At 39.3% G+C, this 288358-nt stretch overlaps 2 protein-coding genes and 1 non-coding gene across 3 annotated transcripts; 2 read left to right on the top strand and 1 right to left on the bottom strand.

Moving 5' to 3' along the window:
* Nucleotides 1–94130: 94130 nt before the first annotated feature.
* On the bottom strand, nt 94131–195480 carry LOC136857741 (cell division cycle 7-related protein kinase). Its single transcript, XM_067136631.2, has 10 exons — nt 195350–195480; nt 194778–195137; nt 184740–184965; nt 176015–176108; nt 175786–175928; nt 158028–158136; nt 142086–142778; nt 129143–129371; nt 110193–110342; nt 94131–96007 (listed from the first exon to the last, which is right to left on the bottom strand). The coding sequence occupies exons 2-10, from the start codon at nt 195094–195096 to the stop codon at nt 95676–95678; spliced, it is 2295 nt and encodes a 764-aa protein (XP_066992732.1). The 5' UTR covers nt 195097–195137; nt 195350–195480; the 3' UTR covers nt 94131–95675.
* On the top strand, nt 97608–97762 carry LOC136858909 (5.8S ribosomal RNA). Its single transcript, XR_010858689.2, has one exon. It is a non-coding gene; the product is annotated as a 5.8S ribosomal RNA (ribosomal RNA).
* A 128-nt stretch (nt 195481–195608) lies between the features above and the next one.
* Nucleotides 195609–282310, top strand: LOC136874726 (protein FAM91A1). Its single transcript, XM_067148393.2, has 13 exons — nt 195609–195757; nt 195989–196283; nt 197050–197231; nt 225809–225909; nt 232192–232351; nt 232471–232622; nt 232703–232901; nt 236140–236423; nt 237596–237759; nt 247558–247706; nt 271971–272046; nt 272537–273105; nt 281599–282310. The coding sequence occupies exons 1-13, from the start codon at nt 195686–195688 to the stop codon at nt 281725–281727; spliced, it is 2532 nt and encodes an 843-aa protein (XP_067004494.2). The 5' UTR covers nt 195609–195685; the 3' UTR covers nt 281728–282310.
* The last annotated feature ends 6048 nt before the right edge of the window (nt 282311–288358 follow it).

Genomic DNA, 288358 nt, shown 5'->3' with positions numbered 1-288358 from the left:
CTGTCCCGGCATTCGCCTTAGTGCAGGAGAATGGTAAACCACGGAAAACCATTCTCAGGACAGCTGACGGCGGGGACCAGCCCCTCTCCGTTTCCCAAATACAGAGGCGTAGAACCACAGTAGAGCCGTGACCACCGCTCCTCTGCTCGGTTGGCCGGTCGGAGTGCAGAGCTGTCGGACCACGGACCAACTGTGGTCACTTGTACGCCGAAACGTATTCTACATCCGCCGACCGTATGGTCTGAGTTCTGCTTAGAGCAGAATGCGATTTGCTTGCATTTCAGTTTAAGGACCTAAGAAATAAAAACACGCCAAAAAGGTCACAGCAATCATGTAAATATTTCAGTTGGGAAAAAGGTTCAAAAGGGAATCGACATATCTTCTTCGAACTAGAAAAACCTACAAAAACGTGTGCATTTTCGGTTAACAGGGGAAGAAATTACAAAAATCTTTTTCATTACCTTCTGCTGTATTATTCCATATAATGGGCTTTATTGCTCGCGTATTATATGCGAGTAGATTATGTAGGTTCAATGGAGCTTCATTTTCTTATGTATGTAAATGGGTGATGGGACAGTCAATCCCACTCTTGAAAAAATGACGGGCTGTCGACGGAACACCTCTTTATTCAGTCACACACGTCGTCATCCGATGCAAACCGATGTCCACCAATGTCATTCTTCTCGACCATAGGGCTGCAATCAATGCACAATGCTTTGAAGATACATTGCAGAAACTGAGGCGCAAGAACACTCGGGCACGCTATCGAATAACATTATCCTTCTTCATGACAACGTCCGCCCACAAAAAGCTAGCACTGTGAGGAGGAATACAGTTCAGAGATTTCGGTGGAAAACTCTTCAACAATCTTCCTACAGCCCAGATCATTCCCCATCCGATTTTCACATCTTTGGGAGCTGAAGAAAGAGATTCGTGGACATCAGCTTGTATCGGACGGTGACGTGTGTGACTGGGTACAGGTTTGGTTCTATCGATAGCACGCCAGTGTTTTCAGAACTGGGATTGACAGTCGCATCATCCACTAGGATAAATATCTTAACAGAATTTAACTTCTGAGGTACGAAATATTCTACTATAATTCTTGGGAGGAAACTCGTTTTCATTTTATACCTCTTTACATTTTCCTTCTCTCACTCTCTATTGTATAACAATAAATAATGGCGTATGGCCTCCGGAGAGGCCTGGTATAGGTCTTTCGAGTTAACGTCTGTAGGCGACCTGCACGTCACTGAGGATGGGCCCCTAACTGGAAGAATGTTAGTGCTAATGACGGTACATATTCCCAGCTCCCAAGCCGTCAGGATTAACCAATTAAGGTAAAAATCCCCGTCCTGGCCGGGATCGAACCCAGTGTCCATTGGAAAGTCCAAGACGCTAATAGCCATGGTGACGGACACTCTCTGTCGTGAAACACGTTAACTGACCCTCATTAATTATTGTGAGAAAAATCCTATAAACAGACACAACAGAGCCAGTTCGTAATTACTGGACGAAATAATGAAAACATTCTAAAGCTTGTCCAAATTATTTCTGGGGATCGCTGGAGCCGTCCTGGTCCATTCTGAGCTCTGACTAGGGGATAATGAACTTCTGTACATCACGTAATTTTTCAGGTGGAATTACAATCCGAGATCCACTGAGTTTCAAACATGCCCATCCAGGTAGAAAGTTAACCACTCTGCTAATCATAACTCTCCTCTCTACTGGTCGAATTTAAATCACTTATTTGTGAGTTTAGACTATTTATTTGATTCCAAAAATTCATATTTACCAAGTTTACAGCGACAGTAAAACGTGATTCACCGTTGAAACCTAACAAGAAATTTGTACATGTGTTTCATTCAAAAGAATCTGTAGATTATACATGGCGGGATAGGAATTCCCAACACCAAGAAAGAGTTATGCTAGATAAACGAAATTTGGGTAACGTGTTTACACATATGAAAGATGGTGCCTATTTATATTTGTACGTTAGTCGACGAAGAGTGTGCCAGTAGTGTCACTATGACCCTGCAAAGCATGTTTGCTTTAAATACGCGCTGTACTCCTCGTTGGCGTTAGTCATCGTCCGGTGTTACCGTTATGAGGTAGGTGTGAGTCAAGTATGCCTTTAAGGAGACGAAGAAGTCAGTATCGGCAGCTTACTGAGTTTAAACGAGGCCGTGATATTGCAGAAAGACCTGACAGGGATGTATCCATAGTGCATCGGTGTTGGCAACAATAGTCACGGGAAAGCACTGTCACGAGAAGGCCGAGGTCCAGTCGCACACAGACCACTATGGAGAGAGAAGACCGCTGTATTAGCCTCATGGCTGTGGTGGATCGTACTGCAACTGCAGCAGTTTTTAGATCTTCAGTTGGTACCATAGTGACACAACGAATGGTAACGAATCGAGTACTTGAGGAAAAGCTCAGAGCCAGACTTCCTGTAGCGTTCATGCCACTAACTCTGAATCACTGCCATCTGTGATTTCAGTGGTATCAAGCTAGAGCTCATTGGAGTGTGGAGTGGAGATCTGTTGTGTTCTCAGATAAGATCCGTTTCTTTCTTGGTGCCAATGATGACTGTAGGTTGGTAAAGAGGCTAGGTGAGCCCTTGGAAATAAACTGTCTGCAGTGTCGACACACCAGGAGTTATGGTCTAGGAAGCGATTTCCTTTGAGAGCAGGAGCACTCTCGTCATTATCCCAAGAACCTTGACAGAGGATTTGTACGTCAGACTAGCGATTGAACCGGTTGTGCTGCCATTCATTCGCAGTATTCAAGGGGGTGTTCTCCAAAAGGATTACCCCCGTCCTCACACCGTTGCTATCACACATCGTGCTCTACAGAGCGTCGACCAGTTGCCTTGGCATGCGAGATCACCAGACATTTCACCCATTGAGCACGTATGGGACATTATGGGACGACAAATCCAGCATCATGCATTATTAGCATTAACCGTTGCTGATTTGACTGACCATGTGCAACAGGCGTGGAACTCCATCCCACTAAATGACATGCGCCACCTGTATGACATAATGCACGTTTGTATGCTTGCATTCAAAATCGTGGTGACTACTGTGGTTATTAATGTACCACCATGTCACATGTCTTCTCGCGCATTCTTGAACTTGTGACCTGGAAACTTTAATCAGTTAAATATGTTACCTAGACAATTGCTTAACCTAAATTTCATTCCTACGCACTAATGTCTTCTTGGTGTTGGGAGTTAATTTTTCACCATGTTCACAAGGTGCGAGTGGATTTCCATGCAATTATAGTTCGCAGTTTTGTCCATCCGAAGCTTCGTCTAGCTGACACTTCGGTTCGGTAAGGAAAGTTCCATACATTGCAAGTCAAGGCAAAGCAAAGCCATATCTGTACAGGCCTCGAAATACCTTACAGGAGGGGAAAGTAAAGTAATCTCGGCAAATAAGTGGGATAGAGTAATTAGCTTCATTAACTGCTGCGTTCGCCCCAGGAATTAATCTAGTGCTCATTTTGTATTTAAGTTGAGTGAACTTCAGTTCCACGTTCCTCGTACGAAATGGAAATTTTTCTAAATTTTTTAACTTCCAGACAGATTATAAAAATCTATTTATGGAGCATATTACAGTTTAGAGGGCACCTGTTACTCATAAAATCATATTTCATTTCAACACATCAGAACCAGAAATCCTTCTGAGCCCATGGTTGGCGATTCAGGGCTGGTTCAGTCCAGTGGTAATGGAAGGACTCAAATACCTCACCCTTGTGTCGGTATATTTACCGTACGTCAAAGAATCCTGCGGAACAAATTTACGACACCTTGAAGCCTCCAAAAACTGTAAAATAAGTTAGTGGGGTGTAAAACCACTGATATTATTATTATTATTATTATTATTATTATTATTATTATTATTATTATTATTATTATTATTATTATTATTATTATTATTATTATTACCGAGCGAGCAGACGGTGCGATTTTTCAGTAGATGGTGTGTTCGAATCCCACTGCCGGCAGCCCTGAAGATAGATTTTCCTTACCTTAATTAAGGCCATGGCCGCTTATTTTCCACTCCTAGCCCTTTCTTATACCGTTGTCGCCATAAGAACTATCTGTGTAGGTGCGACGTAAAGCAAATTGGCCCGGGTATGATTCCCGCTACTGCCAGAGATTTAAGAATGGCAAGAGGGTTGGTATGTGGTTAAAATGGTGCATGAATCTCACCTTCATTGGGGGTGTTCCTGAAAAGAGATACATCACCTCTGGTCGAAGATATTTGTTCTTGAGATTATTATTATTATTATTATTATTATTATTATTATTATTATTATTATTATTATTATTATTATTATTTCTACTTTCATTAAAGACTGTTATGGCTTACAGCGTTCAGTCTGCAAGCCTCTGTGAATTTTCTATACGCTCCTACAATCTTCTACAGTATTCGTACCTAGCTCTGTGGCCTCCTTTAGTTCCACACCTCTTATTTTTAAATCAATAGAAACTGAGTCTAAACGTCGTCGTCTGTGTTTCCCTCTACCGAGGCCATTATTCTCCTAACTATCCTGTCCTCCTCCATCCACCTCACATGACACCACCGCCGAAGCCGGTTTATGCGTACAGCTACACAAGTCGAGTTAATTCCTAGCTTAGCCATTATCTCCTTATTCCGAGTTAGCTCCTGCCATTATTCCCACCTGTTTTTACCAGTGATAATTCCCACTACTTTCATACCTGTTAATAATAATAATAATAATAATAATAATAATAATAATAATAATCGTATGGCCTCAGCTACCGTGTGCAGACATTTCAATTTGACGGCATTTGGCTGTCTGCTCGTCAATTTCGACGTTCCGTTTTACTCTAAGCCTACTAGATGGCAGATCGAGTAAACCGAAACTCTCTTGGGAGTCTACGGCTGAGATTTAATTAATTTTGTCGGGTAAACACCAAACGTGTCACCAGAGATCTTTTACATGCCGACATCGTACGACATGGAGTGTCGAATGGACTTTTTTCCGCCCTTCAAAAATCCGACTACCTCTGCCGGGTTTGAACCCGCTATCTTGTGATCCGGAAACCGACACTCTACCACTGATCCACAGAGGCAGCTTCGTACCTGTTACCTTTAACTTATGAATAAGTTACCCCGAGTCCACAAAACCTTCACTCGCATAAGACAAAGTTGATTTGAAAACAGACCGGTGTGAAGATAATTTCGTCCAGAAGCTGACTCTTTCTTACAGAATATTGTTGATCGCAACTGCGAGCTCACCGCATTAACTTTGCTGCAACTTGATTCAGTCTCACTGACTATGCTACCATCCTCGATAATACATATTTTAAATACTTGAAGTCCGCCTATGTGGTGTAGTGGTTAGCGTGATTAGCTGCCACCCCTGGAGGTCCGAAATTTGGAAAAGTGGTACGAGAGGTCAACTGAGTAGAGGTGGGTTCGATTCCCACCTCAGCCAACCTGGAAGTGGTTTTCCGTGGTTTCCCACTTCTCCTCCAGGCAAATGCCGGGATGGTACCTAATTTAAGGCCACGGCCGCTGCCTTCCCTCGTCCTTGCCTGTCCCATCCAATCCTCCCATCCCTCCACAGGTAAGGCCGCCTGGGCGAGGTACTGGTCATTCTCCCCAGTTGTATCCCCGACCCAAAGTCTTAATCTCCAGGACACCGCCTTTGAGGCGGTAGAGGTGGGATCCCTCGCTGAGTCCCTACCACTTTACACGTTTCAGTAGATGATCCATGAAAACTATGAACAACAAAAGCGAAATATTACAGTCTTGTAGAACCCCTGTAAGTGCCTTGAACCATGAATTCATTCCACCATCAGTTCTCACTGCAGCCTAATTGTGAACATTAATGCGCTTGATTGCTTTTAATTATCTACCCTTAACCCCAATGATTGCCTAGTACGGCGAACATATTTTCCCTGGGTACTCTTGTCATATACCTTCTCTAGATCTACTAAATACAAACATAACTCTATTTTCCTCTCGTATCATTTTTCATTTGCCTGGAACATACTGAAAATCGGATTCCGACAGCTCCCCTGTGGTCTGAAACCACACTGGTTTTCATACAACGTAATCTCAATCAGTGAACGCACCCTCCCTTCCAAAATGCTAGTGAATACCTTGTCTCGTTTACTGATAAATTAAATACCGAGATAGTTGTTGCAATCCTGCCTGTTCCCTTGCTTGTATATAGATACAATTACTGCCTTCGTCCAATCAGAAAGTACCTTACTAATATTCCATGCTAATCTTATTGTGCTATGAGGCAATTTTCTCTCTGCCTTCCCACCATATTTCACGCTTTCAGGTCTAATTTAATCTATTCCTGTTTTTTTACCATCCTTCCCACTTCCTCAAGAGTAATTTCACTGACATCATTGTCATCCCCCCACCCATGAACTCAGTTGTTCGGGATGTAAACAAAGATTTCCTTTTAATTTGAGAAGATTTTCAAAATATTCCGTCCACCTGTCCAGCGATTCCCGGGTATTTAATATGACTTCACCCGATTTACCCAAGACGCTATTCATTTTCTTTTCCCTCTCTCAACATTTATTAGTTTCGCTCTGTTTCTTTCATCTACGTACAACTTCCTGTCTGCATCAGTATTTGTTTGGAGCCATTTCTGAAACGCCTTCCCTTTACGTTTACAAGTTGCACTCACGTCATCATTTGACCAAGATGTTCACTTTTTCTTATCTTTATATATAGTTGTTCCCAGACATTCCCTTGCTGCCTTCTACTACAGCATCCCTGTGTGCCACCCATTCCCTTTCAATATCCTAATCTTGCTTACTGTATATTGTTTGAAACTTTTCTCATATTATTATTATTATTATTATTATTATTATTATTATTATTATTATTATTATTATTATTATTATTACAGGAACGAGAAAGCTGGCTGCGAGGCACGAGCCGAATAGCTGTGAGCTTACAATCGGAAGATGGCTCGTTCGAATCCCACTATTGGCAGCCCTGAAGATGTTTTTCCGTGATTTCCCGTATCCACTCCAGGCAAATGTCTAGGGTGTACACTAAATGGACGTCACATCTGCTTCTTTCCATTTCCTGCCCCTTTCATATTCTATCGTCATCAAAAACCAATCTGAGTAAATGCAACGTTAACATTTCTAGAAAAAGAAAAAAGCTATCGAATTCCTTACAGGTGCAGATTACAAACATGAGACGCCCGATAGAAAACATGAGTAAATTAAAAAACCGAGCTCGATAGCTGCAGTCGCTTAAGTGCGGCCAGTATCCAGTAATCGGGAGATAGTGGGTTCGAATCCCACCGTCGGCAGCCCTGAAGATGGTTTTCCGTGGTTTCCCATTTTCACACCAGGTAAATGCTGGGGCAGTACCTTAATTAAGGCCACGGCCGCTTCCTTCCCATTCCTAGGCCTTCCCTATCCCATCATCGCCATAAGACCTATCTGTGTCGGTGCGACGTAAAGCAAATAGCAAAAAAAAAAAGTAAAAAATTTCATTGGATCTTGCAATAACATGCAATTTCTCTAGAAGGACCATAGGAACAACTAGCCAAAATTCCCTCACTGGATAGCAGTGGAATTTCAGCATCCTGCTAGTGTATACGAAATTGATATTTTTTTTAAAAATCTGCTTGGTGTAGAACCAGATAAAGTCACTCTTTCTTCTGAAATAGGTCAATGAGTCCAAAGGTCCATGCAGTTACATGTTAAAATAGGCTCGTAGAGTGAGCCGGCGTGGAATTTAATGCGTTTGGCCGCGCACCTGCACCTGCGCGAATCAAGTGACGCAACCCGCTCACCAGACAACGCTCACGTGCTACGAGTCCTGGCGAGTTACATCATCTCTGTCTTACGTGCTGTTCGTGGAGTCATCAGTTTCCTTTCGAAGAACCCAGTGAACCACAACAAAACAATGTCACACCTCGCGCGTCATAACAAGAGTACTTGCTGTGGTTACGTTTACAAAACTTGGAACGTCATGGTCAAAAAGCCCGTGGAATTAGTTTGTCCGAACACTTGTGTTTCAGCTGCGAGCGAAGGCTAGATCTTCTTCTTCCTGGCCTTTTCATCAATTATTTTAGATCGGTACTATATATAGATTTGGCCCAGATTTACGGTCGAATGCACTTTCGGACGCCATCCAACGTGGAGGAATTATTTTGCAATTGGATTTACGTCCCACTGGCTCAGGTGTTATTGCGACGATGGGATACGATATCACTGGGACTCGGAAGGAAGCGAAAGTGGCCTTAATTAAGGTGCAACCCCAACACTTGCCTTGTTTGAAAATGGGAAACCACGGAAAACCATATTCTGGGCTGCCGAGACTGGGGGTCAAACCCACAATCTCCCGAATACAAGCTACCACCTACATGGCTCTACCACGTAGTGGTGGTTGGTAGTGTGGTGTTTTGTGTGTATATGATGAGATGTGTGTATGAAGAACAACACAAACACGCAGTCCCCGAGCCGGAGTAACCAATCAGACGCGGCTAAAATCGAACCTGGGGCCCTCTCAACCGAATGCTGCTACGCTGACGATTTACCTAAGAGGTCACACGAATGAATGAAATAATACAGCAACGGTATTCCCTGGTAATACTCTCACTCCCAGCACTTCCCAAATTAGAAGCACGGGATGGCGACCACTATTTTCATCTATTATGGCCGGCCTCCCTTGATCAAATCATGTTATCTTCCCACTTTGCTAACCTCATCTGATTCTGGCTGTTGTTAAGGAATCGGGTCCCTCCTCTGGGTGGAGTAGTACCGTTTTCTTTTACAGGCAATCTTAACAAACATTCCAACCCCATGATGTAGGGATAACATGACTGTCCCTTACCCGGAGGCCCTGGATTCGATTTTCGTCCAGTCCAGGGATTTTAATTCATGGTTGGGGGCTGGAATGGTGTTTTCCCAGTCTCGAGAGACCAACTAAGGAACTTTTATTCCGAATGATTTAACGTCTCACTAACACATGGAAGGTTCTTGGTGACGCGAGGATGGGAAGGTTCCAGGACTGGCAAGGAAGCAGCCGTGACTTTATTTTAAGGTACAACCCCAGCATTTCCCTGGTGTGAAAATGGAGAACCACGGAAGACCATCTACAGGGCTGCCGAAGGTGGAGTTGGAACCCACCATCTCCCAAATGCAAGCTCACAGTTACGTGAGTCACGCATTCATCTCACGCGGTAGTAATAATAATGATAACAATAATAACCGTTTTCCGTCCCATTAATTACTTTGACAGTTTTCTGAGACACGAAGGTAGCGAAGTCTGTTAGTATTTTAGAATGCTACCGGGCGAGTTGGCCGTGCGTTTAGGGGCGCGTGGCTATGACCTTGCATACGGGAGATAGTGGGTGAAAATCCCACTGTTGGCAGCCCTGAATATGGTTTTCCGTGGTTTCCCATGTTCACACCAGGCAAATGCTGGGGCTGTACCTTAATTAAAGCCACGGCCGGCCGCTTCCTTCCAACTCCTAGGCCTTTCCTACCCCATCGTCGCCATAAGACCTATCTGTGTCGGTGCGACGTAAAGCCACTAGCAATAAAAGAAGAATTTCGGGTACTTAAATGCGAAGAGATCAGTGTCAGTAGATTTATTGGCACGTTAAGGAACACCTTTCCAGGGCAAAATGTCATCACCCTAACGTTTCTTAAGACGTATAACAATTGAAAGTACGTTAAACACATTCCATTATTATTATTATTATTATTATTATTATTATTATTATTATTATTATTATTATTATTATTATTATTATTAATGCTCACCTCCGTAGCATTACAGTTAGAAGTGAACTGCTTAGCTGAAAATGGTAGTACGGGAAGAGTAGATATTCTAGCCATCGATAAACAGAGAGATCGTTCTGTAATATTGGACCCAACAGTACGTCTAGAACCAGGCGAACAACAACCGCACGATGTGCACTCTGAGAAGCAGGCAATCTACATTCCAGTATCCAATTAAATCATGGAAAAATATCATGTAAACTCCGTCACCGTTTACGGATTGTTAGTGGATGCCAGAGGTACCATACCGGCGATGATGGCCGTATTGTGGGAGAGGTTTGCCCTGAAAGAAAGCTACCTAACCACGAATTTCCGAGACGGATATGCGTGGCTCCGTGCTGCTTTGAAGGAACCATTTTTATTCTAAAACATAAAAATCGTACAATACTGTGTCTTACAGCAAACCTGTCGAGGGCCAGTTTCCTAAATAAAGGATTATATATTTATATTAGTTGTCATCCTAGGAAGCTCGGGTTCGATTTCCGGTGCTGCCAGAAATTTAAGAATGGAAGGAGAACTGGTATGTAGTTAAAATGGTACATGCAGCTCATCTTCATTGGGGGTTTGCCTAAAAAGCTGTACCACCTTGGGACGATGACACGAGTTTACTTGTATTATTACTCTTATTATGATTATTATTATTCCTTCATAGAATTGTCATCCCTTTTCCATCGCGATTTGTGAGAAGAATTATGATATTACATATTTAGTCAACAGTTTATTCTACATTCGCATATCGTGAACTCGAGTATTCATTGATAAGATTACTTCATTAGTGGTACTGTATGAATGGTAACCAGGTAACCAGAATGAAACAAGTCAACATGCTTGCTGTAACATGAAAAGGATCTGCTGTGAATAAACTACGAACAACTGTGAAAACACCATGAATACAGGTGCATAAGAAAGGTTGCTATTCATTTATACCGCATAAATAAATAGAAAACAATAAATTATTCTTCTGTTTCAACTTGAAGGAAAAATTAAAATACCAAGCTAGGTACATATGCAAGATGAACAACATTGCAACATGACATACTATATTACGTTACACAAGCGCTGAACTAGCTACTTATTAATTAAGGTATTAATGACATTTCTTATTGACACATGTCTAAATCATGTTTGATTAGTAGATACAAGATGCTGCGTATATTTAATGCATTCACAAGGAAGAATTCAAGAAGCATTGAAATGTCAATGAAACAATGAACTTGAATAGTTTAGAACTGGTAAATTCTTGGTCTTAAAAATTTCCCTTCTTTGGTATATCTATTGTAATTTTAATAATCCTTCAGACTAAACATCATTCTAAGGCAAGATTGTGAAATATTGTCAAACAACATTTCGTAAAGCTTAATGTTTTCAGGAAAATACTTTATTAATCACTCTAAAAATGTAAATTTGGTAAAAGTGCCAATGTACCTTGACTTAAAAAAATTGCAAATTCGGTACGATGGCATGTTCAATACGATGAGTTCACAGCCTCTAAAATTGCGTAATCTTTCCCGCGCCATCTGCCACTACAAATGACACACTAACATCAAAGAAGTAATAGAAACATCTTGTTTACTCACCATGTTTGTGGCGGTCATTCTGATACATGTCTTACTGTCGCCGACTTTTGTGTGATGTCTGTCTCCGTTCATGACCCTCCTAGCACTGGCTCATATCGGTCCCCGCCTAACCTAGCCTAGGCTAGCCAGCACATGCGCAGCGGTCTGCGCATTTGGCGGGAACGCGCTCTCCCCTTCCTCTCTTGCGTCTCGACGCGACGTCGCTACAGTCTGAAGTAGTAGCGTCCGTTCTCATCAAAACCTGCCACGCTGAACAAACGACCTTGCCGTACAAACACTGGAAACTGATATTTAGATGACTGACTGCAAACAACGATCAACTGGATAAAGGTGGTTGTTACCGCAGACAGCTAGTAATTGTAGAGTCCATTACTTTGAGAGAATGAATCTCGTATTGATCTGCGGAACAGGGTGGCCATCAAGCTCCCGCTAACGCTTGGTACCGCATTGCTCTTAAACATCCTTATTCTCAGGAACCCAAACGCATGCTTTGATTGCCACTGAGATTCAAATGGCTCCCTATACAAGATGAACAGACGTTGATTATAAGGTCGTAGGCAGTGGATATACATTCTAAAAGAGCCAACTAGTCGAGGTATTAGAAGTGTTTTTAGTTCATCAGGAAAGAAAATGGAATCGATTCCCCGTTGTTGGAAATATTAAGAAAGAGATTTTCATTTTTAAAGAGGCATATATACCTGGAGTTCACTCAGGCTTCAACAGAAATAAATATCGGGTTAATACGTGTAAGGAAAATGCGGTCAGGCATTGTCAGGTTTGAACCCGAAATCTTGGGAACTTAAGGCCGATCCTCCACCACTGATCCACTGAGGGAGCTATAATTCCATAGAAGAAGAAGAACATGCTTATATTTACCACTAACAAATAATAATAATAATAATAATATTCTTAATCTGCTTACCTTCCAGGGTTGGCTTTTCCCTCGGACTGAGCGAGGAATCCCACCTCTACCGCCTCAAGGGCAGTGTCCGGGAGCTTCAGACTCTGGGTCGGGGGTTACAACTGGGGAGGATGACCAGTATCTCGCCCAGGCGGCCTCACCTGCTATGCTGAACAGGGGCCTTGGTGGGGGATGGGATGATTGGAAGGGATAGACAATGAAGAGGGAAGGAAACGGCCGTGGCCTTGAGTTAGGTACCATCCCGGCATTTGCCTGGAGGAGAAGTGGGAAACCACGTAAAACCACTTTCAGGATGGCTGAGGTGGGAATCGAACCCACCTCTACTCAGATGACCTGTCGAGGCTGAGTGGACCCCGTTCCAGCCCTCGTACCACTTTTCAAATTTCGTGGCAGAGCCGGGAATCGAACCCGGGCCTCCGGCGTGGCAGCTAATCACACTAACCACTACACCACAGAAACGGACTAATGATGATGATAATAATAATAATAATAATAATAATAATAATAATAATAATAATTTTTATTTGACTATTCCCGGTCTTATGCAGCCTTTGTAAGGCGGAGCACCTGATGAGGATAGGCGACGTATGCTACGTAAGTGAAAGAGAGTGTTAGTGTGGTGGAGAATAGTGTTATGCGAGCTGTGTGAGTTCGAGGAATGTTAAGAAGGGCTCGAATATCCAGTCCCCGAACCAAGGGGATTAACCGTTCAAGACTGACATCTCTCGACCTGGCTGGAAATTGAATCCGGAACTCCAAGGACCAAAGGTAAAGACGTTGACCATTCAGCCACAGAGCCGAACATCATTATTCCCACATTTTATTGCAATCAACCCCATGACCCTTTAAAACTTGAGGTACTTTGCGTAAATATAAGGTCACAGACATACAACCCCATAATACTTGAAAATCCGGGCTGAGTGGCTCATACGGTTGAAGCAGTGGCCTTCTGACTCCAACTTGGTAGGTTCGATCCTGGCTCAGTCCGGTGGTATTTGAAGGGGTTCAAATACGTCAGCCTCATGTCGGTTGATTTATTAGCACGTAAAAGAACTCCTGTGGGACTAAATTCCGGCACCTCGGCGTCTCCGAAAACCGTAAAAGTAGTTAGTGGGACATAAAGCAAATAACATTATTAACACTTGAAGAAATCAGAATATGAGGGCTGCCTATAGTCGAGATAGATAAGGTGTGCTAGGTTCACCCAGGAAATTGAAAACAATAAAAGCAGAACTATTTCTAAAGAGATACGTAGCCCCAGGTTTCGGTTAACCTTCAACAAAAGTGAGTATCAGCTAAATTCATTGGTTAAATGGTTAGCGTGCTGGCCTTTGGTACAAGGGATACCTGGGTTCGATTCTCGACCAGACCGGGAATTTTAACCTTCAATGGTTAATTCCGATGGCTCGGCCAGGGTGTGTGTGCCATATTCAGCACTAGAGTTCATCATAGACAGAACCCCATCCTCACAGGCGCACACCATTATTATTATTATTATTATTATTATTATTATTATTATTATTATTATTATTATTATTATTATTATTATTATTATTATTATTATTATTATTAGGGGAAAAGACGATCACAATTAGAGCTAACGACTTCGTTTCGAGGTCACAAGTAAGAGAAGGCTTTATCTTCCATTCCTCTAGGGGGCTCTCCTGGCCTGTTCGGAGATGATTTAGCTTTCTGTTACGTTTGTACACATTTTATTCTGAAAATAACTTTCCTCGGCTTTCTGGGGTTGCTGGAGCCATCAAGGCTCATTTTGGTTTCGGCCGGGGATTTCAGACTGAATTCCCTTCCTGCCGCCACGAAATCTCGACCCATAATCGACTAGGATACGAACCTCAGCCTTCCGGCTAAGCCACTGATCTAATCACGCTCCCCTACATATTTTATTCCAAGTTCTGTTAATGTTTATAATGAAGATTCTATTCAGAATTCTGACAAGGGGAAGCCACAGATATGAGGTTAGCGATTTCGTTCAAATTTCTCTAGTTTTCTAGAATGATCTACCGCCAAATGCAAGAATTCTATCACATTGTGTTTACAGTAATTTAAATACGAGCGTATTTGGATTCTTTTCAGGAATATCGTAGTAAAACGGTATTTGCACGGATTTCTATGTCTTACAACGCGAGAGTAACAACGAGATTTGATACAGCTTATATTTAATCTGCTCAATTCCTACTCCACATGGACAAAAGCAAAAGCATATAAAAGAAAGAGGGAGAAGAAATTAAGAAGTAAAAATAAAAATTAGCTGCAGATGCGCCTCGAAACTAGGACGCCCGCCTGAAAGTGAGGACGATGAGAACAAGTCCAGCACTGCTACACATAGTCACATGCAAATTCCCAACAGGTATGCAGGCTGTTAAATTTACAAAGTCACATTCCTATGATGATTTACGAGAACTTCTTCTTCTTCTTCTTCTACCGCTCTTCCCACATCTGTGGGGCCGTGGTACGAACTGTAGCGCACATGTGGATTTGGTCCTGTTTTACAGTCAGGTGCCCTTCCTGATGCCAACCCTACGAGGAGGGATATGGCGACGATGGGACAGGAAAGGGCTAGGAGTGGGAAGGAAGCGGCCGTGGCCTTAATTAAGGTACAGCCCCAGCATTTGCCTTGTGTGAAATTGGGAAACCACGAAAAACTATCTTCAGGGCTGCCGACCGTTGGGTTTGAACCCACTATCTCCCGAATACTGGATACTGGCCACACTTAAGTGACTGCAGCTATCCAGCTCGGTGCGAGTTTTTTTTTTTTTGTGGTGGTTGGTAGTGTAGTGCGTTTTCTGAATTTGAAGTGGAAAATGTGGGGACAAACACAAACACCCAGTCCCGGAGTCAGAAGAATGAATCAGACGCGATTAAAATCCCCGATCCCGCCGGGAATCGAACCCGGGACCCTCTGAACCGAAGGCCTCAACGCTGACCATGATTTACGAGAACGTTGTACTATGGCTTTTAGTGCCAGGAGTGTCCGAGGACAAGTTCGGCTCGCCAGATGCAGGTCTTTTATTTGACTCCCATTGGCGACCTGCGCGTCGTGATGAGGATGAAATGATGATGAAGACGACACATACACCCAGCCCCCGTGCCAGCGAAATTAACCAATTATGGTTAAAGTTCCCGACCCTGTCGGGAATCGAACCGGGGACACCTATGACCAAAGGCCAGCACGCTAACCATTTACCCATGGAGCCGGACAATGTTGTACCAAAAATGAACTACATATTGTCCTATGAAGATAGTGAGCAAGTGGTAGAAACGATTACAATCTGGACTTCAAATCTGAACATAATACTGTGTCCAAGCAATATTATGACTTGACACGAGATTATATCACGTAATTCATAAGAAACGTCGCTGTCACTCGGCGGTAATGTTATTATTATTAGTAATAATAAGACGAAGAAGTATCGTGTGACCTCAGCTACAATGAGCAGGCATTTTAATTTGACGCAAATAAGGCTGTCTGTGTGTCAGTTTATTTATTTATTTTTTTGCTAGGGGCTTTACGTCGCACCGACATAGATAGGTCTTATGGCGACGATGGGATAGGAAAGGCCTAGGAATGGGAAGGAAGCGGCCGTGGCCTTAATTAACGTACAGCCCCAGCCTGGTGTGAAAATGGGAAACCACGGAAAACCATCTTCAGGGCTGCCGATAGTGGGATTCGAACCTACTATCTCCCGGATGCAAGCTCACAGCCGCGCGCCTCTACACGCACGGCCAACTCGCCCGGTGTGTGTCAGTTACGACGTTCCAATTTACTCTACCAGATGGCAGTGAACGTTTTTGGAAATATATAGTGGGGAAAGTCTACAAAGTGAAACAACGTTGCGAAAAAATTACTTGCCCGATACTGCGAGAATGTAATCCGAAATATTCGCAATTGGTTTGTGGAAAGAAACTATGGTTTTCAACTGGTGAAACAACGGATTAGTGGGAAGGTACGTCGCGAACATTATTGTAGGAACAATAGAACCTGGGGATGGAAAGCCCAACATATTTCTGCTAACATCTGAGCAGTTAGAAAATAACACTACAGCTATTGCTCAATTATTCACCAACACTGTAAACTATCTTCGATCCGAGGGTATTCATCACGGTGATATCCTCCCTTTCAAACGGATATATCATCATGTTTGAAGATAAGTGCTGCTTCTTCTTCTTTATCAGTTTGCCCTCAGGGTCGGTTTTTCCCCCGGACTCAGGGAGGGATCCCACATCTATGCTGAACAGCAGCCTTGCGGTGGTGTGGGAAGATTGGAAGGGATAGTCAAGGAAAAGGGGAGGAAGCGGCCGTAGCCTTGAGTTAGGTACCACCCCGGGATTTGCCTGGAGGAGAAGTGGGAAACCACGGAAAACCACTTCCAAGATGGCCGAGGTGGGAATCGAACACACCCCGTTCCAGCCCTCGTACCACTTATGAATTTCGTGGCAAAGCCTGGAATCGAACCTGGGCCTCCGGGAATGGCAGCTAACCACACTAACCACTACACCACAAATGCGGAATATAAGAGCTAAGACTTTAAAAATTATCTTTCAGGAAATGGTCCATGTGATATGCTTACCACACAGATTTCATAGAACTGTAGACGGCGTGCGCACTTTGTTTACCGACGTAAACAAATTAATTTCTAGTACCAAGACGAATATTATATACACTGAGTGGCCAAAAGTCACGGGAAGGGGAGTCCCATTAGAAAATGTGCCGCGTATGACCCCTGAGCGTTGCGGTTAGCTGCGGCGTAGAGGAACACTCTGTCACAGACACCAGTGTCGTGAAGATGGCAATACGTCGGGAGTTAACCGACTTTGAACGTGGGATGATCATCGGCACACGGCGCATGGGTAATAGCATTGCGGCGATTACACGCGAATTCGGGTTTCCGAGGTCAGCAGTGTCGAGGGTGGATCTTCAATATTGCAGAGAGAATGCTACCACCCGCGTAAACCGCCGCATGAGAAGACCACAGGTATATAACGAACGGACAATACGTCGCCTCCGCAGAATCATACTTGGCACTCGACGTGCTACTGTGAGTCAGATCACCGTCCAGTTGAATGTTGGGAGTCAGGAGCCCATTTCTACCAAGACTGTAAGGAGGCAACTGCACCGCATGGGCTTCACCAGCCGACGGCAACTCGTGTCCCTTTGCTGACACCTCGACACCGAGCTCAACGACGTCCATGGGCCCGCGAACATTGGTAATGAACCATGGAACAGTGGCGGCGTGTGGCATGGTCCGATGAATCGCGGTTCCAGTTGTATCGAGCTTGTGGGCGTGTGAGAGTGTGGCGTATTTCCCATGAATCTATGGATCCTGGGTTTAAGCAAGGTTGTATCCAGGCGGGAGGTGGCTTAGTTCTGGTCTGGGCGGCGTTCTCATGGTCGCAATTAGGCTCCATTGTCCGGCACTGACATGCGCACGTTATGTGGACATTCTTTCGATGATGCTTGCTGATGCTTGTTGTTTAAAGGGACCTAACATCTAAGGTCATCGGCCCGGACATTCTTTCAGACGATCTGCATCCCTTTCTGGCCCTAGTATACCCTGATGGAGATGCCATGTTCTAACAGGACAATGCACCATGTAACTGCTCTGTGGTGGCACGCAGGTGGTTGGAGGAGCACTCCAATGAAGTTACGATCAAGGATTGGCCCTCCAGATACCCCAGTCTTAATCCAGTCGAGTATTTGTGGGATGCTGTTGATACCGTTGTACGCTCCACGAATTCAGCACCAACTACACAAGACCAATTGTGGGTAGCAGTGAAAAATGCGTGGGTCCATATCCCTCCACAACGATTCCAAAATCTTGTAGAGTCGATGCCTCGCCACACTGCTGCCGTTTGGAGGAGCAACTCGTTATTAACATCACATTCTGTGTCTTCCCATCACTTTTGGCCACCCAACGTATTTGTCAACGCTCCATCTCTAATTTAGATCTTAGAGAAAGTTGCTCCCGAACTCACGCTTCCTCCACGTCCAGTGTTAACAAAAAATGGGGACTTGGTTTTCTGCTGTCTTGTACTATTACGAAAACTTTGACAAGATATCTGAACTGATCGCCGCGCCCCCTGAAAATGACGTTGCAGCAATTCGTGATGTGTAGAAAATTCTCACCTATGCGAGTGTTAGGAATGGTTTCTTTCTCATAGCAGCCTGTTAGGGTTAATTGCCGGAGGCTTGAAGAGAAGGTAGCCTTTTGTGGCTGCAATGAGCTTTGTTGAAGAAACTGTGAACCTAACAGAAGCTGTTCCAGATGAAGTAAGAAGTGTTCTCAGTGAAAAGTGCAAGAGTCTGTAAATCTAGACTTACAGAAACTGAGACAAATTTACTGAGAAAGTAAAGGAAAGAACAAAGAAACAGCGTGCGGACTTCTCAAAAATCAACCTAAAGGTACCCTTTTAACTGTGATAGTAGTATGAGGACAGGGTTCATTAAAGCTTACTCGTAAGAAACGTATGAACGGCGTTTTACTGTAATTTGTAAAAGGTTTTTATTTTTATCTTTTAAGAACATTGAACTACCAGGGATCTACTGTAGAAATGAGAAAGGTTGCTCTACGACACCTTTAAACAAACTGGAAATCACGCAATATATCATTCTCATGTGTACATGTGTGTATTTCTTATTGATTTGCTTGTCTAGACTAATTTAGTTTCCGTGTGGCTATTGTAGCCTAACGCAGCCATTGTAAGATAGACCCTCTGATGAGGTGGGCGGCGTCTGTTGTATACTGGACTGCCTGTTTGTGTGATGGATGCTAGTTTTTTGTGTGGTGTATGAATTGCAGGAATGTTGGGGACAACACGAAAACAGTCCTCAAGCAGAAAGGTTAACCGTTTAGGGTTAAATTCACCAGCTGGGCCGGGAATTGAAACCGGGGTGCCGAGGATCGATGACTCAAGCCTCAAACGCTAACCACTCAGCCATGGATCTTGACATTGCTTGTTGAGATGACTATTTGGTACATAAATACTATAAAACCAATATCAATAAAAGTTCACGCAGATACAGTCACTGACACGGGCTGATTCACGTATGGCCAGTGCCGCACCACGCCTTCTTACTTCAAGTGCATAGAGGAGCAAGGTGTTACCAAGAGATCGATACAATACCCTTTTAGAATAAAATATATAGTCGAATGTCGCAAACCCTACTCAAGGACTATCGATTAGACATATCCTTCGCCGCCAAAATTGACCTTCCATTTTTGGATGAATGTAAGGGCACAAATCCTCTCTGTATATGAAAGTAGATCGATACATTGTTCAAGAAGTTATACGTTATCTCCATAAAGCTCGTGGATAAAATAAAAACTGACTGGTTTTCAAAATTAAGGAGCTTACCAAACTTTTCACTAGTATACACTCCATTATTAAGAAAGTGCTCCAGTCATAACGATAGTAATATCCAGATAAACAATTGGAGTTTGCTGCCTCTCTGAACCTAAGTTGCTGGGTTCGATCCCGGCTCAGTCCTGTTGTATTTTAAGACGCTTAAATATAGCAGCCACAGGTATATAAATTTACCGCCACCGTAAAAGAAATTCTGAATCCAACTCTCCAGCTGAATGGTCAACATACTAGCCTTCGAACAGAGAAACCCGGGTTCCAATCACCGCCAGGCCGAGGATTTTAACAGCGTATTATTAATTCCTCTCCTTCAAGGACTGGATGTTTCGTGTTCGTCTTAATACAATTCTCTTCATCTATATACAATAGACCGCACTACCAGCTACAGAAACATACAATAGTAAATACATCCCTCCACATAGGATTGTTGTCAAGAAGGTCATCGAGGCGTAAAACTGGGCCAAATCTGCATCAAGTACCGACCCCAGTAAATTGGGAAAGGCCAGGAAGAAGAATATAAAAGAAATCCTCCGGGACAACAGTCTGGCACCTCGGTTTCTCCAATAACTGTTGAAGTACATGGAGAGGTGGTGAAAATGTGCCGGCACATTAACTGGTGCTACCGCAGGGGTGGGATGGGGAAATGCCTGCTTTGTTCCCGATTAACGGGGATAGAGTGCGCGGTCAGGCAGCGCAGCGAGGATAATTAACGTTAAGCAAACGCAATGTATGTTTGGTTTACACGTTCTTGTTGAGCGCACGTTATTGGTGTTAATAGCGTTGCAATCCTAAACTTGTTGTTGAACGCCAGTGGCCATCAGTCAATGGATGCATTGGAACAGGTATTCGATGAGTGAATAGTTGGTCGAGAACTTTGGCCCCCTCGTTCCCCCGGTATTTATTTATTTGTGGGAAACTTTAAAACACAAAGTGTACAAGAACAATCCACTCTTGAAGCCCTGGGGAATGAAATCAGATGACTGATATGCGAAATTTCAGAGGTGGAGATACGAGTGCTTCGGAATTTTTGTACACCATTGCAACGTTTGTATCGAGAACGGTCGACATAACTTTCAACAGTGGCTTTGATGATAGGTAAGATCTACACTGCCCCCAGAAAAGCGTAACACCTGATATTTTAAAAACAATCTCAGTTTATGGTAGCAAGATGTCTTTTTTGTTCTCAAAACATCATTACAGAATGAAAGAATCTTTCCATACCTATCCCAAAGATAGCAGTGCTCAAAACATTCCGATTTAAGAAAATGCCGTTTTTTTAATGAAGCAGTAACTGACAGTTTTCCTCACTGGCGAAATTATTGATTTAAAGGATATAAATATAAGTGTACTGGGAACTCGATGTTCATTACATGATCAACAGGAGACATTGCCACTGCTGGCTGAAATTACCGCTGCAAGTCTTGTAAGCATGCTCGTGATCAAGCCTCGAATGTCCTCTTGTGGTACGTTCCGCCATTCTTCTTGCACCGCTACCTTCAGTTCAGCCAAATTGTTGAAAACTTGGCACCGATGGCGACGACCAATCATGACCCATACGTGCTCAATAGGGTTGAGGTCTGGACTCCTGGCTGGCCAGTCCAGAGTGGGAATGTTTACTTCCCGAAGAAACTCCGTGACATACTGAGCAGCAAGGGGTCTTGCAATATCGTGCATAAGCACGAAGTTTTCATCGAAAGCGAACACAAATAGTACTACTTGATTCACGAAAATCTCTTCAACGTACTGTACCTATGTGCCATGACAGAGCCATTCTCAATTATTACAAGATCGGTAAGTTTAGCTGACATTATGCCACCCCACACCAACACTAAACCTCCTCTAAACGGTGTAATCTCGGCAAAGGTACAGGGGGAAAAGCGTTCTCCTGCCCTGCTCCACACCCTGCCTCTTCCATCAGGTGACCTCAGGTTGAGTAATTATGGACTCCTCACTGAAGAGTACCTGTCCCCAATGATCTTCGGTACAATGTTCATCCACGCTGCTCATCCACGCGCGCGAAAAGAAGACGGTCTCTCCGGTGTTGTAGCAGAAGAGCTGGTCGTCTGGCTGGTTTTTCAGAGGCTAAATTTGCCAAATGGAGCCTCTTTCTGATTGTATTCTCACTCACGACTTCGTCATGTACCTGCATCAGACTACGCTGAGCCTGAACTGCTGTAAGATGTCGGTTCCTCAACACTAATAGCCTCAAAAAGTGATATTGCAAGGCAGACGTGCACCTAACGGCCTGACCTGCAGAGTGCGGTAACTTTTTGCTGCCTTCTCTGTAGTTTGTGGAACATGAAGCCAATAATAATGTTATTATAACAATTGGAGTTTAAGTCACGTCTTTGTTTTACTCTACGGTCTACCTTTCTTATAGCATCCCGAAATAGATTTTCAGCACATGTTAATTAAACCTACACATGGTGCGATAAAAGGTACTGCATTACTTTTATGGAAAGAAGTAGCAAGAAGTATATGTTTTAATAGCGCATATCATATCATTTACTTAAGCATGGCAGTCCTGATATACACATTCAGCGAGTGTTCCCAGAGCGCCATAACTGAATATTATTATTATTATTTAACTAAACGCGTTTTATTTATTTATTTACATTTTTTAACATTTTCTTGAGTACCTGTTCATAAGTACATAATAAACTCACCGGAACAAAATTATTCACCCCTGGATAAATCATTACAAGCGACATTTAATACGTGTAATTTCACCTCTGGAACTTGATAACCGCCTGGATTCGGTTAGGAAGAGAGTCCACAAGGTTGTGCAGCTACGTCGCATCGAGCTTAAGACACTCACTGAGGATTTGAGTGTGCATTACCACCAAATTGTTGGGATGCTGATGTCGGCGTTTTATCCGCTGTTCCAGCTTGTCCCACAGATTTTCAATGGGGTTCAAGGTGAAGGAATTTTGGAGGCCAATCGAGATGTAATAGGGTGTGGGAGTGTTCATAAAACTAATCACATATGCGCCCAGTCCGATCAACTTTGCTGTTGCCATATTGAAATATCGGGGTGTCAATAGCATACTCATCACGCAGATGTTGACTGAAAGGCAAAACCTGATCATCCAGAATGCTTAAATAAGCATGCTGGTTCATGTTAGTGGTCACCGAAGTGAGCGAGCCCAATCCAGATTACGAAAAACACCCCCAAAACATCACAGACCCACCTCCGGCTTTAATATCACCTTGCACACATCCAGGGTGAAATGCTTCATTTGACTTTCGGTGCACTCTACAACGTGCGTCATTGGAATACATGCAAAAAAAGTGATTCGTCAGAACACATTACGTTCCGCCAGTCAGCTACTGTCCACGTTCGATGATTTCTAGCCCATTGAAGTCGCACAGTTTTATGTGCTTGTGTGAGCAGTGGCCTCTTGCGAGGTGACTACCCCAAATGTTCATTGCATGCAGTTCCCGTCGCAATGTTTTCTCGCTAACGGTTTCGATGGACCTTCATTCACTGAATGCAGCAATTCCTGTCGGGTTTGGAAGCGATTTTGATGCACAAGCCGTGAAACGCGTCTGTGGTCCCTCTCAGTCAGGATCTTTTTCCGACCATAATTCTGGCATCGTGTTTCGTGGCCACGTGTAATACACCACTGCTTGTATACCGTACACGTTGAACAGTCCGCTGCGAAACACCAACAAATCCAGCAACTTCACGCACCGTATGGCCACGGGCACGGCCAAACACGATTGCTCATGTGTCACATCCTTACATCTACCCATGTTGACATACATTGTCCGCTTGAAACATCAATGTGTCACTGATCGCTGCTGGCTTATAATCACGTAGTGCGCGTGCGGTTCAACAGGGACTCGTTCACTGCGCCATCTGTACAGGCTTAACGATCCATCTGTGTGAGCCCATTAAGGTGACTTTTTGTCCGGTCAGCTTATTTGCTATATTCGGCGGTATGTTCTACTTCTTACACCTCTCCTGCCCATAGTTTCGATCCTTGGCAGTTCCAGCAATTGGCTTCTCTGTTTCGTCAATGCACCCTTGGCTATATATTTTATTTCAAGACAGGAAATCTCCGGTAAAGACAGCATGGGCTGGAGTCGGCAGACTTATAAGCTTCCTTTAACCCTCCACTAGACCGTACCTTAACACCAACGAGCTAGAAAGAAGACTATAGAGTGGCAGTTACATCGCCACATTTAAATCCGCTTTAACGCCGGGTCTGCCATATGTTAAGCGATCAAAACAAGTGGACGTGGTGATAAAGTAAGTACACAAGATGAAGAAATAAGGATCGTTTCACAGTTTTCTTAATTAGAAAAGCACTCGAAGGTTCAGAACGTCCTTTTTAAAGGGCATTAAAGATACAAGATTAGCATACTTACATATTGGAAAAGGAAGGAAAATTGACCCATTTCCAGTAATTACAAAAGAAATCACAATACAATGATTGGCCGAAAGTCACGGGAAGGGGTGTCCCATTATAAAATGTGCCGTGTATGACCCCTGAGCGTTGCGGTTAGCTGTGGCGTAGCTGAGCAGTCTGTCACAGACACCAGTATCGTGAAGATGGCAACACGTCGCAGGTTAACCAACTTTGAACGTGGGATGATCACCGGCGCACGACGCATGGGTCATAGCACTGTGGAGATTAAACGCGTATTCGGGTTTCCGAGGTCAACAATGTCGAAGGTGAATCTTTAATATCGCAGAGAGAATGTTAACACCCACGTAAACCTCTGCAGGGGAAGACCACAGGTGTTTAACGAAAGGATATCATGTCGCCTCCGCAAAACCATATTGGGCGCTCGACGGGCTACTGTGAGTCACGTCACCGCCCAGTTGAATGTTGGGAGTCAGGAGCCCATTTCTACCAGGACTGTAAGGAGGTAACTGCACCGCATAGGCTTCACCAGCCGACGACCAACTCGTGTCCCTTTGCTGACACCTCGACACAGAGTTCATCGACGTACGTGGGCCCGCGAATATCGGCAATGGACCATGGTACAGTGGTGGCGTGTGGTATGGTCCAATGAATCCCAGTTCCAGTTTTATCGAGCTGATGGGCGTGTGAGAGTGTGGCGTATGCCCCATGAATCTATGGATCCTGCGTATAAATAAAGTTGCGTCCAGGCGGGAGGTGGCTCAGTTCTGGTCTGGGCGACGTTCTGTTGGTCGCAATTAGGCCCCATTGTCCGGTTGCAGAGAGCGCTGACAGATGCACGTTATGTGGGCATTCTTTTAGACCATCTGCATCTCTTTTTGGCCCTAGCATACCCTGATGGAGATGTGATGCTTCAACTAGACAATGCACCATGTCACCGCTCTGTGGTGGCACGCAGGAGGTTGGAGGAGCACTTCAGTGAAGTTACGACCATGGGTTGGCCATCCAGATCCCCCGATATTAATCCAGTCGAGCATTCATGGGATGCTGTCGATGCTGAAATACGCTCCATGAACCCCAGACAAATTGTGAGCAGTGCAAGATACGTGGATCCAGTTCCCTCCAGAACGATTCTAACACCTTGTAGAACCGATGCCTCGCCGTATTGCTGCCATTTTGAGGGCTCGTGGAGGAGCAACTCGTAATTAACATCACATTCAGTGTTTCTCATGACTTTTGGCCACTCAGTGCACATTGGCATTAAATGCATTTGCCGGACTGAGTGGCTCAGAATTTTGAGGAGCTGGCCTTCTGATTCCAACTTGGCAGGTTCAATCCTTACTCAGTCCGGTGGTACTTGAAGGTGCTGAAATACGTCAGCCTCATGTCGGTATGTTTACTGGCACGTAAAAGAACTCCTGTGGGTCTAAATTCCGACACCTCGACGTCTCTTAAAATCGTAAAAGTAGTAGTGGGACGTAAAACAAAATACCCTTATTATTATTATTATTATTATTATTATTATTATTATTATTATTATTATTATTATTATTATTATTATTATTATTATTATTATTATTAAATACATTTAGTCCTACATACAAAGAATGAAAACACAGAACAGAAAACATTGAACAAAATTATATGACAACATCACTTGGAATTGTTTAATAAAACAATGTACTAAAATAGCCCATAATAACATAATTACATTTTTTTACAAGCTGCTTTATGTCACACCGACACAGATAAGTCTTATGGCGACGATGGGGTAGGAAAGGGCTAGAATTGGGAAGAAAGCGCCCATTGCCTCAATTATGGTACAGCCTGGTGTGAAAATGGTAAACCACGGAATACCATCTTCAGGGCTGCCGACAGTGGGGTTCAAACACACTATTTCCCGAATGCAAATTCACAGCTGTGCGCCCCTAATCGCACGACCAACTTGCTCGGTTAATTACAATTATAGTAAGAATAAAACAATACGGTGCTATGGTGGAAATTGTTCACATCCTTTGAATAATAATATTAATAATAATAATAATAATAATAATAATAATAATAATAATAATAATTGCGAATGGCCTCCATAAAGGCCTGGTGCAGCACTTACGATCTGGCGTCTGTGAGGATAGATGACGACATAAACACTTGATCCCCGAGTCACAAGGATTAACCATGTGATATTAAAATCCTCAACAGGGTCGGGAATTGAACCCGGGAAAAGGGCTAACATGTAAAGCAGTAAGTCATGGAGCGTGACGTAATAATAATCACAATAACAATTCATGGCATTTTTCCAGTTACCTGCTTTCGGCATTTTGTATGGAATCAGCCCAGTTTTACGGCCGGATGCCTTTTTCTTAATGCTAACACTATGTGGAGGGTTGTGTTCACCATTGCGTGTTTCTGTGATATGTTAGATGGTTAGATGATTATTCAGATAAACACAAACATCCATTTCCCGATCCAGAGAAATAAACTAGTGAGTACCCGGTTAACGTCCCCGAACCGGTCGAATCCGGGGCCCTCTAAACCGAAGGCCAGCACGCTGATCATTCTTGCAAGGAGGCGGACATTAAGCAATAATAATAATCTGTTTGCCCCACTCTACAAGATCATCACCAATGTCATCTATGGGCACATACTCCAGTATAAAATGTTGACAGAAGAACAAACGGGCTGTAAGACGGGTGGCCAGGGCTGCAAGGAACAGCTCACGATCATGTAATCCTAAAGCAAGCACAGAAGCAGCAACTCAATCTCTTGATGACCTGTATTGACTATAGAAAGGAATCTGATATGGTGCTAAATAGTTCGGCTAGTCCACGCCCTTAAGCTAAACAGGATAAATGAAACCATCATCAATTTTCTTACTATAACAATCCAATTTTGGCGTACCAAGATCATCCTGAAGACGAACACCACCACCATTACTGAAACATCGGCCATCCCAATCAAAAGGGTATCTTTCAAGGCGATGCTTTGCGTTCAGTATGGTTCTGCTTATGTCTCAACCCAATCTCTGAGACCCTGGAGATGGCCAACTATAGATATCAGATAAAAAGGAATAGACGTAACCTTTAAAAATTTAACCACCTCGTCTATAAGGACGACATCAAACAATATGCAACAAATAGATCCCAAACGAAATCCCTAATGTATATTACGGAAAATTTTTCCAAAGATATCCGCATGGAATTTGACTCGGACAAATGCAAAATACATCATATTAAAAAGGACAATGGCATAGAATAGAAGGAATGACCATTGCAACGATCAACAAATTGAAAGCATGGGCAAAAATGAAACATACGAGGACTGTAAATAAAGAAGCGGCAAAGTAGTCCAGACACTCGTAGACCAGGCATGCGCAAATAGGATATGGGAGGGGTCAGGTTGCGCTGTTGTTAATGTGTAGCATGCATTTGACGAGCATTCAAGTGGGAGTGATGTTTCTGTGTGGGGTTGAAGTGATGAGTATAGATTTCACCGCTCTAAAGCATCTTTTTAAAAGGTGATCAGCGGTTTTGGATTAAGATTGAGGTTGCCCTTGGAAAAAATGCATCAGAATGTTACCTAGGATTATGTGAAGCCTGTGACGAGAATGCATTACCGTATAAGACGATTGCACGATGGGTCAAGGCGTTTCGTGCGGGTCGGAATGAGAATGTGGATTTGCACCGCACAGGTGTCCATTCCTCAAGATCAGATTGACATCGTGAATGATCTCGTTTGCGTAGACTATCGATGGACTGTCCAGGAATTATCCGTAGAGGCTGGTCTCAGTCATCAAATGGTGTGCTGAAATGTCTTAACATGAGGAAAATTGCGTCCCGTTGGATTCCACCTCAACTCACCGAGGTACAAAAATGCACTGACTGGCATCTACCTGGACAGATACCGCAACGGAGACGCATTTATGCAGTGTATTGTCTCCATCGATGAGACGTGGGCACGAGCGTACGAGCCTGAATTAAAGTGTCCAATCGAATGAATGGCGTCACGTAAGTTCGCCACGTCCACAGAAATTTCGACAGGAACCCAGCCTGATGAGGCTTATGCTGTTGTGGCATACGACTACGAGGGTGTTATTCTTACGCATGCTGTGCCTGAGAGACAAACTGTCAACAGTGACTACTGTTGCCGATTTCTGGAGCGACATCTGCGTCCGACTATGTGGTGCAAACGTCCACATTTATTGCGAGACTATCGCCCTGTCGTGTTGCACGATAATGCACATTGTCATGTCGCAAACAATGTCCAGCTCTTATTGGAACGGTGGCATTGGGAGGTCTTGGAACACTCTCCGTACTCACCAGACATGAGTCCTTGTGGCTTCGACCTGTTTCCGAAGTTGAAGGAACCCCTCCGAGGCCTAAAAAGGCAGTGTAGGCCAGTTCCAATGCTGATCAGTAAGTAGTTTTGCGATAAAACTATAAAGTGCTAAAACGGACCTGTGACCCATAAAATAGTACCTAAATTGCCGTTTCTGTGTCGGTGCGACGTAAAGCCAATTGCAAAAAAAAATTGCTGTTCAGTAAGTGGCTTTGCAATAAAACTATAAAGTGGCTAAAACGCTTATCAGTAGGTAGCTTTGCGATAAAATTGTAAAAAAACGACAGTGTACATCAGAAGAAATGAGTCGCTGCAATGCTGATCAGAAAGCAGGTTTGCGATAAAACTCGAAATGCTTACTACGAACTTGTGACCCATAGACTAAAAAAGCGCCTAAATCACAGTTCAGTGAGAAACTTCACAATAAACTCTCAAAAGTGCTTCAAACGATAATGCAATCCATAAAAACATGTGTAAAGTGGCTTTGCGATGAAACTGTGCAGTGTTTAAAACAGTCCTGTGACCCATAAAAAGTGCCTAAATTGCTGCTCAGTAAGTAGTTTCACGAAAAACTCGAAAAAGTGCCAAACACGGCACTGGAGACCAGAAAATGTGTCTGAAACGCTGATCAATAGGTAGCCTTGCGATAAATTATAAAAAGTGCTTAAAACGAACATGTGACCTATAAAAAGTACCTAAATTGCTGTTCAGTAAGTAGCTTCACGATAAACTCTGCGATGAAACTGTTATTTCTTACATCGGAGTACACCGGAGTACAGTAATGTTAAGAATTTAAAATCATAATCAACTACGCTTCTAGTATTACAAGACGAGTGTTATATAAGAGATAACTTAGCTAGAAATATAATTCAATTCGAGACAAAAAAAAATTAGAACTAATTTCGCATGTTCTATATAGGAAAGCTCAAAATATATCAGATCAAAATACTTGTCTTTAAACATTACAACCGACTGTCCTTCTTTGCTTAAAGTTTAAGATAGTAATTTTGTAAGTTAATAGGGAAGGGTAAAAGATAGCAAGAATATCTTACAGTTCAGCAGAAATTATAAATAACTTCTTTTCTCTTTTCAGGTAATTCTGAATATTATATAAGCAGAATAAGCAACACGAACAAACACATAAACGCAGAATACTTAATTTTAATCCACAAATCCCCGATTTTTCCGGTGTAATGCACGGGTGTTGTCGACGTGACACATGTGTCTTCGAAGTCGTAAATCTCAAGTACGTCAACAGATTCAAGCGCTTCCCGATTCCACCATGCAGATTGTGTTTACTTGTTATATACGAGGGTTGGAACTTAAATAGTGGCAACACTGCTGTAGAGACGCTATGCAACGGAATCTAATATTCTCGCTAATTGCACACGTTTGATACATACAGTACCTACCTTACCTCATAGCAAATGGACTTGCCCTTCCCACATCACCTGCGTGCGCACAAGCGAGAGAAACACAGTCACTTGTGAGCTAGCGGTCTAACGTAACGTTGTCACTATGTTTTCCAAACAGGAACAACGGAGTTGGATCAAGATTGTATGTGCCAGAGGTCGTACAGCACGTCAATGTCATCAAGGTCTTCAAGAGGCTTGCGGGGACTCTGCATTGCCTTACAAAACAGTGGCACGTTAGGTAAAAGCCTTCAACGATAATCGGCAAAATTTGGCGGACATTTATTGGACAGGTCGTCCTACGAGCGTCAGTGAAGAAGAACATGCTCATGCCTTGTGACTTCGATTTGATTCCCAAGATGAAGGAACCACTTCGTGGCATTCGCTTCAAAACTGTCGCAGAGATTCAACAGGCAGTAGACCGCTCCATTCGCACCATCAACAGAACAGGCTCTGCTAAAGGTATACTTCGATTTCCACATCGCTGACAACGGGTTATACACAACGCTGGTGACTACATTGAAGGACAGTAAAGATTGCTAACATGTATCTCTTCTGTATCTATTGTAAATAAATAGTTGCCACTATTTAAGTTCCAACCTTCGTATCAGGAGATAAGTTCTTCAAAGCAAACGTCTGCGAGCGTGAGGAACCTGAAGGCTATATTTTACAATCGTGATAATTATTTTAAAAATGAACCTTGCCCAAACCAAGAGATACTGCGCGAAATAGATGCTCCATTCTGATCAATAACTGTACTGGATTCTGATTCTGACTAGTTTCGAAGCAACGCCGCCAGATCAACAGTATATCAACTATCATTTGAAATATATATATACCAGAATGTGAATGCTATATTATCATTCAGTCGCTTCAAATGCCAAAAATACCAGCATTCAAAAATTCCAAATATCCCCAAATCCCAACACCATTCCCCATGTCACAAGTCAAAACTTCGATATTGTTCACACTTTTACGCTTGGATTCCCTTCCCTTTGCATATCTACACCTAAACACCCTTCAAATGTCAACAATATTCGAAAAATTCAAAAATTTGCCAGACAAATCAGGTAAAATTCCAAAAATCCAAACGCCGAAAATTCCAGAATTCACTAAAAACACGTGAAATCAGGTAAAACTTGCAAAAAAAATCCCAACATCCAACCCTTCAAAAGCCAAAATTTTCAAACGATGCTCATTTGTTCCACATTTAGACCCCGCCCCCCTCCTCATGTATACTTCTTTCATGTATTTTCAAATCTTAATTGAATATGTTCTTTACGAACCGAATTCCAATAGACAACTACTTGGTTCCAAGTATACCAACTCTATCATCAAGAATAACAGAGAAGGCACTGCATTGCATTGCATGAATTTGCTTCTGTAACCAGTATCTCTCGTAATTCCTGTTCTTGAATTCGATGAGAAGTGTACTGGGCATTTTTTTTTAATTTGAGAGATGCTCTCGTAATACATCTCCAGCTTCCAGGCAAATTCCAATAATTCATGAAAAACTCCACTGTCTGGCGTTTTCCCTCGAGATATCATGAGTGCCGCAGAAAATAATAGTTGGCAAAATGGGTTCCAACTACTGTTTTATTCAATATGATGGTGGATACTATTGATTTGATTAGCCACAGTGAGTTGCCTTTCTTCATAGATATCCAGAAAGTGTTTTAGCCTTTAATGATTATTCAACTGTAGAGTCCTTGAACTAACGTTGCCACTGTTACGGCCGGCCATTTCTTCATGCGATTCCTACAGCGGAAGTAGGGTGCTGCCAATATCGCGAAAACAGTTTGAGAGCCTTAAAACGTGGTCCGAGTTCTGTTGTTCACGTCGTGGGGCTTAAAATGAGCTTTGTCTCGTCTTGTACGACAAATTCGATATTTGGCCTATATTGTTCTACGTAAATGTGCCAAAGGGTCTAAATCTAGGGAATGGAGAGGGCTGCCCAAGTTTCTTGTCCTAAAAGGTACTGTAAGTATACAAAATTTGGTTCAGATTGGTGGAACGGTATAGGTTTTTATAATGAACGGACAGACATCCTGCTTTATGTACAGAGACAGAATACATAGACATGTAGCGATACCCGGGGGACGAATATCCCGACGTGAGCGCCTCTGCTCTAACATACATTGTTTTCCATTATTTGAAGCATAAATTGCTTTACAGTATGTCAGATTGTGTATAATAGATGCGAATGCCTAGAGTTGTATTTGAAATATCACTAATCCGCTGCCAAATAAATAGCAAAAACTACTTTTCTTAAGGAGAGTTTAAACATTTTGACGCTAGTGTATATATTATTTATGCAACTTACGAGTGATACGTAGTCCATTTTGTTTACAATAAAGACTTCTGTTTAGGTTTGCAACGAGCTATCTTTTAATTTGAACTTGTTTGTTTGCAGCAGCCTGTGACTGTTTCTGATGCGCGTTTATATTTCAGTAAGGCGTATAATGCTTATTTGAGGTGTACTACGGTTATCTGTCAATCATTTCAATGATTATATCCTGATGAAATGGGAGACCCAATTCTGAGGTCAGAGTTTGACAGAGCTGTGAGCGACCTAAATAGGAACAAGGCACCTGGAATTGATGACACTCCCTCTGAATTACTGACTGCCTTAGGAGAAACCAGCATGGCAAGGCTATTCCATTTAGTGTGTAAGATGTATGAGACAGAAGAAGTCTCATCCAATTTTCGGAAGAATGTTGTTATATCTATTCCCAAGAAAGCCAATGCTGACAGGTGTGAAAACTATCGCACCATTAGTTTAGTATCTCATGCCTGCAAAATTTTAACAAGGATTATTTACAGAAGAATAGAAAAATAAGTTGAAGTTGAGTTGGGAGAAGAGCAATTTGGATTCAGAGGAAATGTAGGAACACGTGAAGCAATCCTGACTTTACGTCTGATATTAGAGGATCGAATCAAGAAGGACAATCCCACGTACATGGCATTCGTAGATCTAGAAAAGACATTCAATATGTTGATTGGACCAAGCTATTTAAGATTCTGAAGGTGATTAGGATCAGATACTGGGAATGAAGAATTATCTACAATCTGTATAAAATTCAATCTTCAGTGATAAGAATCGAGGGCTTTGAAAGAGAAGCAGCAATCCAGAAAGGAGTGGGGCAAGGCTGCAGCTTGTCCCCCCTCCTTTTCAATGTTTACATAGAACAGGCTGTAAAGGAAATCAAAGAGGTATTTGGAAATGGAAACACAATCCAAGGAGAGGTAATCAAAACCTTGAGATTTGCCGATGATATTGTTATTTTATCTGAGACTGCAGAAGATCTCGAGAAGCTGCTGAATGGTATGGACGAAGTCTTGGGTAAGGAGTACAAAATGAAAATAAGTAAGTTCAAAACAAAAGTAATGGAGTGCAATCGAACGAAGGCAGGGGAGGCAGGTAATATTAGATTAGGAAATGAAGTTATAAAGGAAGTAGATGAATATTGCTACTTGGGTAGTAAAATAACTAACGATGGCAGAAGTAAGGAGGACATAAAATGCAGACTAGCACAAGCAAGGAAGAGCTTTCTTAAGAACAGAAATTTGCTCACTTCAAACATTGATATAGGAATTAGAAAGATGTTTTTGAAGACTTTCGTGTGGAGCGTGGCATTGTATGGAAGTGAAACATGGACGATAACTAGCTCAGATCGAAAGAGAGTAGAAGCTTTTGAAATGTGGTGTACAGAAGAATGCTGAAGGTGAGATGGATAGATCGAATCACAAATGAAGAAATACTGAATCGAATTGGCGAGAGGAGATCGATTTGGCTAATTTTGACGAGAAGAAGAGATAGAATGATAGGACACATCTTAAGACACCCAGGACTTGTTCAGTTGGTTTTTGAAGGAAGTGTAGGTGGTAAGAACGGTAGGGGTAGACCGAGGTATAAATATGACAAGCAGATTATAGCAGATGTAGGATGCAGTAATTATGTAGAAATGAATAGGTTAGCAGAGGATAGGGTGGCATGGAGGGCTGCATCAAACCAGTCTGTGGACTGATTACTCAAACAACAACAACATCCTTTTATTCAATTATAGTAATCATATCCTTTTATTTTTGTCTGGAACTGTGCATTTCTCTTGTTTAGCACTAATACAGGCTGGTGGTACTGCAGTACAATATCCTGTTTCACTGACTACTTATCGGAGTTCGTGCGTAACCTCGGCCGAGGTAACGCAGCAAGCGGTGAAAGTAAGTGCGACTTGTTTAGTGTTTATAGTCTAGTACCGGAAACTAATTTCAGTAATAACCTGATAAGTCAAGTATACGTAGAAATATAAAGTACGTATTTAAGGACAGGAACAATAGGCCCACTCCGCTAGAAACCCATCGTTGAGATGGAGCAGAGCTTGAACAAGGATCAAATTATGGCAATTCAATTGAACAATGAGGAAGACGGAGTGTATATAAATTGATCTCTGTTGTATTACATGATAACTTACTAGTCTGTCACGAAGGCGTGAAAGCTTTCGGTCTGTGCAATGGCCATTCAACTAACGTGACAATTACTCAAGGTTGGAGGTTGCCCACAACTGGCACACCTGCCAACTTTTGAAAAGGGCTATCAGTAAAACTCACGCGCGAAAAAAATCTAATGATTTTCGACATACCCCGGCTTGACGAAAATAATAATACTTCTGGGCTACAAAATACAATAATTCATGCTTTAAACAGGATATATCAAAGATATCATATCTACTTACATCATAGGCCAATGATTTGTAGATTAACATAACAATCAAGAAGAAATCCATGTTAAACAGTAGCAGGCGTGGTGAATATTAGTTTGGAGCATACATAACAGGACTTCCTTAAAGTAAAGAGATGTGCGATGACTGAAAAAGGCTTTACACAATAAAACTTGTTTAACGTAACACAGGCAAGAAATAATATAATACACACCGCAAATCACACGCTAGTTCGACTTTAACGTTATAGTTGTGGGCTTTTTAGCTTCCTGCTAAAAGTCTTGAGAAAATGTTTTGTCATAACAGGGACCAGAACTCCTGGTCTTCAAAATAGAAATAGACTCCAGAGATTCATTGGTCATTGATGATCTGAACTCTGTTCTATTTTTCTTCACAAGTCTGAAAACACGTTCACATTCTGCATTGCTATGGGGTATGATGAGAATAGAGAGCATTACTCTAGCAATTCGGTTATACTTAAAAAAGTCCATCGGCTCCACGAATTCTTGATATTTGTGCCCAACTGGAATCACTTGCACCATCTTGATTTGCAACCAAAGTGCCATCTACCTGAAGAGCTGTGAATTGCCTCTGAAGCTCATTCACCACCTCATCTGTAGTTTCATTCTCTTCTTTGTATAACATAATAGGAAACTTTTCCAAGGAAAACGAATGGAAGAAAACTGTGCATCTTCAATTTTGTCTGACCTAGCAACTTAAGCATGCTTTAACATATCATCCTTGAATGGAAACCTGTTGATGATGTAGTCACAGGCAGTACAAAATAGTTGCTCACTGATTGAAAGAAAAGGGATCTGTATCTAGGAGATCATTCACTGTGTTCGAAGTCTGAATGCCAATAACTAACAGCACCTCTTTTATTTTGAATCAAGTAGTACTCAACTTCAAGCAATGAGGAGCTTTTGACAATTTTGGGCTTAATAAACTTGGTGAACAACTGCTTTAGCAAATCCATTAGATGTTCTTATAAAAACTGAACTTGTGGGGAAGAAGTCTGAAGGGCAACATTGAATTTATCAACTACAGGAATAGTTACATGAAAGAGAGTGCAAAAGGCTTTGTTCGAGTTTGAGGATAGGAACATAAACAATTCCTCACGTGTTGTAGCTGAAGTCTTACTTTTTAGGATGGGTTTGTCACATTTGGAAGAATATGTTATTCTTTTAAGGGCATGTGTAGTAGCAGAATCAAGAATTATCTTCTTCTGATACTCTTTGGATCGACCTCGATAGCTGCAGTCGTTTAAGTGCGACCAGTATCCAGTAATCGGGAGATAGTGGGTTCGTGCCCCACTGTCGGCAGCGTTGAAGATGGTTTTCCGTGGTTTCCCATTTTCACACCAGGCAAATGCCGGGGCTCTACCTTACTTAAGGCTAAGGACGCTTCCTTCCACTTCCTAGGCTTTTCCTATCCCATCGTCGCCATAAGACCTATCTGTGTCGATGCGACGTAAAGCAAAATAGAAAAAAAAAAGATACTCTTTGGATCCACTTTGTTCAACTCTAGGTATTCTGAAAGATGTCAAGCTTGTGGAAATGTTTTGGGTACATAATATTACTTCCTCCGTGAAGAAAGAAAGAAAGAAAGAAAGAAAGAAAGAAAGAAAGAAAGAAGCGGATCCCACTGGTCCAGTAGTCTATCCAAACATCTGCCTAAAGATAACCACCTAGTACATACATGCTTCAGAATTTTCTTTGCCTCTTTATTGTGCAAGTTCTGAAATTTCTGAAGGCGTCCTTTCCTTTTAACACTCTTCTCTAATAAATAAAATATATCAATACGGATCTCATCCACTTTAAGTGGTAATATTCCAGCACCTTTTTTCAGCTGCTAGTTTAATCAGGGCAAATGCAACCTATGATGATAATACCTGGTTGAACTTCCTTCATAACTGCTGAAACCCCATTTTTGTGCCCTATCGTAACAGGAACATTATAGGAGCAGACAGCCACACAGTTTTCAATTGGTATGTTATGAGAATTCAGCTGTGATAACATCAGGTTACCTATGTTTCCCCCTGTTGAGTCCCCTTCTAACGCTGGTATGGATAGCACAGTGCTCACTTCTTTTTCCCGCTGAATATCGTAGAATGTAACAACAATAGGATACAACTTGGCATTCGTATCACTGCTTTTATCCGTTGCCAAAGAAAATGGTCCGTTCTGAAAGCACTTAACGACTTCAGATGATGCATTTTTTGTCATTTTATTTACAATAGGCTACATATCGTTTTCGTGCGACCACAGCTGTATTTCATTGCAACTTCTGATGTGGGAAACATCTTCTTAAATAAACCACCAGCATGATCAGCCGCACTTAAGGACACATTGTGTTCCACCAAAAAGGAAGTAAACACACTCGGCCCTAATTACGTCACTGTCAAAGTTTCCAGACTTGGCAAAAAAAAGGTGTTGATTTTCTGGTTATCTTCCTTCGATTTAACGTAACTTACGTGTTTACCGCACTTCACATGATTACTTAAATCGTTTCTTCCACCATGTGCAATATTAAAATCACACCCACATCCCGTGCAAAAGGCAAATTTTTCTCCCTTTCTCGATTTTAGTATGCACAGAAAATCAACAGAATATGATTCTTTAAACGTCTAAGTACTGTTTCTTGTTAGATTTGTTCATGATAATCAACAATGGGAATATAGCATATGAAAATGTCCGATAACAAATGTCTCGATATCTACTGAAACATCGAAAGGAACCTGGACCACTGAACGTCACATAAAATTATAACATAAACACCCAAAAAATCAAACACTTCATTAAAACATGTCAAAGCACACAGTCTTAAACCATTAAATGAACACGACGCCAACCTCGTCAAGAAAGAATACGCATGTCGTAAAAAAAAAACATACACACATGTGGGACGAATGTAAGTCTTCTTCATAATTTAATGGGCTTCGATAATAGCTTTATACCCAGTCACTGGAGCGAATGCATTAGTCCAACCTTAGCCTACAAGGAATACAAGCCTGCTCACTCGCAGTGCTCTCTTCGGAAACATTGTCCGCCTGGCAGTGCGCGTCTTGACCACTGCAGCGCTAGTATACCACCTCACATCAGCACTCACTAGCATTGCTAACGGGAGTTAAAACCAGCACAAATTTACCTCTACACTATAATTACAGTATATTATATACGTTAGTGAGCAGAATGAAGTAGACAATAATAAATGTTCCCCTTTTACCCCTAGGAGTCCAATTCAACTGTGGATTTTCATTTCAGATGACACACATAACTCGAAATTTGTCTGGCATTTAAAAGGATGTAAGGTCTGCACTAGATATTTTTACTATCGCGCCGTAGATTTTCAGTGGAAAGGAACGACTTTAACCATTTTTCTTGATACTTGCTTCTCATAAATTATTTTTCTTCTCAAGAAGTATTCTCGGCGATACTCATCTGTCATGCAATTAGCGTAGTTAGTGACAGAGGGGCGCAGAAACTTCTGCAGTATTATTCTGCTTAGTTCCTCAGGATGATCACTTTTCCCACACTGTAGAATAGGATTTTTAGCAACATGCGGCAACAGTATTTCAGTTAATGTTTGTGCTATTTTTGGACTGCCCAGCGTTACCGATATCATTTCGTCCGTTACTTGCCCCAGTTTCATCAGCAGTGAAACAAAACTTGGCTTTGGATACCTGAGGCCACCTCTGTCTTTGATTTTTATTAATGACGTTAGTGGAGATGGACTCTGGATACTACTAATTTTATCAACACACTCTTGACATGGCATGTGGTCTTCGACAACTCTTACCAAGTAGCCTCCAATATATGCCATTGCAGCACTCGACATACGAACGCATGGTGCTCCTTCGGCTTCCTTTTCGATGTTTTCCAGTTGTGTTTGAAAATTTCTTGCTAACTCAGGATTCGTTGCTGCCGGTTCACCCGCGTCATTTGTTGAGCTAGTACGTTTCCTTGTCGAATTAGATGTTGCCATCCAGTCACTGCAGGCGGATTCATGCGGCACATTTCCCGTGAGAGATGCACTAACGAGTCCAGTTGTTAAAATTTTATGTAGGGCCTGTGTAACACTTGCAGCGTTTGTTTGGTCGTAGTTACCTCCAAGTTGTCTGATGCAACTAAATAAGCTTTCTACTTCATCAGAAGAAAATTTTCTGGTTAGCACAAAATGGAAGCCATTCTCAAGCAGGTACTTGACACACAGGATGGCAGATTTTGTTGTCAGACAAGCTGCTTGATAAGTTTCTTTACTTATGAATTCCACCGGACTTGCTGATGCTTTCTCCCAGAGTTCCAGATAGGAAATGAAGTCGTTCTCCAGCCATTCCAGTCTTTCATCATCAACTGAGAAGAAATGCATTGCGTCTTCATTCCGACAGCGAATATGCTGCAAAGTGTTCTTCACGTTGAGGATGGTGAACCATTTATTAACTATCTTCAAGAACTCAATAGTACCTTCAGCATCCTGAAATTATTTTATTCCAAACTGAGACCCGTATTGCCTCAAGAAATCGAGCGCCAAAATGACATCTGAAGAGAAAATATCCACGGCTCTGTCCACGTGCATCTTCTCAAATGTTGTCGGGTATACATGTTTGTGTGTCAGTCTTCTTACTAATTTTACATTCATACTCTTCTGTAAGTCGTACAACTTCCTGATGAACATACCAGATATGGGTTTCCTATCCTTGACCAAATGCTTCTTCACGTCTAGTAATGCATTTCTTAAATTTTTCAATATATGACATTGGTCATAAGAGAGAAATACATTCCGTGAGCTGTCCGAGGGATGTGGCACAACAGGTAGAGGGGTACTACCTTCAGAAAGCAAACGAAAAAGTTTCACATTTGTGGAGTGATTATCTGCCACTATACGTACAACTTGAAAAGAAGCCTTTTCCACTTTATCAATAACTTCAATAGCAAGTTGATGAAGTACTTCAGCCTTTAGGTCCTTAGTAAAAAAGTACGCCACAGGGATTTTAAAATGAGAAGCAAGTCCAACGAACACAAAATATAGAAGTTTTGTTGCAATCACATTTTCTAGGCCTAAATCTTTTTCCAGTCCACCCAGTGACACAAGTCCCTGTACTTCATCAGCTGCTTTACAGTAAAGCGCGCGGGGTTGAATAGCCATCTCATCTACAATAATCGAGCTAAATGTATTTATTCCCTCGGTGCATTTTGCTTCTTCGTGCAGTCTACTATTAAACTTGAAACCATTACACCAGTAGTGCTTCCAAAATAACGTTTGATAATAGACCTAGAAGGCAAGCTTAACAGTTCGCTACTTCGTATAAATCTGTAACCTGCCGGGGACTTACTGTGCCAGATAATGCAGTACCTGACAGTTATATCACTCCACCTGGGCTTTTTTTGTACAAATATTTTAAGCTGTTCTTGTAAAAACTTTGCTTTTAAATTTCCTTCAGCACTCGAAGCCTCAACTGCGTCTAGATTATAATCGACCATTTTTTTTCTCTAGCCTAGTGACTTGTTTCTTGAGTTGCTGTTAGTAACGCCTCAGTGCAGATATCTTCTGCCTTGCACGTCGAAGTGACCTACGCAGTGTTTGTAATGTTCTATTCCGCGAGTTTGTATGTCGCACATGTAACTTTGTTTGTGTAGACACATCTTTCTTGGCTAAATCACTACCACTTGAGATACCAGTTGGGGGGGCGTCATCAGGAGCACAAGAATTATTCGGAAGAGAACCAGCATTGGAAGATGTTTTGGGTATAATGGATTTTACAATACATCTTCTTGGCACTGAGAGTTTAATTTTCTTACTTGGCGGGTAATCACTAAAGACGCTGGGCACCGCATCAGGCTTTAACCGCTTTAGCTTTAGTTCAGGTTTGTAGTCACATTCCATAAAGTGATTACTGCACACGACGGAGCGGTCACTAGGGTTCCATAACTTATCCTTGGTACCACCTACACATTTTTTTTGGCTAGGGGCTTTACGTCGCACCGACACAGATAGGTCTTATGGCGTCGATGGGATAGGAAACGCCTAGGAGTTGGAAGGAAGCGGCCGTGGCCTTAATTAAGGTACAGCCCCAGCATTTGCTTGGTATGAAAATGGGAAACCACGGAAAACCATCTTCAGGGCTGCCGATAGTGGGATTCGAACCTACTATCTCCCGGATGCCCCCCTACACAACAGAATAAGGAAATTATCATCATCAGGACAGGAGCAATAATAATAAGTAACCTAACTTTTTTCCGTCACTTGGTCTGCGTATTTACTGTACCATACCTTGTCTGCTTATTGCTTTAATCCATAATTCCCTAGTTGGCTCTTGGCAAGGGAATTCATGGAAACTAGTTCCAGGAACTTTATTTCTAGAGCCTTGTTTACAAAATGGTACGCAACAGTACACCATTGTAATATAATTGACGTATTTTAACAATACGACGTCACCACTAAGCATACAATGTGTAGAAATACCGCCAACCGAGGTGTTTATGTGAGAATGAATTGCAGCGCCTCTAGCGGCAAATATAACATCCATAGGGCGGACAGCTTTGAGTGGCTACTGGGCAGGCTTTGTATTCCTTGTAGGCTAAGGTCCAACGAATACAGGAAACTGCGAAGCACGAAATCATAACACAAACTCTCGAACACTTCATTAAATATGTCATAAACATAAAAGGCCAAAATATTCAAGGAACGCCAACTTCGTGAACAAAGAACAACACTCACGTGGTCAAAGAATATAGGTTAAATCACAACAAGCGAACGGAACGGACAAAGAATTTGCGGAGCAGAGCCTGTCGAGACCTAAGATTCACACGGAAGAACTGTTACCCCAGCTTTAAATTCAATTCAAATAACGACACAAACATCACGCGGTTAAAAATACCAATCATATCAAAGAATGAGCTTTCGACTATCGTGCACTTGCCTTCGACACACGCAAACAATCCACTGTACGGAAGTGGGGTAATTACCGAATGTTAACGTTTCAAATTTTTGTCCGCGAAGTCGTAAAATGACACCATCTATCCGTAAAACAGTAAAGTGCCGCAATTTCCGTAAATTTTACGGATATACCTTAAAAGTTGGCAGGTATGAACAGTGATAACTGCGTTCGGAAGGCTTCGACTTCACTCGGGTTATGACGTTACGCAGAGACTCAGCTCGTTCGCTGAGGGATCCCACCTCCACCTCCGGCTCCCTGGACGAGGCCTACACCTCATAGAATGTGCTAAGTGCGTGCTTAACCTCACATGACCTCAGTAGGGCGGTTGGCTAAGAGCATGCTCTTAACCTCACATGACCGTACACTGGCTACGTGTTCAGGCTTAACCGCGTTAACTTAACAGACCCACGTTCGATGCCAAAAATGCAACCTTACCCTAACAGCCAACGTGGTTATGGCTAAGAGGGCAAGCTTAACCTAATAGGCATGACGTGTCTAGACTTAACCTCACAGATCCCGGGTTCGACCCCTGTCTAGGGGCGTTAACCGTACAGACTCTAGTTCAAAGCCTAGGAGTACAAGCTTTAACCTAAGAGACTCAAAGTTCAACACACGAGCTAACCGCATAAGAGTGGAAGCTTAACCTAACAGACTTTAAGTTCGTTACCCGAGCTAACTGCAGGTCTAACGTTACGCTGACCACGCGTTAACCTAACCTAACCTCCCAGGCTAACCGCATAAGAGTGTAAGCTTAACCTAACAGACTTCAAGCTCGATACCCGAGATAACTGCATAAAACTGCAGGCCTAAAAGTTACGCAGACCACCCGTTAACCTAACTTAACCTCCCCGGATTTGAAGCTGAACTTGTAACAAGAAGGTGGCTGCAAGGCTTAATACGTATGCTTTATTCATAGGGGCGTAATGTCGGAAAGTGACTTCGGGGGCTCAGAGCTGAACTATGAACAAATTGGCGGCTGCACATGGGACTAGGGGAACGGTGTAAGACTTAATGCATGTACTTTATTCATAGGGGGCATAACATTTGGGAAGCATCTTTGGGGCTCGAAGCTGAACCGAACCTCCCACGATAACCGCAAGAGTGTAAGCTTAACTTAACAGAATTTAAGTTCGATACCCGGACTAACCGCATTAAAGTTCAGCCTTAATCTTAAGCTGACCAGGAGTAAACCTAATCGGTTGCCCTTCCCTACACCATAGCTAATTCTGCATACTTAACCTCACGCTGAACAGGCATTAACCTAACCGGAAGTCTTCCCTACACCAGCTTAGCGACTATACGTTGAACTAATAGGACTAGGGAGATGGTGTAAGACTTAATACATATGCTTTATTCATAGGGGGCGTAATGTTGAAAGGCACCCTGAGGGGGTTTGGAGCTGAACTCAGAACAAGATGACGACACAGAACTAGGGGGCGCAACGTTCGAAAGCGACTTAAGGGAGCTTGGAGTTGAACTTGGAACCAGATGGTGCCTGTGCTGACGCGTAATGCGCTGTTCTTTATTTTTTAGTGTCTGGAACACTCAATATTTGATTTTAACTATAAAGCTTATAGATTTGAACTCTAGAGACTTACAGTAGCTTACAATATTGTTGATATCACCCGGAGACTAAACCCTTGTGTTCAGATCCGAAAACTGTTTTGCGCTACTTACCGGGCACCTAACAAGAGAGGTTAAATATTACCTTATATATAGTGACGACATTTCCACGACATATAACATTAACTTACATAATACTTACCTGTAGAATGTTGCACAAAATATATACTGGATAGCTCTGCATATGTTCAATGATGAAAGTGGAAAGTAGTTTGCGGTATTAGGAGTGATTAATAAAGGCATAGGCTTATTGAAATAGCGTTATTGTTGTTGTATTTTAGTTTATCACATATATACTAACACATCTGAAATACAGCTTTAAAAGTACATAGCTTTAAAATGCATTGCTTAATTCACGTATACACAGTCTGCAGTCCTTGATCATTGGATTTAATCCATCCCGATCGGTATTACTGTTTTTAAACTCGATTCTTGTAGTGTTGCTGACAACGTCTGCATGCGGCTACTTCTAATGAGATCTTACAACGGAAAGGTAGCATATACCAAGCGGAATGTATATCGTAAGTAGCGTACTTTAATAGAAAACCAGATGGTAACTACATAATCAAATGCTGCGGCATATAGTGTAAGTGTTTATGTTTATAGAAAGCTATAATAGCCTTACTTACTAATGTACCATTAGGTTCAATGTAAGATTTGCACAAACACGTTTTTCTTACTCCATCGTCTCTGCTTTCTTCTTTCCTGTCCATGATTCTCGATGTAGAAGCACGCACACTACTACTAATGAAGTAAAAATATTCTTTTTATAGTGTTACGACGATATTCGATAGTGGATGGTGACATTAGTCATGTAAATAATAAGACAATAGGCTGTAATGTTAGAAAGAATATTTTCAGATGTCTCAAATTCTAGACGAATATCGACAGGTGGATGGTGGTGATTATTATTTTAAGAGGAAGTGCAACTAAGAGAGGTTCTTTTATAGACTCTTCATGATAGGAGCAGTCTATAACAACAATTGGGGTTTTATTCTTAAATTCTTCAGGAGAAAATAGCGGGCGATCATTTTTCTGGTAATATGATGATTGAAATTTACAAAACATGTCATAGAGAAAGCCAAATTCATTTTCCTCGAAATTAACATCCATGTCTTCGTATAGGTGATTAACTCCGTTGAGGTATATTTCTTAATTTGCAGTGATCAAACTGAGAGCTATCTTTTTCATGGTTGAATTTACGATCCGTTTGAAATCCATAAATAATATGCAGAGGTTTTTCAGTGAAACATGAAGTTTTTACCGCCCAGTTACACTTGTTTGTAGGTGGTAACACAGGATACTCGTGCAGCTCCCAACTTCGAAAACGTATTGGTAATGGTGTATCATTTTCTACAATCGTGAGCAATCGAAGCTTTTCTCGATGAGATAATGTTACATGTGGAATCCTCTACAGGATACGTTGAAGGGTAATTTTTTAGTCTACAGGTACCGCTGCTGCTTTAAGAGCATTGTAATCACTGCGATCACGGATTAGAATTAGCTCTTGTTTGCGTTGATTATAATACGTCTATAGTATTCAGCGAAGCCAAAAATATGTTTCAATGATAATATACCTGTAAAAGTTCCGTCCTCATTAATCATCCAGTTGTAGGTAGCTTTCGGACACCATCCTGCCATCCGTAAAAGATTACTTTCTTCAACACTGAAAGAAGGGTGGAGTTTCATTGCATTTGTAATACCAACATTCTTAGGCTATCTATTTCAACACTATTTACTTCATAACGCGTCTCCGAAAAGAGAAAAGTCAGACCATGGTTGTTTAGTTGAGATGTGCTCGGCCCACTCCAACCAGCCTTATCCATTCGTCCTTCGATATAGAGGTAGCTTTCATGAGGTAGGGTGTATGTATATCTTGCTGATTGCGAATTTTATCAGTGTTATTAAGTCCAAACGTAAAAGGTTGATAAGAATGGAATTCACTTCGTACTACACCTTCTTGAATTTCTACTGTGTTCATGATGTCTGGCATCTCTTCCATTTTGTTGTAGTAGCGTATAACCTAAGTCTTGGAGAATCTGCCTATGCACGTATGTTAACTCGATAATTCCTCGCAAACATGTGGCATGTCTCCTCGATGTACACCGTGTTTTACATATTTGCTTCATATTGATCTAAGCTGAAGTTTGTAAGCTACGTACGTGTGACGACCTAAATTAATGAGCTGACTATGTTTATTCACAAGTCTAAGGGTAATGTTACTGATGTGTTTTACAGTTACAGGATGATAAAGCACAACTGGTGGCTTCTCACGAATACTGTAACCACCTTCTTCTGTAATGATAGTCGTGCAGGGCGTGCAAAGGTTGTAGATTACTATACAAGTCTGTGATATTATTACAAGTGATGCTTACGTGATGGTCATCGAAAAGTGTTATAGGTTGATCAGACTCATGACGTACGCTCGGTGTTATGATGAAAATCCGAGCAACGGTCCAATCGAATCAAGTTGTGATTTAAAGCCAATCTTGAAAGGATATTCAATACCTAACACATTTATGCGTAATGCTGCTTACTGAAAGAGAGAACTTGTAATTATTGTTACTAAAATTATCATCACCAAACCGTTCAATCAACACACTTTCAATTTATTCATGAATCAGAATAAGTGTGTGATGGCAGGGTTAGGACACACTCATCGTAGTACAACTTGTTTCTGCCATCTCGCACGTTATAGATTTTATTGTAGCTTTCAAATGATACTAGCCCAAGACTACGTAGCCGATTATTGAATTCGATCGATGGATTAAACTAGACAGTTGTTTCAGCTCCTTCTCTGCGTACAGAAAAATGTTTCTGCAACGTTCATCATCACGTGCACACTAATGCCTTGTCTGCAGTCTGGGTTTGATATAAGAACATTAGATACACTATGTGATCAAAAGTATCCCGACACCCCCCAAACATACGTTTTTCATCTTAGGTGCATTATGCTGCCACCTACTGCCAGGTACTCCATAGCAGCGACCTCAGTAGTCATTAGACATCGTGAGAGAGCAGAACGGGGCGCTCCGCGGAACTCACAGACTTCGAACGTGGTCAGGTGATTGGGTGTCACTTGTGTCAGAAGTCTGTGCGCGAGATTTCCACACTTCTAAACACCCCTAGGTCCACTGTTTCTAATGTGATAGTGAAGTGGAAACGCGAAGAGACGCGTACAGCACGAAAGCGTACAGGCCGATCTCGTCTGTTGACTGAGACCGCCGAGAGTTGAAGATGTTTGTACAGTGTAATATTCAGGCATCTATCCAGACCATCACACAGGAATTCCAAACCGCATCAGGACCCACTCCAAGTACTATGACAGTTCGGCGGAAGGTGGGAAAACTTGATTTCATTGTCGAGCGGCTGTTCATAAGCCACACATAACGCAGGTCAATGCCAAACGACGCCTCGCTTGGTGTAAGGAGCGTAAACATTGCACGATTGAACAGTGGAAAAACGTTGTGTGCAGTGACGAATCACGGTACACAGTGTGGTGATCCGATGGCAGGTGTGGGTATGGCGAGTGCTCGGTGAACGTCATCTGCCAGCGTGTGTAGTGACAACAGTAAACTTCGGAGGCGGTGATGTTATGGTGTGGTCGTGCTTTTCATGGAGGGGGCTTGCACCCCTTGTTGTTTTGCGTGGCACTATCACAGCACAGACCTACATTGATGTTGTAAGCACCTTATTGCTTCCCACTATTGAAGAGCACTTCGGAGATGGCGATTGCATCTTTCAACACGATCGAGCACCTGTTCATAATGCATGGCCTATGTCGGAGTGGTTACACGACAGTAACATCCCTGGCCTGCACAGAGTCCGGACCTGAATCCTATAGAACACATTTGGGATGTTTTGGAACGCCGACTTCGTGCCAGGCCTCACCGACCGACATCGCTACCTCTCCCCAGAGCAGCGCTCCATGAAGAATGAGCTGCCATTCCCCAAGCAACCTTCCAGCACCCGGTTGAACGTATGCCTGCGAGAGTGGAAGCTGTCATCAAGGCTAAGATTGGACCAACACCATATTGAATTCCAGCATAGAGGGCGCTACGAACTTGTACGTTATGTTCAGACAGTTGTCCGGATAATTTTGATCACATAGTGTATAATCGCCCACACATGCGTGTTTTTATTGTAAACAATGTCTGCACTGCTTCCGAAATATCGTATGAGCTCAGATGGAGGGGGTAAGTCTTCATAACTATCGAAATATTATAGTTCAGAGTTACGCTTTACGTAGGCAACGTAATAAGTTCCAGGTCCACGACTGTCATCTAAGTTGATTGCAGCACTCTGAAGTTACTGTGGGCGTGCTGGTAGTTGATATCACATATACACACCGCGAAAATCGTGAATTCCTAGTTGTTTAGCATATGTAGCAAATTCTTCGTAGGTTAGAGCTCGATGTGGCAGTGCATTCAGTAGAGGTTTTATGGCGATATGCAGATACCAAGCCCTTTTTATACGGCGCTAGTTTCATGTGCACACTTTACCTCGCAATGCAATTGTTTCCATCGTCTTATTATGACGCTCACTTTCTTTCAACTGCTACTTCGCCTCTTCTACAGCCTTGACAGTTCTTGCTATAGCACTGGCGCCGCCTAGCAGAGATCCTAAAGCCGTTAGTCCTTCAAACAGAGCTGGAAGGAATCCGCCTCGTTTCTGCACAGGAATAATTCAAGTACGATTGCTAAACATTGCTTTACTTTTAGGAGAAATGCTCGCTCTAGCTGCGCGCACTGCTTTAGTAATAGCTACTAGTGGATTGTGTTCTCCAATAGCTTTCCGCGCAGCCTTTACAACTTCTTTGCATCCAACAGTCTTACGTTTCTTCTTCATAACTCAGGATATCCTTGTTTCGCCATTATGTACACTGCTTCTCTTGCCAACAGCGATTTACTAACTGATACGTAGATCGAGTCATAAGTCATGGCAACTATTTTTTTCCCCGCGAACAGAAGACAACACGGAAAATCTAAGATATGCATTTGGAAACGTACGATATGTAGTTGCGTATGATGCCACTAGATGTCGTATGTAAACAGTGTGGGTCTACGCATTCCCCCAAGTTCAGTGTGTGAGTGAGAGCGTCATAAAATGGAAGTCAATAAGCAGGAGCAACGATCGTATATTAAAATAACAGTTCTCCGCGGCAGAAATGCACGCGACTGCCAAGAAGCCTTTACGAAGACAACGGTTTGCTAACAAAGGGGACAACGTAACAGCATTTCGGAGAGAGGTGTCACACGTTAGCAATACATATGCAGCGAATGGTATTCAGCGCCTGCCCCACCGCTGGCAACGCACAGTGGAAACCTTGGGTAATTATTTTGAAGGTCTGTAACCAGTGGAGACCTGTCCTTTGTACGTAGTCGTGTGTATTTGCTGTCTATACCATAATAAAACAATGTTTACCAATGGCCTGTTTTCTGTCACTTTCCTACGAGAATCTCCTGAAGTCAGAATTTGTCTTCAGTCACTATACATAAGTACATACCCTATATTTCCAAATGCTTATCTTAGATTATACATTCTTATGATGTACCTCTCCTTTATTCAGTCGGCATGAAGATTATAAAGCAGTAAGGCACACGACCTGTCAGTGACATAGTGTCACATCTCCTACCTAATTCGGTTACAATTACACGTCGCCATGGAGCATTGTTTCACTCTACAGTTCGATGTATCATAACTGGGAGTCCGCTGTGTAGGAGGCAACGCATCCGCCTGTCACCTGGCCGCCCCGTGTTCGATTCCCGGCTGGATCAAGGGTTTTTAATTGTAAATGATTAATATCCCTGGCCTGAGTACTGGGTGTTTGAGTCGTCCTTAACGTTCTTTTCCTCACATTCAACACTCTACACTTCCTCCATTCCAATTACACGCAGGTTGATATCACATGTTGCAAGTAGGTGCAAAGATTTCTATAGGTCCACGCCCCGAACAAATAGCATTTAAAAAAATCATAACTGGGCCATCACGATGCGGCAAGACAAATCTTTTACTTACATTTATTACCTCTTCAAATGGCATACGCTTCCAAAACATTTACATTTTCTCAAAGTCACTATCAACCGCTGTATACTATTCTACAACTTATAATGCAAGACCTCGTAAAAGCTAGTTTGAGATATTTTCAATCTAATGCGCGTGAGCAAGTAGTGCCACCAGATAATACTACCCAATTCTCTTATGATCTTTGACGATGTCGCTACAGAACAGCAAGATGTTATTCGTGCATACTTTAGTACGGGATGTCATAAATATGTAGTTTTTATTTGTGTCAAACCTATCCTCGTGCGCCTAAGCTGTTGATACGTGACTACGCTAATATCATTGTACTTTCACGACAGGATGAACTCAACATGTGACATGTGTATGACGATCCTGTTCAAACTGATATGACATTTAATAACTTTAAATGACTACGTGCTACATGTTGGTCATCACAACGTTACGGCTTCTTAGTTATTGATAAAGAGAGTAATGTTCATCACGGACGGTACAGCACGGACTTTGATCATCTTATAATCATCAACACAGCGGCTGAGACTACACTTGATCTAAAACCGGCATCATATCCACATCAGGTAAAGATATTACACAATGTATTATCTGTACGTGAAATGATATCAGACGTAAATTTAAGGAGCTTAAACGTATTCAAGCAGATACTGATTTCTTTTTGAAAATGCAACTCAGTACACCACTAAAAGAGATTTTTAACACTGCGTCATCGACCGAGTCCACTACAAGTTCTGGTACTACGCAAACATCTAAAAACAATGAGAAGCAAGAAGAGGAGAAGCCTTAAGAAGAAAAAAATCAAGATAAGGAAGAGGAGAAGCAGGGTAAGGATGATGATGAAGGGAATGAGGAAAAAGATCGTAACATCTCTTTACCATCCAAGCGAGTTAAGTTTTTAACTACGGACTTTGTTGCTGAAACACCTACATCAAAACACGATTTACCTTCCTTGTCTGAGGTGCTAATCACACCAGAGTACCGTAATCAGTTAAACTTGTATTCTAAACATCTACGGATTACTCTTTGCACTTTACATAGAAAAACTCCTTACAGGGCAAACCGACACAACCTACGGCATTCGCTATGAAGACGACTGTTTTCGGATAGGTAATGCAAATGTAAAGATTAATGCTAACAGTCTTATCGTAAAATGTGTAACTTATAAACCAACGAAAGGACTTTTAGAATTATTTTTTTCTCGGATACCCGACAAAGATAAAATTTCACAAGATGATCTTAAAAAATATAGAGCAATACGTTTTGCTACTGACGCTACTCGACGTAATTACAAGAGGACAGAAGCTGTAAATGCTAATAAGAGTCGCAAGTGCCAGGATTTTATTTCTAAGCTGTTTCTTTCGCATCAACTGTCTGCACGTGGTCTTAATGTTGTCTACAAGCCTCTGTTACCCTATGTAGACGTAAGGTACTGCAACGACCTTAACTAACTCGTACAACGTTTGCAACTTCCAAGAGCTTCTCAAAATGCCGTTCACACAGGTTATGAATATAATAAATAATTTCGTGTGGCTATTTCTAGCCGGGTGCAGCCCTTGTAAGGCAGACCCTCCGACGATGGTGGGCGGCATCTGCCATGTGTAGGTAACTGCGTCTTATTGTGGTGGAAGATAGTGTTATATGTGGTGTGTAATTTGCAGGGATGTTGGGGACAGCACAAACACCCAGCCCCCGAGCCAATGGAATTAACCAATGAAGGTTAAAATCCCCGACCCGGCCGGGAATCGAACCCGGGACCCTCTGAACCGAAGGACAGTACGCTGACCATTCAGCCAACGAGTCGGACAGGTTATGAATGAGATTCTCGAAATAGAAGTGGAATTACGTCATGCTGGTATTATTGAGTAATGGCTCCTCAAAGCAAGACCTCGCCTTTAAAGCTAAGCATCGTACACGAGTTACATAAACCAGCTCGTCGTAGACGCGTCTTTACAAGTTGAAAAAAAGATGAACTATGGCAAGCTGACTTAGTAGAAATGATTACGAATGCTTCTAGCAATAAACAGTTTAAATATCTTCTTACTGTCATCGATGTGTATTCTAAGTTCGCTTTTGAAGAACCAGTGCGTTCTAAGACAGCAGCTCATGCGATGACGCTTTCCAACGTATCGTTCAACAATCGAAACGCTGCCCACGGCTTCTTCAAACTGATCAAGGTAAAGAGTTTTACAACAACATTTTTTCTACTTATCTCAAGTCAATTGGCACTCACCACTATTCTATATACAGAAATCTCAAAGCTAGCGTTGTAAAGCGCTTTGAAATGTGAAATGTCGTACGGCTTTTACTGCCGGGATATCCCAGGACGGGTTCGGCTCGCCAGGTGCAGGTCTTTCTATTTGATGCCCGTAGGCGACCTGCGCGTCGTGATGAGGATGAAATGATGATGAAGACAACACATACACCCATCCCCCGTGCCATTGGAATTAGCCAATTAAGATTAAAATTCCCAACCCGGCCGGGAATCGAACCCGGGACCCTTTGAACCGAAGGCCAGTACGCTGACCGTTCAGCCGAGTCGGACGTAAAGCGCTTTAATCGTACGCTGAAAATTATGATGTTGCGATAATTTACAACTCAAGGCTCTTATCGCTGGATTGACCTTCTACCTAGACTTTGTCTACGTACGACACGCCTCATCGCACTATCGGCACAAAGCCACGTCTTGTTACCAGCAATACACCACGCTTAGATGCTATTCATCACATAATCAAAACAGTTGATCCACATCGCCATCGCATTCAAAAAGGTGATTTTGTTCGCATCAACAAACACAAGTCTGTCTTCACAAAATGATACACCGCTTAATGGAGCACAGATTTTTTTAAAAAATCAGCAGAGTTAAGCTTGCTAATCCAGTTACCTATTTACTTCACGATCTTTCAGGACAGCCTATCAAAGGATTCTACATCGAAGAGCTGCAGAAAATAAAACATCCTAAACACTATGTAATAGAACGTGTTTTTCGTTGTCGTGGTAATAAACTGTGTTTTAAATGGCTTGGTTTTAATAACACCTTCAATTCGTAGATTAATATAGAGGATGTACTTTAAAACGTTTGCTGAATTTTATTTTTTGTTCTAGAACCTCTACCTCTCCTGTCTACTATTGCATAAACTTGTTAGTCAACATTACTACTAGTAGTTAAGATTGCATACACTCGTTAGCCAACATCACTACTACTAGTTAAGTTAGGATTTGGAAGTGTTGGACAAGTTAAAAAAATCAAGCAACTGCATTATGTTTTACAAATCTTATTTATTTCAGCGTACGTGTGCAATTTATTTCATCAAAATCAATCTATCTAGTCCTTGTTATTTATCTGCTGTTTTCGTCTTTTAAGGCCTCCACCCAGCAACAGTTTCCCTATCACTGCACCGGCAACGACAAGTGCTGCTACCTTCTCAGGAACTCGTTTGGTGACGTCACACGCTGCACAGCTTTACGAAGCAAATTTTCATCAGTACACGTCTTAGTTCAGGTTTGTTTTGACGATAAGCAATGTCACGCTCTTTGCAGGCAGCATCTAAGATATTAATACCAGGATCACCGCGTGCCAAGCGGACGTCGAGTTCCAGGGCCACAGTATTGGTAACTAGAAAGACGAAGCTCAAAACGAAGAAGATCAATCACCTTATTGATGAGCCCATGCCCAGCATACTTCCTCACCTTTCTCCTAGCACGTTTCTTCACCTTTTTCTGCGACAGCTTGCTTACTCTTTTCGCAGCCATGATAAGTGTTTATAAGCGAAGTCAACTGGTTAGTTTTAGGTTCATGATACAGTTTAATGAGTTGACGTGTACGGCACTGTCTCACTGAAGGTCTCTTAGCTACTCACTTGTTCATGATGTAAACTACATATTTAAAGCTAAGACAAACCAGAATCTTGAGTCTACTCACAAGGCACCTTATCCCAGATCATCTTTACAGCATTCGCAGCTACATTGACCAAAATTACCTTTGGTGATACATTCAACTCTTCTTCAGTAAGTGTTTAGTTTCTTTTTGCAAGTATAAAACTTTACGAATGCCCTTTCAACTGCGTTACTTAGTATCAGGTAGAAATGCCATGATGTCTTTACTCCATAATTTTTTCTTTCTCACTGTCGACATTTGAACACTGCACTTTGCATATGTAGCTCACTTCCTGGCATGCATTGCCACACAACCAAAGAGCATACACACATGATATTAACAATGTTAACGTGTTTCCGCACTATGCTCCTTCAGAAGAGTTTTTAATGATGGGCATCCTACTTCATGCAGATCGAGAACTTCACATGCTGATGGTAGATACTCGTGCAGCCATTCCTTCTTTTCATAACACTTTACAAATATTAGATCTACTCTTGAGAAATGAGCGTTCAAGATCATAGCTAGAAGGCGATAAGGAATTCCTTTTTCTTCCCACCGAAGTCTTAAATGGTTTTTCACCCATTGCGTCTGATTTTTATCTTCATCCGTTTGTAAACAGTAAGGGAAAGGTGGGCTAAATACTAAACTCACGACTTTTGGTGCCCACAATACAGTGCAGCCCAACACAGCTACCTCTTTGAACACAATTTGTTTCCATTTACTTTAAAGCCTTGAACATGAACTATCAATGTCCTTGTCATTATGAACTACAAAGGGAGTAACTCTGTCACAGTATATTATCGATTAAGTAAAAAATGCCTACTCATACAATATATAAAGACTTCAATTTACAAGAGAGAGAGAGACTTATAGCGAACAAGTTTAAACACGCATATCTATGACCACGTGATCAATCCATGTTAAAACAGTGTGGCCTCATTATATTGCATGCTCAGCCCAGTTAGGTTAAGCTAGCACTCTTGGGCATCAAACTTGAGTCTGTAAAGCTAACCCCTTTGTATGGTTAAGCCTAGGGTAGAAACCAGGGCCTGTAAGGTTAAGCTTGGATTTGAATCCGTGCCTGTTGGGTTAAGCTTGCACCTAGGCGGAGGAGGTAGTCATACGCTACTAAGTCTATAAGGAGCAGGAATAACTTTGCAGTCGCTCAGCTTCGAGTTCCAAAGATGCTTTGCAATGTTACACCCTTATGAACAAAGCATACGCATTAAGCCTAACACCAGCTCCCTAGTCCCGTGCCGCCATCTTGTTCCGAGTTCAGCTCCAAGCCCCCTCAGGGTGCCTTTCAACATTACGCCCCCTGTGAATGGAGCATAAGTCTTACACCATCTCCCTAGTCCTGTTAATTCAACGTGTAGCCGCTAAGCTGGTGTAGGGAAGGGCTTTCGGTTAGGTTAATGCTTGGTCAGCGTGAGGTTAAAACTACACAATTAACTAGGGTGTAGGGAAGGGCAACCGGTTGGGTTTACGCCTGGTCAGTGTAAGGTAAGTGTAAGCACTTTAATGCGGTTAGTCCGGGTATGGAACTTAAGTTCTGTTAAGTTAATATTACAAGCTTTTGCGGTTAGCCTGGGAGATTAGGTTCAGTTTCGTGCCCCAAAGATGCTTCCTAAATGTTACGCCCCTATGAATAAAGCACGTGTATTGAGCCTTACACCATCTCCCTAGTCCCATGTGCAGCCGCCAATTCGTTCCTAGTTCAGCTCTGAGCCCCCGAAGTCACCTTTCGACATTACACCCCTATGAATAATGCATACATAGTAAGCCTTATAGCCGCCATCGAGTTCCAAGTTCAGCTCCAAGTCCTAGGAGGTTACGTTAGGTTAGTGAGTGGTCAGCGTAACGTTAGGCCTGCTGTTTTATGCAGTTAGCTCGGGTATCGACCTTAAATTCTGTTATGTTCAGCTTACACTCCTTTGCGGTTAGCCTGGGAGGTTAAGGTTCAGCTTCGAGCCCCCGAGGGTGTCTTTCAACATTACGCCCCTATGAATAAAGCATACGTATTAGGCCTTATAGCCGCCATCTTATCCCAAGTCAACTCCAAGTCCGAAGAGGTTAGGTTAACGCGTGGTCAGCGAAAGATTAAGCCAACTCTTTTTGCCAGGGTGTGAGTTAGGTTAGGTTAAGCGTGGTCAGCGTCACGTTAGACCTGCACTTTAGCCAGGGTGTAGGGAAGGGCAACCTGTTAGGTTAACGCCTGGTCAGCGTGAGGCTAAGCCTACACTCTTTGACATTAGCATCATATAAGGTTAAGCCTACAGTGTTAAGCGATTAGCCTCGGCATCTAACTTAGGTCTGTACGGTTAACACCCTTAGGCTGGGGCCGAACCCGGGATCTGCGTGATTAAGCTTGGAGTCGAATCAGTGCCTGTTAGTCTAATCACGTTGGCTGTTAGGGTACCGGTATGCTTGCACGTTTTGGCATCGAACTTGGGTCTGTAGGGTTAACGCCTTTAGAGCACCTCTTAACCAACCGTCCTAGTGAGGCCATCTGAGGTTAAGCACGCACTCTTTGTCACTCCATAAATTTGGGTGCAAGTACAGAATCTCCTCCAGCCACTCCACCTCCCTAGGTCTGTGATTATTTTTTTGCTAATAGTTTAACGTCGCACTAACACAGGAACATTTTCAGAGACGCAAGGATGGCAAAGGCCTAGGACTGAGGAGGTAGCGGCGTGGCCTTATATAATACCTGGTGTGAAAATGGTGAAACCATCTTCAGGTCTGCCGACGGTGGAATTCGAACCCATCTCCCGAATGCAAGCTCACAGCTACGCGACCCTAACCGCTCTGCCAACTCGCTCGGTTGTAATAACACTATGACTTGATTGAAGAAATCGAAAGGTTGAAAAATGACGACGAAAGGAAAACTAACGATGACCTTAACTGAAATTAGAAGCAATGGAAAGCAAATCACATCAAAGCCGTGTATCCATAAGTAACTTGCATAAGGAGTTAAAATGTAGGAGGTTAATACATTCTGTTCGGAGCCTTGGCAGAAAACTGGTGAACGGTCTAAAATGATATTTTTTTCTGAAAGTCAAATACAGAAATTCATAAACCAGCAAAAACGCGCGAATTGCACTGATGAAGACACATCGGCCGCTTTCACTTTGAGGTATCTAGAGACAAAAAACATTTTTATGAGGCAAAAACTACATTACCACCCTCTGCCTGGGCCTTCAACGCTGGAAAAATGGGCTTTAAAAATTAATATGCGAAACAGAAGTGGATTTCTGGAAGATGTTCTACGTATGATGAAGGGAGCTGCTGTCTCGTATACAGAACGCGAAAAAATGGTAGTCGTCCTGTTTGATAGAATGCGCGTCAAAATGCTTTCGAATATGATTCCCCGAAGAATGAAATCATAGGCCCCAGTTCACAAATGGGTAACCTGAATCTACGAACCTTGATAATGCTGTGCACACCCCATACCCACGCAACTAATTGCAAAATGATGATTGTTTAAAGGAGCCTAACATCTAGGTCATCGTCCCCATGGGAAATATAAAATCACGCTTTTACTTTAAGGAAACAAAACCCAGAGTGGACGCGCGTGTTAACGTGCTATGGCTATAGACCAAAGCTCAGCATTCGGGAGGCGAATGAGTTCGAATCCCACCGCCGGCTGTCCACTTTCAGGCAAAGGTCGGGACAGTTCCTATTTACAGACCACAGCCGATTCCTTTCACCTCCTTACCCAATTTCATTCACCTTCATTAGCTCAACTAAGATTGCCAACACGAAGGACACCCGGCTGTAAAAAAAAGTAATAATATTAATAATAAAAAGCATGCCTACCGAACGAAATGGCCGTACGGTTAGAGGCGCGCAACTGTGAGCTTGCATTCGGGAGATAGTGGGTTCAAACCCCACTGTCGGCAGCCCTGAAGATGGTTTTCAGTCATTTCCCCCATTTTCACACCAGGCAAATGCTAAGGCTGTACTTTAATTAAGGCCAAGGCCACTTTCTTCCCACTGCTAGCACTTTCCTATCCCATCGTCACAGTAAAACCTATCTGCGTCGGTGCGACGTAAAGCAACTTGTAAAAATAAATACAAGCCATATAATTTAATCTCACCTTATGATCAGGAAAACGGGGCTAGGGGGTAGACATACACTGTAAGGAAACAAAGCATTTACAAGCACACTGCCCGAATCCTAAAATCCGGCCCGATTTGACAAGTCAGGCAGCAGACAAACAGCAATGTGCTGATTTATTCTGACGGCAGCATTACTTAAGACGGTTAGTGACGTCACGTCGCCGACATTGCCTAGGCTCGAAGAAATGAATACTTCTCAAAAGTGAACAAAACATTACGAAACCAGCTGTACAGCCCATCAGCACAACCGAATAACTTTCACAAATTATAGAAAAAGTAGTGTTAGATACTCATACCGCAGAACGCGAAATTAACACAATCGCATGCCAGAACATGGAACGAGGAAGCGAGGATAAACGACGTAACGTTAATGAGGCAAACTGAGTGAAGTCCCGTATACACTGATGAGCAATTTAATTCGGGATACAGTAGCTACGTTTTGGCGAAATGACGCTGTCAAGGGCCAGGTGAATGTCATAGTATGGGACCGTTCACGTGGGATAAAATAGGACCTCTGGTACATCTGCTAACGTCCTCATCGGCCAACGATACAGAAACCTGCTGACAGAACATGTCCACCCATTTCTTCACCTCCAACACCTGTACCTATAGTAAGACAATACACCGGCCCATCGCCTTCGAATTGTGACCTCTATTACTACGATGAACAGCCACAGGCATGAGGCTGCTTGCCTGGCCCCCCCAAAGTCTCCCGATCTAATCCGAATGAACACATCTGGGATGCTGTCGAGAGGGGTGAGTGCGCTCTGGGGCCTGCTCCGAACGATCTCCGTGCGTCATGGGAGGTTGTGCAGCGGTCGTGGATCATTACTGTTCCCAACGCTGCCAACGTCTTGTAGAATCCAATGCCACGCCACCCCAGCGCTGACCAATCAGACATTTGCAGTGTTGCCCAGTGAGACAGTGAAGAATAATTTGGAATGTCATCGCTTAAGGCAAATTAATAACAAAACAGAGGAGTATGAGCTGTTGATATGGAGAACAGTTCTACGAAAAAGCTGAGGGATCACCAATAACAAGACAGTTGCATAAGATTGGATGAATAAGATGATGATGAAGATGCTTGTTATTTAAAGGAACCTAATAGCTAGTTCATTGGCCCCTTGGACGAAAAAGGAAGTGCTTAACATAGCAATCACCTGTTACGATGATAACACAGAGTCGTAAAAGACAGTTTGAACAGTTTTTGAGAGTTCACTTAAATAGTTCAGTGAGAGGCTAACTTGTGCGGGGCTTAATATTTTATATGCTTAAATTAAAATAACATTTGCTAAATTATCGACGATGGAGAAAAACATGTAGATGAAGATCTCGCTCAAAGGTTGTAGAATGGAGCAGGGAAGATCCAATATGTCAGACAGCGAGTGTGGTAAATCATCATCACAAACAGTATTGGACACTACCTTTGCAGAGGAAGCTTGAAAACAACTTGCTTACCATCCACATTACTTGTAAGTTGCAATCCAACCAAGAAAGTCTCGATCTAACATGCATTAACATAAAATATTGTGCCCTGCTAAGAAGTACCATTCTTAGAGCCATAAGACAGCCTAATTACCAATAGTTTACTTTTATATCTCTACAACCACCAGTAACTGGTCCAATCCTTAGGAGGTTCAGCCATATTCACCCTGCCTTCCAAACAACAACGGGCACCAAGAAGTAAATCCCTGCAAAGGCAATGGAAATTATTCTGGCAAAATATTAGCCACTCCAGCTTGCCAACACATTGGAAGGCAACCTTATACTCCATTGCTCCAGTCTTCCCTTCAGATAAGAGCTTCTTCTGTCCCATTATATGGACAGTATGCAGAGACAATGAGAAACACTGAACAAGTGAATAAAGCACAGTGAACAACAAAGTACCCTGCATTTAGCATTGCTAGAGACTAAGTAAGGACCCTTACAGTAATAATATGCTACTACTATGTAGTCAACAATCACATCATGGGGAACTCCACCAGCTTAGTTTTGTGCTGGATACACAAGGGAGAAATTGACCCAAAATTCACTAATAAAATACATGTATATAAATATTTCCTTTGCAGCTACTGTCAACTGGTATTTTTATGATATTAAGAAGTCAGTCTATATAGCTGTGAACTAGAATTTATGGTCCTTGTACACAATGACTATGATGAAATACAATACACATATGCAATGGAAGAAATATAACTCCAGTAATTTATACCTCATCAAAAACTTAAGTGCATCTTGTTGATCAACAATTCTGTCAATAGGTTTTATATATCAGCACGCAATCCTGACTCAAAACGAGTAAGATTCCATTTTCAGTGAAACCAAACCGAGTACTGGCACCTAAATGTTGATGTTCTAGAATATTTCCTCAGAATCTTAGCTGGAAACAGAGCAAGAACCTACTAAAGCTGATAGAAATAATAATCATATGCAATGAAACCTATTCATGGAACAAGGGAGATGTTAAGACACGTTCATTTTTAACAGATCAGGTTTTATTAAGAAAATTATCAATAAACTACACACCTTGTTATAAAAATAAAGAACTTCAACATACACACCTAATTGCATTTTGAAGCCTGAATATCTATTGACCATTTGCATAGGTAGTGGTTCTCAAATGACAAAAAGTGCTAGCTGCAATGTTACATCAGAATATTTTTCACCTGCATGTGGTGCTAACCAATTAATTTGTGTGCACAAGTCATCTTGTTCATTACATGTCATAAAAGTGCAACTACTCTATACAAGATTGTCAGAAATGGCAGGCATTAGTACAGAATAACCAACATACACCATACAACAGTCAGAAAGTATCAAACATTTTTATTATAAGTTCATTCCTTTTCCTTTCCAGAGATAAACTCTGAAGGTTACTGTACTAGCTACTGTAGGTAACAAAACTACTTACTGCAAATGTTTAATATAAACAATACATGAAAATCCCAAACAAATTCAAAAGAGGAAAACAGCAGTAAATCCCAAAACAAAAACCAAGTGAGAAATCTCTTTCAAAACTGCAACTCTGTATCAGAATAGACTATAGGTTCTCTCTTTTGTACTCTTCACAAGACAATGGAAATAAAATACAGCAAACAATGCATGGAAGAAACCTTGCTAATTCTATAAGTAGGATCAACACATGCAAATGAAATATGCCACATTTTATTCACTTTTATAATCAAATAATTTCACTTTTTTACATTTTAAAGCTGATGGCCTTGACGTTAGGTCCTTAAACAAAATAACCACCTTTATTATTATTATTATTATTATTATTAAATTAAAACTCATTTCGATCATAACTGAATTTGTCTTTTCATTAGCCATCTAGGCTGCATAACCATTAAATATCCCACACTCACAGCAAAAATTCTAGTGCACTTTTTAGATGTAAGAAATACATAAGATTACAAATCATATCTCCAGAGGAAACCAAAACTTTTTATCAACAGATTAGCACCATCAACTGTCAAATTCAAAGAGGAGTGGTGCTACAGTGGAACCTCATCTGATAATATTTTATCTTTTCTCCTAAAATGCTGAAAGAAATATAGTGGAAGTAAGGAGAAATTGAAGGAACTTAATAGAAAATTGAATCTAGCAAAGAAGTCACCTAAAATAACATGATAGAAAGCATAATTGGCAGTCATACAAATTTTAATGAAAAATGGAACGGTATGTAGAGGTACTTTTAAGGCAACAACAGGTTCCAAGAAGGACATTCCAGTAATCATTAATGAACACGGGGAGTGCATATGTGTGGATTTACATAAGGCAGAAATATTCAGTCAGCAGTATGTAAAGGCCAATCAGCTTGGCATATATTGCTTGTAAGCTTTGGAAAATATTATACATGTTTGCAAAATAACTAACTGGTTTGATAGAAGGCAGTTTTGGTTTAGAAAAATTATTCCACTGAAGCTGAACTTGTTTGATTCCATCAAGATATAGCAGATATTTTAGATTGAGGTAAACTGAACTGTATCAGAATTGACCTATCTAAGGTGCTTGATAGATTAGATCAGGGGAGACTACTGGCAAAAATGAGTGCAACTGGACGAGACAAGAGAATGACTCAATAGGTGGCTATATTTCTACAAAACATTACTCACAAGACTTAGAGTAGGTGAAGAAACATTATCCGATCCTGCAAAGAGGGGAATTCCTCATGGCAGTATTACTGGACCTTTATGTTTTCTTATATATACATAAATTATATGAGTAAAGAACTGGAATCAGAAATAAGGCATTTTGCAGATGATGTTATACTGTAGAGAACAATAAAGAACTCACAAGATTGCGAGCGACTGCAAAAAGACCCCAATGATGTTGTAAGATGGACAGCAGGCAACGGTATGATAAACAGGGTGAAAGGTCAGGTTGTGAGTTTCACAGAGAAGAAAAGTCCTCCCAGTTTGAATTAGTGTGTTTATGGGATGAAAGTTCGTAATGTTGGTGATCACTGTAGGTACCTAGTTGTTTATGTGCTGAAAGAGCTTCATTAGGGTAATCGCATAAATGGTATTGTAAATAAAAATTAGAGATCTCTTCGCATGGTTAGGAGGGTATTTAGGGGTTATAATAAGGATGTTAGGAGAAGGCATATAAATTGCTGGGTAAGACTACAATTAGAGTATGGTTCCAATGTATGGGAATTTCACCAGGAATATTTGATTCGAGAAATGGAAAAAATGCCAAGCGAAGCAGCTCGATTTGTTCTGGGTGATTTCCGACAAAGGGGTAGTGTTATAAGATGTTGCAAAGTTTGGGCTGCGAAGACTAGGGAGAAAGGAGACGAGCTGCTTGACTAAGCAGTATGTTCCGAGCTGTCAGTGGAAAGATGACTTGGAATCATATTATCAAAGGGTAGGGAGGGTCCACCTATTCAATACCATTAGAATGTATACTGTCTTATAAAACTGGGACTAGTTTCGACCCCATATATATTGGGACATCTTCAGCCAAGCTGCAATTTAAAGACATAAGCACACATATAACCAATAATAATATAAACACTTTGATATGACACAATTTACAGTATTAATTTTAAAAACTGATGAGGTCCGAACAACATCCAAACTTGAAACTAAATGACACATTAAAACTGCTGTGGTTGATGCCGAACTATTAGGTGGCAAGGAAAATTAAGTGTCTGATGAATCCTTACATTGGTAACTGCAGGATATTTTTGAAGATCATTGACATTTACAATAAAATGTGCTGTACTAAAAAATATTTTTTAATTTCTACTTGGTTTTTAACATCAGTTATAATTTAAGAACAAAATATATATGGGTTCGAAACTAGTCCCAGTTTTATAAGACAATATACATTCTAATGGTATTGAATAGGTGGATCCTTCCTACCCTTTGATAGTGATCAATTGTCAATACGGACCATAGTGAAATTCATAACTTATGGAATGATATTAGTAAGAGAAGTTTGAGTGGTGTCTTAAAGAGGAAAGATCACAATATGAATATAAAGTTGGAATTCAGAAGGACCAATTAGGGCAAATATTCATTTAGAGGAAAAGGAGTTAGGGATTGGAATAATTTACCATGGGAGATGTTTGATATTCCAACTCCTATGAAATTATTTAAGAAAAAAAACTAGGTAAACAAAAGATAGGAAATCTGCCACCTGGGTGACAATCCTAAATGCAGATCTGTGGTATTGATTATTTTGAAACCTATGGAAGCGAGTAAATTAGGGATGGATGGTAATATTAAAAAATACATAAAGGCATGTAAATATATTGTTTCAGACATATAATTTCCTTCTTTTACAACTCACATGCATTTTTTTTCACAAAAATATTCTTTTAATGGATGTCAATATATAACTTCTACTTTCTTCAGCTTATCCCAGTTATTTCTGGGGCAGAAACACACCCTTCTTGACCACACACAATTTTTGACATGAAAACTTCAACCCAGGAACAACTGGGATTCAAACCTCAGTCTTCCGGTTGGCAAGCCAGCAGCTAAGCCACTGAGCTAATCATGCCCCCAATGTCAGTATACTGTACTTACTTGATTTTATTTGAAACTATGGTTCATGTATGAGTTTCCGTAGACGTGTCCTAGTTTGTGAACCATAAGAAACAGCTGTAAGACTAAGTGGTACTATTAAGATAGGATACCATTTACTTCAGAAAGCAAGGAGGTATCTCTGAATCATAGTCCTCCTTGCACTTCGGCAGCTAGAACAACCCAATCCATTGGGTAGCCCTGAAATGCTAACAGAAAATCTTGCTAAAAAGCTAGTATCTAGCTTCACAGCTTTTAAACAAAGCCCACTACCAATATTTTTAACAACAATGTTACTGTTTTTACATCCCACTAACTACTCTTGACGGTTTTCAGAGATGCCGAGGTGCCAGAATTTTGTTCTGCAATTCTTTTACATGCCAGTAAATCTACTGACACGAGGCTGATATATTTGAGCACCTTCAAATACGAGACTGAGTCAGGATCCAACCTGCCAAGTTGGGGCCAGAAAACCACTGCCTCAATCATCTGAGCCACTCAGCCTGGAATATATTTTTAGCAAGCCTCAAACCAATTAGTGACAAGAGTCCCAATTCGATTTGACAGATCAAAGAATTGTTGAAAACTAGGCAAAGAAACTACTATTCAATTGTATGAATGGGGATTATGGAAGGGAGAGAAAAATATTGGCTGACTGGTGGTGGAGGTTGTTACTGTTTTAAGGGGAGTAGCAGCATCAGCACCTGCAGCAGCAAACAAGCAAGTTTTACAAGACTGTTGAAACTTTAAAGAATAGCACAGTACATAAAGAATGAAAATCAACATTCTCACAGCTGAAGTGACATTAGGCAGAGTAGGATTTTCATCTGTCCTGGTTTTCCTGGTACTATCTCCTTTTTAATTTTTTTTTTTCATTTATCATAAGGTAGTGTACAATCACATCTTTAGATCCATTCACCACACAACAGCCATGATGAAAATGCTTTTCAATAACAAATTCAGATGTGTTACAGCAGTGAGACACGAGATTTACTTGATTCACTCAGTGATTGTGATTATAAGGGGCACGGTAATAACTATGCATCATGGTTAGGTACACCACTGAGCAATAAGGGTTTATTGTTGAAACATATCTTTTAAAAAAAAGGAATCGCAAAATAGGTATGCACGGAAACATTGCAAACAATTTCAAGAAAGTTCTATACCATAAAAACCATATATCCAGGTTTTATTTGAAAGATGGCATGCAAATGGACCCGTGTTGGTCAGAAAAAGGCATTATAAAAAGGGTGTCTTAACTGATGAAAAACTTGAAGATATGTGAGCCAGACTTCAGGTTAGCCCTTAAACTATCTAGCTGGTTAGGATGAGAGTGTAGTATCTTTCCCACTTCAGTGATGACAGGGCTTAAAATTGTGAATTTTGTTTCCTTACAAGTTTCCTGTAGTATACAAGTTAAATGTTGCAGATTCTGTTGCCCACGTTAACTTCTGCTGGTGGGAGCTATAATCCATGCAACACAGAGATTTAGATCCTTTGCTTTTGATTATGTCTGATGAAGCTTGGTTTCACCTCAGTGGATACATTAATTCTCAGAACACTTGGGACACTGAAAATCGCATGCGATACACAAGGTACGTTCTCATGAACACAAAAGTGAAGATTTGGTATGCAATTAGTGGATGAAGAATAACCGGACCCATTTTTTTCAATGACCCCTGAAAAGTAGGAGGAAGAGGGGGAGGGGGAGGAGGCGGATTCCACTTTCTGTAACCTCGGCACCAAGTGGGATAGAGTAGTCAGCCCTATACCGACCTGCCTTTTCCCTCAAGAATTAACCCAGTACTCACTTTTGGTGCAGGTTGAGTCAACCTTAGGGCCATATGCCACTCCAGATGTGCAAACCTTGTTTCTTAAAAGTTTGTCTTCCTGACAGGAAAATGAACCCAAGTCATTCCGGGTGAATCAAGCACGCCTTTACCATCTCAGCGAGGCAGCCCCTACATATGATCTAACTTTGGATATATAAGGAGATAATCTTTGACCATTGTTGTGGTCTACTATAAACCAAGGGCGAACAGATATCACTTGATACAGTGAAAATGGGTAGCAAGGTACCCTTACCCTGTGATTCGGTAGAAATTCAGTAAGACTTACATTACTTTTATAGCATGATAAGGATGTAATACGTTGGAAATCTTAAGTGGAATACCTTGTAGAGGAGAGATGTATTCGCTGCGACAGTTAAGAACCCACCCGCCGTCCCCCAGAAGTAATTTTGCTTTAATAACCTAATAGAATTTATCACGCGCCATCGTCTAACTACGTACCAGCATTTCCATTGGGTGAGACACAATAGGATATGACGCCACTCCCAGCAATGAAGTAAAATGAATTCCGTTACCAACCCGCGCACAAGAAATACACAACTGCCCAGACCAATGGAGGTGTCAAGCAGGATACTAGAGGCCTAGGGCCGCTTTGCGGCTTCTAACTCAGGGGCTTACATCCCCAGACCCCCTTTCCTTGATCCAGACCAATGGACTAACCAATCCAGACCAATGGCTTTGTCACTAACCTACACTAACCAATCCAGACCAATGGAGGTGTCACGCAGGATACTAGGGGCCTAGGGCCGCGTCGCGGCTTCTAACCTGGGGGCTTACAACCCCAGACCCCCTTTGCTTGATCCAAACCAATGGCCTAACCAATCCAGACCAATGGCTTTGTCACGAGATTCGTAAATTCAAAAGTAGCGCCACTGCACTAGGACTAGTTCTTTATATGAACAGTTGGCAACTCTGCCCACCGCACAATCAAGCCCTTCGCGAGACGCGAGCGAGAGAGAAACGAATGACAGTGGAATCGCGCCTAGATGCGTACGCTGGAAAATGTAAGTTGTTCTGAATTTTTGCCAGCGATTCCAATTTCAATATGACATTTGCATATTATCTCATTTATCTCATTAATTGCCTTCATTTACGATTTCAAACACATTAAATGCAGTCTCTTCTCTTTACTCATCTTTATCCAGCTTTCTTCTTATCCTACGCTTCCAAAAACAGGACTAATGATCTGTCAAGATGGCCCTTCAATGAGCGTTGATGCCAGAATTTCTGATGAAGCAGGGAAGAAGAAAAAAGTTTGTTGGGGGCTGAGAAATGGACGTAGAAGAACTGGGATTGATGAGGAGACAGCCCATCGATTTAAAGACAGTTTTCAGTTTTCGTGCTTTTCCTTATGTCCTCTTTGGTTCCAGTACTGGGAACTGAACCTGAACCTCCTGAATTTAAAAAAAAAGCAGTCCAGACTTAACAGCTGAAAGAGAACATACAACAGAGAGAGAGCGCACAAGTTCCAAAAACATTTCCTCATTTATTACGGCATTAACCATTAATATAAAATATATTTGCACTTATTCATAATAATCACCCATTCTTAGTCAATAACATTTACAAAACAAATTACATATATGCACAACAAAAGGAGATATGAGAAAATAAGATTACGTTCTTTCACGAACGAAACAAGTCATTCCCTTATCGCATGTTTTCTTTTACAAGTATTTCTAGTATTTCATAATCTTACATTAGTTATGATAGAATGATAACTTTATATTAACTAAGTCAAAACACAGTAGAATACCAAGTGTGAAAACTTTATCTGTACTGCTGAAAAATACTGTAAGAAATTACCACTATGAGTTTCAGTGTTTAAAAAAAATATAATACTGATATTAAGAGCTAACATATACCTTTACTTGGTGCCTAGGTAGAATTTCCCTCCACAAAAACATCTCATCTTTAATCTACTGATTTGTATGATCAATTCTTTCTTTATCTTAAAAGTCTCTCTATTCCTAACCTGCCTTTCTTATCAGTAAGAACACCATGCAAGCAAAAAATCAAAATCAAATCACATGGAAACAAACAGCATCAATGTATACTATGTGAAAACAGTGCATAATTCATGGTTTTATGTCGCACTAACTACTTTTATGGTTTTCAAAAATGCTGCCGTAGCAGAATTTTACATTTTATATTATATATATATATATATAATTTTTTTATATATATTTAAACATTTATTATTATATATATTTCATTTTTACATGCCAGTAAATCTACCAACATAAGGCTGACTTATCATAGTACCTTCAACCACCAAACTAAGCTGAGATCAAATCCACCAACTTGGGGTCAGAAAGCCAGTGCTCTTAACACCTGAGTCACTCAGCCCAAACATATGTATCTAGCAAGCAAGTATATACTACCAATACTTAAATAATTAGTTAATTTAATATCATGGAGCATGGATGAATAACAAAAATAACAGCAACCATTTTAAGGCAATTGATATTGCTAAGTATTTGTTTCCAAGATATCACACCACTCTTCCACCAAACTATTTTTCTCTGATTTTAACCTGTTGACGAGTGCACCTAAGGACAGTCAATAGAGTGCGCACGGCATTTGCCGTTTGGTCCCACATGAGGGAGCACGGCATTTGCCGTTTTAGGCTAGTACTAAGAACCTAATTAGTTACTGACATAATATGACATCTGGCGGCATTTTCAGTTATTCGAATAGTGTCACTGTACAAATCCTAGTTCTGTATAGTGGTGGTCTGTGATGGAAATGCATATAGTGACTACAGTGTAAGAGTTTGGTGTGCAGTTAGTCTACAGGTTACAGCAGTGTTACGATTACCGTTGATGTGGATAGATGTTTGTGCTCTTCGTAGCTATAAATATTTTTGGTTTTCGTAAATATAATTGTGAATGTTTCTTCTTTCGTAAATTACAAGTGATGCTATGAAGTTTCTGGACACAAGTGATGATATTATAGATGAATTAAGTAGAGATATTAGTGAAAGTGATATATTAAAAAAGTTTTGAAACGACAGTGTTTTCTCGATCCAAAATGTCTTTTCATGTGTCTCAAAGTCTCTCACAGTTGTAATAAAGAAGTTTATTGTAATTGTTTTTTAAAATTTTTTACTCCCCAGAGGTTGTTTACCGGTCAAATAAATACTCGGATGCGGCCGGCATTATTGCATGGCATATGCCGTGCGCACTCATCAAAAGGTTAATGCATTGTTCATTTTCTTCGGAAAAGTTATTGAGTGGTGATTTTATCTCCAATCTCCAGTTATTAAAAAAATCTAGAAATATTTTAATGGTATTACTAGCCCTAGGTTTGAGGAAAATGAATTAATTAATCAATTAATCAATCCAAGAAATATATACATATGGTTCAACGTCAAATTTTCACAATGACAAGAAAAGATATCAGAATGCATTCCAACTTGAACCAACAACTACTAAATTAGGACTTCACTGTAATGTCTTTATATGCCCTTCAGAAAAATCTATAACTGAGTTAAACTCTATTTCCCCCTAAATGACATCAGATATATGAGGTCCAAGTACAAAAGTTTGTAATTCATGAGTCTCAGTACTGAAGGTCACATTTAAATGATACACATATCTGTAATAGTAGAAATAATATAAAATATAATTGAAATATATAACAATTCTTCAATTTCCTTCCAAATCATATTATCTAATGCTACAGAAAATTGAGCTCAAAAAATGTATTAAACAAAGTACATCTTTGGAGAAAAAATATTAGAGTGCTTTTTTTTTTTTTTTTTTAATGGTACAATCTCTATCAATTGCCAAAAGCATTTGATAGGCTTTATATCAATCATTCTGTTCTGCTTAAAGAGTCATTTCTAAGGAATTGTTTGCCTTGTACTCTCCACGATACATAAAATGCTTTCTGCTGAACAAACAATGTGTCCAAAAGTGTACATAACTATTTTATACCCAAAACACATAACAGCACCACATTATAGCTTCAGAACATTCACATTACAAATAAATATGGCACATGAAGAAAGGAGTCATTTATGTCTCACACTGTGAGCAATATCATAACACAACCATTAGCACTTAATAAACATAGATTTTATTAGTTAGAAATGAAATCCAAGATTTAGCTATACCATCATACGAAAATTTAATATCAGCAATAATTCTGCTTCCTCGGTGAGATTTCCAGTTCATTGAACAAACTCTATTTAACCCGAGAATGGTTGCTGTATGTCACCATGACCCGCTCGCTTACATTTCCGTTCACTCCCCCTCCACCAATGTTGACACAGCAATCCCCCTCTCAGTACCTTCCTAAGTCTATCCCCTCCACACAGTATAGCAGACGGCACTCAGTTCGAGCATTGCATGTCACGAGGAACGTAGTGTGCGGGTCACCACGACCTTTTGTGTTCACATAAAAATTCTGAGTTAAACTTTACATTTGAGTTTGTTTTCCTTGTTTCAGTGAAATGGATGAGAGAGAAGTAGACCGTATTCATTCTATGCTAAATGAATCAGTCTCGGCAGAAATAGATAATGAACTGGGTAGTGATGAAAGTGATGTAGGGACTGATGTTGATGCACAAGAAGAGATACAAGACGACCAAGTCTGGAACACAGATAATGAACAAAGTGATGATAGTGATGATGAAGTAGCTACTGAGGACGAACATTCGGAAGACCACTCTACTTTGGATGACAACTCACTGCTTTTTTGAGGCAACTGCACTGGTAAAGATGGCACTAAGTGGAAACTGTCTGAACCTAAACAGTCAGTCCATACAAGACGCCGGAGTATTGTGACTCATCTTCCCGGCTGCAAAGGAGCAACGAAAGAGGCTAACACACCAATGAAAGCGTGGCAGTGTTTTTTCACAGATGATATTCTACAGAAGATCGTTGATTATACCAATATATACATCAATATAATCAAAGAGAATTATGAACGTGAAAGAAACTCAAAGAACATAATTTAGAGGAGATAAAGGCATTACTTGGACTTCTGTTTTATGCAGGAGTATTGAAATCATCACACTTGAACACAGATGAAATGTGGAGTGACGTTGGGACTGGAGTACCTATTTATCATTCTGCAATGTCTCACCCACCAGCGCTTCCGATTTCTACTCAGAGCTCATTGCTTTGACAATAACAGGGATCGTCTCATTAGAATTGCTGGTGATAAACTTGCCCCATTGCGCGAGGTTTTTTAATATGTCGTAATGAACTGTCATGCAAACTTCAGCGTAGCGGAACATACCACAATCGAAATGCTGTGGAGATTTCGTGGCAGGTGTCCCTTCCGCCAATATATGCGAAATCAAATAGCTAATATTTATTTCTAAATATTTCTAAATTTGACCAATATTCCAGAAAAGAATACCAACCTTTGTAAGACATGCAATTAAGTTGAAGTTTTCTTTTTTTTGCTAGTGCTAGTGGTTTTACATCGCACCGACACAGATACGTCTTATGGCGACGATGGGATAGGAAAGGCCTAGGAGTTGGAAAGAAGCGACCATGGCCTTAATTAAGGTACATTTTTATCACAGCAGAAAGGTGCCAAGCAGAATAGCCTGTCTGATATTGGCGGGAAGGAGCTGGGAAGTTAGGTAACTTTTTTATCTTGCCATTTCTTTGGCTCATACATATTCTGACAACTACTGGTATTTCATACACTAATGTATAAATGTATTCAAGCTATTCAATTTGTGTTACAGAGGTACTAATAGGAATGGGGAGTTTACATAGTAAACAGAACACAGTAGAGCAGTCTTCACTGTGGCCACATCATCCCAGCACTGGAACTTGGCATTGGGAGATCACGAGTATAGAACTGTTCACCTTGATTATTCCATACAGTAGCATTGCTTTTAACCAAAACATATGCCTGGCAGACCTGTCGAAGACAGGTATGGTAGCTAGGGTAACCCCTCAGCAACAGGGCACATTCAAGTGCCACTTTACCCAATGGACGGAGGTGATTCAGATGTGTGCACTAAGAAAATGCAGCAATCTCTTTCAAAATTCATTGTCACAACAGTTTAGCTCAGATTATTTTCTAACATTTACAGTAGAGACTCAAAAGAATGTAGTTTATATTCATTGACTTTATATTAGTTAATAATGGAGAAGAGACCTTCCACATTTTGTACGGAATGAAAGTGACGTTCTTGTATTTGCATGGGTTGTTTCACAACGCTGTAGAAACTAGGGTAATCGTTGCCTCGGGAACTTTGAGCCGAAGAATCGGGAACAATAGTTCAAAGATTAATTTAGCACAAATCCTAGGTTAATGGGACAATTAGTTCATAAGAAGGAGGGCACATACTTTGGCGTGTATCATTGTCCATTACTTGGTCTCGCACACCATGCACTCCCATTCTGTATGTAATGCGCGCACTCTCACTTTGCTCAGTTCAGTCCGGTGTAGTGGTGTTATCTGATTTATTAAAATTTAATTACTCCTCTTTCATTCAAACTGCACCACGCTAAGTTTCTGCACCATACAATATTGTATTTCAAAGTGACAGTGAGTGAAGTAATTAAAGTCCTAAGAGGTTTCAAGGCACTGAAAGAATTATAGAAATCCTCATAAGATAATGTAAACATGCATATCAATAAAATAAAAAATGGTGATTTAGACTGTCAATCAACATAAGGAAAAATTGTGTAGTGTTATATACTGTAACTGACATGGACATGAACCAAGGATCAAAGGAATAGAGAGAACCTGTATTTCATTGTCTGTGGACAAGTTCGCGGGAACTCAAAGCAGGGACCGCTAGAATGGCGTGCCCCAGTGACCAGAGAAGGCAGAGTAGGGACTTGTGACGTCATGAAGTGGGGACTCCATGGAGTTTAACTCGATCACGAGCTCTCTCTGGGAAGAAAGAGGGGTGCATTTTTTACAATCGAAATCTCAAATCAAAGCAGCTTGGCTAACATTGTTTTGAGTACTGCACAAATTAAAGATTTTAATAATAATGCATAACAGGCCATCTGGCAAATCTCCTTAGGCCACATGACACAGGCGAAGAAATGAGCGTCACCCAGGAGAAAGGGGACAGATATACAATTATAACATCCGATTGTACAATCAAATTTCGTCCAGGATAGTTTTAACCAGTTTATAAGATTACTGGTCACCTGATTATCGCACTATTCCGTTCCCAATACCTCGTGGATAAGTCGCATGTGAATTTGGAGAGGGGGGATTCTTTCATATTATATTAGGAATTGGACAACCCCACCATCATCAGCCTTCCAGAATATAATGCAAGAAATGGACGTGTCAGTTTTGGGCCATGTCTGAACTTTGAATGCAGATGTTGGTGAAAATAAATGCAAGTCATGTAGGAGTGGACCTCATACCAGTGAAATAATTTGAGTGCACGGATGGGTTACTTTGATTTTCATTAGATCACGATCCTGAACTAACATTATTATTATTATTATTATTATCATCCACCGCACCTGAACAAAGAAGACTGTAGAGCCCCCATGTGGTGTTTTTTTTTTTTACCCTAGGAGGGATGAGTGTTGCTGTTGTTATGCCAACCCATATGAAAAAAAAGGAAGGTCTCATATGTTGAATAACACAGCGACATTTTAGAATCATTACATTGTGGAATATATACCACTCACTATTCTCAGCTCTAATTAATTAAAGATAATAGACATTAAACCATTTGAAAAGATATTAGTAGGGATTTGACCCCAATCTTCAAGTGTTGAAGGGATGAGTTCGGATCTCGATCACACCCGTAAGTGGCAGGATGTTTCCACTGCAACCAGATGTATTCTGTGTACATATTTTCTTTGTGTATTTGTGTGTGTTTTGTTTGTTGTGATTGTATTCCGGATTGACATTGGTTCCAACCCAACGGTCTAATCTGTTTTGTGTATCCATGATCATAGGTTCATTGCAGACCAGTGACATTTGATGACTGTTTATCTAGAACGGTATACATTATTCCATTGGGTAATAGGTCAGATTTAGGTTAGGATTCACTTAGACTTGTTTTTGTTTATGTGTAATGTCATCCCAGTGTGATTAGGGATAGTTTGAGTGATTTTATTTTTACTTTTCCGTATACATGAGGTCATGCTAAAGACATTCATGGAAAGGTTGTATTCAGTCTCGTCCTCAACATACGTGAACAATTTTAGTCTATTTATTACCAAGCAGAAAGGGGTCAGACTAATTCAAATTCTTCAGAAAGAAAGAAAGACTGATTAGGGCTGATTAATAAATACAAGGAAGACAGAGAGCCTCACCTTCAAAGATATATCATTTCCATCTCAATAACTTCAGAACTTTACAAACTAGAACAAATGTTAGGCCTACAGGGGTCTATATCGTGCATGGAAGTCGGCAGCATGTGAAGAAAAGGTCTAAATGATGTATGTAGGTTGCCGTCAAGGGGCTAATATATATTTAAATAAAATGGGCTTTTCTCTACTGGACTAGCCTTGATGAATCCATTCACCCCTCTTCATAGCTTAGCAGACACTCTGATAACTTTTTTCCCCCTTGCACATACGTCTATGCCATGCTGTAAATGGCAGACCAAACCACCACCTGATTCGTCCACGTGACCAGGATGATGCAGCATGTTATCACTCTGTTACTGGCACAGTGCGGTCACCACCTACTCAGTAGCTGCCTGTTCTAACAAACATTGCTCCTACAGATCTGAGAAGAAAAGTGGAAAAAGCACAGTTGCTTAAGAAGACCCTTGCACACAGGAATTCACTCTTTAATTTTGCTTCTATGGTACAGCTTGCTTGCTTTTTTTAATACACATGGCAGTCCAAATGTTCTACCATACCAGGTCAACTAATTACATGGATGTGTCATCTAAGTTGTTCCAGGTTGTCCTCTAAGCTATCAGTCTTTTTTTTTTTTTTAAACACCTGTACTGTGTGGTACATATTACAACACCGGTACCGTGTTTGTGTTTTTATCTTTCTTCATCTTTCTGTTGAAATCATTCCAACATTTAAGCAGATCTTTTTATTACTGTAAAATGTGCCCTGTCCAATGTACACTTCAAGACCTCATTCAAGTGACCAAAGAGGAAACTGATGTCGCTGATTACTGGATGGATCCAGTGTAACCGCACGAATTATATCTATGAAGTGCCATATGCTTAGTTTTTTGCTTTTATATATATGTGTACTGCATCAACGCTCTGACACGAAACAATAATTACAATGATGAAGGTTTATTCACAGAACTTTGGAATAATGCAGTCAACAACCACACATTCTTAGTATAAGTGAAGTTTGTCTATTACCCATCTCAAAATAAGTCAACAATGCTATAACTTTATTTTATGAAACCACCAAGAAACAGAGCTGCTTGCAAAACATTATTTCAGTACATCTATTTTGGATATTGCAGACTGTTTCATTCACAATGTCAAAAATAGATGCTGAACATAATAATAATAATAATAATAATAATAATAATAATAATAATAATAATAATAATAATAATAATCATCATCATCATCATCATCTTCTTCTTCTTCGGCAGACAGACACCGATTTCACAGAACATAGTTAATACCAGGTCACATTGAAGATCTTTGTACAATACATCCAATGCTTGATAGGTAGTAGGCATCTATGTTTACAGTACAATAGATACAAGTAGTTGGAGTATTAGGAAACTGATTCTACTACATGATGAATAATCCACCCAGCATACATATTTGTCCAGAGAAGAGCAAGTGTGAAGCTTACTGAACAATGTACTCACGGACGTCCTGCCAATACCATTTTTAGATACCATAACAAATACTTCAAATTATGTTAGAATCAATCTCACGGCCTATTATAATCAATGACAGTCCTCACAATTTAAACATGTGAAGAGGAAAATTTTTTGGATAATGATTTGTGGAATTAGGTGGAATTAGAAGCAATCCTAGTTCCCACCACTGAATTCAAATATTTCAACTTACAAGTGACACGTTACATCTAAGGAACCTTTAAATTTACTGTAGACAAAAATATTAGCAACCATCGAAACCTGAAAACATATCGTTCTGACTCTACTGCCTGTCCCTACATATTGTACCACCAATGCTGGTCCAAATCAGAGTCACCACCAACTGAACTCGAACGATGCGCCGTAAGCTAGCTTACAGCTGGCTGCAGCAGCAGGCAGAATGCGACGTGCAACGTGTGACGTCACATCCCACCTTCTCTTGTCACAGCTGGATTAAGTCAGCCGGTAGAACATTTGAAATGATCTATTGCTAATACATTTTTGGGGGGTTAAGATAAAACTAAGAGCACAATATCATTGTGTTAACCAATTTTATGTCCCCATTTTCACCAAGTCTGAAGAGCATCCGACCACAATCGAGGAAAATATTCAACAGAATACAATCACTTAAATTCCCACGATTCTTGCATAAAAGGAACAGGTCAAAGTCAGTCATGTACCACAGTCGAGACCGGACGCTTGGCTGGTGACATTATTCGTCGCAAAACTACGGTTTCGACGAATGTCAAGTGTTTGATGAAGTTTTTCGTAGTTAGAACTCCACGGTAACATAAACCAGACTTATAAATTTTCAGTGTTGTCCATTCACGAGTGATAAAACTTTTCAAGGTGAACTTGAACAGCGTAATTTAACATGGATTCATTTCCAAGTGACTGATCATTTCTTTAATTCAAGTTATGCTTACGTTTCAAAGTGACTCAAATATTTTGCTAACCAACCAAATGCTTACATTTCAAATTGATCATAATATTTCTTTGGATGATAAGACTTGGAACAGTGCATTAAAACCTAAGTTTTCATTGAGTGATTGAACTATTTTGACGAAGTATAACATTATAGTTAAGCTTAGGATTTCTTGAGTGACAGACGATTGAGATAGTACTTTGAATGCCTCACTGAACTTGTAGTTTCGCGAAGTGGAGATTATTTCTCACATACTTCCTAAACATTCCGTAGGTTCTTGACTACGAACAGTATATTTGAACTTGTGCTTCTGTAAATAGTATTTCATTTTCATGCAGTCGAACCAAGGACAGCCTGTAGACAGACTCAACTCCATTTGTGTTATGATATTATTTGTGATTAATTAAAGTGAACGAGACTAATTTCACAGGAGTGTTTTCGTTATTGAAGTGATCACCTTTAAATTTGTAAGACATCGTGTAAACTTATGAACAATCACCGAGTGATAAACTTTATTTTGCCAAGTATCGTGTCATTTGCATTACTTAGTAAGTCGATTCCAGTGACATTTGACGGTTCAAAGTTATACAATTATATGAGTTTCTGAGTGGATATTTTGTGTTACGAGTTCGATTCTATTCGACATTCGACTCAGTCTACTAACATTTCCAGAAGCAATGTCGAGTTGCATGTTCAATTTTAGTGACGTTCTACCATACTCCATTTCTTTCAAGTGTTAATTTCAGAACACGAGTCAGATTTTATTAACATTCTGTCGAGTGAAATGAATGAATTCATTCTTTGAGTGCACGATTTATAAGTGTTGCAAATCATTCTGAGGCAATTTCAATATTAATTTTCATCTGTGCAGAAGCTGTTTATATAACTCAAACACGTCCAGGGCACAAGTGCGGAGTATATAAGCTCGATCAACACTCATATCACGTGAACTCCCAGACCATCCAGAATTTCGAGAACATCTAGACCATAGAGAATTTCTAGAACTTCCAGATCGTCCAGACCATCTACATCTCCACTGGAAGGCGTCCCAGGGTCGAACGAGAACTGCACCTGGACCACAATGAACTTTGTCACCCCAGGACGAAGAGAAGGCATATCCAGTATATCTTCTGTACAGAGGTGATTTGAAATTCAAACTTTTCTGTTGTTAATAAATTCATCAGCTCTCTTTGAATTCCATTATACTTATTTCAAGTAAACCTCTCCCTCTCTGTAACACTCCAGATACACACACACCCTGCGTTCGTCTTATGCTCATCTAGCCACCAAGTGCAAAAGTTACAGTTACAGTATATTTTAGGTAAATTTGTTTTACAAGAGAGCACTTCTGCTGATTATATGCTGATGCTTTACATTGCTTAATTATGCGAATTAATGCTTTCTACTATTTCTTTTTCACATATGACCAATGCACTATAAAATGCAATTCCTCACTTTTAGCTTCAACAGTGTACAATAGGAACAGTTCCTGTATTAAGCCAATTAAATATATTCTGAAACCCCCTTACTAAGCTGAAAATTAAACTCAACTGATTAATAATAATAATAATAATAATAATAATAATAATAATAATACATACATACATACATTATCATTATAGACTGTTATGCCTTTCAGCGTTCAGTCTGCAGGCCTCTGTGAATTTAATAAACGTTGCCACAATCCTCTATTTGCAACTAGTGCTGTGGCCTCATTTAGTTCTATACCTCCTATCTTTAAATAGTTAGAAACCGAGTCCAACCATTGTCATCTTCGTCTACTTCTACTTCTCTTACCTTCCATAACAGAGTCCATTATTCTCCTAGGTAACCTATCCTCTTCCATTCGCCTCACATGACCCTACCACCGAAGCTGGTTTATGCGTACAGCTAAATCCACCGAGTTCATTTCTAAATTAGCCTTTATCTCCTGATTCCGAGTAACCTCTTGCCATTGTTCCCATCTGTTTGTACCAGCAATCATTCTTGCTACTTTCATGTCTGTTACTTCTAACTTATGAATAAGATATCCTGAGTCCACTCAGTCCACTCCTGTAAAGCAAAGCTGGTCTGAAAACAGACAAATGTAAAAATAGTTCATCTGGAAGCTGACTTCCTTCTTACAGAATACGGTTGATTGTAACTGCGAGCTCACTGCATTAGTTTTACTACACCTTGATTCAATCTCACTTATTGTATTATCATCCTGGGAGAAAGCACAACCTAAATACTTGAAATTATCAACCTGTTCTAGCTTTGTATCACCAATCTGACATTCGATTCTGTTGAGTTTCTTACCTACTGACATCACTTTAGTCTCTGAAAGGCTAATTTTCATACCATACTCACTGCTCCTATTTTCAAGTTCCAAGATATTAGACTGCAGGCTTTCGGCACAATCTGCCATTAAGACCAAGTCATCAGCATAGGCCAAACTGCTTACTACATTTCCACCTAACTGAATCCCTCCCTGCCATTCTATACCTTTCAGCAGATGATCCACGTAAACTACGAACAGCAAAGGTGAAAGGATTACAGCCTTGTCTAACCCCTGTAGGTACCCTGAACCAAGAACTCATTCTACCATCAATTCTCACTGAAGCCCAATTGTCAACACAAAATGCCTTTGATTGATTTTAATTTACCTTTAATTCTATAGTCCCCCAGTATGGCGAACATCTTTCCCTCGGTACCCTGTCATATGCTTTCTCTAGATCTACGAAACATAAACACAACTGCCTATTCCTCTCGTAGCATTTTTCAATTACCTGGTGCATACTGAAAATCTGATCCTGACAGCCTCTCTTTGGTCTGAACACACACTGGTTTTCATCCAACTTCCTCAAGATGCCAGTGAATACTTTGCCTGGTATACTAACCAACGAGATACCTCAATAGTTGTTGCAATCCTTCCTGTTCCCTTGCTTATAGATAGATGCAATTACTGTTTTTGTCCAATCTGAAGGTACCTTACCAACATTCCATGCTAATCTTACCACTCTATGAAGCCATTTCATCCCTGCCTTCCCACTACACTTCACCATTTCAGGTCTAATTTCATCTATTCCTGCTGCTTTATGACAATGGAGTTTATTTACCATCCTTTCCACTCCCTCAAGCGTAATTTCACCAACATCATTCATTTTCCTCCTCCCCATGAGCTTGGCTGTTCACAACACCATCAGGAAGATTTCCTTTTACGTTGAGAAGATGGTCAAAATATTCCCTCCACCTCTCCAGTGATTCCCCGGGATCTATTATGAGTTCACCTGAATTACTCAAAACACTGTTCATTTCCTTTTTCCCTACCTTCCTAAGATTCTTTATTACTGTCCAGATAGGTTTCCCTGCTGCTTGACCTAGCCTTTCCAAGTTATTACCAAAATCTTCCCCAGACTTCTTTTTGGATTGAACAACTATTTGTTTCGCTCTTTTTCTTTCATCTACGTACAAATCCCTGACCGCCTCGGCTCTTGTTTGGAGCCATTTCTGATAAGCCTTCTTTTTACGTTTACAAGCTACTCTCACTTCATCATTCCACCAAGATGTTTGCCTTTTCCCATCTTTACACAGAGTTGTTTCTAGGCATTCCCTTGCTGTTTCTATTACAGCATCCTTGTATGCCACCCATTCCCTTTCTATATCCTGAACCTTCTTACTGTCTACTGTTCGAAACTTCTCACTAATGATATCAAGGTACTTCTGTCTAATTTCCTTGTCCTGGAGATTTTCTACCCTTATTAGTTTGCAGACAAAGTTTACTTTCTCTACCCTAGGCTTAGAGATACTTAGTTCACTACAAATCAGATAGTGGCCTGTATCATCGAAAAATCCCCAGAAAACTTGTACATTCCTAACAGATTTCCTGAATTCGAAGTCGGCTAAGATATAGTCTATTATGGATCTGGTACCCTTAGCCTCCCATGTGTAGCAGTGAATAGTCTTATGCTTGAAGAATGTATTCGTAACTGCTAAACCCATACTAGCACAAAAGTCCAGCAAACGCTTCCCATTCCCATTAGCTTCCATATCTTCCCCACATTTACCAATCACCCTTTCGTATCCTTCAGTTCTATTTCCAACTCTTGGATTGAAATTGCCCACTAGCACTATTCTATCCTTGCTGTTGATCCTGACCACGATGTCACTCAATGCTTCATAAAACTTGTCAACTTCATCCTCATCTGCACCCTCACATAGTGAGTACAATGAGACAATTTTCGTCCTAATTCCTCCAACTGACAAATCTACCCACATCATTCGCTCATGTACATGCCTAACAGAAACTATGTTGCGTGCAACGGTATTCCTGATAAACAGCCCTACCCCATACTCTGCCCTTCCCTTTCTAAACCCCGTCAAGTACACTTTATAACCTCTTATCTCTTGCTCGTTATCTCCCCTTACCCGAATATCACTTACTCCTAACACAGCTAGGTGCATCCTCTTTGCTGACTCACCCAGTTCTACTTTCTTACTTCCATAAGCTCCAATAATATTGATAGCACCCCATCAAATTCCATTTCGTTCACCAAGTTGTTTTCAAGGAGTCCCTCACCTGTCAAATGGGAGTGGGACTCCATTACTCCCATAGGTCCGAGGCTTACTTAAAATGTTCTGAACTCGGTAAATTCATGAAGTAGGATGCTACCCTACTTACGCATGGTCCAAGTGAGGATCTCTCCTCTAATGGGTTATGGATAGGGAGCGGATTTTTATGTGCTAAAAATGTGAAAAATATTTATTTTTTAAAATGTGCTGAAAAACTTTAAAATATGTGATAAAAAATTGAAATTATTTTCCTTTAAATATCACATTACTCGTGCTCAAGAACTAAATAAGTATAATGATTTGTATTAGAATATGGTGCTACCAAACGTGCTCCTTAAGGCAAAATGATGTCTGTGTATGGAAACGTGCTGTATGGTATATTAATTTTTGATATGCCAGAGTAGATATTATGAATGGTTATTTTTTTAAAGGTAATGTTTTGTTTAAATATGGCAAAAGCAACCTATCATCTTTGAAAAAATAGTACCAGTTCGTACTCACCCATCACACGCTGGAATATTAGTTACTAGAAGTAGTCTCAGAATTGCAGTGAACAACAAAGGTCATCTCCAAATTGTTCATCACAAATGCATGCCGATTATCTCTAAAGAACGCCTTATACTGCGAAAACGATCACTCCACATCACAGGAATTCAGACGAGCATAGTTATAGAGAGGAATGTCACCAACAATAACGCCATCAATTTCGCCAACATGCGCACCCTCTAATACATTAGAAATTTGGCACACTGTTTGAAATCCTTTGTTTTTCCTGAACAAATTTTGATATTTGACTTTTAACAGTCCCTGTACCTGCGAAGCCGGGAGTGAATCTAATTTATTTTCAACAGCACGCACTTCCTTCACTGTTTCGGACAACAGGTTAGTGGATTTTTCAAGTATGTCTATAGTTTTACACAAGAAGCTTAGATTGGCAGATATAAACGCCAAATCATTTTTCAAAGAGCTGTCTTTTAGTATCTCTTGAAGAATCTCAATTGACGACGTGTCGTTTTTATCTAGCACGTTCACAACAGATGCAAAACTTTTGAAATTGTCTGCGTAGTATACCACAGCGCTAAGCCAGGTACCCCACCGCGTAACAATAGGCAGAGAGGAGGAAGCGCAAGATCCGGGTTTTTCTCTTTAAAGAGATCGATTCTTGAGGGTGCTTTTACGAAGACTTTTTTGCCATTAGACACTAATTTATCCACTTGAGGATACTGAGCTCGTACAGTTTCACATAACCTGTGTAGAACATGAACAACGCAAGTTACGCGTATCATTTTCGGAAAGCTCACAGAAAGGCCTTCGGCTGCCTTTTTCATGTAAGCTGCCCTGTCAGTAAGGAAAAGCAATACATGGTCGTATTTTATACCTTTTGGCCAAAGTAAGTGCATGGCTTCATTGAATAACCTAGCTACAGTGACATGGTTTGCAGCAAGCATTTCTTTACACGCTAGCAAATAAGAATGTTCTCAAGCAGTTTTGTAATTCTTCAACACACCAACTACAACATTTCCTACTTTTCTGCCACCTGAATCAGTGGTTTCGTCAATGCTCACCCACAGTTTTTCGCTATCACATACTGCCCGAATTCTCTGTTAAGTTTTTTCGTAACATTTTGGGAGATAGTTTTTCTTCAATGTGGATTCGTCTGGAGGCTCAAAATTAATGTACTTTGTTAGGAAATTTCTCAGTCCCGGATTATTTATTTTACCAAGAGGAATGTCGGCGCAAACAAATGCTCTGCACACATCTAAATAATACTGGGAATATTTAGATGGGCCTGCATTTGAAGTAGCTGGTTCAGCTATTAGTAATTGTCGCGAACGCACACGCGAAGCAGCCGCAGTATGCTTATTTCCAGACAAATGCTGGATTACTTGAGAACGTTGATCTGCACGTACTGTTTTACCACACGGTTGGCAAAATAAATACTTTTCCATCAGTAGTGAGAATGCTTTTAAATTCCACTACATATTGAAGACGCGACCTTGTACTCGACTTCTATTTTAGCATTATTTTGCAGGTTACGACACACGCATTTACGGTGAATCACTGTTTCAATAAAAAGAATAGCAGCGGACACTGAAGGAAATATTTCTTATAAATCCATACAAAATCACACGACCGCGGGAATGATATATGGACGCAAACAGCTAACCTTACTCTTAGGAGTGATGAAATTCCACTACCTAATGGTGGGGCAATATTCTTCTGAGTCTCCCATGTCGTAACGGAATTACGTCACCTTATCTCTCCGTGATTGCCTTTCGCTGATATTCTATAAACAAAACCCAAGAGGGCTGACTCATAAAGAGTTGGAATGACATCATGCAAAGAAACATCTTGTGCAGCAAATCAAATCGCTGTCTAAATGTAACAACGTAGCCAGTGACCAGCAAGTTTTAGAACTTATGGAGGGAAGTCCATAAATAGCCGAAACATTCAGATACATTATGTTAAATACACTGTTAAAAACAATACCGTAATCGTAAAATGAAAATATGAGCATTGTTTTATAACACAGAAGCATTTTAAATTTTATTGATCAACAAATATTGCCGATTTATGTGCTTATTATAGATTTTCTTAAAATATGTATTTACATTTTTAAAAATGTGAAAATATGTGGTTTTATGTGAAATAAGATTCAGTTTTTACACTTGGGGGTGCACAATAGGAATAATGAACTTCGTAACTTACATTAAAACTTACACAAAAAAAATATGTAATTACATAAAAATCCGCTCCCTAGTTATGGACCACTGGTGGATTGTATAGTCCTAACCGTCTGAGCACAAGGAGGGCCATGATTCAGAATATGTCCGAGATGCCCACTCCCATTCCATATCAACTGGTATCCTGACTCTCAGGACCACTTACTAGCCACTCAGCCGTTGCCCATGGTTCATGAACTAGGATGTGACTACAGCAACCCACACCAATAATAATAATAATAATAATAATAATAATAATAATAATAATAATTATTATTATTATTATTATTATTATTATTATTATAAGAATAAGAATAATAATAATAAAATGAAATAAATAATTTTTTGACTTTAATTGTGCATCCGCGGACATGTTCGGTTCGCCTGATGCAGGTTTCTCCATTTGACACGAGATGCTAGAGAGAGGACCCACAAGGAATATGCTGCCATCAATTGATCAGTTAAACATGTTTTCGCAGGGATAAAACAATATTTGTTAATAAACTAGCCACGGGAGCAGAGCATGCAGTGTAAGCAGGAGATGTAAGAACTGTCTATACCGTCACAAGATGCCTGACCAACAGGAAATTTGATGGTAGCAAGCCAATTAAGAATAAAGAAGGCAACCTTCTTACCTCTAAGGAAGAGCAGATGAAGAGATGGAGGGAGTATTTTGTGGAAGTCCTGAACCAGACTACAGAACAAATTGAAGAGCTAGAACAGGAGGATGAAGAGATACCAGAAGATTGAAGGATCAGCAGTGATCCACCACAAAACAAGAAATAATAAAGGCCATCAAACACCTAAAGAATGGCAAAGCTCCAGGAATGGATAATGTCATACCTGAAGCACTCAAAGCAAATTCAGATGTATCTGCAGATTTGCTGCTTCCACTGCTATCTGCTATCTGGGAAAAGGAGACTTTCCCAAAAGAATGGAACAAAGGGCTGCTTATCAAACTTTCGAAGAGAGGGGACCTGTCTGTTTGCGACAACTGGCGTGGTATTACACTGCTCTCTGTGCATAGCAAGGTTCTTACACAAGTCATCCTGGATAGGATTAAAGCTTATGTGGACATTAAGCCGAGGAAAGGGCAAGTTAGGTTCCGAGAAGGTCTCTCCTGTGCCGATCAGATCAATACCCTACGGATGTAACTGCAAAGCAATCAGAAGAATACCAGTAATCTTTATGCTCTTTAATGACTTTGAGAAGGTCTTTGATAGCATTTTTAGGGCTATGATCTGGAGAGCAATGAAGATCTTCGGCATTGCCAGAAAGATCATCAATCGGATTAAGTGCACGTATGATAAGTACACATACCAGGTGGAACGTAAAGAATGTTTGACGGAACCAACTGAAGTTAAGACTGGTGTGAAACAATAATATCTACTTTCACCCATACTGTTCCTTGTGACTCTTGATGTTGTCATGAGAAGCGCAATGAATCGACGACTGGGAGATTTGGACTTTACCGACGACTTATGCTTACTTGCTCATAGTTGAAGAGATATAGAAATTAAGCTTTAAAGACCTAGAAACTGAAGCACAGGAAGTTGGACTTCAGATAAACATTATGAAGACAAAGAAATGTGACTGAGAAACCAAAATAACACATCGTTGCAACTGGATTGACAGGTTATAGAGAGAGTAAATAGCTTCTGCTACCTAGGAAGCATTGTAACACTGAACGAAGAGACAGATGATGTTACCAGCCGTTTGAATAAAACTAACACTCCGTCCCATATGGAGGTCTAAAGAACTGCAGAGAAAAAAACTGCAGATCTTCAATAGCAATGTTAAGTCTGTACTGCTTTACGCGTGTGAAACCTGTAAAGTGACCAGGTCTTTGACACGGAAGTTCCAGATATTTATGAACAAGTGTCTTTTAGGAACATCTTAGGAATATACAGGCTAGAAATGGTGTCAAATGAGGAAAAATGGAGGAGAACGCACCGATTACCGATTGAACAGCGGATTAAGAAAATAAAGAAGCAGCAGATTGGTCGTACACTGTGTAGACCTGATGACAACACAGTAAAACAAGCTCTCGAGTAGTATCATCAGGGCCAGATGAGAAGAAGACCTAAGATGAAATGCAGGAGATCAGTGGAGATAGACAGTGAGCAGCCTGTATATATATGGCGAAAGCTGAAACACATGGCACATCACAGAACCACATACCCCTCAACAGGAGTTTAAGGAATTAAGTCAAGTAAGTTATTTGTAAGCCGGCCCCGTGGTGTACGGGTAGCATGCCTGCCTTTTACCCGGAGGCCCCGGGTTCGATTCCCGACCAGGTCAGGGATTTTTACCTGGACCTGAGGGCTGAGCAGCGGTCGCTTGGTGGGCCAAGGCACTTCGAGGGCTGTAGTGCCATGGGGTTTGGTTTGGTTTTAAGTTATTTGTAAACATAACCATATCATTTTGCAGCCCAACCTACAGACAGGAAGGAAAAGAAGTTTTAAGCTATCTCAGATATTTCTAAGGTCACTAGAGCCACCTAGCTCGTTTTATACTTTGCCCGGGGTTTTAATGCCGGATGCCCTTCCTGAAACTGCGTGATTTTTCAGGTGAAAATTCAATCCTAGGATTCAAACCGTGTAGTGAAAGTCCATGATGGCAAGAAAAGTGGTGTCAACCTTTGATCACATTCATATCACTTCACGGCAGCTACAGGATATCACTGTGTGCACATTAACACTACCATCGAATTTTTCTTAACAATTCAGAGACCACTGAACAACAACAATAATAATAATTGTGGGTAAGATCATGTATAATGGTGCTGCGTCTTATATCGGCTTATACAGAAGAACTGTACTTCATTTGTGGCTTCCGAGGAATAATAGTGGTTTAACTTTTGGTGCTAAAAGTGTGTTAGTTTTATCTTGTGATTTTGTTCTTGTATAGTGTTTTTGGGGTAATATTTAATATGAATTTTGAGCCATAAATTTCTGCCATTTTTGTAATTGCGACAATTATTCCATAGATAGAGGTCACCCTGTTCAATCTGAATAACACTTTTGACCTAACTGCCCCCATTTTGTTTTCCTTTGTCATTACTTCCACAGAAACCACAAATAAGATATGCACTATTCTTTATATTCTCGGCATTACCTAGGTCACACGGCCGGCCACTATTGTCAGCCATCTTTAAGACCGGCAATGCGACACTTCTGTACTGGACAGCATACTACATTATTACCTGTTCGGTTCACATGGGGGTTTAGTTCTGAACCAAGTACAAGCTAAGCATAACCCTGCGTGAGACACTGGGATGGAGCTCGCAACCCCGACACAGTGTGTCCCAATGGCAAATAGGGGAAGTTTCCTGTACATATACAGGACAGGTGCGAATAAGACCTAGTCAAATAAGCACTCGCGGGTCAACTGAGGTGAACAGAACTGTGGTCAATGGCTTCGATGGAAGAAGAGGATTTATGTCTCAATGGCAGAGAGGGCGGAAGAACCAAAAATGAAATCCATTTTGCCTCTGACTTGGTTCGAGCGGCAAAGTGGTCAGCCTCTGTTTACCTAGTAGGTACGGTTGCACAATTTACGTTCCAGGAACTAGCAATCCCTGGTCCTTAACTCTCAGTGGAAACACTGGACTAATCCTTGATTACAAGTAATTATGATTCATGAGAGTAATTACAGAATTACCTCAGGTGGTACTCAATCCACCCGTCCATGGACAGCAACCAGTCCCCAGAGAAGACACAAAGATATTACGTGATTTTAATGCACAGATTGGTAGGGAAAAAGAATACCAAAAGACCGTAGGCAATTACCCAGCTTATAAATTCACCACCACGAATGGCATGAGACTTACTGAATTGTGTCAACAGAACAACCTGAAGATAATGCCCACCTCTCTGAGGAAGCATCCTTGAAAACAGGAAGGTCTGGAGTTCACCTTTACAATCTCTTGGAGAATATCAGATTGACCATATGACCATCACACATCCTTTACAGAAAGAAATTCATGATGTGCAAGTTCGAAGAGGAGCTAATATTGATTCTAACCACTATTTAGTGCATATCAAAGTGAAATTTACCCTGAAAAGAATCCACTACAAGAAATCTCATCTTCAGAAGTTCAACACGAAAAAGATAAAGGAAACTAACATAAATGAAGAATGGGAAAAGGAAAAGGCGGACAGCGGCAACAGTTCCATGACAAGATCATTACACGAGCTAAAGAGACTATTCCATTGAAGAGGAATACAAAACACCCATGGTGGGACTTTGCATGTGAAGAAGCACTGGAAAAGCAAAAGGGAGCTTTTCAGAAATATAACTGTAAGAAGTCACTCGAGACTCAACAACACCATCCTCAGACAAGGAAGGAAGTGTCAAAAGTAATCAGACAAACGAAAAGAAGATACATGAAGGACCAATTGGAATCTATAGAAAGATATCCAAGATCGCAATATGCGAGACTTCTACAGGACTTTCGCAGGAAGAATCCGAGGATACACCCCCCCCAGAAATTATGCTGACGGAAAGCTCGCGATAATTGTAAGAAGTTGGCTCTATATTTCTCTGAATTATTCAATTGCCAGGAGCCAACATTATGATGGCCTAAAGAAACTCCTGTACACGTAAACCCTGAATCCCCACCACATACCAAAGAAGAAATCCGGAGACATCTTCAGACTCAAAAACAACAGGGCGTCTGGAGAAGATGGCATAGTTGCAGAACTCTTCATAGGCTCTAATACACTTGAGGAGCTCACACTAATAATCATGGACATCTGGAAAAAAGAAAAGCTACCTGAAGAATGGAAATGTGGACTTATCCATCCGTTACACAAGAAAGGTGACGGAAAGGATGTAAATAATTATGGAGGGATTTCTCACGTTCAAGTCACCTGCAAGATTCTTTACGCGTGTCTTCTTCAAAGAGCACAAGAACAGCTTGAACACAAAATTGGAGAATATCAAGCCGGTTTCCGACCTGGGCGTTCCTGTGTTGAACAAATTTTTAACTCTAAGACGATATTGAAATATAGAGCAAACCGAAGCTCTCCGATTATTTGCAGTTTCGTCGACTTCAAGAAAGTGTATGATTCTGTCGATCGACAGTCTCTCTTTAACATCTTAGAGGAACAAGGACTTTATCCAAAGACATTAAGACTCATCAAGGAAACACAGACACGAAGTCAAAAGTGAAATGGGTGAAGTATCGGAGACCTTTGCGATTAAGACCGGCGTGCGACAGGACCACTGCTTTTCAACCTTGTTCTAGATAGTCATTCGAGAATGAGAGAAGGAATTGAAAGCTCAGAAGTGATGGAAACCCATTCAAAGAACGATGACACAAAGGTCAGTTGTTTAGCTTTTGCAGACGATCTAGCGATACTAACAGACAGTGATATTTCAACGATCAAACAGATTGAGGTCCTCAAGGAATGCGCTGAAACTGGACTACAAATCTCATTCGAGAAGACGAAGTTTATTTGCACTAAATTTAACAGTCAGGAATTACAAACAAAATATGGGCAGATCTGCACAAACAAACATCAATGATCTGCACTTAGGGCTGTCGCCCAGGTGGCAGATTCCCTATCAATTGTTTACCTGGTCTTTTCTTAAATGATTCCAAAGAACTTGGAAAATTCACTGTATTCATGGTTGTGTGATTCAACGTCTTTGTCAGTCGGCTCATTTGCTCACTGTCTACATACAACAGGGTTCTTGTGATTTGATGATTGAAGTCTTGTGCAATAATATGCCATAGGAACAGAGTATTACTGAGCAGTTCTTCCCAATATAAAACAGACAATTTTGAGAGGTCATGAGCTAAATTCATAGTCGTAGGATAGGCTAGAGGGCTCAGTTGAACTAATTGTCAAATGTCAACTTCGTTATATTACAAAGATTCATTAAACTAATATACCATATTTACGCGAATAATCCCTGCATAGTTTTTTAAAAACTTGAGGCACGAAATTGGGTTGCGGGTTTTATTTGCGTCAATGTTGGCATTTAATTTTTTCAAAATGAGCCTTCCTAAAGTTAGGGTGCGGGGATTAATCGGTGGCGGGGATTATTCGCATAAATATGGTAATACAGTAAAACTTCAATAATTCGAAGCGATCGGGACCAGAAATCAGACTTCAAATTAAACAAATTCCTGAGTAACAAAATAATATTGAAAATATGTAAGTTAGTGTTATATTCGTGACGCAAACCCAGATACCTCCAATCCTCAAGATAAATAGAGCAGAAATTGTAAGAAAGATAATAAATCCCATTTTCTCAGTCTAGAATACAACAATAAAAGGACGCTGCAAAAATTGGGTATACAGTACATAGACCATTATGTTGGTATTATAAATTTACTCATTCAGGACAATTATTTCATGTTCCCTATGGGGATCAACATCTATATCATGTTGGCCAGGCAGGCATCAATTTTTGGAAATGAGACGAAATATCTCATAGTGCATTGACACTGCTGGTGGCTTCAAGTAGCCTATGCAGTGGCCTCCACAATATGCACTAGCCATGCGCCTTGGTGGGTGTGCTAAGTACCAACTGATGAGCCCAACTTAGCACACGGCGGCGAAACACAGGCAACCAGGAATGAGTTAGCTGGAAAATTTATAATGTCCAATAATGGACCATTATATTGGTATTATAAATTTACTCATTCAGGAAAATTATTTCATGTTCCCTATGGGAATCAACATCTATATCAAATTTAGACTCTACGAAACTTGAACAGAAACAACTCAGCGACCGCACCATACGTGTACCTCACGACAATAATAAGGCTCGTTGACAATGTGATAAATAAAGTAACAAAGAACCAGCAATAATAGCTTTAAGTCCTCAAAAACTGAAGTAGGGCAAACCTACTATTCTGGCGCATACGCGATGAGGGATACGAGACAGTTGCTCACTGATTCACAACTAACTATTTATTTTCCACCTTGTCGATACACTAAATTGCTTAAGGCAATAAAAAATAAAAAATACTTAGAATCTGTGTCAGTGCGATACGGACCATGAAGTTGATTTTATGTAACAGCTGCTCATTGTCGTCTACGGTGACTTTATTTGTTAGCTGCTCTACAGCAACCAGATTATAGTACTGATTTCGAATTACATAGTTTGGGGGCCTGATGAAAACTTCGAATTACATATTAACCGTATTTCGAATTAACCGATCGAAATAACACATGAAGGCCTATATTTGAATTCGGGGAATGGCATGTACTCCTAACCAACTTCGAATTAAAGAGTTTTCACTGTAAACAGAATAACGTAGCCTACGTACTTACTACCTGCTTCAGAATTGTTGTTGTGACGACCTTTTTAACAATATTATTTTAAATCTCCCTGTAAGGAAAGGACAGCGAATGCAAATGGGTATTATTTTCAAATGAGCTGGGAATGAAGTCTGTTATAGCACACCAATTCCTTCAGTCAGCCAAGGTTCTGTACGTCTCACCTGCAGTGCAAGTTAGGCTCCCTGTAAATGTCCACTGTCCTGATAATAAACCATGTGTCTGTTGTGTCTCACTGATCCATGAGTGCGCCAGTCAACACTGTCTGATGCATGTCAGCTGAATCGTCTGCGATGAGCTCACCATTGCTGCAATTCGATTCACTCAGACAGTTGAATACACTGATACATTACTTCAAATCATACACCCAGTAGCCAACACCACCAGACAGTTTCTTTCTCTCAATTATTTGGGGTCTGTTTTAGATGTGAATCAAGCTAGATTTTAAGGTCGGATATCCTTCCTGACACGCCAACCCAATGAGCAGGGATGGATTCACTATTACACATTTCTGTAGTTGTTGGTAGTATATGTTGTATGTACAGTCAAGGAAGGTTTACAAGCACTCACCTCGAGTTAGAGGAATTAAAATCCCAGGCCCAGCCAGGAATCAAACAAAGCCCTATGAACTGAAGGTCACTATGCTAACCATTCAGCCAATGAGCAGGCCAGACAGTTTCAAGAAGTCTCCTTAAGAAAATGTATATGCTTTATACCTTATTTATCTTACATAACCTGTGCTTATATTTGTATTCATTTTCCTAGCACTCCTTCACCCTAAGTATGATAATCTATACTGTGTAGGTTTTCAATATATTCATGGGCCACCAAGAAATTATATTTCAGATTATAAAACTGCTTTCAAATTCTACTGTATACTAGGAAAAATATAAATTCTTCTAAAGAAAGACTGTTATTAAAACACAAGGGATTACCAACAGCAATCAATATGTTAAAAATATTTACAATAATGGTTGACCAGATAATACTTGTATAACCTCTAGCGACCCCTTGTATCATATATGATACACTGGGAATTTATTTTCTCTGGCGCTTGGTATGCATGTTGGGAAGGTTGCACCCATTGTGTCACATTTGTTACACTCTACGCTATTCAACCGTCGCTTGTTTTTCATTGCTCGCTGTCCCGGTAGATGGCAGAGGAGGTTGTAATCAGGTGGAGGTTGAACCAAAACAACGATGCTGCGTAATAAACACGGTAAGATACATTATTACGTTCTTTATAACATAAGATTGTTTGCTAATTGTGCTCCCAAGTCTGGAGATCATATTTTTATCATAGTAACGAATTTTTCAATAAAATTTCAATGTGTAACACCAAGATATATCTTATGTATCATATATGATACATTGGGTTCCTATCACTACTTTTCAAGCAGTTTTCTCGTGGATTGTCTGTGATTTAGTATGTAGATTTTTACTCTCGGAATCATCATGTTTTTGGCTTTAATGTGATAGAACGGTGAGGTAAATACGTATCAAATATGTAAGCCCATACAGACGTATTAAAAATAAAAATATATCGATATTTTAAGGTTATGCTACATATGATCTTCCGATTTCTTTTGTTAGGGCTGGATGATGATGAGATTTTCGAGATGTTGGATGGCATAGATCCAAACAATTCAGATATTGAAATTGAAGATGAGGATATTGAGGCTGATATTCAAGCTCCAGCAGTTAGTACTGGTGTTGTGGAAGAAGGAGCTTCTGATGATGAAGATGATGATGGTGATGATGCTAATGATGGAACAGCTTCCAATGGTGACGTTTCTGCCAGAAGGGATCCTACTCAGCAATGGCGCCACAAAACAGAGTGAGTAATTTTGTCAACTGGTCCATTTAATAAATAATCAACCCAGGTAAAAGCCAAATTCCACAGATTATCTCATTGTGTGTTGTAGTTCAAACAGTAAAAAGTATCTTCTTACTAATTTTATGGTTTGGTGTTTTTCTTTTCAGGTTTCTGGGGCCATCTCATCATGCCCCAGGTACTGATTCAACTGTTGATTTTGAGGTTAAGAAGCCACATCAATATTTTGAGAACTACCTCCAAGATGACTTTTTTGAAGAAATGTCTGAATTCACCAACAGAAGATACGTGCTGCAGACAGGAAAATCTTTGGAGGTAACTGGACATGACATGAAGATTTATTGGGGTGCCAGCATTGTTGCATCTTTATTAGGTTTTCCAAAATTAAGGATGTGCTGGGAACAAAAGACCAGATACCCACTCATTGCAGACAATATCAGTAGGAATAAGTTCTATACAATTAGAAGCAATATCAAAGTTGTTGACGATCAGGCTACCAGTGAGGAAGTTAAGAGTGCCGATAGATTTTGGAAGGTGCGACCGATGTTGACGCGAATAAGAAATACTTGTTTGCAACATCCTCGTCCTGAGAAGGTGTCTGTAGACGAACAAATGATACCGTTTCATGGCCAAGTGAAGATGAAACAGTATGTGAAAGGAAAACCCCAACCTGTTGGGTTAAAGAACTTTGTTATGACAAGTACCAGTGGCCTTCCTTTAGATTTTATCTTGTACGAAGGAGGTGGAAGGGAAATTGTGTCGGAAAAGGTTCCGCTCCCAGAGAAAATGGACATTGGAGGAAGGGTTGTACTTAAACTCTCGGACTCTCTTCCTTCTGGTTCAACCCTTTTTATGGACAGATATTTTTCATCTGTGACTCTCTTCGATGCGTTGTTTACCCACAGGTCCATTTTAGCTTGTGGTACAATCATGGTAAACAGGATTCCAAAATCTGTGACACTGAAACGAGATGGTGATATGAAGCGCGAAGGGAGAGGTGCAAGTGACCAAGTTGTAAGAGCAGATGAAAAGATGGTTATAGTAAAATGGTATGATAATCGCCCCATTCATTTAATTTCAACTGACTACGGTGTTGCTCCCATTGAAGACTGCAGGCGTTGGTCAAAGAAAGATGGTCAGTACATACGTATTCCTCGACCATTCCTAGTCAAAATGTACAACAACAACATGGGAGGTGTTGATCTCTTGGACAGAATCCTCAGCAGATATGCTATGAGAAACAGGACTAACAAGTGGACAATTAGAACAATACACCATTTTTTCGATTTTGTGTTGGCAGCCGCTTGGATCGAGTATCGAATGGCTGCTATGCAAAATAAGTGGCTAAGGAAAGACATTCTAACCTATTTCTCATTCAAGTTATGTATTGCAGAGCATCTCATCTACTCTCATGTCACTAGGAAAAGTGTAGAAAGTGCAAGTGAAGACGAAGTAGTAAGAGAAGAACAAAGAAAACGAACCCCAACACAGCCACTTCCACCATTGGCAAAAAGGTCAAGAAATGCCATGCATTTACCAGAAATGATGACTCAACAGAAGTCAAGATCAAGGTGTAGAGCTCCCGGATGTTCTGCACTAACATATGTCAGATGCATAGACTGTAACGTGTTTCTATGTTTCACTTCCCAAAGGAACTGCTTCCGTGATTTCCATACCACATGAGGGAATTGTCTGTTGTATGGGTATGGAAAATCAACCCTAAAATTCATTCTTTCATTGTCTGATAGTTCTAACAAGTAAAAGGCTACGAAAGAGCTTATTTTAACCTGTATTATCATGTAAATATATTTTCTTACAATAAATGTTTGTTCTTGATACAGACCCACTGTATCATATATGATACATCCCCTCCTGACACTATGGAAACCCAAAAAAAAATTTTTCAGGTAAAGGTACCATTTTCAAGCCTAAAAGAGTAAAATTAATTCAGGGAATCATATTTCATGAAACAAATTTGACCTTGGGTCTCTAGAGGATAATAAAAGGACAAAATTTCCTTAAAAATCCAATTATATTTATGGCAAAATAAAATCAAAGTTAGTGCTGGGTATAAGGAGAGGAACATATACAAGGGAACAAAGAAGAAATTGATTACATGAACTGGGTTAATGAGGAGTCCACATAGATGAAGTGGCATAGTTTGTCCTTGTCCTTTGTTTTGATGTTTGTCCTGTCTCCTTTTTGTTGCTGCCTGTTTTCAGACTGACCTGTCACTCTGAAGAAGCTTTTAATTCACTTTTTTTTACCAATATTAAAATATTTTGTAATTTAGACCACAGAGTTTCACCTTTATAAGTTTTGAACATTTAAACACATGAAAATCTTAAGTGCAGATTATTACTGCTCGAAGAGATATAACCTATAGTTAAATAGTTTAAAATCTTCAGTTAAAATCTAGCTAAAGCAATTTTGAAAGCATCCCTTCCTGTACGCACCAACAAAAATGTTCACTATCTACTAATACTCCACACAGACTGGAAAACATAGCAATGACATGCTCAAATGATGATTATAAGGATGATGCATTTATACAATTTTCATAACTAACATTCTTCAAAGGTCTGGAATGTCAAAAGTTTGCATCCTGAGAGATTCTCAAACATGCCATTACATCTACCGACATGTTGTAAGTCTCTAGTATTAATGCATCCTTAAATGCTGACTGTGGGAAAATTCATAAAACTGTTGTCCGTCCAGTCACTCTGCCAGAAACCTGCACTACAAAGAAAACAGATGAACAGATGTAGTTGAGATGAAGGAAAACTCAAAGGAAAAACTAAATAGACTCTGTTCATGACTAGGACATTGTATCTGCAATGCACACCAGAATATGATAGATGCAGCAAGTCTCATAGCCTGATTTTGCAATTCAATGACAAGATAAAAAATGGTATTTCTATTAGCAGATAAAATAATGTAGATTACAGAAATGGAAGTGTACATAGAGAAAGAAAGCCACACATTACACAAATAGGAAAAATATATTAAGCCTTCATTACAGAGAAATGTTGATTTAAAGATAATGGTGCACAGAGGTACTGAGGTTCTAAATTATGCCCAAGTCAAGACTTATTTATCTGACTAAACTGCAGAATACTGATGTTCATCCTCCTGGATCTCATTTCTCATTGTGTAATGACTAATGAGTTGATAATATAATGAAATGGATATGAAAAGCTTACCTCTAAAACAACTTTCTTCTTTGGGGAATGACAATGAAACCACGGGTTTAAAAATTATCAGTACATACTGTCCCTGAAATTCTAAATATTTGTCATGTAATGTTATGGAAATAAATTCCCCTAGTCAGAAAATGCTCTTCAGAAGCTCAAGCTCTCTTATCTCATCTGAAAAGAGAAAGAGGTTTTAGAAGCAAGAGGACAAGCTATTAAATTAAAAAGTGGCACACACATGACTGAAATGGGTTTTACAATGGATCGGTAAGCGTAAAAAAACTGACATGCTTGAAAACGATTCAGTATGACTTGTACATGAAGATAAAATTGTAACACATTTGATAAAATCAAAGAAATTTAAAATTAGCTAATTAACTGCCTACGATGAAGGGATGTTCTAAAGCTTCAGCTGCAGTAATACGAGTTTCAGGATTCAGATCAAGCAGGCGCTCCAACAGATCATAAGCCGACTCTGGAAACTCTCCTCTCAGAACACTAGGAGCTGAACCCGGTTTACGACAAAGGCACCCATCATCTTTTTCAACTGGATTCTCACAGTCCGGGCACACAGGTAGAGCACGGACGGGAACAGGAACACCAGAAGTTTGCTGGAGTTTTCGCTCCTTCCGCAAACGCCGTAATCTCTCACACAACTTTCTTAGGTCCAAGGCAACTCTATGTTGACTACATAACACAGAGCGACCTACACAACAACAAAAGATAACTTGATTTAGCAAAAAGAAATTTAAACAAAGCTTAACAATTACAAGAAAGATGTAAGTTGTAATATAAACTGCAACAGAGGAATCCCGGGACATTAATAATAGACTTAAAAAAAAAAAAAATTTGCAAACTGCCAGACTGACAATGGTATAAAATCAAATCAAAAAAGTTCAGCTGTAAACAAGGGTTACTGCATCAATTTTAGCTGCCCATAATGGTAACTATGCAGGGAGTATCATAACTGTCTGTCTGTTAGGTCATCAGCCCAGAGGCTGGTTGGATCCTCAAATAGCATCACCAAAGGTTATGCAGTTATAAGGAAAACTCCAAAAACCAATGGCAGCACCAAAATGAGGCATACTAGGCAAGATGAGGAGTGAGGTAGTTTGCCATTGCTTTTCTCACTGGGTCAGAAAGTACTATTGCAGCACGACTGACCCTATGAGCAGCACCTTTCATAACACTCAGATGCACCAGTCATGCTCTGAACGTCATTACTCAGCACTACCCATACCCCAGCAACTTCCATATTGTCACAGCCATGGATGTTGACTAGGACTGCGGTGGAAGTTACACTTTACTCTGGCCTGTGCCAAGAGATGGATGCAAAAGTACTGTATCCATCAAGAAATGACAGCAGGCAGGATCATAACTATACCAACCAAAAAAATTGGGGATGTTCTTCGTGTTTTGTTAAGAACGATGGTGCAATTAGATTGGCAGAGAGAATTTATCTTTTCGAGAAATTGAGGTTACTTTGCTACTTCTGGTCGCGCAATTCAAATTGACGAATTTGTCGTATTTGCTATCCGTGATGCCCTTAGATGTTCTGGGCCGCACGCGCACTACACTGAAGGAATCAGCGTGTCCTCCTAGTCCGAAAGGACCGGGCAACCCGTTGAACCTCCTTCGTGCTAGGGATTGGGGCTTGCAATTGTTCCCCATGAACGAGGAATTCCCAGTAAGCGCGAGTCATAAGCTCGCATTGATTCCGTCCCTGCCCTTTGTACACACCGCCCGTCGCTACTACCGATTGAATGATTTAGTGAGGTCTTCGGACCGGTGCGCGGGATCTGCTTCGTGCAGTTTCCGATGTGTCTGGAAAGATGACCAAACTTGATTATTTAGAGGAAGTAGAAGTCGTAACAAGGTTTCCGTAGGTGAACCTGCAGAAGGATCATTACCGAAATTGTTTTTAACAAAAAACATTTCGAGAAGGACGAGTCGGACGGCCCCGCGCGGTGTTCTCTTCCGGCGAGGCTCCCTCAAGGAGCGAGACTCCTGCCGAGCCCGCTGTTGCGAGCTCAGGCGAGTCCTGTTCGTACTGTGTACGCGGCGGCCCCGGCCGTCGCCGACAAGGGGAGTGTCGCGGTCCGCGTCTCCCACGACGCAGACGTTCGGCATTGGGTACCTACCTCCTCGCTCAGTGTACCCGTCGCGGCTTCGGCCCGGCGGGAAGGTTTTAAATGAACGCCACGCCCATGCTCGAAACACTTCTTAGCTCTGTGACGAGAAACCCATGAAAATGATTGCTTCTCCTCCACTCACCGTGGAGAGAACGATCGAAAAATGAAAAAAACAACCCTGAACGGTGGATCACTCGGCTCGTGGGTCGATGAAGAACGCAGCAAATTGCACGTCGACATGTGAACTGCAGGATACATGAACATCGACATTTCGAACGCACTTTGCGGTCCATGGATTCCGTTCCTGGACCACGCCTGGCTGAGGGTCGGTTGCTAAAACTGAACGCGACATTGCATTCGGAGGGTGGGAGCGTCGCGGTTCGTGCGGCCACGGCCGCCGCCGCGTCTTCTGAAAAGAGCTTCACCCCGGTGGAGCTGGACCGGTCGACACCACCACTGAGAGTGTGTGAGACGGGAGGGTTGGTCCGCGCAGCGTCTTTGTGTCTGCTGGCACCGGTGCGCCGCCCTTGCTCCGCGACCAAGCTCGAAAGTGTGTGCTGTGTGTGCAGCGACCGAACATTTTGTGCGACACGCACAAACCAAACACGACCTCAGAGCAGGCGAGACTACCCGCTGAATTTAAGCATATTATTAAGCGGAGGAAAAGAAACTAACAAGGATTTCCTTAGTAGCGGCGAGCGAACAGGGAAGAGCCCAGCACCGAATCTCGCAGGTTCACCCTGCCGAGAAATGTGGTGTTTGGGAGGGTCCACTTATCCCGGGAACCTGCGGCGAGTTCAAGTCCAGCCAGCTGCTGCTTGTTGCTGTGCATGGCAGGGAAGGGAAGGGAAGGGAAGGGAAGGGAAGGGAAGGGAAGGGAAGTGGGAGACTGAGGTAATGCACGACATACATCCTGAACAGAGTCCAAATATCATAACTATACTGTTGGGAACTGTGCTTCAAAGTAGGGGAGGCATACTGAACATCTGCAGTAATAAAACAATTAGGCACATTGTTTCCTTCATTCAGTACTTCATTCCATTTACAATGTTGTGAGTCTTAACTACTCTGTGTGTGTGTGTGTGTGCGTGCGTGTGTGTGTGTGTGTGTGTGTGTGTGTGTGTGTGTGGGCGCGCTTGACACAATAATCGAAAAAGGTTTTATGCAAACCTCAATAAAATCTATCACAACACGCATTACTGGTCCGTCCTCCGATACTTCCACTCACTCTCCCTTCCCCCATCTGCCATTTCCCCCACTCAGCGCAACATCAGAACGGCTGCCAGTCGCTGCGGAGGTCAACACCGACCCAACCTGATCTACACAAGCATAGGACTGGAGGAAAGAGGGCGTGAGTAATATTTTGCGATTCCTAATACTATCTTTAACCTCTACTTAAATTTTTCGTTCTCACACGCGGCTTTTTATTTTCCGCTTTCAGATCCTGGCTTTACTAGTGTTCTTTGTGATGCATTATAACGGATCTTTTATAAACTTCACTCCGTTTTCCAGAATATGACAGATGAGAATAACATCCAACTGTCTTCACTAGTTCTTAAATATGTCCTCCAGCTATGTAAATACGCTTGAACCCACGCTATCAATTTATTTTGACCAAGTTTATCCATGTACATTTTTAACAGTTTTCCATTGTACTTGTCGAATACATTTTTAATAGTGACACCATGTACATTTTAACGTAAACTCCCATTGCATTTGTTGACTGTGTTTTATGTCGGATTTTTATGTATCACTGTTTTATGTCGTTTGTCTTTCTTCTTTGGTATTTTGCTGACAATGACCTCTAAGTCAGGTCGAAACATGTCCAAGGTATTTTAAACTACTATATAACTTTCAAATAGACCATTTAATAAATGGAAGAAATGCACTGAATAGGTGGACCTAATATAATTGAATTTTTTTAGAATTTTGTCTTAGATATTCAAAGTCAATACGGAACCGGAATGAAGTTTATTACTTGTAACTTCAAATCTTGTTGCCATACTTCATATTTACCTTGGATTAGGTACACAAAAGTCAAAAACAGGTTCAATACAACTTTTGTCTGCCTGTATGTGTGTACAGTAGAAGTCCGTTATAGCGAGAATTCGTAACAGCGAAAAATTTACTTGCTATAGCGGATTGACGTTATACCCAATTTTTGTATGAAAGTCGGAAAAAATCCCATACACATTAAAATCGGTATGAAACGGCAATTAGTTTGTTCAAAACTTGTGTTTCCGCGGATGATATCCACACTATGTATCACTTGTTTGTTATTTTTCGTGGAAGCATGTCTTTAATTTCATTCTGAAAAAATTCTAGTACAGTATTTCTCCGAATCCAAGATGAATCCCACTTTTTCCTTCACAAAAATTAAATCAGGCTCAAAAAGTGCGTTGTAAAATCATATGAAGCCTTTGTTGTACAGTACGCATTTTTAGATACCGAACATTGGCTTTCGTTATGCCGGGGGGGGGGGGGGGTTTGGCGGCTGTACAATTATTCTTTATTTCCGCGGATTTAATGACCACTAACTTAAAATGGGCATCATAATACCGAAGAGAACCCGTTGAAAATTTGCCGGCAATACCTACGATATGCGTCTCTACAATACGACGATCCATCAGGAAATCATTCTTTCTGTCTATAAAACTATTACTTTTACTCAGCGTCAGATATAACTGGCTACCGCTACACGCACGTCTCGCTTGCCAGGTTCGGCCGACTTCGGCAGGCGATGTACAGTATATGCCTAATCGCGGTCGATGAAGGTCAACGAAGAAGTTTATTGTTCAACGGTATGGCCATTCTGCCCTTGGGATTTTCGTGCACATGCCTCACAATTTCATCTTCGACTTCCTTAAAGCACCCTTGTTGCGGACCACTGAATGCATTTTTTGTACAGTACGCATTTTTCAGCTATCTTTGTCTTCACGCTAACGTCAAATATTGGCTTTAGTTAGGCCTATGTCGTATTTTCTTGTGGCTGCACAATTATTCTACATTTCCGAGTGTTAACTTAAAACTGTTGTATCGGGACTTTATCATATTCTTGAAGTGCCTGAATGGGACTTTGTTATTTTCTGCGAGCATTGTATTGGAACTTTGTCACATTGACACATTGGAACTTTGTTATTTTTTGTGTGTCATGATTGGACTTTGATATTTTCTTAAAGTGCCATATAGGAACTTCGTTATTTTTTCGGAAGCGTTTCATTGGAACTTTGTTATTTTCGCCAAGTGTCGCGATAAGACTTTATTATTTTCTTAAGGTGACATATTGGAACATTGTCATCGGAACTTTATTTTCTTCGAGTGTCGTGTTGGGACTTTAATATTTTTGACATATCGGAACTTTGTTATTTCTACACATTGGAACTTTGTTTTTTTTTTAAGTGCCACATAGGAACTTACTTATTCGATGATGATTGAAAGGACTTTGAATTTTCACAAGTGTTGTGTACCGCATTGAACTTACGTTTCGAACTTATTCAAACTTGTATTTTTTGAATCAATTTCTGGAACATTGAAATTTTCCGAGCGTGTAAGATGAACTTGTGCCGTACCTACATAAACTTTCGTGTGAACGATATGACTTGTTTTCTCGAGTGCCTCATTGAATTTACGCCTTTTAAAGACTATGAAACTTAGGGGACGTTCAACATTACGTCTAATTGTGAAATACGCAATACTTTCCAAGTGCTGCACAGGGACTTATGTTTTGATTCTTAAAGACTGTGACAATTCAGAATACGCATATCGCGTTCCCAGAAAGCCTAGAACTTTCCAGTATTTTGAGTGATCCATAATTTATGAAGTCAGACTTTTCTTTCAAATATTATTTTCTTTAATGGCTATTCACTTCGCCTATTGACGGAACAGGACAGTTTCTGAGTGCTACTTATTCAGTTCATTGCCAATATGTTTTAAATCTTCAGAACTATGCATTTAGGACTGCAGTGACAGTAATCCTCTAAAACATTCTGACTTACAGTGAGCTTGCATTATGAACTTGCATTTCTACCAGTACTTGTTCTTCGAGTGATTATTCCAGAACGTTTTGATTTAATATCTAGAGTGCAGTAACCATAATTAAAAGGTCATATCTGTTCAAACAGTGCCATGAATGTGTGGAGTGCCGTGTAGGAAATTCAAGTGTGAATTACGTCTCGAATCGAACCCAGGAACGTGTGCCAATCTTCGAGACATTCCAGAACGTCGGGACATTCCAGAACGATGTAGATGTTGATTCCCATAGGGAACCTAAAATATTTTTCCCGAATGAGTAAATTTATAATACCAACGTCGAGACTTCCAGAACGTCGAGACATTTCCGGAACGTCGAGACATTTCCAGAACCTCGAGACATTCCAGAACTCCTCATCCGAGCAGGTGTGGTCCCTGCCCAGTCGATGTCCAGCACCATCCCAGGACTTGGAAGTACCAACCAGCCACGACACTTCCACGCTGCTGTACGAAGGTGATATGAACTTGCTTTTGATGATCAATAAACTCAATTTATCAAAAGAATCTCTAAAATTGATAACTATACCTCTCTCTGTACCAGCTCCAATGATAAAGCCACTCCCTGGGTTAAGAATCATGCTCGTTAATTTAATATCAAGCGCCTTAAAGATATGAACACATTTTTACGGGTACAATATAAACCTGAAATATTGAAATATAACCTCTGGCGACCCCATGTATCATAATGATACATCAGGTATTTTATCTTTTCTGCCTTAGACAATTTGTGTAACTTGTGGTGACCTGTTGTATCATAGCCTACTTGATATATTCTGCATCTTATGTTCAGTTTTTGTGTTGTTTCCTACTGCCAACTACAGGTGAGAGCACCATATAACTGTATAGTCCTGGACGTATCATATATGATACATTCCAAAAAAAAACCTAAAACCCCCATCTAAAAATAATCTAAAAATACTATTTTTTACAGGTATGTAGTGTGTTGCTCCTTAAGATCAAACTAAACAGAAATCAAACAAAGTTAATGTCTAAATATAACCCCCAGAACCTCTAAAGACCCCAATGACCAAATTTTGCCCCCCAAAAAAATTATATTTTGTCATATATCACCCCTCTCATGTTTCTTAGTTGACAGTTATTGAGTGTGGTGTCGATGATCACCTTTTGCTTTCTGCTTATGTCAGCTCAATCAAATAATTAGACTGTGTTGATATGGAATTTCCTATTGTTTTTCTAGCAAAAAATCTTAGCATTAGCTATTTTCAATTTTATTACGGATTGCCATTAAATTGCGTTCCTGTCTCTTCAGTAATTTCAACTTACTGTCTTTTAGTTGTGCCTAAACCTACAGTAGAAGTCCGTTATAGCGAGAATTCACAACAGCGCAAAATTTACTCCCTATAGAGGATTGTCATTATAACCGATTTTTATATAAAAATTGAAAAACTCCCCATACACATTAAAATCGGTATGAAACGGCGATCAGTTTGTTCAAAACCTGCGTTTCCGCGGATGATATCCACACTACGACTTACCTGTTTTTTTATTTTTCAAAATGCGATACTACGTGAAAGAGTATGTTTAATTTCATTCTGAAAAAATTACAGTTCCATATTTCTCCGAATCCAAGATGATCACCACATTTTCCTTCAAAAATTTAAATCGGGCTCAAAAAGTTCTTTATAAAATCATATGAATGCCTTTGTTGTACAGTACACATTTTAATACTATTTTAAACGCCGAACATTGGCTTTCATTATGCCGCATTTTTTGCAGGTGCAAAATTATTCTCTATTTCCGCGGGTTAAATGACCATTAACTTAAAATTGGCATCATGATACCGAAGAGAACCCGCTGAAAATTTGCCGGCAATACCTATTCCATGCATCTCTACAATACGGCGATCCGTCAGGGAAATATTCTTGCTGTCTACAAAACTGTTACGGTACTTTTACTGAGCGTCAGATATAACCAGCTACCGCTACACGCATGTCTCGCTTGCCGGGTTCGGCCAACTTCAGCGGCTAGCGATGTATAGGCCTAACTGCAGACGTTGAAGGTCAACTAACGAGTTTATTGCGCCACAGTATGGCCTTTCCATCTTTGCATTTTTCGTGCACATACTGATACCTCACAATTTCATTTTCGACTTCTTTAAAGCGTTCTTGTTGCGGACCACTGAGTGCATTTTTTGTATCTTTGTCATCACACTGACGCCAAATATTGGCTTTCGTTAGGCCTATGCCATATTTTCTTGTGGCTGGACAATTATTCTATATTTCCGAGTGTTTAATAACCATCGACTTAAAATTGGCTCATAATATCGACAAGAAGCCGTTGAAAATTTGCCGGCAATACCTGTTCCACGTATCTTTACGACTATCCATCACGAAAATATTCTTGTTATCTGTAAAATTTAATTTTACTAAGAGTCAGGTACAGTAGATGCATTATAACTCTGCCACTGAGTAGCTGTGGCCTTTCTAAGAATTTCAAGACTCGCATGTTTTGATGTCATTCTGCAGATTTGAGAAAAGTTTTTGTAGAGGCTTTTTCAATACTTCGCAAGATCCAATAACGTACAACCGGTTTTCACGGCTAGTGATGTATAATAAAGAGTCGGTCGTTTGTCAACAAATTTTGTGTGTGCGTGCGCATGTGAAAAGAAGCAGCGTGGTTACCGCGAGAGTTGCCAATGGTATATTCATTACTGTTAGGCCGTGAATGCAAGACGACCCTTGATTTATCGCACGAGATTCCGAGGAAAAAAACATAGTCTTGGATTCGGAGAAATATGGTATCACTCCAGAGTTTTCTTCTTCAAATGGCGTCACCTAACCTAAACGTATACTGTATGTGTCATGAAAACATAACTGAAACGCATGTAGAGAAAAGAGTTATCCTCGCTAAAATTTACATGTGAATACCTTTCCGAAATTTAACTAGACGCGAGAAAATATGAACTATCCTCTGAAATCAGTGATGTATTCAGCCATTTCTTGAGGTGTATCACATTCTTACTTAATTTCAGTATATAACATTAAAATTAAGAGATCGTTTACTTCAGCCGTTATTTTGAACAAGTTAACAACTGCTAACGGCCACGTTATTTATGCATTTATTTTGAAAACTTGTTATCCTCTTTCACTTTGAATTTTCCTTAGAGAATAGCAGTCGTTGGGTAATACTACAGTAATCGACTCCAACATCGCCTTCAAATGTCGAAGAGAGAGCTCGCAAATGCACATAGTGAGAAAACTATACCATACCAAACATGATCGATCGCACTTTGTGACAAATTGTTCAGTTTCCTTATTCAAACATCGTAACTTAACCGTACTATACATATGATGAAAACATACTTCAAGCGCCAGTAGAGAAATGGTAACCTTCTCGGTATAAATTTACATGATATTAACCTTTCCATAATTTAACCAGACGAGAGAAAATATACACTAACCTGTGAAATCAATTAAGCACTCTGCCATATCTCGAGGTGTATCCCATGTGTACTTAATTGCAGTATTTAGCATTAAAATTAAGCGATCGTTTAGTATGCCTTTCTTTTAACAAGTTAATAACTGTTATCGGACACATTATTTACACATTTATTACGATAATATGTTCTCCTTCATTTCCAATTTACTTTATGGAACAGCAGTCGACGGGTATTACTAACAGACTCCAATGTCGACGAGAGAAACGAGGAAACGATACCGAAGATAATCGATTGCATACAACATAATCACTGGGGTGCATGAATATCGATAACGGAAAAAATTGCGCGCTTAATCGCTCGTAATAATGGATGCGTCAGTGATAGGGCTCTCGCTATAACCAAAGGATAATACACAGTTTAATATAGGAATTTTGAAGTGGCAGCAAAATATTGTCGGTATACCTGGTTTCTCGTTATATGCCGTACTTGCTATAGCGGGCTTCTACTGTACTTCATTTCTTTTACCACTCTCAGAAGAAACATTGAAATTTAATTCACGGTGAGGCCTGTCTCTTGAACTGTCTTCGAAGCCTATCTTGTACGGGATGATTTTACATTTAATTGTTTTGAGATATTGCGCCAAATTGGGGAATATATGAGGGACAGTACCAGTTTTCAGTTTCCATCTATCTCTAGGTACAGTATTTCTATCCGTTCGCCTTGTACTACCAATGAGTCTGATTTAACCCGATGAGTGCTACGCCCGCCTATAGACGGGCTGACGCGGCCGGTCCACCAGTGCTACGCCCGTCTATAGACGGTGGGCGAGAATTTTAATTTCTTTTTAGTTTACCGGTTCACTTTCGAGTGCGAATTTGATCTCTAACATGTTCTGCCACCTGTTGGGCATTATGTAGAACGAACTGATCAGAGATTATAGCTTCGGGAAGTAACTTACAGAGCTTTTTGTAGACGTCTGTGGAGTTCATCTGTAATGTAAACAAACATGGCGGAACAACAATTTATTTGCTCTTGCAGCGATGTTATTTCGGATCACAGAATCTTTCATTTTTAAGGAATTGTTAAGCAATTTTGAAAGTGAGAGTGCCGAAAATATTGTATGTGAGAGAGAAACAGAGCCTCCTTCTAAACAAAAGAAGAAAAACACGGTTAGTACAAAAGCTATTTTATCGCTAATTTCGTGGCGGATGGAATACTTTTCTTCACCAGAGTTTCAGGTAACTGTGACAGGCTCTGAGGGCCAAGTAGTGTTTGATGGCAACCCGAAAATCATTGATTTTTTAGAAACTTTAGTGCCAGTGGAGTTGGTGCAGATAGCTGAACAAATCGGCATCACAAACAACCAGTAGAAAACATTTAACTATCACCACATTCCAGGTTTGGAAAGTATTTTAAAATATCAACTTATATACTTCTAAGAAGTTACATGTATTAGTTGCCTACAGATTTTAGGAAATAATATTATTTTGGGCTCTTTACTTTGTATAAATATAATGCATGCATGGGCACATAAGTGTAATTTTATTTTCTCTCAAAATAATATTGAACATAAGTGTAGGATTTTCCATTTGCATTTAGATTTATAAACAACCAACATTTATAAACATTTTAAGCTAATCACCCCACTCATAAGTTAAAAATTGAGGCTACTACAAATTTTTTTTACATACGAATGAAAAAACTCAGCACTGAGGTACCAAACAGTCAACTGGTAACCCACCACTTAAAAGGTTAACAAATAATTCAACAAAAAATTGAATTGCACATGTAACACTTAAGAAAGAGATTTTTGTCTTCTCTGGGAATTGCCTTTTCCCATTTTGAAAATTATACTTCATATTTACATGGTTTGAGAAGTATTCACCTTTAGAAGTTTTGTAGCCAGACATACAGCCTGGAACGAAGCAAGTAGGCATTTTTTATTTATAAAGTTTAATAAGCTCAGCAATATGTTTACACTAACTAAATACAATCACCAAATTGCATGCTCTTAACTTTCATGAAACAAAAATGCATGACACTTAGGTTCTTGCTTTCACGGAACAATACTGTATATTCTCTTGAATTTATTTCTTTAGCCAGGCTGAGTGGCTCAGATGATTGAGGCACTGGCCTTCTGACCCCAACTTGGCAGGTTCGATCCCGGCTCAGTCCGGTGGTATTTGAAGGTGCTCAAATACGTCACCCTCATGTTGGTAGATTTACTGGCACGTAAAAGATCTCCTGCGGGACTAAATTTCGGCACCTTGGCATCTCCAAAAACCATAAAAGTACTTAGTGGGACGTAAAGCCAATAACATTATTATTATGATTATTTATTTAAACAAAATTTACAACGGCACCGTGTCATATGATTAAATGAATTATTACCTTTATGATACAATGCTAAAAAGAGAAAGATGTTCCACCTTTTCAATACAATAACACTGTTGCACGAATCAATGTAGCAACATATTTAATTTATTAAGGGACCGGTTTCGACATCTGTCCATGTCACCATCAGCCTACACAAAAATGGCAAGAAGTTAACACAATTGTAAAACTTATGATAGGTGATAATAATAATAATGTTATTTGCTTTACGTCCCACTAACTACTTTTTAAGGTCTTCGGAGACGCCGAGGTGCTGGAATTTAGTCCCGCAGGAGTTCTTTTACGTGCCAGTAAATCTACCGACACGGGGCTGTCGTATTTGAGCAACTTCAAATACCACCGGACTGAGCCAGGATCGAACCTGCCAAGTTGGGGTTAGAAGGCCAGCGCCTTAACCGTCTGAGCCACTCAGCCCGGCGATGATAGGTGAAACTGACAGTTCGGCTCTTGAATTGCTACATATATAAAATACCGTGTCTATTGCCTGCATGAATGTAAAAGCTGTGAAGTTAAATCTCCTCATAATATCCTGTCTTTGTAAGTAATCTTACTTACCGATATTTAAATAAAAACAAGTGACGTATCTTCTACCCCCACATCCAACGCAAAATTGAAACATAGTGGCGATATAGAATACAGTGAAACCTCGATTCTCCATTTTTGGAGGAACCAAAAAAAAGAGACCAAAAAAAAAATCCGTACAACACGGGAAAACTGAAACTCTGGGAATGAATGAAAACCATCAGCATTTTGGCTAAACAACGCAAATTTGAAATATATATAACTATAATCTTACGAACACTCCTAAACTAAACCAATCTACAGCCCCAATAAGCCTTCGCCTACCAAGCGACTGCTGCTTAGCCCGAAGGCCTGCAGATTACGAGATAACGCATGGTCAGTGTGACAAATCCTCTCAGCCGTTATTCCTGGCTCTCTAGAATGGGGTCGCCATCTCACCATTCGATAGCTCCTGAATTAAAATTAATCATGTAGGCTGAGTGGACCTGGAACCAGCCCTTATATATCCAGGTACAAATGCCTGTCCTGGCCAGAAATCAAACCTGAGCTCTCCCAGTGAGAGGCAGGTAAGTTAGACTGCGAGACCAGCTTCAAACATTAATTACCGTTATGAGAGTTTAAAATCTCAATACTTTGTATTAAATTTTACCAAGGAAGCTTCGTCAGTTTCCCATGAAAACTTCTTTCAGTTCAGTAATTTTGATCAGCCAAACTCTTCAAGAAATCTAATAACACCAAACCAAACAACAATTGGCCACAAGTAGTTTTTAATTCTCTAATCTAATAAAATAAAACACATTAGATACAAAAGCGCCCAACATTATGGCAAAATCCCTTCTTTTCTTAATCTTCCATTATAATTTGGTCACCGGTATACTGTTCACAGTCAGTTTCTGAAAATCTTGTACAGTGTAAATTAGGCCTACATCGATTTTTAAAGGTTATGTTGAACTCGAAAATGTGATTTTGAATGCAAGTATCGATTCTCAAAAGTTCTCAAATGCATTTTAAATTCTGCCCGTCACTAATCACAATCAAATTGGAAAGAGAAAAAATATTATCAAAACTTCAGAAATGACGTTATTCGTGACCTTGAGCTCAGATGGAAAGCGCGCTCGCTGCACAAGTCAGTATGAGTGGTAAATGATACAAACTTACTTTAATGTAACGTGTGTAAAAAAAAAAGACTGCGGTTTTTAACATAAGAACACAAAATTCCCAGTCTTATATATCAGGACCAAAACAGTAATAGGCAATCCCAAGATCTCCCATGGCCTATGTACTGTATGTAAGGTGCGACATCTGTTCTGGTCTTGATAACATAATCATATAAGATAATATCGTTTCAACTTCTGCCTGAAAGCCCAGTGACTATACAGAGCCCTGAGGGAAGTGCCGAAAACCTGTTCGGTGATACAATAGAAAAAGAAGCAAAAATATAGACATCTAAACCTGGACATAATCTGGACGTTTTACAATTATGAACATTTCATGAAACTAGTTCCGTCTTCAAGTAGAACTGTCGAAATGCGCTCAGTCTCCTTCCAATTGTTGTGGCCCCTCTCTGCATTATGATTTCCAGGGATTCTTTAAACAATACCACCTGAATGCGATGCTAAGATGGTCCCGTAAGTTCATTGCCAACCGCTTTTCCAGTACAGTACTTGCTCGAAGCATCGCAATGATGGGGCGTTAACAACAAGATCCATAAGTATGCTGTAGCCATCCTTTCATGAGATACAGTTTATTGAAAAATGCTTGATCGAGGATTTATCATTGATGGGACTGAAAATTCTGGACAGTTAATCCACGAAATTGTTTCTTCAAGGAACGGATAATGCAGAATTTATACATGATTTAATTAGGATGCTCGCGGTACCACGTAATTTGAACTAATAATCCGGGAAAACATAGTTTCCAGGAACACATTATCGAGGTTCCACTGTATTATATCTTACAAATGGTGACAAGAACTTAAAAATAGTTCATTCCTCATGAGCATTAGAAAAAATCATATTAATTAAAATTCCCTAACTTCCCAAACAAGTTTGATTTCCACAACATTTCCTAGAATTTCAGAGAATATGAAAATGACTAAGGTATGCACAATGCTAGAAATGCTATTCCTTTTACAGCCAGTGCCTGTTATGAAGGATGTAAAAGGGTGTAGGGTCAGTAGGTATGGGCATTTCAGTGGACGTGGCAGACCGATATGTAGTAGCACATTCTTGCTCAGGGAGGAAAACAATAGAAAACTACTGTATTTCTCGTGTCCCTAGTACACCTGTTTAGTGACACCTAGGCTATGAAAGTTGATAGCAGAGCAATTGGAGATCTAGCCAGCCTTCAGGCTAAATGCTCAAAATACATACAAGAGCAACTCTGACAAACTAGTTTCAGCAAATAAAACTTACCAAGATTCACAGCTATTTTCTTGACATCTTCAGTACCAAACACAGTCATGATCTCTGCCAGAGCAGTAACATCATCTGGCGAACGGAAAAATGGGTAGCAGCCACTCAGAATGCACAGCATTATGACTCCTGTTGCCCATATGTCCACCGCTAAAACAGAAAATTTCCATAAAATACACAACTGAAACATAATTATCAATCTTCAGAATGAATCTCAAAGATAAGCAATATCAATAACTGCAAACTACGTTTCTGCAATGGCTGAAGCAAGTTCAATATCTGAACGAAGATTCTGTCTGACTCCTACTTGACGAATAACTTACAGTAAGCTCCACAGATAAAATACCTAATGAAGGTTCTGGTCGAAGGTTTGATCATATATAAATTTTTGTGACGGCCTTTTTGAATCATTCCCGAACAGACTGGCTTGTGGGACAGGAAGTCACTATGTGCAATGCAGCTGAGCTCAAGGTCACAAATAAACCAAAATTTCTTGAGCTTTCATGATTTTCTCCAATTTGTGGTTTGTGCTCTACTGTTACTTGGATTGTCATCACTGTGATAATGCATTCAGTTCTGGTCACTATTCTAATCATTGCAGTTCATGTGGAAATGACAGTGGATTTGTCATTTAAATAAAGGAGAGAGAGATTATGATATAAACTTCAAACTGCGGATTTTAGGCAAGGCAAAATGTACTAACAATGTACAGGCTGCAAAATAAAATTAGTGTTTCTGAGAGTAACAAATGACGTTGATGGAAAGAAGTATTCAGAGGATCAAAGAGAGGAAAGTGTATATTAATAAAAACTGATAGGCTTGTTGCTGTAGTTGTGCAGGAGAAACAAACCCAGGGTTATACAATAAATCACAAAGTTATTAGGATGAATGCATAGGAAGCGGTATGCAATTTAAAAGTTCAGTCATTGAATTTAAGGCAAGATTGGGGAGGTGTAAACAAATTATGCAGTGTTCAGGACTATATTTACAATGATGCACTACCATTGTGCAATACTGGCAATTTAGCAAATTAAAATCAAAATTTTGTTCTAATATTTACTATAGGGCTTATTAAATTATCTTAGTTATAGTAGAGGTTAAATATGTTGTAATTACATTCATTTATTTTTCCCATACCTTCCAAAAACTTAGGGCAATCTTATACGTGAGGCCGTATTATATTCAGGCCAATACGGTAGTCTTTAGTAAAAACTCCAGATACTGTATGCAAGGAAAACCCAAGTTCATCTATCCTTTTTTTTTATAAGACAGTAATAAATAACCTCAGCCTTTGTGGGTGAGGTTAACTTCCTCAAGTAACCAGGGGAACCTGACCCCTACAGAGCATGTCCCCGGGTGGCAGATAGGGGTATTTCAACCCATGGACCAACAGGTAGCTCAATTCCTGGGGGCTTTAAAATACTGGGACACCCTCTCTCCAGGGGTCATAAATATGGAGGGCCCTTGCCCTGGGTTATGGGTGAAGTCCTCAATGGCATCTATAGCAGAGAAGATGAACTTTGATACGGTGGGGACGGCAGAAGGGGCAAACCTATAGCGTCTGTACTCCAGAGGAGCGGCTACAAAAGGCGTCTGTCTCCATGTTAGGGGCGGCTTAATTTTGAACCTGGCAGTAGGTATAAAACACCCTTGGGTATGGCAAGCCCATCTTAACAATTGCCTATATGAATAAAGCAAATATGGTGCCTCGGAAAAGTTTAGGGCGTCTCCCGCTGAAAGCAACGCACAGCTCTTTGGGTTAAAACAATTAAATTGAAATAACAAATAACGTAGTTCAACCTATTCAATATAAGTAAATAAGAAATGTGGTGTTACATTCCTATTTAATTATAAGCTGGAGCGGTACCGGTTTCGACCCCAATCTGGGTCATCATCAGCCGAATAAAATGCAAAAACAATGCATAGGTAAATAAGAAATTAAAGAATGAGTCTTTAACAGAAACAGTTGAAGAAGCAATATAAGATAATGGGGATAGGCATTGCGCGATTTTAAATCGTAAAATCTAGAAGAAGTAGAAGGTCAGTCACTTAAGGCGCAATCTTCTGAATAGTAGCACAACACACACAAAGTTCAGCACTGTCTCAAAATGTTTACGAGAAGCGGAGAACAGTTAAGTGAGCCAGCCTGCATATACTATCAGGCGCGAAGTCACAATACAATTTAGTAACCCAGAATTGTGTAGAAGTCGAAGACGAGTCGCTTAATTGAAGCAAATTGCTAGCTCCTGAAGATCAGCGCAACACATTCGATGTCCGGCGCTGTGCTTTCAAATGCCAACGGAACTCCGTGAATAGCTTAATGATCCAGTCTGTAATTGTTTCAGTTGCAAAAATGTATATATCTATATATAAAATACAATTTAATATAATTGAAGGATGTAACTAGGATCTTGTAGATTCTTTAGAACAGTTGCTGAGGGAACTGTGAGAAGTGGGCAACCAGCACCAAACTACATCAAGATTCCGACAGTAATTGTCCTGACACTGACGGGAAAGACAGAAGAACTGGTTGACTTCATGAAAGAAAAAGATATAGCCATACTTGGACTGTGTGAGACCAAGAAGAGGGGTACGGGAGAGATTACTCTGAAAGAAGGATACAGACTGTATTACAGCGGAGGACCTGAAGCAAAAAATGGAGTGGCCATCATACTTAGAAAAGAAATCCAAGAATATGTGGTATCTACAAAATGCATCAGCAATAGGTTGATGGTGATGAGACTCCAGTTTGAAAATGACATGACAGATCTATTTCAGTTGTAGACCCCACAAACAGGTTGCATAAATGAACATTTAGAGGACTTTTTAGAGGAAGTGGAGAGATAGATAGAAGATAAGAAGTGCTATTGATGGGAGATCTAAATGCACAAGTTGGAATGGAAAGACAAGGAAAGGAAGATGTTGTAGGGCCCTTTGGATATGGAAATGTAAATCCAGAAGGCGAGTTGTTGGTGGATTTTTACATGAGGAACCAAATGACTGTTGGAAACAGCTGGTTTAGGAAGAAGAACAGTCAGAAGATTACAAGGTATGGTTGGGGAGACAGACTAACAAAGACCATGACTGATTATATTATCATAAAGAAAGAACACCGGAAGAACCTTTTAGATGTTATAGCCATGCTTGAAGAAGCCTTTAGTGGAGATCATAGAGTTGTGATAGGAATACTGAAAGTGGGAAAGATTGCTATTTGCTTTACGTCGCACCGACACACATAGGTCTTGCGGCGACGATGGGAGAGGAAAGGCCTAGGAATGGGAAGGAAGCGACCATGGCCTTAATTAAGGTAAGCCCCAGCATTTGCCTGGTGTGAAAATGGGAAACCATCTTCAGGGCTGCCGACAGTGGGGTTCAAACCCACTATCTACCGGATGCGAGCTCACAGCTGCGCGCCCCTAACCGCATGGCCAACTCGCCCGGTAGAAAAGATTGAAAAACCCCCATTAAGAAGAGAGACAAGAATTGAAGTATGGAAGTTGAAGGAGTAAAGCATACAGGAAGAATTTCAAAGGGAAATAATACCCTTGGTTCCCAGGACTGAAATAGGGAATGTTGAAGATGAATGGAAAAGATTTAAGGAAGCACTGCTTGGATGTGCAGAAAAGGTACGTGGTAGAACATCAGGAAATGTGAAAGACAAAGAGACAGGCACACATTGGTGGAATGATAGGGTAAAGATTAAAGTGAAGGAAAAGAAAATGGCATGGAAAACATGAAAAACATCCAAGACTGAAGAACGTGGAAGAAAATATGTGGAGGCAAAGAATTTGGCCAAGAAAGTAGTGGAGGAAGAAAAGAGGAAAAGCTGGGCCTTATTCACACAGAAATTGAGAGATGCTATGCAGGGTAGCAAGAAATTATTGTATGATATCTTAAGAAACAAAAAGAGAGATCAAGTAAACAATAGATTTGTGGGATGAAGGTGGCATAATATTAACAAAGCCAGAAGAAATAAGAAATAGATGGAGAGAGTATTTTCAGAAGTTACTGAACATGGAACTAATGATAGTCATTCAACGGACCACCAGGAAAGGTAATTAGTTGATGAAGAAATTGGATAAAGAAATTACAATGAATGAAATTGAAATGGCAGTAAGAAAGATGAAGAATGAGAAAACTGCTGGAATTTCAGCTGGAGCTGTAGGCCTGCAGTGGACATATTGAGTTCTCAGGATTATCTGGGAGAATAAGATGGTCCCTGAGGATTGGCAAAAAGGAAGGATCATCCCAATTTTCAAGAAAGGCGATAAGTACTGAAGAACTACAGGGGAAAACTCTGATATCCCATGTTGCTAAGGTAATGGAGAGGATACTGGAAAGTAGGATAAGGTTGAGGGTTGAAAATCAGATACAGGAAAAGCAGTTTGGTTTCAGAAGTGGAAGGTCAACAATAGAGCCCATTTTCATTATGAGACAACTAATGGAAAAGCAATGGGAGTACGGGAATGATATGGTGATGACTAGGGCTCGGAAGTTCATGCATTTGCATGGTTTTTTTAGAGGTTAAAAATGTATGCTTATACATTATGTGGACAAATTATGGAATTTTCAGTCATTTGAACAAGCTTTTATGGTGCATATAACTGCATATTATCATGATTTTGATGAATGCATCATATTTTAATATTTTAGCGCCTATATGGCATATTTTAATCAGTTTAATGGTTTTTACAGTATTTTTAATCAGCTTTTTTCATCTAGTTGATGATGGCAGTAATGTTGTGCATGATGACGCAACTTGTCATGTGGTAAGGAGTTACGATGTCACCCTCATGTTTTGCGCTTAGCTGTCAACTGGCTGTCCATTGAGTTGTGTAACAGTGTTGTGAACTGGTTGTGACCAAACTATGTTTTGCATATAAAGTGTCCATTAAAAAGTTCTTTAAATGCCGAAAATAAGAGCAACTTCGAGTTGTAGATTAACTAATTCACAGAAAAAAATGCCTTTCAGGGTTTGTCCTGAAAGGCATTTTTCCTAACTTAATTCGTATAACTTGTTTGGCACATGATCTTAATCGCATTGCTGAGACAATACGCAATTTTTTCCCATTGGTAGATCGATTTGTGACCTGTTCAAAGAAAATATTTGTTAAATCTCCTCCAAGAGTCAAATTGTTTAGATCAATAGCACCCAATATCCCACTTCTTCCTGCGCCAGCGTTAACACGATGGGGAACATGGCTGGATGCAGCTGAGCACATAGAAGTATTCAAAGAGGTTGTTAATTCATTGAACTAGAATGAAGCTGCATCAATACAAACAGTGCAAAATATTCTGTCAGACATTGAGTTAGAAGAGAATCTTGTTTTTATAAATGCTCATTTTTCTTTTTTGCCAACTGCCATAACATCACTGGAAGCTATAGGATCTCCCTTAAAGGAAATGTTTACTGTTTTTGAAAAAACTATATCCAATCTAAATTCTGTATCTGGTAGTATAGGACAAAAAAAAAAAAAAGTGAAAGAAAAAGTATATGATATAACTTACAAAATTTCTGGTTCTAAGCAGTTGTGCGATATTCGAGACATTCTCGAAAGAAAACAGTCTGTCACACCAAGAGACTTGCCTCTTTCTGTGGAGCAGTTATCATTTAAATATGCCCCCAATAACATCTCGTGATGTGGAAGGATGTTTTTCACGTTACAAAAGTGTTTTGCGAGACAACAGACTATGTTTTTCAGTTGAAAATTTGTGCAAAGTGATGGTTGTGAACTGCAATTCATCACTCAGCATTGACAGTGGGACCATTTCTGCTTCAACCTCCAAGGAATAAATGTAAGTATATTATTATCAATACTAATCTGACTTGTCTACTGCCATTTTTTCATTTTAATAGTGCATATTTATTGGCATATTTTCAAGTTTTTAAGAGCATATTTGCATGCATATTTCTTAGTTTTTTAGGGCATGAACTTCCGAGGCTTAGTGATGACATTCATTGACATTGAAACAGCATATGACAGTGTCCTCAGGAGTAAAGTTTGGGACAGTCTGGTGCAAAAAGGAATTGGACAGGGATTAATAAAAATGATCATGGCAATGTACCAGGAATGTTGTAGTTGCATGCAAACACAAGTTGGTTCAAAATCACTAGTGGGCTGTGACAGGGAAGTGTTCCATCGCCAATCCTGTTTACAATAGTAATGGATGACATCATGAGAACAGGAAAAGCAGCATATGGAGGAAGAGAAATGAACATGTTATTAGCAGATGATATTGTGATTTGGGGAGAAGAGGACAAATGTTCAAGAACAGTTGGATCAAAAAATGTGGATTGAAAATAAATGTAAGAAAAGAGTAAAACTCTCGTTATGACCAGAGGGGAGAAAGAAGGGAAAGATCAGATTAGACTTGCAGACAAGCCCCTGGAAGTAGTGGAGACATTCAAATACCTGGGGGGTGAATTAATGGAGAATGCTCGACTGGATACTAAAATTAGTAAGAGGATTCAAGCTGGAAGCTGTCTGTATCATAGGGTGGCGTGCACCATCTTGGAGTAAATTACTACGGAAGTAGCGTTTACTAAAGAAGTCCATACTACAGAAGTAAATTACTATGGGAGTTATTTACTCCGGAAGTAACGTCGGAGAGTTGAAGTACAATTTGCTCTTTTAGTTACTACTACAAAGTAGCGTTCATTACTCGCGGAGTAGTGCTGTGTTCGTGTATCTTCTTTAAAGAAATCCAAATAGATAAGGTTATGTGCGATAGGAAACGGGGGAAAAACGTAAGCGAAAAAGATAAACGCTTGTTAATAGAGATAATGACCATCTATGCAAAGGATATAAGGTGTAAGAAACACAAAGATGCTGGATAAGAAAGGAAATTCATGGAAAGTCGTGGCGAAAGAATTCAATGCTTCGAGTGAAAAGCAAGTTAAGATTCTGAAGAAGGACTTAAAAGCGACGACGGAAGCAAAGCAGAAAGTCATGGACACGCGGGAAAAATTAAAACTGATGGCGGTTTCTTCATACAGATGGCCTACATCCACAGCGAAATTTTCCCATTTTCACACCAGGCAGGTAGGCCCTACCTTAAGGCCACGGTCGCTTCCCAATCCCTAGGCCTTTCCTGCCCTATCGTTGCCATAAGACCTATCTGTGCCGGTGCGACGTTAAGCAAATTGAAAAAAAAAAAAAAATCTTCCGATTTCTGAAAGTTCACCGTTGTCACCGAGAGGGCAATAAATGGGAATATGCGCGCAGTCACAGTCCATTGCACCCACGACGTGTGGAAACCTGCCAACGTGAAGAATATCCTTTTATTTTCCGAACGATCATCATCATTTGCAGGCGTACCTCCCTCTTAGCCTCAACTACTGCTTTAACCACGCGATGAAAGATACGGCTAGCAGTTGTGCGGTAGAAGTTAATTAGATCACCGGCAACTGTACTGAAATGTTCCGGTACGAAACACTCGTAGGGCACACAGCAACTGTAATTTTAGATATACAACAAAATTAAGACAAGAATTCAGCTGTAAGTGATCTCCAAGTAGATTTAGAAGGAAAGTAAAGGATTCCTTCCTAAGACCAAAAACGTTCCTGAAACTCGCCGTGTTCACATTACACGGCTATCGCCTTTCACGCACTGTAGGCCTACGCACTATTACATTTCCCATCGTTTACTGCGTCGAGATCGTCAATATAATCTAAGTAATCCATAAACACGTTTGAAACGTCTTTCCTCTCATATACGGCACGATATTATCATTAGTCAACAAGTCTAAACTTAGCTTACTCCATGCACGACGTGAGAGTAAATTCTAACCTATATTCGTACGTTATTTACTTCTTTAGTAATATACTACCAGATGGTGCTCTTCAACATTTTACTCTTGTAGTAATTTAGTCCAGGAGTATCTGAAAGGACTAAAATACTTCGGAAGTAATTTACTCTCGTGTGGAAGTCGCCGAATGCTGACTTCAAGAGTACTTTAATTTACTACGGAAGTAGAACTTACTCTTGGTTGGTGCACGCCACCCATAGTGTAAGAAACATGTTATGGGACAAAGATGTGCCAATGGAAGCAAAGATGTACAAGATGTATTACGTACCCATAACAAATTATGGGGCAGAAACTTGGAGAATGACAAAGGATGAGTCAAATATAGGCAGCCAAAATGAAGTTCTTGAGGAGTATGATACAGAATAGAAGAAACAAAATAAGGAATGAGAAAATCCGGGAAGAAATAGGAGTGGAAAAAATGAATGATAAAATAGAGAAGAGTCGACTAAGATGGTTTGGGCACATAAAGTAATGAAAGAATGCTAAAAAAAAAAGGTGATGGAAATGCAAATGCAAGGAAGGAGAGGTCGCGGACAACCACAATTGAGATGGAAGGACACAATCCAATGCAGTATTAGAGAAAGAAACCTGGACTGGGACACAATGATGGAGGAGGAATGGTGGAAAGACCAAAGAAAGTGGAGAGGGACCATATTTTCCCCTACCCGGCTACAGCTGGATAATGGGAAATGATGACGATGATTAGTAACAGGACTCCCCTGGCATTCAACTACCTCTCACCAGAGTCAATCAGGCCTGAAGATTGTATTCAACCCTTAATACTTAATCATCCGTTACAAGTGGAGAGAAGTGAAGTATGAAGTATTATACAGGGTGTTTCAGAAAAACATGGCATTATTGAAGGGATGGATTCCTCACATATAGAAAAGGAAAAAAGTATGTATACACATGTGTCTAGAAATACATATTTTCAGAGATATCAGATTCTGTCGTAGGCTAGCTTGTATGTTTTTTTACAGATGTATTCCCGACACCATCTTATAGGAGATGTTCAAAATGACCGCCTTCTGCCATAATGCAAGCTTCTGCTCATTTTTGCATGGAGTTACGCACACGCTGGATATGCTCGGTGTTGAAATTCTGCCATGAAGTATTGCTTCATCCTCTATATGTGTCGCAAACATCAACGGCCTCACGTAACTCCATACAAACAAGTCCAAAGATTATGATCAGGTGATCGGGAGGCCAAGCAATTGGTCCACCTCTACCTGTCCAGTGACCAGGGTGAGGTACATTAAGGTGTTCCCAGACATTGCGACTAAAACATGCATGGGCACCGTCGTGCATGAAGTACATCTCCTGACGTATATGTAGTGGCACGTCTCCTAAAAGAGCAGGTAATGTGGCGCATAAGAACTGCCTGTAGGCCTCCCCTGTCAGGCAATTGGGAAGTACATAAGGTCCTAGCAACCACTAATGAAAGATGCTGGTCCAGATGTTAATGGAGAACCTCTGGTGGTGAGCCCCTTCAACCGTGACATGCCTCATCGGACCATAATACGAACGCAGGAAATTGTGGCCATGAAACGCAATACTGGAGGAACCACTGGCAGAATGTTAATCATGCAGGAAAATTTGCAGGTGCCAGGGCTTGGACCCACTGTAGGTGACATGAGGAAGGTGTATCTGCCAACTTAAACTCCTTGTGCTGATGTAAAAATTCTGGTGTGCAGCCTCGAGAACAGCTTGAACAGTGGCTGGGGTAGTGAATCTTGGCCGTCCTCTGGTGCAGATGCAGGTGTAAAGCTGTAGTAAACAGTGATGGAATATATTCAAATGTTTTTCTACCAGGGCAATGACAATTTTGATAACGTTCTTGGTAGAAATTATGTGCCTCCAGCACGTTTCCATACCTGCCAACTTTTTAAATGACTTATCAATAAAATCCCCATACGCCAAAATACACAGGAACCCAATGTACCAAAATGCGGTAAACCATGAAAAAATTCATGTATTTTCTCCACTTCAGATAATTACGAGTTCAACAGTATTAATATAGAACACTACACGCAACCGATTACATTATAAAACCCCTGCACACAGGGACAGTAGCTGCGGCCAGTACTGGCGTCTGGAAGTGGCAGCCAGTGACATGGCCGGACAGTAGGCTTACACACAAAGACAGTAACGGCTTCCATTTTAATGTTCTAGTGGCAGCCAGTAACTAGTTTTTGTGTGGAAGTGGTGAATGCAACATTGTCAGAGGATGTGTGAGAACATGGAGGAAGTTGATGAAGAGTAAGAAGAAGCTGTCGATGAGGCTGTAAGTGATATTGTACATTGTTTAAGCGAAGAGCTTCAAGAAATATTAACAAAAAATAGTGTACGTAAATGTCATCAGTGCCCGTTCCACTTCTTTTTTTATTCACTCACTTTCAGGAGTTCACCTCTGTACTATCTGCGTCTCACGAGAAGTCGCGGCAGCTTGTAGGCACAGCACAAGTAACAGATAGTACAATAAGCAGTGCGAACTCTCTGAAAGAGATGTGTGTTCATCATTAATTATGCAGTACTTAAAGTAAATGTGTAACTACAGCATAATTGCGCCATCGATTTGATTCACAGCAACAGCTTAGTTCACAAGAATCACCGTGGATGGAATCGATGTTTCTTGTCAGGCCTTGAAACTTGAGACTGGCACATGAGCAGCAGCCATGCTTACCCTCTGCACCCCTTAACCCGCACGCACGCGACCTCTCGTCATACGACCATAGTACGTGGCCTCCATAGCCTTTATACGAGCTCTCAAACAATTCAAGCCGGTAACTGCGATCCCAAGTCCTATTAATTCACCCTGTAACTTTTTCAATGAACTCTTCCTGTTCGCTTTGTTGGCATAATCAAAATGAAAAACGTTCCATAGTATTTCATAGTTTATGTAAGTTTCTAAAAATGCAATGATTTTACACTGGGCCGATGACCTTCGATGTTAGCCCCCCTTCAACAACAAGCAAGATTTTACGCTAGCAGTTGGTTTTGTCTTCGCTTCTTCACATTGCGAACACATTTCACAACGAAAGTAAATACGTAAAGTGAATCACAAAAGTACTTCCTCCTACTACAGAGTTTAGCACTCTACTGGTGGCCAGTACCTTTTAAGACATGTCCAATAATGGCTGTCACTAGGTCACGTGACCCTGTTACTGGCCCTCTGACATTCACTAAACTCAAGCATGCTTGAGTTTGATGGCCGCCAGTAGCCAACTGGACGTTGAAGCGGAAGTACCCCTGCACACAGGGACAGTAAAGGGATAATTACTAGCAGCCAATATTGGCTGGTACTTCTGGCCACAACTACTGTCCCCACATGTAGGGGGCTTAAGGATCACAATATTTCACCTCAGTTAAACTACCACCAATATCTTTAAAATGCATCGATGAAATCTACTTACACAACGTAATTTGTTTATGCACATGATGCAATGAAGTAAGGAGTATGCTGCTGCACGTAATTATATGCACACAAGTTATTTACACCATCACATAACCACACTCGGGGACATTGATGATGATGATGACACAATCACATGCATTTCTTCTGATTTAACAGCTAAAGTTGTGGGTTGCTTTGCTTTCTTTAGAAAGCCAATAGAATATGTGTATATATTACATGCTTCAGAACTCAGTTCTTCAAAATGGAAATGGCTTCCAGAGTTCCATTGGACATCGATAACCTGAACTGTGTGCTGTTCTTACAGGCTAAAAATTCATTCACACTCTGCATTACTGTGTGATATGGTAAGAACAGAACTCCACCACTATCCGGTCCCAAGTCCAGAATGGGAAAGGAGGAGGGTTAACTGGATTGGCAAACCAGTTGTAAAATCAGCTAACGCCGAGTGTTGAGCGGCGGTAAATAACTCGACCCCCCATAGGGGCCAACGGCTTTGGGTGGATGAGCCCCTTTGCGTGGGGTGATGGTCGCCTCAGTGTAGGAAATGACACTGGAACCCATCATCTGTGTCTTTGGCCCAACGGCAAAACGGACGGAGGAACCATGTTTTTGTGGTTCTCATCGATCGTGGAGGCAGATGAGGTCATGCCAGACGAACTGGCTGTGAAGGCACAACACAATGGTATTTCGAGTCTGCGGCAGTCCGTTGCAGTCGTGGTACTAGAACCTGCATGTCCCGTTTCATTTGTGCCGCAGGGTATAGTTCCGAAATCATAGCGTGTGGGTCACTTCCTTGCAAGCTGCGATCCACCTTAAACAAAATCCCGCTTGTGGTACTTTTTCCTGTTGCTGTTGCCACTCCCTTCAACTCAAGTCCAACGGCAATGGGATAAGGATGGTGGAGGCAGGTTTTCGGGTGAAACTGGAAGCCCCTAGTTCGGACCTGCACGTTGGCAGCAGATGTGTGATGGTCGTCTTTCTGAGACCCCGTGACTACTCAGGAACTCGGTCCTGCACCTGTGTTTGGGCAGGCCTATTTAGGATCACCGCTGCCCACCCTGATTGGGGAAGGCCCTAGAAAATGTGGACTAAGCATCAGTAGTCACACTCTCAGCTGGCTGGGAGGCCGCACCCAGCGGGTCACCCCTTATGCGATCGAAAAATGAAGATTACCAAAACTTTGATTATAGGAACCTGGAATGTTCGAACCCTACTTGATTTTAAAGACAATAACAGACCTGAGAGAAGAACAGCGCTTGTCACCCATGAGCTTGGACGAATGAACATTGATATTGCTACCTTAAGTGAAACCAGACTGTCCAGCTCACGTAAACTTACAGAGTTCAGCTCAGGTTACACAATCTTCTGAAAAGAAAAGATGAGGGAGAACACTGCATTCATGGTGTGGGATTCGCTGTGAAGACCACATTGGTGCATGATTTTCAGCTAACTCCAACCGCAGTCAGTGAAACAATTATAATTCTCCGAATCCCACTCTCTGGCGCCAAATCTATGACACTCATCTCTATATATGCTCCCACCTTGGATGCTGATGTAGAAGCTAAAGACCAATTCTACAACCTGCTGAGCACTACCATCACCAAAGTACCACCAAGAGACAAACTCTTACTACTTGGTGATTTCAACGCCAGAGTTGGTAAAGATCACCAATTATGCGACAATGTGATGGGAAAACATGGACTTAGCAACTGTAATACCAATGGTCTACTGCTCCTTGGTTTGTCCTGAACATGAACTCTTCATTACTAACACTCAGTGCCACCTGCCTAATCGCTACAAGACCACTTGGATGCATCCTCGCTCAAAGCACTGGCACATCCTTGATTATATCATCACCAGGCAACGTGATAAAAAAAGAGGTCGTTGTTACAAGGAGTGCCAGAAACGTAGATGACTGCTGGACAGATCATAAGCTCCTTTTGTTGCTGGTTGAGAATCTCAATCTGTCGCAAACCAAAAAGATACGTCCACAACTTGCCCAGAAAGAAATTTGATACTTCTAAACTTCAAATTGAATCCATTGCTACAGATTACAGAAATGCAATCTCAAACAAACTGGCTAGTCGTCCAGTCAGCAATGATAGTACAAATCAGGAGTGGGCCACGCTTCAGAAGGTCATCACTGAGTCAGCTGAGGAAACAATTGGTTTTGTGAGGAAAGAAAGACAGGACTGGCTTGATGAAAATAATGAAGAAATCAAATGTCTGATCAATGCCAAACGGAAAGCCGACCTATCCTATCTTCAAGATCTGTCTTTCAATGTGAAGAAATCACATTTCTTGGAACTTAAAGGAAAATGTCAGGCACAATTTAGGGAAATTAAGGATAACTGGTGGCAGCAAAAAGCTGAAGAACTACAAAGACTATCTGATGCTCATGACCTGCAAAACTTCTATGCTGGCATAAAGGAGATATATGGTCCAATTCGATCTTCATCGGGGTCATTGAAGACTGCTGACAACTCCAACATTTTAACTGATAATGGAGAAATTTTAGAGCGTTGGAAGAACATTTCTCTTCACTTCTAAATCGTGTTTCCAATGTTGCTGAGGACTTTCTTCGTTATGTCCCTCGGCAGCCGCAACAACCATGGATGGCAGTCCCACCAACATACAGAGACTTCACCAAAGCACTCAATCAACTAAAACCAAGAAAGGCTCCTGGTCCTGATAACATCCCTCTGGATCTGATACAAAATGGAGGTATACCCTTGAAGACTAGACTTTTCACACTCATCCTCTTGATTTGGGGAACTCGAGAAGTATCTGACGACTTGAAGAATCACTATCTCCAAGAAAGGCAATCGTAGCGTATGTGGGAACTACCGTGGTATATCGCTATTGTCAATTGCACGTAAAATTCTCGCAAGAATTCTATTAAACCGGCTCCAAGCTATCTCAGAGAGGATTTTGCCTGAGTCTCAATGTGGTTTCCGAACCTCCAGAGGCACAACAGATATGATCTTCTGTGCTAGACAACTCCAGGAAAAATGCAGAGAACAACAGCAGCCTATGTATTTAGTTTTCTATGATCTGGAAAAAGCCTTTGATTCAGTATCAAGATCTGCTATATGGAAAGTATTGAGACATTTTGGATGTCCTGAATGTTATATGGAATTGGTTTAAGCTCTTCATGATGGCATGTCTGGACAGGTTCTTCATGGTAACTCAGTATCAGATTCGTTCCCAATCACTCCTGGACTGAAACAAGGCTGTGTGCTTGCTCTTACACTCTTTGCACTGTACATGGCTGCCATGCAGCATGAATCATCTGCAAACAACTTAGGCATGGAGATTAAATTTCGTTTTGATGGAGGCCTTTTCAATCTGGCAAAACTTCGCTCACAAAGACATACTCTGGTTACCTAGGTGATAGAACTGCAGTATGCCGATGACACCGCATCTCCTGCTCTAACACCTGCAGAACTACAACAGTCAGCCAACGGCTTTAAACCTGCATGTGATCACTTTGGTCTTTCCATTAATGTGAAAAAAACTAAGGTACTTGCACAACCTGCCCCAGGATTAACACTTCCTGAGTTGAGTATTTCCATCTTAGACAACACTAGAACAGGTTGATCACTTTTCATATCTTGGAAGCATCTTGTCTAAACAGTGTACCTGTGAACAAGACGTTGATAAAAGAATTGGGGCTGCTCATGCAGCATTTGGACAGTTAATGCATAGAGTCTTAATGAATAACGACCTAAAACTGCATACCAAACCCCTGGTGTACAAAGCTGTTGTCATTTCCACGTTGCTGTATGGCTGTGAAACTTGGACACTCTATCGCCGTGATATCAAAAAACTTGAGGGCTTCCACCAACAGAAAATTAGATTAATCCCAAATATTAAGTGGGAGGGCTATGTGACCAACACAGCAGTTCTCGACAAAGCGCAGCTAAATAGCATTGAGGCAACAATCATCGCTCATCAACTCAGATGGTTAGGCCATGTTCACCGCATGGGTGATACCAGGCTTCCCTGCCAATTTTTTTATGATGAACTTTGCTCCAGCCCCTATAAGCATTTTAAGGACCAGCTGAAAGACATCATGAAGACAACTGGTATAGATACACAGACATGGGAAGAACGTGCTGTGGACCGCTCACTGTCGCGGAACACTACATCCACCGCAGTCAACTTGTTTGAAAGAGAACGCCGCAGACATCAAGAGGCCAAGCGACAAGCAAGAAAACTCCGTCAATTACAACCCTGCCCTCCTCCATTCATTCGGTGTGATTTGTGTGGGTATATATTTCATGCCAAGATTGGTCTGTTTAGTCATCGTAAACACACCCATAAACTGAGTTGAACTGGTCAATGTATGCAGGAAGAAGTTATATATACTCGGATTGAGTTACAGTCGACGACGACTGTAAGAACAGACAGCATGAATCTAGAGATCCTGTCATATTTATCATGTCCGTCAGATCCATGGATATTCAACAACTGTACCCATTCTGAATCATTTGCAGCTTGGTTACTTTCAACACTACATAACTTGTCTATTTGAAGAGCCGCAAACTGGCTTTGGAAATCATTCACAGCGTCATCTCTTGTTTCATTTTCCTTTTACACAAAATAACAGGAAACTTCTCCAGAAAGAAATTAAGCGCCTTAGCCAAGTTTGAGGTTTGAATGCCACTTTCCAATTCATCATTCTTCTGATTCTGGATTGGGTGATACTGAACATCAAACAATGCAGACTGTTTAACTACACCGAGCCTGACAAACTTGGTGAGCATCTGTTTCAATAAATAAATCATTAATTCAAATAGTACATGGATAAGTGGGGAAACACATTGAAAGACTGTACTGATCTTATTAAATGATGGGACAGTCGCATGTAAAAAAGTACAAAAGAGGAAAGAAACAAACAGCTTTTCTTCACGAGATGTAGCGGAATTCATGTTTCTGAGAACAGGTGAGTCACGTTTGGAAGAACATGCCATTCTTTTAGCAGAAGAAAAGGAGGATGAGATGGAAGGATCACAAACTCTCTTCATTTGTTTGCCATCAAATCTACTGTGTCCTGCTTTGGGAATAGTAAAAAAAAAAGTGGCCAAAATATTTGGAGCACACACCACAACCTCATCTTTAAAAAATTAAAAAGTGGATCCCACTGATCTAATAATCTGTCTCTAAACAACTGGCTAGGGATAACCATCTTGTGCACACTTGCTTCAACAACTTTTTGTTTCTTTTCCATGCATACTTTGAAATTTCTGAAGATGTTCTTTTCTTTTGTATTGAATAGGTGACACAACAAACCCTTTAGCATCCTACACTCTCTTCCAAGTAATAGAAAATATCAACAAGAACCTCATCAATTCTAACTGGTAAAGTTGCAGCAGCTTTTTCAGCAGCTAAGATAATTAAAAAACAGCTGCAACCAATACCAAAAATATCCTGATGAGTTTATTTCAAAACTGCTAAAACTCCATTTTTCTGTCCAATCATAACAGGAGCATTGTCTGAACAGAATGCCAGACAGTTCTTAATTGGCACTTTATTTAATTCCAACTGTGACAATAGCAGCTTTCGTATGTTGTGACCTGTCAAATCTCCTTCCAATGCTGGTACTGATAAAACAGTACTTATAATACTGTCTCAAGCAGCATCATAGAAAGTAACCACTATCGGATAAAACCTGGAATCGGTCTCATTGCTTCCATCTGTCAACAAAGAAAAAGTCTATTCTATAAACAAGTAAGAATGTCCTGTGTTGCAGTGTGTGCCATTTTGTTTAGGACACACGCTGTTTTTGTGTGACCACAAACATACTTTTCTGCGATTTTCGACTTTCCGACGTAGGAAACATCTTTCTGAACAAAACTTATGCATGATCTTTAAATGATCAGCTGTACTCAGTGGAAAGTTGAGTTCCACTAAAAAAGAAGTAAATAAATACTCGGCCTTGATTACATCATAAACATTATCTCCAGCTTTGGCAAAAGAACTGTATATTTTCTGATTTTCTTCCTTGGATTTCAAATTACCATGATGTTTAACACACTTTACATGATTAGTCAGGTCATTTTTGCTGGCATGTGCTATTTTAATATTGCAAGAGCACATGGTACAAAATACAAATTTGTCACCTTCTCTAGATTTCAGTATACGTGGGAAACTCAAAGAAAAGGTTTCCCTAAACACCTGATGATAATGTTTTTCATAGATTTGCTTATGATTACCGATAAACAACACAGTCATAAGACAAAATGAGCAACAAATACAATTCATGTTACTTCAAAACTACGTGACCTCAGCCTCCCAATATGTGGCAATAAATATGAAGCAAATTAAGTGACGAACATAATTCACATGCTTTTCCATAACTACAACACGACCTATTCTTTGTAATTCGTGGTGAAGAACAAAAGAACTATTTTTTACACAGGATGGTACAGGTTATGGAATGAATCAAAGCAAAGAACAAGTGAATGGTTATCCAAACATTCACTCTCTTTCAATACAAACAAATCAATATCAATTGATTAGAATTCAGGATGCATCTCATATTCCCAGCAGAAGACTGTAACAATCGGGTGAATATAAATCAGAGCGATGTACTGAATATTCCACTGGTCACACAGCATGTATAGGCGGCCTGAGGAAGCTTGTTCTGGCGCGAATTTAAAAAGAAGACCTTGGTACGTGAAATCATAAAATATTATAGTTCATCCAGAAAACTGTAAAATGCAGTCTTTCCATAAATTTTACGGCAAAGCCGTAAAAGTTGGCAGGTATGTGTTTCCATCTGCCAACCCATACACGAAATACATGTCCACACACTTGGCATTGGAAAATCCTGTACAATGCCTGGGAAACAACACAGCTGAATGAGTAACTGCACTCACAATCAACTTCAGACGCTGCTAAGAAACTTAAGAATTGTATGAACACTTACCCACAGTATATCAGCAGTAATCAATCCTCTAACCCATCTCCAGCAGTACAAATGTACACGTTATCTCCATCATATTTGTTTGGAAATCACCATAATCCAGAGGTTAACAGACTCCGTTAAGTATTAGTCTTTTTAGCAACGATAGGTACAGTTGATTAGAGTTAGATTAGTGTGACACCATGCAAGTGCAACAAAGAACATGTTAGCTCACAGCATTTGATGGTCCAATAGACAGGTAGAGTCTAATATCTCACAAAATACACATTTTCAAACATGTGTGTATACACTTTTTCCCTTCTCTATATGTGAGGAATCTACCCAGCAACTATGTCATGTTTTTCTGAAACACCCTATATACAATACACACCATGAAGAAAGAATAATTGTTTAAGCTTCAATTTCTTGATTTTCCTGAGGGAGAAATAAGGTCAAATAAGTGGGAAAATCATGATATGATACAACAAGTCACAATTTGCCTGAAAACACAGAAGGCAACATGCATAATTAATACTGGTGAGATTTTTACACTTCTATTCTTTCAAGTTGAACTGTATGTTTGAGCAACTAATTATACACTCAGTTTTTTAATGAGTATTAAGTGAGATGCAATCAATACAAATAATTCTAACAAGCCATCTACATATTTTGTAGTATTTTATTTACCATTTAAACTTGCGTCTCAAAAGTTCAAAGCTTGAATGGAAGATGAACCTCAGTTTTCAAAATGAAGATTCATAATATAATAATCCCCACCAGCATCAAGCTAATACTTCGATCAGATGGGAATCATACCTGTGGTTTGATGAGGATACTTCAATAGCACTTCTGGTGGACGGAAACCTGGTGTACCAGCTCGGGGCGCAACATGAGGCTTCCTTGTCATACAGACAGTGCAGACCTGAGGCTTGCCAATACATGTGCATGTCTGGGATGATGGTAACTTTGGAGATGGCTTAGAAAACAAGATATGCTTCTTTTGTTGTTCTGACTCCAGAGGACTCATTGGCTGCATTGACTTCACCTTTTAAAGAACACACACATGCATCTGTTAAATGTTAAATCAGAAATGCGAAACTGGAACACGTGGATCCTTCCACGTATTTAGGATGTGTGTTCTCCCAGAACGGTAGTATACCAAGAGAAAATAAATCACTGTACAGCAATGCTAATTCAAAGAAATCACAGTCACAATCAACAGTATTCTATAAGAAAGATACAAGGTCTCAGACAGACTACCTTTACATCGGTCTGTTTTCAGACCGACTTTGCTGTAGAGGAGTGAAAGCTGGGTGGATTCAGGATATCTCATTCATAAGTTGGAAGTAACAGACAAGAAAGCAGCGAGAATGATATTTGGTACAAATAAGTGAGAACACAGAATGAGGAGATATAGGTTTTAGGAATAAACTCAAGGGATGAAGTTGTATACATAAACATGCAAGTTTCTAACAAGTGCTCCTGGATTTTGTTAAAAAATGAAACAAAATATGCTGTAGCAAGTACAGAGAATGTTGCAGATAGTGAAAGGAGCATTAAAAGTATTCACAATAGTGAAAGTAATCACTCTGTATCTTCATAGAGGGAAATTTGTATTAACTATAAACACGAATGTGTGTACAGGCCTAAAATGATGCAATCATTTGTCTGCGAATGTGTTAAATCACTACACAAAATAATAGAAGTGCTCCATAAGGATTTATTAAAAGCAAAGTCTGTAATTAAAAAATTATGGATAGAATACGCACATCTGATTTAAGATGTGGAAAAGCTAAACATTGCAATGGCATTGATGCCCTGTGAAGTGAAGTTATGCTGCAGCAAAGGAAACAGTCACTGGATAATTCATCTGGAAATTACCCTACAATAAACAATAGACTCAGTGTTTTATGTGAAATTCGGAAAGACCAAAGAAGCACTTTTATCTCCCAAGATGAATCTTCTGACGAAACCAATGAATACTGAATTTATGCCAATAACATGAGCAAGAAAGTGAAAAAGGAGACGAAAGTGAAACCGTTGGGTGATAGTCAAGGATGCAGCCTTTCAATAAATATTACATAACTGAGATGACAGGATTTATTTAAACCAGGTGCCCCTCTTTCAGAAGTAGTGAAAACCCTTTGGAAGAATACTATTAAGTCTCATCAAATGAAGTCTGTTAAAGCCAGCGGAATCAACGACGTAATGAGAAATGAAGGTTATCAGGCAAGAAGCATTCTCAAACGGAGTCTGGGCAAGCTGACCCATACAAATGAGATAGTGACAAACGTGTGTCATACACATCTTTTAGCTGACTGGTCAATTGTTAATAGAGCAGTAAGGAACACAAATAAGAAATTCAGACAGATATGTAGTTATGCCAGAAATGTTACACAGACAACAGTAGTTAAACCAAACTTCTCATACCAGGCACGACATGCACTTGAATGAACTTGGGAAGCAATATGTAAACAGGTTAATAAGTAACATAATTATGAATTATTATTATTATTATTATTATTATTATTATTATTATTATTATTATTATTATTATTAAAGCGTCTTTATTGTGGCGAAGTTAGGACTCCCGGCCCTTTCTTACACTTAACCACTTCATGTATATACAATGTAATTTTTACATAAAATTTAAACATATGAAATTTTTACAACCTAAAGTATAACTAAAGCAACTAAAGTATCACTAACTAAACTAAGGTGAGTAAAGTATAACTAAGTTATATACAGGAACACATTGCAATAAACAACCATATTCACTCTCATTCATGCATCCAATTCACACTCAAGAAAGACTGGAAGTGCTTAAAAGATGACGCTGGCAAAGGATTTTAAATTTTGTCTTAGATTTAGCTTCTCTGATGTCATTGGAGAGTTCATTCCACCAGCTCGTGGCGGTGATCGTGAACGATCTGTTGTAGGTTGCGGTTCGATGCACAGGAATTTCTAGCGTACAGCCTGACCGGGTATCGAACAGGTGTAGGGAACTAAGGTAGTGAAATCTGGTGGATAGGTAAGGAGGAGTGTTTTCAGAAAGCACTTGATACACCAAAGTAGTTGCATGGAGTCTACGTCTGCCATTCAGTCGTAACCAAGATAATTGTGTATAGAATGGGGATACATGGGCGTATGGTTGTATGTCGAATGCATACCTGATGCATGCATTTTGGGCACGTTGCAGTCTCATGCTTTGCTCGTTATTGATATCAATAAAAACTGTATCACAGTATTCGAGAATTGGAAACAAGAGTAATTGAATGAGCTTTATTTTCAAGGACCAAGGAAATATATTTTTAAACCGCTTCAGAGGATGCAGGCTTTGATATACCTTTTGGCACACTTGCGTCACATGTTGCGACCAGTTCAATGTTTCGCTTATAGCCACACCAAGATTCATAACTGTTTCACAAAATGGAATAATGGTATTGTTTAGTGCTACAGGAGGAATTTCGTATTGTTTTAAGACGTGTAAGTTTTCCGAAGTACCAATGATTATTGCTTGCGTTTTAAGAAGATTAATTTTGAGATTGTTACTCAATGCAAAATTACTTATGAGACTTAAATCAGCATTAACTTTTTCTACAGCACTCTGAATTTTATCAGTTGTTGAGTGGTAGTAGATCTGCAGATCATCAGCTTAAAGATGATACTTGCAATGTGTAATCGATTTGGCAACATCATGTATGTAAATTGCAAACAGCAATGGTCCAAGTACAGACCCTTGGGGGACATCGAGGGGTTTGTTAAGCCACTCAGATCTGCTATTATTTACTTTGACACACTGACAGCGATTTTTGAGGTACGAACTGAAAAAGTTTATTGCCGTCTTGCTGAAATTTAATGAATCCAATTTTGAAAGTAGCAGTTGAGGAACAACAGTATCAAAAGCACTAGAAAAATCAAGTAGAACCAGTACAGTCACTTGTCGAGTGTCCAATGCCTGTCGGATATCATCAGTTACTTTCAGTAGGGCAGTCGTTGTGCTGTGTCCTTTCTTGAAACCAGATTGGTAAGGGTCAAGCAGTGAGAAGTTAGTCAAGTAAGTGAGGACTTGTTCGTGTACCAAGCGTTCTAGTACTTTGGAAAGGGGTGGGAGAATGGATACAGGGCGATAATCTGATGGTAAACTAGGAGAATTCTTCTTAGGAGTAGGAATGACGATACCGTGCTTCCACACAGTTGGGAATACTCCCTGTACGAGGCAATGATTAAATATATGCATCAGAATAGGTAATATGGCACCAATAATATTTTTTATGAAAGATAATAGGAGAAGACAGTCCTAGAACTACCTAGTCTAGGAAACTTGAACTAGATTCTGGACCGAGTAACATCTCGGTCCAGAATATAGGTTCAGAAATAAATAATGACTTGGAGGGAGGAAATCTCCCTTGGTAAGTTATTCCAATCCCTAACTCCCCTTTCTATAAATGAATATTTGCCCCAGTTTGTCCTCTTGAATTCCAACTTTATCTTCATATTGTGATCTTTCCTACTTTTATAAATGCCACTCAAACGTATTAGTCCACTAATGTCATTCCACGCCATCTCTCTGCTGACAGCTCGGAACATACCACTTAATGAAGTCAAATAAATATTAAAATTTATTTATTCCACCTATTCAATACATAAATAGATTTTAATGAAGAAATTAAATCTTGAATAAAATTATAGGGACATGTTTTGCCCTTTAATTAAGGGCATCTTCAGCCTTAATTTCAATCTGAAAGGTAATTAATCAGGTACCTGATTGTATTAAAATTATATATGAAAGTGAGGATGATGTTGGAAATGTGCTTCAAATGGTGAGCAAATGGTTAACAATAGTTATGATATTCTTAAAATGAAGCCTTAAAAACGTCTTAAAAAACAAATAGTGATAAATTTATACACTTTCTTGAATGTCCTTGTTTAAAAATTGTATACTGGTAATTTTATAAGAACGTAAATTGTTACGTTAAACCTTGTAAAGTGGTGCCCTGTGGAGGTAGAGGGCGTTAGAATAATGATAAAAGAAAAAATGTAGCTGATAATTCCAAATGGAGTATTAAAACATATTAAAGCTAGTAAAGAGACGTAACCGTTGCTCACTTCAAGTGAAGTTTATAATAAAATTGTTGCGTTGGAGCAAGTAAAGCGAGGCCTTGTGAAGGTTGAGGGTGTTACTTGCTCACACGCAATAATTTTATTATAAACTTCACTTGAAGTGAGCAATGGTAACATCTCTTTACTAGCTTTAATACTCCATTTGGAATAACAGTAGAAGTCTGTTATAGAGAGAATTCATAACGGCGAAAAATTTACTCGCTATAGTGGATTGTCGTTATAAACGACTTTTTTTGTAAAAGTCAGGAAAACCCCCATGCACATTAAAATCAGTATGAAATAGCAATCAGTTTGTTCAAAACTTGCGTTTTCACGGATTATATCCACACTAGAGTTACTTGTGTTTTTCGAAATCCGATACTACGTTAAAGCGTGCGTTTAATTTCATTCTGAAAAATATATTTTACCGCATTTCACCAAATCCAAGACGACCCCCATTTTTTCCTTCAAAATTTTTTTATCAGGCTTAAAAAGTGCTTTGTAAAATCATATAAATGTCTTTCGTATACAGTACGCATTTTAGACTATTTGTAGACGCCGAGCATTGGCTTTAGTTTTGCCGTATTTTTTTGCGGCCGTACAATTATGCTTTATTTCAGGGGGTTTAATGACCATTAACTTAAAATTGGCATCATAATATCAAAGGGAACTCATTGAAAGTTTGTCGGCAATACACATTCCACGCGTCTCTACAATACGACGATCAATCAGGAGAATATTCTTGCGTACTATAAAAACTGTTACTTTCACTCAGGCACGTCTTGCTTGCTGGATTCGGCCAACTTCAGCGGCTAACGGTGTACAAATAGGTCTTAATCGCGGACTTTAAAAGTCAACAAACGAGTTTATTGCGCCGCGGTATGGCAATTCTGCCCTTGCATTTTTGTGCACATCCCTCACAATTTCATCTTCGACTTCTTTAAAGCGTCCTTGTTGCGGGCCACTGAATGCATTTTTTATGCAGTATGCATTTTTAAGCTTTGTCTTCACGGCAACGCCGAATATTGGCTTTAGGTAGGCCTATGCCGTATTTTCTTGCGGCTGCACAATTATTATACATTTCCGAGTGTTTAATAGCCATTAACTTAACATCGACGAGAACCTGTTGAAAATTTGTTGGCAATACCTGTTCCACGTATCCTTACAATACGACGATTCATCATGAAAATATTCCTGCTGTCTATAAAATTTAATTTTACTACGCATCGGGTACAGCACACGTGTTATAACTCTGCTACTGAGTAGCCGTGGCCTTTCTAAGAATTCGAAGTCTTGCATGTTTTGATGCCATTCTGCAGATTTGTATTTGCTGCAGATTTGAGAAACCTTTTTTATTTTTTTTTATTTTTTAGAGGATAATAGAATGTCATTCTCTCTTCACTATTTCGTTACACGAAGGCATTGTACAACCGGTTGCCGCGGCTAGCGATGTATGATAAAGAGGCGGTCGTTTATTGTCAACGAGTTTTTGATGCGCGCGGGGGTGTGAAGAAAAAACAGCATGGTTACTGCGGTACCATAGCTGCCAGTGGTGTTCATTACTATTAGGCCGCAAATTCAAAGCGAACTTTGAACTTTGCTTGATTTTTCACATAAGATTCCGAGAAAAAAAGTCGTCTTGGATTCAGAGAAATACGGTATCACTCCAGAGGCTTCTGTGGCAAACATTTCAGTTTACTTCTTCAAATGGCATCCCCTAACTTAAATGTATATGTATCATGAAAACCTATTAGAAACGCATATAGAGACATGATAACCTCCTCGCTAAAAATTGACATGGGAATAGCTTTCCGAAATTTAACTAGACGCGAAGAAATATAAATTATCCTCTGAAATCAGTGATGTACCCTGCCAGATCTTGAGGTGTATCACATTCTTACTTAATTTCAGTATACGGTATACCATTAAAATTAAGCGATCGTTTACTTCAGACTTTATTTTTAACAAGTTAACAACTGCTATCGGCCGCGTTATTTACGCATTTTTTACGAAAACGTGTTATACTCTTTTCATTTCAAATCTTCTTTAGAGAACAGCAGTCGACGGGTATTACTAATCGACTCCAATATCGCCTTCAAATGTTGACGAGAGAGCTCACAAATGCACATAGATCTAAAATTATACCGTGCCGAAGATGATCGATCGCATTTTGTGGCAAACGTTTCAGTTTTGTTATTCAAATAGCGTCACCTATCCTAACTTACCTGTACTGTATGTATGATGAAAACATACTTCAAGCGTCAGTAGAGAAACTATAACCTTCTCGCTATAAATTGACATGATGATAGCCTTTCCGTAATTTACGGGACGCGAGAAAATATAAACTAACCTCGTAATCAACGACGTACTCTGCCATATCTTGAGGTGTAGGCAAGCGATCGTTCATACAGCGTTTATCTTTAACGGGTTAACAGCGGTTATCGGACACGTTATTTATGCATTTATTACGAAAAGATGTTCTCTTGTTTCACTTTCCTTGCGTAAGAGCAATCGACGGGTATTACTAATAGACTCCGACATTGCCTTCGAATAGTTAAAATTGAAATAATAAATACTGAGGTTCAACCTATTCAATACAAAAGAATAAGAAATGCAGTGATTACATTCTTATTTAATAATAAGTAGAAGTGGTACCGGTTTCGACCCTAGTCCAGGTCATCAGCCGATTAAAACATGAAAAACAATGCATAGAAAAAAGAAAATAAAAGATCAAGTTCACTCCGGATCAGTAGAAGAGGCGATATAAAAATGACGGGAGTAGACATTGTAAAATTCAGAAGAAGTAAAATGTAAGTCACTTAAAAGAAACAGCGTGTAATTTTCTGAACGGCAGTATGGCACATGCAGTGTTAGGCATAGTCTTATAATGTTTATGAAAAGCGGAGAACGGTTAAATGAGCTAGCTTGTGTACACTGTCAGGCACAAAGTCATAATACAATCAAACATATATGAAGAACCATAAACGTGCTGAAGCTGAAGATGAGTAGATCAATCGAAGTAACTTCCCAGCTCCCGGTAATCAGCGCGATATATTCAACTTCAGGCACTGTGGTTTCAAACGCCAACTGGTGGGCATAGCGAGAAAACGATTCGGTACCAAAGATGATCGATCGCATGCGGTACAATGCCTGCGTGCATAAATATCGGCAACGGAAAATATCGAGCGCGCAAAATTGCTCGTAATAACGGATGAGTCAGTGATTGGGCTCTCGCTCTAACCGAGGGATAATACACAGTTATATATAGGAATTTTGAAGGGACGGACAACAGTTATCGTTATAATGGAGTTCTCGTTATATGCCATACTCGCTATAGCGGACTTCTACTGTATCAACTACCTTTTTTTCTTTTATCATTATTGTAACACCCTCAACCTCCACAGGGCACCACTTTACAAGGTTTAACATAACAATTTACGTTCTTATAAAATTACCAGTATACAATTTGTTACTAATTTTTAAACAAGGACATTCAAGAAAGTGTATAAATTTATAACTATTCGTTTTTTAAGACTTTATTAAGGCTTCATTTTAAGAATATCATAACTATTGTTAACCATTTGCTCACCATTTGAAGCACATTTCCAACATCATCCTCACTTTCATACATAATTTTAATACAATCAGGTACCTTTCAGATTGAAATTAAGGCTTAATAAAAGGGCGAAACATGTCCCTATAATTTTATTCAAGATTTAATTTCTTAATTAAAATCTCTATTTATGTATTGAATAGGTGGAATAAATAAATTTTAATATTTATTTGACTTCATTAAACATTTCAATACAGACCAAAACACGAGAATTATAACACGTAACATACCACTTAGTCGAGCAGCTCTCTTTCTCTCAATTCTACCCAACCCAAACTTTGCAACATTTTTGAAACGCTACTCTTTTGTCGGAAATCACCCAGAACAAATCGAGCTGCTTTTGTTTCGATTTTTTCCAGTTCTTGAATCAGGTAATCCTGGTGAGGGTCCCATACACTGGAACCATACTCTAGTTGGGGTCTTACCAGAGACTTATATGCCCTCTCCTTTACAATCTTACTACAACCCCTAAATACCCTCATAACCCTGTGCAGAGATCTGTACCCTTTATTTACAATCCCATTTATGTGATTACCCCAATGAAGATATTTACTCATATTAACACATAGATACTTACAATGATCCCCAAAAGGAACTTTCATCCCATCAACGCAGTAATTAAAACTGAGAGGACTTTTCCTATTTGTGAAACTCACAACCTGACTTTTAACCCCGTTTATCAACATACCATTGCCTGCTGTCGATCTCACAACATTTTCGAGGTCACGTTGCAGTTGCTCACAATCTTGTAACTTATTTATTACTCTATAGAGAATAACATCAAACGCAAAAAGACTTACCTCTGATTCCACTCCTTTACTCATACCATTTATATATATAAGAAAAAATAAAGGTCCGATAATACGGCCTTGAGGAATTCCCCTCTTAATCATTACAGGGTCAGATAAAGCTTCACCTACTCTAATTCTCTGAGATCTATTTTCTAGAAATATAGCAACCCATTCAGTCACTCTTTTGCCTAGTCCAATTGCACTCATTTTTGCCAGTAGTCTCTCATGATCCACCCTATCAAATGCTTTAGACAGGTCAATCGCGATACAGTCCATTTGACCTCCTGAATCCAAGATATCTGCTATATCTTGGTGGAATCCTACAAGTTGAGCTTCAATGGAATAACCTTTCCTAAAACCAAACTGCCTTCTATCAAACCAGTTATTAATTTCACAAACATGTCTTAATATAATCAGAAAAAATGCCTTCCCAAAGCTTACATACAATGCACGTCAAACTTACTGGCCTGTAATTTTCAGCTTTATGTCTATCACCCTTACCTTTATACACAGGGGCTACTATAGCAACTCTCCATTCATCCGGTATAGCTCCTCCGAACAAACAATAATAAAATAAGTACTTCAGATATGGTACTATATCCCAACCCATTGTCTTTAGTATATCCCCAGAAATCTTACCAATTCCAGCTGCTTTTCTAGTTTTCAACTTTTGTATCTTATTGTAAATGTCATTGTTATGTAAACTTTAATACTTCTTTAGCCTTAGTCTCCTCCTCTATTTTGACATTATCCTTGTAACCAACAATCTTTACATACTGCTGACTGAATACTTCTGCCTTTTGAAGATCCTCGCATACACACTCCCCTTGTTCATGAATTATTCCTGGAATGCCCTTCTTGGAACCCTTCCATTTTTCACTAAAATTTGTATGACTGCCAATTATGCTTGCCATCATGTTATCATTAGCTGCCTTATTTGCTAGATTCAATCTTCTAGCAAGTTACTTCAATTTCTCCTTACTTCCACAGCTACTTCTAAATCTATTTCTTTCCAACCTGCACCTCCTTCTTAGTCTCTTTATTTCTCTATTATAATAAGGTGGGTCTTTGCCATTCCTTACCTCCCTAAACGGTACAAACCTGTTTTCGCATTCCTCAACAATTTCTTTAAACCCATCCCAGAGTCTGTTTACATTTTTATTTACCCTTTTCCAATGATCATAGTTACTTTTTAGAAACTGCCTCATGCCTGCTTTATCAGCCATATGGTACTGCCTAATAGTCCTACTTTTAAGACCTTCCTTTGTATCACATTTATTTCTAACTATGACAAAAACAGCTTCATGATCACTAATACCATCTATTACATCAGTTTCTCTAGAGCTCATCTGGTTTTATCAGCACCACAACCAGGATATTTTTCCCTCTGGTTGGTTCCATCACTTTCTGAATCAGCTGTCCTTCCCATATTAACTTATTTGCCATTTGTTGATCATGCTTCATGTCGTCCGCATTTCCTTCCCAATTGACGTCTGGTAAATTCAGATCTCCCGCTACAATCACATTTCTTTCCTTGTCGTTTCCTACATAGCTGATTATCTTATCAAATAATTCAAAATCCGTGTCAGTGCTACCCTTTCCCGGTCTGTACACTCCAAAGACATTAAGTTGCCTATTATCTTTAGAAATGAGCCTTACACCTAGAATTTCATGTGTCTCATCTTTAACTTTTTCGTAGCTGACAAATTCTTCTTTCACCAGAATGAATACTCCCCCTCCCACCATTCCTATCCTATCTCTACGATACACACTCCAGTTTCGTGAGAAAATTTCTGCATCCATTATATCATTTCTCAGCTATGATTCAACTCCTATTACAATATCTGGTAAATATATATCTATTAAATGACTTAATTCTATTCCTTTCTTTACAATACTTCTACAGTTCAACACTAACAATTTTATGTCATCCCTACTTGATTTCCAGTTCCCTGTTCCCGTATCACCGCTCCCTAGGCCACCCCACTTCCCTGAATGTACCTCCTTATTACACTTCCAAACAAATTTCCTAACTTATACGTACCACTGCGGTTTAAGTGAAGGCCATCTGAGCGCAGATCCCTATCTCCTACCCACCCATTAGGATCTAGAAATTTCACTCCCAGTTTCCCACATACCTACTCCATAGTCTCATTTAAATCCCCAATCACCCTCCAGTCAGTATCCCTCCTACACAGTATTCCACTAATAACAATCTCCGCTTTCTTAAACTTCACCCGTGCTGCATTTACCCGATCCCACACATCTCCAACTATGTTGGTACTTATATCAGCTTGCCTTACGTTGTTGGTACCAACGTGAAACACTACCACCTTCTCCTTCCCCTCCTCCCTCTCTTCTACATTCCTCAACATCTGCCTCAACCTAATTCCTGGATAACATTCTACCCTGGTTCCCTTTCCTCCACACACTTTCCCCACGTGTCTAACGATGGAATCCTCCATGACCAGAGCCTCAACCCTACCCACCTCATTTGATCCCCTCCCCTCCTGGTCAGCCCTATCTTTCCAGATAGCTGCAGAAGCTACTTCCTCCTCCCTTTTCTCCTTCCCATGACGCTGTTCCACCTGTCTTTTCCTATCCTCTACTCTACATTTCCCTTTCCTACCTTTTCCCTTCCTCCTACTTCCACACATCTCAGCAACAGATCCCTGTCCCTCATCTTCCCTCTGCTGTTCTACCTGGAGTAACTCGTACCGATTTCGCACAGAACTCTTGTCCTGAATTTTGATCCTGAATAAAGCCCTTAGCTTGTAATCTCCTTCCCCTTAGAACATTAGACCACCTGTCCTCTTACAACTCCCCCCTTTCCTTCCCCTCCCTATTGTACACCTACTGTAACCTGTACATATTGGTATTATTTCCTTTGAATGTTGACGAGAGAGCTCATTAGTGGACATAGCAAGGAAACTATATCAAAGATGATCGATTGCATGCATAATAATCGTTGGGTGCATAAATATCGGCAACAGAAAAAAATCATTGTACTTCAACTCTCCGACGTTACTTCCCGAGTAAATAACTTCCGTAGTAATTTACTTCTGTAGTATGGACTTTTTTTTAGTAAACGCTACTTCCGTAGTAATTTACTCCAAGACGGTGCACACAACCCTGAGGATATTTTTAACACTGATGAAATTAGAGTGTTTTACAATTTGCTCCCGTCCAAGACATAGGCTGTTCTCAGAGAAAAATGCAAAAAAGTAAAGAAAAACTGATGGCATTGTTATGTGTTAACAGCGACGGGAGTGACAAATTACCCCCAACTAATAATTGAAAAATTTAAGAATGCAAGATGTTCTAAGAACGCCCGCACACTCCTGTGTAAATATGAATTTAACAAAACTGTGCGGATGACATCAGAGATATTTCTAAAAAATTTACGAAGCTTGGATGCTAAGATGGGATCAGCAGGAAGGAAGATAGTGCTGATGATAGATGTCCAGCTCATTCTTCAGATACACTTTTCCTGCGGAAAATCAAAGTGGTTTTCTTTCCCCCTAACTGCACCAGTCACCTGCAGCCTTTGGACCTTAACACTATTCAAAAGAAATGAAATTGAATATATTCCAAGTCATGCATTTGTTTGTAGCAGCATGGCAACTACTGTAAAACCTCATAAAGACATTTCTGCAGGGGACAAGGAGAAATAAAGTGTTAAGCAATAAAACATGTTACTGAATACACAAAAACTATCCAACTGCGATATGGAAACACTAGATACGATTTTTTCTGATATGATGGCATTTTACGTCGTGTATCCGCGAGTAAATGTACTCTCGTGTTTCTCATGCTATTTAATATTCTCCGCTCATCTTTAGAAATGGTAGATATGAAAACCTTTTCCGCTGGGGATTATAAAATAACAGTGCACTGAAAGGTGTAATAAAACACCAGACAACAAATATGAAAACATTTGCACAGGGGCCTATAAAAATATCTAAGTATTATTGCAGATCACTCTTTCTAAAACAAATTATAGTAGAATACTTTTATTTTGGTCCAGTGGGTTATTAAACATTATTTTCTGGTCACACTCATAGACAACAATTGGAGATTACTTTCAACCATGTGCAACTGTGAGGAAATTTTGGCCGCCATTTCGCATCGAACAAAACTTTGACCAACATGGACATACCGTTACGTGCCCTTGACCAATCAATGTCAATCATTCAGCTCTGTACAGTGCCTAAAATAACAGATTATTTCCACAAGTTACAGGAAGACTTACCTGCGAGTTTTGAACACGCACAAAGCTAGATCCACTACTTGGTATCCTAACTCTGTCCGGTACTAGCGTCTGAAACTTCTGTCGTGCAGAAAAAGGAGTGCCACTCAATCCAGAAGACATCTTCACAGAGGTTTCAGGGCTTATATCATCTCCACGACCTGTACCACCAAATAGCTGTTTCTTGATAGTAAGTTCTGTAGAAGCTTTGGATTTGAATGGAGATTTTGGACCTCTGCTCCTAACAGGGGTACGGACACCAGGAGACTTGATATTCTTGGATCGACTAGGAGTCCTTGACTTGCAAGGTGTTCTCTTGCCAGGTGTACGAGTTCTGGGAGATTTTTTGGAAGGAGTCCAAGTTTTTGTAGGAGACTTCTTTGCAGGAGTCCTAGTTTTACAAGGCGATTTCACTTTGGGTGTACTTGGTTTGGAAGATGGAAGACATACATTCTCAGACTGAAATGCATGTGCCTTCATAGGAGAATTTCTCAGTAGGTATGGAGTTTGATACTCAGGCTTGATCATTTTCACATCCACGTCTGCATCCCCAATTCGTTGTCTCTTCAGAGGCTGGCAGATTTTCTCTGTCAGAATTCTATTTGATTCATTAAGAGGATGCAACGCCAATCTTTTATGTTTGTACTCACGTGCTTCTGGAGTCGCATGTTCCATATTTCTTCCATTCTTTATCATCTGGAAGTAAACAAGCAAAATAAATATTATATTCCCAAGAAGTCTATGAATAAATTGCTCTTCCAGTGCTCATAAGTACAATTTCAACAGTACAATATGTGTTAAATTAGCTCATAGGTATCCATGTAACATACTGGGCATGCAAAGTAAGACATCGGCAAAGACAATGCGTTAACCCAAACATGAAAAAAAAAAGGAAGAAATGAAAAGCATGAGTACTACAATACTTGAAATATCTGAACCAAAATAATATTATTCAGATAAATTATATTCACTTAAGGAAATAACTTTTAACACCAACGAGATACTAACTTGAAAAGATATTAACTCCAAATAGGTTTCATTTAGGAAATCCTCACGGTTTTTCCCTTAGCTTTCAGCTGCCCCCTATCACATAAAGCCAAGGTTAGGTCAATCCCGAAATGTGTCCAATAAAATGAGATATCTACATCAAGGACCTCAGTCATAATGTAAAAAATGAGACTTTTGAGGTGCTATGTATTTTTCAACTCTTTTCTACAGAATGGAAAGTGGGCCCTAAAAAAGAACGCAATGATCTGGAAGCCTTTGAATTGTGGATGTCCAGGATTTTGCTGTTGAGCTGGATGGCCCAAATCACAAATGAAATTATCAGAAGAATGGGAAAAAGAAATAAAATTCTGAATAAAGTGAAGATCAAGACACTGCAATATCTGAGTTATTTGATGTTAAGCAAGAAAGGAAAATACAAGGCAGATGAGCACGAGTAAGTTGTACATCTTGACTAAACAACTTGAAAACATGGTATAACTGCACCAATAGTGATTTATTTTATAACTTTCTTCAGTCTTCCAAAACTAATTTTGAATAAAATGAACTACATAAAAAAGAAAATATATGGTAACAGAATTATACTTGGAAAAGAAACAACTTAAAAATAGAATGACATGTTTTGTTCTTGAGAGAACACAATCAGATTCTATCGAATCACACTCAAATACTTTTAGAAATATTAAATATTAAGGAAAGGAAGATGTTGTAGGGCCCTTTGGATATGGAAATGTAAATCCAGAATCAAATGATTGTTGGAAACACCTGGTTTAGGAAGAAGAACAGTCAGAAGATTACAAGGTATGGCTGGGGAGACAGACGGACAAAGACCATGATTGATTATATAATCATAGAGAAAGAACACCGGAAGAACCTTGTAGATGTAACAGCCATGCCTGAAGAAGCCTTTGGTGGAGATCATAGAGTTGTGATAGGAAAATTGAAAGTTGGAAAGATTGAAAAACCCCAATTAAGAAGAGAGAAAAGAATTAAAGTATGGAAGTTGAAGGAGAAAAGCATACAAGAAGAATTTCAAAGGGAAATAATACCCCTGGTACCCAGGACAGAGATGGGGAATGTTGAAGAGGAATAGAAAAGATTTAAGGAAGCACTGGTTGGATGTGCAGAAAAGGGGTGTGGTAGAACATCAGGAAATGTGAAGGACAAAGAAACACACTGGTGGAATGATAGGGTAAAGATTACAGTGAAGGAAAAGAAAATGGTATGGAAAGCATGGAAAACATCTAAGACTGAAGAAAATAGAAGAAAATATGTGGAGGCAAAGAATTTGGCCAAGAAAGTAATGGAGGAAGAAAAGAGGAAAAGCTGGGCCTTATTCACACAGAAATTGAGAGATGATATGCAGGGCAGCAAGAAATTACTGTATGGTATCTTAAGAAACAAAAAGAGAGATCAAGTAAACACCAGATTTGTGAAGGTTGAAGGTGGCATAATTTTAACAAAGCCAGAAGAAATAAGAAATAGATGGAGAGAGTATTTTCAGAAGCTGCTGAACACAAGAACGGATGACAGTCATTCAATGGACGACCAGGACAGGCAATTAGTTGACGAAGAAATGGATAAAGAAATTACAATGAATGAAATTGAAATGGCAGTAAGAAAGATGAAGAATGGAAAACTGCTGGAATAGATGAAATTTCAGTGGAGATGATAAAGGCAGCTGGAGCTGTAGGCCTGCAGTGGACACAGCGGGTTCTCAGGAATGTCTGGGAGAATAAGGAGGTCCCTGAGGATTGGCAAAAAGGAATGATCATCCCAATTTTCAAGAAAGGTGATAAGAAATTTTTGAAGAACTACAGGGGAATTACTCTAATATCCCATGTTGCTAAGATAATGGAAAGGATACTGGAAAGTAGAATAAGGTTGAGGGTTGAGAAGCAGATACAAGAAAATCAGTTAGGTTTCAGAAGTGGAAGGTCAACAATAGAGCCCATTTTCATTATGAGACAACTAATGGAAAACCATTGGAAGTACGGGTATGATATGGTGATGACATTCATTGATATTGAAAAGGCATATGACAGTGTCCCTAGGACGAAAGTTTGGGACAGTCTGGTGCAAAAAGGAATTGGACAGGGATTAATAAAAATTATCATGGCAATGTATAAGGAATGTTGTTGTTGCGTGCAAACACAAGTTGGCAGGACAAGTTGGTTGAAAATAACTAGTGGGCTGAGACAGGGAACTGTTCTATCACCAATCCTGTTTACAATAGTAATGGATGACATCATGAAAACAGCAAAGGCAGCATATGGAGGAAGAGAAATGAACATGATGTTATTTGCAGATGATATTGTGATTTGGGAAGAAGACGACAGGAAGGTTCAAGAACAGTTGAATGTGGTGAATGGGAAGATTGAAGAATGTGGATTGAAAATAAGTGTAGAAAAGAGTAAAACTCTTGTTATGACTAGAGGGGAGAAAGAAGGGAAAGGTCAGATTAGACTTGCAGACAAGCCCCTGAAAGTAGTGGAAACGTTTAAATACCTGGGGAGTGAATTAATGGAGAATCCTCGACTGGATGCTGAGATTAGTAAAAGGATTCAAGCTGGAAGTTGTTTCTATCATAGTGTAAGAAATATGTTATGGGACAAAGATGTGCCAATGGAAGCAAAGGATACTATGTACAAGATGTATTACGTACCCATAACAACTTACGGAGCAGAAACTTGGACAATGACAAAGAAGGATGAGAGTCGAATACAGGCAGCCGAAATGAGATTCTTGAGGAGTATGATACAGAAGAGTAGATGAGACAAAATAAGGAATGAAAAAATCCGGGAAGAAATTGGAGTGGAAAAAATGAATGATAGAATAGAGAAGAGCCGACTAAGATGGTTTGGGCACATAAAGCGAATGAGCGACGAAAGAATGCCAAAAAGGGTGATGGAAATGCAAATCCAAGGAAGGAGAGGCCGTGGACGACCACGATTGAGACGGAAGGATACCATCCAACGCAGCATTATAAAAAGAAACCTGGACTGGGACACAGTGTTGGAGGAGGAGCGGTGGAAAGACCGAAGAAAGTGGAGAGGAACCATATTTGCCCCTACCCGGCTACAGCTGGATAAAGGGAAATGATGATGATGATGATGATATGATTATTTCTGCTTGAATCCTCAAAAATTTGAAATCTGGAACTTATGAAGTCCACACATCTCTCCACTCTAGCATAGAATGCAAGTTGTTGAAAAACCAGTACTCTGTCATTGGCGTGAGTCGAACTGGCTAGTCTGTCTGCTGACCTTCTGCCAGCCATAGCCCCCGCCCTGTCTATGTCAATAACACGCTGTATTTACAATTAGGTGTTTTATTTTTAGTGATCCCATTATTATTATTATTATTAATAATATTGCTCATTTTCTGGAAGAAAAGATGCTGGTACTCATCATGTAGATGCTATTACAGCAACTTCCACACTTCTTACATACCCTTGTCACCACCATCCGCTCCTTTCTCTCGCAGAAGCCACTTGTTGCAAAACGATCCAATGTTCTGGCCAGTCATTGTCAGAATAAATTTCCTTTTGATCCCATGGATCTTCGGTATTCATGATTCTTTTCATCACCTGTATTTTCAGTGCTAGGTCTGTGTTTTACATGATCACATGTAGATTTAACAATTTATACCTTTTAGAGACCCTTATTTTAGTCATTGACAAACTATTTATTTTACTCATTTTGAACAATTCCACGGATTTAACTTGCAGTAGATTAATTCCAAACACATGTGAACACCTGGATTTTCCAGAGCGACTATAGAACCGATTATGACATTGGAAACGCCCGGAAGTGAACACAACTTCCTGTTTCCGGCTGCATTACCAACCTATGAGAGCAGATCAAATATAAACGGGAATTACTTTTTTAAATTTATTGCATCAACCAAAAAAAAATATATAGAGATCACTTTTCTACATAGTGTCCGGCCTTCGATACACTTTTTCTCCATCGGATTGGTAAGTTTTTTATGCCATCCTGAGAGAAAGAAGAGGGACGTGCAGAGCTAGTTGCGCACAAACTCTTCTACACTTGCACCCTCATCGGACTGCTTTCTTCCTAGCTCTTGTTTGAGTGGTCTAAACAAATGGTAGATGCAGGGCGAAAAATCTGAACTGTACAGAGGGTGTTCCAGAGGAGTCCAGTGAATTTCCTAAACTTTTTCCCACGTTAAAGCAGCAGTATGCGGCCTTGCATTGTCATTCAGAAGAATAACGTTTTCGATCGGTTGCCAACATCGCTTGTTGCGATACAATCTTTTGCTTCAACCAAAAGGTGACAGTAATAGGTTTCATTAATTGTCCTTTGTTCGTGAAGAAAATCCACTAGCAAAACGCCCACGGAGTCCCAGAAAACGGTTTCAAGCACCTTTCCAGCAGATGGGCGGATTTTGGCATTAACCGGACACACTTTGTCTCTTCTCTGACACTCCATGCCTGCTGGGACTCTGGGGTGTAATGATGCACACAAGTTTCAACACAAGTCACAATACAACTCAAGAAATCCTCTCCCTCCTCATAACGACAAGGAGTCTCTGACTAACTTCCTGGCGTAAATTTTTTGTTCCTGGTTGAGGAGACGAGGAACCCACCTGGCAGACAATTTTCTGAAATGGAGTTCATCTCAGATGATGGTTTGAACACTTCCGAAAATTATTCCTATGGCTAAAACAGTTTGCGAAATTTTTATTCGCCAATCTTCACCAATAATGTCAAGAATGGCAACAATGTTGTCTGCAGTGATACCTGTCCGTGGTCTCCTTTCATGAGGTTCATTTTCCACAGCTTCTCTTCCTCTTGCTCTCTCATGGCACTCTGAAGCGGCCCAGCTTTCCACCATCATTTCCGCGCGCAAACCCCTTCTCCAGACACCACCACCAACATCCTGGTAGAGCCCTGCCTCAGAATTATTACTAATAGCAGCAGTACATTCAAATTCCTGTCTATATTTGACCCGCCTTCGTATGTAGCCTATATAACATCATGGCATGGTATCAACTTGTGAGAATCAAAACTAAAAATTAAATTTGTGCTGCAATACGTATAATAAATTTCCCCGTAAAAAAGAACACAATTCTTTTTTAAACTTGGGAAAAGGTGTTGGTACTGCATACCATTGCATCACGGCAGAAAAAAGCACTGATGATTATTATTGTTGTTATTATATTAAAATTGTTTTGCACATTATGCAGGCATTCTTAACCCTTTCATTCCCACATTATGAATTCAGCTGTGGAAAATTTTTTATTCAGTATTTTCTGTATTAATACAATGCACTAAACACAAACATTTGTTGTTTAATATTTTTTATCAAATAATTTATTTTTTACATCATGTTGTTCAGGAACAACAATGGGACTCGACGGTCAAATGAAATGCGAAATATAATACTAACACAACAGATGGAAACTATTATAAATTTTGAAATAAGTAAACACATTCTTTGGTGAAATTTTCACTCTTAATCATACTAAGTACAAAAATTAACATAATTATGAAAAATAAAATACAAACATTATGAAACAATTACAAACGAAATAAAGACATCAATGTTTTTCAACATGCAACGACTATTTCTTGTGAGAGTCACTGAAGCAATTATTTTTTGCTGTCAAGCACAAATGATCACCACATTTTCTGCACATGATATGTGCAAAGCCCTTTGGGCAAAGTTTGCACCGGCCTTGCTTCACATCATATCCTGGCCAATGGCCAATATTGTCATATCTGATATCAGCAATTGGATTTGTTGATACTTGCACCTTCCTCTTCTTTGGATTCTTCTCACTACTGCTGGGTCCCCCTTTCCTTTTCACATCGACTTTCCCACTCTTTGTCAGGCCTGTTGATATATCAGCCTGAAATTGCATCAGTGAGTACTCACACTTTTTCCCTCGTTGCTCTTGGTATCGCATGTACAACAGCCAGCTGCTTACGACTGCTACCCCCAGACACCAGAATACCAGTCGCATATACCACTTCTTCGATCGTATGTCAATGATATAAGGCTCCAGAAGCATGTCAGCTTTATCAACCCCTCCCATGAACGTGTTGTACTCTTTTACGACAAACGGTCGATCCACCTCTATAGCCTTCTTTTCTGTAGCTCACCACCTTTTGCATTTCGATTCAGGCTCTATGGCAGCATGTGATGATATGAAATTGATGGCTTTCCGATCGAAACACCGGATCAGGGAAAGGTTAGACTTGGTTTCAACTCTCCAGTCTTTACTACCACACCCCAATTTCTTCAGTTCTTGCTCATTTGCCAAAGGACATTTTCCCATTCTATCCTGTCTAATTGTGCCAACGCAGAGTATACTCCTAGCTTTTAGTGCTACTGCCAGTTGCAAGGATGAGAACCAGTTATCAAGGAAAACTTTGAAATTTTGTCCTTTGGGTAAATCTTGACAAAGTGCCATTACGATGTCCCCAGAAAAGCCAAGTCCGAAATCACCACAGGTACCTTTGCCCACATATACGGAAGAGCTCATCATCATCGATATAATCTGAGAAATCACTAATTGCTGATAAATTTCCATCATTCACACCCTCAACAAGTTCGTGAATTTCCTCAATAGTCATATTTTCTAAATCCAAACGTTCCATTGTAAAACTGCCTTTAGCTTACCAAAAGTTATAAATATACACAAGCTTTCATAGTTTTAGCCTATAATTGAAACCCATCTAGTAGTCCAGTAATAGTACCACCTGAAATAAAGTAAATGGAATACTTGTGAGAATTGAATCTCCGCTTATCACTCATTTTATCAATCGAAACAGCAAAATGTAGTATTATTTTGATATTGACAATTAGTAACCTTGTAGTCCCAATGTTGTTCATGGACAACACACATGTTTATTAAGGTGTATTATCATTTCATAAACTATTTAGTTGATAATTACTATGTCACAGCAATAATGCAGGCATAACCTTCACCAAAGAAACAAATAAATAACAATTCACTGCTGAAATAACAATAAAAGATTATAAATACACCACACAAAAAGCCATCCCTAGACAGCAACTTAACCTGACATCCAAGTCAAAGAGATTAATACATCTGAAGTAGATTCATGCACCACCAAGTGGCAAAATACCATACTAGAAGCTTGTTGTCCCTCAACAACAAGGGGATTTCAAGGATTGATGAACATAATACTATATATAAGAGCTTTAAATATGATGTTGTCTACGAACAACACTGGGAATGAAAGGGTTAATGAGCATTTATCGGTAATTTCCCATTATGTCAACCCTTTTGGAAATGTACTTGCAAAATTATTATTTTAATCTCTTATTAAAATTTAGCATTGCTTGGCCTAAATGTGTGTTGTTGCATTTTGTTACTTGAGATATGAGTTCATTTTAATTATGCTACAATTTTCATTATTATTATTATTATTATTATTATTATTATTATTATTATTATTATTATTATTATTATTATGCTTGCTCCCTTTCGGAACACACGAAGCTTTATTTATGACTTTGTTTGCAGAGGATCCAGGATGCTTTCATCTGTTCACTAAAGATCCTCTTCTTTTCTTCCATCCACTTGATACCTGCTCTTTTTGGTACTTCCATTCTCTGAAGTAACTTCCCACTTGTCAATTTTCTTTCTATATATACAGTAGAAGTCCTCTATAGCGAGTACGGCATATAACAAGAACCCCGTTATAACGATAACTTTTGTCCGTCCCTTCAAAATTCATATATTAAACTGTGTATTATCCTTCGGTTACAGCAAGAACCCTATCACTGATGCATCCGTTATTATGAGCGATAATGCGCGCTCTCTATTTTTCCGTTGCCGATATTTATGCACCCAGTCATTATACTGCATGCGATCGATCATCTTCGGTACTGTACCGTATTCTCGCTATGCCCACCAGCGAGCTCTCTCGTCAACATTCGAAGGCAATGCCGGAGTCGATTAGTAATACCCGTCGACTGCTCTTCTGCGAGGAAAATGAAAGAGGAGAACATGTTTTTGTAATAAATGCGTAAATAACGTGTCCGATAGCCATTGTTAACTCGTTAAAGATAAACGATCGCTAAATTTTAATGCTAAATACCGCAATTAAGAATGAGATAGGCCAACACCTCAAGATATGGCAGAGTGCGTCACTGATTACGAGGTTCGTTTATATTTTCTCGCGTCCGTTAAATTACAGAAAGGTTATTATCATGTAAATTTATAGCGAGAAGGTTATAATTTCTCTACTTCCGCTTAAGTATGTTTTCATCATACATATAGTAAAGTCAGGATATGTGACGTTGTTCGAATAACAAAACTGAAACGTATGCCACAAAATGCGATCGATCATCTTCGGTACAGTATAGTTTCCGCGCTACGTGCAAGTTTCTTTTTTTTTTTTTTTTTTTTTAATGGGCTTTACGTCACACCGACACAGATAGGTCTTATAGCGACGATGGGATAGGAAATGCCTAGGAGTTGGAAGGAAGCGGCCGTGGCCTTAATTACGGTACAGCCCCAGCATTTGCCTGGTGTGAAAATGGGAAACCACGGAAAACCATTTTCAGGGCTGCCGACAGTGGGACTCGAACCTACTATCTCCCGGATGCAAGCTCACAGCTGCGCATGGCCAACTCGCCCGGTCTATGTGCAGTTGTGAACTCTCTCGTCAACATTCGAAGGCGATATTGGAGTCGATTAGTAAAACCCATCGACTGCTGTTCTCAAAAGAAAATTCGAAATGAAAGAGGATAAGATGTTTTCGTAATAAATGAGTAAATAACATGGCCGATAGCAGTTGATAACTCGTTAAAAATAAAGGCCGAAGTCAACGATCTCTTAATTTTAATGGTATACCGTATAATGAAATTAAGTAAGAAAGCGATACGCCTCAAGTTATGGCAGGGTACTATCACTGATTTCAGAGGATAGTTTATATTTTCTCGCGTCTAGTTAAATTTCGGAAAGCTATTCACACGTCAATTTTTAGCGAGGAGTTTATCATTTCTCTACATGCGTTTCAAATAGGTTTCCATGATACATATAGCCTACGGTTAGATTAGGTGATGCCGTTTGAAAAAGAAAACTGAAATGTTTGCCACAGAAGCCTCTGGAGTGATACCATTCTTCGAATCCAAGATGACTGTTTTTTCTCAGAATCTCGTGTGAAAAATAAAGGGTCGTTTCGCATTCGTGGCCTGATAGTAATGAACACCACTTGCAACTACCGCAGTAATACGCTGTTTCTTTTCACCCCCGCGCGCGCGCACACACACACAAAACTCGTTGACAATAAACGACCGCCTCTTTATCATAGGCCTACATCGGTAGCCACTGCGACCGGTTGCACAGTACCTATGTGTAACGTCACTGGATCTCGGAAAATAGTGAAGAAAGAATGACATTCTATTATCCTCTAAAAAAAAGTTTCTCTAATCTGCAGAATGGCATCAAAACATGCGAGCCTTCGAATTCTTAGAAAGGCCATGGCTACTCAGTAACAGAGTTATAACGCGTCTGCTGTACCTGACGCTTACTAAAATTAAGTTTTATAGACAGCAGGAATATTTTCGTGATGGATCATCATATTGTAAAGATACGTGGGACAGATAATGCCAGAAAATTTTCAACGGGTTCTCGTCGATGTCATGATGCCAATTTTAATGGCTATTAAACACTCGGAAATGTATAATAATTGTGCAGCCGCAAGAAAATATGGCATAGACCTAACTAAAGCCAATATTCGGCATTACCGTGAGTCAAAGATAGCTTAAAAAGGCGTACTGCACAAAAAATGCATTCACTGGCCCGCAACAAGGACGCTTTAAAGAAGTTGAAGATGAAATTAAGAGGTATGTGCACAAAAATGCATGGACGGAATTGCCATACTACGGCGCAATAAACTCATTCGTTGACTTTCAAAGTCCGCGATTAAGATCTATACATCACTAGCCGCTGAAGTTGGCCATATCTCGCAAGCAAGACGTGCGAGTGGCAGCCAGTTATATATGACGCTAAGTGAAAGTAACAGTTTTCTTTTTCTTCTTCTTCTTTTATGACCACATAGGATCACTTTAATCAGTCCGTCGTTCAGGTCTCTTTGAAGGGATTGTTCGGGCTTTGCGATCCTCCCAGTACTTCTTCAGGCGCTCCGATCTTCGTGCCCTTTCCTCAGTTGAAAATGTGCGTGTTGTTGGTTTGTTTTGTGTAAGGGTAAAGCGGAGGTTTGTATTCTGAGTTTTGTATTCAATTTTATCTTATTTGTGGTGTCTTCTGTTGTAAGGCCTATTTCCTTCAGATCCTCTCTTACTTCTCTGATCCATTTACATCCTGTTGTGGTATTTTTTGAGACGAGATTGTGTTGTACTAGTTGTTTCAGAAGTCTCGAATCCTGCATCCTCATGATATGTCCAAAGAATCCCAGTCTCCTCTTACGCATAGTATCTGTAATGGGTTCTAGCTCTTTGTACACGACTTTGTTAGGTATTAACCGCCACTGTCCATCTTTCTGGTATTTTTTGTTGATGCAGGTTCTTCCAATCCTCCTTTCAATTTTCTGAAGTCTGTCAGTCTTTGATTGTTTATTCAGGTAAAAGAGTGTTTCTGCTGCATATGTAGCTTCTGGTTTTATAACTGTGTTGTAGTGTTTTATTTTTGTATTTATTGATACATTTCTTTTTGTAGATATCCCATGTTAATTTTTGTGCTTTAGCTAATCTATTTGTTCTTATTTGGATTGAGATTTTTTCATTTAGGTTATGTGTTATTACTTCTCCAAGATATTTAAATTGAGTTACTATTTTGATGTTATTACCATTTATGGTGACTTCTTTTAGCTGTGTTGGTTTTTGCAGCATAATTTCTGTTTTTTCAAATGATATTTTGAGGCCAATTTTATTTGCAATGTTTTGAAGTTCTATTATCTGGGTTTTTGCTTCTTTCATGTCCACTGCTAGTAATGCTAAATCGTCAGCAAAACCCAGGCAATTTGTTTTGATTTTTCGGCCAATCTTTATTTTGGGGGGACATTTCCTAAACCATTCCCTCATTACCATTTCTAGAGCACAGTTAAATAATAGTGGTGAGAGCCCAGTTTTAATTTCAAATGTCTCTGATGTTTCACCCCTAAACTTCACTTTTGATTTGGTGTTGGTGAGAGTCATTTTTATCATATTTATTAATTTGGGGTGTAGTCCAAGGTGTCTTAAAATTTTAAACAGAGATTCTCTATGGATGCAATCATAAGCTTTCTTGAAATCTACAAATGTTATCACCATATCTCTGTTTCTTCTCCTGTTATAGTCCATTATCAACTTAAGACTCATGATCTGATCAGGACAGCTCCTCCAGGGTCTGAAACCTCCTTGATATTCTCCTAGTTCTTTCTCAAGTTTTTTATAGTAAGCAAGAATATTTTCCTGGTGAATCGTCGTATTGTAGAGATGCGTGCAATGTGTATTGCCGGCATATTTTCAACGAATTCCCTTCGATATTATGATGCCAATTTTAAGTTAATGGTTATTAAACCCGCTGAAATGAAACATTATTGTATAGCCAAAAAATTAAGGCATAACTAAAGGCAATGTTCGGTTTCTACAGTCTAAAAATGTGTACTGTATAAGAAAAGGCATTCATATGATTTTACAAAGCACTTTTTAAGCCTGAGAAAATTATTTTTGAAGTCGTCTTGGATTCGGAGAAATACGGAAATATTTATTTTTCAGAATGAAATTAAACACACACTTTCACATAGTATCGGATTTCAAAAAACAACAAACAAGTAAGCCGCAATGTGGACATTATCCGCGAAAACTCAAATTTTGAACAAACTGATTGCCATTTCATACTGAATTTAATGTGTATGGGGTTTTTCCCTACTTTTACAAAAAATCAGATATAACGACAATCCGCTATAGCGAGTAAATTTTTCGCCGTTATGAATTCTCGCTATAACGGACTTCTACTGTATTTCGATTCAAAATTTCTTCAGGTTGAGTTTGTGCGTTCTTCATGTCCGCTTTTATTAGCGTCCAAGGGAAATTCTTCAGTTTATCAACTTTTTCAAGAATTTGGTGGGTTGGTCTGGTTTCTGGAAGCATCTTAACATGTCCATAAAATTTTAGCCTTCTTTTCCTCAGGTCTGCCACAATATTAGATAACTTTCCTGTTGATTTCCGGGACTGGAGGCGGTACCCTTCTTCCACATCTCTTGGTCCTAAAATTTTTGGCATGATTTTTCGCTCTTCTTTTAGGATATTTTCGAGCTTGCCCTTTTTATGAAGCGTTACGAGTTTCCCCTGCATATAATAATAAATTATTATTATTATTATTATTATTATTATTATTATTATTATTATCATGATCATTTAAATTGTTTTTGAGAACTATTTAGCGGTTGTCTAATGAGCTTTTAATATGTATGTGTATGTTTAGTCATCAGTCCGAAGGCTGGTTGGAACCTCAACAGTTCCACCATGAGCTGTCATAGATGGCCTAAGCATCACTAAAGAAGCGTACTTTTAATATACCGGCTAGTTTTCCTTTTAATTTTCCGTTATGTCATTTCTGTTTATGCAAACACATTTCATGGAACTATATTCGCAGTATTATTGTTGTTGTGTAGGCTATTTGGGATTAAATATATATTAATGATTTGATTGAACAAAGTAGAGTGGATCTTGCAAGGCATTTTTACTGATAAATGTTAACCTACTAAAAATGCCTGGAATGGCCGAGATGCTGCGTAAATTCAGAGAATTCCAGACCTTTTAGACAAAGTAACCTCCTGTGGGATTCATTAAGCACTAATGCTAAAAGTGTGGAATGCTGTTCAGAAATTAAGCAGTGTGAACAGAGGTGAATTTTTTTTTAATGTGTGTGGTCAATGAAGTTAGCTTGGTTATCTTCTTTAATATTCAATGATTTACTTTTATTTTTCATGTGTAAAATTTTTAGATCTGTCTGCGAAGTGGTGCGAGTTGCTATATACCGTATTTACGCGAATAATCCCCACATATTTTTAAAAAAATGTTGAGGCACGAAATTGAGGTGTGGGTTTTATTTGTGTCAAGGTTGCCAACACGTTCCTGGCTCACCTAGTTTTCGATGCCGAGTGTACGGTTATGCTTTGCGCAACCGTAGATGGAAGAAAACTGTCCCTATATGTCAAATTTAAACGGAAAACAATTCATACTTTTAATTCTAAACTGACTTTACATTTTTTAAAAATAGTATCATATTTTACAGAGTAATTTAAGTTTAAAATTTATCCGCATCAAAACAGAACGTGTCTTCCGGAACGTGCAGGGGTAGCTTTCCGCACTTTCACTCAATTTGGTGTGTCTATAGTGTGTTTTATAGTTGAAAATTGAGTGAAGTCATAATTCTTTTCTATTCAGCGTTTTAAGGAACGCCTCACGTAAGTAGGCCTACTTGCTCATTTTCATGGAAAATATATTTCATAGCAGTGATAATGGATTTTTATCATCTCAGGCAAAGCAGCTATATCCGTAAATTTACATGTTCATATTTGCGCAAAGACCATGTGGACCTCTCGGAGTGATATGAAATGTTTGTTTATGCCAATGTTAGTCTTTCGATGGAAGGAATTTTAGTACATTTCACTTTTTTTCAAAATGAGCCTTCCAAAAATGAAGGTACGGGCATTATTCAACGGTGGGAATTATTTGGGTATACGGTATGTGTTCGCCGAATGCTGAGTACCTGTTGTATCTAATTGCTTTTTTTGTTCCTTGTACCTGGTGTGGAAATTACGTTTCATCTCACCGATGTACATGACATTACAATTTGGTTCTTGACATTTGAGTTCATAAATTCCTCATTTAGAAAAATACTCCTTTTTATTTAGATTACATTTACCAATTTGTTTTTGTAATATGTTGTTTGTTCTGAATTTTTTCTTTTGAACACGTTAGCTATTTTATACATGTTTTTATTCACAAAATTAAGAACCTCATACTTATCAGTTTCAGGTAGAGGATTGTTTTCGTTTTCCCAATGTTTTTTAGTAGCCGGTCTACTGTTTTAGGAAGATTGTAGTTTTCTACTCTGATTTGCTTCATTATTATTTTTTTTTTTTTTTTGTTGTTAAAATAAATTTGGCTCATTTTTATAGCTCTGTGCATCATTACGTTCAGTCCTGCTAATTTGAGTGAGGTTGGGTCATTGGAATAATCTATTGTGTGTATTGTTTGAGTAGGTTTCCTGTATATCTTGCAAGATAGTTTATCTTCACCTCTACTGATTGTAATGTCCAAAACGTTGATCGTCCCATTTGTTTCGTGTTCCAATGTGAACTTGATTGCATTGTGTGAAGAGTTTAGTGTGTCTAGTAAGTATTCTTAATTTGTGAAGTAATTATCAAACATGCATATTACATCAACTACGTATCTACTGCAGTGTATTATACCTCTGGCACATTGACTGCTTAAGAGTTTTTTCTCAATGCTGTTTAAGAATATGTTTGCTATCATTCCCGATAACTATCTTGTGGTCAGTTCTTTACCATCCTCTTTTCCACTTACAAAGGAGGTGCCAAAAAGACCAGATGATACTTCTTATTCTTTGTTTCTCTTATGTACTTTTCTTTCTTGGAAAGTCACTGCTTTCAACATTTGATTACATTTCTTAGCCTCCTACCTAAATAAGTATTAAGATATTTTATGTTTTTCTGCAGAGTTTTTTAATCCAGTTCATCAGGTTTTCATAGTTGTGTTCTCTCCTTTCTGTTCCTCCCTCTGCACAAAATTGGCTGGCAATTTGTTTATACTTTGTCTGCATATTTCTATCTTGCTTGCTGCTTTCTTTCTTCGATATTAATTCACAATACTTGTAACAAACTTCACCCAGCTTAAAATCATAAACTGAAGATTAAAGATTAAACATTACTTCACTACTTATCACTACTCATGGCTAACTTACCTCTTGATAATTTTCATCACGTTTCCGTTTCTTCATGTTAGGAGTCGCAACCTTTTCTATATTGGAAACAGGTGCAACTTGTGACAACCCGAAGTCAACCAACAGAAACCTGCAAAATTGGAAGAAAAATCCTATTTTTTCTATCGGATCCAACCAATGTCGATGACAATTACAAGAACAAACTTATTCTCCCTCTACATTCGGCATCTTATTATCTAAATAATATCTCTTGAGAGAAAAATATATTAAAGGAATAATAATAATAATAATAATAATAATAATAATAATAATAATAATAATAATAATAATAATAATAATCAATTTTATCGAACCAGATCTTTACCTCTTTTAAAGATAAGAAGACCCAGCCAACTTGGTTCAAGGAGGTGGAAAGGGACCTACAGGAGTTGGGGATCACTTATGAAGATATACAAGAATGCAACCCACTCTGGAGGAAACTAAATAACCACCAGGGTTTTCAAGAAAGGCCAAAGTTGAAGAAGTGACAGACATGGACGATGGAAAGAAAAGAGCAAAACCGGTACCGAATGAAAGAGCACTGGGCAAAGATCAAAACCTAGAGAAGAGAGCTGAAATAGCATGGTACTTCAAAGGCTGATATGAACAAAGAAAAAAATAAGATAATAATAATAAATGGGGGTCATACATAGAGATCCAGGAGCGTAACACACTAAAGACTTTCAAAACAATCAGGGTTTACAAGAGAAGACGAATTATTATTATTATTATTATTATTATTATTATTATTATTATTATTATTATTATTATTATTATTATTATTATTATTATTAAAGTTAAACAATCATATCAGCACAGAAACTTTTAGTTCAGAACTGGTTGTAGACTCTAAGGTACATCACCAGTGATTAGAAATGAATTTAAAAGTATTTAAAACATGCCCCTCACTGGTGTGTTGTCAGGATAAAAAGCAGCCAAGTTGAAATAAACTGTAAACTAAATAGGAAAAACAAATGACAGTAAAACATCTTGGGCATCTATGACAGAATTTTAATGAATTTTATTGAGTGAACACCAAATGGGTCACCAGATATCTTTTTCATGCCGACATCGTACGATATAGAGCAGTGAATATACTTTTGACTTCAAACATACGAGTACCTCTGCCAGGTTTGAACCTGCGATCTTGGGATCCAGAGGTAGACACTCTATCACTGATCCAGAGAGAGAGCTAGAAATTGTGACAGCAAGACAATCCTGCTAGATGCAATTAATGTGCACTACAAAGACATAGAAGAGAACAAAATATATTCCATTGTCACACTGTTAGACACCCCGCTTAAAAGGGTGAGTTTCTCACAGTTGACTGCTCTCACTGCTGCTACAGACAAACTGCTGCAACTCGATGATGATGATGATGATGCTTGTTGTTTAAAGGGGCCTAACATCGAGGTCATCGGCCCCTAATGGTACGAAAGAAATAACAAAAAATTCAAATTCATCCACTAAACAAAATAAAATAAAAAATGTCATGAAAAATGAATGGATGGACATGACCCCTACAAAAAAAAAAAAAAAAAAACAGTGGATCAGACTCAAAAAGAAGGTAGTTAATTAGAGTATTACTGACCAAGGGACAATTTATAAAGCACAATGATGCTTGATGTCGGAAGGGGTGCTAAATTCACGTCTAAGGCCCCACAGAATGGTACATGTCGCGAGTAAAGTAGAACCATGGTATTTGTCATTTTGGGGTAATGATCAAAAGTAGCTAAGACTCACGGTGATCCACACAAGATGGTACTACTCACAAGTATTGCAATTCGTACAGGGAACGCAGACCTATGGTGTTTCTCACACAATGTCGCCACTCACAGCCAACACAAACCGGTAAGGTTCCTCACCTAGGTGTACTAGTCACAGGTGCCGGTATTCCCGTGGTGTTCCTCACATAGCGGGTACCAATCACAGGCAACGCTGATCCACGGTGCCCCTCATATAGCGGTACAACTCACAGGCTACGCCCAGACCCGCGGTGTTGCCCACATGGGTACAACGCAAGGGTACTGGAATCAACCAGGCCAGGCTTTTTACTGCAACTAATCACAAACCTATTTCGTACCAATTTAGTGATACTACGCGCAAGTACATGCAACCCATGGTGTTCCCCGCATGATGGTACGAATCAAGAGTAGTTTCATGGTTCTAATTCAATCATCCCTTGGTCGCCCCTTGTAGTCGCCTCTTACGACAGGCAGGGGATACCGCGGGTGTATTCTACATGTGCGTCCCCCACCCACAGGGGGTGCTGCAACTTGTTAATCAACAGGAGGGTCCTGAATCCACAACTGAAGAGGTAACTTCAATTTAATATGCTATGTATTCATATCTCTGGTGAAATTATAGATTACACTTAAATACTCACTAAAAATTTATATAAATATAAAATAAGAGTTTTGTCTGTACATTGCTCAGAATTTAAAAAGGATGATATTTCTGTACAGCCTGGCCTATGCTGATGACTTAGTCTTAATGGCAGACTGTGCTGAAAGCCTGCAGTCTAACATCTTGGAACTTGAAAATAGGTGCAATGAGTATGGTATGAAAATTAGCCTCTCGAAGACTAAATTGATGTCAGTAGGTAAGAAATCCAACAGAATTGAATGTCAGATTGGTGATACAAAGCTAGAACAGGTCGATAATTTCAAGTATTTAGGTTGTGTGTTTTCCCAGGATGGTAATATAGTAAGTGAGATTGAATCAAGGTGTAGTAAAGCTAATGCAGTGAGCTCGCAGTTGCGATCAGCAGTATTCTGTAAGAAGGAAGTCAGCTCCCAGACGAAACTATCTTTACATCGGTCTGTTTTCAGACCAACTTTGCTTTATGGGAGCGAAAGCTGGGTGGACTCAGGATATCTTATTCATAAGTTAGAAGTAACAGACATGAAAGTAGCAAGAATGATTGCTGGTACAAACAGGTGGGAACAATGGCAGGAGGGAACTCGGAATGAGGAGATAAAGGCTAATTTAGGAATGAACTCGATGGATGAAGCTGTACGCATAAACCGGCTTCGGTGGTGGGGTCATGTGAGGCGAATGGAGGAGGATAGGTTACCTAGGAGAATAATGGACTCTGTTATGGAGGGTAAGAGAAGTAGAGGGAGACCAAGACGACGATGGTTAGACTCGGTTTCTAACGATTTAAAGATAAGAGGTATAGAACTAAATGAGGCCACAACACTAGTTGCAAATCGAGGATTGTGGCGATGTTTAGTAAATTCTCAGAGGCTTGCAGACTGAACGCTGAAAGGCATAACAGTCTATAATGATAATGTATGTATGTATGTATGTATGTATGTATGTATGTATGATATTTCTGTGTCGGTCGTGTCCATAGTAGCAAGGAAATGCACTTTTTAATTTTCCGCAATTTCTGTCTGTCTGTATGTATGTACACGCATCACGAGAAAACGGCTGAAGAGAATTTAATGAAAATCAGTATGTAGTGTCTGGGAACAAGCCGCTACAATCTAGGCCATACATAATCTTCACGCTGAGAGAAATGGTAGTTTACGGGAAGTCCTAAAATTTAATTCTCAAATATTTACGTTATTAGTGGTCCTATCTTAATGAAAATCGGTATGCAAAGTCGAAAAATAAGTCGCTACAATCCAGGCCATAAATAATCTTTTTCACACTGAAAGAAATGGTAGTTTAGGGGAAGGTCTAAACTTAAGTTCTCCAACTTTTATATTATTAGTGGTCCTATCTTAATGAAAATCGGGCCGGGCTGAGTGGCTCAGACGGTTAAGGCACTGGCCTTCTAACCCCAACTTGGCAGGTTCCATCCTGGCTCAGTCCGGTGGTATTTGAAGGTGCTCAAATACGACAGCCTCGTGTCGGCAGATTTACTGGCACGTAAAAGAACTCCTGCGGGACTAAATTCCGGCACCTCGGCGTCTCCGAAGACCGTAAAAGTAGTTAGTGGGACGTAAAACAAATAACATTATTATTATTAATGAAAACCGGTATGCAAAGTCGGGAAATAAATCACTACAATCTAGCCTGTAAATAATTTTATTCACACTGGGTAGAATGGTAGTTTAGGGGAAGGCCTAAAATTTAATTCTCAAATATTTGTGTTATTACTGGTCCTATCGACAAATACTAAATTACTAAAGTTATACAGTATTAAATTTCCGATCATTTATGTCTTATACATTTTTATCGTACCAGCTATGATAACAGAGATATTCATGAATTTGTATTTTTGTGGCTAAGTCCATATCAGCGCCAAGTCACGAGAAAATGGGTAAACAGAATTTAATGAAAATCGTTATGTAAAGTCGGGGAATAAGGAACTACAGCCTACGCTATAAATAATTTCGTAAGACGCCCTAATATCACAGAGTCGAAAGAAAACTAAATGTGAAGGCCTACAATACAGAAAGCCCATAACATTGAACAACAATAACATTACACTGACCATTGTTTGTTGTGATGTTCTTGGTGTCTTCTGTTGCCAGTCATGTCCGATAGATGGGATTACTGCTGTATACCGAGTTTTTTAAAAATTTGCTTGACGTCGCACCGACACAGATAGGTATTATGGCGACGATGAGATAGGAAAGGGCTAGGAGTGGAAAGGTTGCGACCCTGGTGTGAAAATGGGAGACCACAGAAAACCATCTTTAGGGCTGTGACAGTGGTTTTCGAACCACTACCTCCCGAATGCAAACTCACAGCTGCGCGCCCCTAACCGCACGGCCAACTCGCCCGGTCATACCGAGTAGGCCTATAACAGCCTGCCTGAATATTGGCGGGAAGTAGCTGGGGAGTTAGATAACTTTCTCCTTAAGCAAGCCATTCCTCTGGTTCATCATTGCATTCGAGCTATTCAATCCCCACTCTGAGGCACTGATTGGAATGAGCAGTGTGTATATTAAACGGAACAATGGCAGACGAGTGTTCACGGCTGTCTGCGGCCTGGTCATTCCAACACTGGAACTTTGGACTGTTAGATCGGCATTGTAGTACGGTTTGTTAAATTGAGAAAATGTGCGGTTTTTCATTTGAGCGAGTATTTTATATGATAACATTTCTTTTAATCCCTACATTCCTACTGATGTTTTTGTAATGGCTTTAAGTTAACTGTAGTTAGGAAAAGCACAAAAACAGTCTTTCTGAGAATCCCGTAGCGAAGCATGGGTACATCTGCTAGTAGAATATAAAGTGGTTTTTTTTCAGTTGACCCATTCCTCGGAGCCATCAAAATTGCCTAGTATGTGGTGTATGAACAGCAAAAGCATTACGTGAGAAATAACACAAATGTATTGTCAGTTCAATTCTGAAGATGAAATTACCACACACCTGAAATAGGATCTACAGTGGAACCTCAATTCTCCGTTTTTGGAGGGAGAAAAAAAAAAGGTACAAAATGGTAAAACTGAAACTACGGGAATGAATGAAAACCATCAACAATTTAACTAAACATTACAAAACTGAAATAAGTATAATTTTAAACTTACAAACACACCTAAACCAAACCAAACCAAACTACAGCCCCAATGGGCCTTTGCCTGCCAAGCGACCGCTGCTAAGCCTGAAGGCCTGCAGAATACGAGGTGACGCATGGTCGGTGTAACGAATCCTCTCGCCCATTATTCCTGGGTCTGTAGACCAGGGTCACCACCTCACCATTAGATAGCTCATCAATTAAAGGTAAACACGTAGGCTGAATGGACCTGGAACCAGTCCTTATATCCAGGTAATAATGCCTGACCTGGCCGGGAATCGAACCTGGGCCCTCCAGGTGAGAGGCATGCAAGTAAGACCGCGGGGCCAGCTTCAAACATTAATTAACAGTTTGCGAGTTAAAAATCATATATATTTACATTCAGTTTTACCGGGGAAAACTTGGCCAGTTTTCTGTAAAAACATAGTTTTCCGTGAAACCTTCTTCAGTACAGCAACTTTGATCAGCCAAACTCTTCGAAAAATCTAAGAACGCCAAGCCAAACAACAATCAACCACAAGTAGTTTTTAATTCTCTAATCAAATAAAACACATTACATACAAAAGCGCCCAACATGATGGTAAAATCCCTTTTCTTAAACTTCCATTGCAACTTGATCACCAGTGTACTGTTTGTAATCAGTTCCCGGAAATCTTGCATCACGTAAATTAGGCCTATATCGATATTTACAGCTATTTTGAAAACGAGAATACAGTTCTGAATGCAAGTATCGATTTTCGTAAGTTCGTGAATGCATTATATTCAATTCTGCCCGTCACTAATCACAATCGAAATGGAAAGAGAAAAAATATTATCAAAAGTTCAGAAATTACGGTTATTTGTAACCTTGAGCTCAGCTGGAAAGCGTGTTCGCTGCACAAGTCAATACGAGTGGGAAATTATACATACTTTTATAATGAAACGTGCGCAAATAAAACTGCTGCGGTTTTTGACATCTTAACATCTTAGGACCAAAACAGTAATGGACAATCCCAAGACCTCCCATGCCTTTACATATGTAAGGTGCAACATCTGTTCTGGTCTTGAAAACATGATTGTATACGATAAATGAGATTTGTGTTAAGGAGGAGCAGTTTTGATTCCTGCCTAAAAGCCCAGTGCCCTGAGGGAAGTGCCGAAAACCTGTTCGGCGACACAATCGAAAAAAGTAAAAATATAAACATCTAAACCTGGACATAATGTGGACGTTTTACAAGTACAAACATTTGATGAAACTCGTTCCGTCTTCAAGTAGAGCTGTCGAAATGCGCTCTGTTTCCTTCCAATTATTGTGGCCACTCTCTGCTTTATGATTTCCGAGGATTCTCTAAACAATACCACCCGAACGCAATGCTAAGATGGTTCCTTAAGCAAGTTCACCGCTGATTGTTTTTCCAGAACAGAACTTGCTCTAATTATCGCAATGATGGGGGCGTTAACACCAAGATCTATAAGTAAGCTGTAAAAGTCCTTTCATGAGGTAAAGTTTCTTGAAAAATGCTTGATCACGGATTTAGCGTTGATGGAACTGAAATTTCTGGACAGTTGATCCGGGAAATCGTTTCTTCGAGGAACATATAATGCAGAATTTTTAGGTGATTTAATTAGGATACTTGCAGGACCACGTAATTTCAATGTATAAGCCGGGAAAAGTTACTTTTCGGGAACAGATAATCAAGGTTCCACTGTATTATCCCCCCCCCGTTCAAGTGTTTAAAATTATTGGAAAACAGATAGAATGAAATTTCCAAAGTTGCAAAAACTAGCTGCAAAATATTTATGTATACTACTGGCAACAATATTTTCTGAGAGCCTGTTCAGTACAGCAGGACTCAGACACAACAGAAAAAAAGACGAAGGCTCAACATGAAAGAGCGAGAACACTTGTAATTTTTTTTAACAAAATCTTAGAACACACAAGTTACTGTTTCGTCATTCATTTGATTTTGATTTTTAAAATAGTGTTGAATACTTTTGTAATATTTGGTTTGTGGAAAGATGTGTAACTAACTACTAGCTAGAACTATATATCACATATACCGTATTTATTCATGTATTAGACCACCCTTGGTTTTTCGAGAGGAAGAAAATTTAAAAAATAAATCTCGCATACAAGACCCCCAATGTAATTCGTCAGAGAAGAATAACGATTCCGCTTCGAAGCGGGTACAAGCCTTACTGCACCTCTGATGACATCACACAAATTTGTTAAGTTTTTCTTGCCCGTACGACCCATGCAATGAAAACACGCTTCAAAATCATGCGGTACACTTGTGTTTCGTAGTTAAGAAATGCCCACCTCCATAGCGTAGGCCTACTGCAGCTCTGATGACTTAGCACATTGCAAACGCGCATCAGTCATGTATATATGTCTATGTTTTGTAGTTAAGAATGTCCGCCAGCGTAATGGTTAGCACAATTAGCTGCCATTCTCGGGAGCTTTATATATGTCTATGTTTTGTAGTTAAGAATGTCCGCCAGCGTAATGGTTAGCACAATTAGCTGCCATTCTCGGGAGCTTGAGTTTGATTCCCAGTACCTAAATACCAGCCACACCTGTAGATACACATTAATGCGCCAAACTTTCTTGTTGCTTATTTTTAATCTTCCCGTTGTGGAACTTCTGGCACTATGCGGGTACTCGACAACATACCTAACCTAAACAGCGTGGTCTCTCTTATCTCATTTACAGCTGTTTAAGTAAATCCTGATGTGACAAATGTGGAGAACAAGCAATAATATACTTAAAAATAAGAGTCTCACTTTCAACAGCAGCAGTTATCCAAAGAACGCTTCCAATCGCTATGTATTACATTCGGAAATATAACTCTTAACATACGCTGGTTATCAGCTGGTTGTTCAGCACGTTTTCTACAGGGAGGAGTGGCTTTTGCTATACATACGCCAACTGGGAGTATCAGAGACCATCTCCAGAAATCATTTGGGAATAGATTCTCACTGTTTAGACTCAAGCTCCCGAGAATGGCAGCTAATTGTGGCCGAGAATGAAACTATTTTTAAAAGTTTCAAATAAGATGGGCCCTTGAAATCTCTCTATTCATGGCGAAGGGGTTGGCGTGAAGATGACATCATTTGGAATGACGACATGCCGGTAGCAAGGAAGTTGGCGGCACAAGACAATAATTCAAATGAAAGCAGTGATTGGGTTTACTCAAGTTTCCTGTTTACTGTACTGCTGAACTGACAGACACTTATGACTGGCCATTAAGTTCTCTTGTATCAAAATTACATAATATGATAATATGGTACACTTATCCCTTTTCTCTACGGGGTTGAGTATGAAGTGAGACTAATCTTCATAGCGAGTTTTTACAACCGTATGCCCTTCCTGACGTCAACCTAATCAGATGAATTAATGAGATGAAACAAGTGACATGAGCAGAGGTGCCAACCTTTGAAGTGGGTTATCAGTAATCCCATTTTTAACTCGCGCAGCCCCCACCACCACCAAAAACGTTTATGAGTCAAATCCAAAGCACCCCGTTTGCCCTTTCCTACAGCAATCTATTCTAAAGTATATCACAGTGGAGGAAATGCCACTGGAATCCATTATGCAGCGTCTGTTCTCCAGGTTAGGGGCGGCTGCACAAGGCGTCTGTACTCCAGAGGAGCGGCCTCATTATCACCTCACTGGATCACATCCAGAGTTGTAATTCGGGACCTAGTCCCACACAGGTGACACCTTGACAGTCAACCATGGAAGGTCTTTTAAGGAATACTCCACCGGCTGAACCAAGAGTTCAGAGAAGGCAGCATTCGGATACGGTGGGCTGCCACCTGAAAGATACCGTGAAGTCGGAGGCACGGAAATACCCCAGTACTACTTACACGAATGAGACAAAATCAAGAATCAAACCAAAGCAGATAACATACTTCTCTACACACAACATAAACTCACTCATGCAAACCGGTAAACTAAAAGTGATCACCGACATAATGGACCAACACAAAATTCTTATCATGGGATTACAGGAAATTAGAAACACTGACCAGGATGCCTTGGAATCTCAAGGGTACAGACTTTATAAAGGTATACCCGGGAAGAGAGTGATGAAGAATGTCCCACAATTTGGAACAGGATTTTTGGTCAGCCTTAAAATAATAAACTCAGTTCAAGAATTCAGATCACAGTCTCCTCGACTCTCAACGCTCACCTTAAAGGCATCTAATAAAATCTATACTATAATAAATGCCCATGCTCCCACTAATGATAAAAACAACTCCTCAAAAGACCAGGAGGAAACAGGAGAATTTTGGGACCTATTGGACCAGACCATAGATAACATCCCCAAACACCATATAAAATTATTAATAGGTGACTTCAACGCTCAACTAGGCAGAGAAAGAAAATACCGTGACATCATCGGAAAATGGCCAGCACACAAGAAAACAAATAAAAATGGAGAGAGACTAGTTGACCTGTGTAGAAACCATAATTTAATCTCAAAATCTACATGTTTTAAGAGGAAACCTCAAAAACTCAAAACATGGAAACACCCTGACTACACTAAAGGAGAATGGCAACTGGACCACGTCTGCATGGACAAATACCACCACAAAGAGATCTATAACGTCAAAGTCCTCCGAGGAATAGACACAGGTTCAGATCACTACGTAGTTAAAATTAAAATTAAACTCACTCCCCAGAGGAGACAACAAAAGCAAGCCCTTAAAACTAAAAGAAAAATAGATCCTACCCAGCTAATCAACAACAAAAATTACCAGAAAGCAACTGAAAAAATAAAAATCACAGACAAACTTGAAGACTTAGTACACAACCTTAAACAAATTGCAGAAGACCTAGCTCCAATTAAACCACGTAAAAAAACACCAATGGTGGAACAGTGAATGTGATGAAACAGTGGAGAAAAGACATCAGGCATGGCTATTACATCAGTCCCAAAAGACAGAAATATCCTATCAAAAGCTAGTAAAACAGAGAAAAGAAACTACCCAAGTCTTAAGAAGAATAAAAAGACAACATCATAAGGACACCCTGCAGTTAATTGAAGAACAGTTCAGTAAAACTAAATCAAGGGACTACTACAAAACCTTCAGAAAACAGCTCCAAAAATATGAACCCCCGACCCTACTGATGAAGGATGAAGATGGTAAGCTGGCCCATAACAATAAAGACAATGCAGAAATTCTGGCTAAACATTTCAACAAGCTTTTAAATTGTGAGGAACCTACAGAACTCCTTCATTTGGACACCAACACCCCGATAAAAACATCACCAGAAAACATCAATCCCCCCACAATAAAGGAAGTCTACCAAGCTCTGAATAAATTAAAAAACTACAAAGCGCCAGGAGAAGATCAGACCTTTGCGGAAATCTGGAAATATGCAGGAACCTCAGCAAAAGTTGCCCTCCATCAACAACTTGTCTCTATCTGGATTAAAGAAGAACTACCAGAACACTGGACAACAGCCCTCATTCATCCTCTGCACAAAAAAGGGGACAAAACCGACCCTAATAACTACAGGGGAATCTCTCTCCTAGACATAACATACAAAATATTTTCAATAATCATCCTTAATAGGATAAGTTTACAACTTGAGAAAGAACTAGGAGAATATCAAGGAGGTTTCAGACCCTGGAGGAGCTGTCCTGATCAGATCATGAGTCTTAAGTTGATAATGGACTATAACAGGAGAAGAAACAGAGATATGGTGATAACATTTGTAGATTTCAAGAAAGCTTATGATTGCATCCATAGAGAATCTCTGTTTAAAATTTTAAGACACCTTGGACTACACCCCAAATTAATAAACATGATGAAATTGACTCTCACCAATACCAAGTCAAAAGTGAAGTTTAGGGGTGAAACATCAGAGACATTTGAAATTAAAACTGGACTACGGCAGGGAGATGGGCTCTCACCACTATTATTTAACTGTGCTCTAGAAATGGTAATGAGGGAATGGTTTAGAAAATGTCCCCCCAAAATAAAGATTGGCCGAAAAATCAAAACAAATTGCCTGGGTTTTGCTGACGATTTAGCATTACTAGCAGTGGACATAAAAGAAGCAAAAACCCAGATATCAGAACTTCAAAACATTGCAAATAAAATTGGCCTCAAAATATCATTTGAAAAAACAGAAATTATGCCCCAAAAACCAACACAGCTAAAAGAAGTCACCATAAATGGTAATAAAATCAAAATAGTAACTCAGTTTAAATATCTTGGAGAAGTAATAACACATAACTTAAATGAAAAAATCTCAATCCAAGTAAGAACAAATAGATTAGCTAAAGCACAAAAATTAACATGGGATATCTACAAAAAGAAATGTCTATCAATAAATTCAAAAATAAAACACTACAACACAGTTATAAAACCGGAAGCTACATATGCAGCAGAAACACTCTTTTACCTGAATAAACAATCAAAGACTGACAGACTTCAGAAAATTGAAAGGAGGATTGGAAGAACCTGTATCAACAAAAAATATCAGAAAGATGGACAGTGGCGGTTAATACCTAACAAAGACGTGTACAAAGAGCTAGAACCCATTACAGATACTATGCGTAAGAGGAGACTGGGATTCTTTGGACATATCATGAGGATGCAGGACTCAAGACTTCTGAAACAACTAGTACAACACAATCTCGTCTCAAAAAATACCACAACAGGATGTAAATGGATCAGAGAAGTAAGAGAGGATCTGAAGGAAATAGGCCTTACAACAGAAGACACCAAAAATAAGATAAAATTGAATACAAAACTCAAGAATACAAACCTCCGCTTTACCCTTACACAAAACAAACCAACAACACGCACATTTTCAACTGAGGAAAGGGCACGAAGATCGGAGCGTCTGAAGAAGTACTGGGAGGACCGCAAAGCCCGAACAATCCCTTCAAAGAGACCTGAACGACGGACTGACTAAAGTGATCCTATGTGGTCATAAAAGAAGAAGAAGAAGAAGAAAGTTTTCTCATTACCTGTTAGTTATGCGATAAAAAATTATTTGTAGCTTGTTTCGCACCCAGCAGCTGCTTTTCGGTGTAGGTTTTCTTGCAACATACTTCCCCCTGAGATAATATTTTCGTCTTCAGAACCATAAGCGATTCCAGTGTAGATGTACTTAATGTAGGCCTGAATTCTGTCTGATTTTTCCTAACAACACTGAAAACTTTCTGTGGGAGAGTTACTATGAGGTACACTTGGTACTGCAAATACAACATTACTTAAGGTTTTATACTTAATTTGTCCACTTTCATTTTTAAGCTCTGCAATGTTGCCCCAATTCACATCAATTTGGTCCATGTACAATATATTCTGGGAAAGTATCACACTGGTAAACTGCAAATTCCTTTTCAAGTTTGTCATGTTCACTTTCTTTGACCAAAGTTGGGAATCTTCGAACAAAGTATTCAAGAGATGAATAGGAAACCTTCATTCTGAGAGAGATGTCTACAACTTCGGCATGATGAAGAAATTCATCAAGGGGAAATTTCCTGGTAATGTAATTGCAAGCTGCCATATAAAACTCTCTTACAGAATTATAAAACATCTCTTCATCACAGTCATTATCTTTCAAGTATGCCCTAGCTTTTGCTCCAATTACCAAGTCCTCATTGGCTTTCTGGTATTTCCTCCTCTTGAATTCGACACTCAAAAGGGAGGTAGATTCTGATTGAAGAGAACATGGCTGAACAAATCTGACCAATAGGTCAGTTAAAAGACCAGTAAGTTTCCTCCTAAGAAGATGTATGGCTGGAGCATCTTGTTGCAGAAATATATTCACAGAGTTAAAAACAGGAAGTGTACTCTGAAGAAAGTAGCAAAACAGTTTTGAGTGTGGGTCTTGTATGAAAGATTCACAGTTTCAAACTGCTTGGTGGTCTCATTTTTATGGTGGGTCTCACTACAAAACATGAGTGTCAAAGCTTCCCACTGCTCAAGAACTCTATCAATAGACTGAAGAAGCGAGAGCCAACGGGTACTAACATATTTCAATATTTTGTGACCCTCTGTGCCACAAACAGCCTGATAAACTTTCAACGTGTTTTGCCTTTTAGAACTCTTATCAAGGTAGTAATATAACTGAACCAAAAAGTTATCTACATTGACTGGCAACTGGGCTGCTGCCTTTTGTGCATAGATGTGTGAGAGATGACATGAACAACCCGGGACATAAACAGAAGAATGCCTGTCCTTCACAAATTTGGCAACACCTTTATTTCCCCCTATCATTGTGTATGCATTGTCAGATGAAAAAGAAATGCAATTTTCCCATGGAATGGCTAAAGAAGACAATTCACTATTAATAACAGAGAAAATTCCCTCACCGGTATTGTCAGTACTCTCTAACAATGACAATAGAAGAGTTGATATTTGACCCCTCTGAACATTAAAGAAAGAGACAACTATAGGATAAAGTTTAACTGCAGTTGAATCCGTACTACCATCAGTAGCCAAGGAAAAAGGCGTTATTTGCAAAAGTTCACTTATTTCCTTTCTTGCCTCAGATGCCATGTATTGAACTAAAGCAGAGGTTTTAGTTCTTGCACAACCATATTTCTGAGATATTTTAGAGTCGGGGAACATTGATCTAAACAAATTTCCAGCGTGGTCTGAAACTGATAACGGAATATTATGCTCCAAAAGAAATGATGTGAACAATAATTCGGCATTTGTCACCGCAGTTTCATTACTTTTTACGAAGAATGATGAAACAGACTGGTTTCGTAATTTTGATTCACCGTATGTGTGATGTTTCTTGGATTCTATGTGTCTTCTGCAATCATCTCGTCCACCGTGAGCCACAGAGAAATCACATGAACACACACTGCAGAACACGTGGTTTTCATTAACACGTGAGGCAAGTAAGCATGGCCATTCCTTTGTGTAACCGTCTCAATATTTCTGTAACACTGTTGTCTTCTTGGAAGAAGATGCAATTTGACAATTGCTCCGCTTCATTTCACAAAACCAATCACTACTTTTCGAATCAACGTCTAGGATAATTAGAATTGAAATGAGCTAAATATACTATTCTTTCTATGCACACGACAAAGAGAGCCGAAAGCGAGCACTGGAGAACAGCAGAGCAAGGAGTAGCAAGTAGCAAGGAGTAGAGTAGAGTCTACCTCACAGCAGACTTGATACGTCATTGGCGCGTCATTCTAGCTAAGAGAGCAGCGTATATCTATGTAGCTGGTCGTGATTTCACAACGCTTGTGGGAAACAAAAGTGACGACCAAATAACTGCCAAATATGTTTAGTAGCCAACGTACAAACATTGAAACGAGGAGGGTTGACCAGTAATGCTCTAAGAGATTGAACATTTTTTACTTCTTTCCTTTTTTTCGCAGAAATTAATTTTTATCGTGACAAGGTTGCTTTTCCATAATAATTTCCCCTTCGACCGTAATGCCGTAATCGTGAAGTGAAATCCGTAATCATTGGCACTTCTGCATGAGTAACTTTTTTTTTTTTTGCTTTACGTCGCACCGACACAGATAGGTCTTATGGCGACGATGGGACAGGAAAGGGCTAGGAGTGGGAAGGAAGCGGCCGTGGCCTTAATTAAGGTACAGCCCCAGCATTTGCCTGGTGTGAAAATGGGAAACCACGGAAAACCATTTTCAGGGCTGCCGACAGTGGGGTTCGAACCTACTATCTCCCGAATACTGGATACTGGCCGCACTTAAGCGACTGCAGCTATCGAGCTCGGTTAACTAAAATTGACTATATTTACTTTATATGCAGGCCTAAAAATCGTGTTCATCATTTATTGCCTTTTTTTTAACATTTAGAAATACTGCCTTCAAACAAAAAAAAAAATAGCATAACTCAAATACATTCACAGGTTTGTTAAAGAAGAGTGTAGAATATTTACATGTATCATTTATAAGCTCTTTACAGCCTAGAAGCCATGTGTTCACTGCACAAAATTTGAGTTTAACGCTTACTGGACCCCCTTACTTTTTTTGGCTGTAAATGTGGGGGGGAGGAGGAAGGGAGGGTCTAATATGCGAGTAAATACAGTATGCAGTAAAACCTTGTTAATTCAAAGTCGTTGGGACATAAAAATCGGACTTTGAATTACGTGATATCGAATTAACTCCCAACTCTTAATTCAGAAATGCCAACCTTTGCCGCATCAAAAAATATTCTAAGACCCTTACCGCATGCAATTAACCTTGATTCAAAGTTTAAACCTCTGAAATGCCACAGAAAAAAACTATTTCCAAAATGTATCCAACAAGGTGCATTAACAGTATTCTAATTCACAATACAGTGTTGACTTGGACAACTCACTGACAAACATAACCTCATGCAATGAAAGGAAAAAAAAAAAGCATGATTCAAAGATGAGGAGAAATCTAAGCTGGCTCCCCTGAGCAAGACCTTTATTCATTGGATTACTGAACTGACTGCATTTTAGATGTCCTGTACTTGCACGGAAAGTACCGATGCCCTTAAAAAATTGTGGTTTATCAAACATTCCTATGACAAGGGGAGAAAGTCTCTCGCTTCCGTCTGCATTCGAACACAGTACAGTGTCTCATCTATCCTTGTACGATTTCCCACCAAGGTACTTATCCCATAATTCAGAAATACGAACCCTTTCCATGTCACAAAGTATTCTAAGACGCATTAATGCATGCAATCACCTTGATTCACAGTTTACACCTTTCAAATGCCTTGGAAAAATCTATTCCTGAAATGTATCCAACAAGTTGCATTTATATTACTCAAATAATGCACTTAGATAAATCATTGGCAAACATAACCTCACGCATCGAAAGAAAAAACCTGCATGATTCAAAGACGAGGACAAATTATGCTGGCTCCCTCGTTCATTGGATCACTGTACTGAATGCATTTTAGATGTCCTGTACTTGCACGGAAAGCGCCCGACGTCCTTAAAACATCGTGACTTATCTAACTTCCCTATGACGAGGGGAAGAAGCCTCTCGCTTCCGTGTGCATTGCAACACAGTGCAACGACCCCCCTTGTACGATTTCCCGGCTGGCACTTCCCTCCTATAAAACCGTAAATCCGTTTGGGCTTGGCATTAAAAAACAATGCAGTTTCATCGACAGGTGCGCACGAATTGATTGTATGAGCCACGCTGTTTCGCAAACTGTCGGCATTGCCGGTGTTCACGGATTCTGCTTTTCCGCACACTGCCTGCTAAGTGATTTTATGGTGCTATATACAAAAGAATTACGATTTTACTTGAACTTAGCAAATATGAAGCACACTGTAGACACACCGAAGTGTGTGAAAATACTGAAATCTACTGCAGCACGTTCTGGAGGATGTGTTCTATAATGATGCGGATAAATTTTGAATTTAAATTACTCTAAAAAAAGTATTTTTTTAATATAAAGGCAGTTTTGAATTAAAAGTCTGAATTTCAGTAATGGGACCAACATTGTTCTTCGAAGAACGAATTATCCGTATTTCAAATTAAATGAAATAAGATACAAAACTGTACCTCGTGTTTCCGGGAACAAGAGCTTCTTCGAATTAGGCGGGACTTTGAATTAACTGATTTCGAATTATCAAGTTTCTACTGTATATTTAATTTACAATTATATGGATATTGAAGTGTTAACATAGAAAAATTACTATTTAATAAATCATATTGTATTTAGAAATTTGTATTAGGCTATTTTATTATTTCAAGAAGTATTGGAGAATCAAGACAAAAAGTGTATATTGGTATGTTCAATGTGTTATTTGGGCTTGCCTCTTTAAGCACAATGATTTTATTCCTGGTTGCAACTTTGATATGCAAACGACGAAACAGTTCTACAACAGTTTACTATAATGTCATTGTACAAATCAGTACACTCCAACTTAAAAAACTGATAGGGTAGTGGGAACACCAAAGGGATGCATTGCTGCAAACTGAGACCAGTAATGAACAAGTGCAAGCAAGAGATTCAATCAACTGTGGCATATTGAACATTATCTTCCCACAAGCTGAATCATCAGCAAAGTACATGTGCAACGTCCATTAAGGTCTTATTCATTTTCATGGAACTCCTAATATGGCATCCTGGCTAGAAACCATTGCTCTAACAGACTGTGCAATGACATGATAAAAAATGGATCCTGGTCAATAACTGCATGCAAAGCGGGGAGAAGTTGGATGTTGGTTAAAGCTCCAAACACTTTACAAAGAGAATGGCTGTCACTTACTTCATTTCGATAAGCGGCCTACATGTTTTGGCCCATCAGTGTACATTTCACGACAGTCAAACTGGACTAACCTCTTATTATCTCTATCATATAAAAAGTTGCTGGGTTTGATGTCACGATGAATTATATTGAAGGAGTGAACTCTTCGAAGGGAAAGCAGCAAATTTTTCATGTATTCCCGAGTTTCTTCAGCATCCAAGTCCAAGACATAGTCCTATAAAACACAAAATAATACTGTACTAAATGTATGAATTTTACATAAATGTAAAAATATATATATATAATTATTCAACTACTTACACTAAATCTCTTATGTGGCAGGTATGGCATAATGAAAACCACACAATCTCCTCTACGAAGGCACAAATCTACTCCAACAACATTATCTCTGCCACTGCAAAATAAGTAAATACAAACATCAACACTGCTCTTGTACTCATTTCAGCAAACAGTGCAATATACAACCAAAAAGAACTACATTATACATAAAAATATATCAAAGAGATTAATTAGTTTAGGAAACTTATGGATCTACTGTAATTGTAATAGTGTATATTAATTACAGAGATTATATGAATTACAAACTACAAAGAATAATGAGAATACAATAGTTTTAGCAGGAAGACAACAAACTGCCAACATTATACTCTGATTAAGCTCTTTTCAGAAAGAAATACTATATAAGTAAGCTAAATAAAACCATGAGCTAGATCAATCTTGAATAAAGAAATACCTTCAAAATTAACAGGCATTTTTAAGCTATGTTCAGTTTCTGAATTGGTGGTAAATATTTTCCAGGGAAGAGCAATGAGACTATCAGCCGCATCATACGGTAATATGATAGCTATATCATTGATAAATTTCGTTTCCATATCCAAATTGACCCTTCATTTGAAAAGCTATATCATCTCATGTTAAACACCGGCTGCCATCATATGAACAATGGCAGATCGGAAAGTAACGCACAATTTTTTTCTCCCCTCATATTGCAGCTGGAATATTGAAATTTCACGACGATATAGTTTGAAGTTTGCGCTACAGAGGGCATTTTGTTATCATGTAAAGCTCTAGCGAGGGAAGCCTGAACTAAGAAACAAACATGGAGCGCATGTTACTGTCGTCCACGTGTGAAGAGCAGCGAAGTGCAGTTCGATATTTGTGAGCCAAAGGGCACACACCGAGTGAAATTCACAGGGACGTGTGTGGCATGTATGGGGGACGGCGGTCTGGACCATAGCAATGTCTCCAGGTAGTGTGCATTCTTCCAAAAGGTCCGTGTGAACCTTAGTGATCCGCCACGCTCCAGGCGGCCGGTATCAGCTTCAACTCCGCGGAATGTCTGCGCCACCGTGGCGGTAATTTCGAACGACCGCCGTGTGCACCTGCGAACCTTATCACAGACGTTCAACATTTCCTATGTCCGGCTCCATGGCTGAATGGTTAGCGTGCTGGCCTTTGGTCACAGGGGTCCCCGGTTCGATTCCCGGCAGGGTCGGGAATTTTAATCATAATTGGTTAATTCCGCTGACACTGGGGCTGGGTGTATGTGTCTTCTTCATCATCATTTCATCCTCATCACGACGCGCGGGTCGCCTACGGGCATCAAATCAAAAGACCCGTATCTGGCGAGCCGAACTTGTCCTTGGGCACTCCCGGCACTAAAAGCCATACGCCATTTCATTTCAACATTTCCTATGGTGCGGTGTGTGACATTATTCCGGACACGATGAAATTCAGTAAAGTCGGTGCTCGCTGAGTGCCTAAAAACCTGACAGACAACCACAACAGACAGCGAATGATGACAAGCATGGATCACTTGACGCGTTACGCCGCAAAAGAGCATGACAATTTGAAAGGAATCGTCAGTGGTGATGAGTCGTGGGCGTACCACTACACAACTGAAACCAAGCAAGCCTCTATGGAGTGGTAACATGCTGGTTCCCCAGAACGAAAAAAAATTCAAAATGACTCAATCTGCTAGAAAAGTGCTTGTGAGAGTATTCTGGGACATATTTGGTGTGTTATTGGCAGACTTTGCTGAACACGGGACCACTGTGAATGCTGCAGTCTACATTAAAAGATCGGTTAAGTTCTATCTTTTCCTTCATGACAAACACTGCAACATTAATGCTGACAGTGTCAAACTTCTTCAAGACAATGCCTGTCCCCAAGTTGCTGCTCCTGTTCATGAGAAACTCCCCAAATTTGGATGGGAGGTGCTCCAGCGGATACCATACACTCCGGACCTGGCACCGTCGGACTTTCATCTGTTTGGTCCCGTGAAGAAATTGCTGGCCGGCCAACACTTTACGACAGATGCAGAAGTGAGATCAGCAGTCCTGCAGATGGCTATGCTCCAACCAAATGGACTTCTACGAACAGGGCATACTGAAACTGGTACCACAATGGGAGAAATGTGTTGAGAAACTTAGTGACTATGTAGAAAAGTAGGTCAAAGATGTAAGTTCATTTGTGATTTGTTTGATTTTGATATTAAACATTTTGTGTGTTACTTTCCGATCTCCCCTCGTGAATAAAATGTCTCCACTTGACAAGATTCAAGTAATTTTTCTCAGGAATTAATATTTCTCTAACCTCAATAAATCATCCAGATCCGTACAAGTACTTAAGTCAATTGAATAAGATAATTGTAATTGTAAATCCTCAAGCAGTCATAGTAAATGAAGTAGCAATAAAGCCAACATTAAAAATCTAAAACAATGACTGCTGATCTTCAGCACATACTCTCCATACCTCATCTTTCTGTAATGATGATGTTATTGCCTTTATATCCCATTTGCCACAGTTTACAATCACTGCCTATCTGTATTGAATTTTGAGTGCAGCACCATTCTGTTATAAATTTCAGCCCATGGCAGCGACTGTTTATGCAGATGGGATGAAAAATGACATATGTTTCATAATATTTTACAATTAAAGAAAATATATTTTTTGGGGCAGGCTGGTGGATGAGGTGTGTATCATACAAAATTTACCAACAGCAGAATGAACAAACTCCAAACTGACAGAAAATAAAATGAAAACAGAAAGGATACAATATATAGATTTATGTGTTACAAAAATGTTGGAAAGTTTGGGCTGGAAAGACTTGGGAGAAAGAAGACAAGCTGCCTGACTAAGCGGTATGTTCCGAGCTGTCAGTGGAGAGATGGCATGAAGAGTCGACGAGTAAGTTTGAGTGGTGTTTTTAAAAGTAGGAAAGATCACAATATCATACCTGCCAACTTTACATAAACAAAAATCAATCAGGAAAAATCAGGAGAAATCAGGAGATACAATTGGTCAAAACTGCTTATTCTACATGTCTTGCGCAATACAGGACTATGATATATTTATAACACTTATTGTTTCGAAGTCTGACTGTTGCTATACGAGGCTACAAGGCTAAAAATTACACATCTCTACTGCCTCACAGGAAGTATGTGAGCGAGATGATCGGTCTTTGATAAGCCTTCCGAAAATAGCTATAAAATGCATCAAGTGCCCGCGCAATTATGCGAAGAACAATGCTATTTGTATCAAATAACTAGCTGTCGTACCCGTGCTTCGCCACGGATTTCTCAGAAAGACTGTCCTTATAGTTTTCCCAACTGAAGTCCACAGAGATCATTACAATGACGTCAGTACGAATGTCACGATTAAAAGTAATGCTGTCATATGAAATATTCAACAGAATGAAAAACAGCACATATTCTCACTTTTAAAGAAAAGTACTACGGTGTCGATCTAACAGTTAAAAGTTCCAGAGCTAGAATGACCAGCCCACAGACAGCTGCGAACACTCCTGTGTCATTATTCCATTTAAGATGAGCTTGTTGTTTAAAGGGGCCTAACATCTAGGTCATCGGGCCCCCATGGTACGAAATGAGACGAAATGTAATGACAAATGACAATTTCAAAGTCCAAAATTATCCAGTGACCAGAATTCAAAATGTGATGATGAAGAATGAATGGATATGAATTTAAAACAATCAGTGGATCCTCTTCACAATGCCCCACATTCCCAGAAACTAGCCTTAAACAATAGTATTACTGACCAAGGGACTGCTTCTAAAGCACAATCCTGAATTGATGATGGTTATAGTCTAAAGGGGTCCAAAATCCAGGTCATCAGCCCCTCATAATGGTACTTATCGCTAGGAAAGTAGAAGCATGGTATTTGTCATGTTGCGGTACTAATCAAAAGTAGCATAGACTCGCAGTATTCCACACATTATGGCACTACTCACAGGTAATGTAATGCACACATGTAACACAGACCTATGGTGTTTCTCACATTGCAGAGCCATTTACAGGCAATGCAAAACTATGCTGTTCCTCACATAGGTGTACTAATCACAGGGACTCGTACTATCCCGTGGTGTTCCTCACACGTAGTGTGTACTAATCATAGGCAAGCCAGGCCCTTGGTGTCGCTCATAGAGTGGTACTAATCACAGGTACTGTAAAACTCACCCTGATTCACACATTGTCGCTACTAATCACAAACCTATTGTGTACCTAACATAGTGGTACTACGCACAAGTAAAAGCGACCCATGGTGTTCCCCGCGTGGTGGTAGTAATTACAAGTAGTCTCATGGTTCTAATTCGATCGTCCCTTGGTCGTCCCTTTTAGTCGCCTCTTACGACAGGCAAGGGATACCGTGGGTGTATTCTTCGCATGCGTCCCCTACCCACAGGAGAATGTTTCGTCCGTGAGAGCTATTTTATTTCGCTCAAGTCTGCCGGCAAGCCGGTTAGGGCCCCCCCTATCCCCCACGTGGGAGTATCACCTCTCCCCCTCATACAGCAGCATAGTAGGTTTGTGGTTATTCCATTTAAGTGTGCACACTGTACATTCCAATCACTGCCTCAGAGTAGGGATCGAATAGCTGGAATACTATGATGATCCAGTGTGTTACGTACCAGTAGTATCAGAAAATTTATGAACTAGAGGAACGACATGCTAAAGAAGAGAGAGATCTAACTCCCCAGCTACTTCCCGCCAATATTCAGGCAATGTTGAATGTATTGAACAGGTGGAAACCCTTCATCCTTATTCAACATTGTAAATTTCGATTCAATACAGACCATAATGAAATTCTTAACATTAAATAATATTCAGACAGGCAGTTATACTAGATACACAGCAGTAATCCCATCTATCGGAGGTAAATGGCATATGCAAAGCACATCACAACAATGGTCAATGTAATGTTACTGTTGATCAATTTTATGAGCTTTCTGTAGTGCAGGCCTTCACATTTAGTTTTCTTCCAACTCTGTGATATTAGAGCATCTAATGTAAAGTGCACGTCATCCTTTCTTTCATGACTCCCTCTTGTGTTATTATTCAAGCTATCGTTCCTTCATGGCTTTTTTCTCATTCTTATAATTCTATAATCATCTTCACAATTTAATCACCATCGCCACCAATATTATTATATTCTGTAAGGTAAAACTGAATAAGACATAAATAATCAGAAATTGTACTCTCTATAACTTTTGTTATGTGGCACTTTTCGATATGATCAATAAGATTGGTAATTAAAAATTCAATTTTTGGCACCTTTCCCGCAACTATTTTGAACAGGGTGAATAAAATTATTTATAGCGTAGACGGTAGTTCCTTATTCTCCGACTTAACATACTGATTTTCCACCCATTTTCCAGTACCTCAGCGCTGATATGGACTTAGCAACAAAAATCCAAATTCATGAATATCTCTTATTGTAGCCGGTACGGTAAAAATGTACAAGACATAAATGATATAAATAATAGGAAATTTAATAATACATACATTCATACATATCCCACGTCGTTCCATCTTAAGCGATGGGTCGGCGAACGAGGCTTCTCCACCAGTTCCGGTCTCTGAACTTCTCTCCTTCGATGCTTTCCAAGTATGTCCTCACTGTTCAATGTCAATCTTCACCATGTCCTTGTACCTGAGTCTTGGTCGCCCTCTTGGTTTTTTGTCTTCAAGTTTTAGATCATACATTTGTTTCGGTAATCTGTCATCTCACATGCGCTGCGTATTAGCACACGAGGGCGAAACGCAGGCAACCAAGAATGAGTTAGCTGGAAAATTTATAATGTCCAATAACGGACCATTATATTGGTATTATAAATTTACTCATTCAGGACAAATATTTTAGGTTCCCTATGGGAATCAACATCTACATCATTTGATGGCCAGGCAGGAATCTATTTTTTGGAAATGAGACATAGCTCTCACAGTGCATTGGCACTGCTGGTGGCTTCAAAATAGCCTATGCAGTGGCCTCCACAGTATGCACTAGCCTTGCGTCTTGGGTGGTGTGCTAAGTCCCAACTGACGAGCCTAACTTAGCACACGAGGGCGAAACGCAGGCAACCAAGAATGAGTTAGCTGGAAAATTTATAATGTCCAATAACGGACAATTATATTGGTATTATTGTCCATACCATCTCGGACGCTGTGCTGTCATTCTGTCCTGCTGTCTTACAACTTGAGCCTGCTTGCAGATTTCCTCATTACGGACTCTGTCCCTCCATGTTTTACCAATGATGCTACAGACAAATCTCATTTCTGCTGCCCGGATTCTACTAACATCTTTATTTTTCATGGTCCATGTTTTGCAACCATAGATCAGGTATGGTATGTAATAGGTTTCATATATGACTCTTACATTTTGTTGGTATTTTCTGGTTCCATATTATGTCTAACTATTTTGTAGAAGTTGCTACCTGTCTGAATTCTGTGGGAAATTTCCTTGTCTATAGAACCAGTATCAGAGATAACACTCCAAAGATATTTGAATTGATGGTTCATCTGTAGCTGTTTCCCCTCCATTTCAATGTGTCCCACTGGTTGCCGTATCTTTTCATGACCATAACCTCACGTTTCTCTTGGCTGAAGATGGGCCCGTATTCTTTAGCAGCTACTCTCCAGGAGTTTATTTGTTCTTGAAGGTCTTCTTTAGAGTCTCCCCACAAGCATATATCGTCAGCGAACAAGATAACTTTCATTTTCTTACCTCCAATGGTTTGGTGAACTTTTCTCTGAATCTCGTTTATTACAATGATGAAGAGGAGACAAAGCACTACGCTGTCTTAACCCAGATTTCATATCAAATGTTTCAGTCATCCCTACAGGTGTTTTGACTTTACTGCTGGTATCTTCATACAAATTCTTGATCGTGTGTATGTCATCCTCTATTCCAATTTTTTTCAGTGTTTCCCACACCTTCTCTCTGTTCACAGCATCAAATGCTTTCTTGATCCTTTAATTATGCAGTATTATCGATAGAGCCAATAATAACAAATATTTGAGAATTAAATTTTAGGCCTTCCCCTAAACTACCATTTCACTCAGCGTGAATACAATTATTTATGGCCTACATTGTAGCAACTTATTCCCCAACTTTATATACCAATTTTCATTAAATTATCTTCAACAGTTTTCTCATGATGTGCATACATACATGTACATACATACATACATACATACATTACGGAAAATTAAAACGTGCACTTCTCCTTGTTACTGTGGTCATGACCGGTACAGAAATATCATTCCTTTTAAATTCTAAACAATGTACAGACACTCTTATTTTATTTATATTGAGATAAATTAAAATTAGTCAGAATTGTCTCCAAATAGTTCCTAAAATCTCTAGAAAACTCACTAGTCGTTCATTGAAATTCTGTCACTAAATTACTAAAAAAGACTCCATATCTAGCAACTACTCTCTAGAATCGACTAGACTGATGTGAACCAAAGAGATGTGAACGAAGATGAACATAGCACGCGAGAACGAGACACTGACAATCGATGTATGCATCGAGATATACATGTTTCAATATAAGCATTGCACATTCGCGCACATTTTTCACATTAATAAACACCGATATTTTGTTTGAAAGCAGCGAATGAGTGAAGGACTTCTGGCCACTGGCGTAAAAAAGCTGAAGTGGCAGGATTTGAAAATAAATGTTTGAAGTTCACCAAAAAATAAGCTAAAATTGGGAGAAATAATGGAGAAATCGGGAGGCGGGAAAAAACTGTCGAAAATCAGGAGTCTCTCGCCTAAATAGAGAAAGTTGTCAGGTATGCAATATGAAGATAAAGTTGGAATTCAAGAGCATAAATTGGTGCAGGAGTTAGGAATTGATAATTTACCAACAGACATGTCTGATAAATTTCCAAATTCTTTAAAATTATTTAAGATAAAACTAGGTAAACAGACGATAAGCAATCTGCCTCCTGTGCAACTGCCTTAAATGCAGATCAGGGCTGACTGATACAAAACATGAAAAAGTAATTGAAACAAGCAAGGAACAAGTGGAGTACGATCTGTTTTAGCATAGCTGAGAGTTAATCAGTTCTGAACATTTTTCGTAGTAAATCCACAACCCTAATCCAAACTACAAACAAATGGTGTATTGTTGCCATTGATGCTTTCACAGCCCGTACTTATAGACATGATGCTGTATAAGCTTTTGGGCTTATGCCGTGTCAAGAAAATAAGGTGAAATTCTTTACGTTTTGCAGGGAACTGTGCCCTGCGTCCTCAGAAGAAATCTCGACTGTCCACGAGGAAGCCTTTCTCCACAGTTCCCTGCGGAACGTAAAGAATTTCACCTTATTTTCTTGACACGGCATAAGCCCAAAAGCCTATACAGCATCATGTCTATAAATGATGTATTGTCATCTCACTGTTGCCTTCGCCTCCGTAGCGTAACAGTGTTGTTAGGTTTCCGTCATCGGGGGCCCAGGTTCGATTCCCGGTATTGCCAGAAATTTAAGAATGGCAGGAGACTAGGATGTGGTTGAAATGGTATATACAGCTCACCTCCATTGGGGATGTGCCTGAAAAGAGCTGCACCACCTCGGGATGAGGACATGAGTTTACTTTAATCTCACTGTTGCAAGTAATACGGCTCTTAGTTTTACAAGTTTTCAAGTAATGACTTAAAGGAGCAGTAATAAGTTTTATGTATGACTACATGTTCAGTCTTTACAATAAAAGTTAACTTACCCAATATCTTGTAGACATCTTAGTTCTCTTTCAATTCGCGATGGAAGAGTGGTAGGAACCAAGTGTTTGATGGCAAACTGCCGTCTGCTACGTAAGCCATCACTTGTTTTTAATGTCCCTAGGAACACTGAACTGAAAGTGCCCTCACCAATCTTATGGTGAAGGTGAAATGCTTCAGCCAATTCAGGTAATCTGTGCACCAGGTACTGAATTTGACTTTTATCTCCTGTAAAACAACAACAAAATAGACTACATACTTGTGAATGTCATCCCAAGCCCCTAAAAAGATCCAACAATAAAGAACTGATGTATTTCAATAAAATTTTAAAACATTCTGAAGAAAAACCTACACAGAAGACAAATGTAAAATAAACTTTAACAGTTTCTATACACAATATTATTCATAGTTTTAACACCTCATCGATTTAAGCTTTAGAACACAAAGTTGATAGACAGTCCTGGTAACATCATCAACACAATAATATTATTTATCAGTTCTAGACCACCTACTTGTTTATTTTGATTAAGTCTATTTTACTCTACCAGATGGCAGAAAAACCAGGCCTCAATCGGGCAACCTATTACTGAATTTTAATTAACTTTGTTGGGTAAACTCTGAATGTGTCATCAGGAGATCGTTTATATAGCCTACCAAGATCATATGACATGAAGTCCTAAATAGACCTTTTTCTGCCCTTAAAACATCTATCTCTGCCAGTTTGAACCCATGGTCTTGGGATCTGGAGCCTGATATTCTATCACTGATCCATAGAGGTATATGAAGACCAGATGAATAGGGCAAAACAGGAAATATTTTATCAAGAACATCTATCTAAATACACTCTGAGCAGTATAAGTCAACTGGCTGTAAACAATGGTAAATGTGACTAAGGAAATAGTATACTGAATATGAATTATTGAATTTTAAAAAACACTTTTATCAGAAATTACTTTTGGTAATCTAAATGCATTAATGATTTTTATTTTTTCATACTGAACGTCAGTTTTTTCGATATAACTGGCTTGGTCTTCCAACTCAAGATTTTTTTCAAAGGAGGTCAAATAGACTGTATCACTATTCACCTATCCAAGGCTTTTGATACAGTAGATCATGGGAGACTATTGACAAAAATGAGGGCTAAAGGACTAGACAAAAGGGCATTGAATGGGTTGCTACATTTCTAGAAAATAGAACACAGAAAATTAGAGTAGGTGAGCATTATCTGAGCCTGTAACAAATAAGATGGGGATCCCACTTGGCAGTGTTATTGGACTTTTATGTTTTAATGGGGCCCTACCCAAAGGGATTATTTTTTTTAATGTTGAAGACAACACAAATACCCAGCACCCGGGTCAGATGAATTAACCCAATTAAAGTTAAAATCCCTGACCCAGCTGGGAATCAAACCCAAGACCCCTTGGACCAAAGGCCAGCATGCTAACCATTTATCCATGGAGCTGGGCATATGAGTAAAAAGCTGGAATCGCAGATAACTCCTTTTGCAGATGATGATATACTGCATAGAGCAATAAATAAGTTACAGGATTGTGAGCGATTGCAAAAAGATCTCAACAATGTGGTGAGATGTACAACAGACAAAGGGATGAAAAGTCAGGTTGCAAGTTTCACCAAGAGGAAAAGTCCTCTGTTTTATTTATGTTGATGGAATAAAAAGTACCTCATGGGGATCATCGTAAGTACCTAGGTGTTAATGCACGGTAAACCAAGCGAGCTGGCCGTGTGGTTAGGATCGTGCAGCTGTGAGCATGCATTCAGGAGATAGTGGGTTCAGGCCACACTGCTGGCAGACCTGAAGATGGTTTCCCATTTTCATATCAGGAAAATACAGGGGCTGTACCTTCATTAAGGCCACAGCCACTTCCTTACCATTCCTGAAATTTCATATCCCATCGTTGCCATAAGACCCATTTGTGTCATTAAGACATAAAGCAAATTGTAAAAAAGTATATATAATTATATATAAGGAAAGACCTTCAATGACGTATTCTCATTAATGAGGTTGTAAATAAAGGTTACAGATCTCCTCATATAGTTATGAGGGTATTCAGGTGTTGTAGTTGAGATGCAGAAGAGAGGGCATAGAAGTCTCTGGTAAGACCCCAATTAGAGTATGGTTTTACACCAGGATCATTCGATACAAGAACTGGGAAAGATCCAAAGAAAAGAAACACAATTTGTTCTTGGCGATTTCCAACAAAATAGTAGTGTAACAAAAATGTTGCAAACTTTGGGACGGGAAGACTTGCGAGTAAGGAGACAAGCTGCTTGAATAAGCGGTATGCTCCGAGCTGTCAAGGGTGAGATGGCATGGAATGATATAAAATGAAGACAAAGCTGTAATTTAACAGGACAAATTGAGACAAATATTCACTTATAGGAAGAAGAATTATGATTTGGAACAATTTACGAGAGAAGATCAAATATAAAGGGGACTTTATTTTTTATTTAAATTTATTTATTGAAAAACAAAAGGTAATTACAATTTATTTTTCCACGTAGTTTCCTGCTTTTGAAATGCATTTGTCCCAGTGTATGGGCAGCTTTTTGATGCCCTCATCGTAAAAAGAACACGGTTGTGTCACCAGCCAGTTGCGCACAAAGTCTTCCAAACTCTCATAATCTTTTAATCGTTGCCCTCCTAGAGCTTCTTTAAGCAGTGCGAACAAATGGAAATTGCAGGGCGATAAGTCTGATCAAGTACGTCCAGTGCATTTCCTGTAGCTTGGAGATAGAGCTGCAGTATGGGGCCGCGCACTGTCATGGAGGAGGATGACCTGTCATATCGGTTGGTCTCGTCTTTTGCAGCAATGTGCAACCTTTGCCTTGTTCAACAGCTCGCAGGAGTAAGCAGCATTGATTGTGCATCGCTCATGCAAAAAAATCAATCAACAAAATGCCTCGCCGATCAAAAAAAAAAAGCGGATCCAAGAACTTTGCCAGCTGACAGTCGAGTCTTGGCTTTCACTGGCACTCCCTCCCCTTTGCTCGGCCACTTCTTACTGGCTTGTTTGGATTCGGGAGTGTAGTGGTGGACCCATGTTTCGTCACAGGTGACGATTCTCGGGAGTGTAGTGGTGGACCCATGTTTCGTCACAGGTGACGATTCGACACAAAAATGCATCACCTTCTTCTGCAAACCTTGCTGTAAGCCTCTGACAGACTTCCAAACGTCTCAACTTCAGATTTTCGGTCAAAAGGCGAGGGACCCATCTGGAACACACTTTACAGAACTGTTTGTGATGATTGAACAGCTACCATAACTGATTCAGACTTGTTCTGCAATTTCTGATACTCTCACCCATCAATGTCTTTAACCGCACACATGTTTTTGTCTGCAATGCCGCTCTGAGAACGGCAATCATGTTGCTGATTTTCCACACGTTCTCGTCCTTCCTTGAACTTCTTATGCCAAGCAAATACACGCGTCCTTGACAATGATTGATCACTGAACTGAGCAGTCAATCTCTGGCAAATTTCCGCCCCTGTAACTCCTTCATGAGCAAGAAATTTTATAATTATGCGTTGTGCAGTGGAGGGGTGCACTTGTTGCTCCAACATCGTGACCGTTACTGACAAAACGGCGGGAAATATGTAACAGCACGCTCTCCCCTTTCCAAACGGTCCCGCCTAAGCATAACAGAAGCACGGGGCCAGTCCTAGCAACTGTTGATGTTCAGCAACAAAAATCCCGTTTATATTTGATCGACCTTCGTATGAAGAGAAATGTTTGATATATTGCAAAGTTCTTTAAAATCATTTAAGAAAACATGAGGTAAACAACTGACAGAAAATCTGCCAACTGGAGGACAGCCTAAAACAATGCAGATCAATGATGACTGATTGAATGCTGAAATGTAGTTACATCACATTTTTGTAAAATGTCAATGGCAGCAAATGCACAAGTGTACAGTACTTCAGCTTTTTTTTTTTTTTTTTTTTTTTTTTTTTTTTACAATTTGCTTTAGGTTGCACCGACACAGATAGGTCTTATGGCGACGATGGGATAGGAAAGGGCTAGGAGTGGGAAGAAAGCGGTTGTGGCCTTAATTAAGGTACAACACCAGCATTTGCCTGGTGTGAAAATGGGAAACCATCTGCAGGGCTGCCAACAGTGGACCTCAAACCCACTATGTCCCGAATGCAAGCTCACAGTTGCATGCCCCTAACCGCATGGCCAACTCGCTCGGTAGTCTATGTTCATTTCGCAGATTGTTAATTAATGATGTTCACTCTACACACATAATTTGAGAACAATCCTATAATTTTCACAACAGCGGGACCTTGACACTATCTAAGCTTGTGATATCAGAGTGGCAGAGTCACTGGCTTCCCAGCAAGGCAGCCATGGTTCATATCCTGGCTAATGCTTGTGGAATTTTTGGACAGAAGTTCAGTATCGTTCCCCACCACCACCACCACCACAAAGTGCGTTGCACTGAGCACAGAGGTTGATGCTCCCTTACTCTTACCGGCTCCGTCACTTCCTTGGATAATGCTACTACCTGTTCAGGCAAATTCCAGAAGAGGTCAGTCTGCGCACATCCTAGCTAGTGACAAAAAGCTGTTGGTCTAACCTGTCAGGGGTGCTTAGCGAAGAGCTGTTTAGAACAACTGTTTCATGACAGACCACTGCCCTAATTAATAATAATAATAACAACTTACTGTCATAAGTCTAGATTAGCTCAAGGAACAGCATCCTGCAAAAACTGATGGGCTCAACATGGGAAGCGGACCCTTACGTTCTGCGTTCATTAGCCTTGGGATTCTGCTTCATGGCATGAGATTATAGGGCTCTAGTTTGGGGAGCATCTGCTCATGCCAGGTTAATGGACACAGCCCTGAATGAGTCCACCTGTACAGTCACTGGTTGCCTGAAACAGACTCCACTGCACAAAATCTACCATCTCACCATTTGCCATGACAGCAGTATTCCTTCATCCAACTATTTTGGAAAATGTTGGCAGTTAATATTTCACTATAAAAGTAGAGTTAACTTACTTCTTACAGGGCACTGATGGGTCCGTAGCAATGGCAATGACCACTTATCACTCCTATGTCATATGAGGGAAGATTTATAAGATTCTGCACCTTAAGTTATACTGTATATTAACACCGGGGAAACAATAATGAACTACTTCTGAATTTTGAAATGAAAGTCATGTCCCTGTGGCTCGCATTCCACACAAAACTAGAATCCCAAGGCTATGATCACGATACCAACATAAAATTATAAGTTTGTTTTCTTTACTCTTCGAATTTCTTAAATATTAATGTACAATGAAATTCCATATTAATCTACTTGACCATTTTAGGTTTCTGTTAAGATCCGTACTGACTACTAATGATTAGCGGCACCTGTTTGTGGTTAAATTTTTTGCTTAATTTCGTTGTTTCAACTAACTTATTTTGGTATATTATTCGCTATTTTTATTTTATTTTGTCAATAATTTCACTAAATTTTATTTGAATTTTTCAGCAAAAATGCTGAACCAAAAGAGAGTTGATAGCATATTTGCAGTGAAACATCATGCTGTATTTTATGTTTACATATGTACAAGAAACATGATAGTCATGCTTCTGCTGAACACATTATCAAAGCATGGATGTTTGGAAAAATTTCATCCAGCCACTTTAACAAGTAGGACCTAGCCAACGTATATCATTTGAACATCATTCTATAAAAGAAAGAAATAACATGAGTTCCATATTACTGGTAGTCAGGATGTTCTTTTGTCAGATATTATATTACAATACGTTGAAAATGTCCTCTCACTACCAACACTATTAACCAGCATCCATAAAGCCTCCACTGTAGCTTCCAGAAAATGCCCGTATTCTAATGTCAGTATCACATTTTTCCCTGCTCTATATAAACTACCAACTGGAATCCTAAACAATGTGAATGATTCATGATATTCTTATGTTAAAAGTTCTCATAAGATGGTAATTTGTTTTATGAGATGAGAGGCTTCATCATTTATTAAATCACCTTTCGTAATGCTTCTTGGATCGAAGAGCAATTCCACATAATTTCATCAATTATTTTTCAGTTTTGCTTAAAGGTAAATAGTTTTGCGGGCATTAGTACAGCCCGTAGACCGACGTAATTTATAATGTTACAAGTGAGTGGAATTAGTGAAATCTTAATTGGAGAGCATCTCAGAGGAGAGATGTGTTCTTTGCGATGTCCAGGAACCCACCATCCCAGCACAAGAAGCACATTTACTTTTATAACCTAATAAAGATTATTACACGCATGTTCATTTCTGAAGTAGGTACTTGTATTCTTATTGGCCAATGTAAAGTGGCACGTGATCTCCTTCCCATCAAGTATATTGATGATAATCCATTACCAATCGCAGCACAATAAAAGCGCAAGTCGTATACGAAACTAGGCGCCTAACCCCGCTTTGCGGCTCCTAACCGTCCAGACCAATGGTCTTGTCCACGGCAAGAATCCTAACCGTCCAGACCAATGGTCTTGTCCACGGCAAGAATCCTATCCATCCAGACCAATGATCTTGCCTAGATCCTATCCTAACCATATACGAAACTAGGGGCCTAACGCCACTTTGCAGCTTCTAACTGTCCAGACCAATAGTCTTGTCCATGGCAAGAATCCTAACCGTCCAGACCAATGGTCTTGTCCACGGCAAGAATCCTAACCGTGCAGACCAAGGGTCTTGCCTAGATCCTATCCTAACCGTATACGAAACTAGGGGCCTAACGCCGCTTCGCGGCTTCTAACCATCCGGACCAATGGTCTTGTCCACGGCAAGAATCCTAACCGTCCAGACCAATGGTCTTGCCTAGATCCTATCCTAATCGTATACGAAACCTAGGAGCCTAAGTCCGCTTCGCAAGAACGGGGAACAATTCGAAGCATAGTTCCTAAGTACAGAGGTTGGCAGCACTGAGCACTGCTGCAGAAGATCCTTTCCAAGAAGGCCTGAGCGAGAAAACAAACGACAGTCGTTACGCATCTGTGTGAATAGCGGTCCACGGGCTGGACTAATGATGTTTTGCGTTTGGAGCCAAATTTGTCAAATTTTGCGATTTCGTGCTTTGCAAAAAACAGGTGCCTCTACTAATGATTTAACTGCTATGCGTTTAAGCAGAAACCACATAAATGGAAGTGCTAGATAAAGCTTGACTAGCAAATGACTATAACTGGGTCAAACCTTTCCCCTCATGAAATCTTGTTCAACATATATTTCACGTTGTACCTTCTGGCACACCCTGATCTGTACAGAATGTCAAGTACAATACCCACATAAAGGTAATATTCATAGAAGCAGAAGTAAGCAATAAAAAGATTTGAACAAAATGAGGCTACCGACATAAACCTCATTAATTATCAATATATTTTAATCACCTTAAAGGATCTTAGAAGATAGAGGCTTTCGAATGTAAATATGTTGTCTTCCGGACTATTAGGCAATGGTACATTTTGAAGAGTGCCTGAATTTTGTCTCTCTGCAATCGCTTTGGATAAAACTCTCAGATAATGGCTGCCCCTGACATAAGCTACCCATCACGACCAACCAGTGATATCTGGATGAATGCCTGCATACACATGAATGAGGTCCAACCTCTTCTACTCAATGAATGATAGTAAATAATCACACACACCTGAACAAAGTCTAACCTCATATGTCTTGCTTCGCTGGACCTATATAAAAATACTACAGTCAAACCTCACTTCTGCGGACACCGCCGGTTCCGAGGAAAAATGTCCGTTACGAGAGGTGTCCGCTAAAACAAGTTTGTAAAAATAATTGAACATTTTAACGGCAAAGAACATCCACCTTAAATATAAGCATACATATCTTTATTTTTATTATTCTAAGTCATTTTTGTGTTAGTATTTCATAAAGAGTTATTATAAGTGATTTTACAACATTTACAAACATTACAGCTTCGTGAAGTAATCCCCTGTTGCACGTGTTTAACAGACAACTGAAATGCTACGGTATTTCTGTCTCACTAATTAGCACATGTACTATCTTTTCCTTCTCAAGTTGACTACCCGAGCTCGACCTTATCAGCGACAATCCAAGTTATGAATAGAATGATGCAAGAAGGGAAGAAAATTCCCAGGTAACTTATGAGTCAACAGTCTCTGGCAGCATTTCTGGGCAATTAGAATTCTCGGAATAGGCCTATACATCAGTAGGTAGAACTGCATTCCGATGTACCTTCTCTCCCCTTGCACTCGAAAAAGTACAAACATTCAAAAGGGATTTCCTTATGTCTGAAGAATGGTTTTAAAAGAAAAGAAAAGAAAGTAATAAATTGTCCTGCAACGTGTAAAGTGTCCGCTTAAGTCAAGTGGACAGGACGAATTGCGATGTCCGCTGTCCAAGGTGTCACTTAAATGAGGCCAATTTAATACTTGTCTTATGTAAAATAAAATCGGTTCAGAGGAAAATTGTCCGTATAGGGAGGTGTCCGCTGAATAAGGGTGTCTGTTAGGGCAGGTTCGACTGTATATACAGACCAATGGTGGTAAACGAATATACATACACCTAAACGAAGTCTAATCTCTTATGCCTCACTTCGCTTGGTGCATATACTAAAAAAGCATTTATAATTTGACATTACACATTAAAATTCACTGGGGTATAGTGCGCATTGGCATCACCCAAATATCACTATAAAATTTGTCACAAATGGAACATAATAATTGCTTTTACACATATCAAGTGAAAAATCCCTGGCAAATTAAGAAATATTTGATTTTTGGAGAATATTATATATACGTACTTTACCACTTTACAAGTACATTTGGTGTTGCACTCACAGTGACACACGTATGTCTTTTGTCTTACACTTTCAACGATTTTGTGTGTGATATCTGAAGTTCTTTGCTTTCGTTTCATTGCTTCACTTGTCAAACATCATCATTTCATGAATTGTATCGCGATATGCAATATTTAATAGGCGACAAAATGGTATGGCCAATGTACATAAGAAAAATTCAGTGGACTAGTGATTTATTGGTCCAGGGATCGAGCAACTTTCGTTCGAACAGAAATAAAAATATTTATTGGTCCAGGGATCATGCTATTTTTCTGTTGACCTCCATTTTGCTGTTTAAACTGGCCGCTCTACTCATATGGACAAAGATAATGAGAATCTACAGACATAGCACTCCCATTCCACGGTGCTAGCCCTGGACCTGAAGAAAGTAACAAAAGACGACACCAGCAGCGAATGGACAAAGATAATGAGAATCTACAGACATAACACTCCCATTCCACGGTGCTAGCCCTGGACCTGAAGAAAGTAACAAAAGATGGCACCAGCAGCGCAGTACATCATAAACCAGTCCTGTCTACAAGCCTTAAGTATGTTTTCATATTTCTCAAACAACGACGGTATTTCTTAATTTGCCAGGGATTTTTCACTTGATATGTGTAAAAGCAATTATTATGTTCCATTTGTGACAAATTTTACAGTGATATTTGGGTGATACCAATGCGCATCGTACCCCAGTAAATATAATAGAAAGGAACAAACAAGTAACAAAGTAATATTTCTAAAGATAGGCATAGGCTATCAAGAGGAACATATAATGACAGGCCAATGTGGAAAGGAGGAGCATTAGTGTTCGTTCTGAGGTTCCTATCCTTCTAAATATTACATGATCTTTAACTCAGTATAATAGGTCTGATGGTTGGAGAGAAATGATCTCTCCTTATAAAGGTAGAGCACCAGCCTCATGAGGTAGGAGTAACATGCCTGCCTCTAATTCAGAGACCCCAGTCTTGATTCTCAGCTCATCCAAGGATTTTAAACCTGGACTGAGGACTGGAAGGTGAAATATCAACACTCATCAAAATATATGAAACAACTGTTTAATAGAGTGGAAAACGGAACCTTTCCATTCAGAATTTCTGTCAAGTACATGAAATAACAAGAGACAAATTTGAATAACTTGAGAAAAAAATTAAAATAAACTAGCAACATACAGTAGGTTACATAGTAAACAAACAAAAAAGAGAATGTCTTACGGTCAACAGTTTCCTTTGAATTTGCTGAACCACATATCTGTGTTATAGGGGAATTTTGTGCAGTAGAATGAGTAACATTGCTGTTTATTTTATATTCAGGCTGCAGAGTAGTATCCAAGGCGTGAGAAGGGACGTCAAAACTCTGTTGCTCTTCCTCGGGCTCAGCATCATTAAACTCCAACTTGTCCAACTCTTCTCTACTGAAATATTCAACTTTTGATTGAAGGCCCACTTTAGAAATACTAGAGTTAAAGCTGCAAAAAGTGCTATCTTCTCTGGGTGGAATGAAATCCTGGTGAGACAGAGCTACAACTTCCATCTCTTAATAATAATTATTGTCATCCACTGGAGTTCAAGAACCTGAAAATTCATAACAGAAAATGATAATACATAGTTGAATAAGTATTAAAAACGTAACACCTCCGATCTCAAAATATGATACATTCAAATATTTGTCGCTGCACTACAAAATACGATTAAAGGGGTTTGGCTCTTGGCTCGATCATAACGAAAACCGGTACAGCTGTTCGTGAATTCAGAATGCACAATTCATAACAAGTATTTAGGCTCACCGCAATATAAATATTTCTGCATACTCATGGAGTTTGTGTTTCCACTTGGTTTGTCTTATTCTAAGTTGGTATAGCATTCTACAAACAAGCCGCGCAAATGCCACATGTTCGCGCTAAAACTCATCCACCAGTTCAATTATGTTATAAACAAAAGCAATCGTTTGGTCGTTTGATTTAAACTAAACTCGTTTTAAGACTTCGATTTCGATCATTTCGATATAAATATACCGTTTGTCTATCGACCCCTAAACATGGCGAAGATGTCACTCAGCTGCTAGTCGTATTTTTCTATGTTTTTGTTCTTATTTAAGTGACAGCGTATTGTCATCGAATACAATGAACAGTGAAGTAGAGTTTCATATTCGTCAGAATTACCCGTGGACAAAACTTCCAGCTAATGTCAAGCAGGTAATATATGTCAACATACCTATGTTGACACAGTGATAGTATAATCTTTTATGGTACATTACAGCATTTTTGTAAGTTTACGTACTTTTCTTTAGAGGAATCAGAGTTGTGTCTCTCTTCCCTGTTATTATTTTTGAATGTAGAAACGTAAACATGGTAGTTCGTACTTCATTTAAGAAGCTTTATTAAATTTGTTACTGTAAGTATTGAATAATGTTACTTTCTTTACAGAGCCTGGGTAATTCCCAAAAGGAGTATGAAAAATGTATTGTGAACTTCAGCATCAAGAACCAACTTAGATATCGCGGTAATTTAGTGCGTTTTGTGCGCAAGGATGAGCGGCGTTACTATGAGGACCTGCTCAGTTACAGCCGCGAGAGCCTAATGTTGTACCCGTACCATCTCTCTGATGTAGTAGTGAAAGGTTTAAGAGTTACACCATTTCAGTATTATGTATCTGTAATGGAAAACATAATGGAGCAAGAGAAAAGCTATGACTCTTTACCTAACTTCACTGCTGCAGACTGTAAGTATGTCGATACCTCTGACTGAATAATATAATGCATAATACTACTTTGTCATATTTTGACCTAATTCTCAGTGTAATTGAGAAATAAAAAGTTGGAAGAAGCCTACTCTATAATAACAGTGCTGCCTGCCAGTAGGCTAACATTCAAATAAATAGTTATTGCTACTAGGCCTATTGTAATTTAATTTCATCCTTACCAACTATTAAGTTGCAAACTTTAAGGCTAGTTAGACTTGGGAGTAAGGAGACAAGCAGCTCAACTAAGTGGAGAGATGGGGTGCAAAGACATTAGTTGATGAATGAACTTGAGTGAAGCTTTTAAATGTAAAAGAAATCGTAATATGAAGATAAGTTAGAATTTAAGAGGACAAATTTGGTCAAATACTTGTTTCTAGGAAGAGGAATTAGAGATTGGAATAATTTACCAATGGAGATATTTGATAAATTTCCAATTTCTTTCAAATGATTTAAGAAAAGCCTAGGTAAATAAGTGATAGAGAATCTGCCATGTGGGCGACAGACGTAAATCCAGATCAGTGGCGGTTGATTGAGATTTAGAAGTTACCAACTAGATTTTCCTTTATGAATCAGCCTCTGAGTTCTGTGATTTTTGGAATTGAGCCAGATCAGTTTCATAAACACCCATTTTTGTATCAAACATTTCACATTTTGGAAAGAACACTAAAAGATGAAATATGCCCTATGGATAATATTACTAAAGTTAAAATCCTGTTGTTCCTAATACCCACTCTGCTTTTTGCAGGTTTACGACTTTTAGGTATTGGTAGAAATGAGTACATTGAATTAATGAATCAGTGTCGTTCTGGACGTAAACTGTTTCGGAGGAAGAACATTAAAGACCTGTTGCCTCCAAAACCCATTGATATAAATGTTGAACCATGGTGGAATATAGAAGTGGGCTGTGTCATTGAAGAAGATATAAAGGTTTGTCTGGGAATTTTTATAATATTTGTTTGTAATTTTTTCCTAACTTTTGTGTGTTTTTCCTGCTTTTATGACACACATTAAATCAGCTGTCACAAATCTCTTTTATCTCTGAAATGAAACCCGGTGATGTTACTGATAACTAGGGCTCGGATGTTTAAGACCTAAAAATAGCCCAAATAAGCAAGCAAATGTGACAAAATATGACTTCAAAAGTGAGGAAATATGACGCAAAAATGACAAAATATGACCCTAAAATAATTACTCTAAATATGGCCATGTAACGGCAATTCCTCTGCGAACCATGTGACCTTGCCGCGGTGGGGAGGCTTGCGTGTCCCAATGATGCAGATAGCCGAGCCGCAGGTGCAACCATATCGGATGGGTATCTGTTGAGAGACCAGACTAACGAATGGTTCATCAAAAGGGCGGTAGCAGCCTTTCGGTAGTTGCAAGGGCGGCAGTCTGGATGATTGACTGATACGGCCTTGTAATAACACTCAACATGGCTTAGCTGTGTTGATACTGCTACACGGCTGAAAGCAACGGGAAACTACAGCCGTAACCAACTCCCGAGGACATGCAGCTCTCTCTGTATGAATGATGTACTGATGATGGCTTCCTCCCGGGTAAAATATTCCGGAGGTAAACTAGTCCCCCATTCGGATCTCCGGGTGGGGACTACACGAGAGGGGGCGATCATCAGGAAGATGGATACTGACATTCTGCGAGTCGGAGCGTGGAATTTTAGAAGTTTGAATCGTTGTGGTAGGTTAGAGAATCTGAAAAGGGAGATGGATAGGCTAAAGTTAGATGTAGTTGGCATAAGTGAAGTACGTTGGCAGGAAGAACAAGATTTTTGGTCAGGCGACTACCGAATTATCAACACAAAATCAAACAGAGGAAATGCAGGAGTTGGTTTAATAATGAATAAGAAAATAGGGCAGCGGGTAAGCTACTACGACCAGCATAGTGAAAGAATTATTGTCATCAAGATAGACACCAAACCAATGCCCACCACAGTAGTGCAGGTCTATATGCCTACTAGTTCAGCGGATGATGAAGAAATCGAAAGAATATATGAGGAGATAGAAGATTTAATACAATATGTAAAAGGTGACGAGAATCTAATTGTGATGGGAGACTGGAATGCAGTGGTAGGCCAAGGAAGAGAAGGTAGTACAGTAGGAGAATTTGGATTGGGACGAAGGAACGAAAGAGGAAGTCGTCTGGTTGAATTCTGCACTGATCATAATTTAGTCCTTGCCAATACTTGGTTCAAACACCACAAACGACGGCTGTATACGTGGACGAGACCTGGAGACACTGGAAGGTATCAAATAGACTTCATTATGATTAGGCATAGATTCAGAAACCAGGTGTTGGATTGCAAAACTTTCCCAGGAGCAGATGTGGACTCTGACCACAACTTGTTGGTCATGAAATGCCATCTGAAGTTGAAGAAATTGAAGAAAGGAAAGAATGCAAAAAGATGGGATCTAGACAAGTTGAAAGAAAAGAATGTGAGGGATTGTTTCAAGGAACATGTTGCACAAGGACTAAATGAAAAGGCTGAAGGAAACACTATAGAGGAAGAGTGGAGAGTCATGAAAAATGAAGTCAGTAGGGCTGCAGAAGAAATGTTAGGAAGGAAGAAAAGATCAACTAAGAATCAGTGGATAACTCAGGAGATACTAGACCTGATTGATGAACGACGAAAATACAAGAATGCTAGAAATGAAGAGGGCAGAAAAGAATACAGGCGATTAAAGAATGAAGTGGATAGAAAGTGCAAGGCAGCTAAGGAAGAATGGCTGAAGGAGAAATGCAAGGATGTCGAAGGCTGTATGGTCCTGGGAAAGGTAGATGCTGCATACAGGAAAATCAAGGAAACCTTTGGATCGTCGCCATAAGACATATCCGTGTCGGTGCGACGTAAAGCAACTAGCAAAAAAAAGAAACCTTTGGAGAAAGGAAATCTAGGTGTATGAATATTAAGAGCTCAGATGGAAAACCACTTCTAGGGAAAGAAGACAAAGCAGAAAGATGGCAGGAGCATATCCAACAGTTGTATCAAGGTAAAGATGTAGATAATTTGGTTCTGGAACATGAAGAGGCTGTTGATGTTGATGAAAAGGGAGACCCAATTTTGAGGTCAGAGTTTGACAGAGCTGTGAGTGACCTCAATAGGAACAAGGCACCTGGAATTGATGACATTCCCTCTGAATTACTGACTGCCTTAGGAGAAACCAGCATGGCAAGGTTATTTCATTTAGTCTGCAAGATGTATGAGACAGGAGAAGTCCCATCCGATTTTCAGCAGAATCTGGTTATACCTATTCCCAAGAAAGCCGGTGCTGACAGGTGTGAAAACTACCGCACCATTAGTTTAGTATCTCATGCCTGCAAAATTTTAACACGTATTATTTACAGAAGAATGGAAAAACAAGTTGAAGCTGAGTTGGGAGAAGATCAATTTGGCTTCAGAAGAAATGTAGGAACACGTGAAGCTATCCTGACTTTACGTCTGATCTTAGAGGATCGAATCAAGAAGGACAAGACCACGTACATGGCATTCGTAGATCTAGAAAAGGCATTCGATAATGTTGATTGGACCAAGCTATTTATGATTCTGAAGATGATAGGGATCAGATACCGAGAACGAAGAATTATCTACAATCTGTATAAAAATCAGTCTGCAGTGATAAGAATCGAGGGCTTTGAAAAAGAAGCAGCAATCCAGAAAGGAGTGAGGCAAGGCTGCAGTTTGTCCCCTCTCCTTTTCAATGTTTACATAGAACAGGCAGTAAAGGAAATCAAAGAGAAATTTGGAAAGGGAATCACAGTCCAAGGAGAGGAAATCAAAACCTTGAGATTTGCCGATGATATTGTTATTTTATCTGAGACTGCAGAAGATCTCGAGAAGTTGCTGAATGGTATGGATGAAGTCTTGGGTAAGGAGTACAAGATGAAAATAAATAAGTCCAAAACAAAAGTAATGGAGTGCAGTCGAACGAAGGCAGGTGATGCAGTAAATATTAGATTAGGAAATGAAGTCTTAAAGGAAGTAGATGAATATTGTTACTTGGGTAGTAAAATAACTAACGATGGCAGAAGTAAGGAGGACATAAAATGCAGACTAGCACAAGCAAGGAAGAGCTTTCTTAAGAAAAGAAATTTGCTCACTTCAAACATTGATATCGGAATTAGAAAGATGTTTTTGAAGACTTTCGTGTGGAGCATGGCATTGTATGGAAGTGAAACATGGACGATAACTGGCTCAGAAAGAAAGAGAATAGAAGCTTTTGAAATGTGGTGTTACAGAAGAATGCTGAAGGTGAGATGGATAGATCGAATCACGAATGAAGAGATACTGAATCGAATTGGTGAGAGGAGATCGATTTGGCTAAATTTGACGAGAAGAAGAGATAGAATGATAGGACACATCTTAAGACACCCAGGACTTGTTCAGTTGGTTTTTGAAGGAAGTGTAGGGGGTAAGAACGGTAGGGGTAGACCATGATATGAATATGACAAGCAGATTAGAGCAGATGTAGGATGCAATAGTTACGTAGAAATGAAAAGGTTAGCACAGGATAGGGTGGCATGGAGAGCTGCATCAAACCAGTCTATGGACTGATGACTCAAACAACAACAACGGCAATTCCTTTGGTAGACAGTTGTATTTATTCTTACTTTCATATTGATTTCCTGAATATACATGTTTAGCAGTTATTCACAGTCTATTTTCCTTGATTCACTTACCAAACATTTGTGAATACATACCTATTATCCGCACACTTTATGTTGGTGCATTTACACCCTAGTGCTGAATCGGTCGTCCTCGGCGATCTTCAAGATTCGTACTGGCAACCTTTGAAACACAAACTATGAATCGCTTAAGCATCGTTGTGCGACATCTGGCGTACACTTTACGTACTAGTACTGTTGTTGTTTACACAACAAAGCCAAAGTATAGAATTCATGCTAGGAACAAGATTCGCATCGAGAAATGTTTTATAATGTTATATAATGTGTATGTGACATAGTTGTTGGCTTAAGATGATAACGGTTTAGAAACTTTGTATCGATCGATCATATTCTCGATTCAATTCAGATTTCATTTTGCTTCGGTTGGTAGCACTATTGATACCGGGACACCTCCCTCCTTACTCCTCACCCCCGTACACAAATGCACCAACATAAAGTGTGTGGACTATATGAAGTACTAAGTTCGCTAAGATTACTAAGTTCACTAAAATTATCACACAGCATTTTGAAAGTCAGAACATGTTTGCAACCTGTATTGCTGGTTTGAAATACGAGAAAACTAGGAATTAATATACTTTTTAAAATATTCTGGAACGATTACGCCCAGATTTTATTAATATTATTCAAATGTGTTAAAGTTTAAATTGAGTACCACGAAACAAATTAAGTAGATGTCTTTCAATACAGTACAGAAGGGCGGCAGGGTGTATAATGCAAACTCACATACGTTTTTCATTCTTCTCCGTGGCTGGAATTGAATTGTATGACAAGATTCATGTTTTGTGAATACTCATTCGCATTCAGTAAATTGGAGATGATTTTGCACAGCTACAGCTGTCGTCAAAAAGTCAAAAAATGACCGAAATATCACGTTTCTACGACAGTAGCTCAAAATATGACCTTATGACAAAAAGTAGCCAAAATATGCATTTATATGACAAATAAAGATCACTAAGTTGTGACCATAATCACCTGAGTTGCACCAAAATCCAAACAGGCAAGAAAATAGTGACAAAGAAATAATATGACTTTTCCTAAACATCCGAGCCCTACTGATAACAATGTGTCTAGTGTTTTATTTAATCTTCAACTACACTCCCTTAAAGTATTTCTTCACGCACAATTTGTATGTTATTATTTATAAATTTCATTTTCCGTATTGACAGACTCAAAGTATAGATAAGAAATGTGTTTTTCCACCATTCAATACACAATTTGTATTGAATTGTGTATTGAATGGTGGAAAAACACATTTCTTATCTACAATTTGTATGTTGGCTTATGTTTTTCCTTACCTTATTTTTGTTCATTATACTTAATATACCGAGCTCGATAGCTGCAGTCGCTTAAGTGCAGCCAGTATCCAGTATTCGGGAGATAGTAGGTTCGAACCCCACTGTCGGCAGCCCTGAAAATGGTTTTCCGTGGTTTCCCATTTTCACACCAGGCAAATGCTGGGGCTGTACCATAATTAAGGCCACGGCCGCTTCCTTCCCACTCCTAGCCCTTCCCTGTCCCATCGTCGCCAAAAGACCTATTTGTGTCGGTGCGACGTACAGCAACTAGCAAAAAAATATATATATATATACTTAATATCTCTTTAACTTGTCAGAATCATCATATAAATTTTCTGGACAGTCCAAATCTTGGATCTCTTAAGACAAGTAAACAAGTAAATACCGGGCGAGTTGGCCGTGCGCGTAGAGGCGCGCGGCTGTGAGCTTGCATCCGGGAGATAGTAGGTTCGAATCCCACTATCGGCAGCCCTGAAAATGGTTTTCCGTGGTTTCCCATTTTCACACCAGGCAAATGCTGGGGCTGTACCTTAATTAAGGCCACGGCCGCTTCCTTCCATCTCCTAGGCCTTTCCTATCCCATCGTCGCCATAAGACCTGTCTGTGTCGGTGCGACGTAAAGCCCCTAGCAAAAAAAAACAAGTAAACCATATAAAATTGTGCTTTCAAGGCAGTCGACTATGTATAGTACGCAAAACTTTTCTTGAGCCCTGAGCTCCATAGTGCTGAATGGGAACTAGGGCTCAAGAAAAGGTTCGCGTACTACATAAGATTCCCAAGTGTATAAAATACAAGTAAAAATATCTTTCAAAATATCAAACCTCATTAATGTCAATAAAAATCAATCACCAGGCTGTTCATTGGCATAAAATTATGGTGGTCTTAATATTTCTGTATGGTATGTATGGTTGAGCCTACTTCATACTGGCTTTCAAGGTGCCCTTGTGAGTTTATACAATAATGTTAAGCTACCTCATAAACTCATATAAATTTGGGTTTATAAGTGAAAATTTCATTATAAATAATCAGTTGAACAAATTGCTTTAAGAATGATCTGTGCAGAATGTTTGTGGATTACTGTAGTCACGTCCTAGTTCGTGAACCATGGGCAACGGCTGAGTGGCCTAGTAAGTGGTCCTGAGAGTCGGGATACCAGTTGCTATGGAATGGGAGTGGGCATCTCGGACATATTCTGAGTCGTGGCCCTCCTTGTGCTCAGGCGGCTAGGACTATACAATTCACCGGTGGTCCATAACCCGTTAGAGGAGAGATCCTCACTTGGACTATGTGCAAGTAGGGTAGCATCCTGCTTCATGAATTTACCGAGCTCAGAACACTTTAAGCAAGCCTCGGACCTATGGGAGTATCGGAGTCCCACTCCCATTTGACAGGCGAGGGACTCCTTGGAAACAACTTGGCGAACGAAATGGAATTCGATGCGGAGCTATCAATATTAATGGGGCTTATGGAAGAAAGAAAGTAGAACTGGCTGAGTCAGTAAAGAGGATGCATTTGGATGTGCTAGGAGTAAGTGATATTCGGGTAAGGGGAGATAACGAGGAAGAGATAGGAGATTATAAAGTGTACTTGACGGGTGTTAGAAAGGGAAGGGCTGAGTCTGGGGTAGGGCTCTTTATCAGGAATACCATTGCACGCAACATAGTTTCTGTTAGGCACGTAAATGAGCGAATGATGTGGGTAGATTTGTCAGTTGCAGGAATTAGGACTAGAATTGGACTAGAATTGTGTCCGTGTATGTACCATGTGAGGGTGCAGATGAGGATGAAGTGGACAAGTTTTATGAAGCATTGAGTGACATCGTGGTCATGGTCAACAGCAAGGATAGAATATTGCTAATGGGCGATTTCAATGCGAGAGTTGGGAATAGAACTGAAGGATACGAAAGGGTGATTGGTAAATGTGGAGAAGATATGGAAGCTAATGGGAATGGGAAGCGTTTGCTGGACTTCTGTGCTAGTATAGGTTTAGCTGTTGCGAATATATTCTTCAAGCATAAGGCTATTCACCGCTACACATGGGAGGCCAGGGGTACCAGATCCATAATAGACTATATCTTAACAGACTTTGAATTCAGGAAATCTGTTAGGAATGTACGAGTTTTCCGCGGATTTTTCGATGATACAGACCACTATCTGATCTGTAGTGAACTAAGTATCTCTAGGCCTAGGGTAGAGAAAGTGAAATCTGTCTGCAAACGAATAAGGGTAGAAAATCTCCACGACGAGGAAATAAGACGGAAGTACATGGATATGGTTAGTGAGAAGTTTCAAACAGTAGACAGTAAGCAGGTTCAGGATATAGAAAGTGAATGGGCAGCATACAGGGATGCTGTAGTAGAAACAGCAAGGGAATGCCTAGGAACAACTGTGTGCAAAGATGGGAAAAGGCGAACATCTTGGTGGAATGATGAAGTGAGAGCAGCTTGTAAACGTAAAAAGAAGGCTTATCAGAAATGGCTCCAAACAAGGGCCGAGGCAGACAGGGATTTGTACGTAGATGAAAGAAACAGAGCGAAACAAATAGTTGTTGAATCCAAAAAGAAGTCATGGGAAGATTTTGGTAACAACCTGGAAACGCTAGGTCAAGCAGCAGGGAAACCTTTCTGGACAGTAATAAAGAATCTTAGGAAGGGAGGGAAAAAGGAAATGAACAGTGTGTTGAGTAATTCAGGTGAACTCATAATAGATCCCAGGGAATCACTGGAGAGGTGGAGGGGATATTTTGAACGTCTTCTCAATGTAAAAGGAAATCATCCTTGTGGTGTTGCGAACAGCCAAGCTCATGAAGAGGAGGAAAATGATGTTGGTGAATTATGCTAGAGGAAGTGGAAAGGACGGTCAATAAACTCCATTGTCATAAAGCAGCAGGAATAGATGAAATTAGACCTGAAATGGTGAAGTATAGTGGGAAGGCAGGGATGAAATGGCTTCATAGAGGAGTAAAATTAGCATGGAGTGTTGGTAAAGTACCTTCAGATTGGACAAAAGCAGTAATTGCACCTATCTATAAGCAAGGGAACAGGAAGGATTGCAACAACTATCGAGGTATCTCATTGATTAGTATACCAGGCAAAGTATTCACTGGCATCTTGGAAGGGAGGGTGCGATCAGTCGTTGAGAGGAAGTTGGATGAAACCCAGTGTGGTTGCAGACCACAGAGAGGCTGTCAGGATCAGATTTTCAGTATGCGCCAGGTAATTGAAAAATGCTACGAGAGGAATAGGCAGTTGTGTTTATGATTCGTAGATCTAGAGAAAGCATATGACAGGGTACCGAGGGAGAAGATGTTCGCTATACTGGGGGACTATGGAATTAAAGGTAGATTATTAAAATCAATCAAAGGTATTTATGTTGACAATTGGGCTTCAGTGAGAATTGATGGTAGAATGATTTCTTGGTTCAGGGTACTTACAGGGGTTAGACAAGGTTGTAATCTTTCACCTTTTGCTGTTCGTAGTTTACATGGATCATCTGCTGAAAGGTATAAAATGGCAGGGAGGGATTCAGTTAAGTGGAAATGTAATAAGCAGTCTGGCCTATGCTGACGACTTGGTCTTAATGGCAGATTGTGCCAAAAGCCTGCAGTCTAATATCTTGGAACTTGAAAATAGGTGCAATGAGTATGGTATGAAAATTAGCCTCTCGAAGACTAAATTGATGTCAGTAGGTAAGAAATTCAACAGAATTGAATGTCAGATTGGTGATACAAAGCTAGAACAGGTCGATAATTTCAAGTATTTAGGTTGTGTGTTCTCCCAGGATGGTAATATAGTAAGTGAGATTGAATCAAGGTGTCGTAAAGTTAATGCAGTGAGCTCGCAGCTGCGATCAACAGTATTCTGTAAGAAGGAAGTCAGCTTCCAGACGAAACTATCATTACATCGGTCTGTTTTCAGACCAACTTTGCTTTACGGGAGCGAAAGCTGGGTGGACTCAGGATATCTTATTCATAAGTTAGAAGTAACAGACATGAAAGTAGCAAGAATGATTGCTGGTACAAACAGGTGGGAACAATGGCAGGATGGTACTCAGAATGAGAAGATAAAGGCTAATTTAGGAATGAACTTGATGGATGAAGCTGTACGCATAAACCGGCTTCGGTGGTGGGGTCATGTGAGGCGAATGGAGGAGGATAGGTTACCTAGGAGAATAATGGACTCTGCTATGGAGGGTAAGAGAAGTAGAGGTAGACCAAGACGATGATGGTTAGACTCGGTTACTAACGATTTAAAGATAAGAGGTATAGAACTAAATGAGGCAACAACACTAGTTGAAAATCGAGGTTTGTGGCGACGTTTAGTAAATTCACAGAGGCTTGCAGACTGAACGCTGAAAGGCATAACAGTCTATAATGATAATGTATGTATGTATGTATGTATGAAAGCATTTGAAAGAGCACATTTCACACTGTGTCATTTGCTATGATGACTCCTTGTTATGTGATACAGGTCATATTTCATAGCAGCGCTCATGCCCGCAGTCACTGTCTTGTCTCTTAGTGATGGAATTCCTTGTTGTTGCAGATCTTACGATGGAAGCCTTGTATCGTCGGTCTTGTTATCTGTGCCATAGTTCCTAATTTTCTTTCATCCAACTCTTCTCCTCATTGCTTCTACACAGTAGAAGAATGGATTGATTTCTTGTCATTTCTTGGTTCCTCTGTCTAACATTGTTTGGTAAGGTATGATAGAGTCGGCAAATAGGTTAATTTAATATCTTCTATGAAGAATCTCTTTTATTATCTCATACACCAATCTCGATAGAGCCTTGTTACTGACTATCCAAACTCCCTTCAAGTACTGAACCTGTTTGAGACTACTGAGGGTCGTACTGGGTATACAAGATAGGGGTTAAAGTTCAATGAGTAGGGCCTATTTATGAAATTAAAAAAATAATAGTTTAAAAAATTAATTTATTCACAAAATCATATCCTTGATGTTAAATATGAATGGTTATGGGAATGATCTTTAACTTTTGTAAAAAAAAATTGAAAACACATATCATTGATATGAATAATAATGCACTTCTCCTAATCGTGATTACCTTAATTTCATCTTATAAAAGAATTATTGATTTAAAAGAATTTTAATGTAAATTCATTGTGTTAGTCCTGAATTTCATCTTTATCATAATTAATTCAAAGTTCAGTAATACTGAAATTAATTTATTATATCAGATTTAAATAAAATTAAAAATCTAATTCTTGAATTTAAACTTATCATATTTCAATATGTTAAAAATTTTAGTATTCACATATCACTTGCTTTTCAAATTTTTAGTGCTCACATTGTTTATTTTTAAACACCTTAATTCCTCATTGGCTCCAAATATCTACAATAGCTGGCTGGAATCTATCCATGTACCACCAGTACTATGTGCCATAGGAGGTAAATTAAATCCATATAAAAGAGAATAATATTTCCCAGTAAATGTATCACACCCTAAATAAATCACAGTAAGATAGCTTGGAGGTAAAAACAGTCAATGTGTACCGGTATTCAAATACCTTGGGAGTATGATTTCCGACAAGAGTACTGCAGATAAAGAAATAGTAAACAGAGAGTCTAGCAGTTCCAACTTCTACAACCTTGTAAGACATCTACTTTGGGATAACAAACTGCCCATGAGAGCCGAGATGATATACTTTGTGCCCATTCTCACATTCAGTCTAGAAACATGTACACTGAAAGAAGGAGACATTAGTAAATTGCAAGCATGTAAAATGAAGTTTCTATGAACTACCCTCCAAAAAACATGCAAGAACCATGTAAGGAACAATGACACCAGAATGGAACTCGAAATGGACGCGATGGAAGAGAAGCTAAGGACTTCGAGACTTAACATGATATGGATATGTAAAGCAAAGGCCTGGCACAAGAACACCATGTGCATGCCTAGAAAGAACGGTTGAAGAAAGAAGGCCAGTGAGAAGACTATACCAACTGAGAGGTGATGTGGAGAGAAGAGAGGGACCTGGGCATCAGTGGTGAGAGAGAAGGCATTTCCGGACAGACAATGATGGCGAAGGCTCATTCAACATCACCCTACCCAGCAAATTGGAGCGGTTCTATGATGGTGATGATGATGATAAGATTCACACTAATCAAAGACTGCAGTCAGCAGTCCATACACAATTATATTCAAGAAAATAGCATAAAATAATAAAACTTCCTCCAGTGCAATACACAATGAATGTTGAGTCACTGTTATCTTAAAATGTGATACAACCATTGTTCATAATTACAGATAGTAAATTGAATGTAGCATGTTCCTATAAACTCAAGTTCTGAACATGTCCTATAATTTCACAAAAGTATGCTGAAAATGGGCTGGATGTCAAATTAACTGAAGTTGCATATCGCAATTAAACTCATGGATAATATTCAGTGAAGTTGAATATCACAACTGTAACTACGATAAAGAAAATGGACTTAGATGAACATGTTGACACTTGGTGCAAATTCTAGTAACCACTTACATTTCACTAACATCATAAATCACCAAAATAGGGCAAAAAGCTGTCCTATTCCATACATCAGGCAACATTGAGCAACTACAGGCTCATTAATTAGGGAATCTTCTGATATTCTGGACTGTTCCAAACAACAGTTGCTCATAATTAGAGACGAGAATTATAGGCACTAAAAACTTGAAATAGGCAGGCATATAGGCTCTTAAATTAGCCAAAATAGGCATGTAAATAAGCACTAACATGTAAAATAGGCATGAAAAAATACTTATATTTCAATAACACGCACAATTACTATAAAATGAATTTACAACAAGCAACGTTTCAATGTTTCCCAGTAACAATCTTGTTCTCCTGTCGGGCAGAATGTTTTGTACTGAGAGAAATCTCACATCATCACAGGAAGTGATTGGACTAAACTTCAATGAAGCCACTTCATCTGGGTTTAATTCAACTGTTTCATCTACCTCACCTCGTAGCACCCTGGCTACTTTTACCATCCTTTTCCATCATGGATTCTGCTGCAGGACTCTTATGGAACTTTTTACTGACAGCGGCTACCTTCCCAGAGGTTCAGTCAAAATTTCTCCTGACTTCGTACACAACCCTGAATGACTTCACCGGGGGAAAGCCACACGTCTCCAACCCGGTGATTGCTCCCGGCAGCTTGTTGAAGTCTGAGATGCTCCAGTTTATACAGGGGGATATTAGCTCCCACCATTGCAGTGCACAGGTCTATAGAAAATTGTTGTTGGTCGCTGTTCACAGTGGACTGGTAGAAAAGCTGCGATGACAACGCTTTCTCTACCCATATGAAATGCATCGCAGTATTTCTATGTTGATCTATATGGCATCTTTTCACAACTGTTCTGAAAAATAATAAAATTGACTTACATTACAATGTTCTTATATTCCTACAGCTGAGCTAATTGGCAATAATGCTTAGTATAAACATAATAATGGCGTATGGCCTCCGGAGAGGCCTGGTGCGGGTCTTTTTCTCTTAGACAGCCTGTTAGGCGACCTGCATATCTGTGAAAATGAGGGCCCTACCTAGGATGATGTCTAATGCTGAAAACGCCACACACACACCCAGCCCCCGAGCCATTGGAATTAACCAATTAAGGTTAAAATCCCCGACCCGACCGGGAACCGAACGCCAGTACGCTGACCATTCAGCCAACGAGTCAGACAGTATAAACATGCATTTGTTTCATAAAAAAAAAAAGAGAAATATTATTAGAGGTGATGTTTCTAGAAGTACAAAACTTTAAAGTAGGAACAAGAGAATTTGTAATTTACATGGAAATTGTCCTCAAAAATGTTCAGTTATAATCTGGCAGTTTCCTGTCGAGTTCACCGGGTGAAAAAATCATAAAAATGACGAGAAACGATACCGGCGTAGCGTTGAGGAGAGATCCTTCCTATATGCTTGCCAGAGACTCACCAAGCTGCCTCGAGCAGTATTCTTACTAATATAGAAGATTTAAAACAGAGGCACTACAAATCTCAGATTTTTTAACATTTTATATGTTGCTATTCGCCGGCTTTGGTCAGCCGGGTGAGCTGTCATGAAGACAATTTTCTGTTGCCTGTAATAGATCTTGCATCATGTGTGACCACAAGGGTGCCACCCTCGTTGAAAATTAGAAAACCGCGTGATTTGAAATTACATAAAATAAATTTCATCGTAAAGTCCGTATTGTCGTACGTATACTTTAAGGTTAAGTTTCAATATTCCACCTTTACAATACCATAAGTTTATTGTTTATTTATTTAAACAACATTATTAAATAATATGGGACATGTTTCGTCTAACTTGTAGACATCATCATCTGTAAGATATTCAAGAAAAAGCTTTAAAAAGGACAAGGACAGAACAAACACAATAAAATAAATCGGTTGTCGAACAACGTCAATCAAAATAGCGAGGATGTTTCAGATTGTTCCAAGTACAAACATTCAAATCCTGTTGATGAAAAAAAAAAAAAACTTAAATTCACACACATGAGAACGATATAGTAAAGCTTGTTGTTAAAATTCTTCTTGAGTGTGCCGTTGATATGCAGCAATCAGGTGTGTCGGCAAAAGCTGATAATGAAGTGTATAATGTTATTTGTATCAGAAAAAAGACGATCAACGAGCATGTGTAGGGAGTCCAGAGAGTAGATGTAAAAAACGTCATATTGGTGCAAAGTTGACATTTCTTATTAAAACTAGGTGGAATATCAGATCATATGACGTATGTAACGTAAAAATACAGTGAAATTAAGTAAGCTGGTTTAAAAAAGAAGATTGTGGCACATCTGATTACTTGCGTATTCGCTTCTCAAAGAGTAATTAGTGGTTGTTTTTTTTTCCACAATTTAGCAAGACTCTAGATGGGATGCTAGAGCTTACGCACCCCAGACTCTCTGCTTGCCTCACCACCCGCCCACCAGCATTACGGTTACTAACCGGACCTCACCAATCCAGACCAACGGTCTTTTCACTGGCCTGATCTTGTGAAGATAGTCTTTGTAGCCTTGTTAAACACGCTGTGACATGTATGTCTAGCCTCTGTGACATCGTCCTAACTGCACCACATTCGATCTTCAATCTGTTTCGCGAAGGCTTAGCGGAAGCGTAATAAAGTAAAGTAATAAAGCCTACAGGCTGGTGAAAGTTACTCACGATTTTTAAAAATTACAATTCAGTTGTAGTGGTGTAGGGCAGTTAGTGTGATTACCACCACCCACGGAGGCCCGGGTTCGATCCCGGCTCTGCCACGAAATTTGAAAAGTGGCACGAGGGTTGGAAAGTGGTCCACTCAGCCTTGGGAGGTCACCCGAGTAGAGGTGGGCTCGATTCCCACCTCACACACTCTCGAAGTGGTTTTCTGTGGTTTCCCACTTCTCCAGGAAAATGCCGGGATGGTATCTAACTTACAGACACAGCCACTTCCTTCCCTCTTCTTTGCCTGTCCCTTCCAATCTTCCCATGCCTTCACAAGGCCCCTGGTCAGCATAGAAGGTGAACCTGTCTGAGCAAGGTACTAGTCCTCCTCCCCAGTTTTATCCCCAGGCCCAAAGTCTCACGCTCCAGGACACTGCCCTTGACACAGTAGAAGTGGGATCCTTCGCTGAGTCCGAGGGAAAACCTACCCTGGAGGGTAAACAGATTAAGAAAGAAAGAAAGGAAATATTTCAGTTGTAAATTTTTACGGGAATTGACTCAGAGTTCAAATTACTGATTTTTCATTTTCATCCACTCTGTGACAAGAGACCACTGGCGTTCTAACTCTTCGTTCAGTAATTAAATTATTATTTACATTTTAGCAATATAAATTATTGAATGTTCACGACAAATCAGCATTGAAACAAAACAACTTTCCACTATACGTAAAAGAATAGGCCTATAAATACTACAATGAAATGCGATCGTAGTTCAATCAAAAAAAAAAAAAAAACAACTTGCCAAGCTTGACAGAAGACTATCTTTCCATCCATAGTGAAATTGGGATCCCCTGTGGTCCACCGCTTCAGCCAGTAGGACTTCGACGATTTTTCTTTGCAATTAAAATTTGTTTTACGCCACGCAGACACAGATAGGTCTTATGAGGACGATGGGATGGGAAAGGCCTAGGAATGGGAAGGAAGCGACAGTAGCCGTAATTAAGGTACAGCCCCAGCATTTGCCTGGTGTAAAAATAGGAAACCGTCTTCAGGGCTGCCGACAGTGGGACTCGAACCCACTATCTCCCGCATGCAAGCTCATAGCTGCGCTCCCCTAAGTGCACCGCCAACTCGCCCGGTGATTTTTCTTCGCGCATTGCCACAGACACCCTTCTTCTTCACAATAAATCACAACACGGTCTGAAGGTAAAGCGTACGCGTACAACAGTTCACATCGAGAAGGAGGTATAAGGGTTCGACGTTGATTGGTTCTCGCATATGTCTTAGAAGGTTGGAGGGGTTGAAGGCTTCAAGGTCAAATTGTTCCTTGTTTCTCCTGACGGAAATTTCCCAAGACCTATTTCTGGTGACTTCCAAGAATTCCCATTTTTGTTCGTGGGGTAAACAGATCTTGAGAAATGAGAAGATAATACTGTCGAACACATCAGTTACAATATAATGCACTGGAAGAAATCGGCTTCTTTAAAATAGATTCAAAAGGCATCAAAATAGGCAAATATACTCCAAATAGGCACAAACCCCTGAAATAGGCATTTATAGCCACAATAAAACCAACTAAATCTAGCTTAAACGACCCTAAAATGGATTTATATCTCAAAAGCCTACGTTTCTGAACACAGGAATAAAATAGGCAAATAGGCAAATTCCCATCTCTACTCATAACACATCATCTTCTTGTGGGTGGGAGTGGTAAAATAACACCCACAGTATCCCCTGCCTTTCATAAGAGGCAACTAAAAGGGACCCCGAGGGCTCTCAACTTGAAAGTGTGAGTTGGCGACCACAAGGCTGTCAGCTGAATCCTGGCGTTGCTTCCACTTACATCTGCCAGGCTCCTCACTTTCATCTATCCTGTCCAACTTCCCTTGGTCAACTCTTCTTTTCTCTTTCTTCTTTGACCCCAACGGTATTACTGCATTTGAAGCCTAAGGAGTGTTTCATTTTCATGCCCTTCATGGCCCTTGTCTTTCTTTGGCCGATACCTTCATTTTTTGAAGTGTCGGATCCCTTCCATTTCTTCTGTCTGATTCGTGTTATATAGAGGATGTTTGCCTAGTTGTACTTCCTTTTAAGACAATAATCATCACCACCATCACAACGCAACTTAATGTACACACCAGTAATTAAGCACTCTCATTTAAGTAATTCACATAGAAGACCATATTAACTACCAGCTTAGAAAAATATTGACCATGATAATCGTCCATTAGAAAATAATTAATTCAGCTGTGAAAAGAACCAAGGACTACGTCAGCTGCAATGTGACCACAATTGAAAATAATGCAGTATGCTATTTATTGAAGATCATTCAACCACTGAATCCTCGCACACATGTTAAATTACAGTTCCACATCTATATATATAAAATAAGAGTTTTGTCTGTACATTGCTCAGAATTTGAAAAGAATGGTATTTCTGTATCGGTCATGTCCATAGTAACAAGGAAATGCACTTTTTACTTTTCCGTAATTTCTGTTTGTATGTATGTATGTATGTACACGCATCACTAGAAAAACGGCTGAAGAGAACTTAATGAAAATAGGTATGTAAAGTCGGGGAATAAGTCGCTATAATCTAGGCCATAAATAATTTTATTCACGCTGATTGAAATGGTAGTTTAGGGGAAGGCCTAAAATTTAATTTTCAAATATTTATGTCATTAGTGGCCCTATTTTAATAAAAATTGGTATGCAAAGTCGGGAAAAAAGTTGCTACAATCTGGGCTATAAATAATTTTATTCACTCTGAGTGAAATGGTAGTTTAGGGGAAGGCCTAAAACTTAATTCTTAAATATTTACACTATTAGTGGTCCTATCTCATTGAAAATTCGTATGCGAAGTCGGAGAATGAGCCACTAAAATCTAGGCTATAAATAATTTTATTCACGCTGAGAGAAATGGTAGTTTAGTGATAGGCCTAACATTTTATTCTCAAATATTTATATTATTAGTGGTCATATCGGTGAACCATTTATGTCTTATAAATTTTTACCGTACCAGCTATGATAACACAGACATTCATGAATTTGTATTTTGGTTGCTAAGTCTGTACCAACGCCGAGCCACGAGAAAATGGGTTGACAGAATTTAGTGAAAATTGGTATATAGAGTCCGGGGAATAAGACACTACAGTCTAAGCTATAAACAATTCTATTTACCCTGGATGAAATTGTAGTTTAGGGGAAGGTGCCTAAAATGTAATTTTTAAATACCTATGTTATTGGTCCTATCGAAAAGTACTACATAACAAAAGTTATAGGGAATACAATTTCCGGTCATTTATGTTTTATTCAGTTTTAACGTACCGACTATGATAAGAGTGGTATTTCAGAGTCGGAAGAAAACTAAATGTGAAGGCCTACAATATTGTAAGCGCATAACATTGATTAACAGTAACATTACATTGACCATTGTTTATTGTGATGTTCTTTGTCACTTATGCTGCCTCTCAACTCCGATAGATGGGATTACTGCTGCGTACAGATTATAATAGCCTGACTGAATATTGGCGGGAAATAGCCGGGGAGTTAGAAAACTTTCTTCTTTAGCATGCCATTCCTCTGGTTCATAAATTTTCTGATACAGCTGGTACGTAACACACTGGTTCATCATAGTATTCCAGCTATTCATTCCCTACTCTGACGCGCTGTGTTGTATGAGCAGTGGGCATAGTTAAGGCAGTAGTAGTACATTAGTAGTAGTAGTAGTATCCATAATATGGCCTGGTCTAGAATAACAATTAGGGCTATTCCAAATTATAGCACTACAGTTCAGTAAATAACTCAAAATTCAACCCTGAAAAGAGTCGTTCCTTAAGAAAAGGTTATTACTCTTCATTTTTATTAAAATCTACATTCATTTTATTGCAAATTAGCAGCGAAGAGGGGGTTTCTCCTCTGGCTTGCAGGAAAAATTTGCCTCCAAGTCAGATTTTTCCGCCGCCAGGGCAGTGAATTGATACTTTCTGACTCATCTGGTACTCCTAGGAAACAGATTAGTAAAAGAGCATAGTTTTTGCTCTGGGACACTCCAATATTCGATGAAGAGTGTTCATGGCTCACGGCAGTCTGCGGTTGGTCATTCCAGCTCTGGAACTTTGGACTGTTAGATCGGCAGCTTAGTCCTGTTCATTAAAAGTGAGAAAATGTGTGGTTTTCTATTTGATCAAGTATTTCATATAAAAGCATTGCTTTTAATCGCGCCTTTCCTACTGACGTCATTGTAATGTATGTTCATTTCAGTTGGGAAAACCACTAAGACAGTCTTTCTGTTGATGTAAAAAGGCAGGTGGAGAGTGAGTGTCTACCATTACAGTGAAAATTCCCTAACTCCGTCTTCATAGGAGAAAAGATGTTTGGTGACTTCCCTGTCACGTTTCTAGGGTAACGTTAAGAGCTATGCAATTTCATACAATCTTGCTCACAACGCGTACACTACCTAACCTAGAATTCTGTACAAAATGTAGAATTCCGTAGCGAAGCACGGGTACATCAGCTAGTCATGTAATAAAGACTTATTATTCACCATTGTGGAATAAAAGATTTATCTCTGAACTCAGTGACTTAAAAATATTCACTGTAGTATTAATTCACCAGTACAAGTGGGTAAGACTCAGATAAGATGAATACATACATTGAATCCAAGAATACAAAGCATACAGAGACAGAGATTTGTTTGCGTAGTCCATTGTATAACCAATACAGGTTAACCATACACGTCATTCATCCTTTGATATTCTTCGCTCCCCATCCTGTATGATGTAATTTATCACCTCTCATTGCATAAATACTGTTTGGAATAATTTATAGGCATTAAAAAATGTACATAATTGTAGCCTGAAATAACATGACATAACCTACATATATAAAAAGTCCCCTGTTATTTGCTCTTGCAGTCAGCACTTGTGAATTCCACCCTTCCGTACACGTCAAACTTATATCAGGAAAGATGTGATACTTTGCTGTTATGTTTTTGTAATTAGCATCTTTGAAAATATATTCCACTCACGCTGAATAATCATACGTGATTGATGATGTATACAGTTTCAGTATACCTTGCCTTAATTTTCTCTGTTCTTTTGTGATGACCTACTGTTAACTTCTCCCATATTACTTCTGTCCTATAGCAGAGAGTAGTCTTTATTGCAGATTTGAACTGTGTCATTGCAGTATGACTGGATAGTTGGGTCAGTTTCAGTAGGTTTTGCATCGCTCTCATTGCCATCACCGTGCTTTCTTTTATGAGTAAACTGAAGGCTTTGAGTGTTGACTGCAGCATTATTCCCAGGTATTTAAAGCTTTTTTCAACCTTTTAACAGACTATTAATTTGTGTCAGAGTGTCTAGTGCGTCTGGTTTTTCCCCTTTGTATAATGTACTTTGTACCATTTTTTGCTGGTTGATGTGGAATTTATTTTATTTTGCCCATTTTTATAGTTTGTCTAGTGTTGCTTGTAAATCAGCTTTGTTTGGGGTTCCTATTATCATGTCGCTGTTCATGTTTCTTGTGATGTCTACTCTGATTATATTGAGATGAACTGGGCTGATTGGGTATCCCTGTAGGACTCCATTTGTTTGTTTCACTTTCCTGGATACAATGACTCCATCGTTTTTCTGGATGTAATTGTAATAGAGTGTATTCTTCTCTACTGATATGGTTGGATGTAAGGTTTCAATCATGCTCCCAAACTTCCTTATAAAATTTCTCTGTCTACTAGGTCAAAGGCTTTTTATATAATCCGTGAAACAACAAAGTACTTCACTAATAGTTATAAATTTAATTTTGTTCTGTATTGAAGTGGGATTACAGTAAAATAAAAGTTTTCAAAGGTCCACTTTTTCAATACAATAATGTTTTATTGTGAATCAATCACGTCATAAGGGTACTAGTTTCGGCACCTGTAATGTGCCATCATCAGCCTTAGATGCAAATTGAACAATTATATACACATACCTAAAATACCTAAAACACATTTTAAAACATGTTACTAGCATCTATGATGATACATGAAATAAGTTAAAAGTATGGTACAATTTGAAATGCTGCGGTATAAAATTCTTATAGTGACTCCATCGTAAATTTTATATAATATTGTGTAGTTCAGCCTGTGTATGTCCAGGTTAAGTGAAATCTACAATATTTGTTGACTATATGAGTTGGCACTTGTTCACTTAAATTAGGTGGTTCCTAAGAAGTTGAATTGGAGTCCAGCTCCTTCTGTCAGTCCAACACATATGTTAAACATGCTGCTCAAGGTTTCAAATTGAAGTGGGAATCTCAATCTCAGGTCACACTACGATCTCCATAAGACCAATTCAACTTCTTTGGAACCACCTAATTTAAGTGAACAAATGCCAACTCATAGACAACATAAATATTGTAGATTTCACTTAACCTGGGCATACACAGGCTAGTAATGTGTTTTAGGTTGTTTTAGATATGTCTATATAATTGTTCAATTTGCATCTAGCACTGATGATGGCACATTACAGGTGCTGAAACTAGTACCCTTATGACATGTGATTGATTCACAATAAAACATTGTATTGAAAAGGTAGACCTGAGAAAACCTTTATTTTACTGTAACAAAATACTTGCCATTTGGATGTGTTAGCTTCTCCTCTATTTCCACTACTACGGCCCTTACTGCTAACAGAGTTCTCCTTCCTCTTCTAAAGCCCAACTGGCAGTCCAGGAGACAATTTTCTGCTTGTGCATTTAGCCTGTCCGTTAGTACTTTTGTGAAGATTTCTGCTGCTGTATTCTCAAGTGCCACTCCTCTGTATGAATCTATGCTGTTTGTGTCACCTTTCCTCTTGTACAGTCGGTTCATAGTTCCTAACCTCCCCGTTTCCAGGATCACCCCTGTGCACAAGCATCTATTAAATAGGTCCATCCCTGCATCCGGGACGGGAGATAATGGGTTTGAACCCCATTGTCGGCAGACCTGAAGATGGTTTTCCGTGGTTTCCCATTTTCACACCAGGCAAATGCTGGGGCTGTATTTTAATGAAGGGCACGGCTGCTTCCTTCCCACTCCTAGGCCTTTCCTATCCCATCGTCGCCATAAGACCTATCTGTGTCGGTGCGACGTAGCAAAAAAAAAAAAGCAGTTGCTAGTAAGTGTCTGAAAGTAAAATATTCACAATCCTTCATGTTAAACGAGCATGACTAAAATACAGCACTGACTTATTGTTGGTATGATGTGTACCATGTTGATACAGAGGTATCAATTATAGAATTTCAGTCAATACTTTTAGTATCTTTTCTTCAGTCTCTAGGGACAGTGTGGTTTCTTTTATATTTAAAAGGCAAAATTAAATTTGCCTCAAAAGAGCTGAGTTGTTGAAATAAGATAAAATCACTCATTATATTAAAATATGTAGTAAAGTCAACAAAACACTGCCAACAAGAATGAAGGCCTGATTTTGTAAAGCTAATAAGAATAGGCTATGGTTTGTAACAGAATACTACTATAGTTTACAACCCTAAGCTTGGTTTCCAGCAGCTCTGCTAAGGTTCCAGTTTTGTGCCATTCTCTTCATTCTACCTAAGATTGGCATCCCAGCTCCTCCACTAGTTGACCAATATATTCCAGTCTAGGCCTTCCCCTACAATTTCTTCCTTCTACAGAGCCCCCCAGGATGAAGGCTAGTAAACTCTCATGTCTGAACAACAGAATACAATTTATTAAAAGTCAAGGAAGGTCAAAGAAGCTGCCTAGCCGAGGCAGTAAAGGCGTAATGAGTTTATCGGGAAAGACATAGGTTTACCTTTCTGTCATCATTTCAGAAGTTTAGAAGGAAGAATTCTTCCTCAGGAAAGGCATAGGACCCTAGGGTTCACTCACTCTGCACAGAAATGAGTAATTAACACATTAACAGTAACTAACACATTCTCTCATTCAATTCATTAATTTAATTTTATCTAATTTATCAGGTTAACTTCATGGGCACCGCAATGAATCGCAAAAATTTTATACCAGACACAATGTATCTATGTTAACCACATCTTCATGTGCTGTGCTGACAATGTCCAACAACATTTTCAGCAAGATTTAACAAGCACCATGAGAGCATCTCATTTATTATTTTGATTGAGGATGAAACAACATCTAACAGTTCCCCGTCAGCTAGTGGTTATTTACAGCAGTGTCCAATGGATTACATATAGCTAACACCACACAAATAGATTTGATGACAAACTACAGGATCAACATTTACCAGTTCCCAGCAGTATTAGAACTAACAGTTCTGTGTATATAAATTAATACTTGAAATTATTCTCAATGATGAACATACTCAAGATGTTAGAACCTAGTTCATTTTCAAATTTATTCATAATTCCATCCCAGTTTTTAATGTCACTTCGTATATATTTGTTTTCATTTGTTTTATGTCAGTTGTGTGCCTGTACATTTGTTTAGTTATTAGGTGTTTTATATTAAGGCTGAAGATGGCCAGCCCCGGCCGAAACTAGTCCCTAATTAATGTAATTTAGAATATTACATATTATAGTATTGAAAGGTGGACCATTACTACATTAATTTAATAATTACATTGTACTTGCAATTCAATATGGATAAGAACCATGAAGTTTATAACCTATGAATACAGAAATGAGTACCTGATTAAAAGCAAAAGTGACCATGGACAGGGCTAATCACTTTATTGCACTTAGTGCTGAGATTGAGTTTAATGAAAGCCTTTATTTCCTACTCTCGTAGGGGTCTTTATGGCTTGTACAGGGACAGTTTTTGCTTTTACCATACATGTCTGGTGATAATGAGATGAGTAGGGAGAATATTAACATCATAGTAAAGTATGAAAGTGAATCAGTTGTGAAAAAAATATGAACAAATTTTTGCATTTTGAAGGTTCAGATGGTTGCAACTATGAACTTATATCTTTCAACATATTGGTTAATTCTGTTCATCTCAGTTGATTTCAATTGATGCCAGTACAGTTCTTGCGAGATAGCAGTCTTGTACAGCTTGTTAGGTTCCCACCTTCTGTAGTCAAGATTGCAAGATTAAATTCGGCCCTAGTCATTTGACACTTAAGTGATAAAATATGAAAATCTAATGTCTGTAGATCAACGGGCTACTTAAAGAATCCTATTTACAGCAAAATTCTTCTATTTAAGCATTTCCTAAGATCATCAGCAGGAAAAGGAGACATTAAATTACAGTTATTATTATTATTATTATTATTATTATTATTATTATTATTATTATTATTATTATTATTATTATTATTATTATTATTATTATTATTATTATTATTATTATTCCTGATCTTATGGACTAAACCCTCTTAGTTTCTCTGCAAACTAAAGGTGACAGATCACTTGCCTCTCTTATGAAACATGCCATTAGATATGAATTCTCTCTTCAAAATCTGCAGTGGGATGGTGGAAAATATTCAGGAGACTCTATTCAGACTTATTATTATTTGCCATTAAGATTAAGTAAGTTAATAATTTTTCCTTTTACTTGTTTTGAATAATGTATTGAATCGAAGGGAAAAGCACAGATATCCTTACATCTGGACCCATTATTGTACAAGTTTTGGTTGGTATGCAGGTTTCACTGAATAATTTATTTGGCATTAAACAGCAAGTGCAATAGCCTTTGTCATAATGCATTACCAAGCTCGATAGCTGCAGTCGTTTAAGTACGGCCAGCATCCAGTATTCGGGAGATAGCGGGTTTGAACCCCACTGTCGGCAGCCCTGAAGATGGTTTTCCGTGGTTTCCCTTAACTGTACGTTAATTAAGGCTACGGCTGCTTCCTTCCCAGTTCTAGACCTTTCGTCTCCCATCGTCACCATATGACCTATCCGGTGCGACGTAAAGCCAATAGCAAAAAAAAAGTCATAATGCATTAATATATACAGATATTATCTGTGCTGTATATGGTAATTGGCACAAATAAGCTCTTGAAGAATACTAGGTGTGACCATAAAGAGACTTGTTTATCCCAGAGAACCTTTTTTGCTAGATGTAAAACTATGCTCCTTTATGTACTCTATTTCTAGAGATGATCTATTGTCACCACACTCCAAGGTACTGGAGCTGTTTGGCTTCTTCCAATTTTGTTTTATCCAGAGTGATGTTGATATGGATGCTCCATTGACTAACTGGTGACACTACTGTTTTAGATTGATTTATTTAAAGGCAGACTACTTAAATATTGTTTTCCAATCATTTAGCCTTGCCTCTGTTGGACTTGTTTCATTTTCACCCCATATAACTACATCATCTACAAAGGTCAGAGCATTAAATTCAGAGGTGGTGTTGCATCTTTTAATTCTTCATTTTTCCTTCCATTATAGTAATGAATAAAAGTTACGTGTTGAAGTTAACTTGGCTGACAAGGGAATTAGCACAACTTGCGATCGCAATTGCAGGTAATTTGTGATTTGTATGAATATGTTTGAGGTGCTGATTACAACACTGAATAAATTAAGTGCCATCACCAAGTACTCTGTAAGTTCCGAAGATTCGCTATTCCGCTCAAAGTATACCATATCTAACATGATATTGTGGCTTTAGTAACTTTAGACACCGTAAACGTTTTCTCTAGCTACTTTAGTTATTTTACGTGTATGCTATGGTCGACACGCCGAACCATGTCCAAGGTCACCCGACACAGTTGCCGATGCGACATCTAGGGGAACCAGACAGACATTCCACATAAGAGCAAGGAAGCTAGTATAATAGGGACCTCCATCTGTATTGTATCTGCTTTGACCGTTCATAAAGTTCCTTCTGTTTGTGGTGTTTCCAATTTTGTAGCGAGTCACCGTCACCGTAATCGTGTGATAATGAATCCTACCAATATAGTGAGTATAATTGTTTGCCATTACAAACACAAGTGAAGATCCAGAGAAATTACAGTGAGAGAAATGCAGTTGCATTCATAATCAATGTGATAGACGAAACAATGACAAACAATCGTAATATTATACATCAAGAAAATACAATAGACTATATTGAAGAATATGAATACGAAGAGGAAGACTTATCTGATTGTGAAAACGTTATGGACAATCCAGAACCTGACTGTGAGGAAGAGTCGTTAATAAAAAGTGATGGAAGCCAGTCATCTGCGTATCTGCCAAGCCCACCGGAGAGGAAGAGGTGGGGTGCTGTATCTTTTGAAAAGGCAAAGTAGATAATTTCATTCCAAGATTCTGGGAAAACCAGACGATTAAGCTTCAATACAGTACGGAAACGATATCGTATGGTGCAAGACGTACATCATCTATGATATTTATGTCATGTAGTAGAAAAAGGAGAGCTAGGCCAGCGCTCAAAACTTCCCCTGCTTGACGATTATGTAGCGGAAAAATTCAGGGTGGCGAGAACTGTTCTGGGCGCTAATGTTCACAACAGGGATATTCGTGCTTGGGGTTTAGAAAAGTCTCGAGAAATAGGACTGACTCGATTCACTGGATCTATCCATGGATGGGTTGCACGGTTTAACTCTTTCGCTGCACTATTTTTAAACAGAACCCTTACAGAAAAATGTAATTTTTTTCGTATTTTCCAAATGAACTGAAATTTAATTTTTGTTAAAGGTTAGTGACATTCAACACCATTGCACAATTTTTAGCTCAACTTTAGCAAACTAGCAGTGACATTTGACCTTGAAACACACATTACTGTGATACATCTCCGAACATGGAACCGGACACATTGCAGGCTGCCCTGGGTAATTCTTACAAAAAAATACTGTCTATTTACTCTTGCACAGTCCCTTTCCTTTCTCTGAACATTTTGCTGGTAATATGGAACAAACAACACAATTAGGTTTGTGACTCTTGTCCTGCTGCTCCCCAAGAAAGTGCGTCTCCGTCAGGCGTGCTTGAGGTATGTAATCAGAAGGTCTTCCTCGTTTCACCGGCGGACTGCGCTGATACTCTTGTAGAAGTCCGATTATGACAGAACTTCTGAAGTCAGGAGCACTAATTGCCCTTTTTTGAAGCTTATTGTACAATATTCCTCCTCTCATTAGTGATGTTTCATTGCCATCATTAATATCCCGCTAGTCCGAAACAAAATGAAGATCTTCCTCGTTGGCACTTTCTTCTGAACAACCACTATGCACATCATCACTTGTTTCATTGTCCAAATTTACTGAACAGACTGAATCAGAATCGGTCACTAAAAGATAGAAGATTTCGGCACTGTCATTGCTAATGTTTTTCCGCTCGCTCATAGCTGCTGAGTGAAGCCTGCTATTGGCCAGACAGCTGACAGGAATGTTGGTGGGCGGGTGAAAGATAACAATTGTTTAAACATAGGTCCAGTATTCGCGGCAACGTTTTCAAACAATGCTTAGTACATAGTCAATACATGACTATAGATGTATGTATTATTTATGCGCCTTTATTAAAGAAGTGCGTGGAAACTATAGCAGGAAAGTACCAAGTCGACAAAAGTCAATTTCCGCAGCGAATGCTATAGGGAAGTAAGTCGACAAAAGTCGACTTCCGCAGCGAAAGAGTTAAACAGAGACACCATCTTGGTTCACGGGCAATGACAAAATGTGTAACCACTAAAGCCTGGAATACAGATGGTGACGTGAAGGAACAATGTAATGAGTTTCGCAAAGTTACCTTAATGAATACCATGGAACGTATACAGATTTATAATACCGATCAAAGTGGTATATGAAAAGAACTTCACTCATCGCGAACTCTGCATTACAAGGGAGATAATTCCGGTGTGGAGTGATCACGCAACAACTCATTCTAACTCCATCCAACCCATTACTTCGGCAAGGTGATACATGTTTCCAATGTTGCTGGTAATTTACCAGGAACCTAATAGTCACTTTAGAGTGCGAGTAGCGCAACACATGCTGAAACCACAAAATCTGGTTCAAGTTGCTTCAAAGTCCGGCCTAATCACGAAACAAATCATGACACAATTCTTTCAAGATGTCTACTTCCCATATGCAGCACAGGAGTCTCTTCTTCTGGTTGATTCCCCCGGGACATATCGTGACAAAACGCATATCGATATTATCCGACCTCAAAATATAGTGTATACAGTCAAGACCATCCCTCCTGGGTGCACACCTTACATTCAGCCACTTGATGTGCTATTCTTCCGACAGTTCAAGGCGGTGCTGAAGCGGATTGAAGATCACATTATCCTTAACGACTATCAGTTCACACCATCGTCGAGGGATTCCATTTCATTGCTGATATGCATTCTACACAATCATATCTGTTTTCCAGTCTTCGCTGACTTTGTTCGGTACTCCTGGACTATAGCTGGATATGATGACTTCAGACCAGAGAGGTTTCAATCACCACCCGAACGTATTTTTGATGTTCAAAAGCCGTGTGACTTGGAAAACTGCTTATTGCAAGCATTCATGAAGTGTTCTTACTGTGATAAGCATCTCTGTTTTCGGCACTTTATACTCTGTGAACATGCTCATCCTCGTAATCTTTTGCCAAGAGCTACCAATAACCCATATTTTGAACGCGGTTCCTGAACATGCGCATGATTGTAAAGTGCAATGTAATTGTCGATGGCAAATATTGTGTGCATATTTGTAATGTACATGTAAAACACTTAAATACAAACCAGAAAGTTTTTGCAATTGCGAACGCAAGTTGTGCTAACTCCCTTGTGAGTGCTGTAAGCTACAAGGTGATATACTGTACCTATGCAGGCTTATGGCATACCTGTTATTCCCTCGACATAACTTCCAGATGAAGTAGATGTATTGATTATTGATTTGTGTAAACTGTGCTGTTCTACTCATGATTCTGTAAGCAGTAAGAAGGAAAGAATGAGGAATAGAATGCATAAGGTGGTCAAGGAAACAGCAGTATCGCTTTCAGCATAGACTCTGTATTAACAACAGATAAGTCATAACCAACTGAGCTACTTTCTAGCAGGTTTGCTCATATTGCATTGTCAAAGAAGTTCTGAATCTGGATATCTCTCACATCCAGTTCTTTATAGCTTGGCTATTGTAAATGTCTTGAATTCAGTATTTATGGCATTAATTCAATTTGGCTCGCATTCTTTCCTTCTGATTACAGAAAGCAACCATAGCATGTTGTTTAGTTCTTGGGCTCCTTTCATATCCAAACAAATTATGCGTATGCTAATAGAATTAATATCCTATCATTTTCTTAATTACTTTTTCCATCATTCACCCGAAACCTATTTCAAACTTGAGGCATGTGACATCTTTCCTTTCTTTAAATTGTATTTTGATGCCTTTGACATTGTGTTTTGATGAACAAGTTTGTTTTAACAAAGCTTGTGTTTGCTGTGTTGAGTTTCCAGATGCATGCTGACTTACTTTTCTTTCCAGTTAATATCAGAATCAGAAAAGGAACTGATTGATAGGATCATCGATCATGGCTGTCAGAAAGCTGGTGACCTGGATTACAACTTGGTCCATAGTCTTTATAAGTAAGGCTTTTCTTTTTTAACTGTGCTTTACCTAATAAGCTCGTAACAGAAAATTTTCAGTACGTTGTAATTGTTTGTTTTATTTTACTGTGAACCATAAAAGTAACACATTTAGCTTTAATGGAAATTAGTGTTCATAAAAATTGGTATGGTGATGTAGCACACAATGAAGCCACTCACCTAACTGGCTGACTCCTTCACATGACTTGCCAGGCCAGCAGTTTCTCATGGACCCTCTATAGCTCATTTGTGTATGAGTTTGGGCAATAAAAATTATGAACTTGCCAAGCCATACCTTAAGCAGTGGTATTGTGCATTTATATTATGGTATGGAGGGCTGGTGTTTTCATTGTGTAAATTTTCTGCTACTGTGATTGAATCATGAATGGTAGTTGTATGCTTTCAGTGCAGTCTCACTGATGCTTTTTGTGTGCTTTTGTTATTGACTTGAGTTAGAGCAATGAACTAAATCAAATTCATGTGAACTGTGGTAAAACAGGGTTAAAATCTAAAATCTATTGAATGTTAGGCAAAACAATGTAGAAAATGTTATGATGAAAGGATTGATTGTAGCATACCAAGACTAGAAAGTATGTCTAAAGGCTAAATTGGCAACTAATAATGAGACATTTCAAATATTTTGCAAAATCATACTGTATGCACTGACCATAGATTTACTGTGTAGCCTTCACATTTTTTATTTGACTGTTGTACACTTTGTCCATTGTTGGCAGCCCATACATACGGGAAGTTGATGGTTTTATAAATTGCATTTCTCTCTTATGCTGATAAATCTTTAATTAAGTGAGAAGGTCATCAAGATTGGCAAAAATATTAAAATTAATTGCTTAGCATTCACAGATGATCTTGAACTACTTGCAAATAATTTAGAAGCTGAATTTAAAATAGAAGAACTTGAAAAATTGCAACTAAAGTTGGATTACAAATTCCATTTGAAGAAACAAAAATAGTTCCAAACTTCAAAGTTGAAGCACCAACTATTATACTAAACAAAACCAAACAAATTAAGATTGTAAATAAGTTTGAATATATTGGTAAAATTGTAACCTGGAACTCCAGTGAGAGAGCTTCAATAGAAAGCAGAACATTTAAATTAAAACATGCACAATGAATTACCTGGCCAACATACAGGAAGAAATCTCTTTTGATGAATGCCAAATTTCAACATTGCTATTCCGTCATTAAGCCTGAAGTGACTTACGCTAGTGAAACACTATTTAAAAACACCAAATCAACAATGGATAGACTGCAGAACGTTGACAGAAGGATTATCAGAACAATAATTAATAAAAAGTATCAGGTAGATGGACAATGGAGATTGTTACCTAATGCAATAGTATACTGGGAAAGTGAGTCAATAATAGACACAATGAGAAAAGGGAGAATTGCCTTTTTCTGTCATATATCAAGGCTATTGAAACAACTATTTAACTACTTTTGGAAAAGTTAAAAAAAAAAACATTGGTTCAGAGAAGTCCAAGATGATTTAGAAGAGTTGAATATTATAATGCAACAGATTGCAAATAGAGAAAACAAAATGATTCTGAAGAACAAACATATGACTTAAACCAATAACTTTGCAACAAAAACAATACCTATGTCATATATTGTGAAGAAAGGGCAGCCAAGTCAGAAAGAATGAAGAGTCAGCAGCCCTGAAGATGGTTTTCCGTGGTTTCCCATTTTCACAATAAGCAAACGCTGGGGCTGTACCTTAATTAAGGCCACGGCCGCTTCCCTCCCACTCCTAGGCCTTTCCTTTCCCATCAATGCCAAAAAACCTATCTGTGTCATTGCAACATAAAATTAATTAATACCAATATAAATGATGGTCCGTTTTCGGACATTATAAATTTTCCAGCTAACTCACTTCTGATTGCCAGCGTTTTGCCCCAGTGTGCTAAGTTGGACTCATCAGTTGGTAAATAGCACACCGACCAAGACGCATAGCTAGTGCAACGTTATCTTCATGCTCCACTCAAGCTTATTTGTCTACTTATGTCATTCCACGCCAACTCTCCACTGACAGCTCGAAACATACCACATACATAATTTATTAGTTTCATCTCTGTGTTGATGATTTACAATGACAATGAAAATTGAAAAGATTGCTCCTCCTAGTCGACACAAAATATACTTACAAGAATTATCTTTTATTCAGGACTAGATTCGGCCCCTTTCATTGGGCCATCTTCAGCTTTATAGATAAACTTAAAGTACAAATTAGCACGCATTAACTCATTCACATCCTATTTAATACCATAGCAGTTCACTGAGAAAACCCATTTAGATCCTGCACTACAGCACACACTGTGAGGATGTGGGCCACAGCGAAGTCGGCACTACAATAACACACTGTGGGGTCTTACCCCTTTAAGAGTTCAAAGCACGTAGATCTTCAATGACATATCCACAGCCTACACAAAACTACGGCCTCTCAGGAGGTCACGCGGTCTCACCGTAGACTTGCCCACCGTCATAATTTGTATACTTTCCGTGTCATCAGCACTGCTACACACATCACTCAAACTCAGACTAAGACCTTCAGGGTCTATTTTGTTGTCACAAACATCGCTGTCTTCATAATCACTCTCTAAAACACTACCTGGTAGCTTTCATATTCCATCTTCATCAACACCAACACATCTGCTTGACGCCATGATTGCAACTGACGTGAGCGAAATAATATGGACAAAGATTCTTTTATCTCTTGTTCCAGAAGTGTGTGATAACCTGGAGCGCGGGAAATAACCGAAGCCACATGTCTAAACTTCAGCTCAGAATGCATACAAGTGGCATCTGTGAGTTAGTAAGTGAACTACATGTATTGATATACAGCAGTGCATCGCCGTGAGCTGAGCTTGTCATTGGATTCATATGCCACGAATAACCTTTGCGAGCTAGGGTCGTCAAATGATGTGATTGGGTTAAAAAACTTATTTAACAAACATACAGTAAACGGGCACTTCATATTTGATAAAAATTAAACGTAAATTTCAATATGTAGTCCGTTAGAACTTTGTAAAGATTTGTATGAATCTAGAAGCCCTTTTCAGTACAGACATTTATTAATGCCTAGAGAGCATTTCATTTTTTTTGCTTTTGATGGTCCTTCCCTTTCCTTTGCCAATGCCATCATTCTTCTAAGGGTTGGACCTTTTCATTGTTTTTCCTTCTGATTATAGTTAAAAGAAGATAGTTATCCAGTTGTAATTCCTCTTTAACACTAGAACCACCGGAGCGGTCAAAATGACCGCTACACATTTTCCAAGCTCAATTTTGACTACAGTTTTTATTGTAGGATATTGAGCTGCAGTGACTTTTCCTGATTAGTGTCCAGGAAAATCCATGTTAAATATAATTTATTTTGCCGTTAGTAACGGCTATACCTACTACCGCCGGAGCGGTCATTTTGACCGCTGTATTAAATATCATAATAAAATGTATTATAACACACACCTTTCGTTGAGATATAATCATCTACTTTTATCCTATCAACAACGGTAATGTACAAAACCACAACAATGTAACTCGGATATATTACGAATTGTATGAGCATTATTTCCGCTGCGTCTCCGGTAGTGTTTTCATTCGTCAGCTTGTCACAGTACAGTAAACATGTCCCCTAAACCATCAGTTGCTGAGTCTATTGCATGACACTCCTGAAGATATGTTTGATGTAAAATGTGGTCCAGATATAAAGGATCTAAATACAGAAAATGCACGTGAAGCTAACGACCAGTCAAGTGAGAACTCGTAAAGCACCAATTCATATCGCGCTGAAAACCGTATTGTTCAGGCTGAAGATGAGTTGATATTAGTATGAAGGGCATACTGTATTGTTTTACACTGTAGTTTTTTCCATACAAATGAAGTACATTACATATCAGTACTTACGTCCACCTTCTCAACATAATCTCCTTGTAACTGTATGCAATTTTGCCATCGATGTGTCAGTCTCTCCAGACCTTCCTTAAACCATTCTTTCGGAATGATGCGTACCCATGCCTTGACAGATGTGTCCAGTTCTGCAAAACGGCGACCACTCAGAGGTTTCTTCATGTTCCCGAACAGGTGATAAATTACTTCTTTGACGGTGGACTGTCCTTGGGCTTCCATTGCATCGATTTTTGTTTCTTTTATGGCTCATGGTAATGGAGCCATGTTTCATCACCAGTCGCAAGCCTAGCCATGAAGTTGGATGGATCTTGATCATGGTGTTGCAAAAATTCTCTGCACACGTCCACACGCCTCGGCTTTTCGTCTGCAGACAAGAGTTTAGGTACCCACGTTGATGACACCTTCGGCTAATTGACGTGGCTGCCTCCATTTCCGTAAATGTGATGCATTTGTTTTTCTTGGATGGCCTGTTCGACCTGGGCAATGCTGGCTGGTGTTGACACTGTCACATTCCTTCCAGAACTGGTTCCCTTGTCCACCGATGTGCGCCCTGTTTTCCAACCGTCCACCTAGTTGTAAACTGTTTTCCGTGACAGCGCATGTTCTCCGCAAACTGCCACCAAGCGCCGATGAGTTTCTGCACTGGTCATACCTTCTTTCCATAGGAATCAAGTCGTACAGCGCTGTCCCTGACGGTTGCTCTCCAAGTTGTCTGCTCCTACGCTGACAGTATTGTTATGAAATGGCTATGACAAGTGCATTCGTTGGCTCTGTTTGTGTGCTGCTACCAAACGGTGGAACAAGACACTAGTTACACGTCAGCACCTTCAAAAGTGAAATGTGAACCATACCCGGACTTACAAAAAATAAAGTGTAAAACAATATAGTGTGCCCCTCGTATAATTATATCTAACAGCATAACATATTTGATATAATTCCTTGATTTATACCGTATTAAAATTATAATGATGCCTTGCATAGGCTGAGTACTGACGAGTTTTCAATTATTCTATTACAGCCGTAGAAACAGTAACCCGTAAAGCATGGTATAATACGGGACGCAACAACAAAGGTAAAAGCCTCCCATGGCCAGATAATGCGCCTTCAGGTACTGGTGGCATCGGGGAGTGGACTGTAGCAGACTGGGAAGATGACACTTGGTTGGATTGCTCGCCATACACCCTTTGAAAGAAAATCCAGGACTTACTCCATATTCAATGTGCCATGTTTCTGACAATAGTGTAACGAGTGGGTGGAGTCTTTTTATTGATAATTAAATATTGACACTCCTAAAGCAGTGTACAGAAACAGAGGCAGAACTATAATAATGAGTAACCGTGCGTATCGAGAACGAAAGTATAGTAATTTCAAAAGCGGTCAAAATGACCGCATCGGCGGTTCCGGGTACACAATATATTCCGGCGGTTGTAGTGTTAATCAATAATCATAACCTCACCAGAAGCTATACTAGTGAAGTCAGTGTCGGAGGGTAGAGTTTCAGATATAAAAGCATTGCTGATAGTTTGTAGGTTTAGTGTGGACCAAAAGTTTTAATATAGTCCTTGTTAAGGGACAGATCAGTGCCCAGAAAAGTGATATTGATGCTGGGGATGTGCCACTTGAACCTTATGGTGAAAAATGAGTTGTGAGTTGAGGATGTACATTGGAGAAAATTACGCACTAATCATGGACACTGTGCTGCCTTGGCATATAAATTGGGTTGGAAACCATCAGCTGCCTGTGATTGTGGGAATGAAAGTCAGACAATCTGCCATATCGCCTTTGAGTGTCTTATCGATTTTACCCAGGCGAGATGCAAGATTTTATTGATGTGATAACTGATGTAGTTGAATGGCTCAAGAACCTGGACTGTAATTTATAAGGGCTGCTGAAAAGTGTCCACCATGAACTTTTTCTTTGCTTATTCCCCATTGTTTTGTGCTTTATGTAAGTCATGCTTTAAATGAATAAGAGAAAATCATCCCCAAAAACCCTCTTGAAGAAGTAGCACCTCAGAGCTCAATACTGAGAAGCTAAGATTGAGAAGGAGCCACATGTTTAGGTGGTTGTCATGGGTGTATTAAGAAGGTGTTCCATTGCAGCAACACATTGGGGTGGTGTTGTATTAATCTAAAACGTGTCACCAGTGACCAGGGATATTTTGAAAGGGATCTGGAAAGAGTTGAGAGCCAGAAAGTTATTGGTGTCTATCCATAGACTGATGCTTGCTCTCTATTTCTCTCTCTCCTTAAAACATTGAATGGAAAGTAACTTACGGTACTGGAAATTTCAAAACTTGTCTTTGTATGTCAATCCTGAAAATGTTATCTTCCAAATACTGAAGTTCTGTATCTGCTTTAGGAAAGGCTTGATCTATCTTGATGTACCTATTGAAGATGATGATTACATCATAGTTCCTCCCTTAGAAGGCTTTGTTATGAATAGAGTGCTGGGAGACTACTTCGAAACTCTTCTATACAAGATCTTTGTTTCTATAGATGAGCACACATCTGTCGGAGAGGTAAGATAGTCTATAAATATTCTCTGAAAGCCTGTACATGTATATATTATTGCTCTTGTTTAATGTACTTGTTTTTTTTTTGTATTTTTTTTTTTTTTTTTTTGTATTTTTTTTTTCAGTTGGCAAATGTTCTACAGATTGATCCACAGGCAGTAAAAGATGCAGTCTCTCTTTACTGTCGCTTGGGTTTTGCTCGTAAGAAGAGCTTTGATGCAGAATTTTCTGATCTTAATCCCACCTGGATGAACAGATCGAAGAAAACACATCACAAGTAAATACTATATCATTGTATCTTGTTATATATTGTGTAAATTGTCAAGATGATGTGTTCATTTGCTTACAAATTTCTAGGTCTATGTCAGAGGAACCAGTGATGTTGGACCTCAGTTCAGCACTAGCGGAGCCCGGTCTTACTCCACCAGAAGAGACATCTAGTGGGACAGAAGAAACAGATCCTGCATTCCTCTCCACCCAGTCACGTAGCAAGAGAATTGCATTCCTCTTTGATTCTACTCTTACAGCTTTCCTTATGATGGGCAATCTCACTCCAGTAAGTAACAATTATCCACTTGTTGCTCAGGTATAGATAAGATCCTTTGGTAACTCCTGATATAAACAATAATGCAAGATTTATTGGAACAGTTTGTTGAACCATCAACTAATACTGTTGTAAATGGGGATTTTAAAATACAGCTAACAAGTTTTTGATGAATATTTTCAGCTATGAAGTATATGAAATTTTTGCATCCTGTTTGGTTGTTATATTTCTCACTCATCACTTAGCTGTCAGCTTGCATTCCGTGGTTTCCCATTTTCACACCAGGCATGCACTAGGGCTTACCTTAATCAAGGCCATGGTTGATTCCTTCCCATTTGTAGCCCTTTACTGTCCCATCATTGCCATAAAACCTATCTGTGTCAGTGCGACATAAAGCAAATATTTTAAAAAATACATATTATATTCGTTACTCACAGGAATATCTACTTTCCGGAGCACTTCCATTTGATCACAAAAATCTTGCAGTGGTTTGGCATGGTAAGCTATGAAATATACTATGTTAAATAAAACTTATTTGTTTCAGTAATTCTAGAGAATCCTGATAGCCTTTGGTAACGGAACAGTAGCAGGTGATGTTTCAGCGTGTGCTTATTACTACTATCTAATTTACATTTTCCTTCCAGTCCCAGAACAAGTCTTGATGCTGGATTTCATTTTTTTCAAGCCAGTCACACTTCTCAAACCAAGTCCCTTGCACCTATCTAGGCCTAAAATTTCTATCACTTTTTGTTAGACCTGCCTGTTTTAGTGGCTGTGTATTTACGTTTGGAGTTACTGGTACCAGTATGCTTTCAATATATTCGTTCTTTGTTCATATACTTGGTTTATTGGAACAGGATCGTGGGACTAGGGCAGTGGCACATTTATGTTTGAACAATTACCACAGCACTCTGTTTCATTGGGAATCCTTCATCTTTTCCCAATGAAGGATAAGATATTTGAGTTGACATACCACCGATTACTGAAGCAAACTCTATTTTACCTAAAATATGTAGTTTATTGAAACAACACTCACTAATCATAAACGAGGGGCAGCGAAGAACTGCACAGCTCATGAAATAAACTAATTTACTACTGTAACTAATGCAACAAGCAAAGCCATTTTTATCTTTCATTGACTGGGATTTTTTTGCCATATTTACTGTCTGATTTCTTTGTGCACTGTCCATAAAGTAATCTATCAATCTTATTTTTCAAAATTAATAAATCTGTACATCATAATCTTGTATAATAAATGCTTTGTTTGTCACTGTTGAACAATGGCATTATTATTATATACAGACTTCTAGCAGCACTGAATGCATTAAAAATATAACAAGTTTTCCTTGTTTTATTAATCATAAACAAAGGAATTGAGCTTGTTTTGCCTTATATACCTAATAGTTTGTAGTCACTCCGATACATTACACATGGGTGCACAAGTCAGTTAATCAGAATCTTGCCACAATGACAGTTGCAAAATGGTGTAATTACTGAATGAGTGTTATGGGAGGTCTGTATAGTCATCTGTTTTCTGCAGGCTAAAACATGGAACCTTCCAACATTCCCAGGAGGATTCTGTCTGTACTTGCCAAAGGTCAAATTGCTGTGATAAAACAAAGAACAGAGTGGCTATACATCAGCATGAGATGTATTTGCCAATGCCATTGATAAAATGGTGCAGAACAGACAAATAACGTGGAATCAGAAGTGTTCATTGAATTGGATGCAACTTTCTATCATCAAGGAAAGGAAAGACACATTTTCTTCTATGATAGATGCCTCACTAACTTTAATGATTATATCAAAAAATAAATTAATAATCCTGAATGAAGCAGTGTTCTTCATCTTGATCTGTCTGCCTATAAAATATTATGGGAATTTACTTTTTGGCTTGTCCTCATACTTTATTCATTATAATAGAATATTTGACTTAATGACCATGACTATGATACACTATGTGATCAAAAGTATCCGGACACCTGGGTGAACATGGCGTACAAGTTAGTGACGCCATCCATCGGTCATGCTGGAATTCAATATGGTGTTGGCCCACCCTTAGTCTTGATGACAGCTTCCACTCTCGCAGGCATATGTTCAATGGGTGCTGGAAGGTTGCTAGGGGAATGGCAGCCCATTCTTCACGAAGCGCTGCACTGAGGAGAGGTAGTGATGTCGGTCGGTGAGGCCTGGCATGAAGTCGGCATTCCAAAACATCCCAAAGGTGTTCTATAGGATTCAGGTCGAGACTCTGTGCATTCCAGTCCGTTACAGGAATGTTATTGCCGTATAGCCACTCCGCCACAGGCCGTGCATTATGAATAGGTGCTCGATCGTGTTGAAAGATGCAATCACCATCCCCGAAGTGCTCTTCAACAGTGGGAAGCAAGAAGGTGCTTAAAACATCAGTGTAGGCCTGTGCTGTGATAGTGCCATGCAAAACAACAAGGAGTGCAAGCCCCCTCCATGGAAAGCATGACCAAACCATAACACCACCGCCTCTGAATTTTACTGTTGGCACTACACACACTGGCAGATGACGTTCACCGGGCATTCGCCATACCCACACCCTGCCATGGGATCGCCACATTGTGTACCGTGATTCGTCACTCCACACAACTTTTTTCCACTGTTCAATCGTTCAATGTTTACGCTCCTTACACCAAGCGAGGCGTCATTTGGCATTGACCTGCGTGATGTGTGGCTTATGGGCAGCCGCTCGACCATGAAATCCAAGTTTTCTCACCTCCCGCTGATCTGTCATAGTACTTGGAGTGGATCCTGATGCAGTTTGGAATTCCTGTGTGATGGTCTGGATAGATGCCTGCCTATTACACTTGATGACCCTCTTCAACTGTCGGCGGTCTCTGTCAGTCAACAGACGAGGTCAGCCTGTACGCTTTCGTGCTGTACGTGTCCCTTCAAGTTTCCACTTCACTATCACATCAGAAACAGTGGACCTAGAGATGCTTAGGAGTGTGGAAATCTTGCGTACAGACTTCTGACACAAGTGATACCCAATCACCTGACCACGTTCGAAGACTTTGAGGTCCGTGGAGCGCCCCATTCTGCTCTCTCACGATGTCGAATGACTACTGAGGTCGCTGCTATGGAGTACCTGGCAGTAGGTGGCAGCACAATGCACCTAAAATGAAAAACGTGTGGTTTGGGGGGTGTCCAGATACTTTCGATCACGTAGTGTATATTAGTGTTCACCATGATCATTAATCTTAAATTTCTTGTTTCTCAGGGCCTGAAGAACCATGCTGTAACTATGTTTGAAGTGGGTAAATTGTCTGATGAGTCACTCGACAGTTTCTTGTCAGAGTTGGAGAAGATCTCCACTGCAGACAGTGAGGGAGAGGCACAACGTTACTTTGATCATGCCTTGATTCTCCGCTCCACAATCCTCTTCCTGCGCCACAATCGAAGGATGGGAGAGGAGCTGAACCTCACCTTAGACTTGATCCGTTGTGAGAGTCTTCAGTCCCTTGAACCAGCTACCTGCACTCGACTACTCAGCAAAAACTATTCGTGAGTATATATTATCTAACATTGTTATCACAAAAATGATGGGGGTAAAGTGGGCAACTCAGAAGGTTGCACAGGAACTGAAGTAGCCCATGGAGGGGGGTCAAAGTGCAACAACTTTCAAATAAGAATACAGTATATAGTCTAGGATGAAACCCTGCATCACGGCATCTGGGAATGTCAGTAATGACATAATGGACAATTTTTTAGTTTTTTAACTTCACTGTATGCATAAGCAACTTATCACTTCACTGATTGTCTCTTCTGAATTGTTTAGGAAAGATTTTTTTTTAATTTTACATCTCTTATTCTTAAATGTACAGAGGTGCCAACTATTACGGATTGTACATAATGATTACGGATTTCACCTCACGATTACGGAATTACGGTCAAAGGGGAAATTATTACAGGAGAGCTGACATTATCACGAAAAAATAATTTTCTACGGAAAAAAATAACAGAAGAAAAAATGTTCAGTCCTTTCAAGCCTTTCTCCTAAATCGTCCTAGTTTCCATGCTTGTGAGTTGGCAACGATACTTATTCGATCGTGACTTCCTTTTGCTACCCATAAGTGTTGTAAAATTCATTGTGAATGAAGGAGCTCAGGCGCTGCTCTTCTTCACTATAAATTCTTCAGTAATGTTGTATTCGCTGTGTTAAGTGTACCTGACAGTTGACAGAAAGATGAGAAAGAAGTGAGGCCTACATTAAGCACATCTGCACTGGAATCGCTTATGGTTCAGAAGACGAAAATGTTATCACAGTGGGAAGGATACCTAAAAAAAAAACTACACTCAAAAGCAGCTGTTGCATAAAAAGCAAGCTACAAGGAATGAGCAGCATTTAAAGTAACATTTTATGTAATAATCCTTGCAGTGTAGCCTATGGAGGTCTACCTGTTTTATCACAGATCTTACACGTTGTGTGCAAATTTTATTGTGTAATATGATATACTTTTGAATAGATTGTTAGAGGGAAGGGCAAAAGGGGTGTCATTATCGAGAAGGAAGGAGCATGCTTTGGACTTGACTCGGAAATTTTTCTCAGGGACGAGGGGTGATTAATGATAATCCACTTCAAAGGTTGGCACCTCTGAATGTATATATCTTAGGGAATTTACTTTTAAATATAGCGTAATTGTACACCAAACAGTAAACTCAATTTGATGCTTCAGGCTTCTGGTGTCTATGGCTCCCCTGAGCAAGGAGATACGACCTATTAGTAGTTGTGTACCACCTCATCTTGGTCCTGCCATTCCTGAAGTAAACACTGTGTGGTTCAAATTGTTTATTTACCATCTCACAGGATATGGGCCACCATCATTGCTACTGGCCAAAGGTATGGTTGTATTGATTTTTTTGATTTTTTAATTTTTCTCTTTCATACCAATATATGCTAGAAAATGCTTGTTAATTATTCCTAATTTTGTTTTCACTTGCTTGCAATTCGCACTTTTTGTTAACAATATTTTACTCAGTTTATAATTGACTTGCAAGTGATATGTAGGAATTTCAGTCAATTACCATATTTGTTTCAATGGTTTATCAGGAAAATGTTTAAACTGCATCATTAAAAACTTTTAAAAGGGAATTTTAACAAAAAGAAAGAAATTTCCAACTTGGTAGCTTAGTTGCATTGTTACTAGCTTTTTACTAAAGCATCCACTACTTATCTCTCAATCTGCAAAATGAGCATATATTGCATATAGTCAAAGGATTTAAAGTTTTCCAAAATTGTATAAATTCAGATCATAATCACAATGCAGTCAGATTAATTCACATTAAAGCTTAACTTCCAGATAACATTCCAATATCCATGATTTCTACATGCATCGACATAATATTTCTTCCTGCCCTTGTTCATTTATTTATTTAACTTTTCCCTTCAGAATGGAGTTTATCTATCAGAATGAAAACATGCCATTTTACAACTTGTGCTCCAAACAAAATGCCAACTCTCTGTAGTGATTTTAGGTCCAACAACATGCTTTGCACAATTGTAAATCACTTGGAAAAAATTGTTCATGAGCAGATTTGTGAATATTTGTCTATACTCTGCACGGCCTTACTTCCAAATTGAAGTTTCGCAAAACAAATGAGCATCGCCCTTCCTCCGTTGCCAGTGCGCTACGCGTGTGAGAACAGCTGATGGAATACGACCACAGTAAACAGCCCATATAAAATGTAATACCATACTCAGAAAAACTAATGAATATGGATTGAAAACAAATTCACAAAACTACACTTACTAACATCATCTGACACTATTAAGAGAATATATTATTAAGAATAAAAGAGAATGAGGAAATAACACATCACTCACCACTAATGGCTGGCACAGAAAGGAGGTTATGGCCTGCAAAGCGAACACTCCACTGATCTCAGAGTCACTGGTTCGCTCCAACAATGAATCACTGTCACTATCACCAGCTTCCAAAGATATTATGAAACTTTCAACGGAGTTCTCTACATCTTCATTTTCCCATGCCTCACGTATTAATCCTCGTGTACTGTGCTCAACTTTCCTCCAATCATCGGCACTGACATTCACCACAGTAAACCACGTATTTTTGGTTGCAACATAACGCTTAATCTGAGCCCAAATTTTCTCTGTTGCATTGAAATGGCAATGATAAGGTGGAAGTCGAATAACTTTACAGTATGTCCATGAAGTCTTGTAATTTCATCCACGACATACACTGGAAATTGTGGCTTGTTTTCTTTCACAAGCCGCAACTGTTCACCTTTCTTCATGTCGTCCCGCATAGGAATGATGTGCCTCCTTAACCACTTAGCAAGATCGAGTTCTTTGCTGCCATTGTCAGATCTTTGTTCTGAATTACGGAATGGTAGGGGTCGTTGTCCATTATTATCATACAGTTTTCATTAACGTGTATTCAAACCAGTTCTGGAAATTAACACTATTCATCTCCTTGTGGTGATCACCAGTCTTCTTAGACCTTAGTACATATAAACAGTTAGGTGCAAATCTGTTAGTGGTACCGGTATGTAGCACAATAATTCTTCCCCCTTTACCAATGGGCACTGCCATTGTACCTTCCACAGAATCATCTGTCCAGCCTTTTCGTACGGTATGGTTTGCATTGATCCATGTTTCACCTAACCACACAATCTAATGAAAATTTTCCTTCATCACGTCCCTTAAAAACCTGCAGCGCCACATCACAGTATCACTTCTCTCCATTAATACTCGCCGGCCGTTTAATTTCTTGTAACGGAATCCCAGTTCCTTTACGACAACTTTCAGTGAAGTCTTGCTTCCCTTAAATAGTTAGCTTTCCCTCGGAGACAGTTTCGCAAGAATAGGGTGGTCTTTTCTACAGCAGTAGTCATAAATATGCCGACGAATGGCATCTTTCTGGAAATTGTCCAAATTCGTCACTGGCTTGGCCCGATTCCTTTTCTTACCCGGCATTTCAAATGTAGAGGATCCAGGAGATTGTTGGTCAGTGTGGTATTTCTCCTTTCCAACTGCCACTACTATTTACTTACTTTGGTAGTGTTGGCAGTTCTCTGTACGGCTTATGCTAAAGGAGCAATGTAGCACTGTTCTCCTTTATTTCTCAAAGTACTCACCCCCAAGAACAGCAGCTAATTCTGCTAACCGTAACGCTGGCAGACATTCCTAACTATAAAACACAGACATATCACATGATTATGCGTGCTTGCATTGCACGGCTCGTACATATGAAACTGTTCCTCTATTTGTGCGATGTCATCGGAGCTGCAGTATGCTATGGAAGCAGATATTTCCTAACTACAAAACACAGACGTACCACATGACTTTTATGCATGTTTTCGTTGTGTGGGACGGACGAAACTATTCACAAATTTGTGTGATGTCATCGGTGCTGCAGTACAGCCTGTACCCGCTTCTAAGCGGAATCGTTGTTGTTCTCTGATGAATTACATTGGTGGGGGATGTTTTATACAATCTTAAATTTTTTTCATTTTCTTTGTCTCGATCTCGAAAAGCCGGGGGGGGGGTCTAATACATGAGGAAAACGTTAAAAATGAAAATCCACAGCCTGTTTCCAGTCATTCAACCGGGTCAGGAATGGAATGAATGAAGCCCCCATCTAGCGGCGAGGATATGAATTGTACCGGCTGCCAAAGCCTGTCGCACTCCTCTGAGGCAATGATTAATGAATGAGAAATGAAATGATATATTGGAGAGTTTTGCTGGAGTGAATTATGACAGGGAAAACCGAAGTGCCCGGTGAAAAACTTGTCCCGCCTCCGCTTTGTCCAGCACAAATCTTACATGGAGTGACTGGGATTTGAACCACGGAATCCAGTGGTGAGAGGCCGGTGCGCTGCTGCCTGAGCCACGTAGGCTACAGGAAATACGTTAAATGGCACTTAATTAGTATATGTTTCGTTCCTCTATATTAAGGATTAAAAAAAGTCGCCAAATAGTAGTAATAGGACAGGTAGCATCTAACTAAAAGAAGAAAATATAGTGACACTAAAATGTTTGTAAATTTTTAAATAACTTGCCCATTGTCTTTTTTAGATATAAATCATCTCTATAACTGTTCTTATTCTTGATATAGCCCCATTCCTGAACACCATATGTACTGGTTTCTGGTTGTTCAGTTGGAGATCGCTCTCTTGGGCCCTTGATGCTAGTTGGTTGAAAGATTCTTGCAAATCCCTGAATTGGTTGACTGTTAGAACCATGTCATCTGCATAGATGTAAAATTCTCTGTACAACATCTGTGGCGATGGAAAATAGGATCGGGCTTAGTGGATTGCCTTGCAACATTCCGTATGTCTGTGTGATTGGTCCTAAGCTTGAAATATTATCCTGAATGTATACAGTGTTGTTTGATAGTATGTTTGTGACAATGTTTATTATGTAGTCGTTGTTTCCGATTAGTTGACTCAGTTTCTCTAGTATTATGATTCTATTTAGCAGGTCAATAGCAATGAAATCAATGAATACTCTGTGCTGCCTGCCACCAGGGGTACTAAGTCTTCCTCTTTGAATCCTAAGACGTATGTCAGTGCCTGAAGTGTATTTCTGCCCCTCTAGAATCTAAATTGTTCTTCTGGTATCAGCGGATCTGTTAATGTTGTTAGCCTTCCTGTGAAAATCTTCGTCATCACCTTGAGAAGAGTGTATTCCAGTGCGATGCCTCTGTACGATTATAAGCTCTAAATTTCATTTTTGTTCCGTATTGAAGTGCAATTATAAGAAATAAATTGACAAGAGGGTCCACCTTTTCAATACAATATATCAAGTAAATAATATTACATCAGTCTTGGGACTGTTAGTATCACCCCAAACATTTGGCCTTATAGAGCATCTTGATTTTTTACCTCCTTCAGCCTTCCTGAATTTTCCCCTCTTGAATAACTCTTTTATTAGTGAAGCCCATGTTCTCTTCCACATTGGAATTAGAACTTTTAGATGCTCAATACTTATTTGATCTGGTCCGCATGCTTTCCTATCCTGAGTGCTGCTGATTGCATGTTCTATACATACTTTCATAAGAAGTTGGAATTATGACCACGTTGTTTTTTGGTCCGGTGGTGGTCAGGTTTCGCAAACGTGCAGTACTTGTCATAGATGCACTTCCCACGTCTCGGTTGGAATGTGTCCAGGATTTTTTGACCTCCTTGGATTTAATATTTGGTATGGGTTTTCTTCTGCCTCTTTGATCCTCTTCAAGTCCTGGATTTCTTGGTAATGGGTCTTAGTTCATTCAATGAGTTCCTAGTAAAACCTATGTAGTACGTAGCTGCACATACTGCTCCAGATTATTTGGCTGCGGGTTCGCCAAGGCCATGTGTAGTGCATTCACAGTTTTCTTCCTTGCCTCATAGCAACCTCCGTTGAACCTTGGCTTTACTGTCCTATGGTACAGGTCCGAATATTACAGTATACGATGTTCTGTATCAGCGGATCTGTTAATGTTGTTAGCCTTCCTGTGAAAATCGTCATCACCTTGAGAAGAGTATATTCCAGTGCGATTTCCATCTGGGCTTCATTTAATATTCCCTCTTGGCTCAGCACTACGATTCTGTTAATGTTGTGTTTTTTGACAAATCAATTTTTCGTATTGGATTGAAAGGTGTTATGTCTTGCGGTTGCATTGGTTGCAGCAGCATAAAACTCTTATCTGTTGGGAGATTCTTTCCGATGACCATATGAAGAGTCTTTTGGAATGTGGGGTGAATTCATTTCATATTGGTTAGGAGAACGTCTATCGTGCTTTGCCCGTTATGGGCAATGTACGTGGCTTGATCATTCTGGTTGACTCGTGTTAAGCCTTCCTCTTCCTCTGCTTTGCTGTTTGGAAAATCAAGCCTGCAGTTTAGGTCTCCAACGAGTATTAAAAGCGTATTTGTATATTGCCTATTTCGTCGATTATATTTCAGCAGTGAAGTCAGGTTGCTAGTACAGACAGGCCACTGTACATATTTTAGTTCTTATGAGCAGGAATTGGTGTTTGGATAGTATAACCTTAAAGGCTGATAATTAGGATCTTAGAAATCATTTAATTCCACCTTTCGGTCTACCCTTCTATTGCTGCGTGGTAAAATGGTAAATTGTATACAGTCCTTTGGTCGACCACTCTGTTGTCAGCAGAGTTTTGATGAGTAGAAGCACCTGTTTTTTTTAAGCGCAAAATTGCAAAATTTTTGCAAAATTTTACGAATTTGACTCAGAAATGCAAAACTATTTACGTTTAAGCAAAATCGCAAAATAATTTGCAAAATTATTTGAAATTGCATCATTTGAAGTTAATGACGGAGATTTGAGGCGAGTTGTGACGTTAAAGTTCGATAATCGATGCCACAATCGACTTTATACCCTTTCTATATATGTCAAAAGCTAATATATAGTATAATGATTATCGCTAAATTAGCTTCCTGTGAAGCAAGAAATTTATCGTATTCATTTATTACGTGACAGTGTATTTCATCTTGCCTGTTGAAAATCGCTGCTGATTGGTGCGTTTAATTTCCTATTTTGTACTCAGTTTATTAAAATGGTTGTGACAGTTTTTGATCCAGAAAAGAATTTGCATTGGAAGGATTATACATGTTTGACAAAACTAGAAAGATACTGATGTGCAAATACTGTAATGTGTGAATTGAGTGGCAGAGAAAGGACATGTGCCTGAAACACATTAACAGAGTTTCACATAAAAAGAATAAGGAAAAGGTGCTAACGACGACAGGCATCAGAAGACAAGTTAGTCTCACAGACACTAGTTCAGCGACAAAACGAGCAAAATACGATAAAGACGCATTCATTTTATCTACAACTCGAGCTTTTATGGAGGCAAATATTCCACTGGAAAAAGTTGATCATCCAAAGCTGAGAAAGAGGATGGAGAAATATATACCAGGCAATACTATACAATTTTTCCGAGGCAGAAATTTTAGGTTATGTTTTTCGAATAACTTTGTGCAGTTATGCTAGTTTTCTCGTTTGATGACATTTAGACCTAGATAATGCATGCTGGAACCCTCATTTACTTATAATTATAAATCATTTAATTCATTCAAATAATATTAGGCCTAGTGATTTTTTTTTATAAAGTGCTGGAGACTTGCCCACAACTGGAAGACTGCATGAAGTTTATGTACGTTGAATCATCAAAGAGGAGGAGAAAGATCAAAAGAAGCTGTGAAAGATGAGAGAGTTTCAATTCTTTGTGATGAAACGACTGATAAAAAAGGGCAGTGTGTGTTTAAGGTTCTGATAAAAGTGCTTAGTTGTGGCGATAATACAGTTCAGAAGTTATTTGTAGAGGGAGTGAAAGTTATTGCAAATGTTAATGCTATAAATGTTCACAAGTAATTATGAGTGTAATCCACAAACTTGAAATTTAGTACCAGAATGTTGTTTCTATAATTCCAGATTCAGCACGTTACATGGTTAAGTGCATAAACGTAATTAGAGTTTTAGTTTCAGAAGGGTTAGTACACTTGCAGTGCTGGGCTCATAAACTGAATTTGGTGGGCAGTGTGTGGGCTGTGGAACTTAGTGCTTTGAACCAATGTGTTGTACAGGCAAAACACATCTTCCTTAATTAATACACGGAAGAGAAAGCATGCATCAAGACAATTCTTGAATCAAAAATATGAAGACAAACTTACTAAGGCTAAAAACTCTTCCCTATTCTTGTGATTACCAGGTGGAACTCATGGTTTAAAAGTGTTGAGTACCATGGAGAATATCTTCATGATCTAGTAGGTTGAGCATTGTTCAAAATGTTCTAACTTGCTTCTCACATTAAAGAGCTCCAGCATGTCATTAATTCATGCACTTAAATATAGGATTAGTGACCTTTCAAAGGGCTTTAAATTACTACAGTATGCATTCTTTTTTAGACAACCTTGGATGAACTTCCAGACTACCAAAACAAATACAAATGCAGACACAATTAGCATCTTTGTTTCAATCTGTAGGTAGAGCAAGCCTGAAAAAGCTGAACCACTTAATAGAGTTTGACACAGGAAAGTTTATCATTTCTTATCTCGGTAAACTTTTTGATCCAAGAAGCATAATGGAAGTTGATTTAGAAAACGATTAACTGTCTTGTCTAATAAAGCATATTCTCATCCTACGAGAACTTTCACCATCAGAATACTTTGAAACATACACATTGTTTAGGGATCTAGTTACTAGTTCATGTAGAGCAGGAAGAGATATTGATGTGATTACCATTCTTCTTTGCCTGAATCCAGAATATGAGCATTTTGTGGGAGCTGCAATGAAGGCCTGTGGATTCTAGTCAGTAATGTTGATAGTGAGTGAACATTCTCAATGTATTGTAATGTAATGTCTGAGAGGAGAGCAGCTCTGACTCCCAGTAATATAGAACTCCTGATATCTCTGTCTTCCTCAGACTGATGTGTAAATTATATATTTAGGCTAGGGCCTACTTGTTAAAGTGACAGCTGATACAATTTTTCAAATTTCCATTCTTTGATATAATGTGTAATACCGTATGTATTCTAAGCAGAAGCAAAAATATGCAAAAATACAACGTTGTTATACTGCAAATATGTTATCAACTAAGTTATTGGTTTACCTTTTAGTGCTAAAAATTGGAAATAAAAATTAGCAAAATTATTGATGAAATAAAATAAAAATAGCTGAAAATATACCGAAATAACTGTTAAAAAATGACAAAATTAGGCAAAATTTTTCAACACAAACAGGTGCCTCTATTGATGAGTATCACTATATCGAAATTCTGGAAGAAACCCAACTTACTTGCATATGTTCCATCAAACTCCTAAGCACTGTTTATCTCAAATCCCTCCCAGTGATAAAAATTGTAGACACAAATATCCATTACAGTGGCACTATTAACAATGTAGGTTGAATTTTCAACAGAATCTTATCCCAGTCTGATCATATGTCTAATGTGCTCATAAAAGTTGTCATCTATGCATATTTTGAAAGTTAACATCTCATTTACACTGTCCTACATGTATAAGCTATTTATTCAAAGTCTGATATTCCCAATCATTTTTATCTGAAACTTTGAACATCAGGCCGTGAAGGGAGTAGGACATAATGTGTTTATTAAATTACGAATGCCAGGCATTATGTACAGTTGTGATTGTTGAAACTTCACAAACACTGCAAGATATCAGTAGCTGTTGTTACTCATAAGATTCTGAAAACAAAGACTCCGTTGTACTTTTATAATGTATTTAAGCCTATGGAGTCAGTACATAACAAAGATGATAGGTTTACTAAGACTAATCTTCAAATTTCTATTCATCATACTGCTAAATTTAATAAATCTTTTGCTTGCATGGCATCATGCATCTTTAATGCCTTGCAACCTAGAATTTTTGACAAATACCTGTAACTGTATACCCAACTAAAGCAGTCCTTAAATATTTTTCTTCCTGTAAGATTAACACACTGGCCTGAGAAAACATAACCTTGTGTTTCTCAATCAGAAAGCTCGATATGTCTTTTAATCACTGCTATTTTTAAATTCTTGTCCAAAAATATTTGTAATAATGCTTTGGTTTCAGATTAGTGTATAACATAGGTTTTAATTTAGCTCTAGTTAGTACCAGTACAAGCATAACCCTAATTTAAATCTATTTTTAAGTTTGCGTGCTCTCTCTCTCTCACACACACACAAATTTAAGCCATATACCTGTGGCGTGAATTCCTCCTGGAATCCCATAAAACTATAAGGGTGCTTGTTATTGTATCAGTCAAGAGCTTTTCATTATTTAGCTTAATTTTAATTTTTGATAGTTTCATTTTACAAATAAAAAGTATTTATATGTTCCTCCTTTTCAATACAAAACAACCATCTATATTAGATGGGATGATATCTATACATGTTTTTGCCTAATCTAAAGGCCATCCTCAGTAGAATTTCAATTATTACATTATAGAAAAAAATTAAAAATACTGATGAAGTAGAATTAAAACACAATGATTATGATTGACAAAGTAAAATCTTGTTGAGGTAAAAAATCATCTCATCTGAATAATCGTGTGATTGACATAAATCTTGCTGATTCTTTTAAAAAAAGTGAGACACTGTATTGTGCAGCATAGTGAGACCGTCAGTAATGGGATTAATAAGTGTGCGTCATTTGTTAAAAGGCTGTCGTCTCAAGCGGTACGACACTAAGCTTGTGTATAGCTTACAGCGTGTAAGCTATAGGCAAGCTTAGTGTCAATGTGACATGAGACCGACAAGGTCGTCCCGCTTGAGACAACAGCCTTTTAACAAATGATGCACACTTATTAATCCAGTTATTGATGGTCTCACTATGTTGTGCAACACAGTGTCTCATTTTTTTTTTTATTCAGATAAGAGGATTTTTTACCTCAACATGTTTTCACTTTGTCAATCATGATCATTGTGTTTTAATTCCACTTCATCAGTATTTTTAATTTGTTTGTATAATGTAATAATTGAATGTGTACTGAGGATGACCTTTAGATAAGGCCAAAACATGTATAGATATCATCCCATCTAATATTGATGATTGTTTTGAATTGAAAAGGAGGATCGTATAAATACTTTTTATTTGTAAAGTGATAACCGTCAATACGGAATGAGATTTATAACATGCAATGGTTTTAATAGTTTCCTCTCATTGGCAGGCACTCGGGTGAGGCAGTTGCCACAATTGTTCCAGAACTATGATAAGCTGCTAGTAACCACTTGGGGTCATGATCCTGGTGTCTTACCAGTGGCCAACATCATTTTCACCCTTAATGATGCCCTCTGCCACTCTGCTGTTCTTGTTCAGGTACCTATACTCAATGTAAATCTTCAAATACCTTTATAAACTATAGTTTTATGTTTATTCACTGCATATTGATCAATCACTATTTGAATGGTAGAGAAGTACCATGTCTTAAACTATTTTTAAGCAGTAAGTATTTCTGCTGTAATCTTCATTAGCTTAGAGACTAGGGTGTGCAACATACTTTCCATTGGGAATCATTTCGAAAGATTGAGAATAAAGGCAAGTAACCTGTCAAGGAAAAGTGGAAAGGAAGACATCTACTGCATAATAATAATAATAATAATAATAATAATAATAATAATAATAATAATAATAATAATAATAATAATCGTATGGCCTCAGTACCGTGTGCAGACATTTCAATTTGACGCCATCTGGCTGTCTGCTCGTCAATTTTGACCTTCCGTTTTACTCTAGGCCCCCACTAGGTGGAAGACCGAGTAAACCGAAACTCTCTTGGGCGTCTATGGCTGAGATTTAATGAATTTTGTCGGGTAAACACCAAATGTGTCACCAGAGATCTTTTACATGCCGACATCGTACGACATGGAGTGTCGAATGGACTTTTTTCCGCCCTTCAAAATCCGACTACCTCTGCCGGGTTTGAACCCGCTATCTTGGGATCCGGAGGCCGACACTCTACCGCTGATCCACAGAGGCAGCTATCTACTGCATAATTTGACTAGACTCAACCTAATCTTAAGTACTGGTGCTTGTATTAAAATTGTTTACTATATTGCCTAAATCAATTCACCAAGTATTTCATGATGTAGATGTTACAGAAAATTATAATTTAAAAAAGTATCGTACATGTTAACACAATTGATATTCCTACTAGCTATTATACCAGTTTATATTCCTGCTATCTATTGTACCTGTCTTTAATAGGTTGACCATGTCAGTGGTTTCAGGTAAATGCAGAAAAGCAATTTGATTCACAGCTGGAGTGAAAGTATGAATATGGTGGTTCACTTGTAAAAGGATAGGCTTTGTAAACGTGCAAGAGGTGTAGAAAATGTGAAATACGTTGTGGGTGCCACTGGGTAACTTGAAGATGTTTGTTCTATTAGTGAAAGAGATATCTTTCTATTGAAGAGCCTTGATATAAACAATGTTTTGTGTCTTATTGCCTGGTGCTTGTATGAGAAAAGTGTTAGAGAACCAGACTCGAGAGTAAGCATTGTACCAAAATAGTTTCACCCCTTCCAGTACCTGTTAAAATATGGGCCTCAATGATATTCCTGTGTAATATCCTTACTCTTAGGCTAGTACTGTTCCAAAATGTCAGTGCGTTGAGGTTCCTCAAAATCATTATTATCACTCCTGTTATTAACGTAATTTCATGTGCTGGCAGGCCAGGTGCAGTAATAGAATTGAAGAACTCAACTGGGTAATGAACCACACCGTTATCATTCATATTCGAATTAACCAACGTATATTTTCTTTCTTAACCCAGAATTTGCACCATGATTTTCCCATTATTTTTGCGACTTATTACCGATAACGTTTTGGAGCCAATATGGCTTATTCACAATGCCACTTAATTCAAGCACCGAGAATATTGTGAATGTCTTGAAAAATACCATCAGTTAAGTTCTCCTGAGACTGAACAATGTTTGCCAATGACTCAGAAATTGTAATAAACTCAATAACTTGATTCTTATTTTCACCACAGACATAGAAATGCAACATCTAATTCTTCTATGTAGGCTTTACTAAACTTTTACTTTTTGAAGTTCCATTGTCATTACTATTCCTCACAAAGTCCTACAACTTTTCTTTTTGTAAAGTTACTGGCAGTTTGTATAGTATTCCTATGATCTGCCGCCAACTTACTAGCAGTTGACTCTCCCTTCTTGATTTTTTGCTCTGCAACATTTGCTTTATTGATAAAACAGTACAGTATTTTAACCATTTTCCGCCATGACAAGACTACACTGAAAACTGTACAGACTGATGAACAACAGAAATTTTTAATTTTCACAGAGACACTAGACTGATGACAAAGGACATGGTGCTCTGTAGTCACATTGGGCACTATTGCTATCTCAGAAGCTACGTTTCTTAACAACTCAACTTAGTGAAAGGCTCGTTCATAAGCAGAAAAATAACATTCACTGTATTTATTTATGTGATTTTTAAAAATATCTTTTTAGGATACACAAATAACCTGCAAATCAGATAACCAACACATAAATAACCAGGAGCTTACTGTATTATCACCAGAACCCTGTATCATACCATTTCCAATTTTCAGTTGTACAGTAGGCCTACTTCATTGAATTCCTCTTCTCCCTGACCATCATGTTGTATGCACATTTGGTTATGAGAAAAAAACCTCCCAATCGATGGACATAAGTCCACCTATGTACATAAAAACCAGAACACCTTGAAAGACTAGAGATAGGAAGTTCATACAGTATTCACAGGACATGTGCATTAGTATATTCTGAAGAAATGATTAGCATTTGAACCATGTCGGCCCTCAGGTTCAAGGTCCACATCGATATCTCGGCGCACCACCACCGACTGGTAAAATGTGTCTGCGGCTCTTGTTGTTGCTATAAACCGAAGGTAATGGATCAGTGTGACTTGAGCATACATGCAGGATGCCTCGCAGACGTATGCGAGAACCGTGCTGTCAAATGAGTGAGTTTGAAAGAGGGCGCATTATTGGGATGAGAGAACGTGATGCATCAATCCGGGAAATTGCTGCTTGTGTGGAACGAAGTGTATCGGCAGTGCAACGGGTGTATACAGAATGGTAACAGTGGAACAGCGTAACACATTGTACACTATCAGGAGTGACAGTCCGTCGCCGTTTATTACAGTCTGGGTTACCGGCGCGTTGTTCACTTCTCTGCCTACCTTTGACTAATATGCATAAACATGCTAGACTGCAATGGTGTATGGAACAACGTCACTGGGGACAAGAATGGGAGCAGATAGTGTTTTCAGACGAATCCAGGTTCTGTTTGTTTGAAACTGATAGCCACATTTTGGTTTGCCGCCGTCAGGGGACAGGCATCACATTGATTGCATTCGCACAAGACATAAAGCACCCACTCAAGGCCTTATGGTGTGGGGTGCTATTGGATACAACCACAAATCACAGTTGGTGTATGTCCAGGGCACTGTGACCAGTTTGACCTACGTGAATGACACCCTGCAACCTATTGCCATACCCTTTCTGCATGACACCCCAGACGCCATATTTCAGCAGGACAATGCGTGACCACATGTTGCTGCATGAACACGTGCCGTCTTGTTGTCACAGCATGTCAGCTTGTATCCCTGTCCCGCCCGATCACCGGACTTGTCACCAATCGAAAATGTGTGAGATATGGTGAAACAACAGGTGCGGCGCTGTGACCCAGTGCCAACCACCAAAGTTGAACTGTGGAACCAGGTGAATGCAGCATGGGTGGCTATATCCCAGGACACCATTCGCGCCTTATACATAGAGCCCTGCACGGATGCAGATATCTGCGGATGTCCGCGAAGTTAGTGTTTTGGCGGATACAAACTGTATGCCAGTACGGAAAATTTTGCTGGTTATTTCTAAATAATGAAGTTTATTGATTTTCACTCAAGCATCCTCTTCTTTTTGCTTGTGGTTAGGCGAGCCTTGACATTGATATGGGAGGATGGTGATATATAAATAGCCTTGAGACCATAAAGCCGTAAATCTGACCTAACCCTAACTGGCTCCTGCCTGCAATTAGTGGAACTAAGTAGCACAGGTTCCAAAAGAAAACCGCCCAATATGTTGGTAATTGTCGCAAGGTGAAATCCCTCATAAACCTGCGACTGTAGGGGGTCTGGTCCCAGGTATCAGGCTATTGTAATATGTTAACAGATCTATCCATTTCAATACCTTTGGTGTAATTAGTTCAATATTTACAATATCCGCGGATGTGGGTGTGGATGAAGGAAGTGCGGATGCGGAGCAGGTGCGGATAATATTTTGTATATCCGCGCAAGGCTCTACTTATACTCGTCAATGCCATCACGTATGGAACAAGTTATCAGTGCCCATGGAGGACCCAGTGCCTACTAGGCAACAGGACACATGCTGAACCTAGGTGACTGAAATGCTAATCGTTTCTGCAGAACACACTAATGAACATGTCCTGTGAATATGAACTTCCCATCTCTAGTTTTTCAAGGTGTTCTGTTTTTTATGAACATGAGTGTAGAATTTCTTCAGTGAAGCTTGCATTGCATCCACTCTCATTCCCACCTGCTACAGCTGTTAATATCTAATGTAAGTCTCCCACATCTGCAGCTCCTCTTCGCCGAACAGAGGCTGTTCCATTCGGCAAGATTATTCCCCTAGATGGCGTGTCATGACACGTCCTCTCACGGGCCGCTTTGAGACGACAATACATTTAAGTATGGTAGCCTTTCTACTACAGTAAAATTTAATGTTTTTACTTTACAATTGTATGAGGCGAGGAAGATTCAAATTTACTATTTCTCCTCCCTTTATTGCAAAGGATTCCTTGGCAGAATAAGATTAAGAATGTTAGGATGTAGGAAATTAATAAAGAACTAGCAAATGTACCCGTGCTTTGCTACGGTATTATGTCTCTTAGCTCTATCCCAGAAACAAAACGGGGAGGACCCTGTACTTTGTTTCCGATGTAAGGTGCACATTGGGGAAATTTTTATGATAATGGCAGGCCACATTTCCCACTGCCATTCACAATCAAGTTCAGGAGTTTCTACAATAATGGCAGGCTTACTTGCCAACTGTCATTCACAATAGAGATGGATAGTTTTCATTATAATGACAGGCCCAATTTCTTAATGCCAGTCACAATTGAACTGGAGAGATTTTATTATAATCAAGAAATGCTGCGCTATCTAAAGTATAGGGAATCGAAATAAGACAGTAGGACCAAAGTTGAAGTCCTCCTCAAATTGAGCAGTGATTTTATAATCTACTTTGTGAAATAACTTACCATTTAGAAAGCACGTACCACGAAACGAAGGTCTGCACCGTTATATATATTGCCTGCATATTTCACTATTTTCTGGGGCGTAAAAGTAATATATTTGAATAACCTGGAATTTTCCCTCATAGGAAAGAGAATCCAGTGACCAAGCGAAATTATGTACATAACAAAAGTGGTTTAATATGAAGCGACGTTTCATATATAGTCCACGGATATTATAGAAAATCAATTGTATGAGAGAAAATGAAAGAAAACTGTTGTTGTTTCCCTATAAACCATAATTCTATTCAGTTATTCTTAAATCATATGCATATTTAAATCTTCCCCTGGATGAGTATACTGTATTTTCTTGCGTAATTAACACCCTTGCATAATTTACGCACCCCAATATTTTTGGGTCCAAAGTGGAGAAAAATGTTCGCATATTTGAGGCATCCACTTCTTCGAACATTTATCACGCAGTTCTGGATGCGTTTTGAAATAAAGTTGTCAACTACTCAGGTAGCAGCCTTCCTATTGCAAAACCGAGCATTCCAAATACCGGGCAACGTGCTGTTATCAGCCAGTAGGAAATACCACTGCACTAGTTCAGTGAGAGAATCAGTGCAGAAGTGACTAGTGGCCCTCTTTTCCAGTCTGGTACAAATGCATTTTGCGAGTGTTTCGAGTACGGAACATGCATTTTCTCTGATCTCAAAATTGTTCGTTAATCCACAGTGAGCAAGTATTCAACTAATACTGCGTCATATAAACTCACTGTGATCAGTTACGCCGGAACATACAGGAATAGGGCAGTGGGCCGCAAGTATTCAGTTGCAAAATGCAACGTGCGCTACCGCGGTAACAGAGAATTGCACATCAAGCGACCAACAAGTCTTGCAAAACTTATCGCGGACCAAAAAGTGGCAAGTTTCCGAAAGTAGGGGAGGACCCTATGTGATTTCATTATGCAACATTGGATATGCCGTTTCTCACAAAATGCTGTATTTTAAAGGATGAGAAATAGCTGCTGCACATGGAATTAGTGTCTCGGATTTGAAGGTTAGCGAAGGCTTGATGATTAATTTTATGAAGAGAAATGCACTTTCTCTTTGAAGAACACCATTATGCCACAAAATTCCGAATGATTTCAACCAAAAAGTAATTGATTTTCATCGCTTTGTGATTAAGAAGCGTAAAATGAAGGAACCACAGGTCAGACGCCAATCAGTTTCCATATTCCACAAAGTCGATTCATGAGCCTGGAAGACATCAGGAATGTCAACATCCGGACACTGGTATCCTCTATAGGAGCACTAGGGCTGGACTAGGCAAACCCGTTTAAGGGACACAAAGGGTCTTCACAGACCTACGTGTGGAGCCCTGAGAAGGCAGGGTTCACCTATTCTTTATCTATCTATATATCTATCTATCTATCTATCTATCTATCTATCTATCTATCTATCTATCTATCTATCCACAAAGTCGATCAATCTATAAGAAAGGGATATCGAGTGTTATCGTACGTGCTACTTGAAGCGAAAAAAGAACAATATACTGCAATGCTTGCTGTAACAGGTGCTGGCAGAAAGCTTTCACCTTATGTTGTTCAAAAACAAAAACCAATGCCTAAAGTAAAATTTCCAGGAGGGATCCACATTCGTATCCAAGAACAAGGGTGGATAGACACGTCACTTGTACAAGATTGGATACGAACAGTTTGGGGAAATATAGCAGGGGTCCCTCCTTCGACGCCCAACCTTTCTTGTGTTGGACAGTTTTCTGTTTTTTGCTGGCATGTCATTATTATGTACTTACATGAATCGTATTTTTATTAGTACACGCTTATTTCACTTCAGGTTGTATTGTCAGCTCGTAACGTAAAGAATATTTTCCAGTGTCGGTACTTCAGACACACATGTCCAACTTACCTGATGAACCCTATTTGACTTCTCAGAAAAAAAATCTCATGCCGGAATTTCACGCCAAATGACGATTAACCGCAAATGAGTTGAGCCAATTGCGTGTATATTATATTTGATGTGTCATTTAAATGTAAATGAATTATAAATTTTCTTTCAAATATCTGAATTCCTCGAATAATTTATGCATCCAATGTTTTTGCCTGCCTTTTTCATCATAAAGGTGCATTAATTACGCGAGAAAATAGGTACTCTATATATGAAATTTGGTCGAGATCTATCCAGCCGTTTAGCCTTGATTGTGTAACAGATGGACAAACAGACACGAAAGTTAAAAACCACTGATGGTCATGAGTTGACCTAAATCGGATAAATATCTGAAAAATACGCAAAACAAATTAAATTACAGACAGCGGACTCTCTACAACTTTTATATAGATAAGCATGGGCACGTTTATAAGTGTAGACCTTCATTGCTTTGAATTGGTACATCATATCAACAAATGAATTCCGCCGTCTGATGCCTCTTCTGGTGTTCTACATGGTTAGTCGTATGACATTTTCTCATATGTCATATATTTATGGGATAGATTGAGTTAGAGCTGGGCTGAGTGGCTCAGACGGTTGAGGCGCTGGTCTTCTGACCCCAACTTGGCAGGTTCGATCCTGGCTCAGTCCGGTGGTATTTGAAGGTGCTCAGATATGTCAGCCTCGTATCGGTAGATTTACTGGCACATAAAAGAACTCCTGCGGGACTAAATTCCAGCACCTCGGCATCTCCAAGAACCGTTAAAGTAGTTAGTGGGATGTAAAGCAAATAACATTAATTAACATTATTAGATTGAGTTAGAAACATTAAATGGGGTGAAATTTGGATACAGTTTTCACACATTACTTTATTTTTCGGATACATACTGTATGTGGCAGCTGAAATCATAAAACATACCTGCCAACTCTCCTGATTTAGGCGGGAGACTCCCGATTTTCGACAGTTTTTTTCGCCTCCTGATTATTCTATTATTTCTCCCGGTTTTAGTTTATTTTTTGGTGAACTTCAAACATTTGTTTTCAAATCCCGCCATTTCGACTCTGTGCGCCAGTGTCCAGAAGTCCTTCGCTCATTGGCAGCTTTCAAATCAAATATTGACGTTTATTAATACAAGAATTGTGCGCAAATGTGTGATGTTTATTGAATCTTGTATGCCGTGACACGTATATCGATTGTAAATCTCTCGTTCTCGCGTGCTATGTTCGTGTTCCTTCATATCAGTCTAGTCGATTCTAGAGACTAGTCACTAGATTTGGAGTCTGTTTTAGTAATTTATTGACAGAATTTTAAAGATAGCGACTAGTGACTTTGCTAGAGATTTTAGGAGCCATTTGGAGAAGATTCTGGCAAATTTTATTTTATTACTTGATAAAAATAGCATTGCGCTTCGCATAATTGCACGGGTACATGATGCAATGTATTAATCTATGCATTTGCTAAGCAATGACATCTAAGCGCATGACTGATTCACACATGTGGAGCATGAGTTCATACTATTTTCAGAAGTCTTATCAGAGAAAAATCATCTCACTCACATACTTCCTGTGAGAGGATAGAGATGTGTAATTTTTAGCCTTGTAGCCTCATATAGCAACAGTCGGGTTTTGAGACAGTAAAAGTTATAATATATACCATAGTACTCGTGTATTGTGCACGGCATGTGAAATAAGCAGTTTTGACCAATTGTATCTCCTGACTTTTCCTGATTTTCATATCAACATCTCCCGATTTTTGGTTTTGTAAAGTTGGCAGGTATGATAAAATTAGGCTAACATATGACCACTGATCGTGTCAAAGTGCGCACCAAATTTGATGATTGTATCTTTCCTATAAGTGTGCCAAATATTAAGATATACGTTTTTTTTTTAAAGTACAAAATTAACTTAAAATTGAGAAATGCAGCTCTATCTAATGTACAAGGGATTGACATACAAAAATATGTCATAGGACCAAAGTTGTAGATCTCTCCAAATTGAAAACCGATTGTACTATCGGTTTTGTGATACGGCTTATCGTTTAGCCACCAATTGACCTGAAACGAAGGTCTGCACCATCATTGAAATTGCCTCCATATTTCGATATGTTCCGGGGCCAAAAAGTTATATATTTGAATGGCTTGGAATTTTTTCTGAAAGGAAATAGTGTCCAGGTTTCTGGATTAATACTCGCATACATACGGAGTAATTAAGGAAGAAAGTATTACAGTAAAGAAAGTTGAAATTAATAGAAAATAGGATTATAACTGAAGACAGCCAGATAGGAGAACTACAACTTTATTTATAGAGATAGATAAGCATGAGCATGTTTATAAGTACACACTGAATTTCCTATAATGTGCCAAACAATAAAATATATTTGTCAAAAAGTACAAAATTAACTTAAAATTGAGAAATGCAACTCTATCTAACATACAAAATACAACAATATGTCATAGGACCAAATTTGTAGATCTCTCCAAATTGAAAACCAATTGTGCTATCTGTTTTGTGATATGACTTGACTGTTTAGCCACCAATTAAACCGAAACAAAGGTCTGCACTGTCATTAAAATTGCCTGTCCAACATTTCGTACGTTTCCAAATGCATATCTTAGATTTTCCGTGTTCACGAGAAAAAAAATAATTGCCATGACTTATGACTCGAAATACACATTGCCTAAGCAGAGGAGTAATATTACAGATGTATGTACAGATGTAATATTACAGATGTAGTGATATAGTGAAAAGATTATATCGTGCTTATTTTGAAATTGAACTTGGAGACCAAAGTAAAGCTTGGAAGAATTTCATCATTGGATCAACAGCAGAGGACTGTCACTATCTTTTGGAGTACATATGGTTTGGAGAGAGCAGTCAAACCATAGTAATGACTGCTACTTCTGTTTGTGTAATGTGAAGGGGTACATATTCTAAATTTAGAAAGCAAATCATTTATCAGTCAGCCATTTTACCCGTGCCCCATGTGCCTGATGTGCCAATTCCTGTGTGGATGAGTACAACCATGGTCTGATTAAATGGAAATCAAAGTTTTCTGAAAACCTAACAGACGACGACTTCGACAATGCTGTTAATGACTTTGTCCAATTCTTAGCTTCGGTATCACATATTCTTCCCGGGCCGAAACACCCCACTCAGAAATATTATTTACTGAGAAGAAAAGGCCAGCTTAACTCTGCCCAACGTTCATATAGGACCTCTTCAAACCCTGAAATATCAACGAAAAGGGGAAGAGAGAAGAGAAAAAGGAAGTACGTGTATGAATTAACTCAGTTCTACTATTAAAATTAGCGGCAAAAAGCCATACGCAGCGTGTTTACAAACGAACGACCAATTTGCAGGCTGAAAGAAGAAGTATTGCACACATACTTTTCAGACATATTTTCTAGGCCAAACAACCACAAAAGACCAGAATATCCTAAAAAAGGCACCGAGAGTGAACTCGTGGAGACTAACGACATATACAATCTGGTCATATCTACGTAAAGAAGACATTGTTCAGGCAACACAGAAAATCAAGATAGACACTGCAAACGGTCCTGACCATGTAATCATCCGGGGGCTATTAAAAACAGCAAGATTTCAGAGATAATCGCAATCATCGCCACTAGAATGCTAACAACAGGGTTAGTACCATCAACTTTCAAGAAAGCCATACAATTCTGGTTCATAAAGGAGGTGATGTAAATGATCCCAGAAACAGACGTCCAATTACTATATGCTCAGTTATTAGACGAGTCATCGAGAAAGTTCTTGACAAACAGCTTCAGAACTACATTGTGTTTCACCAGTACTCCTGGTACTAACATAAATACTTCAATTTTGGAAGCCGTTTTACAGCACACTAGGCAAGAAAAGAACGTTGCATGCATTATATTTCTGAACATTCTAAAAGCTTACGATAACGTCGGACATGCGCACCTCCAGAGCACATTGGAGTCTGTCGGAGTGCCCCATAAACTGACGAGGCTGCTAATTGCTCTACAAGATGGAAATGTTACACAGATACAGACCCGAAAACAGGGAACAAAACCCATCAAAATTAATCGCGGTGTGCTTCAAGGTGTCACCACATTATTTAACATCGTTACCAATAATATTGTGGAATAGCTATTTGAAGATTCTTTAGCAGGGAATTACGGTGCTCGATTGCAAACGAGCAGCCTAACATCACTATAAAGTGTTTTGCCAACGATACGGTAATATTTGGGAAAAACACTGAACCTGCTGCCGAACTAGGCAGGATCACCATAGAAAGATTTAAGAAACTCAGCCTGGACACCAGCACTTCAAAATCAGCTTGTCTTTCTATCAAGAAAGGTCAGCTAACGGAGGAGAACATCATCATAAATGACGACTGTGAAATTAAATCACAGTGCAACGGAAGTGCAATTTGTTACTTAGGTGTGAACATCATTAATGAACTTAAACTGGATCCATAAGCCATACTTTACAAGACGCGAAACAAGATTGACACCCTTGTTAGCTCACCATTGTTGCAATCCGACCAGAAATTTTCAATATTAAATAGTTCAATATCACCTACTCTTATTTACCCACTCCAAGTTACTCCCCTAAACAAGATCCCTCAAACTTTTCTATCAGATGCGGATAAAATATTAAAGAGTGGAACTAAAGAATTATTAAAACTATCAGCAGACGTTCCAGATCACGTGGTGTACACCGAAAGGAAGTATAAAAGCCTCGGTTTGTTTTGCGCCACTTGGAAAGCCAAACTACAGCATATTAACATCTATAATAAATGAACGCTTGTAAATAACAGCTACATTAATGCAACTAGGAACTTGAAGCTAGAACGTACAATTCGTTTGCAAGATCTAGACATAGAAATGAATGATCAAGTTATGTCCAAAAGCCGTCATCTTCCCAATGTAAGGAAGATCCGACAGATACTACGAGACAGAGAAGTTCAGTCATGGGCGAAGCTGCCGCACAAAGGAACAGATGTTGGACTCTTGTAGGAATACACGCCAGGGAGCAAATGGATAAGGGATCACTGAGGCTTATCCTGTGCGGAATGGAGAGAGGCCATCAAGATGACAGCGAATGTGTGCGCCATCATACAATACGACACATGATCGCGACCTCGCTGAGGGATCACAGTTTCACGGTGCATGAAGAGGTTTCTGGCCTAGCTACCGATGGGAGTAACAGGCGTATCGACATGATAGCCTTTCAACCAGATAGCAAGCAAGGATAATCTTAGATCCCACAATACGCTTCGAGTCACACGTTGACCAGGCTGAAGAGGTGGACGCCGAGAAGAAGTCTATTTACCAGCCAACCGTGAACTACTATAAAGACTTATTTCACCTGGACAATATTTCCGTTCATGGACTCATGATCGGAGCTCGAGACACAATCCCTAAATTTATTTTACAGCTATGGGATTCTCTCGGTCTCAACCGGACACGACTTCACTACATCGCTATTGCTGCAATACGAGGTTCAATAACCATACTCGCAATCATCTGTATATCATTTGAAGAACCATACATCATGCCACACTCCAGATTCATTCCAAATTTATTCCTCCTGCCGGGCAGAGTGGCTCAGACGGTTGAGGCGCTGGTTTTCTGACCCCAACTTGGCAGGTTTGATCCTGGCTCAATCCGGTGGTATTTGAAGGTGCTCAAATATATCAGCCTCGTGTGGGTAGATTTACTGGCACGTAAAAGAACTCCTGCGGGACTAAATTCCAGCACCTCGGCGTCTCCGAAAACCGTAAAAGTACTTAGTGGGATGTAAAGCAAATAACACTAATTTATTCCTGAGCCTTGTGATGGTTATTTCTATCTGGCACACTAGCAAACTCACCAGTAACTTAGAAGACAAAATACTATGTAGTCGACATACTTTGCCCTTGTGGCAGCCTCCTCATGGGGGAAGTTGTATTAATAAAAAAAGACCTACATATGAAATAAATATAGTCAGTTTTAGTACTCATATCACGTCATCCGTTTTCATCTCATTAATTCCTCTGATGAGGTTGGTGTCAGGAAGGGCATATGGTCGTCAAAACTCGCTACGAAGATTTGTCTCACTTCATATTAAACCCTGCACAAAGGAACAGATGTTGGACTCTTGTAGGAATACACGCCAGGGAGCAAATGGATAAGGGATCACTGAGGCTTATCCTGTGCGGAATGGAGAGAGGCCATCAAGATGACAGCGAATGTGTGCGCCATCATACAATACACTCACAGGCTACCAGGAGTGAGTTTTTTCTTGATAATTTTGAATTCTTAATTTTAAGTTATTTTGTTTCTAACTTTTCTCTTAATACATTTACATAATTTACACTTATGTTACATAACTGATACCTTCAATTGAAATCAGTGGTGTAGAAAATATTTTTCTCAAAATCATGAAAGGAATAGTAAAATTGATAATAAAATTGACAATAACATAATTATTCTCTATATGTGATCAAGTTTGTATCCTTTACAACACACTGACTTGATTTTACAATAGTTTCACCTATCAAAATATCTTTAGGGTATCGTACTGACCCAGACACTCGAGTTTTTCATCGTGTTCAATATCCGTATCCTTTCCAGTATAAACAATAAAATCAAGGATAAACTCAGTATCACAGTCGCAAAGTATAAACATCTTTATACCAAACCTGTGGCACTTTGAGGGAGTGTATTGTTTCCATTTTAGGTGACCTTTCCAAGCAACTAGGCTCTCATCAGTACAGATATTTTGAACAGGACAGAATATAGATAGAATTTCTCTCTGAAATAGTTTATTATAGGCCTAATTTTGTAAAGTGTGTCTCCTGGGGGTTGTAGATTGTTTTCAGAAAAGTGAAGCAGCCTTAGAATGAGGGAGAAATTGTCGAGAGAGGTCACTTTATTGAACATCAGAGTTTCGATCATTTTATTTGATGGTCAATAGTCTTTCATCCTGTTTTTCTTCATATGGCCCACCAACAAAACAGTTGCCTGTTTTGTTATGCCTTGCCACTTATGTAACTTCGACTTTTCCTTTTTCGTCTGTATTTTCTGTAACAAATGAGTAATACTTGTTCATTTCTGACACTATGAATTTCATAATATTAGATCAAAAACTTCTTTGAAAATCGACACTTCAAGTCTTGAATTATTGTCATTATCATTCAAATGAAGATTACCACTAACCCCTGAATTTGAAGAATCAAAATAAGCAGAAAGTGTAGGAAGAAACCTGCGTACAGAACTCCACTTTCTTCCATCGGTTTGAACAGCTGATGGTTTTGCCTTCTTTGCGACAGCGGGGCTCTGCACTTTGTCCTCAATTTCTGTGTTATTGTCTTCTGAGGAATAGCCAATTTCACTCTCATCTCAGTATCACTATCATTAATATCAATTTCATCATCAGACTCCTCGTTAGTCAAAATATTATTTATATCTTGCGGAGCAAGTTCGCATCCTCGATTCGATCCCACCATTACCACGTGTATTTGCTTACTATTGGAGAGTATTTGTTTCTATGGAAATCAGAGATTAGGGAAATAAAAATAATGTGTATTGTCTAGGAATGCAATGCACTCACAGAACATACGAGATGTGATAAAATACAGAATAAAGTTCGCTGAACACGTCAAACATCCCCCAACTTTGTTCTGAAAACCCACCAGTATGATGTCAGGAAACAATTTCAGACATTCAACATGAAACGTGAATAGCCTGCGGTACTGTTTAGGCGCAAACTTCGAAAATGTAAATAGACGGTAGTAGTCCCGTGGGCCACGCGCAACACTGCCGTAAATAGACGGCAGTACTGGTCATTGAGTTAATGGCCAGTAATTTGTCTCTGTCAGTTGAGTAGTAGGCCTGCCACACAGTAAACCTGATCACTGCTTTCATATGAATGATCGTCTTGCGCTGCCAACTTCCCTCTTACCGGCGTGTTGTCATTCCAAGTGACGTCATCTTCACTGCCATCTTGTCAGCCATGCACTCCAGTCGAGAGGATTCGAGGTCCTGGCTTTTTCAATCTTTTAAAAATAATTTTGTTCCTGACTATAGATTCCAAACAATGTGAATCTATTCCCAGATGGTTTCTGGAGATGGTCTCTGATATTCCCAGTTGCTGTATATGTAGCAGAAGTCACTCCTTCCGAATAAAGCCGTGCTGTTGAAAGCGTGCCAAACCACCAGCTGATAACTAGCGTATGTTACAAGTGCAAGTTGTACTTCCTAATATAATACATACCATAATTACTGGAAGCATTCTTTTGATAACTGCTGCTGTTGAAAGCCATATCCTTATTTTGAAGTATATTTCATGCTTGTTCTCTACATTTATCACATCAGGATTTACCTAAACAGATGTAAATGAGATAAGAGAGACTGTGTTGTTTAGGTTAGGTATGCTATCTCCCGGATAGTGCCAAAAGTTCCACGGCAGAAAGAATAAAAATAAATAACAGGAAAGTTTGCCGCATTTATGAATATCTGCAGGTGAGACGGTGATGCGCTTTATTATAATGTTTCATTTCAATGTTCGTTGTCTCCATTTCTTTATTAATACATTACTACATGCATTACAAAATTACTATACTTTGTAATGTCTGTTATAATTGGAGTCCAACTCTGTTACAGACATGTGTCATAAATAAATAAATAAATAAATAAATAAATAAATAAATAAATATTAAACGGTCCTAGTATGTTCTGTGTGGCATCTCCGAAATTCGTTAAAAGTGGGGACATAAAATCAATATTATTATTTGTTAGGTTCGTTGGCGAGTAAAACAATCGTTATAATTAGATAGATTTTTTATCACGTTTTAAACTTATTTCTCTCCAAAAAATACCTGTATTGGCCCAAGTTACAAGATATTAAACGATCACTTTGTTAATGATCTCGCCTGCTATATTAATAGCAACAACAGTGAGTATTTCTCAACTAAAACTCCTTTCTTCATCCCAGGGTGGTGCAGCTCTGTGGCAGTACAGTACCGGGAATCAAACTCAGGCTCCCGAGAATGGCAGCTAATTGTGCTGACCATTACGCTGGCGGACATTAACTACAAAATACAGACTTAGCACATGACTGATGTATGCTTGCAATGCGCGGGTCAGACACAAAACTATTCATCTATTGTGTAACGTCATCAGAGCTGCAGTAGGCCTACGCTACATAGGCGGACATTTCTCAACTACGAAACACAGATGTGCTGCATGACTTCCACGTGTATTTTCATTGCATGGGTCATACGGAGTAAACTACTCACAAATTTGTGTGATGTCATCAGAGCTGCAATAAGACTTGTACCCGCTTCAAAGCAGAATAGTTGTTCTTTTCTGACGAATTACGTTGGGGGTGTCTTGTGTACGAGATTTAGTTTTTCATTTTCTTCATCTCAAAAAGTGGGTTGGGAGGGGGGGTAATACACAATAATACACAAGTAAATATGGTAGACTGAAGAAGCAAACCATTATAAATTAGCCGAGTCAAAACTGAAAAGAGATGGCTTGAGATATAACAAAATGAGCTACAGTGAACTCAACTGGCAAGTTTGTGGTGATTTTAAAGTTCTTACCATGCTCATGGTTCAACAATCTGGTTTTATCGAATTTCCATGCTTGTTTTGTCTGTGGGATAGCAGAGCATGAGTTGATCACCAGACTACAAAAGACTGGCCACCTTGAGAAAATTTCCAAGTCAGTACAAAAATGTTCTACGCCAAAGCCTTGGGAGTCCTGTGAGTGTGCTGCCACCTTTCCAAGTTAGTCTTGACTTAATGAAACAATTTGTAAAGGCTGTAAATAAGGAAGGAGACTTTCAAGTACAACTGTGAGAAATTTCCTCTGCTATCTGAAGCAAAATTAAAAGGAAGTTAGTCCTTATATAAGAAACCTGATGTCTGATGCAGCACTTAAAAACACTGCAGTTGAAAAGTGGAAAGCAGTCTGGATACCTTTCTGTGAAATTGTTTCAAAAATTGATTGGTAACAACAAGGATCCTTATTACCAAAACATTGTGGCTAACATGCTTGAAACATACAAGGAACTTGGTTGTAACATGAGTATCAAAATTCATTTTCTGTTTTCTCACCTAGAGTATTTCCTTGAAAATCTAGGAATTTCTTTGGTAAAAAGCAAGGCGAATGATTTTTCATGAATCTCAGGAGTTTAAAAGGAAATACCAGGGATGCTGCAGCATCAGTATGCTTACTGATTATTATCGGATGTTAAAGCATGAAATACCTGAAGACAGACATAAAAGAAAGATAAGCAGGAGAATTTTCTAAACTAAAAAGCAAGTGTTGTCATTTTCTATACATTGTGCTAATTTATACACCCAGTAGTGAAGTAAATAAGACAAAATAAAGCAAAAACACACTAGTGACATGTATGAACAACCATGCACATAATTTCAGCAAGTTGTGTTTTTTAAATATTGTTTTTAAATTTGAAATATGAAAGTGAAATGATAAAGTTTGTGATGAAATTCACATAATTATATAAGACATTAAAAGCCATTTTTAAAAAAAGGAAAAGAAAAAACTTGATTTAATAAAAGTAAATGGATTGAAAATTTGGATTCAGCACATTGACATTATATAAAATTACATTATTTACTTTAGGCAATAAACACAAAGCTGAAATTTGCAGGCTAGTGTTATTTATAGTGTAGATTTTAGTGCCTTTTCCTCTGACCTGAAATACTGATTTTCATTCAGTTCTGTTCGTTTTCTCGTGTTGCACTTGCATACAGTCAGACATAATGAAAATTAAAAAATTGAATTTCCTTCTTATTCTGGACATGATCGACACATATTTTTTTAATTCTGACTAAAGTACTGTCAAAACTCTTTATTTTATTTGTCTAGATAAATCTGAATTTCTTAGTGATTAACCTTTACAAATACCGGGCGAGTTGGCCGTGCGCGTAGAGGCGTGCGGCTGTGAGCTTGCATCCGGGAGATAGTAGGTTCGAATCCCACTATCGGCAGCCCTGAAAATGGTTTTCCGTGGTTTCCCATTTTCACACCAGGCAAATGCTGGGGCTGTACCTTAATCAAGGCCACGGCCGCTTCCTTCCAACTCCTAGGCCTTTCCTATCCCATCGTCGCCATAAGACCTATCTGTGTCGATGCGACGTAAAGCCCCTAGCAAAAAAAAAAAAAAAAAAAAACCTTTACAAATTAACTACAGTGCAGTTGGTCTCTAAATGAGTTGTACATGAGGATATCCAAACTAGCGGATCTCCTTTATATTCTCTGTTCGATGTAATACTGTGCATCAGTATATTTCTTATCACCAACAACGATGACTGGTTTTAGCATACCACATTTTCTTGAAAATGGCTCACTAGGATATGTCCTGCTACAGTTATAAGCTTTTACCTCTTTTCTCAAGGTAATTTCAAGTACAATGTTAAGTTTGGAGATCGTTGTCATCTTTAATTCCTGTGTTGACATCAACATTTTTGCTGAAATCAGATCCAGTTTTAATTCTGCATTTGGGCCAATGTCCTATAAACAACAAGCATCATCATCGTCGGATCTGCATTTAGCATTGTCAGTGCATAGCCTACATAAACTTTTCAGGATATTGAACTGTTTCCAGGATTCTTCTCTTAAACCGCTATCAGAAGCCTTGGCAAAATCTGCGTATGGAATGTAAACATCTTTTTTAAACTACCAGTATTTTCAGATAATTTACTTCATTTTATACACCTTATTAGGCATGAAGCTTGATGATCTCCAATGATTTTTGGACATATAATTGTAATCACTTAAAAATTAATTTTGAAAGATTTTTATAAGATGAATCAAGGAAAGCTGTAGTGCTTGCAGTCAAATGTATCTCCTTATCTATATAAATAAAATCGTAATGACCGTGTGTCTGTACACTGACTTTTTTGGCAAAGTTTTTCTTCAGTTATCCATTTCAGGTGTAATAATGACCATCTGAATATTTTTAAGCTTTGGTGTTTGTTTGTCTGAGTACTTATAACTTGAAAACTACTGGATATATTTCTAGCAAACTTCATATTTAGAATCAACGTGTCCTTGGGTAGGTTTTAGGGCCAATATTGTTTCTAAAACCCTGAATTGACTGGGGGTTTATACAAAACCAAAACCTTGATTTTGCACTCCCCTAAAATATACACAACCAAACATAATGGAAATCTACCTGCCTTAATGGAAATCAATTTCTAAAACTTTTTTTTCATGTGCATCATTTCAATATGAGGATTAATAAGGGAGATATCATTAACGTACCGTTTTTCAGTCTTAAGTTCGCACAGACTTTTTCAGCTTGTTTTGTCGATTTGTCTGTTCCTCCGTTTGTTGAGTTCTTATAACTGGGAAACTACTCTATATATTTTCACCAAACTTTATATCTGTCCATGGGTAGGTATTAGGGCCAATATTATTTCTAAATTCCGGATTGGTTTGGGAGTTTATAGGAAGTCAGAATAGTGATTTTACCCTCCCACAAAATATACATGGCCAAACTTAATGGAAAACTACCGGCCTTAATGGAAATCAATTTCTAAAAATGTTTTTTCTCATGTGCACCTTTTTAATAGGAGGATAACTAGGGAGCTATTATTAATGGACTGTTTTACAGGTTGCCATGTCATTTCATGTTGGGTTAAATGGTTTAACTAAAGAGCCATTTTACTCTTTTCGATAGAACAGATTAGTTTTATGAGTCTTCAGCCAGTGCCACTCCTGGTTTCAGATGAACAACAATATGTAACCAAGAAATAGGAAGAATTATGCACAACTTCCGACCAGGAACTGTATCGTTCAATAAAATCTGTGATCTACCCCATTCTGTCTCCACTTTGTTCAGCTTTATCATACTTCACGTTACTGCCACGTGCTTTCGTAGAAGAATATCGGTTGTTGTTGTTGTTATTATTATTATTATTATTATTATTATTATTATTATTATTAGCATATGGTAACGTACACAAAATAATACAAAGATTAAATATACATGAACAGTAAGTACAAAACATTATATATATAATTAGAAGATATACACATTATAACATTGAAAACAATCATGCAAGCAAAAGAGTTCAAAGAGTTAGATCTAAATTCTCTAGCCATTGAATGGCCTCAGCAGAAGCCACTACAAAGACCTGACTGGATCCAGCAAATGCCCTTCCAATGCATTCAGTGACAATATGGTCGTTAGTCTGCTTAACTGCACCATAGTCACAGGCTGGAGAAGATCTCATACCCCACTTAAACATCATTGATCCACATCTCCCGTGGTTAGTACAGACTCTGTTGAGGGATACCCATGTCTTGCAGGGCAAATCAAAGCCAGCTGGAAGATTCTTATAATTGAACAATGTCTGCCATTGAGTCGGAGCTATGCTGTTCCATTCTTGTTGCCAATCAGTGTTTGGATTGAAATTCCTCCTAACAAATTCCTATGCTGTTTGAATAGGAGGAGATCTTGATTTGAGGCGGCTGAATCTGACGTTAACATCTACATGGATGGGGAGATCAGGATTGGTTAATATCTTGTTGTATTCTCTAACCAATCTTCTAATTATAGGAGGTTCTGTGTGGCTGAACACTGGCAACCAGAAAAGAGGAGTAGATTGTACTGTGCCACTTATGACACGCACTGTTTCATTCAGGAACGTGTCCAACTTTTTAGCATGAGAGCTGTTGATCCAAACTGAAGAACAGTACTCAGCTGTGGTAAGCACCAGCGCCATAGCTGAAGTACGCAAAGTAGATGCAGAAGCTCCCCATGTGAAGCCAGCAAGTTTGTGGATATGTTGTTGCGTGACCTTAATTTGGCTGCTGGGTTGGTTAGATGTTTCCTGTATGATAGCGTTCGGTCGAGAGCAACTCCAAGATATTTGGGGTTGGCATTGTGAGGGAGAAGACTTCCATTAAGTGACACTTTCAAGGTGATATTCGCTTGCTGGTTATTTAAATGGAAGAAGCAGGTTTCCGTTTTACTAGGGCTTGGTTTCAAGCACCACTTTTTGAAGTATGTGCACAGAACATCCAGGTCTGCATTTAAAGTTCTCTCTATCACATTAGCATCCACATGCTGACTAATTATTGCCAGATCGTCGGCATAAGCAAATTGACAAGAGCTCGTTACAGGTACGTCTGCAATATACAGGTTAAACAGGAATGGAGAAAGAACAGATCCTTGAGGTAGACCATTGTTAAGTACCTTTATTTTGCTGTGATTTGTATGCATGAAGATGGATGGACCAACTGAGGGAAGACGTGGAGAGAAGAGGATGGAATTGGGAATCTGTCTTGGACAACGAAATGTTTTTGAATAGGCAACTTTGGAAGACGCTCGTTTTCAAACACCCTACCTGGCTCGCTGGAAGGGCAAACCGATGATGATGATGATGATGATGATGATGATGATGATGATGATGATGATGATGTATGCATGACTACCTGGATAATTCTATTTGAGAACATATTGTTAATCAGATGCGACATTTTAAAGAACTTATACACAATACTTTCTCTCCACACTGTATCGTATGCAGCTGTTAGATCAATAAACACTGCTCCACTCTTTAATTGCTTTTCAAAACGTGTCACAATATGTGTTGTCAGAGCAAGCACCTGATCTTCACAACTACGTTGAGGTCTAAAACCAGCTTGTTCGATTGGAATGATTTTAAAAATTAGAGGACTTATTCTATTGTAGATAAGCCGTTCCAAGAGCTTAAAGCAGACACTCATTAAGGCAATTGGTCTATAGCTTTCGACAGAATCCGTAGGTTTACCAGGTTTTAAGATAGCTAGTATCTTAGTTGGTTTAAACTCTGAAGGAAGTTGACTTGTTCAGAGTATGTTTGAGAAAAACTGCACTAACCAGTTCCTTATATTTTTTCCACAGTGCTTCAAAAATTCTGGATGTATACCATCAAAACCTGGGGATTTTCCATTTTTCAATTCATTTAGGGCAAGCAAAAGCTCTTGCTCAGTAAAAGGAGCAGAAATGTTGGAAGTGGTAGTGTACTGGTTTCTCAAATGAAACAGTTCATTTTTTATAAACCTTTTGTGTAATTTGTCTGCCTTGGATTTGGACAAACTGGCAATGCGACTGGCAGCATGATTAGGTGAAACCTCTGTTTCAGCTGGGGACTGTGAAGTATTCTTCCTAGCTTCTTTAGAAGGCTTCAAGCTTTTCTACTTGAATGTCTGAAGACCAGTGTATCCATGGTTTCCTTCCATCTGCTTCGTCTGGCTTCATCTAGTTTATGAAGGAGCTCGTCAGCTACATCTTTTTCACCACTCCTCTGGAAATCCTCATAAAGTACTTCACAAGCCTCATCCCAACCTGGAATAAAGTCCTTTCTCACTCCACAGGCAATATGTCTTTTAGCACATATAAGAATAGCTTTTACAAACCTAGAGTAGTTACTAACTTCAGGAGGAATCCATCGTATGGTACTGTCAAGATCAGCTGAATAGCTCTCCCAACTAGCTATACTAAAGTTCCAACGAGGGAGTGAAGAAGATCTTATAATAGGAATTTGCATTCCAATTTCCAGAAGGACAGGTCAATGTTGACTATGTGGAAAGTTCATAAGAACTTTCCAAAACACAGGTAAGCTGGATCCCTGATGACCATATGAAGCAAAGCACAAGTCAGGATTGATTTGTGAGTCCCATCTTCCTGACTTGAATGTACGTTTGTCTTTTGGATTGAAAATCAGTTGCATGTTACAAAGCTCTGCCCACTCTATAAGTTTTTCTCCACACTCATCACTATATCTATAACCCCACAGAGTATGATGACTATTGAAATCACTCAAATAGATGGATGGGTGAGTGTTTGAAGAACATTGTTAGGCCACTGAATTCCTGGAGGTTTATAAATATTATGATTGATACATCATTAACTTTTGTAATGATGTTGAAAATGCCTGCATCAGAATTAGCTGAGACTAAATAAGAGCAGGCGATGGAATTTCGAACAAAGGTTGCAGTTCCATAAGACTGATTATAAGTAGTTCCCAGTAACTTGTATCCAGGAATGTTTCCTCTTGAACGAAGCTGAGTGATCAGAGGCATGAGTTTCCTGAATGCATATTACCTCAACATTATTTTCCGATGCCAGTTTGGATCTACTGATTCCTTCAATGTTGATTTGAAGGCCTCTCAGAACAGTTAGCAAGGCAAGGGCTTTCCAGATTGGCTCTGAAAAGAGCTAGTATCATTCGTTTCGTGTACTATTAGCCAGGAGGTCACAAGTGATAGTCTGGCAACCAAAAGCTGACATTCAGTTCAGTACTGGCAACACAGTTACCTGTACCTATCCAGGGGCACCACGGGGAGGAATCAGCATAGGTTTAACATGCCTTATTAAATGTTTGAATACAGGCATGTAACTTTGCATAAATTCATGAAGGAATCATGAAATCGATTACCAATTCCCGTGCAAAGAACGGGTACATACGCTAGTTGTAATATGTAAACTACAACAGGCTCCTTCCAAATACTAGGCATGGTTTAAGAATTGCATATATCTTTAATTAAGTCATTTGCTCTTCTACTCTTCAAATTAGCTGTATACCTACATTTTATAGCTTTTCATACAGAATTCTATCCTGTCCGGATGCTTTATTATTCCTGAAGTCTACAATAATCAGAACTGTATTGTCATACATTATGGATCCCTTTGTGGTTATTCTCTCCTGATTATAATTTAAATATTACTCGCATGATCCAAGTTTATTTGAACTTCTTTAAGGTCCTATGTCGTATCATGTCTTATCCTTTTTAAATCCACTGGTTTAGTGTAACGAATAACTGTCTCCATGTTGGTTAGCCATGCAAGATTGGCCATTGTATGTAGGATTGATTACCAAGTTGTTGTTGTGTGCATTTTCATGAGAATTCTATTATAAAAATTAAGACCTTTCCCTTTTCAGTGAAACCATTTGGTACACTTCAAGTCATGCTGTTTGGATCCTTCAGAACCTGTCAGAACTACTGCATCTGCTGTATGTTCTAATTTGAAGAGTGGAAGAGTAACTGACTTAATTAAAGATATATGCAGAATCCTTATTGGAACAGCTTTCAGCTGGAAGTGTTAAATTGGGTGTTGTGTAATGCAGTAATGTAGGAAGCTACTTTCAGATTTGATTTGGTCATGTACTGCAACCAGGGGTATTGGGAAATGAACAGTAAAAATAATATTATTTTAAATATCAGAGTTATTTCAAGAATCAAGTGAGCAAAAGCAATATGTCATGGAGGTACAAGTACAAAGTCAATGTTTGTTGTTAATGAGAATATACTTTATGTCAGTCTCTTACACTTTTGTTTTTATTTACTTCATTGTTCATTTTGTTTTTGTTTGTTTTCCAGGCATACGGAGTTAACCGTGGATCTGAAACCACTCTGGTGCCATTTCCTTTTACTCCTCATTCTGATACAAGACAAGGTTAGTAGCAATAACAATTGTTTATCATCATCGTCGTTGTTGTTGTTGTTAATTGCGAATACACCCATTAGAACTATGCAAAATGCTTAGAGGTGTACATTTGCCTTCCTTTGTGCCCATATTTCTTTCATTCTTTTACTGTAGGCTTCTTTCTGTCTTCAGACTAGGTAGTTCCAGTCTTCTTCTTTGGTCTTTCCTTTTGGTTAACTTGCCATTTGTGATTTTTTAAAATTTTTGTTATTATTATTAACTCCCTTGTCAGAAAAACATCTAGGTGGTTCAGAGTTTTACATAAGAATCATTGGTCTTAAAATTGGAAATACAGCCCACAAACAAATAGTGATTTAGATTGTCTTAAATTCTTTCCATGTTAAACACTACATTTGATTTCATATTTATGCATGTATGCAGATGCCAACTATTACTGTAATTTTATTTCTTTTTTCTTATTGTTGTGCTTTATGTGTGTGTGTTTGACTTGTTTTTACAGAAAAAAATGGTTTAAAGATAAACTGGAGTTGTCATCCTGCCATTCAGAAACTTAAGGACACTATAGATCTCCGTAATAATTGTGGGTTCATCACAATGGTAAACTTGAACAATGCTGTTACTCATCATCCACATGGCCTAAGTTTAAGAGAAGAGGTTGGCATGTTGGTTTCAACCCCTTCTGCAAATAGTAACAGTATGGTCGAAGCTTGGGTCACTGCTAATGCCTCTACAACTACATCAAGTCCTGTCAATGGTTTTACAAGCCAGGATTGTGTAGATATTTTAGAAGAGGAACTGAACAGTTTGGTAGGAAGTGTTAAGTGCAGTGGAGAAACGAACATCACTAAGAAGGTAGGAAACTTAAGTTTAAGAGGAAGTCCAGAAGACGATAAGTGGACATTGTTAGACTGCTGTTTTGGAGTGCCATTGTTTGATGCTGAGGCTAATATGAGGATATGTGATGCCATCATCACAGAGGGACTGTGGAAACAGGAAAGTCTTGATCGTCTCACTGCTTCCAGCAGAAGTTTGTCTCTACGGCTGTTGGATTTTATTGGCCAGTTCCAGGTTAGTATTTCACTACTTTTATGTGTGTGGAGGATTAAGTGTAATGAGTTTTTAAGTAAGTTGAGGAACTACAGTGGAATCTCGATTCTCCCTTTTTGGAGCGACCACGTACAGTACGGGAAAACAGGAAAATCCAGGAACGAATGAAACATCAACAATTTGGCTAAATGTCACAAAAATGAAAAATGTATTATTATAATCTTACAAACACTCCTTAACCAAACCAAACTACAGTCCCAGTGGACCTTCCACCTACCAAGCAACTGCTGCTCATCTTCAAAGCCTGCAGATTACGAGGTGACACATGGTCAGTGTTACGAATCCACTCGCCGTTATTCCTGGTTCTCTAGACCGAGGTTGCCATCTCACCATTCGATAGTTCCTCAATTAAAGGTAATTGTAGAATGAGTGAACCTGGAACCAGCCCTCATATGCAGTAAAAATGCGTGACCTGGCCGGGAATCAAACCTGGGCCCTCCGGGTGAGAGGCAGGCAAGTTCAAAAATGAATTACCGGTACAAGGCTTAAAAATCTTGAAACTTTACATTCAGTTTTACCAGGAAAACTTTGTCAGTTTCCCATGAATACTTCTTTCAGTTCAGCAACTTTGATCAGGCAAGCTCTTCGAAAAATTTAATACCAGTAACGCCAACAATCGACCATAAGTATTTTTTAATTCTCTAATCTAATAAAATAAAGCGCATTAGGTACAAAAGCACCCAACCTGATAGCAAAATCCCTTCTTTTAATCTTACATTTTAATTTGGTCACCAGTATACAGTTAATAGTCAGTTGATGGAAATCTTTTACTGCATAAATTAGGCCTACATTGACTTTTAAAGGTTATGTTGAACTCGAGAATATGGTTTTGAATGTAAGTATCGATTCTCGAAAGTTCTTGAACGCATTGTATTCAGTTCTGCCCGTCACTAATAATCAAATTGGAGAGAGAAAAAATATCATCAAAACTTCAGAAATTACGGTTATTTGTGACCTTGAGCTCAGCTGGAAAGCGTGCTCGCTGTACAAGTCTGTACGAGTGCAAAATGCTACAAACTTTTTAAATGTGACGTGCGCAGATAAAACGTCTGCGGTTTTTATAATATTTTAACACAAAAAAATGAAATTCTCAGTCTTATATTAGGACCAAAACGGTAATAGGCAATCCCAAAACCTCCCATGGCTTAATGTATGTAAGGTGCAACATCTGTTCTGGTCTCTATAACATAATTGTATATGATGGTATTAGAATACGAATTTTGTGTTGAGCAGTTTTGATTCCTGCCTGAAAGCCCAGTGACTATACAATGCCTTGAGGGAAGTGCCGAAAACCTGTTTGGCGATACAATAAAATAAAAAATAAAAATGTAAAAAAAATAAACATCTAACCCTGGACATAATGTAGATGTTTTGGAAGTACGAATATTTGACAAAACTCGTTCCGTCTTCAAGTAGAGCTGTCGAAATGCGCTCCGTCTCCTTCCAATTGTTGTGGCCACTCTCTGCTTTATGATTTCCGAGGATTTTCTAACCAATATCACCCGAATGCGATGCTAAGATGGTTCCTTATGCAAGTTCACCGCCGATCACTTTTCCAGTACAGTACCGATTCTTCTTCTAATTATCGCAATGACGGGACGTTAACACCAAGCCCCGTAAGTTTGCCGTAGCCGTCCTATCGTGAGATACAGTTTCTTGAAAAACGCGTGATCGAGGATTTAGCATTGATGGGACTGAATTCTGGACGGTTGATCCGGGAAATTGTTTCTCCGAGGAACAGATAATGCGGGATTTTTACAACGTTATTTAATTAGGATACTCGTCGGACTACATAGTTTGAACAAATAATAGGGAAAATGTAGTTTCCGGGAACGTATAATCGAGGTTCTACTGTATCCTGATTTTAATGTGTGAAAGGAAATTGCTTGGTTATAATATATGTTCTTGATGTGTGCATAATTTATTTGTTCCAAGAATAGGTACACCATGACTTGAAATTATTCAGTACTATCCCAGCATTTGCATACTGTTTTTGTTTTATTTTTAAAGTGCTAAGGGATTAAAATAAATCCTGGATAGTTTTCAGAAATAGCCTTCACTATGGTTTGAAGCAATAAACTTTGGCTACCCATTCCTATCATGCAGCATGTTGCAACATGCTTAGGTACAAAGATGAAGGGCTGCCTAACAGAGACGGCAGGAAGTATGAAAATTTCCACTTCCGGAGGTGCACATGGCTGTGAGGTTCACTCAACCTACATCAAAAATGAGTACAGGACCAGGTTAATTCCTGGGGGCAAAGGAGACCAGGCATAGAGCTAAACACTCTACCCCACTAAACTCCAAGGTTACGGATAGTGGAAACCATGACTTTTCACCTCTCCAAGGGCCTACATGGCCTGTAAGGAGATGACTTTGCTTTTGCTTCTAGCAAACCTGCCAGCCCTTTTGATTTACCTGGAAACTTCCTGTTGTTTAACTCGTCTTACGACTGTCCGATTTATTTTTACTTCTTCATATTTTTGACCAATATAACTTTCAGTATGGTCATTACTCTTCCCCTACCATACTGTTTCCTCTTCCTCATCCAACCTCCAATGCTGCTGCACAACTGTGTTCCAGTTTAGGCTCTATCTTATTATGCTTTATGCTGTTCCTGATCGAATTCAACCGAGACCTAGTGTTTACAGTGCACTATGTCTTCTGGTATGGGGTAGAACAATTTTGTTACTTTCATTGATCTGTCTCAGTCTCATCCTTGGCTTTGATATGTAATAGCAACTTCTGGCTCGTTGAGGAAAGCAACGGGAAACTACCTCACTTCTCATTTCCCTAGTATGCCTCTTCACTGATGCCTAGGCCATCTTTGACAGCTGATGGTAGAACTGTTGAGGATCCAACTAGCCTTCGGGCTGAGGACTATACATACATACATACATACATACATCCTTGTTTTACCCTGTCCTTTCTTGTCTTTCCTATCATATTTTCCAACGTTGATTATTCCTATTTCATGACACTGTGCTGTTCGCCCACTTCTCACAGTTTTCCCAGCACAAGAACTGCACGTCGCTTCCAGGAGACTCTGTAGCTTTTTCCTTGGCTAATTTAAAGGTACCATTTTCAACTTTTTGGCTGTTATTATGAGATGGTCACCTCTCCCAAAGGCATTTTAGAGTGATTGCCAGCAATTGATCAGGCTGTTCCTAACAGGACTTACAGATGCCTCTTGCAGCCATCCCTAATGTGAGAACAGATGCTGCTTGATGGTTTCCAATGTCATTTCCTACTCTGAGGGGACCACGTAAGGAAACTCAATCTGCCCAAAGCTGTTGGTACCCCCTAAGGTGTTGGATTATCTACCACTGCTTGAGACACTGGCTGTACAGTCTGCTCCATTACCATAGTGGGGTAACAATACCCTGGCCAGCCAAAAAAAGAAAAGAAAGAAAGAAAAGACAAATATGCATGTATAACTTTCACAACAAGAAGATAATTGAGCTATCATTTAATATATTAGGTATACTTCTTCTAAGATTTAAACTGGAGCTTACCGGACGAGTTGGCCGTGCGCGTAGAGGCGCGCGGCTGTGAGCTTGCATCCGGGAGATCGTGGGTTCGAGCCCCACTGTCGGCAGCCCTGAAGATGGTTTTCCGTGGTTTCCCATTTTCACACCAGGCAAATGCTGGGGCTGTACCTTAATTAAGGCCACGGCCGCTTCCTTCCAACTCCTAGGCCTTTCCTATCCCATCGTCGCCATAAGACCTATCTGTGTCGGTGCGACATAAAGCAACTAGCAAAAAAAAAAAAAAACTGGAGCTTTCATGAAAAGGAGCCCAGAAGTCCATGGTGACTGGTCTTTAAAATCATTACACAGTGTGTGATAATTCTGATGTGTTCGATTGAAAGGTGTTCAATACTAGAAAACAAAGTTCTTGATAGTTAACATGTATTTATGAAAATACCACATTTAGACACTCTCCAAAGATAAAATATTTGTCAGCAAGTTTACTGGTGCTTGCTAATTCATAATACATGCTCTGTGTCTTTTTTCATGATAATGTGTGCCTATGTTTTCTACTCTTTTACACTTGACTTTATCTTGGAACTTTAACCCATATCTGCCCAGTTTATATTTCTGTGGAATATTGCTTTACATTTCATTAGGCCAGTTGCTTTTAACACTTTAGCGTCGACGTGTACATTTGCTTTTTCCGCGGTAAACTGCTGAAATGCCGTATACATTTTTCAGGTTGTTGTGGGTTACGGATGTTCGTAATTTCATTCGTAGATGATAATCAAAGACATATTTTATGTTCAAAGTTACTATTTTTCTGTCCCCCCATTGGGGTGACATATGGTTATTAGGTTGACTATGCAACAGAGAAAGCGCACGTCACCCCTACAGGGGTGACGTAGGGGTGACGGCCTTTTTACCTTTGTTGTTGTGGAACACTGTGCTCTGTACTGTGAGCTGTTGATTTACGCGCCTTTCAACGAGTTCCTTGTAATTTACAGTTTAGTGACAAGAAATTAATTCATGTTATGTGTTTCTGTGTTGAGTAAGTCATGATTACCGATAGAGAGATAGAAGAACAACCTGAAAAGGGCTCGAGTGTTGAATCAAGAGATGTTGACATTTAGGATTTGCAATGTGATGCCACCTTTTCCGAGTCAGAACTCAACAATAGTTTGTGTAGTGAGGACACTAGCAAAGATTCCGGTGCTGCATCGGGCAATGATTCAACTAAATCATCAGCCAGTGACAATTACTGGGGAACATTCCCAGGTTTGCAGAAACATTCTTTTTATTCACACGTAGCCCCGGTTTACAATTTCATCTGAGTGCTAAATCTCAACCAGTATGTAAGAAAAAAGCAATAATAGACTCCAATCCACATTATTTTCCTTGCCATTAATAATTGAATTCTGATGGTTGCGTATGTCACCCCATATGGGGTGACAAATGTCAGAGAAATTCCACTGTTTGTTGCGCAATGCCCAGCGTGCTGAGAAAGGAATGGGCACTGCGCTGCACTCTATGAACACCTTACGTGAACAAGCAATGCAATACAACAGCGAATGGTAGCGCTAGTTTCGTGCGACAGCCTAAAGTTGAAAGGCCTGGACACACTGCCGTGTCACCCCATGAGGGGTGACATACTATATTTTGTATGAGGGTCCGTCACCCCACATGGGGTGACATCGTCTTCAAAGTGTTAACCTAAATGAATGGGTTAGGATGACTAGGTTTCGTTAACATATATTCCCTGAGATTTTAGATGCCGATATATATAAATACAAAGTGTTACAAGTGTTATTTTTTTAATATCCACCTATTCAGTACAAAGAGATCTTGGTATTATAAAATGTTAAGGGACATGTTTCGCCCATATTAAGGGCATCATCAGCCTCAAACTCAAACCTGTATGGTGAAAAATCAGGATCCTGATTGTTCTTACAAGTTGTAAAAAGAGGAAATCAATGTAGGTGTTTGTCTAAACATAAAAATTATTAGAATGTCTGTGGTTTAAATCGTAGTATCAAGCTGCATGTCGTAAGTTCACACGATTATACTTTCTGGAGTGTTGAGTCAATGCGCCCAAAAACCTGTTGGGGGTAGAACAATAAACATTTCAATCTTTATAATGAAACAGAAATATGTTTCCTTGAATACTCCTGTTGGAGGATAAGAAAAAGTAAGGCTGATAGACTTCTTAAGTGGCTGTTCAGCTGTCTATAGTCTTATTTAACTGGCTGAAGGAGTGAAAGTCGAATGTGGTACGATAAGATAACAGTCTTCTTTAAGTAGTTGTGGGAGCAAGGAAAAAGTATTCGGCTGTCTATAGACATATTTATCTTGCTTGAAGGAGCAAAAGTCGAAGGTCTATTGACGTTGATAGAGCTTAGGAAAGGTATTTTTGAAGAGAATGTGGGTTTTAAAAAAGAAAAACATGGAAAATGTATAAAACACTTACCCTTTTGTCTGTAAAGATGTAAATCAGTTATGGAAAGGTTAGTTGAAGAAAAACAACGTTATGTGTGGGTTCATTTATTTCTTTGACTGTTATGGTGTTAATCAGTTGCTATGATAGCGTTAAATGACTGACACTTGTGCTTCTAGTATTGTATCGATGTGAGATTGGCGGAGGAGGGTGTGGTGGAGGGGAGGGGGTGGGCGGGGCAGGGCGTTAAGTTTATGTGTTGTTGGTTGCGAGAGATTTGCGTGGTCGGGCAGGGAGGGAGTCGTATTGGGTTGCGGGAGAATTGTGGGGGCGGACATGAAGGGAGTCAAGTTAGTTAAAGTAGTGGAGTTCTAGATTATGTTAATTTAAGATTTTTAAGAATGTAGTTACGTTTTGAATTTAGCGTTTGCAATAATTTGGGTAAACTTTCGTATAATGGATTCTTGACTTCAATTAAATCATTGAGGTTTAGATTTTTGTTGTAGTATTGGTCCAAAAATATATAGATGGTTTCAAATTCATTCATCAACTTTCCTTTGTCTACTCTTTTAATAATTGTGACGTCTTGTCCTATCCTTGTGAAGTGATGTCCTGTTTCTTTCATATGGGAGCTCATAGCTGAAAATTTATTGTGCTTAATGGGAAGTAGGTGTTAATTACTATAAAATTGTTTAAGAGACCAGTACTTGCTTTCAGTCATCTGAGGAGTGTTCTAAGTACCTAGTTTGAAATCTCCGGCCTGTTTGACCAATATAAAAGATGTTGCATTGCGTGCAGGTGAGCCTGTATGTGCCTGACCTGAGTAAATGTTTTTGCTTGAATTGATTGTGTTGTGATTAAAAAATAATTTTTGGTTGGTGTTTGTTGTCCTAAAAACTATACTGGTATTTTTGTTTTTTATTGGGTTCAAGACCTGGTGAAAGTTTGGATTGTTGTAGGTAAAGGTAACGAATTTGGATTTTTTGGGTTTGTCAGGGATGATTTTTTTTTTATTTTATTACATGTAACTAATCTCATGATTAGACCCGTATTGAAATTTGCTATAAATGCTTACAATATAGTGATTATTTTAATCCACCTATTCAATACAAATTAGTTTTGTGTTGCTCTTCATAATACTACAACACAAATTTACAGGGACATGTTTCGCTTTATTTACAAGCATCTTCAGCCTACATAATTGTCTCAAGGTTAAGACCTGTCATATTTGGATTGTTTTTACAAATTTTTTGCTTGAGTATAAAGCCATGTTTAGTAATAATATGTAAAAAACATAGAAATTATGTACACATTAAAAGTGTGACAATATGAATTACAATGTTGAATTGAAGTAACCCTTAATTCTAAAATACATTGACGTCCAAAACATAGCAACTACAATTTAAAAATTTGGTTAAAATTGTTTTCACAATTACAATGTTGAATTGGAGTAACCCTTAATTCTAAAATACATTGACGTCCAAAACATAGTAACTACAATTTGAAAATTTGGCTAAAATTGTTTTCACAGTGCTGTGGTTGATTGAATCAACTGTAATATGGCTTTAAATTTGAGTCATAAATATAAACTGAAGGTTAAAATATAGGAGCCATTTCGGATGTTACTGTGTTCCAGAAATCAATGGACTTTAGAAAAAATGAAGGTACCAGTAAAACCGTGCAAAAAATCTAATATTGGCTGCCATGTCCTTTGCTTCGAGGCATTTCACTCATGCTAAAATAGACAGCATTATGAAAGAGAGAGTGTAGTCTCAAAACACAGACTAGACTGTTGTCAAGTTCTTTTCATAGTTAAGAAAGAAAAACCAACCGACCGAACGAACGAATAACTTGAAGACATATACGGTACTGGACTAGCTGCTTCGTCACTAATATGACTCGCTTCATTTTCATTCAATACACCCTCTCGCACACAGATTGTACCATTTTCAGTTATTTTTCTACGCACTATTTCAGTACCAGCCTGAAGCTGAGTGCAAGCTCTACAGTACTGAGGTAAATCTGTTTGCACCCACCATTGACATATGTCGACGTGAAACAAAATAACTATCAGTATGCCACAAACTAATTTAAAATCTGTTGAAACCACATTGCATTATTACATTGAACACAACAGTCCTCTTCTACTCTTAAGAGTAACAATATAATAACAAAATAATACTCACCACGATGGAAACTTCATTCTCTTGACTGTATACGGAATGATATTTCACACACAACTCGATAAGGCACGAAACTGAGTGTCTTTTGTTTTCGTGCTCTGCAATAAGTGTCAAACAATGCACCTGTTTACCAATATAAGATCAACAACATTGAGATATTCATCTTGACAAATGTCGACAGTGGGCACATATGGGTTATGTAAGAATGGACATTTTTCGTCAAGTGTAGTTGAATCATGTCTGATAACTTCCTGTAAGTCATATTGATGATGTAAAAATCCATATAGAGTTACAATGGTTATGAAAATTCAGTGTTCATCATTTAAATCAGTTAATATTCCTTAAAAATGTAACTCTCTTCTAGGACCTCCCTGTTCTGCCAGAAGATCTAGGCACTGGTTCCAACAAGAAGACCCTTGCACCAATGGTTGCCATGCCCACTCGTAATCTGGTGTTTAATGGTGGCAAGTTGCGATATTGGGATGGTAAATGAAAGTAAATCTTCTGTTTAAGCAGAAATAATACTTCCTCAAGTTATGTTCAAATCAGAACTAACTTACCCTCACAGAGGATAGAGATGCTCTCCAAGGACATTTCACCTCAGAAATGTGAAGAAAAGTTCAAAGAAAAATACTAGAAGAGAGTAGTATGGAGTCACCTTCGTTCCATTACTCCATTCTTTGGTGTGAATATTCATTTTAAGTGAAATGGAAACTAAAATGGAAGTGACAACTCATTTTAGTTGTAGCTGTTGTCTGTCAGTTTAGTGTTGCACTATACTGCACAAAACATAGAATGCAGCTTGGGAATACCAACCTTGTAAAGAAAGAAATAAATAAAGATAGCAACATCTTAAGAATGTAAGAGAACCTAACTGAAATCTGGTAAAAGTTGTCTGTCATCAGTGAATTTTTTTACTTCTACCTACCAATATCAAAAAGAAAAATCTAAGGTGGTATTGATTTGGCAGATATTTTTCATAATTGATGCAAGATATTATTTTACACATATAAATAGGGTAAGATTTAACAAATCACCAAGTGTTTTTGCTATGACACTGAAAAATTATTTTTATAGTCTTACCTAATATAAAAAACTACCAGTACATTCTTCTTGCCCCTCCTCCTCGAGGAGAATAAAAACCTCTATTTTAAATGATGCAAATGAAGATCTAATAAAATTCACTTTTATCAGATAGCTTAAATTTAACTCTTGTCATGGAGATTTGTATTCATACAAAATTAATGAGAGACATGCCGAGTATTACAACTCAGAAGAATGAAAAGTTCTGGGATTGAAGACATATAGTCATTTACATGATTCATACTTCCCTTCTCTTCTTTTCTACATATAATCAATGTACCTGTGGTACATACACATCAAACCAAAATTTTCTTTGCTAAAGTCCTTTCAAAATGGTAGAAAATGTTATTTTATGTTAATATTAAGCTGTCTCCTTGTATACTTTTACTCCTCTAATACACTGACAGCAAAAAAAGAAAAGGTTAAAAAATGCATCACTTCAGATTTTGCAGAAGAAAGCAATTTACTTGGTTAAAATCATTTGTTATAATGGAAGCCATTTCTCTTTAGTTTTTACATAGTTAATTTTATAACTGTGAGGTTCTTCAGTCTGTCAGCTAATTCACTATAACATAAATTTTAAAAATACCTGAAAAGGAAAACATTTATTAACACATTATACATGAAAAAGATACCATTAATCAAAACCAGAATTAATGGTATCTTTTTTAGGTATTGAGGTATGATTGTAATTTAACTCCTTATTAGTGAGATATCCAGAGCTTTTTTTTTTTTTGAGAAATGAGATTTTACAGCAAATTATTAACAGGCATAAAAAAAACTTGCTAAATTCACCCTAGTTTGTATCAAAATTTAACATTGTTTAAGGGCAGTTCATTTCCTTTCACTCAAGTGTTACAGTTATTATTGCACTGCATTTCTGCATCATCACGCACACTTTCAGAAATGTGTGTTGCCTCTGGCACAAATCACAGCTCCAAGCCTTGGAGACATACTCCTGATGAGTGCCACAGTATCCTCTTGAGGAATGAGCTCTCATTCATCTTGAAGAACTTCCCGCAGCTCCTGCATTGTCTCTGGACTATAACTATGTACTTTTCTTCCCAAAAATTTCCCATAGATGCTCGAGATGGTTGAGATCCGTACTGTATGCAGGCCATTGCATCCATTGGATTCCTATTCGTTGAGGTACTGAAGGACATGTCTGGCCACATGAGGGCATGCATTGGCCTGAATTAACAGGAAATCTTCATCGATTAATGATGCAAATGGAACACCATTTCTTCCAGAATATTTGCAATGTACCGATGGGCAATAAGTGACCCACCTTCCACAAAGATGAGCTCTTATGTGCAACCTAGGAGATATCTTACCACACCATCAAAGAATCGCCATTGAAGGCTAACCATGAAGAAAAGTTGCATGGAGAATACCTTTCTCCACATGTTATCTACACCCTTTCTCGTCCATTTGGGGTTCTGAGGCTAAACCGAGATTCATCTGTGAAGAGAACTGTTCCCCACTGTTCATCAACCCATTCCCAATGTTCTCTCACTAAATGTGACTTTGTCGATGTTGACGCATCAGATCTGGACCAGTAGTATGTCTTCTAGAGTATAGTTCAGCATCATAAACCTCCTCACTGTCCACTCACTGACATTCACACCTCGTACCTATTAAAGCCGACTTCTGGCTTGAACCGCGGTACTGTGTTGGTCACGCATAATTTGAAGACTGAAGAACTGGTCATTCCTTACAGTAGTTGACCTCCTACCAGATTCTGACCTGCGAGAATATGAACCCAGTTCCCGATACCTCCTAGTAGGGAAATTGTTGATGGAGCACAGTGTAACAACTCAGCCACATAACGCAAGCTACTTCCATCCTCTACCAACACTACCGCCCTAGCAGCATCCTCTGAGTTCAATGGTATCTTCACTCCCGTATGTGCTGTTTAACACTGAGTAGAAAATCGGAGAATTCCATCCCTCACACATAGAAGTAACTGTTTGAGTATGAGAATAAAGATTTTCAGTTGCATAATCCTATACCTTTGGGATGGTCTGTTTTTGGCTGTTATTGCGTATTGTTTGACTTCATTCCATTTGGCAATATTTGAGAACATTTCCTAAGTTTCAGTACATAGTAAAAAGTTTCATAGGTGAGCATGAGAAATGTTAAAATATGTATTATATTTTAGTTTCTCAAATATCTGGTGAGGGGTGGTTTCTCTTCTCTTTTTTCTTATCAGTGTAGATGTCTCAATGAGGTGAAAATTAATCTTTCTTCTTATCCAAACTGTGGAAGTTATCTATTAGAGAATGATTTTTGAAATAGGTTTCAAATACTAATTGCACGTAAAGTGCTTTTCCAAGAATTAAGCTCATTTTTAAATAAATGTAAGGTCATTGAGTAAATAATTCTAAGGTTGGTCCTTATTTCTCTGCCTTACTTTGCTATACATTAGGCCAAGACTCTAAAAATTACTTTTTAGTAGCTACCTATATTTAATAAAAATTTATTTTTGTAAGAAATCATACCTATAATCTGGTTATAGTATCCTCATTGATTTTATTATATTTTGCTCATTTTTCTTCCCAGGTGGGAGAACCAACTTCCTTTATTGTTCTGATTTCTATAACTGCAGTTTGTTTATCTTGGGTTGCTTTTTCTTGAAGTCTGATTCTGTGTCATAGATTAATTCCCCTGTATCACCTGCATCATCTTCCTCTATCCAACCACCCATGGTGCTCCTTAACTTTGTTCCAGTCTAGGTTCATTCTTCATACTTTTCTTGATCAAATCCAGCCACCTTAGTATGGATGTACCTCTTCTTCTCCTTTCTTCAATTTCAGCCTCCATCAGTGTCCTGTTAATGTGTCTAAATCATCTCTTCATTCCATTGGAAAGCTTCGCCACTCCATTTTCCTTCCTGACATCCTCCTTTCTTACTCTGTTCTATCTGTCTTTCCTATCATACTTGTATACTACTTTGGTTTCTGGAGATCCTGATGTATACCATGTGGTCTTATGTTACAATCTCATCTCCAGAAAAATAACAGTATCATTAAAAACTCTTTTGGTTTAATAATACCAATATATAGAGTAATAAATTAAATCTTCATTTATTTAATTATGTCTTTAAAGTTGTTGTCAGACTGTGCAAAGTGCTACCTAGCTACCTATATTTAAGTTAATTCTTATTCTTATTCTATCGCCCATATCCAAGGAGCTCTTGAGTTGGGCTGTGGATCATTGACCTCTCTCCACTTCTTGGATTTCCCTGGATACACAAGAGATGGTCATCAGTTCTGGGGTACTCCTTAACTCTTTATTCTGATCCACTTTGGTGCTTCGTATAGGCTATTATTGCAGTGGGCTCACCACAAACAAAGACATTTTATACAAGGACAAGTCAATAAGTATCTGCAATCAATTTTTATAATTTATTACAAAAAGAGTGCACACTTTTTATTGATATTAGTTTTCAACATAGTCACCCTGCTTGTCAATGCACATGGTCCACCGTTTCACAAGCTTTCTGATACCCTTTGCAAAAAAAGTTTTTGGTTGCGAAGCAAGCCACGTATGCACCGCTTCCTTCACCTGTTGATCGGAGCTGAATCAACGGGGTCTTAGAGCATTTTTAAGTAGACCAAACAGATGGTAATCTGATGGGGTGAGATTGGGACTGTATATAGGATGCTCCAACACCTCAAATCGCAGCATCTTGAAGAGTTTGAGCAGTGTGGGTGGCGGTATGTGGACGCGCATTGTCATGCAACAAAAGAACTCCTTCTGACATTCGACCTCTGCGTTTGTTGCGAATTGCAGGTTTCAGCTTGTTTACCAGCATATCACTGTAATGTTCACTGTTTGCTGTTTCACCCTTTTCCTGGTAATGTTCCAGGATTGGCCCTTGAGAGTCCCAAAACACTGTGAGCATCACTTTTCCTGCAGAAGTTTGACTCTTGAATTTTTTTTTTTTTGTCTGGGGATCTGGGATGCTTCTATTCCATGTTCTGACATTTGCTCTCTGTTTCAAAGTGGTAAACCCATGTTTCATCTCCAGGGATGATTTGTTTCAGAAACGTTTCACCTTCATTAGCATGACAGTCCAGTAGGTGCTGACAAATTCTCACACGATTGCGCTTCTGCTCTTCATTGAGTTGTATTGGAACCCATCTCGAACAGACTTTGTGAAAGTTAAACCTGTTATGACTGATTTCATATGCAGAACCATGGCTAATGTTCATGTGGTTTGCCACGTCAACAGTCACTTGTCTGTTATTCAGGATCATATCACACACTTGTTCAATAGTGGCATCAGTTATGGCTGCAGATGGACACACAAATCTTTCCTCATCCTTCACGCTCGTGCGACCCCTTTTGTACTGTTCAGTCCACTAGTAAACACTTTGCTGTGGCGAAACATTGTCCCTGTATTGTGCTGAAAGTCTTCTATGAATTTCTGCTCCCGGTACACCCTTAGACCACAAAAAATAGATTACGAAACACTGTTCTTCCTTGGTGCAAACAGAGGATGGCGCAGCCATCTTTATGTCGCAACAGCACAAGCTGTACTGATAACGCTGAAAATTACGAGAGACGTAGACAGCGGTGCCGTCTATCGGCTGGTGAGCACATAATGCCATAGAGCTAACTTAAAGACCATTAGAGCAAAATTTCAGATGCTTATTGGCCTACGTACTTAACTACCAGGTTTCAGCAAGGCCACTCCTAACCTGGAGAACAGACAGTGCTTGCTGGGTTTCAATGGCATTTCCTCCACTGGAGGAATAACACCTAAATAAAGGGGCTCTTCTGCTTGAAGCCATTGGCCCCCTTAGAGAGTTGTATTATTTACCACACTCGGTGTGTTGAGCCACTGGCTGTACAGTCTACTCCATCCCGTAGAAGGTAACCCTGGCCAGAAATCCATCAAATCCTACTGACTGTATATTAGAGATTCTAATCTTCACTGTCATGAGCTGCATTTGGTTGAGTCAGAAATCTAAGATCTGCATAGATCTGTTTGAAGTATGAGAATAGTGTGTGTTTCCTTATAAATATCTCATGGGTACTTGAGTTCATAATCAAAATGGATATCTCTGTTTAATTTAATTTTCATCCTCTGTGTACTCCATTCTAACTAGGAGAGGGCACAGCTATTGGATCACTGATTTCAATCAAGCTTTGGGAGGTTATCTGCATCAAAAATAAACGGATATGTGCCCGAGATTTTGTGCCATTGGCCTTTATTGAACGAGAAAATGACTCTTTAAATTTAACAGCTGCTAACACATATTTGTTTATTTTTTGACATAGATTGACCTAAAGTTTGAACAAAATCAATCACCGATTGTTCATTTTTACCTGTTGGACTAATTATTTTATTTTATTTTTTATTTTTTAAATTTGTTGTGATAGTTCTAGTTTTTATGGTTGTTGCCCTCGAACATCTTTATATATAGCCTAGTATCTTTTCTGTCTCCTGCACACACACATACATACAGACATGCAGCTTATCTTACATATTTCAGACACACTCTTAATGAATTGAGGAGTTTTCTGGAAGAAGGACCCATAAGGCAATATGGCAAATTGAGATATTTGCAATCAAAGATTTTTAGAATATGTAACTTAATAAATATGACATGTAATATATATGCAAGTCAACTTTTTAACAAATTCTGCATTTTGTAACAAGAAATAGGTATGTTATTTTCAAAATTAAAAGTACCACAACCTTGAAAATATAACAATAGTGAACATGCATATGGGTTGTTTTTCCATAAATTGACAGTAAATGAGTTTTAGTAGTGCTGTAATATGTTTAATTTCAGATGCAGTAATAATAATTAAATATAATAATATAATAGAATACAATTAACAATTATTATATTTTATTATTTGTTACTATCTCTTATATTTCATACTTTGTTTTCATCAAACATCCTATCCAACCAAATACAACTTTCTTCATTTATGTATTTAAGCGAGCCACGAGCATCATCTTCTTTCACAGATTTTACTGATGCCTATTCACAGTTAAAAGTTCGATATCTTTTAGCTGTTGG

Source organism: Anabrus simplex, chromosome 1 (genome assembly GCF_040414725.1).
Source record: "Anabrus simplex isolate iqAnaSimp1 chromosome 1, ASM4041472v1, whole genome shotgun sequence".
NCBI lineage: Eukaryota > Metazoa > Arthropoda > Insecta > Orthoptera > Tettigoniidae > Anabrus > Anabrus simplex.
Note: the sequence above shows the minus strand (reverse complement) of the source record. Positions and strands in the feature narration are given on the sequence as shown.

Bases quoted from the DNA above. Each gene is read 5' to 3' on its own strand.
- LOC136857741 (XM_067136631.2), bottom strand. From the start codon at position 195,096: ATGGAAGTTGTAGCTCTGTCTCACCAGGATTTCATTCCACCCAGAGAA. The intron at 184,966-194,777 runs GTAAGACATTCT...GTTGTTTTACAG, and splicing joins TTCAAAGGAAACTGTTGACC to GAGATAAAAGTCAAATTCAG. The intron at 129,372-142,085 runs GTAAGTCTTCCT...GTTCTTTAAAAG, and splicing joins TGCGTGTTCAAAACTCGCAG to GTGAAGTCAATGCAGCCAAT.
- LOC136874726 (XM_067148393.2), top strand. From the start codon at position 195,686: ATGAACAGTGAAGTAGAGTTTCATATTCGTCAGAATTACCCGTGGACA. The intron at 196,284-197,049 runs GTAAGTATGTCG...TGCTTTTTGCAG, and splicing joins TAACTTCACTGCTGCAGACT to GTTTACGACTTTTAGGTATT. The intron at 273,106-281,598 runs GTTAGTATTTCA...ACTCTCTTCTAG, and splicing joins ATTTTATTGGCCAGTTCCAG to GACCTCCCTGTTCTGCCAGA.